Here is a 288,358-nt window from a genome sequence, read left to right on the forward strand (position 1 = left end):
TACCTGGTTCCTTGTAGCTTTGACATTTCCCTCCTGGATCTACTGGAAGGTTTAACTTTTCAGAAAGAACAAGAGCGAGAGGCTGCTCCTGACTTACACGGCCCACATTTTTGATCTGCGTTTTTTGATTAGCCAACTTGTCAATAACCATTAGAATGGGAAAGTGGATTTTGTCCTGAATTGGAACTCGTCACTACTCCATAAAGGGGGAGAAAAACTGCTTTGTGTTGATTTTCAATAGAAAGACCAAAAGGACTTTTGGGGGGCATCAGCCATCAACCATAATTAGTAAGGGGGCTTTTGGCATGTGCCCTTGACATCATTTCTTTCCCCCAGGTTTTTTCCAAGTTTTGGGTTTTCTATTTCAGATTTAAATTTTCTTCGCCACAAACCAGGTTGGTGATTTCTTTTCCATGTATATATTTTTTAAATCTTAACTTTCTCTGAGTCTGTCCCTTGCAAGCCTGCTTTTATGACAGCATTTCAGTGATGTCTTGTAAAATAGGCAGAGTTGAACTTCTCTTTGTCTGCCATTTAGAAGCCCAGCAAAAAGTTTGAGGAGCTGAAATTAATTCTGCCCCTGTAACAATCCAGAAATATGTTCAGTATTCCAGGAACTCTGGATTTATTTGATAGAACATGTCACATTTGCTATATCAATGTCAGTTCCTGGTTATATATATAGATAAATGCTGAAATTTCATCTTGATATCTTTATCCTATACCTATCATGCACACATTAAACTTACATAAAATGTTAGTATGTCATTACATATATCTCTCTTTTCCATTGTAAAGTTTTATAATTATATCTCTGTCACTCCTATGTTTTAGGATAATGAATCTGTACGTGTGTGTGTGTGTGTGTGTGTGTGTGTGAGAGAGAGAGAGAGAATGTTAGACACAGGTACATTTACAAGCCTTTAGTTGAAGAATTTAAGCAACTCTGATTAATGATAGCTTTACACTGCAGAAGAAAGGCGACATCTGAATCCAGTAAAAGTTAGTTATGATAACCATGGATGCATGGGAGCCCATCCTCTTCCTCTCCCCTCAAGACTGCGAACCGCCCTGAGACCTGTGAGAATAGGGTGGTAAACAAATTTAAGAAATAATAATAATAATAATAGATTGGGGAAATGGTGGGAAAGCTATTTGTAGCAAAGCCCCATTGAAATCAACTGATTGAAATTCATCATATTGAAGTCCTGCTCCATTGCTTTCAATGGCTCATGATACAGCCTGACCCAATGCTTGTTTCAGAAGTAAGTTCTGCTCATTTACAGCGGGACTTGGAGGTGGCAGGTTGTATCCAACTGAATCCATGCTCAGAGTGGATCCAATGAAAATTCATTGATTTCAGTGGGTCTACTCTAAGGTTACCAGATTTCCCCCCCCCCCAGTGAATCCGGGGTCACTTTTCAACTTCCTACTAAATAGATGGATTTTGTCAGGGAACTTATTTGTAAATCCAGGGACTGTCCCCAGGAACCGGGGACGTATGGTAACCTTAGTCTACTATGAGTATGGATTCAGTTGGCTACAACCCGGTATGTGCAGATGACTGCAGCTGTAGTTGCTACTGTATTTTGCTGGCTTTTGCTCAGGTTTCTGAAGATATATCGAGTCCTATACTAGTCCCATTGTCATCTCCTAGCGTATACGTGTGTATGTAACCATTCTGGGTTCATAGAATCAAAGAATTATAAAGTTGGAAGGAAACATGAGTGTCATCTAGCCCAGCTCCCTGCAATGCAAGAATCTTTTGAGCAGTGTGGGCATGACCCTGAGATTAAGAAAATCTTTAATAAAATAATAATAATTCAAGAGTCTCCATGCTCTACCAGCTGAGTTTATCCGTGGGATCTTTGTACGACTTGTGCTGACATTCAGTGCTCCAGACCGACTTGGGCACAATTGTAGATTTTAATAATAATAATAATAATAATAATCTGTAAACCCCCTTTATGCCACTGCTTTGCCCCATATTCAGAGCCCAACACAGCTCCCTTCAAAGGAGGGTCAGCTCTGTGGGTGTCCTGGGGCTGCTCTCTCTCTCCCCCCCCCCCCATTGAACTAAATACAGGAGGCATTGTGGGTTGTCTCCAGTGATGGACCTACCCAGAGTAGACCCATTGAAGTTAATGGGTACAGCAAACAGGTTCATTCATTTCAGTGGGTTCTACTCTGAGTTGAACTTTGTTGAAGACAGCCATGTGAGTTCTGTATTATTATTTATCTACATGAGTAAGATACCGCTTAATGGCAGTCGTCTCTTAAGTGCTGTACAAGAAACACAATACAGAAAAGGCCATAATCAGTTAAAACTGTAAAAGCAGGCTTCTGTTAAAATGCCTGCTAGAAAAAAAGTATTTACTAAGCATCAGAAGTTCGGCAGAGAGAAGGGGCCTGAATGACCTCAACTGGATGGTAGTACCACAAAATCACCCCTAGCTTGCAATACCAGAGCTCAGGGATGATGGGAGTTGTAGTCCAACAACATCTGGGGACCCACAGGTCGAGAACCACTGATCTAAGCCATGCAGCTGAGTCATGGTGACCATTAGCAGCAGGGCTTTCTTTCCCAGCCAGAACGGGCCAGAACAGCATTCCGGCACCTCTCAGCTGGGTCCCAGAAGTGGGGGGAGAGCTCTGACCAGCCTCAACAAAGCTCCACTGCACCTCCAGCTTGTGAAGAGACCCTTTCAGGAGCCTGTAGAGGAAGTCCCATTCCTCAACTGAGCAAGCCCCCACATTGCTCCAGCTCACATGAGCTGGAGAGGTGGGTTGGGGGCTTGTTAAGATGCTCAGCTGAGGCACAGAAGGCCCCCCACCTTGCCTCAACAAGCCTCTGGCTCATGAGAAGACCCTCCCCACCCCCAACCCAAAGAGATCCTCTTTGGGCTCTGCAGTGGGTCTTCTGAGGGACATTCTGTCCAGCACCTTTTTTGCCTCAAAAAAAGCAGTGACTTTCCTGAAGACCTCAGTGACCGGGCAAGGATAAGTGGGATTAAGCAGTCCTTGAGGTACCTTGAACCCAAGTCATTAAGGGCCTTGCAAATTAATACAAGAGCCTTTCACCTGGTCCAGAGTGGCAGTCCATGCTTCTCTCTTTTGCAACAACAGATTCCTGGGCAGAAATGCAAAAATCTGGCCCTGATTTAATAAAAATGCAAAGGTAATGAAACTCTGAGCACTTTACATTGAGAGCGATTTTGTACCGGATTAATAATGTATAACAAATTCCTCAGGGCACGAAAGGAATTAAAATACCCACGTAGGATTTCTGTATTATTTATGGAGCTTCGTTTTTATCTCGTCTCCGCACACGACCCCCCCCCCCGCCGAACCCTTTGCAAAAGTGATATCTGTGTTAACGCAAAAGATGGGCAGCTGTGTCAATGTTTGTCCTCCCATCCTACCAGTCAAGAAATGTGAAGTGTTCTTTGCCTCACCAGCTGATACAGAAAGGGAAGAAGAAGACGAAGAAGAAGAAGGAAGGATTAGTTAAAGCAGCGTTGAAAGTCTTCCAGTGAGGAGAGCACTCCACGGTAGATAATTGGCTCTCGTTTTGGTATACAATAAGAATCTGTTCAGCCAAAAGCTTTGTAGTGTGGAGATCATTGAGGAATCGTTTGGGGTTATTAGGGGAATGAGTGTTTCCTCTCAGAGCTATTTTCATATTCAGACCTATTAAAGCTGACACTGGTAGCACTTTCTAGCAAACTTGCCCCCTCCGGCATTGTTCCCTGAGTTTGCCCCGACAAAATGAGCCAAACAAACCCTTTGTTCCCCTTTTCAAACAAGAGCGGTGTCGTTAACCGCGACCTAATTAAGAGGTTTTGTGTTTGTGGGCACGGATGGAGTGACTGGTTTCCCAAATTTCAAGCCGTCTGGTCCCGTCAAGCGATGCTGAGGCGATCTTGACATACGCTTTACGGTGGGATTTACATATGGGACCTGGTTCTGGATGGGCGACTGATTTGCTGCACTTTTTCTCCTTCCTCTTCCTCTAGGATGAATTACCCGTCGTTCTTTAGAAGCTGGGTGGCTTTTGCCTTCATAATTATTCGACAGCAAGGTTAGTATTTCGGCTCATCAGCGGCCGGATACTGATACTTCCCCGGTAATTAGCAAACCGCTCCCGTCAAAGATACGCTGCATAAGAACCAGGCATGTATAGCTAATGGCTTTTCAGTTTTGAAAGCAGAGTAAGTACATCTCGCGGGCTGCAGCTGGACTGATTTCCAAGAAAGTGTATCCTTGGGACGCCAAATCTGGTGCCCTGACCTTAGCATCCCACCCCACAGATGTCCACGGCAGCAGGGAGGCAGTTTCCCACCCCACTGGAGAACTGGTGTGAGTTAAAGTACCAGATAAGCAGGGTCACTTGGGTGAGTCTGATTGTCACCAGCCGGAAGGGAAAGTGAGTAATGCCTGTGATTCTGCAACTCACCTGCGTCCCACAGCCGTGTGGAATCACACCATGTGGAAGCAACTGCCACGCTGCCACGGTGGATGCAAAAGGCACCCTATTTTGTGGGACCCACATAGCACCTGCTTTCGCTTCTGTACCAGCAGAGAGAGGCGGTTATCTCCTACCTTATGCAGTCAGCTTACCTGAGCACTCCCATTGTTGCCTCCCATACGCAACTAATTGCACAGGCAGGTCATCTAAGGAAGTCTTTCCCCATGTTCCCCTTTTCCCATTCCCTTAGAGAAATGGGGAAGTGATGATGTGGGGCAGAGTCTTCTTTGTGGTGGCACTGGGTTTATGGGCCTACCACCCCAAGAAGGCTCATCTCTCCCATTCTGGTTTCGTTTTTAGGCTTCAGGTGAATCTAATTCTGTTTCAGAGGGTTTTTTTGAGATTCACAGAAGTGATTTTGTGTTTGATGAAGTGTAGCTTCTGTTAGGTTGGCGGTTTTATTGTTTCAGTATTTGTTTGCTTGTTTCTGTATGGTTTTTTATTTTTTTATTTTTTTGCAAAATGGGAGGGAAATGGTGTTGTAATAAATAGCCTGTCCCTTCCCTTAGATAGGTGAGTGTGTTTAGGGACTGATATCAGAAGCCATTATTCAGACTAGTTTCGGATCCCGGTGGAAAGCTTTGATCTACCCTGTAGAACTTGTTCCCAATAAAGGGAAACGGTTGTAGCGCTTTCCCACAGGTAAACCTTTGGGGATGTTTGAAGAGGCTGCACCTGCAAAGATGCAGCTCATTGCTGATTCTTAAAGCAGCTGTTAAAAGGAAAAGTTGGGCTCAGTTCCACTCTTGGAAAAAAGAAAGAACAACAACCCCTACATTTCACAGCTGTGACCCAAGCTGTAATTGTTCAGCTATTACATAACAGCTGGGAAATGATTTTGCTCGCTCACTGTCTCTCTGGCAAAGGAATGCTTGCCAGAGACATTAACATTGTCCGTATCCATATGCAAAAACATGTTGATTATCTGATTGGCTGTGCTGCCTGCCAGTCTCTCTGTTTTATGGCAACTTATCTTTACATGTTTGCATTTTAAACAGTTTTCTTTTTCTTTTTTTAAAGAGTTCCAGAGACAGAGAATGTCTCATAGCAATATCTTTCAAGCCCTCTGTCACCTGCAAAGATGATTAAGATATTTGTGTTTTGCATTGTGTGCAAGAAATTGGTAGTGTTTTTGAATGGGCAAATATGTCAGTTTCGTTTTTTCTTGGGTTCTCTGCATTTCCACCTCAGCTTGTGGATTTTTCTTTCTCCAGAAAGAGTCCTTGTGTAGATTCATCAGCATGTTAGTGCAAATTTCTCCTAATATACACATTTTTGCAAAGCAATGTTCCCCGATATAATGCATTTTTTCCATGTTGCTTTCAGGAATATGTGCATTTCAGTTCACACTGGACCCTACCCTATGCTTATTCTCCTTTTTAAATTTTGGTACACATTACTGGGTTTCAGAAAATGCATTACAGATTTGGAGAAGTGCAGTTTTCAAAGGATGGCTGTTCATGCAATTTCAGAAAGTGTGAATTGGGTAGATTCACCTTTAAATGCAATTTAATTTCTCCACCCACCCACTCCCATTCCTGTGCATGGTAGCTTAGGGTGGCGTGGCAGCGAGCAAACAGAAGCAGCAAGCAATTTCTGCTAAGGAGCATCTCTGCTGAGGTTAGACAATAGCTTTGGGGTGGTATTTATTTAATTGCTTTTGTGGGGAGCCCAGCATTCCTCCAGGGTTCTCAGCATGTCACATGTGGTTCTTGGTGGCATTTGGAGTTCAAATGCATCAGCAGAAATTGAACTTAAAACCAAATCACTGTTGCAGGAGCACACTTTACGCTTGATATAAGTTCACTGAGACTCTGGGTTTAGGAAGACGAGGAAGCTGCATTTATTGCAGGAAATACATGCTAGGTGGGAAATATCCTAGTTCTAATAAAGTTAAGATGAGAGAATACCATGAGCTGCACCTGCTCTTGCATCTCAGCAACAAATACACAAAAGGCACCTCACAAGTTGAGAAGTGAAGAAGAGGAAAGTAAGAAATGAGGTCAGCAACCATAAGAGTATCGGTCTAGCCTGAAGGAAGGGCAACAAAGGTTAAAGGGCAGTCTAGGAAGTCTGGAGGTGTGTCCCCCCCGACTCTCTCTGCTATTTTGTGTGCAGACACATTAGCCTTCAGTGTGGGCTGAGTTGCATCTCACTGCCAACAGTCCTCCCCTCTTGGTCTATCCCAGGCATAGGCAAACTTGGCCCGCCAGATGTTTTAGGACTACAACGCCCATCATCCCTTGCTAACAGGTGGTCAGGGATGATGGGAGTTGTAGTCCCAAAACATCTGGAGGGCTGAGTTTGCCTATGCCTGGTTTATCCTCATAGCACCCTGTGTGAGCTTTCCGGTTAAGTGGGGGTTCAAACCCTGGTATCCCCAGGTCTGGCCTAACACTCCCTAATCCAGGGATGGGGAACCATTTTTAGCCAGGAAGCCACATTCCATTCTGGGCAGCTTTCTGGGTGTCCTCATCCACAGGCCCAAAGGAGAGCTTGTGAGAGTGGTTTGTTGCAGGGGTAAAAAAATGCCAGAGAGGTCAATTCTAGTGCTTTATTGTAGAAAAGTGAAAACTTACAATGCAGTGCCAGAAACCTTCCTGCCTTTACAGACTCGGGGAAACCTCTGAAACGGAAAACGTTTGTCATAATTGTCCACAAGAGGGGAGCGTGTTAAGCATTACTTATTCAGAAAACATCATATGTCAGTTTGGCCAGAAATTTCTATCGGTCCACCCGACCAATGAAGGCCTAGATGGCAGGCATCCAAGCTCCCCTCCCAAGGCCAATAGCCAAGCATCCCAAGTCAGCAGATAGCATCAAAGCCAGCCAATTAGCATCTCTCAAAGCAAGCGGATGAACATACAGTGGTACCTCGCATCCCGAATAAAACGTAAGACGTGACAGCGTGTTTGCGCTCCCGCGTTTAGCTGCTTCCACGCGTGACGTCATTTTGAGCATCTGCGCATGCACGAGCAGCAAAACCCGGAAGTAACGCGCTCCGTTACTTCCAGGTTGCCGCGGAGCGCAACCCAAAAGCGCTCAACCTGAAGCACATTCAACCCGAGGTATGACTATATTGCAGTGAATGGCATATTCCCAGGGTATTGTGGGCTACCAAGTTGACCTTTACAGGCCTTCCAGGTCATTTTCACCATTTGGTTCTACAGAATGGGGGCCACGTGTCAATGCTGGGTGCACCCAGAAGCAAAGTGGGAGGAGGAGAAATGTAATTCTTGCATTTCCATGGTAGGTTAGTTTTTACATACCCTGCACAACCTCACTTTATCAAGTATCCAAGGAAGCGGTAGGCATGATGAGGGTTCAAGGACACATTCCAGCCAGTCTAAAACACCTAAGGAAGGGCCATTTCTTGGCGAGATTCCCCGGGGCCAGATAGACTCACCTGGAGGTCCTGGGTCTCAGGTCCCCCCCACCCCCTATTCTAATCCTTACACCGCACTGGTAATTGGCCAGATGTTTTTAGGCCCTGTAGAGTCTATCAATTCTTTCTCTCCTGTAGATCCTATCAATTATTTTTTAAGTATATGCAAGCACCTTAATTCCAAGTTGTTAGAAATTCAGCAAGGCACTACCCTATGGGAGTTTACAGTTCCTTCATCCACACTCTGCCTGAACACGAATATGAAAAAAAACTCTCAGTACATTTCCTGCAAGGGCCTTATTTATTTAATGCATGGATATCCCACCTTTCTCCCAAGATGGGATTCAAGGTGACTCACAAAAATTTTAAAGCATCATGATAAAACACAAAGTAATTTTAAAAGTGTAGCTGAAGACCCTAGTTAAAATACAATAAAACGCTTTTAGCACCAGCAATTCAAATACCGATTGCCCCAAATACCAGCTCCCAGTGGTCAATATTGTCTGGCCTGCCAGAACAGGGAGGTCTGAGCCTACCAGAGGAAAGGCAACGAGGAGGGAGCCTGTCCGACCTCTCTTGAGAGGGAATTCCACAATCTGGGGGCAGCCGCAGAAAAGGCTCTCCCTCGTGTCACCACCAGCTGTACCTCTGATGCTGATGGGATTGAGAGACCGTATTCGCCTGAAGAATGTGAGGGGAAGCTCCAGGGGGACCAGGGATTTCCCGCATCACGGCAGAGGGTGGAGCCTGCATCCTGCTGCGCTGGGCCATTTATTTATTTCAACGATCTCAAGTCCTTGTAACCGATCTCCAGAGCCAGGACAGTTGCCCTCTTTCACAAACAGATCCTTCATGCTTGTCGTGGTGCCAAGCCGAAGGGCTTTTGTTGGAAGTTTGGGTGCAACTCAGCTTGCCGAAGAGGGCTTTACATGGGGTTAAGGCAGATAGCGCGGGGCCCTTCCACATTCCCAGACTATCCCTGTACCTTTAACCTATCAGCTTACTTCTCTTATCTCTTTCTTGTTTGGCCTGATATGTCTCAGGTTGCATCCTGTTTACAACTTCCTCCTCCTTCTCCTCACACTTCTCTCTCTCAGACCTCTGGATGAGAGGTCATCTTCATACTATCCTCTGAGAACAAAGGGAGCAAGCATGGCTGCCTTGTTCGTCTCTAGACTAGCTAGTGGGACTAGAACTGGAAACATTTCTGTCCAAGTTCAGCATCTTTCCTGCAATAAACAACTTTATTATTTTCTTCCCTACCAGCATCTCTCGATGTGCAAAAAGGAAAGGCCATTCTCAAACCAGATGCACTAGCCCAATGCATGCTAAAGGCTTCAACAAAGGCTGGTTATCTCTATACAGTGGTACCTCTGGTTACGTACTTAATTCGTTCTGGAGGTCCGTTCTGAACCTGAAACTGTTCTTTACCTGAAGCACCACTTTAGCTAATGGGGCCTCCCACTGCTGCCGTGCCGCTGGAGCACGATTTCTGTTCTCATCCTGAAGCAACGTTCTTAACCCGAGGTAATATTTCTGGGTTAGCGGAGTCTGTAACCTGTAGCGTATGTAACCTGAAGCATATGTAACCCAAGGTACCACTGTAATTTTCTTATTGGAAAAATACCCAAGTAGGCAGCATGTTCAGAGCCCACAGAACACTGAGTATCTGTTGGTGAAGAGAAGGGAAATGGGGAGTTGGAGATGAGGAGAGGGTGTAGGATGAAATGTATTGGAAGAAGGAATGACCGGCTGGACGCTGGAACAGAAACAGCACACTGCAATATTTGTTGCAGCTCCCCTCTAGATGGCAATACAAGGGCCTTGCTCAAGAACTTGTGCAAGATTCGGACTATTTTTCACACAGCATCCAAAAGAGCTTTTTCTGTGGGCAGAAAATGCTTTTTTCTACCAACCAGTGCTGTGGCAGGAATGGGGCCACCATATACAGTCCTGGTGATCCCCTCTTCTCTCTCTCTCTCTCTCTCTCTCTCTCTCTCTCTCTCTCTCTCTCTCTCACACACACACACACACACACACACACTACATACATGCATTCCTAGTACACACCTCAGTGTGTGCAAAGAACTCAAGTGTTTCAGAAACTGTGAGAAGGAGGCCCAAACCCTGAATCTGGGTCAGGACCTGCTGACTCTACCTGCCATTACGGCATTTAGCAAATTAGGAGAAATGCCATTGCATGAAGACCTCGCCGTGGCTGAAAGCAGAGGTGGGAATGCGTAATGTGATTCAGAAACGGGCGAAGGGCCCTGAGGTTGTGGCCAGGGATGGTGGAGAGATTGGATGCAGCACACAAACCCATCAAATCTGCACTTTCCAAAGCAATATGTCCACAGAAACACAGCTAAGCCTTTGACATTCACGCTGCTCTGAATTTTGTGAGGCAGTTCTCCAACTGAACCACGTTTACAAAGATGCATACACTGGGAGGAAGCGTGCATAAAAATGTAAACATTAGCGAAAATAATATACAGAAATGTGTGGTGGCAGGGAAGATTGCTTGCAAAATAAGTCAAAAGTGCATATCAAAATGTGATTATTAGGAAAAATTCGTACTAAAACCAATGAATTTTCAAGAGGTATTTTTAAAAAAGAAAGAAAATCAGTAAATAGCTGCAAAATGTGGAGAACTGAATTTAAGGCTGGAAAAATGAGAAAGTGAGTGAACTGAAATCCAGGAAAGCAGACAGAAGGCAGATCCTTCCATCCCTAGTTTTGGCCTTTAGGTGTTCTGATTGAATTGTTAAGACAAGTGTTGCTGAAGGGCCCAAGAGCAGGAGGACAGCCAAGGGGACTCTCCTTTTCTCAAAATCCAGAAAGACACAGTGGGAAGGTGCCAGTGCTGAATGACTCAATAGGCTATTCTGGGCTAATAATAATAATATTGATTTATTTATACCCCACCCATTTGGATGGGTTTCCCCAGCCACTCTGGGCGGCTCCCAACAAGAACACCAATAACAACAATAAAAATGCAGCAACATTTTTACTCCTTCCATTCTGTGTAGGTTAGAACAATCCAGCAGGTGCGTGACAAAAATATTATACACCAGATACTGTCCAAAATCATTCCGCTCCTTTTAAAAAGTTCATATTTCATTGGCCAGTTCTTCAGTTTCTGCAGATGTATCTCCATTAATCTCCATTTAAGCACATGCTTAAAGCGCTTTCAATGAAAGAGTACACACACACAAAATGAGATTTTTTTATATTCAAAAAATGTGATTTTTTAAAAAAAATTTAAAGTATTGAGCAGTCATCATGGGGGAAATCAGAACTTTGTTAGTTTTTTTACACTCCACACTTTCTCCCTGTGTTCCATTCTCTTTTCAATTACTTATCCCCACTTAAACCAGGGGACATCCTACTAACGTAGATGGAAATAATGCAAGGACATCAGGTCCTGTCATGTGCTACAATTAATCTATGCTTCATTGTTATTTTAATTTTTTTATTTTATACTGTTAACTATTGTTCTTACTTTGAATTGCACCTGGGGGATCCATCACCTTCTCAGTGCTTAGGGCCTCTAAAGGTCTCCATGCGGCCCTGGTAGGCGCCCATATGAAACTTAACATAGGACTGCAGCAAAGAGTCTTAAACAGAGGGTGAATTGTTTTGCCTTTGGAGGCTCGGCTGAGCATTCATTGACTATAACGAGGGCAGCAAAGTTCTTTTCTAGCCGAGACGGCATTATCCCCTCATGTAAAAACATCAGGGAAAGAAACCTCAGCCAAGCAGATACAATTCAGTTGATGTTGTGTGAGCAGGGGTTTCTGCCCATCATGGGAATGTTTCAGGATAGAGCTGTTGCCATTTCGCCTTTGCCAGTAAGGCCATTTTAGCAAGTGGTTTCTCTGGGAACATCTGCAAACTTGTATCCGTGTTCAGGCTTGGGCCTTATACAGTGGTACCTCGGGTTACAGACGCTTCAGGTTACAGACACTTCAGGTTACAGACTCCGCTAACCCAGAAATAGTACCTCGGGTTAAGAACTTTGCTTCAAGATGAGAACAGAAATCGCATGACAGCAGCGGGAGACCCCATTAGCTAAAGTGGTACCTCAGGTTAAGAACAGTTTCAGGTTAAGAACGGACCTCCGGAACGAATTAAGTTCTTAACCCGAGGTACCACTGTATGAGCAACTGGAGGTTTGGCACTCAGCTCAGCTTAAATCAATGTGAAAAATAACTTGGCAGATCAGACAAACTTTAGGGGTTATATCCAATCTTGTCCTGCCTACTCAGAGTAGACCCACTGAAATCAATTGTCATGACTGACATTAAGGACATATCTCATACCCTCCAACATTTCTCTGATGAAAATAGGGACGTCCAATTTAATAACAACAACAACAACAATTTTATCCATCTGACTGGAATGCCCCAGCCATTCTGGGCAGCTTCCAATATATATAAAAACATAATAAAGCATTAAACATTAAAAAACTTCCCTATACAGGGCTGCCTTCAGGTGTCTTCTAAAGGATGTATAGTTACTTATCTCCTTGGCTCAGGGGTCGCATAACTCCATACCCTCCAACATTTCTCTGACGAAAATAGGGACGTCCTATGGAAAAGCAGGACATTCTGGAACCAAATCAGAAACTGGGACGGCTTCTGTAAATGCAGGACTCTCCCTGGAAAATAGGGACATTGGGGTGGGGAGTATCTGAATTTGCATGTGTCTGCTCTAAGGTCCACAGGTGTCACTTTTGCTGGTCCTTATATCTTGCCTGAGTATAGTGAATGCATCATTCTAAATTACCAGCTATGACTCACCGCAGATGGAGGTGCATCTTAGTGGACGGGTACTCATTTTGCTTGTTTGTTTTAAATATTAAAGGGGCTTTCAGGGCGAGGGAGATGAGATGGTTCTGACTGTGTGCCAATGGTGACCGCAACGCAATGGTGCTGGCATTGAATAATAGAACATATGTCCCAATTACAGCTCAGGCCATGGCAATTTTGTATCCGTTCTGGCCCAACGACACCAAAACGCCCAAAGTGGATGACGGCAGCTCCCCGGAGATCAAGCTGTCCTTCCCATTCATCTTCTTCGGAGTCCCATATCGAACCATTTTTGTAAGTACAGGGCTGGGGCTGCGGAAGCTGCCGGACCCTATTATTCATTTTCCCCGCCATTAATGTCTGCATTTTAAACACAGCTTCCCTCCAGCATTTCAGGGCAGAGGAAGATTTATGGGATCCCTCCTGACAAGTTCTTAGATTTCATGAACTGATAGGTTTTATGATTAAGAAAGTCAGAGGTATATTTAATGGGCTAATGTTCGTGGGGCAGGGATATAAAAGGCAATAAATTGCCTTTTGCAAGTGATTAAACACCAGAGAGACGCGAGGGCCTTGACACGTCGGACATTATTCCTGTTGCATGACACGCAACAAGCGTATGGAGGGAGCAGCTGCAGGAAAATGAAGATTATTTATTTCGTTCCAGCTTCGGGGATTTTTTTTAATTTTTATTTTTTGCATCTTTATTTGTTTTGTTTGTTTAGCAGATGAGCTGTTTGGCTGACATGATCTCTCATGGTGGTGCTTGAAAAGACTAAAAAAAATTACCTCTTTAGTGCAGGATCAAGGGGTGGGCAAATACATGGGCAAAATGTGCAGGAAGAGACCTCTGCTGTCTTATGCTGAGTCAGACCAATGGCCCACCCAACCCAGGACTCAGAACTCTCCGAGGTCTCAGACAGAGGACCTTTTCCACCTTCTGGTTCCTTCTGGCTCGCCATCTCTTTAGTTTTCTAGAGAAAACATCTAACCTTTAGTTAGATGTAGTGTAATCCCAAGGAGGCTCCAACAGTGAAGCAGAATTGTGCGGTGAAGCTCTTGATGGATGTTACCACTTGAGAAAGTGATGTGGGCAGAGGTGGATGTCTGCTTCAGGGCCATCTTACCCATAGGTGCTAGGGGTGTCGGGCACCGGGCTCTCAGGAGCTCCAGGCCGTGAGTCCAGGGCTGAGATTTGGAGTCCAGGGATTGGGAAGAGCCGACAGCCACCACAACTTTTCCGCTACAGGCGAGCGAGGTGCTGAGGCAGCCGACCAACTCCACCCTCCTGCTCGCCTGGGATTGATGGGCCGTTGAGAGGCCTGCCCAGTGCGCACTGCTCACACAAGGCACCCGGCTTTGCTCAGCTGCCACTGCCACCACCTTGGGCTTGACTGTTGTGCTGGGCTCTGCTTGCCAACCTTCTACCCCAGGCATCCAGCCTTGCTCTGTTGCCGCTGCCGCTGCCTCAGGCTTCTCTGATGATGCTGAGGTGGCCGGCCAGGCTAGCTCTGCCATGCTCACCTCGCTGGCCTGCCCTAAACAAAAGTCATAAACTTTGGGGTCCCCCCCTAAAAAAAGGTTGGGGGGTGGAGCCGGGCGGATCTTTGCATCCTGGTGCCGCATATGCTTAAGACGGCCCTGGTCTGGTTGTTTCCCCATGGGAAACAAGCATCTAATGGAGCAGAAGACTGCAAAGAGATGTGCAGGATAGGGCTGACTACGCACCATACATTGGAAGTATACAACTTCCCCAGAAGATAATTCCCACAAATCTCTTTAGACCAGTCTGCTTTGGTGAGTATTCTGCGAAAAGGTGGTCATGATGAGAATGCAGAGTATGGAAATTTCCAGGGGGGTGGGGTGACCTCTAGTTTCATTTCTCTGTGGGTTTTTGAACCTCAGTTCTATCCCAGCCTCAGGGTGAGATGAAGGCCACAGGGGAGCCTAGAAATATAGCCCTATTTACAACCCATAATTGCATAGCCCAGCCTCTGCCACCGGCTCAACCTACGCAAGCATAATTTTAAGCTGACATTTCTGCCTCTCGCTGCCAAGCCTTCCACTGGCTTAAATCAAACCATTCCGCTTTCCCTCGCAGGTCAACAACAATGGCGTCGTTTCCTTTAATGTGCTGGTCAGCCAGTTCACGCCAGAGTCTTTCCCCCTGGCTGACGGGAGGGCTTTTATCGCTCCTTTCTGGGCAGACGTCCACAACGGCATCCGAGGGGAAGTCTATTACCGGGAGAGCACGGATCCTGATCTCCTCAAGAAGGTCTCCAAAGATATCCGGAAGTATTTCAAGAACCTGCCATCATTCAACGCTGTGTTCATTTTTGTTGCTACTTGGGAAGAGGTCACCTTCTACGGAGGCAGCAGCACAACCCCGGTAAGGGTGGAACACTGACGGGATGTGATGTGCTAAAACCAAGTTTAGAATTATTTCACAGTGGAGGAACTTAGGAATCTGCTTCATGCTGTGTCATGCTGAGTCATCTCACTCTGTACTGTCTACATTAACTGGGAGGGTTTCTCCGGGGTTTCAGGCAGGAGTCTATCCCTGCCCCCCAGAGATGCCAAGGATTAAACCTGGCGCCTTCTGTATGCCAGAGAGAGGCTCTACCACTATTTTGTCCAAGTGCATGTTCTAAGTAGGAGCCAACACTAAACTCCCAAAAGGAAGCCACTTCTGTATAGCAATAAGTACAAAATCTGCACATACCTGGTTATGTTTGCTGATCTTACCTATGGGGAGCAGGAGTTTGTTGCATGATTGTTCAGTAGGAATCGTGTGGGGGATGTAGAGGGGGCCGTGACCCCAGGCTCACATATTTAAGAGGACACAATCAAGTGCCTCCATGACAGGCACAGATCCCTGGCAGCTGAGATGCAGCGACAGGCAGGTTGGTCTAGCAGGCAGGTGGATGGAGGCAGCAGGCTATGAGCCTCTTGGAGGTGGGTTCCATTCACCCTGTGTGGTCTCTGTTTGTGCCCCCCTGGCACACGCTCCTACCCCAGCTGCACTGGACTGGGCAGTCCAGGGGGGGGCACAACACTTGTCCCGCCCCAGGCGCTGGCAACCCATGCTACGCCACTGGTAGGAATTCACGTTGTCCTCTCTGGACTTGCACACGACATGCTTAGAAAACTTGTATGTGAGAGCATTGGAAGTGATGGAACCATACATGGGTTTCATGTGCTAAACTGTAAGGCAGTAATTGAATGCAAAGCTGATAGTAAAGCTATAAGAGCACCCAGTTTGTGGCAAGAATTCTGCAGCAGAGGCAAGCCCCTTCTAGGCCAGAGACAGGGAACCTGTGGTTCTCCAGAGATGGTTGGACTCCAACTCACATCAGCCCCCGTTAACATGGCCAGTGATCTGGGACAATGAGAATCGGTCCAGCAACATCTGCAGAACCACTAGTTCTCCCACTTCTGTTTCAGTGTTTGGCATGTGGTGATTAATCTCATGACAATGTGCTGGGCCCCAGAGGCGTTACAAAGTCCAAAGTGGATCCATTTTGGATCTGCCTTGCATCCCAAACATCTGAAATGCATTGATGGTGTGTGCTTAAAACCCATGGATTAAAAATATGTCTGTAAGCAGAATTCAGTGGCAATTCCATTTGAAGTCAATTTTGAAAGGTCGCCAAGTGTTTGAAATGTTGATATCTTCCCTTGATTTCTTCCCGGGACAGTGTTGTGTCCACAAGTTACTGGATGAGGCTCAGTGACACCAAGTTGGAGCATGAGTTTACCACGTCTGCTTGCTGTTTCTAGAGTTCTTTAGACTATTTAATTCTGTGCTTTTCCTTCTCCACTAAACCAGTTTCCAGATGCTCTGCTTAAGTTACCGCAGAAGTCTGGAGCCCAGCTTCTTAGCTTTGCTCATTTCCACCCCATTAGCATTTTCACTTAGTGTATCCCTGCTTTTAACAACTTGATAGTGGGTCTCTCTATTGAAGAGAGGCTTCATCTAAATTGTAGGCTCCAGGGTGGGAAAAGGGTAGGTGCTGTTGTCAGGGGCATTACCTGAATGAAAATGCTGTTTGACCTGGTAAGCCCAGCCAGTCTCTCGAGTCGCCAACTGGTCCCTAGTGGATATTTAATGGAACCAAGAGAGATCTTCCAGATACAGTATATAAATGAAGGTGTATATATCCATAGATATACATGTGTGTGTGTGTAGCACCTTCAGTGTCCCCTCTGCCACAATAAATTAATCTTTGGCTGCCATCCATCATCTTAAAGCCTGCCTTTTGGGAGAGGAAAATAGCCCCCCTCCCCATAAAAAAATGTTTTGGCCCAAGCGACTGATCTGATTTCCAGAACTTTATGGCTTTTAAATGTAAGTAAGCACAGATGGAATTTCTCCTCTGTGATGTTAATCGGAGCAGGCGGGGAAGGAGGGCCATTTCAGAAATGAAGGTTGCTTGCTTGTGTGTCCCAAAGAATCTAACCGCCGCACAAAAATCCCAACAGGGTTCTTAAAAGCATAGAAGGGAAAAAATGAAAGAGAGCCATTTGCAACGCTATCACAACAAAAATCAAGCTCCAGTCAAACAGGGGATTGATCGCAGTTGGCTGCAATGCTCATTCATTGATTGCAGCTAATGCTGATATTATCAGGGGAGGGGGCACTGTTCCCCAGTCGCTAGTGCAGAGACCAGAACTACCCACGCATCTTACAGATGTTGAATATCTAATAAAAGTGGCATCATTGAATGGTGTGTTTATGGGTTGTATCCACTTAGCTTCAACTCAGAGTAGACCCACTGACATTAATAGATGTAAATTAGTCACATCTATTAATGTCAATGGGTCTACTCTGAGTATAACTAGGATTTGATTTGATTTTCTTTCCACTTTGTGTTTGCTTTTGGTTGGTGTATTTATTTATTTTTGTATTTGACTATTTTAAAGATTCAAATGATGCAGAGGGCATAGTTGATTGTCAATGTGTGTGTGTGTGTGTGTGTGTGTGTGTGTGTGTGAGAGAGAGAGAGAGAGAGAGAGAGAGAGAGAGAGAGATATTTGGTTCAGTACTCAAACCCTGATAAAAGTGTCATGGGTGCCAGCACAAAATGACTGCCATGGGCAACAAAAATGGGGGAAATGCACTCTGTAACAGTGAGTTCCATCACAAAAAAACACAAGTGAAAAGAATCTTGTTCTGCTGCCCTTGTTGTACAGTGGTACCTCAGGTTACAAACGCTTTGGGTTACAAACTCCACAAACCCGGAAGTAGGTGTCCCAGGCTGCAAACACAATTCCTCTTCCGGGGCCATGGAGGCCTGTGTAGGGAATGTGTGCCTCGGGTTAAGAACGCTTCGGGTTAAGAACGGACTTCCAGAATGAATTAAGTTCGTAACCCAAGGTACCACTGTATCTTATGATGACCAGCATAATAGCCGCTCATTTAGAGATCATATGAATGATTATATCATTTCAGTCTGCTGAATCATTAGCCCATCTTGGTCCAGTATTGGACCATCAACCTATCTAGCCCAGAGGCAGCTGACCTATGTCCCTCTTGATGATGTTGGACTTCAACTCCCATCATCTTTGCTTAGTGTCATGCTGACTGGGGATGATGGGAGTCCAACATTATTTGGAGGGCCACAGATTAGCCATACCTGATCTAGTTCATTTTTGTGCCTTGATAAGGTAATGGGCTGGATGAGGGCCAATAACTTGAAACTGAATCCACACCAGACAGAGGGTAGTTACTTTGAGTGGGCTGCTTACCTGCCCAGGTCAATGGTGTGTCAACCTGTTCCGGAGAAGGTTGCATTCACTGTAAAGGTTCTTAGTTTGGAATTCTTAGTGATCCCTCTGTGTCATTAGAGACACAAGTGGCCTCTCTAGTTTGGGATGCCTTCTACTAGCTTGGGCTAATACACCAGCTGGGATCCCATCTTGCCTCCAGGATCTGTGCCCTGGTGATCTCCTGTTTAGATCATCACACTGTGTTGCACCTGGGGCTACCTTTGAAAACAACTTGGAAAATTCAGTCAAGGACATGGCTGTCAGATTCCTAACTGGGACATGTTGTGTTGCAAACATATCACATCAGTACTTTGCCATCTTCACTGGCTCGCAGTTCAATTCAAAGGACTGGTGTTGTCCTTTAAGGGACTTCATGGCTTGGGACAATATCTGAAGGACTCTTCCTCTTCTCCCATGTACCTACAAAGACCTTGAGGTCTTTGTCAGAAAGCCTTCTACAGGTGCCATCACTAGATGGGGAGTTGTGGGTGGCTGCTGCAGAGTGTTCTGTTTGATGAAGGTTCCCCAGTTGCAGAAGGCCCTCCTCATAGAGGACGATCTGCTGCTTCCTCTAATGTCCTTTTGGAAGCCAGTAAGGACCATTCAAGGTGGCACTGTGGGTTAAACCACAGAGCCTAGGACTTGCCTATCAGAAGGTCGGCGGTTCGAATCTCCATTGACGGGGTGAGCTCCCGTTGTTCAGTCCCAGCTCCTGCCAACCTAGCAGTTCGAAAGCACGTCAAAGTGCAAGTAGATAAATAGGTACCGCTCTGGTGGGAAGGTAAACGGCGTTTCTGTGTGCTGCTCTGGTTTGCCAGAAGCGGCTTAGTCATGCTGGCCACATGACCCGGAAGCTGTACGCAGGCTCCCTCGGCCAATAAAGCGAGATGAGCGCCGCAATACCAAAATCAGCCACAACTGGACCTAATGGTCAGGGGTCCCTTTACCTTTACCTTTACCTTTACCTTTAAGGACCTTTCAAACCCCCACCCATCTTTCAAATCTTGTTGTGACCTTTTCTATCTGTTCTAGCTCTTATGTTCTATTCTCCACTCTTTGATCCCGATAGTAATTTTGACTCTGATTTTTACGCCGCATCACATTTGATTGCATTACTGTGGGTTTTAAGTCGTGTGTGTGTGTGTGTGTGTGTGTGTGTGTGTGTGTGTATGCATTTATCTCATAAACCACTTATTATATGTTGTTGTGTGGAAAACACAAATATAATGCAAATATTGTGTGTGTGCTACTGTGATTAGCAAAGCATCTTTTTTATCAACGTGGCAAAATGTTTTAGCAGCCGATGAAGGTGGTAGGCAAAACATTTTTCCACACTAATAAAAAAAAATACTCCACTTAACGATCTCAGTAATTTATATACTATATTAGTGATTAACTGAATACTATAATAGACCCAGAGCAAGTTTGCATGAGGTGCTGTCTGATGCTTCTGTAACCGCCTATAGTGAATAAATAAATAAATAAATATAGGAGGGGTTGAACGTGGGACCATCTACATACATAACAAACATACATAATGTTATTTGTATGCTGCCTTTCCACAGTTCAAACCATGCTCAAGGCAGCTTACAACATGGAAAAACCACATACAGGCATTCCCCCAGTTATGCACGTTTTATTTGTGTGTGACTGCTTTTATGCAGGTCGCCGCAAAATAAATAAATTGATTGGAATGCTGTGCCTTCCCTTGCTCGGGGCTGCTGCCCGGAAGTTGCTCTTGGTCACTCACTTGTTGTGATGCGAGGGATTGGAGAGAAGGCTTGGAGGAGCAGTCCCAAGTGAGAGAAGGCCCATCAGGAGGTGACCCTGGTGGCACATGTGAGTCTCTCTCTCTCCCCCCTCCCTGCATGCTCTATTAAAATGAGGTACTCCCCCCTTTACGCTATTTCAGTTATGTGCACGGAGCCCAGACCATAAACCCCACATAAGTAGGAGGATGCCTGTAACTACAACATAATAAAGTAATTATAAACTATAAACAAAACAAAATACACAACTGAAAGGAACTATTTCCATAGAAATCACAAGTTCTAAAATAAAGATATAAAAAGCTAACAGCAACAATGCCCTACCCCAACAACGCCCCCTGTAAACAATACGCCAGCCCAAGAGTCTGTTCTGTGGCCTCAGCTTTTGTAGCTGGAGTCAGTCCAGGCCCTCCCTTCCCAGGCCAGTTGGGAAAAGGCCTGCAAGGCAGGGAGCAGGTCTTCCAGGACTCACTGCCAAGATGGTCTCTGGTCTCTTCAGCAGCCTCAGCTTTTGCATTCAATGCATGTCCTCTACCACTGAGCTCTGGACAGGTGTTTGACCAAATACACCTTTCAGCCATTTTTCAAACCTGATCAACTTACATGATACCCGAATGAAGCATCATGAGATGCCCCCACTAAGCAGGGCCACGGTTTTGTTTCCCAGGGGGGACAAATGTTGTTGTTTTGTTTGTTTCCCCTGCTGTCTCCACTGGGAAACTGTGGCTGTGCTCTGAAGCAACAGACTCAAATCAGCTGCAGCCAAAGGGCATGCTCCTTCGTGCTTCTTTGCCTTTCCCGAAACGACCTTTACCAATCTCATTCTCACTCAATTCCAAACGTCTGGAGGAGGCAGCAAGGTTGAGGAAGCATGGATTGTTTTGGGGAGAGGGAATTGCATTTGCGGCACAGTGCAATTTGTTTTGAACGGCACCATCCTTCACACAAAACGGCGAGGAAAAGACACTGAAGATTTACATACAGAATATAAAAGAATGCGGGCACTTAAGGCGGGGGAGGGGGTGACATCCATCCCTTTCAATGGAACTTGTAGCAACATTGCCTTTCCCCCAGTGTCAAATGGTTTTGGTTTGTACCCTTGCAGAATGGTGTTCTGAAAAAAACCTCATAAGCATTCTGGTGACTCTATTGTGCAATAGATTTCACAATCTGTTGCACAATGAGTTTCCGCTCGCGCAACTGCTCGTGCAACTGCATTGGATTCTTCTGTTGCTCAATATGAATACTCATGTGCAAGAGCCCTTGTGCTGGTGCAAAGAAAACACTGGATGCATCTCTTAGTAAGCAAAGTATTCCAACAAAGTCCAACAGTGGGCTAAAGACTGTTATGTTTCCAGGGCCAGATCCTTCTCACCAGGCTCTGCACTTTCTTTGCGAAGTGGAAGATCTTAAAAGGGGAGGGGCACCGGTTTGCTACCCAGAACTTCACCTCCTCCTCCTTTCTGACAGTTCCCTCCACAATTGTTGCCTGTGTTGACAATGTGGTCTCTGCCACAGGAGAAATTGGTTCCTTGGGCAGGGAAGATGCTGGCCTCGGGTATAGACACTGGAGGTCCCTGTTCAGAAGTCCCTGACTCAAGAGTCACTGAGCTGATGAGAGCCAATGTGGTGTAGTGGTTAAGAGTGGTAGACTCATAATCTGGTGAACCAGTTACAGATAGGTAGCCGTGTTGGTCTGCCATAGTCAAAACAAAAAAAAATTCCTTCCAGTAGCACCTTAAAGACCAACTAAGTCAGTTCTTGGTATGAGCTTTCGTGTGCATGCACACTTCTTCAGATACCAGTGAAGAAGTGCATGCACACTTCTTCAGATACCTGAACCAGGTTTGATTCCCCCGCTCCTCCACATGCAGCTGCTGGGTGACCTTGGGCTAGTCACACTTCTCTGAAGTCTCTCAGCCCCACTCACCTCACAGAGTGTTTGTTGTGGGGGAGGAAGGGAAAGGAGAATGTTAGCAGCTTTGAGACTCCTTTGGGTAGTGATAAAGCAGGATATCAAATCCAAACTACTACTACTACTTCTCCTCCTCCTCCTCCTCCTCCTCTTCTTCTTCTCAAGCTGTGGTTTAGATCTGGATGTGGCCTGGGGCTTGGGTTGGTTTCTTCCTTTAGTTCGACTGCCTGGCAGAGCCAAACGGCCCCTCCCAGCTGGAGCCCAGGCTGCTGAAAATGAGGAAGATTCATTGTCCAGTTGGCTGGCTGAAGTCAGCCCCAGGATCTGAGGGTACCTCACTGCATGATGTTGTACCCTTGATATTCAGTGACTCACCCCAGCTGCACAGAGACGCAAAGCTTCCCAGTTTGAGCCCTGGCAGCGCTTGACAGCTCCAAGCACAAGGTCTGGAGCTGATAAACTGGAAGCAGAGCGCAGCCGAGTTTTCCCTGTGGTGTTCCAGCCTGGGGAATGGAAGGAAATGTTTTGGGTCTGCTGAGTGGGAAAGGTGGGATATATCAATAAATGAGATCTGAACATGATCCAGTTGAAGTTCATTGCAACTAAGCCTGCAATTTCATTGTATGCAGGTTGTACATTGACACTAAAGGTATTATTATTATTATTATTATTATTATTATTATTATTATCCATAGTTATTGGGGAATATGCCCTGCTGGTCACCACATCTTACACCATGCATTGAAAGCACCTTCCATCCCCAAAACCAAATGTAGTTGGTTAAGGGCACTGGGAAATGCAGTTCTGCGAGAGGTATAGTTCCAAGGATTCATTGAAGCACCATGTGCTTTAAATGTATAGTGTCAATGTGAGTGTGAAATTGGTGGAGGGGGACTTTGCTTAGTGGGAACACCTTTAGTTAAGGATGTCAGCTGCAAACATGTCATCCCTGGTCCAGATCTCACCTTTGTCCCAACACATCTTCTGAAGGACATTGCAGGATGGCATCTCTTTTTATAAAAATATAGGGGGTGGGGGAGGAAAAATCATCTTCTCTCTTTTTAGTGCTTACCTTATCATACTGGAAAGTGGTTGGACAAACATCAGTGTATGTATTGATTGGGCTGAAAAACATCATCATCATCAACAACAACAACAACTGATGGCCTGTAAAAGCCAGACACCCAACTCATTCTCCACCTTTCCACCCAAAAATACAAGCCAAGGGAAATGGCTTCATAAGTTAAGAGGAGCATTTGCTTCACTACTGTGGGTTTTAGATTTATTGGGCCAAATTGGTTTTTGGTTTAATCATTCCATTAAAGTCAGGGGAATTAAGGATGCCGGCCGGAGGGAGGAGAGAGCTGGTCCGCTGGGCCCACTTTTATGGTGGTTGAAATAGGAGGTTCTATAAAACACATGTCATGGAGGGGCCATAAAAGGAGAAGTTACACACTGCCAAAATTGCTTTGAAATTGGGCCTCTTCCAGGCACTGGGCAGTATCCCGACCCGATGTAAATTGGAATCTCATGCACTTAATTCTCTGAAGCGGAGCTATTTTAACTCTGGTTGAGCATGCGGCTCCGAGCGGCTGCCGTTTGATGTATCATCTGCTGGACTATTTTAATATTCTGTGATTTCGTATTTTGAACTTCCAATTGCATGAGGAGACTTTAAAGCAGCTTTAACAGGCATTGATTCGTTAGCCTGACCACTCTGCATCCCAGTGAGACAAGTCCCAGGGGGACAGATCCAGACAGCTATGCTTACTGCTGCCACCTTTTAACTCGCACATTATGGACAGCCCAGTCTTGTGTTTTTTTAGCATACTACTGGGGCAAACCACATAGACTATCAATGGGCTTATTGCAGTTGAAGCGTTACCATGCCTATCTAATATAGCATTTGTTTTAATTGCTGAAACTTCTCAAACTTAAATTGCACACTCTCCAATGAAAATAGGGATGTCCTATTCTATTATTATTATTATTATTATTATTATTATTATTATGAAGGGCACATTCAGGCCAGACCAGCCTCTCCTGGTTGTGGCTTTGAAATCTATTCACTATTAGATTACGGTATTTTCCAGGCCCTTTTCTTTTTTCTCCCAAGTAGGAAGGTCTTCTAAACTTAAATAAACAAACAAATCGATGGCCAACGTATTCTGTTGCCTAGGCTTTGGTGCAAAATCCTGTCTACTGTTCTACAAAAGCCAGGGTTTGCATTATTATACTATCTGAAGAGGGAAGGTAACCGAATAAGATAACGCTTGTATGGATAAAAATGTGATGGTGGGAAGGCTGATACCAGAAGTTCCAGAACAAAGTTTTACTCATGTTTTTCAGTGCTTATTCTAACACTGCCATCTATAGGATGTACAAAGTACAAAACGGGTAAATTAAGATATTTTTTTGGAGCAACATCTGTTGAGGTTGAATCAGCAGCAGAACGAAAATTCAGTGTGTGCTTTGGGGGGGGGAGCAGATTAATTCTTTGCTCTGCTCTGTCTTGCTTACAAAATGTCAAGATTATATCCCAATTTAAATGTTTTCAGTACTAAATGTTTTCAGCCAACTAAAGGTGCTGTTGGGCTTTTAGGGACTAGAAAACAAAATATTGAAATTTGGTGTGCTTAAGATGTTGTGCCCTAATTTCATTAATTAAAAAGTTGCACTTATTTGTTTATTATTATTTTTAATTGTTTGGAAAAATTATTCAAACTCAAAGGAAAAGCTTAGCCAAAGGGAAGTATTTATCTCACTGTCTAAAACAAGCATTTGTGCTTCAAACAGGTGAACACCTTCCAGGCTCTCCTGGTCTCAGATGGAACATCCTCATTTGCCATCTTCAACTATGAGGAAATAAACTGGACCACAGGGACCGCAAGTGGAGGAGACCCTCTGACAGGCCTTGGTGGTGTGATGGCTCAGGTAGGAACTTGAGTTTCTCTCCTTAGGCTGTCTTCTCCAGTGACCATTTTGGTGCCTGGCATCCATGAGGAAAAAGCAGGCAGCTCTGTGGGTGTAGAGAACAGTATGTAACACCCCCTCCAAAAAAAGGTCCCAAGTTCCGGAAAGGGGTCATTTTGCCTATTTCTCCACCTGTAGCATCCGAGTTGAGAAGGGACATGTTCCTGTCCTCCTTCCCTTCAAGGCCCAGAGACTATGTTCAGCCTGAGGAAACAGGAGGCAGGGCCCATCTTGAAAAGTGGGCCTGTGCCTTGCCCTGAGGCAAAGATCTTAGTGAGAGATATGGCACTGTGGAGTTGAGGAGAAGTAAAGGAGTTGGAGGAAGAGCTGAATCCATCCATCTGTACATTCGTCCATCCATTCCTCTATGGCTCATCAAACCTGGTGGTCCTGTGGCTAATAGCAATAGGAATCACAATAGGAATAGAATGGCAGAGTCACTACTCACAGTTCAGAGTGTGGTTCAAAGAAACAGACCGAGCCAGACCACTGGTCCATTTAGGTCAATATTGTCCATGCTGGATGGAAGCAGCTCTCCAGGGTTTCAAGCAAGTTTCAAGCAAGGGATATTCCCAGCCCTACCTGAAGATGATGGAGATTGAACTGGTCCATTTAGGTCAATATTGTCCATGCTGGATGGAAGCAGGTCTCCAGTGTTTCAAGCAAGGGATATTTCCAGCCCTACCTGCAGATGATGGAGATTGAACCTAAGACCTTCTGCACAAAAACAGCTGCTGTTCCATTGAGCTATGGCCTTTCCCTGTAAGTTCAGTGTTTGCTTCAGCACAGAGACAAAAATGCTTCTGAATACCAGTTGTTGGAAGCCACAGAAGAAGAGAGGTTCCTACGTTTGGTTCCTGCTCGAGAGTTTCCCACGGGCATCTGATTGGCTGCTGTGAGAACAGGATGCTGGACTAGATGGAACATTGCTGGCCTGATCCAGTGGGTTCGTCTTATGTTCTTATTCCAGAGGATTGTTGCAGCAAAAACAGCAGTCTTGTGGCTCTGAAAGATTAACGAATTTGTTCCACCATAAGCTGTATGATAGACGCTAGAAGCCCACTTCATCGGAGGCATATCATGGGACACCACTTTCATGAATAGTTGCTGTGTTTATTTCCCCACTTAAGCTCTCCTTGAATTGCAAGAGACTCTACTTTTATTGCACTCACCATTTTCCACTGCATTTTGCAATTTCCCCCAAGTGTGTGTGTATCACACATGCTTATGCATACGCTTGCCAACTGAAGATAACCGCGCAGCTGACAAAGTGTACCCTGCTCCACAAAAGGTTGCACCTGCCTTCCCCGCTGCATTGCTTTCTGGGTGTTTTGGATCAGGACTCGTCATCACTACTGATGGGAATGTTGGGATACTGCCGGGGAGATGGGGGCATCAGGCAGGCCCCCGCTGGCTCCAGCCACTGGCCGGCAGCTGGACGAACATGATCACCGGTCTCCCTTGGAACAGCATCGGTCAGCGACACGAGCCTCAGATACGTGTAGAGACCCATGCACGCTCTGTCAGCAGAGTGTGTAAATCTTCTCACAGCAGAAGAGGCAGACAAAGAAATGTGTAAGCATAATGTACAGCATTTTATTCAGCACAGTTCAGGAACAAAGGAAAACATGTCTGCTTCCCTTCGTCTCCAGCAAAACAGCAGTAACACAAAAGCTATATACAAACGGAAGTTCCCAGCAAACTGTGCTGGAAATGTAAACAGGCATGTGACACACAATAGTCATGCCTGTCCCTTTTAAGGTGGAACAGAACTATATCCTAACAGGGAGTTCCATCAATCAGTTCATCCATCTCTTGATGACGGCCAGTGACCAATATTCAGAAGGAAACTTTGTGCAAATGTCCAAAATAAGTACAAAACCCCCAGAAAACCACAGCAATAAAATTACTAATAACTGAATCATACAATAGAACACCAGGCACAGAAAACATAGTTGTAACACTGCTGATATTAACCCTGCTGAGTTTTATGCGCAACGCTTCGTTACCCTGGAAAACAGGGATGTGCTGTGATCTAAAAGGAATAAAATGACATAAAATGCAGCTGCAGTAGAGGCTGGATCTGCTGCCTGAGGCAACCACCTCCCCTTGCCTCATGGGTGGGCCAACCATGGCTGCAGCCTTTTACTCATATCCCGCCCCCCTCTCCCCTATGTATTGTAGGCTGGCTTCAACGGTGGAAATAACACCAACTTTTTCAGCATACCTGGTTCCAGAACCCCAGATATAGCCAACATTGAAGACACAACCAACGTTAATGTGCCGGGCCGTTGGGTGTTCAGAATCGATGGGAGGGAAATTGACCCAGCCAATGGGTGCAGTTTTAGAGGTAAGCAATAATTTTTTAAAAAATCCCACTTTATGTTGTTTCCCGTTTTTGATCCAGGCAGCAAAATGTTGACTACACTGACCGTCAGTGTTTTGGGCAGTGTTTTGCAGCAATGAATACCTGCTCTGGCAGGCAGCCTCTGCAACCCGGCAATGTTTGGCATATGCATTCAAAACTCATAATGCATATGAAATATTTGTTCATTTATTATATTTATTCTTCTTTCTTTTTTGGTCAAAGAATGAAAATCAAAGCAACTTACAAAAAAAGGACACAGAACACATTAAAAACATAGGGTAAAACAACCCCAAATACACAAATCTATAGATGATAGATAGATATAGATAGATATAGATAGATGATAGATAGATAGATGATAGATAGATAAATAGATAAATAGATAGATGATAGATAGATAGATAGATAGATAGATAGATAGATAGATAGATGATAGATAGATAGATAGATAGATAGATAGATAGATAGATAGATAGATGATAGATAGATAGATAGATAGATAGATAGATGATAGATAGATAGATAGATAGATAGATAGATAGATAGATAGATGATAGATAGATATAGATGATAGATAGATCCAATGACACTTCACCCTGCTAAGAGAAATTTAAGATCCAATGGAGTTGTTGAGTATCAATGTTTCTTCCTGTTGCTCAAAAACAAAAAGTGATGGCACCAGTCCCACAAACCTTAAAACACCCTCCCTCCAAATCTGGTGCCCTTCAGAAGGTTTAGACTACAACTCCCATGTTTCCCGACTATGGGCTGTGCTGGCTGGGCCTGATGGCAGCTGTAGTCCAAAACATCTGGAGAGCACCTTGCTGAGGAAGGCTGTCTTACAACAACCATGTAAAGTAGGCCAATGTAGTCTCCATACTGCAGACTGGGCCCTGAGAGAATAGCAGTTTGCTGAACATCACCTGGATAACTCTAAGGTAAGATTAGTCCTGGGCAGGAGGGAGGCCCCTGCCTTGACACCTGTGCATGAACAATGCACCTTATTCATTACTTACAACGGTGTAAGAGGGCAGGCCACATCTGTGCTACAAGCATATCTCTGCTTTTAAGCCTGTTTAACTGGGGTTGTTGACGCAGGTAGCACTGTGGGTTAAACCACAGAGCCTAGGACTTGCCGATCAGAAGGTTGGCGGTTCGAATCCCCGTGACGGGGTGAGCTCCCGTTGTTCGGTCCCTGCTCCTGCCAACCTAGCAGTTCAAAAGCACATCAAAGTGCAAGTAGATAAATAGGTACCACTTCAGTGGGAAGGTAAATGGCGTTTCCGTGCACTGCTCTGGTTCGCCAGACTAAGCGGCTTAGTCATGCTGGCCACATGACCCCGAAGCTGTACGCCGGCTTCCTCAGCCAGTAAAGCGAGACGAGCACCACAACACCAGAGTTGGTCACGACTGGACCTAAAGGTAAAGGGGTCCCTTTACCTTTACCTAACTGGGGTTGTCATCACATTTCATCCTAAACTGAGAAACTTAAAGTAAATTCCTACTCAGGCAGAACACCCACGGAATTACAAGGGGAGCTGAAAGGTTCTGTGAAATTGCTTAGAGGAATTTCTTGTTTCCCTCCTGAAGGAATTATAGGAACTGTAGTTTGAGGGGATGGCAGGGGGAGCAATAAGCTATGAGAGCGTGGTAGTGAATTGTCATAATTTGTTAATATTTGTTCATTCTCGCTGGTAATGTTGATGTTAATTAGCGCAGAGTACCTTACAGTCATTATCTTAACCTGTCTGATAATAAAGGACAAATGCAGTGGAGACCGCTAAGAGCCTCCTACGTTAAAAAAAAAATGATCTCATTTAATGCTAGTAGGTTGCATTGTTCTCTCACTTCCTTTCTTATCTCAGGGAGTAGCAATTAATGGGAAACGCAAGCTGGGTCAGTCTGTTGAAGTGAAAGCAGCAATGAATCCCACGGCACTTCCGTTTATAGCAGCAGTGGGGATCCTGTGGCCTTCCAGATATGGCTGGGCTCACATCATAGAATCATAGAACTGTAGTATTGGAAGGGACCACAAGGGTCATCTAGTCCAACCCCCTGCCATCTTTTTTGCCCAACATATTGCTCGAACCCACGACCCTGAGAATAAGAGTCTCTTGTTCTACTGTCTGAGCATCCTTGAGCGTTGGACAAGCTGGCTGGAGCCAATGGGAGCTGCAGTCTAACAACAGACAGAGGGCCACAGATGAACCATGAACATCAACAGAGGCATCCACAGAGCATCAGTTTTTATATTAGTTTCTATGCATGGTTTTATTGTTTAAGAGTTCACTGGATGGGTTTTATGAGCTTGTGTTTCTGTGTTTTCTTTTGCTTTTACCATGTAGGTTGGCTCTGTGCTTTGAAGCATTCTATAATATTTGTTTTTTTAAAAAAAACAAGACACGGCTGTCCAGATGTTGTTGGGGCTACCATTCCCCAACATCTCATGACCTTTGGGCATGCTGCCTAAGAAAAATGAAAGGGCCACAGTTTCCTCATCAGTGGAGGCTGGTCGATTTGGGCAATCTCCGCTTGGTCTCAGTCAGCTCCCATCCTCCTGGGACAATCCCTGGCTGTCATCTTCCTTCTCCTTAATCTCAGTGTTGCCCTTGTAGAACCCACCAGGAAGGAGGAGGAGGATGGGGACAAAACTAGAATCAGTTGGCTCTTCCTGATATTGCCACTGGCTCCACCTACAGGTGGCCTCCTGGCCTTGCACCCTACCAGTCCCAACGGACACCAATCACCACTGTTCCCCATCCATTCTTTATCTGCCCCAGCATGTCCTGAGACACTGAGGCTTTCTCATAGTTTGCAGCTAACAGAAAATGTGCAGATTGTGCTCACGTAATTTGCAACTAACAGATGAATCAAAACAACAAGAGCCACACCACAAGGCCGCCACCGCTTCATTACTACTTTTCTATTAAGTTATGGTCCTCTTGTGCTAGATTTTTAAAATATCAGCACTGATAGGGATCCTATTAACCTTATCTTTACAAACACAACATGCTAGCTGATAACAAGCGAGCCCCTCCTGCACACTCCCTTGGAAATGCCATCGCCTTGAAAAGATGCTATGGCTGATCAAACATTTCCCCGTCTCCTGAATTATGGATCTCAGATGCGTTAACAGGCCTCCCTGCATAATGTGTGTGTGAGCATCAGTATAAACAGGACCAAAACACTCTCTGCCACCCCACAGGGACTTGAGTGCAGGGAGATTATAGCATTAGCTTTTTAGGAATTTAAAAGAGCATATATCCTTTCTCTGCCACAGGTCTGAGAATATTCTTTCTCTGCCACCTGTCTGCACACTGCTGGGATCAGAGCATGCATCTGTCCATCTGGCCATGTTGGATTGGAGAGCCCCAGGGCTGACCCACAGACAGGAGAGTCAGCCTGGAGGCAGAGGCGACTGCAAGCCAGAAGCTGAGCTGGGAAGCCTGTCCAAAGCTCAGGGGCAGGAGTGGGTTGGGATGAGGATGAAGGCAAGCCAACAGATGGGGAAACTGGCAGACATGGAAGCATGGATGGAGGGAGATAAAGGAGGAACAGGCAAGTTGAGAGGCAGAGATACCTAAAGCAAAGCTAGTGAGCCATATACCAGAGTCTGGATGGTGCCCAGGCAATGACCCAAGCTCAATATGGTGGAAATGACAAGGGAACTTCAGCTGCAGACACACTTTATTCTAGACTTAATGGAGGCTGAGTACTGGTCTTAGCTATTGCAGACCATACACAACCTACAACTATGGCATATTTCTTTGCCCCTGAAAAGCTGGTTTTGGCGTTTGCCCTCTTGGGTGTGTGATATCATGGTGGGTCATAAGGAAAGAGTTAAATGAGTGTGAAGTGATTGGCCAGTAGGAACACAAGGGGAGGAGGTTGGCGTTAGAGTTGGAGTTGTTGGGGAGTCAGTCGGGTGTTAGAGAAGAGAGAGGGAAGATAAGTCTGTGGGTTGGGATAATTTGATGTGAGAGAGTGAGAGAATCTGTTAAGAGGAGTCAGATAGACAGTTGCTGTTATGTACTGAAGTTCTCACCCTGAGCCAGCAGGGGGATACTGTAGATAGTTATACAAATGAAGGATCGAAAGTGACGTTGGATTGGATAGTTTTGACGTTGATTGGATAGTTTTAGAAAGTTCCTACAGTAACATTGTACTGGGGCGCTATATAAGCAGGCTGACTGAGCTCCTCAGTTCAGTTCTGTTCTGGCTTCTGAATAAACAAGAGCTGTTTGAAGAATCACTGTGTCGTCTGATATGTTCACCCACAACTTAACAGTTGGGATAATCAGTTAGAAGTTATTAGGAAGGTATAGGCCGGTAAAGAAGCTAAGATTAAGAAACTGACAAGAAAAATTATCTGAAACCATAAACTTGATAATGCTTATAAAATAAACTTGTTTATTTGGTTTAATGTTAACAACTGCCTGGACTCTGTGCGTACCCGAGAGAAACGGGTTGGTGGCAGCGGGGAAGCAACCACAGTGGTGGCACAGGGATCAATAGACCGTCAAACGTCCGCGGTCCCTGTGTGATCGCCACACTGGTTTCATTCATTCCATGTGAAAACAGGTGTGGGAAGAGAGTGTACCCATGGCTGCTCAGTGACGTTCAGCAGGGGGGTGGCCTTTGCCAAAATTACAATTGCCACTCTCTTCTTCATTTATCTGGGACATGTGCCAGGAGGAAAAGGCTTGGATAACCTAATCAAAGAGATGGTTTTCCAACCCGAATCGAGTAACCTGCAGACAGCAGAATCTAGCATCCCCAGACCACACCCCTCACCAGTTGTGCCTCCTCTTTGGCCTGTCTAGAATTATTTATTTCAATTGATTTGATTTCATTCGGTTTACACCCCAGCCTTCCTCCCAGAGGAACCGAGGGCAGCAACATGTCTTTGAACTCTGATAATATTTCTTTCTTGTTTGGATGGCAAACAGAGATGTGTGTGAGTATGTGTGGAAACTGGCCTACTGTGCAAAGGCAAAATTCAACTTCGTTGCTCCACCCACCACTAGCATATCTCCCCCAGAAGTTTGCCTGGAAGGAAATGTAGCCCTCAGGCTGAAAAACATCCCCCCACCCCTGATACAAAATTTTGTATTATAGATAAACACACACACAGTGGTTTCTGTAATGCTGTGTCTATCATGAAGTATTGTTGCTTCGGAATTATGCTGCTTGATGTTTAATTACTGCTAATTCATATTGGAGGAAAATGAGCCTAACTAAGCAATTGCAAATTAATGCCCCTTGAGTTGCAAACATAACTCACCCAATTGTTACTAGAATTCAGTTACAGCAGCGGTGGCGTATTTGAGATGTAATTCACGCTGCACGGATGTAGTAATTTGTTGGTGCCAGAAGACTTTGTCGGAGCTTAATTGTGGTCAATGCACTGCGATTTGAACATGTTGAGTTTTCATCTTCTCATGCTGTGAACGTAGAAGTGACACCTACTAAATTCAAGCAGCTTTTGCAATTCAGGATTGCTATCATTTGAAGTGTGTGTTTAAAATTGATTTACTCAGAGTAAAACATCGTTGCATCCAAATCTTTGCTACAAAATGGGCTGATTCTTTTTCTTGTTTATGTTCTTATTCTTTTAGGCCAGTTTCTCCGTCAAGGAGAGATATTCTGGGAAAGCGCCAACTGCTCCATCAAATGTCGTTGCCTGGATTTCAACAATGAGATATTTTGCCAGGAGGTGTCTTGCGGCCCCTATGAACTCTGTGAGCCAAAGGATAAGTTCTACCAGTGTGTGCCAGTGGAAAGCAGCACTTGTGTGGTCTTCGGGGACCCTCACTACCACACTTTCGATGGCTTCCTCTTCCATTTCCAGGGTTCTTGCTCCTACCTCCTAGCCAGGCAGTGTTGGCCAGGATCCATCCTCCCTTTCTTTAGTGTGGAAGCCAAGAATGAGAATCGAGGTGGCTCTTCTGTTTCCTGGCTAAAGGACATCTCTGTTGAGGTTTATTCGCACAAGATAATCATCCCCAAAGGCAGCTTTGGGAAAATTATGGTGAGAGTCAATTTTTTCATTATGGGGAGAAAATTCAATTAAGGGCCCTTGATTCGTTTAAAATTAGGGACCAACGAATACGTCAATTTTGGTTTCTCTCAATTTCTCACGTTTCCAATCTTAAAGATTAGCTCTCCACATTTCCACTTCTTTTTGTGATTTATTTATTTGTTTCACGAAAATTCATCAGCATTTTAGAGTGGATTTCTCCCAGTGCACACTTCTTCTTCTTCTTCTTCTTCTTCTTCTTCTTCTTCTTCTTCTTCTTTGAATTTATATACTGCCCTATACCTGGAGGTCTCAGGGCAGTTCATAGAAAAGTGATATTTTTACATGATTTTTACATGATTTTCACTGATACGTGCTATTTTATGCACACTTTACTCAGTCATATGCATTGTGTGCATATTACTTGGCTGAAGAAATGTTTTGCAAAATTTGGAGATCTGCAAATTTCAAAGGATGGTTGTGTTTCTGTTCACACATTGTTTTGGAAAGAGCAAATTAAGCCACTTCATCTTCAAAAGAGAACTGTATTGAAGTTCTCCTCCAACCCCATTTAAAACTAGAGCTAGACTGAAAAAATGGGATATTTTCACAAACATTTTTGGCAGCAAAAATCAACCACCACCCTTTTGGCAATTTTTCAGGGACTGCAAAGTTAGGATAGTGCTTCCCAAGCTGTTTCACTCAGCCTCAGAGAAGTTGTCATGTATCCAGCTCTGATAGGCTACATAATGCCATGACACCACTACATTTGACCCTCTGTTGGCTGGGAATTTACCAGGAAGAAGTTTGAAAAGGAAAAATGGCCCTGGAATAAGAACGCTGGTGGTGCTGGTTGTAGTAGTGTCAGACAGCCAGTTGGAGAGGGAGGTGGGTGTTCAAGTAATAACAGGGTTGTTTGGAAAAATATTTCATTTGTAAAGCAACAAAACCTGCTAACAATACATAAAATATTAGCTCAGAATCCACTTAACACTGTTCCTTGTAGGCTTCCATCATTAATACTGGGGTTATCCTTTCTAGGTTTTTATTCTGACGTTAAAACGGCATTTCATGTGGTTTTCAGTTCATCTCAAGAAGTGTGTGTAGCTGCTGTCTGAACGCTCCTTTCAGACAGGGGTGGTCAACTGATGGCCTTTGGGCTGGATAAAGCTAAAGGAGCCTTTTTCCTAGCTCCCAGTAGACCTCACACCCAAAGTTTTTTAAGTTATTTAGAAATACACTGCTACATCTTCCTTCACACTTCAGTGTCACCCCTTTTATACACAATATGTAAATGGACCTCTTCCTGTGTAATGCTATGCTTGAGCGTATATGCTGTATTACAGTCTTTCTGGCTGGATGGTACCAACTCAGTTATGAAGCAGAACACCTCCAGGTTATGGTTTGGAGAACAAAGCATCTTCACCACCCCAAGATCATTCCTGCTTTTAGGATACTGGGATCCAAAACTGAACTTTCTGATTGAATTCCAGATTGCAGCATTCCCCCCCCCCCCTCATATCTGGATAGCATCTCTGTGCAGTGCTTAATAAATTTGAGGGGCTCTGTGACTCATAATGTTGGATTGTATCAAATGTAGCCCTGTGTAAGCTTCCCATGAGTAGCAAGATTTCCCCTTGTGCAATGGGACTTGTCTCGCTCCTCACCCAACAACCCACCTCCGCTGTGTGCCCCCTCAACCTATTTGGGGTTCCCCCAACACTTCAGAGCAGATTTGAGAAAAGGGTGGGAGGAGGAGGGGAAATCTTGTTGCACATGCAGAAATCTTTGTGCTGACAGGATGGTGACTTAGCACTGCATTGAATGAAATAATAATGGTCTGGTTGGCAGACGTTTTGTTATAAAATAGTAAATAAATACATTTTGGATCCTCCTCTTTTCCTTTTTTTTAAAAAGATATTTTATTGAGTTTTACAAAAATTAACAACAATAAAATTAACTAAAATCACAAAAAACCAACAAACACACACATCAGAAATAAAAACAAAAACACAGAATAGGAAAAATAAAAACATAAAGAAGAAAATTCAACATTAAAAAAAAACTCTGTTTCAGATTAATACCCTTCCAAATCTTATTTTCTTTGCTTCCACCCGCCTTCCTTTCATGTATTCCACTTTAAAATTAGTTCAGCAATTATCATGTTATTCAAGTTCATCTTTTATCCTTCCCTTTATACTCTTACTTATCTTAATCACTAGAACCCCTTCATTTCCTTTACAATGCCCTTAGCATTCATAAATTTTACAATGTTTTTGTAGATAAACTTTAAACTTCTTCCAATCCTCTTCCACCTGCTCTTCTCCTTGATCTCGGATTCTGCCGGTCATTTCTGCCAGTTCCATATAGTCTATAACTTGCGTCTGCCATTCTTCCAGAGTGGGTAGATCTTGTGTCTTCCAGTGCTTTGCGATGAGTATTCTTGCTGCTGCTGTAGCATACATAAAAAAGGTTCTATCGTTCTTTGACACCAATTGGCCGACCATACCCAGGAGAAAGGCCTCTGGTTTCTTTAAGAAAGTATACTTAAATACTTTTTTCAGTTCATTGTAGATCATTTCCCAGAAAGCCTTGATCCTTGGGCAGGCCCACCAAAGGTGAAAGAATGTTCCTTCCGTTTCTTTGCATTTCCAACATTTATTGTCGGGCAAATGGTAAATTTTTGCTAGCTTGACTGGGGTCATGTACCACCTGTAAATCATTTTCATAATATTTTCTCTTAAGGCATTACATGCCGTAAATTTCATACGGGTGGTCCACAACCGTTCCCAGTCAGCAAACATAATGTTATGACCAATATCTTGTGCCCATTTTATCATAGCAGATTTAACCGTTTCATCCTCAGTATTCCATTTCAACAGCAGATTATACATTCTCGACAATACCTTAGCACTGGGTTCTAACAATTCTGTTTCCAACTTCAATTTTTCCACCTGGAAGCCATTTTTCCTGTCTGAATTATAGGCCTCTCTTACTTGGAAGTAATGTAACCAATCCTGCACCTTATCTTTAAGTTTCTCATAACTCTGCAATTTCAGTTTGTCCCCTTCCTGTTCCAAAATTTCCCAATATTTTGGCCAGTTCGATCCCATATTAAGTTTTTTCAAGGCCTTAGCCTCCATTGGTGAAAGCCACCTTGGGGTTTTATTCTCCAAAAAATCTTTATATCTGACCCAGACATTAAACAATGCTTTCCTGACAATATGGTTTTTAAACGCCTTATGAGCTTTGTCCTTACCATATCACAAGTATGCATGCCATCCAAAAACATTATCATGTCCTTCCAAATCAAGAATGTCTGTATTCTCAAGAAGTAGCCATTCCTTCAGCCAGCAAAAGGCTGCTGCCTCATAATATAGTTTGAAGTCCGGCAGGGCAAACCCCCCTCTATCCTTTGCATCAGTAAGAATTTTATATTTAATTCTGGGCTTTTTGCCCTGCCAGACAAATCTAGAAATTTCTTTTTGCCACTTCTTGAAACAGTCCATCTTGTCAATTATTTGTAACGTTTGAAACAAAAACAACAATCTTGGCAATACATTCATTTTGATAACTGCTATTCTACCCAGTAAGGAAAGCTTTAGATTTGTCCACGTTTCAAGGTCTTTTTTCACTTCAGACCAACACTTTTCATAGTTGTCTTTGAATAAGTTAACATTCTTTGAAGTCATATTCACCCCTAGGTATTTTACTTTTTTCACCACTGTTAAACCTGTTTCTCCCTGAAACCTTTCCTTCTCCATTGGTGTTAAATTCTTCTCCAAAACCATAGTTTTTAATTTATTAAGTTTAAACCCTGCCACCTGACCAAATTCTTGTATTATTTCCAAAGCTCTTCTAGTACTAGGTATTGGCTCCTGTAATGTCAAGACTAGGTCATCTGCGTAAGCTTTCAATTTGTAATGTTTGGCTCCGACCTGTATACCTTGAATCTGTTGGTCCCTTCTAATCATGTTCAGCAAGACCTCCAGGACTGAAATAAAAAGCAAAGGGGAAATTGGGCAGCCTTGTTGTGTCCCTTTCTCTATCTTAACTTCTTCTGTAACTGCATTGTTCACTATCAATTTTGCCTTTTGTTCTGAGTAAATCGCCCCTATACCGTTTCCAAACCTTTCTCCCACCCCCATCCCTTGCAGGTTTTTCTTCATAAAACTCCAAGAAATATTATCAAAGGCTTTCTCTGCATCAATGAATATCAATACTGCTTTTGTGTTGATATTAACTTGTAGTTTTTCCAAAATGTCAATTAGATTCCTTGTATTATTTAACATATTTCTGCCTGGGAGAAAGCCTGCTTGATCTTTGTGTATAATTCCTGCTAGAACTTTTTTTAATCTTTTAGATAAAATGTCTGCAAAAATTTTGTAATCCACGTTAAGTAGGGATATGGGGCGGTAGTTCTTAAGTTGTGTCTTTTCTAATTCATTTTTCGGTATAAGCGTGATATAAGCATCTTTCCACGACTCCGGTGCTCTTTTCCCCTCCATAATTTCATTGCAAACCTCCATTAATGGTTGAATTAAATAATCTTTCATTACTTTGTAGTATTTGGAGGAAAGCCCATCCGGGCCTGGAGACTTGCCTAGTTGCAGGTTCTTAATGGCACCTTCAACCTCCTGTTCAGTAATTCTGTCATTCAATATTAATTTATTCTCTTGAGATATATTTTGTAATCCATTTGTTTTTAAGAATTTCTCAATCTTGGTCTCATTCTGTGGCCCTTGTGCATACAGTTGTTTGAAGTATCTCTGGAAACAATCTTTAATCTCCTGTGGGTTTTGTATATTCCTTCCATTTACTTCAAAATTTGTCACAGTTTTTAATTTTTGTCTTTTCTTCAGCTGCCACGCTAACAGCTTTCCGCATTTATTAGCCGATTCAAAAGTTTTTTGTCTCATTTGTTTAATCTTCCATTCTATATCCTGATTAACCAATTTCAAATATTGTGCCTGATGTAATTTAATTTCTCGCAGAATCTCCTGTGACTTTGGTTTAGTCCTTAGTCTCTTTTCTCCTTCTTGAATTTTTCCTAAAATCTTTTCTTTTCTTTCCTCTTGAAGTCTCCTCTTTATAGCATTTTGTTGAATCAAAAAACCTCTCATAACGGCTTTACTTGCATCCCAGATTACTCTTTTTTCCACAGTTATCTTCAAGTTTATTTCAAAATAATCTTTCATGATTTTTTGGGCCTTCTTAATAATTTCAGGATCCCTGAACAAAGTGTCATTCATTCTCCATCTAAAGGAACCAATCGGTGTTAATTTCATGTCCATTCTCACAGGGTTATGGTCGGCGCAAATTTTTGGGCAGATTTCCACCTTCCGGATCTTAGGTGCCATCCCTCTTGTAATCCAGATTTGGTCAATTCTTGTCCAGGTCACTCTTTTCCTCTCTCTCTCTCCCCCTCTCCCTATGTCTCCCCACCCCTATTTATTTATTTATTTATTTATTCTATTTTTAAATAAAAGAAAACAATGTTTTGTATTTTGTACCCATACTGCAGATAGACGACTTGGTTATGTCTCTACCCGTTTTTCTGGAACTGGGGGCCATAAAAATCTACCAGAGTGGTTTGTCGACAGCGGTAGAAACAGACTTTGGGCTCTTAGTGACCTACGATGGAGACCATTATGCTGCTATTTCTGTCCCAGGCTCCTACATCAATGCCACATGTGGTCTCTGCGGGAACTACAACAAGAACCCTGAGGATGATGTGCTGCGCTCGGATGGGAAAATGGCCACGTCGGTGCTGGATCTGGGGGAAAGCTGGCGTGTCTATCACCCTGAATGGAAGTGCTCCCCAGGCTGCTTAGACAACTGCAGCCTTTGCGATGCAGCGACCGAGTCCCTCTATTTTGGCCCCGAGCACTGTGGCTTTATCAACAAAACTGGAGGTCCTCTCTGGGAATGTGGCGCCATCGTTGACCCTACAGCTTTTGTCCACAGCTGTGTTTACGACCTGTGTAGCATCCGAGATAACGGCACCGGAGGGCTCTGCCAAGCGATTCAGGCTTACGCCTTGGTTTGCCAAGCCCTTGGCATCCCCATCGGAGAGTGGAGAGCACAGACAGGATGCGGTAAGTGGGCATACAATGAAGCTTCAGAAAGATGCAAAACAAGATGGGAACAGGGGCCCTTCTTGGACTACAACTCCCATCATCCCAAGGAATGGGTAGATTTGTTGATTTCCATTTCTCTCAGTTCCTCGTTTTCCCAATCTTCAGTTCAGTTCTTCACATCTCGTCAATTTGTGATTTATTTATTTTTGTAAAAAGATGAAGAAGCAGGGCCACTGGTGCAAAAGAAGGTATGTCCCCGACTAAGTCCTACTCATCATAGACCCACTGAAATTAATGGACCTAAGCTAGTCATGTCCATTAACTTTGATGAGTCTTCTCTGAGTAGCATTGGGTACAAACCCACATTTAACAAGATAAGAACATTGGACAAGCCATGCTAGATCAGGCCAATGGCCCATTTATTCTACCTTCTTGTTCTCAAGGTGAGCAACCCAGGGTTTCCCAAATTTGGGTCTTCAGCTGTTTTTGGACAATGATTCCCATCATCCCTGACCACTGGTCCTGCTAGCTAGGGATGATGGAGTTGTAGTCCAAAAACAGCTGGAAACCCAAGTTTGGGAAATCCTAGACTGACCAGATGCTTGTGGGAAGCCTGCAAGGGGGTGAAACAGCATTCTGCCCATCTATGGTAAAGGTAAAGGTAAAGGGACCCCTGACCATTAGGTCCAGTTGTGACCGACTCTGGGGTTGCGGTGCTCATCTCGCTTTATTGGCCAAGGGAGCCGGCGTACAGCTTCTGGGTCATGTGGCCAGCATGACTAAGCCGCTTCTGGCGAACCAGAGCAGCGCACGGAAACGCTGTTTACCTTCCCGCCGGAGTGGTACCTATTTATGTACTTGCACTTTGACATGCTTTCAAACTGCTAGGTTGGCAGGAGCAGGGACCGAGCAACGGGAGCTCACCCCGTCGCGGGGATTCAAACCGCCAACCTTCTGATCAGCAAGGCTCTGTGGTTTAACCCACAGTGCCACCTGCGTCCCTTGCCCATCTATGACCCCAAGTTAATTCAAAGGCAGAAAGCCTCCAACAGTGAAGGCAGACAGCTATTGCTAGCCATCTCCTCCATGAATTTGTCTAATCCTTTTGTAAAGCCCACAAAGCTCGTGGCCATCGCTGCCTCCTGTGGGAGTGAGTTCCACAGATTTCACTCTACCCTTCTTTGTCCCCAATCAGCATTGCTGTGTTTGTGGAGAAAAACTGACAGGCTGACAAGAAAATTGGAGTCTTCCACCACTCTCTGGCATGCATGTTAACGCCGAACTGATCTAGTGCCCTCGATGCACATTTAGATTTCTTCACTTAAGACATTTCCATATTGCTTTGTTATTCACCCTTCCAAGCAGCACACATCATAACAATCCGTTGCTCAACAAGGCTCTTCACCACATACACAGGAAAAGGAGAGGCGAGGACAGAGCAAGTGGCTGTGTCACAGAGCAGTTACTTGTACCCAGGCTTGAGGGTAAGGAATGTAAGGTTAACTTTGGATTCCCTTTCTGAGAAGAGCTGCGGTTTCAGCAGCCTTCAAGAAACGTTGATGGGAGCAATGGGGGGAAGGGGGGGGGGAAAGCTCTCCATCCAAACACTGAATGAGCTTAACACAGAAGAGCCAAGAGGGGCTGGGATTCAAGTAAGCATTGTTGCCATGAAAGCTGATTCAGCCCTCTCCCTGTTTACAATCCAAGAAAAGACAAAGGGACACTTGAAGTAACTAAGGAGCAGCGAGCAAAGGACAAGCAGAAGCAAAACCACTCAAGCTTGTTCTTTGCTCCCTGGGTGGAATTCAATGCTGGGTCGGTGGAAGGAATTTAAGTGCCCACGTTGAATTCGCGTGAGAGACACGGTGCGATTTACGGCTGACATTTGGGGCTTGGATAAATTGGGGGCATCTGTACTGGCTTGCCTCTCCCTCTCTCGTTTGTCACCTGCATCATTCAGCCGATTTCATCTTGATTTGCACCTGCCCAACTCAGAAAAGGAAAAGGAACTGTGAACAGAGGAAGCTGCCTTATACTGATGCATCTAGCTAAATATTGCCTGCACTGACTGGCAGCAGCTCTCCAGGGTTTCAGGCAGGGTCTTCTCTGAGTTGGACTAGCACTGATATGTGTCTCAGGTATAACCATCTGCTAGCTTAAGAGAGCCTTATAAAAGCTGATGCCTTGCAGATGTGATGATGATTAATGTCATTTATTAATCGCTTCCCGTGAGCCATTCCAAAGTGATCGACAATATAATCAGTACACACAGTATAATCATAGAACCATAGAATTGCAGAGTTGGAAGGGACTCCAAAGGTCATTCAGTCCAACCCCCTGCACGAATAACACAGCTTTCACATTTTTTTAAAAAAAAACAGAACACATGGCTTTTTTTTTTAGCCAGAGCTCACTGAAATTCATTTCCGGCACCTCTCAGCCGGACGCCTTTGCCATTCTAAGAGAATGAGGGAGGCGTTCATGGTGCGTTCCGGCACCCTTTTTTCTAGAAAAATAGTACTGATTAAATCACAATTAAATATGTAAACACAGTTCAAAACAACAGCAGCAATTCGTTTCAAAATCCCATACAAGTACAAACTGGGGATATAGTTCTCCACTTGGAAGGCTTGCTGAAAGGGGAACTCCTTTACCAGGCACCAGAAAGCCAATAGAGGAGTGCTTGTGTGGCAGGGAGTTCCAAAGGCTGCCACATTGTTGGGCCAATTTTGACATAATGCAGAACGAGACTCCTAAGAGGATGCAGTGATTGGTTGCGTAAGTAAGGGATTATTAGACCATCTGTTTTGGACCACAGCTCCCATCAGCCCCAGACAGCACAACCCCAGGAGCTATCATGGAGGATAAAGCTAGGAATGGCTACCGGCCATAAAGGTTATGTTCCATCTCCACTGTCAGAGGCGGTGCTCTGAAAGCCAGTCACTGGGACTCACAAATGAGGACAGTGGTGCTGTGCTCAGGTTCTGCTTGTGGGCTTGGAATGGGCATCCAGTTGCTGGACTAGATGGACCATTGGCCTCTGATCCAGCAAGGCTCTGGTTATGTTCTTAAGCTAAATGACAGCCTGTGTGGTGTAGTGGTTAGAGTGTTGGGCTCTGGCCTGGGAAACCAGGGTTTGAATCCCCACTCAGCCATGAAGCTCACCAGGCCAGTCACTCACTCTCAACCTACCCTACCTTGCAGAATTGTTGTGTGTGGAAGAAGAGGAACCATGTGTCCCACCTGTGAGCTCCTTGGAGAAAAAGGTTGGCTATGAATGCAATAAATGAACTGGCTAAATCAATCAATGTCCCTTGTCTGCTTCTTCCAGCTGCTGCTGTGCAGTGTCCAGAGTCCAGCCACTACTCTGTGTGTACCAGCAGCTGCCCGGCCACCTGCTCGGACCTCACTGCCCCCCTGACCTGCACCTCCCCTTGCACCGAAGGCTGTGACTGCAACGAGGGCTACGTCCTCAGCACAGACCTGTGCGTCCCGATCCACCAGTGCGGCTGTGATGTGGATGGCCAGTACCATGCCATCGGAGAGTCGTTCTGGGCCTCGGTGGACTGCACGGTGCAGTGTTGGTGCGAGGACGGAGGGGAGGTCACCTGCTTCAACTCCTCCTGCCAAGAAGGAGAGGTCTGTGCTGTGGAAAATGGCTACCAGGGCTGCTATCCCAAGAGGGAGACGTTGTGTCTGGTCTCCCAGGATCAGGTGTTGCATACCTTTGACGGCGTCACGTTCGCTTACCCCCCAGACAACTCCTACACGCTGGTCAAAACCTGCCCGGACAGACCCAGCTTTCTGGAAGTGGACATCAGCAAAAAGAAACCAGAATCAAGTCTTGACTGGCTTCGGAGCTTGATCATCCATCTTGCCAGCCAGGAAGTCAAAATTGGAGGCGTAGACAACTCTGAAATCAAGGTACTGGCTTGTGTCAATGCTCAGTAGATTCTTTTGGTGGAAGGTCTTCCAGTGAACTTCAGAGCTGAGTGGGGATTTGAACCCTGATCTCCCAGGGTCCTACTGTCCTCCCCTTATGTGCCCCCTAAATGCAGTCTGGGGGTTTCCCCACCTTCCCATCTTTAAGTCCCTGATCTTAGAGACTTAAAGAGGAAACATGGGGAGATGTGGAAAAAACTTTGCTGGTCTCTTCCTGGTTCACTTTTAAGCCTCGGAGTAAGCACAGTGGATTTTGACATTTAGGCAGCTGTGCCCACTTGTCAAACGTGGCCCGCAAGGCTGATCCTGATAATAATAATAATATAATAATAATAAAATCTTATTTATATCCCAGCCTCCCCAGCCAAAGCTGGGGCTCAGAGCAGCTAACAACAGTAAAAGTGGCACCGTTTATATAAAATCACAGTCAAGTAATTGAAATACATTCTATAATCAATTCAGAATCAAATTAATGGGAAACATTGGGCTAGAGTTCTATGAGGATTACAGAAGGAGGGGGTCAGACTGTGCCTTGGCCAAAGGCCTGGTGGAACAGCTCTGTCTTGCAGGCCCTGCGGAAAGATGTCAAGTCCTGCAGGGCCCTAGTCTCTTGTGACAGAGCATTCCACCAGATCGGGGCCACGGCCGAAAAAGCCCTGGCTCTGGTTGAGGCCAGCCTAACCCCCCTGTGGCCCGGGATCTCCAAGATGTTTTTATTTGAAGACCATAAGGTCCTCCGTGGGACATACCAGGAGAGGCGGTCCTGTAGGTACGAGGGTCCTGGGCCGTATAGGGCTTTAAAGGTTAGAACCAGCACCTTAAACCTGATCCTGTACTCCGCCGGGAGCCAGTGCAGCTGGTATAGCACTGGGTGAATGTGATCCCACGGCGAGGACCCCGTAAGGAGTCTCGCTGCAGCACTCTGCACCCGCTGGAGTTTCTGGGTCAGTCTCAAGGGCAGACCCACATAGAGTGAGTTACAATAATCAAGCCTGGATCGGGCCCAAAAGTTTCCCCACTCTTGGCCTGGATAGATCCACAGCCTGACATAGCAGAGCAAAGAGTTCTGGTGGAACTGAATATAACATTCATTGTGTACTGCAAATATGTGATTGTTTGCTAATATCCACTCAGATGCTGAGCCAGTGGTTAAAATGCAGGTCTTCCAAGCCAGCAAAACAATGCTTAGCAATAATAACAAGTGTGTTCATACTGAACGTGTCATCTACCCCCCTGTCTTGGCTGCCTGATGAAAACAAGAGTTGGTTCTTTTCTTAATCCTGCCAAGACGGAGGATCATCTGTGATAGGAAATGCAGTGTCTCATTAGCTACACCCGCTGCTGACATTCTCCCCCAGATACGCATTTTATCAGGCAGTGTTAACACTAATGACGGAAGACACAAAATGAGTTTACATGAGTGATCAAACAACCTCAGCTTGACGCTGTGCTGCTCACAGTTAAAATAATTGTGTCTCTCTTAAAAAGACAGATATATAGAGAGGGAGGAAGGGAGAGATGGTGTTATCTGCATGAGCGAAATTTACATGCAGCTTTAAAAATATATAAATAGCAGAAAGTTTAGGCAACTTTGACTATGGTTAAAATTTGAGTTATATAGATAAATAGAAAATGGTATGAGATGGAGAAGAAAATGTTGGTGGACTCCACGGAGGGGAGGAAGGAGGCCAGAGAATTCAGATAATTCAATATTTATTTTTTGTATTTTATGTTTGAATGTCAAATCATAAATGTAAAATATGAAATTTTAGGCAACTTCAGTCAGGACTGTAGGAAGAGAGTGTGGAGCCCCCTAAATATGGAACTCACTTCCACATGAAACTTCCCTTCCACATGAAGCAGCGACGGCCACCAACCTGAATGGCTTTGAAAGATTATTGGACAAATTCATGAAGGATAAAGGCTGTCAGTGGCTACTAGCCACAATGGCTATCCTCTGCCACCGCAGCTGGAAGCAGCAATGCTTCTTGAATACCAGTTACTGGAAACTGAAGGAGAAGGGGTAGCCTTATCCTTAGTGAATTTGTCTTTTAGAGCCATCCAAGTTTGTAGGCATAACTGCCTCCTGCAGGAGCAAATTTCATAGTTTAACTATGTGTCGTGTGAAGAAGTTCTGAATCTTCTAACACTCAAGATCACTAGATGTTCCCAGGTTTTAGTATCCTAAAAGACAGACCCAAACATATCTCCACACAATCCTATTCACCTCTATCATGTCCCTGCCCCAGACTCACCTTTCCCCCCCCCCAAACTAATAAGCCTGAAGCCTAGTCACTTTTCCTCCTAGGGGAGTATCCCCTTGATCGTTCTTTTCTAAACTTTTTCCAGCTCTACAATATCCTTTTTGAGGTGAGCTGACGAGAACTGTATATACAATATCCCAGGTTGTAGTCACAACATAGAGATATTATGAGTTTTATTTTCAACCCCCTCCCTAAATTTTGCAGGCTTCCAAAGCCGTACAGAAACCTGACAGACTTTCTGGACTGAGACAGGAGCAAGATGGATTTACCTGTCCCAGGCAGTAGTGCCTCTGCCCACTGGCTTGAACACTGGGAAACTCCTCTCTACATCCTAGGCTCATGCGCATAGGCAACACTGCCACCTGGTGGAAGGATGTGTGCTTTAGCAAGCGTTCGCGCTGGACAATTTATTTAAAGCAGTTTTCAGCACAAACAGCACCTTCAAACCTGTCTCACACGATTTGCTTGCATGTATGAGCACTGCTAATGTGTGATAGGAAGCAGAGGAGAGATATTATAAAAACAAATTCACCTTTTCGTCAATCTGGTGGTGACATTTTGTGATGACATTTTGCTGTAAAAACTGATTTTGCAAACCCACGCTTAGTAGTCAGACTCCATCCCTGCTTCTTTCCACCCCCCACCCCCTGTTCATTCCAACAAATGCATGTTTACACACTGGATGTCTGCATCTGCAGATCAATGTGTCTCACACACACCTCTGTCAGATCAAGCGTCTCTGACCTGCATACTGTGATCATCTCAGATTTGTTTGTTTTAAAATATCAGGGGTGCAAGTGCCTAGAATGGTTTGCTCTGCAACAACCACAGGAGCAAATCACTTCCCAAAAATTAGATGCAGGGGTCAGCACACTTTTTCAGCAGGGGGCCGGTCCAATGTCCCTCAGACCTTGTGGAGGGCTGGACTATTATTTTGAAGAAGAAGAAATGAATGAATTCCTATGCCCCACAAATAACCCAGATATGCATTTTAAATAAAAGCACACATTCTAGTCATGTAAAAACATACTGATTCCTGGACTGTCCATGGGCTGGATTTAGAAGGCGATTGGGCTGGATCCAGCCCCCGGGCCTTAGTTTGCCTACCCATGAATTAAGAGAGTGGGATGGTTTATTTGAAGAACTCCTTGTGATTTCTTTGCATCAAAGAGCCCTTACAGATCACCGTATTACTGCACCAATCCCACATCTTTGGGATTAGGCCTTTTCAAGGACAGTCCATATAGCTACTACCCATGATGGCTATAAGAAACCCCCATGTTCAAAGGTAGTCTACCACTCAGCAAAGCCAGTAGTCAATTGGCTAGCATTGTCATTCAGCTACCCACATCCCAAACCTATTGCTGAACCCCAGAGCCCCTAAGAAGAAGAGAATAGCTTGGGTAGACACAGCCAGCCCTGTTCTTCCTTGCCCAAGGACTTTCCAATGCACATTTCAACAGTTTTGAAGAGAAGAAAGGGAGGGAAAGGCCAGGAATCAATTAAGCCAAGAGGCGTAAATACAGGAGTAGGGATGTTGATGGAACATTGGGACACAAGAAGATACCTTACACTGAGTTAGACCATTGGTTCATTTAGTGCAGTATCGTCTGCTCTGGCTGGCAGCAGCTCTCCAGGGTTTCAGACAGGAGTCCTCTCTCAGCCCTACCTGGACATGTCAGGGATTGAACCCGGGTTCCTCTGCATGCAAAGAGGTGCTCTGCTACTGAGCCACAGCAGAAAACCCAATTGCTGTTTGCTCCAAATGGGCGCTAAAGAGTGGTTTTCCCCAGAGGAAAGCAGCAGAACAAGAGTGAATGAATGAATTTTATTATTTCGGTCACAGACCAGTTCCAGCCCACATACAATATCAAGGAAGTCATAAAACACGATAGGGATACATTTGAATTTGCAATTAGGTATAACAGGGACAATATAGATATAGCAACAGTTAAAAATATATATAAATTAAAACTTAGTCACTAACATATAACCTAAAATTATCATTTAAAACCTTAATCATTATGATAGCACAGCTTGTTCCCTAAGTTTTATGGCAATCGCACAAAATTTGGCTACCCTTAACGTGATCTCAGGATCCTTGTCCTCTACCAGGGATTTTAGACATTGAAGTTCGAATTCATTTGGAGATTTTTGCATAGCGGGGGTAATAAATACCAAGAACAAGAGGAAATGTGGATGAACCTTTGTTAGCTTAGCCTGTCCTTGGCTCTGGCGCCACCTACTGTTGGCCTCCCTGCTTTTCACCCTCCCATTCCCAATGGACCCTAGGCACCACTTGCTCATCTCATCAGCTTTCCTCGTCATTCATTCATTTGTTCTTCCCCCACCCTTTTTGCAGGTGAATGGATATGAAATGGAGCTTCCATATTTCCATCCTTCCGGCCAACTGGAAATCTACCGCAGCAAAAACGGGACCGTGGTTGAGTCCGAAGGGCTCATACATATCCTGTACTTGGACTCTGGCATGCTGGAGATACGCCTCTCAACTATCTATTTCAACTGCACTGGGGGCCTCTGTGGCTTTTTCAACGGCAACAGCAGTGACGAATTCTGCTTCCCTAACCGGAAGTGCACGGACAACCTGGCGGTTTTCCTGGACAGCTGGACAACCTTCAATGAGATTTGCAACGGGGAGTGTGGCGACCTTCTCAAGGCCTGCAACAACGATTCGGAGCTCCTGAAGGACTACCGGAGCCGATCGAAATGTGGCATCATCAACGATCCCACCAACAGCTCCTTCCTGGAGTGCCACTCAGTGGTGAATGTCTCTGCTTACTATCGGACCTGCCTCTTCCGCCTGTGCCAGAGTGGGGGGAACCAGTCAGAGCTCTGTGACTCAGTAGCCCGGTATGCCAGCGCCTGCAAGAATGCAGAAGTGGACGTCGGTCCGTGGAGAAGCTTTGACTTTTGCCGTAAGTCAGTGCATGCACCTTTTTGTCAAAGGTGTGGCCATTTGAGCAGACCTCCACGAGTCCCTTAAAACCTGGGTTCCATTTTTTAAAAAGTAAATTACTAGTCTTCATGGATTATTTCTTTTATACAGCTTAAGATCTAAGGAGCTTGCATTGTGTGCTCAAAGGCTTATATGTGGTCCTTTGAGTCCTGCCATTCAGTGTGTACCTTTTATCCGTAAAGGCTCAGTGTATTGTACAGTGGTACCTCAGGTTACAGACACTTCAGGTTACAGACTCTGCTAGCCCAGAAATAGTACCTCAGGTTAAGAACTTTGCTTCAGGATGAGAACAGAAATTGTGCAGCGGCAATGCAGCAGCAACGGGAGGCCCCATTAGCTAAAAAGTACCTCAGGTTAAGAACAGTTTCAGGTTAAGAACGGACCTCCAGAACGAATTAAGTTCTTAACGTGAGGTACCACTGTATTGTATTTATTTATTTCCCATCCTTCACCCTAAGGCCCCCAGGGCAGGTTGCAACATTAAAACACAATATTAAAAACATTTTTAAACAACTTACAATAATAAAAAATAAGACGGGTCCTCAAATCATACACCTCAAGTGTCAAAAACCAGGGGCAGCATTCTCCAGAAGCTGTATAATGAAGGTGCCAGGCAGACCTTTCTGGGGAGAGAGTTCTGCAGCTTAGGGGCCACCACAGAGAAGACCCTCTCCTGGGCCACAGTCACCTGAGCTTCTGAAGGTAACCAAGAAGGCTCCCTCTGCCAGTTTCAGCACCCAAGAGAGTCTGTAGAAAAGAATGGTGGTTTTTCAGATATTGGGGGCCTGAGTCATTTAGGACTTTAAACAACAATGTGAGTACCTTGAATTGGCCCGGAAATGAACTGGCAACCAGTTTTGAAACAGGGTTTATATGAGATGTAGGTGGAAACCCAGCCAGGAATTTGGCTGCTGCATTTTGAGCTAACTGGAATTTCCCAGTCGTCTTCAGGGATAGCTCCACGTAGAGCACATCATAATAATCCAACTTTGAAGGTTCCAATGCGTAGAGTATAGTGATCTCTAACAAAAACGGGTCGTAGCTGGAGAACCAGCTGGAGCTTTATATATATATATATAAAAGGCCCTTCTAGTCACTGAGGCCTCTTGAGCCTCCAGCCACAGTGTTGAAACCAGGAGCACCCCCACAGTGCAAACCTGCTCCTTTTAGGAGAGTCCAACCCCACCCAAGGAAGGCTGCCTCTCCACCTCCCAGACATGAGAACCTGGGACCCATAACAGGATTCAAGTATGTCACACACATACCTGCAAAATACATCCCCCAATCCCACCCATCATAATACATTTCACCCAACTATGTAAAATATAGATTAAAACAGTGTTGCAAAAGCATTACCTTTGTGCCTGAGGTGTTCTCTCTCTCTCTCTCTCTCTCTCTCTCTCTCTCTCTCTCTCTCGTTGCTTTTTGCCTCTAGATGCACTTTCTTAATTAAGTAATTTTCATAGAATGTGTTCTAAGAGACATCAGGAGTTTTATTGCGCCGTGTTCTTGAATTGCAGTAGGGATCCCGACTTAAGCTGTAACAACAGAGGCTAATTTGAATGAGCGAGACGGTTGGGGGGGGGGGAGTTGTTTAGCTATGGTAATATTCTTGCTGACAGTGGTATTATTATCATAATCTAAAGGCAGATGTAGGAAGTTCACACTGCGGAAGCTCAAGAAGGCTTAGGCGAGTTGATGCAAATGGAAGGACGTGGAATTTGAGATTTGGCAGGCTTTCACACGATGAGCTTTCACACAAACTCAGAAGTCTGTGAATATTTTAAGGGTGCAGTCATACATAATGCTAAACTATGGCTTGTTTTAACTAAGCTTTTTTTAAAACAACAACAACCCACAAATCATCTTACGAACTTGAAACCAGAGTTAAAAGAAGTCACAGTTAGGGAACTGTTTCACATTGTGATTTGTTGCCAGAATCATGGTTTGTTGCCAGAGCTGGGTTTGGACACTCAGACCACACTTTGGCTAAACAAAAAACCAGTTAGCATTTTGTACAAAACTAGGCCACTGAGCGGCCCTTTACTGAAGTGCAGAGCTCTATCCAATGCTTTTCCTGCTCAGAGTAGACTCACTGAAGTGAATGGACAGGACTAAGGACCCTTTTAATCATAGTATGTAAAAGGGAGTTTCAGAAACCTGGTTTCCTCTCTCGAAACCACCTACATAAGAAGAGCCCTCCTGGATCAGACCAGGCCTCCATCTAGTCCAGCCCTCTCCTTCTCATGGTGGCCAATCAGATGCCTCCAGAAAACCCTAAAGCAGGGCTTAAAAGCAACAGACCTAGTTCATTCCCAACATTTGTGGGTCTGCTGATATTCAGCACCCAAGTGGATAAAGCTGAACCAGTAAGAAGGGCCACAGGTTCCTGATAGTTAAACTATGGAACGCACTCACAGAAGAGGCAGTGATGGCCATGAACCTGGATGACTTTAAACGGGGATTGGACAACTTCATGGAGGAAAAGGCTATCAATGACTACCAGTCATGATACCATGCTCTGCCTCCACGGTCAGAAGGAGTAATGCTTCTGAACACCAGCTGCTGGAAACCTCAGAAGGGGAGAGGGCATTTAACAGCATATTGATATGCAGGAAAAAGAGAGGAAGAAATAACAGGGTAAACAGGAAGGAAACTCCATCTAGCCCAAGGCTGTGTAATGTAGCACAAAGCTGAAAGGATACTAAACAAGGCAATGCAACACAATGACAATTTGAATGACAATAATTGACAAAGAAACTAATAAAGCAGCTTGAATAAGAATAAAGCCATGCAGTAATATTGCAAGGCTTTGCATTGTCTCTCCCCTAATAAAACTCCCTCCGGAGGATTTAGCTGAAAGCATCCTAGGCTATCCCAACTTCCCTCGGGTTTCTAAATTGCTGAACATTACAGCATCAAGTTCAAGAGCAATTTGTAGCTACCAAACTAGTGCAGAGGGTCAAGGATCCTTCCTCCTGACACACACAAAGCAGGAAGGAAGAAAGGGAAGAGAATCAGACCTCTTAGAGGTATACTGGCTCTGAACATGGCAGTCCCTGTTTAATCTAATATCCACTGATGGGCAAATGAATGGAGGAGAAATCTAACTCCCTTTTAAAGCCTTGTAAACTGGTGACCACCCCATCATGGGGCAGTGAGTTCCAAAGGTTAAGTATGTTAAACTAGGGTTTCCTTTTGCCTGTCCTGAATCAGTTTCATTGTATGATCCTGATTATAACCCCCAACCCCACCCAGCCATGGGGGAAACTGTTCATGGAACCATAGAATTGTAGAGTTGGGAGGGACTCCCTGCAATGCAGGAATCACACCTAAAGAACGCCTGACAGATTGCCATGGAGAGAGGCTTGTGTATGCACCTTTCTTGCTTAGTTTGAAAATGGGAATGCACATGACACATCCAGGGCATTTATACTACAAAGCACTTGAGCAAACAATTGACCAGCCCTGATCGCTAGGACTGTATAGAGGAGGGGCTGGGCAAGACTGAGCCCAGAGTGATTGGCCTTAGTTAGACCTGACAGCCCATATCCTTCTGCTCAAAAAAGGAGAGAGGGATGAATAGCTCTGGTCTGGAGCCTGTGATTATGAGCTCCCAGAGAAGCAGAATGGTTTTAAACCTCACCCTGATATCTTTGACAGGTGTGCTCGGCTTGTTGAATTTTTAAGCCTGTGCTGACTTTTTGTTTATGTTTTTCGGGAATTAACCTTGCCTGCATCCATTTCCAGGCTTCTGTTCAAAAGCATAAGGACTAGAATGTAGCTTTCCCCCCAATTTAAACAGCAATTTGGGATTCTAAAGACATTGACACCTATGCTCATTACAGGATTTCCTTGCAGATAGGTGCAAAACACACAGTCCTGTCTAGACCCGGACAAGACTAAGGGTTTATCCAAACTTACCTTTCCTCTGCTCTTTACAGGCTCTGTGTCTGAACACTTATCTTAATTTAATTTTTGCCCCAGAGCTTTCCTTGCAAAAACCTGCTCTTTAAAGTTCAATTGGAGCAAACGGCAATCTGGGGGGAAAAACAACCTGAATTGATGTTTGCTCCGATTGTGCACTGAGTGGCGGGTTTTCACAGGAAAAGCTCCAGGATGAAAACAGAAATGCTCAGACAAGGAACTTTTAAGCATGGACCTGTGACTGGAAAGAGAGGGGCAAAAGGTAAGAGTGGGTAAGCCCTTAGGTGTAGAAGCCGGGAAGGTAATTCAGGATCGGAACTAACTCCTATCTCCTGAGTTTTTCATTGCTTTTCTACCCTGAGCCATGCTACGATGTCGAGGCAGATGTCACAGCCAGATCACCCTCACATTAAGGGCTGCTATTTGGTCTTGGTCATTTGATGGTCCTTTTTATCCATTGTTGTTGTTTTTTAATTGTATATATTGCTTGTTTTATGTTGCTACGGCCGTTGGCTAATGCAAATAAAGTTTATCTATCTAATGTCGAGGCACAGCATGGCAGGACTTCAAGAGAAAGTGGCTGGCTGCCAGCTGAACTTGTGCTTCCCCCCTTTTTTGTCTTGCTCCAGCTCTCACCTGCCCGGAGAACAGCCACTTTGAGGAGTGCATGACCTGTTCAGAGTCCTGCGAAAGCCTAGGGATGGGTCCCATCTGCCTGGACACCTGCACGGAGGGCTGTCAATGTGACGATGGCTTTGCCCTCCGGGGCACCCAGTGCATTCCCAGGACTGAGTGCGGCTGCAGCTTTGAAGGCCACCAGCTCTCCACCAACCAGTCCTTCTGGATGGACATTGACTGCCAGTATTTCTGCTACTGCAACGGCTCCGACAACAGCGTGCACTGCGAGAACATCCCCTGCAAAGAGGATGAGTACTGCATGGAGGAGAGCGGCCTTTATTACTGCCAGGCTCGCACCGACGCCTCCTGCATTGTCTCTGGCTACGGCCATTACTTGACCTTTGATGGGTTTGCTTTCGATTTTCAGAGCAGCTGCCCTCTGGTCCTCTGCACCACCATCTCCCGGCAGAGGTCAGAGAGGTTGGAAACCTTCCCCGAGTTTACGGTCACTGCCAAGAATGAGGATCGGGATCCTTCCCTGGCCTTGTGGGTGAAGCAGGTGGAAGTGGAGGTCTTCAGTTACAACATCATTATCCACCGGGCCTACAAGCACACCGTGCTGGTGAGTTAACGCAGCGACACTGAATCAATTTATTACAGTCTGTCGACCAGAATTGAGAAAGGATGCAATACATACAAATGTCAGAACAAAACAGATGGAGAAGTAGAACATAGAAACCACAACAATCTCAGGTTAGCCTTTTAGGTGGTGAGTTTTTCTCTTGTTCTCACTGCTACTGATACAAATTCAGCCACTGTCAGTGAAACCTTTGGGTTTTAACTTCCATTAGATATTGAACTGGGGTCACATTGCACCTGAGAGCCAAGCAGCTCTCCATTTATGATGGGGAGATGACAAATGCTTCAAGGGGTTGAGGACGTTGGGCAAGGGAGCGGAAAGAGAATAGGTCGATGGAGATGTAAATTCATGGCTAATTCTTCTGGGGAGCAAAGGACAGGACCGCCTTTGAGGGACTGGCATCCTCTAGCATCCTCTAGCAGACCTGTGGGTCCCCAGATGTTGTTGGACTACAACTCCCATCACCCCTGGCTAGCAAGGCCAGAGCTCAGGGAGGATGGGAGTTGTAGTTCAACAACAACTGGGGACCCACAGGTTGAGAAAGGCTGCTCTAGCAACTCCTGAAAGATGACTGTCAACTCCTGTCCTCCTGTCTCTGAGGAGCAGTAATGCTTGCTTGAAACCACAAGATGGTAGGATGCTCTTGTGCTCGGGTCCTGCTTGCAGGCATCTGGTTGGCCACTGTGCAAACAGGATGCTGGACTGGGTGGGCCATTGGTCTGATCCCAGCACTAGCAAACTACATTTATGGGGCCCTGAAGCTTGAGTTGTTATGGGGGCCCCTTCATAACCAGCAACGAGGTCTGGGTAGCCACTGCTATCTTCTTCAATGGGGTTGTTCCACAAGAATCAGCATACACACACACACATGAACATCTCATATTTTGATTAAAATTGTTATACTGGATTATATCCCATATCAAAGTAAATAAAGTGAATCAAAATTTCCAATGGCTTATAGTTTGGGGGATGAAAATTAGAGAAATGTTATATACATGCATGATGCATCATAAAATGATGAAATTGGGTCTACCAGACCCAATTTTTTAAGCAATGTGGATTAAAGTCACTTCTGGAGCCCCTCTGGGATTAGTGTCCCTGAAGCTTAATTTTTTTTTCATTTTCATAGTGAATCTATCCCTGGATCCCTTCATTGGCATTCAGAGGCATACTGCCTCCAACAGTGGAGAGAGAACCTTGTCATCATGCCTAGTAGTCATTGATAGCCTTTATTTCCAGGATATAACTTTGCAGTGACTGCAAACCAGAAAGAGCTAGATATGTTTAAGTGTTGTGGAAACCAATAGGGCTTAAATGCACTGTTAAATATTGTTTCCTTTGCATATTGGGTTGTCAAGGGTAGCTTCGTGTGTTTATTTTTTCCCCTGCACAGTTGAAGGAGGAAAACGCTGTCATGGATGAAACTCTTCTGTCACTGTTTTTACATGTCTGGGCTCAGTCCTCCCGGGAGCAGAATGTTGTTGGCTTGTTCTCTTTTAAATAGCAAAAAATCCACAGAAGTGTTAAACAGGGATCCCAAAAGACTGAAATGAAAATTTGAATTCAACCTCTTTTAGCATCGTGGTCAGGATGAAGTTGGCTATTCAGTGACTCTCAGTCACAGAGTCAGCTGGAAACAGTTGTTTCATGCCTGAGGCAGGAAATATAAATGTGCCCTGCGTGATGGTAAAAAGACAACAGTAAGATAAATATTTGGCAACGTTCTTCACCCTAATGGCATCCAGAATGTGCTACCTAAGATGGACTGATTCAGCTTGCCTACCAGTAGGGCTGGCACTGCTCAGTAATGGGACATTACAATGTCTCCATAGAGACAAGTCCCTATCATGGCCTTGGCCTCAGATGATAGATAAGGCTAATTGATTGGTTGAATTTATACCCCACTTTTTCCTCCAATGAATTCAATGTGGTGTGCAGTACATGGTTTGCTCCCTTCACATTTAACCCCCACAACAATCCTGTGAGGTAGGCTAGGCTAAGAAGCAGTGATTGACCCAAGCTTACCGAGAGAGCTTTAGGGCCGAGTGAAGATTTGAACCTTGGTGTCCCAGGTTTTATTCCAACGATAACCAGTCTGGAGTTGCTATACTGCTGGCTTAGGAACACAACCAGGTTCCAGATACCAAATCTGAGGCTGACGGCCACAAACCTGCAAACCTAAACCAGACAGCTTCTCCTATGCCTGGTTCCCCCAAGGAGCCAAGGCTGCCCAAAGGATGAGAGAGGGGTTAGGCAAGAAGCCACAGAAGGAAGAAGCAGCCCCCACCCTCCGGTCAAAGGCTTGTCCCTTTAAGGAGTCACACTCCTCAGGCAGGGTGGGTGGAGCTTTGGAAGCAGTGAACTAGAGGGAGGCTCTTATAAGGCCTCAATCAAGGCCCAACTTTCACTGGAGAAAGTTGTGCGCTTGGAGCTAGCCAAGGTCCTGAAACCCCAGCTTCTAGTCCTTGTGGATTCTTGCTGAGAAGAGGTCAGAACCATCTGACATGAGTTGGCTGCCCATAGCTCCCTCTCCATCTGTACATGAATACATGGTCTGTTGGGTTTTTGTGAGTCAAAAGTGGGTGGAGGTTACTCAGACCAAATATTTGGCACATGTACTGTTACAGTTGCAGACTGTAAATATTGGTGCACCCTAATCACCCCATTTGCCAGATGACCTGAAGGGTTTATTATGAACCTGTAGACACACTCCACCTTGATTTCAATGGGTTTCAGTGAACCCAACTTTGAGCTGGATTGTGACCTGTGTGTTTCACTATTATAAACTAGTGTGTGGTGCTTCTCAACTGCTAGATGTGCCCCTTTTCACTCAATTTTTCATGGCACTGGTGTTCTATTCTCTTTCTTCCAAGGAGCTCAGAGCAGAATTTTAGCTTGACGACAACCCCATGAGCAAGTTGGACAGAAAAATGGTGACTAGCCCAAAGCTACACAACAATTTCCACAACCTGAGTGAAGACCGGGTTTTCTGCACCGGGCCATCTTTCTTTGAAACCCACCCCCCAAAGCTAGTTATTTATTTATTTTGCAAGATTTATATACCACTTGGTTGTAGGAAAATCTTAAAGTGGTTTACAAAATGTATTAGGTAATAAAATTACCAGTAAACAAAAACAAGGAAACAGTTTAAAAACAACAATTTAGAATGTTCAATAAAGAGATTAAAATCAATAATAAGCTAAACATTGGATTAAAACAAGTCAACATTCTATGCATCTAGAGAGGCTAGCCTAAGCAAAAATGTTTTTAGTGGGTGCCAAAAAGGGAAGGGAAGGTGCTTGCCTCATGTCAATAAGCAGGGAGTTCCAAAGTGTGGGTGCTGCCACACTAAATGGTTATTTACTTACAAATGCAGAATGAGAATGGTGTGACGCCAGTTGTCTTAGTCTCTAGCTAACTTCACTGCATCTCTTTGCAGATCAACAATGAGCGCCTTTACCTGCCCTTGAAGCTTGGACAAGGGAAAGTGAACATCTTTGCCTTTGGTTTCCACATTGTCGTGGAGACCGATTTTGGGTTGAAGGTTGTCTATGACTGGAAAACCTTCCTCTCTGTCACCGTCCCACGGAGCCTTCAGAACAACACATACGGCCTCTGTGGGCGATACAACAGCAACCCTGAAGACGACCTCCAGACCTCCGGTGGCTTTGCTGTCTCTAGCATCAATGAGTTTGGCCACAGTTGGGCCAAGAGGGACCCCTTTTGCCAGGTTGGCTGTGGTGACAGGTGCCCTGCCTGCCGTAAGGTGGAAGGCTTCTGGAAGCCCCAGCAGCTGTGTAGCTTGATCCCCAGCAAGAGCGGTGTCTTCTCCAGGTGCCACAGCAAGGTCAACCCCACCTTCTTCTACAAGAACTGCCTGTTTGACACCTGCATTGATGGTGGCGCAGTGCAAACCGCTTGCAGCTGGCTGCAGAACTACGCCAGCACCTGCCAGACCCAGGGGATTGCTGTCACTGGCTGGAGAAACTTCACCTTGTGCTGTGAGCTGAGCCTGTTTTAATCTCTGTCGTTGTTCATGAAAACTATCCTTTTGTTCCATCTCCAGTAGCTCCACTGATGTTTAACAGCGGTATTTCTGGGTGGTTGTTTTTTTAAGGGAGTGCTTTCTTCTTAAAGTAAATTTGGGGAGGCGATTGTAGCTCAGGGATAAAGCATGCATTTTGCACACAGAAGGTCCCAGTTTATTATCTGTTTCTTGCATTCACACCCCACCTTTCTCTCCAAGGAGCTCAAGGTGGTGTACCTGGTTCTGCTCCTCCTCAATTAATCTCACAACAACCCTGTGGGATATTTTAGGTTGAGCGGCAGTGACTGGCTCAAGGTCACTCACTGAGCTTCATGGCTGACTGGGAATTTGCACCCTGCTCTCCCAGGTCCTAGTCTGACACTCTAACCACACTGGCTCCAGTTGAAAGGATCAAGTCAGCAGGTGATGGGAATGATTCTCTGTCTGAATTCCTGGAGAGCCAGGGCCTATCAGAACAGAGCATCCTAGTGTAGGGAGAAACAGTATGACGTGATATAAGGCAGCTTCTTATGTTACAATGTCTAAAAGCAAACTGACTAGGACTAGGCCTGGTTCTTAGTAAGCAAGTGTATAGATCTCGAGTCTCATCACCACACTTAGGCCTAATTTCCTTTCCTGTTCTAACAGCTTCAAAAATAGCTGGCTGTGTGTTGTCAGACATAGCTCCTGCTAATCTGTGGCCCTTGAGAGGTCCCAACTTACACGGCCAATGGTCAGCAATGAAGAGAGTTGTAGTCCAGCAACATCTGAAGAGGCAGAGGTTCCTCACTTCATGCTAAAAGGAAGGGAAAAACAGAGAGAGAAATGATTTGTCATTGGGAACAACAGCAGAGAAGAGTCTTATTGGCCAGGCAAGTCAGAAATCTTGACATGGAAGAGCCAGTGTGGGGTAGTGGTTAAGAGCGGTAGGCTCATAATCTGGGGAACTGGGTTCGCTTCCCCGCTCCTCCACATGCAGCTGCTGGGTGACCCTGGGCTAGTCACACTTCTCTGAAGTCTCTCAGCCCCACTCACCTCACAGAGTGTTTGTTGTGGGGGAGGAAGGGAAAAGAGAATGTTGGCCGCTTTGAGACTCCTTCGGGTAGTGATAAAGCAGGATATCAAATCCAAACTCTTCTTCATCTTATAGGGGGTCAAAATCTAGGCTCGAAGCTTCCAGGGTAGTCTATCTGTCACTCGCCTCCTCACTGGCTGACGCTTGGTGTTGTACAGGGGTCGAGTCCCCACTTTAAGCAAAGGGAATGATGGATTTGTCAATTTCGGGTTCTTGCTATTTCTCATATTTCCCATCTTAATAACAATTATTATCATTTTATTATTTATACCCCACCCATCTGGCTGGGTTGCCCCAGCCACTCTGGGCAGCTTCCAACACATATAAAAACAAAAATTCAGTTCCCCACATTTCTACATCCATTTTTGAAAATTCATCCACATTTCAGTGCACATTTTCCTATGCATTTTGGCCTAACATACACATTGTTTTCACAAAGCAGTTTCCCCATGTGCCGTACAATTTTGTCCTCTGTCCTCGCTAAGTTGACCCTCCTAGCTGATGCATGTTTGTGTGTATTACTAGGCTGGGGACATGCATGGCAAGGTTCGGATAAACGCAAATGTCAAAGGATGACTGTGTTTTGATTCTCATATCGCTCTGCAAAAGCTGAATTGGGCAGGTCTGCCTTTAAATGCAAGCTGAATCAGATATCTCCCCTCATCCCTAATGATACCTCTCTCAGGCCTCAGATTTCACAAGGGCTGTGAGCTTTGAGCATTGGCATGGATTCTTATTTTAAATGCACAAAGCTGGCTGACGAGGCTTTTGCCCTGGGTGCTGAAGAGTCAGCTGCTTGGCACTGTTCCACAGTTCATCAGTATGGCTGGCCTGTAGCAACCATCCTTCTGCCCAGTTCCAGGTCACTTTGTGGTCCACTTTGCAACAGCAGATTCAGTGTTATTAACTGCTCAGGGAGACATCTGAAATCTCCTCAGTTCTGCCTCTGACCTCCCTCTCAGTTTTCTTTGCCTCGTTTAATGACTGATCTTTAAATGGAGAGCATGTTGTTGTTGTTTATAATCTTTGCGAGACCCTCTGAGGTACACAGAAGCGGAGCTCGGCTTGTATCAAAGATGGAGAACAGTATCATGATGCTGAGGTTTGCAGGAAGGAGACAGTGAGTGAATTGCTAGGAATGGAAAGAAAGAAAGAAAGAAAGAAAGAAAGAAAGAAAGAAAGAAAGAAAGAAAGAAAGAAAGAAAGAAAGAAAGAGCTTCTCTGTGCCAAGGTTTCCCAGAGAGAGGCAGAGACTCCGATTAGGGCACCTAATGACAAAATGGAAAGTATTGGATAAAAATGACACAGATAAGAGGAGACAGCGGAAAAGAATAGCTCAACAAATGCCTCAACATGAAAGAGATGTGTACTAGAGTCACGGAAGATTATCTCTCATGTCACCGGCTTCATAAAGGAAACGCAGCCACAAGAGGATGAATTATGGGTTGCTCCCTAAATCTGACAGATATTTAAGCACTCAGCACAAAAGCTCACTTTGACTTTGGCAATTCCTTGGATTCATTGCTGCAAACCTGCTGTGGCATCTCCTAGCAGCCTGCCCTTGATCTGGATGCTGTAAAAGTTGAAGCTGTTGTCCTTGTATTGTCTGGAGTGCCATGTGGGACAAATTTGCCCCAGAAATTAGCTCACCAACAAGGGAGAGCCCATAAGCTGTGCATGCAAAAAGTCCCAGTTTCAGTCTCTAGCACAGGGGTGGGCAACCTCAGGCCTTGGAGCCATGTTCAGCCCTCCAAACCTCTGTCTGGCCCTCAGGTGTCTTCCCAGGCCACAGCCTCTCCCCTGCCAGGTATCCTACTGCTTCTGCTTTGCAGAACCTTGCGTATTTTTGCCTGGCTGCCTTGTGTCCTTGAATTCTGATAATACAGTCTGCACCTGTATTAGAATTGTTTTTAGTTGTTTTTAGATGTTTAACCATTTGTGTGTTTGTTGCCCCTGGGCTATTTTGGGAGGAAGAGTGGGACATAAATTTAATAAGCAATAGTGACAAATAATAATGAAAATGTGATGATGATGAAAGTTATAAAATTAGAAGTAAAGCAAGCAAACAAATAAGGAAATGATACTAACATGTGCTTCATTGGATATTCATTGGAGGATAGAGAGGGGTGTATTTAGGAACAGGTCTGCTGTACAAAGGTAAAAAACAACAACATGTTAATTGCTCCATTCAGTTTTGCATTTGGTCCTGCAGGCTGAAACAGGTCACTCCTGATTGCACCTGCTCAAAAAAATGCACCTGGGGCAAGGCCCCCCCAGCCCCCCATGCTATGCCACCGGTCAGATGTGTAGCTCCATACACTCACTTTGCTTTTGAAGCACTGTCTAAATAATAAATGCATTTGACTCATCCAAAAAAGAACTGGGACTTTGTGAGTATTCCAAACCAACATTTACAAAGTACTTGCTATCACTGTGGTCCTTGCTCCAAGGCCTAGAAACTTTACTTGTAGCAGAGGAGAGAAACAGCCTTCTCAGTGTGAGTTGCATGCAGAGTGTCATTGTCTCTGCCAGGGATGCTGGGTCTTGTTTGTGGTCCTTGACAGGAAAAGACGTATCACTGGGATCTGGGAGCACCAAAAACCACCACCTCTGCCATTCACTGTTCCAAGGTAAGCTTCTGGGGGACCTTGGAACAGAGGGAGACAGATGTGGCTCACTGGATTGAGCCAAGCACAGTCTGCCTAATTGTAATGAGAAATGCTAAACTTGTCCAGACTGCTTGTTTCCAACCTGTTGTGCTACAGAGTAGGCCCACTGAAGTTACTAGACATGACTAACGTAGGATCATTAATTTTGGTGGGTCTGCTCTCAGTAGAACTTAGTTGGCTACAACCAGTAGTGCAGTAGCAAATTCAAAAGTGCTGGGTCCCTTAGTAATAGTCACAGCCACACTCCAAAGATTACACAACCATCTAATACAATAATAATAATTTGAGATGCATTGCAATGATCAATGCAGATATCTCTGTGTTGTCTTTCAGTCAGATGTATTTTCTGTGCACGCACATGGGCAAATGATTTGGAGTGTTCCGCATCATTCTCTTGAAACTGAAGCACTTTGTGTTTTCAGAGTTCCTAAATGCTTTGTTTTGAAGCATCCCGTGGCTAAAAAGCTCTCCTTTCACATTGACTGTGTGGCTCTAGGACATTGGAGACAGGGACCCTACTGCAAAAATAGTAATGAATTTTAAACCCACTGCAACCTCATCATTGAATACAAACCTACATAAGGAAGGGCAGTCAGCTACAGCATTCTACTAGATTGTCCCCTGCCAATGTACCCCCTACACCAGGTGTCCTGTGCCTTCACCAAGGTGGAAGGGGAGTCAGGTACCCCCACCCTGGTTAGACGGGAAGAACTGTTAAATAAGCAAGGTATTTTTCTTGCACATCCAAACCCCGTTCTGGAAAGATATAGGTTAAATCTCTAGTCCCAGCGGTAGTTGTTCTTCATTTGTCAAATGCAAATGTTATTAGTTTATACATGCGAGCGAAAGAGTGCGTATTTGTTCTAAGGAGGCTTGTCTCTGTGGTCAATAGGATTACAACGTACCGTTCAATTACGCTCCTCATAAATGAAGATGCAAAGCTCCTCCGGCAGGCAGACCGTTTGGCAAATCAATTGAAAAGTCATTTTCATCACTAATAAGATTTAAAAATTAAATTTGGATCATTTTCTATTCACAAATTGATGGCCTAAATCAGCTCTGCTCCTGAAATTCAAGAACCTGAATGCAGCTGTTAGATGGGGAGAAGAGGAGAAGCAGAGGACTTGTGGATGTTCTCCATTCTGCCCTTTCATCTTTTGAATGTTTGCAGTAGCTTGGCTTTTCAGACTTCCATAAGGTGGATACAGTTGTTTTTCAGAGGCACAGAAAGGTGCTCTAGAAGAGCAGGGAGGTCAACAGTAGGTGGCGCCAGAGCCACTGGCAGGCACAACCAACTCATTCTAGTTTCATCCCCATCCTTCTTCTTGGTGAGTTCTTCAAGAAGAGTGCCAAGGCTAGATCGTTACTCATTTCATTTCATGAGCATTACTGCCTCTGCATATGGAGGCAGAGCATAGCCGTCATGGCTAGTAGCCATGTATCACTTTCTCCTCTATGAATTAGTCTTATCCTCTTCCAAGCTGGTGGCCATCAATGTCTCCTGTGGAAGCAACTCCCAAGTGGGAGGCAGCTGCCCATCAGTGTCAACCCCTGAATTGGACGTAAGTAAGAACTCAGGCAGGTCGGAGATGGTGGAGGGCAGACTAAAGCTGGTAGGGTAGTGTGCCATGCACTCTAATGGACCAACTTTGGTTGAATCTGGTGTGCACACACACACACATTTTTAATCCTCCTGTCATTTCTGATCAAAGTTTTGATGCACTACCAAAAAAATAACCCCGCCCCACTTAGGTCAGAGGCTATAAGGAACTGGTTTTGCTTTTCAACCTGGAGTAGGGGACAGCCAGGTGTCTAACCTCCTGCCCCCCCCCCCACGGCCTGCTGTTACCCACCATTTTGTGTCAGGTTGACAATAGCAGAGGAAGCAAACTGCGCCCTCAAAAGACTTGATCTGGCCTCAAGACTGCCATTTGCTGACTCCTGTGTTGGTCGGTGGAGCTGAAGAAAGGTGTTTGCACAATGTCAGCCTTGGTGTCTCTGTTGTACTGGTTTCCAATGGCAGAGGAAGGGGCAGGGAGGAGGTCTGCCCCGGGTGCCATCTCTCGGGGGGGGGGTGACAAGAAGGCACTCTATGGGGGGGCTTGTCCCGCCACCCCCGGGTGCAGCAGCACGAGCCACTGTCATCATACTGCCACAGCCATGTGTGGAGGATCCGGAGGATCCCTCCACCACGAGCGGAGGACCGTGCTGCCACCTCTGCAGCTGCGAGTGGAGGAGCCCGCCATGAGCAGAGGATCCCCCTGCCACCGCTGCAGCCGTGAACAGAGGATCCCACCACTGTCTGTATGGCGCTCGAGAGGCGCCGGCATTATCAGCGCCGCTGTGCATGCATCGTACGTAGCGGTGCTATGCATGCACTGTACGTAGCAGCACTGTGTATGCGCTGCTGGCAGTTTGTCCCGCCCCTGTGGGCGGTTCGCCCCACCCAACACCCCGCACCGGGTGCTTTTCCTTTGCCCTGCTGGTTTCAGAACTCTGAACAATATACTGTCTCTCTTCAGATCTCCAGATTTTCTTGTGTTCAGAATAGAGCCTTCTTCATTACAGTTCCCATTTAGATATTAGGTGGCTGCTCCATGTTAAGACTGTCTCTCCTCAGTACAGAAGGTCAGACAAAAAGCCTACCCAGGCTGTTATGTACTGAAGTTCTCACCCTGGGCCAGCAGGGGGATACTGTAGATAGTTATGCAAATAAAGGATCGAAAGTGACGTTCAGTGATTGGATAGTTTGTATGCAAATGAAGGGTCGAAAGTGACGTTCAGTGATTGGCTAGTTACAGAAAATGGTTACTGTTGCATTCTAGTGGAGCTCTATATAAGCAGGCTGACTGAGCTCCTCAGTTCAGTTCTGTTCCAGCTTACAAATAAGAATCACTGTGTTGTCTGATATGTTCGCCCACAATTTAACACTGGCGACGAGGATGGGATCAATGGACATCAGAGCACAGCCAGATGCGGCCATCCTCTGAACTGAGCTGAATCACTGAGCTGAATCACTGAGCGAAATCACTGAGCGAAATCACTGAACAGAACCAATTCAGAGCTGATTGTTCTGGCTAGAGCACTGCGTTCCATCCATCGCCCTTCACGCTGGCTTCACTTGTGCCTCTACCGCCGTTTGCGCCAGCCTCTGAATCATGGGACTCCTTCCTCGCTCGGTTCGACTGCTACCTCCAAGCCAACGAGCTGACAGCAGTATCAAAGGAATGGAAGCGGGGCCTGAGGTGTTTGAGACGGCCCGAGCATTGGTTGTGCCTGAAGCAGTCCAGGCAACACCATGGGACACGATCCAAGAGAAGCTCCGCAACAACTACGCGCCAAAGCCGTCCATGATTGCTGCCCGCCATGCGTTTTACCACCGGAACCAGGCAGAGGGGGAGTCAATCAACAACTACACCACCGCCCTGCGACAGGCTGCAATGCACTGCGAGTTCCGAGACTTAAACGATGCCCTGATGGATCGAATTGTCTGCGGGGTCCGGGACATCCATCTGCAACGGCGTCTCCTCACCAAGCCAGACCTCATGCTGCAGGAGATCCGTAAGGCCAGCAGCCCGCGTCTTGCTAGGAAGCCAGTTCCAGTGCATCACGAAGAGGCCAGCAGTGATGAGGCATTCTCCAGTGAAGACGATGACGTGCACCAGACAAAGCGGGAGCACAGGAAGTTCCGACAGAAGTCCAAGGGCCAACCGGAATGTGCCAGCTGCGGAGGCAACCATTCCCATGCCAAGTGTCGATTCAGAGACGCCATCTATCAGACGTGTTCCAGAAGGGGCCACATCGCTAAGGTCTGCCAATTGGCTCCGTCTGACACCCCCCCTTCACTGACTCGCAAGTCCAAGTCTTCACTCCAGTCTGCCAAGGAAAGCTGTTTCGCTCTCACCAACTGCCGCTGCCCGTCTGGAACCATGATTGGCCAAACCGACTCGCCTACGCAACGCAAGCTGAACATCACGGTGCTCATTGAAGGAGCTCCATGTGACATGGAGATCGACACCGGGTCTCCCCTGTCCATCGTGTCTTGGAGCACCATGAAAAGACTGGTACCCAGAGTGTCCAAAAGGCAGCTCGACTCTCACCGCGTACACCTGAGAGACTACCAGGGAAACGACATTCCCATGGTAGGCGTTGGCCAGTTCCAGATCGCCTTCAAGGATTTTTTGGGCCTGCTCCGACTGGTGGTGGTCGAAAGTCAGCAGCCAAGCCTCCTAGGGCTAGACTGCTTTGATGCCCTTGGCCTGGAAGTCACTTACCTCTAGGCCTTGCAGAACCTTTGCTCAACGCATCTGTGCCTATTATCAGCCTATGCTTGCATCTCTTTCTCGTCATTTGACCGTAAAGTGTCTGGAGCCAACGTGCCATGTAGATCTCCTCCCCTTTTCTTGTCTCTCAATAAGTATTGTCTTTATCAGTTGGAGAGGGAGAAAAGGAAGCACTCCTTTTGGCTTAGTCTTTTCCTTGGTGGTAACTGCAGCACTGAATTTTAGAGGGAGCATGAGGAAGATGGTGGCAATTCCCCCCTCCCCATATTTCAGGTTCCTTGTTGGGGGCAATAGTGCTGAGCAAGGGGGGTTGGCCCGCTGCTTCTCCCACTTGGTTTCAAGGACAGAAGCAATGCATCTCTGGGAATTACAAAAAGCCAGTGTGGTGTAGTGGTTAAGAGCGGTAGATTCGTAATCTGGTGAACCAGGTTTGATTCCCCGCTCCTCCACATGCAGCTGCTGGGTGACCTTGGGCCAGTCACACTTCTCTGAAGTCTCTCAGCCCCACTCACCTCACAGAGTGTTTGTTGTGGGGGAGGAAGGGAAAGGAGATTGTTAGCCGCTTTGAGACTCCTTAGGGTAGTGATAAAGCGGGATATCAAATCCAGACTCTTCTCCTTCTTCTCAGGCCCTTGGTCATACTGGGCCTTCTGGTGTGCATGCGCTCTCAAAGGCAAGAGGGGAACATTGAAGTTTGGCCATCAGGCAGGGGTGTGTTGCTGTGTTAAGAAGCTTTTCCTCTTTTTTTCAGCGGTCAGCTGCCCTCCCAACAGCCACTATGAGAGTTGTGTGAGTGTGTGCCAGCCCCGCTGTGCTGCCATCCGGCTGAAAAGTGACTGCAACCATTATTGCGTCGAAGGATGCCAGTGTGATGCGGGCTACGTCCTCAACGGCAAGAGCTGCATCCTACCTCACAACTGTGGCTGCTATTCTGACGGCAAATATTATGAGGTAAGGCACCAATTCCAAAATGGCGGCTCCCAGGGCTTCTCAATTGTTTTGTGAGCATCTTCTTAGTCATAAGAATATAAGGAGGCTTCTAGCCACGTTGCCTATGATCTGCCTTCACAGCTGGAAGCACAGGAGCCAACTCTTAGAGGCTGAGGTGTCTACGGCCCCCCAATAAAATATTTGAGGGGGCTGGGGGACCCCAACGCTGATGAACATTGCCATTCAAATGGTGTCTGTGCACTGTGTCATGTGATTGATTATGCAGGGTAGGGCTTACTTGGGTTCCCTTCAATATTTTGTTCAAGTTGGCACCCCTTGTAGGAAGCAGTAATGTTTCTGAATACCACTTGCTGGAAATGAGGGTGCTTTGTGTTCGAATCCTGCTTTCATGTTTCCCACAGGCAGATCTGGTTGGCCCCTATGAGAACAGCATGCTGAACCAGATGGGCCATTGGACTCAACCAGCAGGCTCTTCTTTATGTTCTCAGGTTAAAATTTAGGAATAGTGGCATGTTTCACATTAACTTTCTTATCCTACAAATATGTTCTTTGAAGTACGTTGTATTGATTTCGATGGGCTTAAGAGTGCTATTCCCCACCCTAGTTCTGTATCTGATGAAAGTGAGCAATAGGGATCGGCTCTTTTTGAAAATATTGACTGATGGTGGATAAAAGCACCCTGCAAAGTGTCTTTCCTTCAAATAACCCCAGGATCAGGATTATCAAGTACCCCCAGGGATCTGCCAATGTGGTGGTGGTGGGGATGCTACTTATCTGAATGGGGAACAGGTTTATCGCTTTCTTGTCTGGCAGCGTCTATGTTTTGGTGGACTCAGATAAGCTCCCTTGTTAAGGCAAAACTCATCTTAGAAGTTCAAACTACTTTTAAATTGAAATTTTGAGTGTTTGCTTGCATGGTTGTTGTCTTAAAAAAACAATTAAAAATGCATATATGTATTATATTCTTTCTGTGACTTGGATGAATTTTCCATGAGGATCAAGCTTAAAATATCCAAAGGGGATATCAGAATGAAGCGAGATCCTGCTCAAAAGCTCCTTTGCATTCATCAAGATTCATTTTTAAAACATGTGGCAGCAAATCTGAAGCACAGCTTTCATGGTTCATGTTGCTTTAAGGAGGAATGTGGGGGGGGGGGACCTCTCTGTTTTAACGCGGGCTCTGATGCATCATAAGTGTTGCATAAAAAAGAGGGTTTCTTCAAGGAGTACTCCTCATCTATATTCTTCCAAGCAGCAGCAACAATGACAAAAAAAAAAATAAAAAAATAAAAACCAGCTGTAGAATTTGAAATCGCACACTGCAAATTATGGTGTTTTTCTACCCTAAGCTGCCTGTGGGATTGGATTGTAAATGGTTTCCAAATGAGAAGAAACCAGAGGATGGAGATGGAATGCTCTCTATCTGCCGTCGTTGCGTCTGACAATGTCTCTGCCTTAATAGCTTGATTTTGGGGGATGTAAACACAATGCCCTTGGGAACTCGCTCGCGCTTCTTCAGAAGGGTGAAATTTCCTCATAGATAATTTGCGGGTACTGCAGGCAGCCGTATCTCTCTCTCTGCTATGCTAGTTTGCATTGCTGTCAGCTTTCGGTCTCCTTCTCCATTACCTTACAGCGTGATCCTGAAATAATGAACAACGGTGGTGCATTTAGTGGCATAGTTCTGTGCGTTATGTAATATTAATCAGTTTAATCCACACAATGGAATGACAAATTCCCTGTAATGAGGCTGAGCTTCCAGACTTGCTTTTGCATGGTGGGGTGTGGGGGAATACGACAAAATTAAACTTTAATTTGATGACCTCATTTGCATGAACCGAGAGGGAGATCCTTCGCTGTTGCTTATGCCAGTGTGACTACTGAATCCCAAGGATTTACTCCTAGTTTATATCAGTGAAAGATATAAATTCAGGAGAAAAGAGATTTTTAGGCTTTGAATTCACTGATCTGAAATAATAAATGGGTGAGACAGGAGCACAATCAGAAACCTGATTGGAGCCTTCTTGTTTTGTTTTGGGGATAATGAATAAATATGTAGCATTTCAGTGATGCCCATAGTTCCAGCTTGTGACAGCCCTCGTTTTTTAATACAAGTCCTGATAAATCACTATCCCTGTTTGTCTCTATTTTTGCTGTGTGCTGATGCCTTGTAAAGATTTTGGCAGTGCAGGTTGCTAGAGTTGTTGCCAGTCTTCAGAGCTGAGCTTCCAACTCAAGTTATATCTCTGGGTCGGAAGTAGGTTCTTCTTGCATCTAGCGCACATGCTTTGAAATGTATGTTCATTGGCAGTCTGTCATGTGATAAGAGCACATGATTTGCATGAGGACTCAAGCCCTGCCTTGAAGAACTGAAAATCTGGAGAACCACAAAACTTGAAAGATCATGTTGTTGTTGTTGTTGTTGTTGTTGTTTAGTCGTTTCCAACTCTTCATGACCCCATGGACCAGAGCAGACCAGGCACTCCTGTCTTCCACTGCCTCCCGCAGTTTGGTCAAACTCATGCTGGTAGCTTTGAGAACACTGTCCAACCATCTCGTCCTCTTCTCCTTGTGCCCTCCATCTTTCCCAACATCAGGGTCTTTTCCAGGGAGTCTTCTCTTCTCATAAGGTGGCCAAAGTATTGGAGCCTTATCTTCACGATCTGTCCTTCCAGTGAGCACTCAGGGCTGATTTCCTTAAGAATGGAGAGGTTTGATCTTCTTGCAGTCCATGGGACTCTCAAGAGTCTCCTCCAGCACCATAATTCAAAAACATCAATTCTCCAGCCTTCTTTATGGTCCAGCTCTCACTTCCATACATCACATATAATCATAGAATTGTAGAGTCATAAAGAAACCCTGGGGGTCATCTCTAGTCTAAGCTCCTGCAATGCAGGAATGTCAACTGAAGCATCTGTGACTGATGGCCACCCAACCTCTGCTCAAAAACCTCCAAAGAAGGAGAGATCACCACCTCTTGTAGGAGTCTGCTCCGCTGTCAAACAGCTCTTACCACCAGAAAGTTCTTACAGATGTTTCGTCAGAATCTCATTTCTTCTAACTTGAATCCATTGTCTCGGGTCCAAGTTACAAGAAAAGAGATTCCAACATCAGGATAATTACATTCTGATCCACACATTAGTCTAAGTTTGCATTCAGATGTGGAGAATAATATTTTAGTTTTCCTGATTATAATGCTAACACTTCTAGCTCATTTTTAATGTTCCTTTCCCACTGCAGTACCTGTTGCATTATGGAACTGTGGCTTTTTGACCGATATACTGGCACGCTGTGCTAAATTTCATTCACATCAGTGGGCGTGCTGCAGCAAAAGAATGGTTGTCATTTTAAACAACATCACTACTCCCCCAGCCTTTCTGCACATGCCTTTTGCTCCCCCATGGTTCCCCCATGAAAAGAGGAAGGAAGAACTGTGTATCACCCCGGATTTCCTCACTCTGCTCCTGTGATTTTCCAGTGTAAAGGGTCAGCAAATTGACTTTTTTTTTCTAAATCAAATAACATGGAAGTGAATGCTAAACATGTTATGTTCCTTCAGTTTTCCAAAAGTGACTATTATGTCACTTGAAAGCCCATATATAATACAAAAATTAAGAGGCAGGGTAATTCTGGGGGGAATGGAATAAATCACTATGTGGATGCAACCAAAAAGGTGCAGATCCAATCAGTTTGTATCCAAATTCCTACATGTCTCCCGTGAAATGTTGAAGGATAGAGATAATTTGTTATGGAATTATTTTGATGTTCAAAAGACCCTTTACCTCTTCTTTCAAAGTCATAATTGCAACCCTGTCGCAAGGTCTGTTGTATTGCCAGTTTGGACTGCAGGATGGCTGCCAGGAATAATGACTCGTGTAGCCAGCTTTGCCTCTCCACTTTCTAGCAGTTACTTTCTTTTACACTGTGGCTACCGCAGCCCCTTATCAACTGAGAAGTAAGCTCATGCGCTCAATTATTCTATAAATCTAATAACAAGAGGGGTGGAATGTAATGTGTGCTCCTCTGCAAAAGTACACATCGGTGGTCAACAGGATATTTGTTGAGCTCTGTTTGGAACGAGGAGAGAAGAGAGGTTGCTGTGGAAACTGTAACTTTGAATTTCCTTGCTTTTACGAGCGATAAAGGTGTCAGCGAGCAGTATTGGTTTGCAATTTTTCACACCCCTTTTTGGGCGGCCAGAATTAAGCCCTCAAGCAGTGGCGTAGCGTGGGGGTTGGAGGGGGGCCAGCCACACCAGGCGCAACATCTGGGGGGGCGCTCGCACTCGCAGTGCTAAAATCAGTGCTAAAATCCACAGGTTAGGGGACACAAATTACTTGCCTTGCCCCGGGTGCTGACAACCCACGCTACGCCACTGCCCTCAAGTCAGGTTGTGTGTAAAAACAAACCTGGAGGAAGGGAGGGAAGGCAAGGAGCACTGGAAAGCTTGCTGACCTTGCAGTGCTTTGGCCGACTTATAGGGAAGTGATCCTTTCATTCATTTGCCCTTGTCTGTTGGAAGCAGTGCTTTTTTCTGGCCCCACTCAACGGTACATTCCTCGCACCCTCATGGTCCCTTCCAACTCTACGATTCTACTTTTCCTTCCCCCATCCACCATGCCCAGTTCCTAAGAAAAAGGCTGATTAGGTGGAAAGGCAACTGTCAATGCTTTTATTCCAGACTGACACTACAGTGGTACCTCGGGTTACATATGCTTCAGGTTACAGACTGCGCTAACCCAGAAATAGTACCTCGGGTTAAGAATTTTGCTTCAGGATGAGAACAGAAATCGTGCTCTGGTAGTGCGGCAGCAGCAGGAGGCCCCATTAGCTAAAGTGGTGCTTCAGGTTAAGAACAGTTTCAGGTTAAGAATGGACCTCCAGAATGAATTAAGTATTTAACCCGAGGTACCACTGTATTTTCAGGTGGGATTCAGTCACATACTGGCAAATTCAAGTTGTCAAACTAAAGCTGTTTCTCTTGTGCAACCAACCTGGCTGCTTCCTCCCCAAATTGGACTTTATGTGATAAGGAAAGTGTCGAGAAAATGCACTAGAAAGTGGGGCATAAACAATTTCTTGATACAATGTCATCTAACCTGCCCGCAAATGAACCGGAATGAAAACTCAGCAGATAACCAGTGTTGTCTAACCTACCTGCAAACTTTGGACATACAAATCGGGATGAATGGTGAATAAACAGCAACCTTTCCCCACAGTTAACGATAGTTCAGAAATTGTGTTAGGCTAAGGGCAGGCTCACACATGTATGTATGACACTTGATTATTCAGCCGTTGATAGCTGTCAATTGAATGTGAACTATTTCCACCCTACAACTCTTCATTCACTCAAATGTAACACCATACTATGGTTTGGCATTGTGTGTGCAAACAGAGCCTCATGTTCAGCTGTTTCTTTCTTCCATTGCATGACACAACTTCTTCACTTACTGTTAGGTTCTCAGCAAACCATGGCCTGCCCTTATACCAGGATACAAAACCTTGTTTATTTCCTTGATTGGGATCCTGGTTTGAGGGCAAACTGTATTTTGCATAAACCATAGTTTTCTGTGTTCAGACACAATGGCAAACAATGGAGAAGGAAGCAGGAATGCACAAGCATGAGGCTCTGCTCATGCATGTAAGGCCAAACCATAGTTTGGTGTTACAACTGAGCATAACCCATGTTTTAGAGATGATGTGAGATGATATGGAAGTTCTGTCAGTGGCAGCTGACCCAAAATAGCTATGTCTCAAATGCAAATCATCACCCACTGCTACGATCACCAACTGATGAACATGCATCTGGGAATGAGGATGACAGATGAATCCAGATATGCACTTAATATAATGAAAGTCCCAAGATTTTCTTTTGTATGTATGACTGTTGCTCTTTGCCAAGCCTACTAGTGCACACTTTAAGGATTTTCTGGCCATATTTAGGAGCACACACAGGCATCACATCACAGATAGGCAGCCATTCTCCAGGAAACGACCCTTTGGGATGCCTGCATGTACTCTGGGGAGAAGTACACAGACAAAATCCACAGGTTTCAGTGTGATAAATGCCTAAAGTCCCAGCCACCCGCAGATCAGCTGACAACACGCAGGGTGTCTGTTTAAATAGGTACTACATGACTGCCCTCTCCTGGTTGCAAGGAACACTCTATGTCAATCAGCACAAGAGTCTGCAGAGCCCTGTTCTGTTGCAAATGTCTTGAAACCAAACCAAAGTAAGTTTTAGGGTCAGGCCACTATCTGCTTGAAAAGATTATGATGGTCTTTGTTTCTAAAGAGAAGTATTGATATATTGCCCTCTCCCGAAACACCAGGGTAGTATACAAATGAGTGGCTACTCAAGGGACATTTTAAGGCAACTGCTCAAGTGTACTGGCATAAAAAGGTATTCAGGAGATTCTTGAAAGCCCATAGTAAGGATGCCTGCCAAATACAGATTTGGAAGAGTGTTTCGCAGGATGGAAATAGCAACACTAAATGCTCAGCTCCTAGTGGAGGCCAATGTGGTGTAGTGGTTAAGAGCGATAGTCTCGTAATCTGGGGAACCGGGTTCGCGTCTCCGCTCCTCCACATGCAGCTGCTGAGTGACCTTGGGCCAGTCACACTTCTCTGAAGTCTCTCAGCCCCACTCACCTCACAGAGTGTTTGTTGTGGGGGAGGAAGGGAAAGGAGAATGTTAGCCGCTTTGAGACTCCTTAAAGGGAGTGAAAGGCGGGATATCAAATCCAAACTCTTCTTCTTCTTCTTCTTGGGCCTCTATAATGCAGCAGACAACAGCACTTCTCCAGATTCCCTCAGTGTTCGGGCTGGGATATAGGGCTCTGTGAGTTCTTAAGGTACCCGGGACCGAGCAGTAGTAACAACAACAAACATAATTCTTGTTTTGTAGCTAGCATTGCTCTGTATGAATGGGATCCATTTCTCACATTGCCTTTTCTGACCAGGGAGCATCATTTCTTTTTCTCAATCCATGTATATTACATCAAACAGTGGAAACGTGGTAGGGGTCTTAATACACATGATTGTCCGAATGTGAAAAAAAGCAATTTCATTTGATTCTTTTTAAAATGTATCTCTCACTTTCTCTTCAAAAGAAATAAAAGCAGCTAACAATGTGGGTATAATTAAAACAATCTGGACCATCACAACACTAAACAAAATTGGCGCAACAGCAAACAATAAAGCACTGAAGCAAACCTGCATAACCCCATCAAAGCAGTAAGCAAAGAAATGAAATCAATATGAAGACACAATCTCATCAACAGCAACAAGAAGGACATTCAGAAATGGCAGTCAGCCACCACTAAAAGCCTCCCAGAAGAGTCAGATCGTATCTAGAAGGCTGACAGACAATGGTTGTGTACACACTATTCATTTAAAGCGCACTCTCTTCCTCAAAGAATCCTGGGAACAGAGCTACAATTCCCAGTACCCTTAAAAAACTCTAATCCCCAGAACTCCCTGAGGGAGTGGAAATGTGCTTTAAATGATGGGAGCCAGCATGCTTTCCTGGGTACAGTGTTCTGTAGGGTTGGTATCATGACCAAAAAGGTATCACTCCTCAGACCCACCCACCCCACTTGTTAGCCAGCAGGCACAGAACACGACCCAGAACCTCAGGTGTTGGAAAAAGTGCATGTGCTTTGGATTCTTGTCTTTAATTTGGGCATTCAGTGTGACCACATGTACACCCTTTTTTGGATGGATCCGCTGTCAGCTTTCATGTTATTGCTTTTCATGTTTCATGTTTTGTTCACCTTATTGCTTCCTTCTCTTTCTTGCTCATTTCCTGCAGCCCAAGCAGCTCTTCTGGAGCAGCGACTGCACCCGCCGCTGCCGCTGTTTCCGCCGCAACCTCATCCAGTGCGACCCACGGCAGTGCAAGTCGGACGAGGAGTGCGCCCTCCGGAATGGAGTTCGTGGCTGCTTCAGCAAGAAGAGTTCCTACTGCATTGCGGCAGGTGGAGGGGTGTTCCGCACGTTTGATGGTGCCTTCCTCCGCTTCCCTGCCAACTGCGCCTTTGTCCTCTCCACAATCTGCCAGAAACTCCCTGATGTCTCCTTCCAGCTCATCATCAATTTTGATAAGTGGTCGTCCCCAAACCTGACAGTCATCTCACCTGTTTACTTCTATATCAATGAAGAACAGATTCTTATCAGCGATCGTAATACTGTCAAGGTACAGTACTGACTCATTTAGAATGCTAAATCGTAAGAGCCTGCTGGATGAAACCAGTGGCCCATAGACCCAGCATCCTGTTCTCATAGTGGCCAACCAGATGCCCATGGGATGCCCACAAGCTGGACCTGAGCACAAGAGTGCTGTCCCCCTCTGGTGGTTTCTAGCAACTGGTATTCAGAAGCATTCTGCACCTAACAGTGGAAGCAGAACAAGAGCCATCAGGGGCAATTTAATCCATAGGTAGCTGGTGGTCCCCTAGGAACTGTCTAAATCCCAAGACTCCAGTAATGATACACAGCATCCTATTCCAGGTAGTAAGCAAACCCATGGGGGCAGGGGTGTTCAGCCAAGAGTTCATGTACAAACGGGGCTCTTGACACATCCAAGTAGATTCCTGGATGTGTAGAGAAGTTACACACCAGCAAGGATCAGATGGTGCTTCAGTAGCAATTTGGAGTTCACCGAGGTTCTAAATAGGCTGCACATCATTCCAGGTGGCTACCTTAACCCCCACCAATGAAAGACCCTGTATTTAAAGGGGCCATGCTTAATTCAGTAGGCCCTGGCAGTGTTGTGAAGATGGAGGCTCAACTGCAATTTCTGGAGTGGACTGTTTGGGATAGGAGAGTGATGACAGCAGGCTCCAGGGAAAGTGGGATGGTTTGAGCTGAGACTGAATCCTTGCTCCAATCTGTCACTTTCTTGAAGTCCATGGTCTCACCCTTTAGGTACAGAAAATCTGATCCTGGTGTTATGACCTACTTAGGCTAATATTAGGTGCTTGTCTTGACTGTTAACTAGGACCTGAACCTGTAGCCTCTGAAATTGAAAGCCCCTCTAGCACTAGCTGAAGAGTTGGCTTTCCTTGCTAACAGAAAGTCCCAATCTTTTTTTTTTGGGAAAGTATCTGGTTGGAAATTTGGACACTGAATTCTGAAATTCAAATTTATTCATTCCAAAATTCAGCTAAACCAATCAGCTTAATTTGATGTCTTCATTGTGTAAGATGACTGGCATCAAGTTCTCACACACAATTGGAACATAGGAGTTTAAACCTTCCAAACTGAGTCTTACAATTTTTCATATGATCTTGTCCATTTTTATAAGTTAGCCAGAAAAGAGAAAAAGATGCATTAATGTAGCATGAAATATTGCTTGATTTCTTGATCAGGTGAATGGGACACAGGTGAACGTCCCCTTTGTGACTGGTTTGTCAACCAAAATCTACAGCATAGAGGGCTTCCTGGTCATTGATACCAGCCCAGATATCCAGATCCATTACAATGGCTTCAACGTCATCAAAATCGCCATCAGTGAGCGACTGCAGAATAAAGTATGTGGCCTTTGCGGGAATTTCAACGGGGATCGCACAGATGATTATGTCACCTTGCGAGGGAAGCCGGTGGTGAGCAGTGTGTTCCTGGCCCAGAGTTGGAAGACGAATGGCATGCAGAAGAGGTACATGGAGTGATGCAGGGGGGCTGGGGAAAGGGTGCACATTCCAGCCAGGCAAAAGCAATTGAGGGCAGGGCAAGACAAAAGCAATTGAGAAGGATGTGGAGCAGCACCAATGAAAGACATGGCCTGAGGAGAAGAGGTGTGGTTTAGAGATGGGATGGGACTCAGAGGCACTGTTTTACAGTGGCTCTGTTCCTTCCTAGAGAGGTGAACCCAGAAGGTGGTGCTGGGGGACTCCTGTTGGCCTGCGGGGTCCCTCAGGGTTCTGCTCTGTCCCCCATGCTATTTAACAAAAAAACACTAGGAGAGGTTGATGGGGTTCAGTGCCACCAGTATGCTGATGACACTCAGGACTCAGCTATACAGCTACAAATAAAACGTTTTAAGTGTGTTGTAAAGTTCAATATAGGGGACGCAGGTGGCGCTGTGGGTTAAAGCCTCAGCGCCTAGGACTTGCCGATCGAAAGGTCGGCGGTTCGAATCCCTGCGGCGGGGTGCGCTCCCGCTGCTCGGTCCCAGCGCCTGCCAACCTAGCAGTTCGAAAGCACCTCCGGGTGCAAGTAGATAAATAGGGACCGCTTACCAGTGGGAAGGTAAACGGCGTTTCCGTGTGCGGCTCTGGCTCGCCAGAGCAGCGATGTCACACTGGCCACGTGACCCGGAAGTGTCTCCGGACAGCGCTGGCCCCTGGCCTCTTGAGTGAGATGGGCGCACAACCCCAGAGTCTGTCAAGACTGGCCCGTACGGGCAGGGGTACCTTTACCTTTACCTTTAAAGTTCAATATACAAATGTGACACTAGGTGGCGAAAGTGAGCTATGGCAAAGTCAATGTATTTTTTCCCCAAAAAAAACTTTTTTAAAAGCATTTTCACAACGTTTTTTCTATGTGTGTAGATGATTCCACCTCAGTTCTATTTCTCCTTTCCACCTAGAGCCAAGGAAGCTGTCTCGGTTCTAAACCAGCGTCTGTCATCAGTAATGGACTGGATGAGGGTGAACAAATTGTAGTTTAATTCAGGCAAGATAGAGGTGCTCTTGGTCAGTCGGCAGGCAGAACAGGGAATAGGGATTCAGCCTGTGCTGGATGGGGTAACACTTCCCCTGAAGACACAGGTTCGCAGTTTAGGGATGGTCCTGGACTCAGCCCTGAACATGAATGGCCAGGAGTGCATTTGCACAGTGAAAGCTAGTGCACCAGCTGCACCCATTCCTTGAGATGTCTGATTTGGCCACAGTGGCACAGTTACATCCCATGCCTTAGTGACATCCCATTTGGATTGCTGTAACACACACTATGTGCTCAAAAACCACAACTGCCTCAAAAGAGCTGCAGCCAGATTGTTGACCGGAGCTGATCATAGGGAGCATAGACTCCCTTGCTAGAGGAACTGCACAGGCTACTGGTGATCTGTTTCCAGGCACAACTCACCTATAAATTCCTGCATGGCTTAGGTTCGAGCTGTCTGAAAGACTGTATCCCCTCATACAACCCTGCTCAGGTTTTGAGATCTTCAGGGGATTCCCTTCTCTTGGTCTCAGCACCCTCACAAGCGTGCTTGGTGGGGATGCAGGAGAGGGCCTTCTTAGTAGCTGCTCCCAGATTTTGGAGCACCCTCTCTAGAGAAGCTAGACTGGCTCCCTCCTTGCTGTCCTTCTGCCAGCAGGCAGACATTACTGTTCCGACAGGCTTTGGGGAATCAACTGCTTTTAATTACACTGCTATTATTGTAATTACTGCTGTGTTTTAAACAGATTTTAGATATGTATATACTTTAGATACTATCAGTGTCTAATTGTTTTTCAGTGATAGCTTTTTCTATGTTTTTAGCGATTCTTGTTTTTATTTGTAAGCTGTCTTGAGTCCCATCAGGTGGGGAAACAGGATAACTACTACTACTACTACTACTACTACTACTACTACTACTACTACTACAACTACAATAAAAGATTCCCGGCAGGCTGCATTCAGTCCCCTGGGGGCCTGAGGTTCCCCACCCTCGTTCTAGGTGAAGGAAAGGACAAATACTCATTTCCTGAGCCTGCTGCAAAAGCCAGGACAAGAGTTCAGAGACTGCAGAATCCCAATTTGCATTTGTCTCTTTATATATTATATAAAAACAAGTAGACTTTTAGCTATTTCTGGTTGCAGTGAAAATCTTAAAAGGCTTGGACAATGTCTATTTAATGAAAGATAAGACAGGGTGGGCTTTGGTTCTTTCAGGGGCCAGGAGATGCAGCTTCTGCATGCAACACCCATTCATGTGCCAGAACTGGGTCATAAGCAAGTGGGAGCTAGGAATCATGCCAGGAGTCAGAGGTGAGGAGGCCAAGTCAGGGAACAAGCCTCAGCCAGCAGAAACTATTATTGCTCAAGCAAAGTCCAAGCCCACGTAGGAAGGCTTTTTATAGTCCCTCCTGTTGAGAAAAGCCAATGGCCAGTCTGGGTGAGTGGAGCCACTCTCTTGCATGGAGACTACTCACTGCCTAGAAATATGTTCCGTACTCTAGCCCTAGTGCCTCATTGCACACAGACATGGTTTCCTGATACAGCTTCCACCACTGTGCTCTTTCCCATGCTTCTTGTACACCTTTCCACATCTTCAGTATTCTGCAGTCTTTTGTGGTTTTTGTGATTCCAGCTGCAATGAGCTTCAATACGCTCAGTATGCTGCCACCTGCGACAACGTGCAGATCCAGGTCCTGCAGAGCGACAGCTACTGCCTCAAGCTTACTGACATGAAAGGCTTCTTTCAGCCTTGTTATGGGCTGCTGGACCCAATGCCCTTCTATGAATCCTGCTTTCTCGACGGCTGCTACAACCAGAAGAAGTACCAGCTCTGTGGCTCTCTGGCAGCCTATGGGGAGGCCTGCCGCTCCTTTGGAATTCTCAGCACAGAATGGATTGAGAAGGAAAATTGCTGTAAGCGAGCTAGGATTAGTTCCATCTTCCTACTGAGAAATTCTCAAACTTTGTCACAGTGGGCTTCCCTAAGTCAATAAAACAGCCGTTCAAGGGCACATTTGGCATGTTAGATCCTGCTGTTGACCAGCTACGTTATTGCAGATTTATCGGGAGCACAATAAAGGGCTATCTAGGCAACACTTTCAGCATGTAACAGCCTTGGGTGCTAACTTTTTATTTCAGGGAAGCAAGAGGCATTGTAAAAAAAAAAAAAAACCCCAAACACATTAGATCTTAGACTCTGAAATATATGAATTATAGCCAAATACTTGGAGTGAAACCACTGAAGTTAATAGCATGGCCTACATAGATTCATTGATTTCAATGGGACTGCTCTGAGTAGAAGTTAGATGGATGCAGCCCTGCATTACAGCCAGTTGATTTACTGTGTTCCTTGCCATCTAATCTTACAGATCCCTTCTGGATAGTATTCTTGAACTTCATCATTGCAATGGTGAACATAAAGACCTATCATAATTCCCTTGATTATGACAAATGATTGATTGCACCTTACATTAATTCACATCACCCCAACAAAGGCTGGTTAACATAGGAAAAAAGGCCCAGGTCTTCTCTTGTGTTAGCACTTTGTGTGTAAGTGATAAACAGCAGCTCATGCAACTGGTCTTAAAATAAATTGGTTGTCCTTCTTTGTTTCCCCCTCCTTTTTCCTTTTTAGCAGGAGTGGTTGAAGATCCCTGTGTGGGGGCAGATTGTCCCAACAGAACTTGTGAGGTGGAGAATGGAGGAGAGCTGTGTGGCTGCATAGAACCACCACCCTATGGAAACAGTGAGTTACCAGTGGCCGTGTTGAAGCTGCCAAGGAGTGACTGGGAAAGCATCTTTAACACATCCCTGTTACAGAGGGAGCATAAATGCATTCATAGGTGATCCAAACAGCAAGCATTCTCTGCTTACTGTAGGCTTCCCTAAAACCTGCAGCCCCCAACTCCATGTGTTTTCATATATTTCCCAATTATGCAGGCAGTGTGCCTGTATCATGGATACTATCCTGGTGATGTGAAATATCAATATCAATTTCCATTATTATTTATTTCCCGCCCATCTGGCTATGTTTCCCCAGCTACTCTGGGGCATTAAAACTTTACTAGACAGTCACAACCAGCATTGAGTCTCTGGCATGATCTTCTGCATGTATCACTGTGTCCTTCACATATATGATCCAGGCACAGTGAATTAACAGTGCATTGTCCTTTCAAGAACAGTCCAGCCATCTCTCTCCCTCCCATCCCTTAGTTTAGGACGTGGGTAGCCAATGCAGTGCTCTCTAGATGCTGTTGATTTACAACTCCCATCATCCCTCACCATCAGCCATGATGGCTGGGCTGAAGAGAGCTTAGCATTTGTTAGGCTTCATATTGGCTAGTTTAGAAGTCTGCTGCAATCCAGTGAGTAACTTGTGATGTCAGTCTTGGTGCTCGTAATTTCAAGGTTTGTTGAGGTTGTAGATCTGGTTTTCATGTTGGCTGAGTGTTGTATGCAATGCAGCGTTAAGTTAAAGTCACCTAGCAGTGTATTTGTTCCACTGCCAGAAAAATGTTGCACAAAGAAAAACAAAGTACATTTTCCAAAGATGGTTAAGAAACAGATTGCACACAAAAATCAACTGTTGGACAACAAGGGTTGGCTGTTTCACAAACAGCTTCCACAATTGCAGGCGCTGCATTGGATTCCTTTGTTGCTCAACCTTTGAACTCTTGCACTAGTGGATGGAGAACATTGGATGCAGCCTTGAGTTTTTCTCCTCGCAAATAATATCAAGTATGTGTAGTCAAAAGGAACCTTGGTTTTTTCCCTTATATCTTCCATCTTTTCTACCCCTGGTTTAGGAAGTATCAGACATCAGTTTTGTAGGTGTGATGATGCTAATTTTTTGTTTCTGGAATACTGTCCATGCTCTTAGATACAAGGATGTTACAGAACGATCATAGGACTAAGATGACAGAAATTAATGATTTGAATGGAATTTGTTCGGATGGGGTGGAAGTTTCATATTGTCACAGAAACTTTGAATTGCTCTTCAGCTAAGATACATTTTGTTGTAGTTCAAACAATTGTAGTTTGTGCAATGCCAAGTTACCTTAGTGGTGAGTCAGTCCACGGGAACATAAAAATGGCCCATTATTTCATCACCTTATTTTATCTCATTTTTCTCCCTTGGGTCTCAGCACTGGATTGTTTCCTGTGGCAGAATTTTCCATTGCTTCATCCAGCCTTGTTTTCCACTTGCCCTGATTCCTGAGGCTTCAACTGATTTCCATACAAATACACAGGGGTTTTTTTTTATTTAAAAAAATCCTAACACCATTAAAAATCAATTTTGCACAGCTATCTTCCTTGCTGTCTGTGAATGTCAATTGCTTGTAGCCTCAGCTCGCCAGCCCTGGAAAATATCACTTGGAACTGTCCATCAAACCTGAATTGAGGAGGGAAGGGGATTTATTCTGCATCCCCATCAGAGTGTCTGACTTAAGACTTCTGGTCCTGGTAGAATGCCAGGTGTATTTTGGGAGATCACATAAGAACACATGAATGGGCAAAAAAAACTTCCTTGGTGACAAATCAAATACCATCTCCAAATTCAAAAGGATATACAAAACAGCTTTTGTAGTAATCAACATGAGAGATTATTGTATGGCATGACTGCATGGCTAACAATGGTTAAGATTCAATTAAACAATGATTAAGAGTCAATTAAAATGGGTTAAATCTATTTGTCACCTGAAACTCAAGAAGCAAAACAAGGTCAAGGAGTACCCTTCTAAGCAGATGTAATTTACCCAGGACAGGACAGACTCCTAGACCTCTCACATTTGGCTTGCAATCCATCAAAATCACCATCTTCTTGAGATTTATTTCCAACTTGTACTCTCTAAGGATTGAGTGCTGCACCAGAAGCTGATGTAAAACTTAAAATAGAGCTGGGTGTTATCTGCATACTGCTGACACCACACTGCAGTTTTGTACAACTGCACCTATCACCTGCATATAAATATTAGACTAGCTTTACACTAGATAAGCCATTAATATATGCAAACAGTCATTCCTAGGCACCATGCACTTCCATCTTAATGAATTAATCTTACAATTAATCTGACTTCCTCAGTCTTGCATAAATAATAGGGGAGGAAATCAGCTGGCCATCAGGACTAAGGCTTTGATTGAAATGAATTGTTAATGTTCACGTCCTTTACTTCTATTTTCGACCGTGTTGTGGCCTTTAAATGGTATTTTGACTAGTAAATGTGATAGAAATCCATTTGCCAATTGCCTAGCCCTTATCTGCACACAGCTCCCCACTCCTTTTCTTTTTCATTGCAGACACGCAAGACATCCTGGATGCTGAGGTGACCTGCAAAGCTGCCCAGATGGAGGTGTCCATCTCAAAGTGCAAGCTGTTTCAGCTGGGCTTTGAAAGAGAAGGGGTGCGCATCAATGACCGCCACTGTCCTGGCATTGAAGGAGAAGATTTCATCTCCTTTCAGATAAATAACACCAAGGGCAACTGTGGAAACATAGTGCAGGTCAGAATGTTTGAGGAACTCTGGATTTGCTCCTATTCTCATGACACCCTTCTTCAGCTCATTGATTGTTCTGGGCTTGTGTCACTAGAGTCCTGCCGTGAAAGGTTTTGCATCCCTGCCATCAAAACATCATCAAATGCATTCTGAATGTTGCATACATACAGCACCACTAGTGTATATGCTACTTTACAGAGTTTCATAAGCAAAAAAAATAAGCCATGTCAGGAGAGCCAGCAGCAGTATATCACACTGTGCAAGTTGGAGTTAACTCTTTATTAACAAAACCCATGATCTGCACATGAGCGTCGGGCCTAATGAACACAGCAACTCATCTCCAGTAGGTGTTGCCCCCATGAAGCAGTTGCTGAGACTGAAGGTCCCTGCCCCCCACAGCTGCCTAAGTCACCTGCTCTCCAGGGTGCTTCCCAAGCAATCTGAGACTGTGTTTGTGTGTCGCCAAACTCTTCTCTGCCCTTTTAATGCCTCTTCTGGTTCTGGGAGGCAAGCAGGTAGGGGAGCTAATCTCCCAGACAAGGAGGGGGAGACCCCCACGACTCTTCAACAGCCTGACCCATCTCTGCTTCTTGGTCCTGCTACTTCCTCAGCTCCCGACATCTCCTCTTCCCTCTATTCTCCCTCTGGATCACTCATCATTGTCCCACCTCCATTCCTTGAGCTCTGAGCCTTCCTCTGTTGTTCGTTCCCCAACTGGTTCCTCCCACTATTCCTCTGTATCCAACCAATCCACGACAGGCAGGTCCTGCCCTTAGGAAGCTTATGATATATAATAGACTTTTATCATAATTTCAATTTATTATAAGTAATCCTGAAATTTTATTTAGGGCTATCCACAAATTCAAGGTTTTGTCAACTGATCATCTACTTTTTAATTGATTCCTCAACTTGCCAGACTTCCATTCTTCTCAGACTATCCTCAGACCACATAATGAGATTCTTCACTCAAGGTAGCTTCTTTTGGGTTAGTCTTCTGTTGGATGGTTCCCTCCATTTCACTCAACTTAAGCAAGAAAATTTAGACTGCAATTCTGTATACACCCAGTTTAGAGTAAGTTCCACTGAACTCAATACAAGTTACTACTGAGTAGACACATATTGCTGTTAAGTCTAAAGCACAGATTATGGCTTTGGATACTATTAAAGAGAATAATACAAGTGTCGTGGGCATCTGCACATCTGAGAGGCCTTTAATCCTTCTATGTGTATCTCCCCACCCCCACATTTTTTCCCCTCTGCGCAGTCCAACAGCACCCACATCATGTACAAAAACACAGTCTGGATCGAAAGTGCAAACAACACTGGAAACATTATCACTCGGGACCGAACTATCAATGTTGAATTCTCCTGTGCTTATGAGCTTGACATCAAAATTTCTTTGGATTCTGTTGTGAGACCAATGCTCAGGTAATAGAAACACCTGCTTCCTTTGTACATGTAGAGAGGTCATTTGGGTGGGAGAGATAAAGGCCCTGCTCTCATTGACTTTATTTGGAAGGGTACAGGATCCTCTGAGGAGACACCCACAGGAATATATGGAGTCAATTCACATGTTATATTGAATTTGACTTTCTTACTTTCTTTCAATGCTGATGTCATTCCTGTGTCTGAGTTCATGAGAGCACCGTCTGAAAATTGACATAAATGCAATCATTGAGACGGCTAGAGCGCCGGTGGCGGAAAACTCATTCTGAATCAGACAGGACATGGGCTAGAGCTCAACGTTGAGCCTACCAAGTGGTGATGGTGACAGCGAAGAGGACCTTCTTCACCGCCTCTATTGCATCTGCAGAAAATAGCAGCAGGAGACTCTTTCAGGTGGTTCACAATCTATCAGAACCACCTTCGTCACCAGGGCCTGGTAGGGACCCCACGATCTCCTGCAAGGCTTTTGCAAAGTTTTTTGCAGATAAAGTCGCTCAGATTCGGAAGGAGGTAGACTCCACCGTGGGAGCAGGGCTGGGGCAGGAGAGTGCTGGAGTCCTGTCTAGTTGTGTTACATGGGATAAATTCCAATCTGTTACCTCTGAGGATGTGGATAGGCTGCTTGACCGAGTGAAACCGACCACATGTCTCCTTGATCCTTGCCCATCCTGGCTAATAAAAGTGAGCCAGGAAGGGCTCTGCAGGGTGGTGAATGCTTCCCTCTGCGAAGGAGCCTTCCCAGACCCGGTAAAAGAGGCGGTCATTCAACCACTTCTTTAAAAAAAAACATCTTTAGACCCGGCCAATATGACCAACTATCTCCCAGTCTCAAAACTACCATTCTTGGCCAAGGTGATTGAGCGGGTGGTTGCTGAACAACTCCAAGCACGCCTGGAGGATGTGGACCATTTGGATCCCTTCCAATCGGGATTCAGGCCTCACCATGGGACTGCCTTGGTTGCGCTGGTCAATGATTTCCAACAGGCTAGGGACAAAGGTGAGAGCTGTTTCCTAGTTCTGCTGGATCTCTCAGCGACCTTTGACACCATCGACCATAACATCCATCTAGAGGGGCTGGGAGCTGGGGGCACTGTTATGCAGTGCTTCCGCTCTTTCTCCTGGGCCATGTCCAGAAAGTGTTGGGGGGTGAGTGTTCAGACCCCATGGCTCTCATTTGTGGGGTGCCTCAGGGTTCCGTCCTCTTCCCCATGCTTTTTAATATTTGAATGAAGCCGGTGGAAGAGTTCATCATGGGGTTTGGGCTGGGTGTTCATCAGTGTGCAGATGACACCCAGCTCTACCTCTTTTTTAAATCAGAACCAGTGAGGGTGGTGAATGTCCTATATGAGTGCCTGGAGGCGGTTGGAGGATGGATGGCACTAACAGATTGAGGTTGAATCCTGACAAGACAGAAGCACAGTGGCACCTTGGGTTAAGAACTTAATTTGTTGTGGAGGTCCGTTCTTAACCTGAAACTGTTCTTAACCTGAGGTGCCACTTTAGCTAATGGGGCCTCCTACTGCTGCCACCACTAAATTTCTGTTCTCATCCTGAAGCAAAATTCTTAACCCGAGGTATTATTTCTCGGTTTGCGGAGTCTGTAACCTGAAGCATCTATAACCTGAAGCGTCTGTAACCTGAGGTACCACTGTACTATTTTGGGGGGACAGGGGGCAGCCGGGTGTGGGGGACTTTCTGGTCCTGCATAGGGTAACTGTGCCCCTGAAGGACCAGGTGCACAGCCTGGGAGTCATTTTGGACTCACAGCTGTCCATGGAGGCACAGATTACTGGTAATTCTGTGTCCAGTGCGGCTGTCTACCAGCTCCATTTGGTATTCAGGCTGAGACCCTACCTGTCTGCAGACTGTCGCGCCAGAGTGGTGCATGCTCTAGTTATCTCCCACTTGGACTGCTGCAATGTGCTCTACGTGGGGCTACCTTTGAAGGTGACCCGGAAACTACAACTAATCCAGAATGCGGCAGCTAGGCTGGTGACTGGGAGTGGCCGCCAGGACCATATAATACCAGTCCTGAGAGATCTGCATTGGCTCCCAGTACGTTTCTGAGCACAATTCAAAGTGTTGGTGCTGACCTTTAAAGCCCTAAAGGGCCTCGGTCCTGTATACCTGAAAGAGTGTCTCCACCCCCATCGTTTAGCCCAGACACTGAGATCCAGTGCCAAGGGCCTTCTGGCGGTTCCCTCTTTGTGAGAAGTGAGGTTACAGGGAACCAAACAGAGGGCCTTCCTGGTAGTGCTGCCCACCCTGCGGAACGCTCTCCCATCAGATGTCAAGGAAATAAGCAGCTATCCTATTTTTAAAAGACATCTGAAGGCAGCCCTGTTTATGGAAGTTTTTAATATTTAATGCTGTATTGTTTTTAACACTTGATTGGGAGCTGCCCAGAGTGGCTGGGGAGACTCAGCCAGATGTGCGGGTTATAAATAAATTATTATTATTATTATTATTATTATTATTATTATTATTATTATTATTCAATTCATGAGCTCCAGGTATACACCCATTATGTGATTTTTGTGACCAGAGACCCATGGTGTGTCCCCTATGTTTGCAAAAACTTACACTAGCATAGGATGTGAACCAGCCCTGCAACTGCCCAGTTAGTACTGCTCTGATCACTCTTTGATGCTCATATGTTTGTACCTGGGACTGCAAAAGATATTGTCCCTCCTGTAGAGGCCTCTGATGTCTAATGTTTGAAAGTTCTCATGTATGCATAAGCAACACCATAAAATAATTAGGAAAAAGAACAGCGAGTCATAATCCATGCCATTTGTCTGAAGAATGAGGTAGCTGAATTGCTGTTTACAGCTTATTTCAGTGCATTCATCACTTTATGGTGTTTTAGCATTTTATTGTAATCCATCCTGATAATATACTTGAAAGGGCAAAATATAATTAATAAATAAATAGGCACCTGAGGCAGATTTCAACTTGCTTCTCTGACTCAGCAAGCTTGCTCCATGGTTTCTCCAGGATATTTTCTCTATTCACTCTTCGTTAAGTTTTATAACTCTCCTTTTCAGTGTGATTAATCTGACAGTGCCTACACAAGAAGGCAGTTTTACAACCAAGATGGCACTGTACAAAAACTCGTCCTACAAGCATCCCTACCGGCAAGGTGAAGTGGTGCTGACCACCCGTGACGTGCTGTATGTTGGCGTCTTCGTCCTTGGGGCAGATTCCACCCATCTCATCCTAATGCTGAATAAATGTTATGCAACACCTTCTCGAGACAGCAATGACAAGCTCAGATACTTCATCATTGAAGAAGGGTAAGTGACATCCTTTTTCCTTCCCCGGTTTTGGAAATTCCAGAGATTCTTCACAGCTGTGTTGAGAGCTGGGGCTTTTTTTTGCATTGTAGGTGCCAGAATATAAAGGACAACACAATTGGGATTGAAGAAAATGGAGTTTCACTGACTTGCCGCTTTCACGTCACTGTCTTCAAGTTCATCGGTGATTACGATGAGGTTCACCTCCACTGTGCCGTTTCACTTTGCGACTCAGAAAGATACTCTTGCAAAATAGTAGGTGGCATGGAGCGTTATATCCTGGCCCGGTAGATTTGCATAGCTTAGACTCTACACAGGGTCATTGACCATCTTATATAAGCTGACCTCGGTGTTTATGGTCTGCAGCAGAGACTCTACTCAAAGTGCCCTGGGACAGAATCATGGAGTTGGAAATGACCTCAGAAGTCATCTAGTCCAAACCCCCAACTAATGCAGGAAATCCACAACAATAACATCTGTGTAGATGGGGAAATGCATGCATTTTGAGGGATGGTGATGCATTATGGATATCTCAGTAGTCACCCCTAAACTCTGGAATCCACAGGAAGATTACCTGTGCTCTCCAGATGTTGTTGGATTACCATCATCCCTGGATGATGGACATGGAGCCCAACAATATCTGGTGGGCCACACCTGCTCTAAGTCTTTACCGTGATTTCTAGGTGGATTTCTAGAGTGCACACACTTATAGCAATCTTCTCTCCTTGTTTGGTCAGAACTGTCCTCAGAACGCCAGGAGGGCCAATGACTATACCAAAGAGCTCAATGAGCAAATCATCTCTGTGGGGCCAATCAGGAGGAAGCGTAAGTCTGGCATTTCTTCAATTTCCTGAAGGATGATGAGTTTACTTTACTCCCTGGCTACAGTGGTGGGATTCAGCATGTTGCAAAGACAGAATTCTGCCTTTGTTAATAATCTCTCTGGTCCCCAAGGTAGCAGGAAAAAGTTTTGAGCATTGAAGGTAGAAGGGTTCAGAGCCTGAGTAGCCATAAACCAGCATCACTGTGTAAAAATCTGTTTTAATATGAACAAGTGGTAACTTCACAGTGTCACTGTGACCCCGACCATTCCTCCTTATTGGAAATATTCCACTTTCATTTTTTACATCTTGTGTTTTAGGTTTAGACTGGTGTGAAGACAATGGAGGCTGTGAACAGATATGTACAAGCCAGATGGATGGGCCTCTATGCAGCTGCGTAACAGGGACCTTGCAGGAAGATGGCAAGAGCTGCCGAGGTGACGTATCCAGGCATTCCACAAGTTATTCTCTTAGGAAGGTTTGGAAGCAAGGCCTCCCTTTAATGCCAAAAACTGCCCACTTACAAAAACTGACATCCCTTTCCTTTGAAATATTTTACTATTCTGGCTGTTGTAACTTTGAAATGAACATATGAACAGCCTTCGTGCTACAGACCATTAGTCCATCTATTCCAGTGTTTCCCAACCTTTTTTGGGCAAAGGCACACTTGTTTCATGAAAAAAATCTCGAGGCACACCACCATTAGAAAATGTTTAAAAAATTAACTCTGTGCCTATATTGACTATATATAAAGTAACTCTCTTTAATAGGCATCAAATAAACACAAAGAAAGTACCGGTATTTTATAATTACTTTATTATGAAATAGTAAGTACCGTATTTTTAGGACGCTCCGTCCCATAGGACGCACCTACTTTTTTTGGGGGGGGGGGGAATAAAGGAAAAAATTTTTCCTTTATTTCCCCCCAAAAAAACCAGGTCGGGGAACAGTGGGATGGCGGTGCTGCGCCTCCCCGCTGTCCCCCGAGCTTGTGGGGCTGGCCCATGTCTGCCTGGCGCGAGGGGCGCTCTGCTTCAGGGCGCCCCGCGCATCGGGCGGCAGGCTACAGTCCGCAGCATGGGGAACCCTCTGTTTCAGGGCGCCCCACGCGCCCCCACGGGTGCGCAAGGCTTGCCAACACGAGCGCGGAGCACGGGGCGTCCTCCGAAGGAACGCCGCCATCCCGCTGTCCCCCGAGCGCGGAGCACGCACGGGGCTAAAGCAGCCCCCCGCGACCCTCTCCCCGCTGGAGAGGTGACACGCGCTTATGGCAGGAGCCTCCATAGGCGCGCGTCACCTCTCCAGCTGGGAGAGCACGCACGGGGCTAAAGCAGCCCCCCGCGACCCTCTCCCCGCTGGAGAGGTGACGCGCGCCTATGGCAGGAGCCTCCATAGGCGCGCGTCACCTCTCCAGCTGGGAGAGCAGGCACGGGGCTAAAGCAGCCCGACTCGCCCGCCTCCCTCCCACGGCACACCCGGCAACTTCTCGCGGCACACTAGTGTGCCGCGGAACACCGGTTGGGAAACACTGATCTATTCAGTACAGTCTACTTCAGCAGTAGCTCCTCCAGGGCTTTTTTTCAGCCGGAGCTCACCAGAACACAGCTCCAGCACCTCTCAGGTGGGTGCTATTGCCATTCTAAGACAACAAGGCAGGCATTCATGGCACCTTGCTTTCTAGAAAAATAGCACTGGGCTCCTCGGTGGTTAAAATGAAAGCCTTCTCCATGAAAAGTATGTGCTCTGTTGCTGACCACTGACCTTCCCTACTTACCCTCCTCCCCCTAAAATTTGTGACATACTTTATGGACCACATGTCACTCCTTCCTATATGAATATGTATGGAGAGTCAGTCCGGGCCAGCTTAGTTGATTGATCATAGGAGTTTTAGTTGATTAATTGAACAAACGAACTGCACATGGGGAAAAGTTGTATTTCTGAAGCACACTTTCTTTGATTTTTAGATAGGCCTGGTATAGTGTAGCAGGCATCATCTTAGAAGAAGCATTCTCTTACTGTAAGAGGACAAGAATGCCTCTGAAGGTGCTGTGATATCTCTAGTTTTTATAAGCCCTCATTTAAAAAAAACCAAAAACCTCTTTAAATTGTTCCCTGATTCATTGGGAGGTCCTTGTTTAAAAGTATTTTAAATCAATTAATCTAACTGGTTTAATTTATTATACTGTATATTTGCAGCCACAGTATAATTTATTGTACCATTGAGATCTCACTAGCTATATCCCGGGGCTACTAAGAAAATCAAAACCAGTACAAGAAATGCAGGCTCTGCCTCTTTAAAATGTGGCTCATGAGTTCTCTCTCTTCTTCTTCTTCTCTCTATAGCAACCAGCTCATCAAGTGGACCTCAAGCCAGGCTGCTTCCCCTCATTGTTACCCAGCTATCGTTATGGTGTATTCTCTGTAAACCGATTCCAACATAATAATTAATCTTCAGCTTCTACTTAAAGTACTGTAATTTACTTTAACCCTTCTAAGTCCCTGTAGGATACGCGCATGCAACCCTAAACCTGCGACCTGCACTGACAACAGTCATCACCATCTATGACAACATTTTGTCCGTTGCTGCACTGGAGTTGTTGGCCTGCTTTTAATGGTCTTAATCCTAAAGAAAGCTGGAAAAATTTAACAGGGCACTGCACTCTTCTAAACATCAGGGATGTGTCCAACATGATGCGTAGCAAATAGTCAACTGTGTTTCTCCCTCTTTGTCTTCATTTTTAGGACAATCCCCACTCTCTCTTCCTGTTTAAATTTTGGAGGAAAGTATTTTGCCTCTTTGATCACTACTTGATCTTGGAAGAAAAGGAAAATGGGCTGTAGGTAGTCATGGAATTGGTGCCCTGAAATCTATGAATTGCTCTCTGTAGGCTCCTATTTTGGAGGCCCCCCATCATTGTCATTTAGTTCAGGCTCTAGCCATTTGTTTGTTCATTTTCTTTTTTATGTGGTTGCTGTGAGCCTTGCATGCACAAGAGAAATTAACCATTGTTAATTTCTTCATAGAACATCCAATTGAAGTTCTCCATTCAAACAGCAGGGCTGAGAGAATGAATAGATGGGGGCAATCTACAGGTACCTTGAAAATGTCACCACAGAGTGGTTGGCATGTGGGAAGCCATCCCAGTTTTTGTTGCAGCTGCCATCATTGCCACTCACACATCCACTTTAAATGAGCAAACTTTTGGTCATATGAAAAAGCATTTCTTCTTTTCTTGAGTTCTGACCACTCTTCTTTCTCTTGATATATTTGTTCAAGTAGCTTTAAGGCGAGACAACAGGCAACTTGCTTTTGGAAACCTTGTTTTGAATGTGGGGGTTCTATGGATATGCTGGAGAACATTCAGGTATAGCATTTTACCATAGAAACAAATCCATCAAGAGAAATGTCTGTGGCGCAACCTACTACCAAGTTTATCAGAGGTTTTGATACAGTGTGGACATAACAAATTTACATTGGTTTAAAACAGAAACCTGTGAGTTAAATTTTTGTGAGGTGTGTAAGGATCTCTAGAAGAGAATTCTCAACACCTCATCGAACTGCAATTCCCAGGATTCCTGGAGAAGCCATGACATTTAAAGAGGCAAGGATTGATAACAGCTTCTAGTGTTTCAGCCTGAGATCCTATCCCTTTAATTATGCTCACATGTTATCACTGAACTCAGTAAATAGCTCACAAAAGAGCTTTGGACAGCTGGGGTGTCTTCCCTCCCCCACCCCCATCCCAATTCAAACTCTGTCCCTTTTTGTTATACATTCAGCCAAATAATTTAAACATGGTTTATTCTTAATAAAACTTTGTGTTCAGATATGCTCATTTCCTGTTTGTTATTGCATCACATGGGGAATCAATATAAATATAAATTAGTGTTACACTCACATACATTACCCTGAAATGAAACATAAGCATATAAAAAAGCCTTACATTATTCAGGTGCTCTTTTCCTCTCTTCTGTTTCTGTTAAATACCCTTTAAATGAAATATATCATACAGAATGAGTTAAGCATGTACCTCAGTCAATTATGTAGCAAGTTCCTCTATGAGAGCAGAATATCATTCTTGTTAAGGAAGAGATATTCTGTTAATAGTGCAAATCCTGGTTTTAATAGGTGCATTGGACTAGATGCAGTAGAACAAAATGCCTCCAGTCATCTGCAGAAGAGGGCATCTGCATTAAACTTGGCATACTTAGTACGGGGCTTTAAAAAAATGAATAGCCCAAAGCTGATGTAAGAACATGAGACCTTCTGGATCAGTCCAATGGTCCATCTAATCTAGCATCCTGTTCTCACAGCCAACTGGATGCCTTTGGGAAGCCCACAAGCACAACCTGAGTACAATGGCATTCCACCCACCTGTGATACCCACCAACTGGTGTTCAGAGGCATACTGCCTCTGAGAGTGGAGGTGGAACACAGCTATTTTGGCTAGCAGGCATTGATAACCCAGAAAGCCAACCCAGAAAGCCTATGCTCAGGCCTCAAAGGACTATTCAGGCACAGAAAGGAATAACAATTCTAACACTGCCTCGCTGTGATTGGGCAGGCCTTATGGAGCCCCTGAGTTGGCGGATGGGTCAGGTATAAGGAGTCTTCTGCCCTTTGCTGGTGCAAGGGAACAATGGTAAGCACACACTTAGAAAATAAGAGTTGAATGTCCTTAAGTCAAGCATATTGAGATAATCCAGGCAACTTCCAAAAAGCAGCCCAGGTACTCAGATACCATGGTGGGGAGTGACATTCTGGGGCTTGCACAGGCAATCCAGCCTCTCTGTGCACTGTGAAGCTTCTTCATCAAGGGTAGTCCTACCTCTCAAATGCCCCAAGTCAATCAGATGTCAGGGGCTGGACTCTTTGGCATGATAAGCTCCTGAAATGAGACTCTGGAAACAGTTGTTATCTACAGTCAAGGGGATTAAACAGCTCCAGGTCTATGACAGACACTTGTACTCCACCCACATATATGAACAGCAAAGAGCTGGACCATCTCTATACACATAAATTAATTTTATGAAGCTTCCTGCCACAATTTGTGGTGATGGCCATGAGCTTAGGAGGCTTAAGATGGAATCACATACCTCTATGGGGGATGGGGAAATACATGTAACTAATTAAATGCAAAATCTGCAAAACACCACATGAAGAAAGTCCTTCACATAATGCAAAATTAATTAGTTACTAATGGAAATAACTAATGGAATTTGCAGCTACTGCCACAAGATGTAGTGATGGGCAGCAAATGATTAGACAAATGTATTTATAAGTCTACTAAAGGGTATTGACCATGATAGCTAAATGGAACCTTCAGGTTCAGAGACATTCTATCTTAAAACAGCAATTGCCAGGGGGGGGATGGCAAAAGAGAGTTGTTGCACTCATGGTCTGCTTATGTTCTTCCCAGAAGAATCTGGCTGGCCACTGAAGAAAATGGATGCTAGACACAATGGACCTATAATCTGATTTAAGAGAATTCTAGTGCTTACATTCTGTTGTTTATGCATTGAGCATTAATATGGATATAGTTGTCTGTCCCCCAAAATGCTTGTAATAAAACTACCCCCAGCCACAGATTCCTTTCTACCTGAGCTTTATTTTCATATTCCAGTAGATCTTCCATGTCCTCGTCCACCACTTTATTCAGCTCTGTCAAGATAACATCTAAAGCCTGAAATATACAAGAGAGGCGTCCCAAAATTTAAATGAAAAGGAAAAAGTGAGGGTGAGAGCTGATCCAGGGAAGGAAACAAGCTTAACACTTTCTTTAAATTGAGGCCTTTACACAAGTCAGGTTACAGCACAAAGGCTTCATGCTCTGTTTTTTTTTTTAAAAAAATAATATGAAATGAGAGATCTGATTTGATGTGAACCACATTGCTGTTTTCATAATAAAAGAAGTGGCAGCCACATGAGTAATTTGAGACAAAGCAATATCCCATCAGATTAGAGTCAAAAGAATGTGCCAGAGCCTGAAGACACACAAACCATGTGCCCTGCCAATCTTTCACATTTTAAGATCTATTTTTAAGGCTCCTTGCAGTACAAAGTAGAGTTTAAAACTTGCTTACTCTGCTGCCATCTGCTGGAAAATTTGGTTTACAAATCTCTGGTTTGCAATGATTTCAACATCACAATGTTTTCCCCTCTAATAATGATATACAACCCTTAAGAGTCAGTAGTCCATCGGATCTGCAGAATGTATAAAGGTAAACAACAATGACTTCTTGAAAAACAGCACTTCCGTCAAATTAGGAGGGCAAAGCGCCTCCAGAGGTAATGGGCGTTTGAAAGGTCATTCAAGGACGTATCAGGACAGGCATGCTTCCTGTGGCTATAGGATTTTGATATTCAGGACTCAAGAATGGTACTTTACGACTTTCATAAGCCTTATAAATAAATCATATACCGGCCTTTGGTCCAGAATAATTGCACCATTCACCTTCTGGTAACTCTACGTTTGATGTGTGGCTAAAGGTAAGCAAGAATCTACTGAGGATAATGGAAGTTGTGTTTAATACAGCAAGGAAACAAAAAATAATAATTCAGGGGTGGAAACCCTGAAAATGTGTGCTCTAACTCCTAGGAACTATCTGATGATAGTTATTCTGTAACTACCTATTCTGTAAAACTATTCTGTAAAACTATTCTGTAAAAATAAGCTAGACCCAGTGGTTCTAGATTTCTGCATTACAAGACTGTTACGATCTGCGACCAGACTGTCAGAATGTTGCAAACAGATTATATTTCAAAGGTTGTCGGAACAACTGAAGGAGCACAGTTGTCTATGCATTCAGTGACAACTGGACACAAAGAATTAGGTTTGCAGTGCAGAGGGGGAGCCCGTTTTAGCTTAAGTGCCCTAAGGCTGAAAGGATAGTTTAGGACAGGCAAAAGAAAATACTTCTTCACACCATGCATAGTTAACCTGGAATTTGCTTCCACAAGCTGTAGTGATGACCACCAACTCGGATAGCTTTTAAAGAGGATTAGACAAATTCTTGGAGGATAAGGCTATGATCTGTCTCCACCGTTGAAGGCAGTACTGTATGTCTCTGTAAAACAGCTGCCAGGGACAGAAGTTGGGAGAGTTCTGTTGCTCTCAAATCTTGCTTGCAAGTTTCCCACAGCAGGGGCGGACTTTGGTAATCTTTCATAATATGGTGCCCTGTTCCATCTCCAGTTAAAAATGATCAGGTAGGAAGTATTGAGAAAGATCTACATATTCATTTGGAAGTAAATTTCACATACTTAAATGGGATTTCCTCACTTGCCTTGAGGAAGCCTTTTTAAATTATAGTTTTACTTACAATACATACAGCAGCATTCTGTACCAGCCTATGTGTGTGGAAGGCAAAGACCTCGATTTATCCTCCACCTCAGATACATATGATACTGTGAATGCAAAGCTGCTGTTATGTGAGTGTAAGGAGCCCACTACCACTATGTACTTAGGGCAATTGCTGCATTGAGGCACTTAGGACAACTAATGCACTGGAGTATTTGACTTAACTTCAGCACTGTGAAGGTTAAACAGAATATTTAATAGGGAAAGAGATATTAGGAGGAGCAATAATCTATGATTAGCAAAGGAGGGGGAATCCAGCAGCCCATGATGAAGCAGTTCTCGACTAATCTCTCCCTCTCTCTCTCTCTCTCTCTCTCTCTCTCTGTGTGTGTGTGTGTGTGTTACATCCGACCCTTTCCCCTTAATTAGCTCTGAGCCTGCTCTGGTAGAGGTGGAGGCAGGGTGGGTGAAGCTCCTCTGGACACTGCAGTACAGGAAAGATAAAAGGCAGCCAAAACAATCAACATTTTAAAATATGAGCCTACTTACCACCTCGGTAAAAGCTTTCAGATGGAAATCTCCCAGGGGGATGTTTTCAGAGGTAACTCGCTGCTGCTGCTGAATGCTAAATAACTGCTTAAGGAGAATATCGAACATAAAATCTAGAAAGAAAAAGGTAGGCAAGGAAGATTGAGGGCCAAACTGGACATGGCATTTGTCATGCAGTTTGCCCTGGTGAGCTTGGAATTCTCTCTTTTTTATATTTAGTATTATTTATTAATTAAATATCTATACCGCTCTTCATCCAAGGATCACAGGGCAGTTTACAATAGAAAAACACACAAATACACAGCACAGTAACAAAGCTACTAGTAACACACAGTTTAAAAGGCCATAGATTAAAAACAAACAAACCTGAAATAGCAGGGGGCAGAGAGGAGCCAGGCTGGGACTCTGGCATGAGGGGGAAAAAACAGCTTTAACTCTTTCTCCTTGCCATCTTCCCAGTTGGAATCCCTCCTCACCTGAGTGCCTGTTTTTGCAATGTGAGGTGCCAATGGGCACTTTCCTCCCAATGCAAATAACAGTTATGGGGAAGGCAATTCTAATCAGGATTCCAATCAAGCCCCTGCCCTGCTGTAACAGCTTTCCCCCACCAAATAGCACTGTATCCTTCCTGCCCCTAGAAAAATCAGCCATAACAGCAATGTGGCTATATCCCCATAAAACTGGTGTGCAAGGATTTTCTTGAGGGATAATTGATATCCACTTGAGAAATGTTGGTAGGACACTACATCCGTATGGGCAGGGCTTTTTTTTCAACCGGAACTCACTCGAACTCAGTTCTGGCACCTCTTGGGTGGACGCCATTGCCATTATAAGAGAACAAAGGATGTGTTCATAGTGAGTTCCAGCACTTCCTTTTTTAGAAAAATAGCACAGTGTATGAGTGTAGCACTATGGGTAGCTATAGCCGTTCCTGCCAGTTGTCCATGCTCTGATGACTTCCTGTTTGGTTTACTGTGATGCACTCTGTAGGGTTGGCCTTGAAGATGGTCTAGAGGCTGCAATTCATGCAGAATGCAACTGCTTCGTTGGTAAGGGGAGCAGCCGAATGTGACTATGCGTTATCACCAGACCTGAAAGCATTGCACTGGCTGCCAGTGAGCTACAACAATTTATGAATAACTAGAGCCTCTTTGAGAATTTTTACTGGCCTTGCCAAAATGTTGTTTACTGAATATATTGCAGATATTTTAGATATTAAAAAAAAATACTCCCCCCCCCCCCAAAAAAAAATCTGTGAATTTTGTTCTAGGAAAAATGTCTGAGCATGCAGGGTCTATTTGACTGTTCAGTTCCGTCTGACTCCCAGATCATGGCCAGTGAGTGGCATGCAGAAGCTGCTGCCTACAGGATTCCACTTTTGCCACACTACTACTCATTGCTGTAACATGCAAAGGCTGACTCCTGCACTTGGTGGCAGATGCACCTGACCATCTGAATATTAAGGGTACTTTAAATCTGCAGTGTAGGTATGCCTAGTATCTGTCATATTTAAGCCCGACAACCATTGTTCATGCCACAGTAACTTTCCTTGGAAATGTAATCAAAGCTCCCATCTCCGCCAGCCCTTTAGTGTTTGCAAAAGGCTTCTTAGATCCCCAGTGTTAAATAAATCCAAGATATTATGTCTTTCCCCAAAGTTACAGGCATTCCCCTCCCTCCCCAGCTGTTCAATACTCACTATCTAAAATCGCACTTGAGTGCTCCTTCCCAGAAAACCTTGGGCCCTGCAAACTCATCTTCCCTATCACACGCTCCAGGAGAAATATATCAATAAGTTGTTTAGCGGCAAGCACAGCAACCTGGGAGGGGAGGAGACAGAAACAGACACCCCCATTACATTTCTAAAAGAAAAAGAAAACATTCTTCAGCAGCTGCTTCTTAAGGTTTCTCATTGTGTTCAAGGAGAGAGAGTTCCAGTGGCTGCCCTTATAGGTGTGCAAACAAAGCAAGCTTAGTTTCTCTTTTTAAAAAGATCAATAATGAAATATGTTTTTATTTGTTTTTATTCTTGCAACAGTTTTATCTTTTTTATACTTGAATATGATATTGTTGTAATCTGCCCTGGGACCCTATAGTGAAATATGGGCAAGAAATCTTATTAATAAATAAATACATCTGCTTCCTGAGAATTAATGAAAGAACATATATTCCCAAACTCTACATGTAGCACAGCCCACTTAAGGGGTAAACCAATTCCCCTATGGAAGTGGCAGCAGTATCCAGCTAAAGTTCAGATAAGAGGTTCAATCCAGCAAAAACTGGATGCCTCTAAATCCAACCAAGATCAGTGGGAATAACAAGTATTTTAGTATTAATGAGACACTGAACTGTGACATGGCATTTAACTGAGATGGTTACACATACTTAACTTGCTGCATTACAACCAATTTCTTCAAGTGAGAGCAAGTGCATGACAGATTTGGAATGATTCGGCTTACCTCTCATGGACAATCTAAAAGTGTATAAATATTCTGACATTTTAAGAGATAATGATCCATGGCAGATCATATAGTGCAGGGTCAAATTGTTAATGTGCTTTAATTCAGCAGCCTCATATTTTATCCATCCCCCAAAGCTTTTTTGTCCTCAAGTATGGTGACCTTAGGGTCAGAGAAATATTGTCTCTGGAGGCTGCACTGCTGATTTCCTTAATCAGGATTGTGCCAAGCAGTACTGAACTTGAAAAATGTCACAAAGTGTGATTTCTCTTCTTTCTTAAAAAAAAAAACCACCAAGTTTTATTAGACCTTCCAGTTTTGTGAAGAAGTTTGAGGTATCTCAAGCAATTTCTGTTGCAGTCTAAGAAGTCAACAAAAAAAACTGTGTTAAGTTTCAAGAATCAGGATACCCCCTTCATCAGTAGTTACTTCCTGATTATTTTATTCCTACCCGTTTATACTGCTGCTGTGTGTTTCTTGCTTTTACTTGCCCTTTTATTTTTGCCACAACCTTCCTAACATATTCCAAAAGAGCAAAATATTCAAGTGAAGTCAATTGTACTAAATTGTTAACTTGTAATAACACAAGTACAGCCCTCCTGGATCAGATCATGAAGAAGTATTTTCTTTTAGGAAACACTATATATAGATTTTATAGATAAGGCTTATCCACACTTCCCTTTCCTCCGCTCTTTCCAGGCACCGTCCGTGATTTAAAGCTCCATGTCCAAGTGCCCTTTTGCTCTGGAGTTGTCCCCACGAAAACCCACTCTTTAAAGCTCAATCAAGGCAAACAGCAATCCGTAGAAAACCCAAATTGGTGTTTGCTCCAATTCAGCTTTAAAGAGCATGTTTTCATGGGGAAAGCACTGACCTGTGCCTGGAAAGTATGGATAAGCCCTTCGTTGTTAATAATAATGTATTCCAGTACAAAATCAGAGTTTTCCTGATGCCATGTTCATATCTCAAATAGGGTGGCTATGAAATATGCCTCACCTTCACACCTCTGCCTGGCCAAAGGGTGAGTTTTGATATGCTTTGTGGTTGCTGTTGTTTTTCAAAAGAGGTCTTAAAATGCCACTTTGATGCTGAGAATCAGTAAAAGGAAAAATGCTTTGCTTGGGTACTAAAGGATAAGAACTGACAGGCGGCATAAATACTTGTGGCATATGATTTATAGATTACACCCTGTCGTGTTGTAGGGAACTTGGCATGCATTGTAATGGATTTGGTTTCTAATAAGGAAGAGTGCATTGTGATTTTGTGTAGCTCCTCGCTGACGTACATGCAGAGATGCTTGTTTGTGGAGATTACCTTGGCAGAAGAGGGGAGGTTGACGTGCTCCTGCCTGATATGCAAATAAATGAAGACAGGTCTCTGCATTGTGCCTGACAATAACAGCAATCTTTTCTTTCTTTTTTATTTCTTTCTCCAAGTAATTAGAATGTGAAGGACAGTGTCCAGACTGAATGATGTGCCTTAATAGTGAGATGAATCTCAAAGAGAAATGGCACTGAACAGACAGTGAAGAGTGGTGGTGAGAGAGGCAAACTCATTTCAGTGCATCAAGTGGAGGGAGCGTGCAACCCTCACTGCTCTTGTGGGATGATTAGAAGTAATGAAGTTCATTTTATTAATGGCAATTAATATAAAATTTGAAAATGGCAGTGGAAGGAGAAAAAGCTCAATGGCAAGTGAAGGGGACTGTGCATATCCAGAAAACCACCAGTAGTCACTTGCTAAATTTCCCATTTGAAAGGCAAGTCTGAGCATCCTGGGCTTTGTCACAGGGACCCAAACTTCTGCCCTCCCCCAACTTATTTTATTTTACCTTCTGATACATTATCTCACCCTTCCTCCAGGGTGCCTAAGGCTGTGTAAACGGATTTCTTCCTCATCCCCATTTTATTCTCACAATGCTCCTGTGGTGTAGGTTAAACTGAGAGATCGTAACTGGCTCAAGGTTACCAAGTGACTTAGATGGATGAGTAGGGATTTGAACCTGGATCTCATAGGTCCTAGTCTAACCTCTATACCATACTGCAGCCTTCACCAAGCTGGTGCCCTCCAGTCAACTCCTATGTTACAGCTGTGCTGGTTGGCAATATTGGGAGCTGATATGTTTTTGTCTTTTGAGGCTTTATTATTTTAATTGCATAGTATGGTAGTTCTGTTTTCTATTGTAACATACATCTCAAAGTCACTATTTGCAATTTATATAGATGTTGTTGTTTTGTAAAAAGCTTGTCTTAAGTACTAAGTGGTATGCAAATATATAAAATATAATCTAGAATATAGACCCCCAATAGTTCAATAGCATCAAAAAATATAAAAAGTTCCAGTTGTCTATTTCATGTTTTCTCTTAAGCGCAGCTAGCTTAACTGATAGAATAGTTTGGCTGTTTCGATATAATTGTAATCGCTTATGATTAAATTAATGCAGGTCAATAAATGATTATTATCCATGACAGCAAAATGGACAGTCCATGTTCCATGCAGTGTAACTCTCGGCTGGAGACAAACTGGAGGGCATCAGTTGTCTTCATATCCTGTTTCTGGCTTCCCAAAGACCTTTGCTCTGAGCCGACAAGGTACTTTTTAAATTCTCAGAGCACAAGTTCTAGGCTTACCTCTCCCTTTTGCAGTTTAAACATTTCAGAATGATATTCATCAAGCACAGTCTGAACTAAGGCATTGGCTTCCTCCTCAACAACACACAAGATGATCCCATCCAGCAATTCCTCTTGGTCCAGTTCTTGTTGTGCCTCTTGGATCTAAGCCAGCAGTAAAACAGTACCATCAGAGAAATTCTGCATTTATTTCCTTTTGCACAGGGAGCAGGAAGGAGGAGATGTGGGAGAGAGGTGGCCAGTATATTACTCACTAGTTTTGGCAAAGCTGCATGGGCCACTTCAGTCACTATTTCATCCATACTATTGAAAATTGCAGCCCTGTTGAGGTAGTCATCGGCAAAGTCCTTCACAGCACTTTTGACCACATCAGTAGATGTATCTCTTGCTGCTTTTGCCAAGAATAGGTCTAATGACAACGAGTGAGTGAAGTTCTCCATGTCTGACAGAGGCTCTTGTCTGGGAACCCTGGGAAAAGACTGGCCTTGATCCAGAGAGCTGTGAAAGACAATAAACTGTTTGTGCCTCTCTGTGCAAAGCTCTTGCACAATTAATGGGCGAGATGAATAATCAACACAGCCCTGGTCAGCAAGCATTATTAACAAACGCAAAGCCATAATCTCAGAATTAATTGGATAATTCAGCAGTTGAGCCATACTTGTACATTAGCATACATTAACTGCTTCAGTTAAAAGTGCAAGGTTTTGTATTTGTAATCTTTACGAATGACAAAGTATCTGGACAGTTACTGCTTATGTTCCAAGATACTTGGGTTTTTATTGATACATTAAAAGTTTTTTTTTTATTCTTGTAACAGTTGTATATACCCCAGTGTGCATAGGTTGGCATTCAATTACATTTTACTCACATCAGGCCCACTGAAATTAATAAACATGACTAAATTAGTCCCATTAATTTTAATGGATCTGGTCTGAATAAAACTTGGTTGAAAGCATCTATAGCCTCCTGGTTATGGATGGAATTCAATGTAGTGCTATTACAAACATTATGTCTGCACAAGCGTATCAGCTTGCCAGATGGAACAATCCCCATTTTCCCTGCAAGCTGTTCTAAGCGTTCTCCACACCCACACCCAGGCGAGCCAATTTGGGGCAGTGGGGGAGAAAAGAGGAGGGAAGTCCCATTGCACAAGTAGATGTTCTTGCACAGGGCTTCTGCTGACAGGGTTCATTAGGTGTGTCCTATGTGTTTATTGGGTAGGGAATCATCCTTTATTTTCTATTCCCTTATTTATCATGCTAATAGCTTATTTGCTGTTCCACATTATTGCCACCAACAATTATTCACTTAGCAGCCTCACTTATGCTGTCATACAATAATAAATGCTTGCCTCTGAGAACATCCCATTGAATTCAGTGAGGCTTAACTTCTGTGTAGGGACTGCACCATGGGCATAGCCTGGATTTATGTTGTGGGGGGGTAGGAGTTTTGTTTGGTGGGGGGGAGAACCGAACTATCCTTGATGCGATTGGTCAGATAGTTAAGTATTTTTATTTATTTACTTGATTTAGGGGGCAGTTGCCCTGGGTACACTCACAGACTGCACCATTTGTGAATCTGGCACATTACAGAATATTATTTATGCAAAGGGACGTGGGTGGCGCTGTGGGTTAAACCACAGAGCCTAGGACTTGCTGATCAGAAGGTTGATGGTTCAAATCCCCGCGACAGAGTGAGCTCCCGTTGCTCAGTCCCTGCTCCTGCCAACCTAGCAGTTCGAAAGCACGTCATAGTGCAAGTAGATAAATAGGTACCGCTCTGGCAGGAAGGTAAACAGCGTTTCCGTGTGCTGCTCTGCTTCGCCAGAAGCAGCTTAGTCATGCTGGCCACATGACCCGGAAGCTGTACGCCGGCTCCCTCGGCCAATAAAGCGAGATGAGTGCCGCAACCCCAGAGTCGGCCACAACTGGACCTAATGGTCAGGGGTCGCTTTACCTTTACCTTTATTTATGCAAAACAATTCATTTCAGATGTGGGGAAAGTCATTTTATAAGAAATCCTAGTCTGATCATATCAAAGCAATATTCAACATGCAAAAACATTCAGAATTTGTTATGGAAAAGCAATTCAATAACTTTCAATGCAAAGGGAAAGTATTTTATTACTTACTTGGATTTTTCATGTTCACCTTGTGAAGGTTTTCTGTAAGTGAATTTCAAAAGGTGAAGTCTCTGAATCTGTGTGATACAGAGGAACATTGGTCACTTACAGTGCCAGATTTACATATAAGCTAAACAAGCTATAGCTTAGGGCCCCACTCTCTTGGGGGCCACCCAAAAATTATGAGTCTTTGTAAATTCTGTTTCTAAAGGAACCTTTCTTATTGCCAAATGCCAATGTGTTTGCATTATTAAGTTTGTTATGAAGAAAAAATCATTCTAAGTTAGAACTTAGGAATTATTTCACTCTTAATATACTTCTTCTTAATTGTACAGTGGTGCCTCGCAAGACGAAATTAATTCGTTCCGCAAGTCTTTTCGTCTTGCGAGTTTTTCGTCTTGCGAAGCACGGTTTCCCATAGGAATGCATTAAAAATCAATTAATGCGTTCCTATGGAAACCGCCTTCAGACCAGGTCCGGGGACAGTCTGTCCCCCGACCTCTTCTGAAGGCCGGTGGGGGGCGAAAGTCTTTGCTCCCCCCCCCCTGCCTTCCCGGGACAGCGGAGACTTCTCCGCTGTCCCGGGGCGGTCTTAAAATGCTGGCGGGTCCCCCAGCATTTTAAAAGCCCCTGCGACAGCGGAGACTTCCCAGGGCGATTTTAAAATGCTGGCGGGCAGCAGCGCTGCCGCCCGCCAGCATTTTAAGATCACCCCAGACAGCGGAGAAGTCCTCCGCTGTCCCAGGGTTTTTAAAATGCTGGTGGGCGGCAGCGAAGGCTTCGCGGGCAGCAGCGCTGCCGCCCGCCAGCATTTTAAGATCACCCCAGACAGCGGAGACTTCTCCGCTCCCGGGGCGATTTTAAAATGCTGGCGGGCCGCCCACCAGCATTTTAAAATCGCCCCGGGAGCGGAGAAGTCTCCGCTGTCTCGGATGATCTTAAAATGCTGGCGGGCGGCAGCGCTGCTGCCCGCCAGCATTTTAAAATCGCCCCGGGACAGTGGAGGAATTATCCGCTGTCCCGGGGCGATTTAAAAGCCCCCGGGAAGGCAGGCAGGGGGGACAAAGACTTTCGCCCCCCACCGGCCTTCAGAAGAGGTCCTGGACCTCTTCTGAAGGCCGGTGGGGGGCGAAAGTCTTTGCTCCCCCCCCCGCCGCCTGCCTTCAAAAGCCATCCGGGATAGCGGGAAGCGCTTCCCTGCTATCCCGGACTGCTTTTAAAATGCTGGCGGTGGGGAGCAAAGCCTTTCGGCCCCCGCCGGCCTTCCTGGACCTCTTCTGAAGGCCGGGGGGGAAAGGCTTTGCTCCCCACCGCTAGCATTTAAAAGAGGTCCCCGGAGATTGCCCTATGGGCTTTCTTCTTGCGAAGCAAGCCCATAGGGAAATTCGTTTTGCGAAGCGCCTCCAAAACGGAAAACCCTTTCGTCTAGCGGGTTTTTCGTCTTGCGAGGCCTTCGTCTTGCGGGGCACCACTGTATTTCACTATAATATACTTCCTCTTAATTGTATTTCAGTTCAACAATTACTTTGATAAATACATATTTTGTTATGTGCAAATGGTTTTAGATACCTATTAGGTCCATAAATTACCATATAGCATATATTCAACAGAAAAAACAATAACGATTTGTTGACAAAGGACAGCTAGATATATAAAGGGCCCCATTACCTTCAGTAGCTTAGGGCCTCATCAAACCTAAATCCAGCCCTGGTCACTTATCATGAAGGATCCTTCCAGGCAGATATACAGAATGCATCCAGGTGCCAGTGGGTTAACCCTGCCATTGCCAAAAATATCATCATCATCATCTTTATAGACCTATCCTCATTCATGAACCTGTATCAACCATTTTACAAGTCCTTCAAAGCCAGTTGTAATTCATCACCGCTTTCCAGTCTCCTGGGGAAAGAAATCATGGGCACAAGCCACTGCAAATGCTTCCTACAAATGTGCCACAGAAATAATTAAAACTAACTGTATTCTGGGAGAACTCCCCTATGGATTCTGCACATCACCTTTTTGGTGTGTGTGTTAGGTAGGATACAGTGAGAAGAACACACTAAGAGAGGTGGACTGCTGGCTATTATTTTGGTGTATTTTCAGCATTTCTAAGATGCCTTTCAGGGAAAATTCCTTTCAGAGCAGTTCACATGCAGGTTTGAAAATATGTAATAAATAATAATAATAATAAAGCACCACAATTGCAAACTAAAGCACCAGTCTTAAAACACTATACCTTGAGAAAAGTTGTGAAGTCTTCCATGAGCATTTCCATGAGGATTAACAGATTAGCACATCTGAAAGCAAACTCATCACCTCCCCAGAAACAGGGAATTGGGGTTCTGGGTTCCTAGAAAGTATCCAGAGAGCAAAACTTGATTTAAGCTCTGAACAGTGAAAAAGCAGGAAGCATAGTTCTCTAAGTATTCTTTTGTATGGGTGAAATGTGCAATGGTGTTTGTACTTACCTGTGTTGCTAGGCTGTGTGTTTTGCAATAGCTACAGCTCAGCACCTCAGAAATCTGAGAAATCTGTGTCAGACTATCAAATTACAGCCACAGGATGGAAGCTATTCCTAGCTTTGATATTACTGGGCAGTCCCAACTCCTCTGCTACTCTTTGCCATTTCCAGTCCCTGTAATAATGCACCAGTATTTTAAAAAAAATGCATTCATAAACAAGTAAGTGAATAGAAGGAACAATTTTGAGGGTTGTTTACATATCTTCAGATATACTGTTACCCCTATAGCCCTGGCTAACAATTATTTTTTAACAGGATCCATATTATGAACTGAGGAAGGATCAACATGAACAATTCAAGAAACCGTTCATGCACCACACATTTGGGCTCTGGGAACCAAGACAGGCGTGACTCATTGGGGATCCATAATTGTGGGTCACAAGCTGCAAAATTTAGTTGATCCTGCTAGCTGGTTACCTTAATACAACAATTATATAAAACAGAGGCAACATACACAGACTAGTCTGGATGTCAATTTACCAGTTATGCAAAACACAATCATTAGAATATCTTGCTCGTAGGACATCTCTTAACTAAAATTTACCTACTTTTGTGTTACTGAACCTAAACTAAACTGGAATTATAATTAGAGACATTATGTGGGTATGTCTTTGAGCAAGCTTCCAGACTAGTATCTAACAACTGTAAACATTTATGATGCAATCCTTTGCAGGTCTGCTTAGAAGTGAATTCAACTGCAAATGCAAATGCGATTGCAGCTTCAGTATGGTTGGGGAAATGGCAGTATCATTAATCCAGATCTTAAAACATCAGACCCTCCAAACACCTCTATTTTCCATGGACATCCCTGATTTAGAGAAGATGTCCCACTTTTCCTTAGGATGTCCTATTTTCATTGGATTAATGTTGGAGGGTATGAAGTTATCTGACCTCCGAGCCATCTGAAAGCAATCCTGTATAGGGAAGGTGCTTTTTTTAAAATGTTTAATGTCTTATTATGTTTTTATATATGTTAGAAGTTGCCCAGAGTGACTGGGGCAACTCAGGAAGATATATGGGGTATAAATAGTAAAATTATCATTATGGAATGAGATGTCCCTATTTTCATCAGAGGGTACAAAACATTTCCCGAATAAAGTAAGTCCAAGTTATGCCCTCGGGCATACTGGTGTGCCACAAGTGAATTGCAAGCACCCTACAGGAAATAAGTAAGTAAAGGTTCTTGAGAGCCCAACATACCCATCCTCAGAGATTACCTGTTCTGTCTCTACAAAAAAAAATTAAAAAAATCTAGCTCTGAGGCTGGCAAACTCTGAGAGTTTGCATGAGTCACTGTTCCAGGGTATGCCTCCTTGCATTCATGAAGCACATGCAGTACAGTGATTTCTTAACTGGGGGGTGAATTAATTATTTTCTTATCTACAATCTAGAAGGCAATTAACGCTGTAGATCTATACAAGTTTTACCTGGATGTAAGCCGCATTGCAATCACTGGAACTATCTTCTGAATCAACATGCACAGGCTTGCCTGGCACAATTCAGACCTAACTTCTTATCTAAACAGAGCACGGACTCTGTTTTTGTGCTATTTAGTGATATTGCTTTAGATGTCATGGGGAATAACAGATGAGCAACATTTTGCTGCGTCAACAGCCTCAGCAATTATCATTATGTCATTTAAGGGGCATTGTGCTTGGCACACTTTGGCTCATTAGCACAAGGAAGTAACATACAGAAGAATTATTCTGGTGCCTCAAAAGTGTAGTACAACAGAACTTCTGTAGAATAAATACAAATTTAGTGTAAATATTGCAACAGACTTCCTTTTTAGCCCAAATTTGCCAAATTGTGAGAATTGCACCAGAATCACTTTCTTCACAAGGAGGCCCAATACCTGTTACATTTATGTACACAAATAAATTAGAATAAGCAGAGCAAAATGTTGCTATAAATTCCCCAGTGAAGCACCGTTGCTTTTTTCTTTCTTTCAACCTCTCCCTTTTCCTATGTGCCTGCTCACTCTTCAGCTGCTTTCTCTTTGCCACATTCTTATTTTATCTGTTTGTTAGGGTTGCCATACGTCCAGGATTTTGCAGACATATCTGAAATACTGCAGTCGGCAGCAGTGTCCAGGTGGAAATCAGCAAAAAAAAAAAGTCCTGTTTTTGCCGATTTCCCACAAAAATAGCTCAAAAACGGATTATTATTATTATTTTGCAATTTTGCCCAAAAAGATCATCAACTTTGGGCAGAACTAAAAAAAAGTTCAACAACTTTGGCCAAAAAAAAAAACACACTAACTGAACAACTTTGCCCACCCCCAAAAAAATTATACCCCAGTGTTCGTATGTGTGTGTGTGTGTTAAATCCTGTGTATCTCCAAAGTATGCAGAAGTAGTAAAAATTGGAAGACCCATTCCCCTCCCCAAAAGGGGGTAAGATGGGGGAGGAGTGTGTCGTCTTCTTCTTCTTTGGCGATCACTCGTAGCCGAGTAAGATTGTCTTCCATAAACATGGTTTTAACAATGAGTCCGTAAGTGACTGTGCAGGCTATGCTGGCTGGGTGACTGGGACTCATAGGCATTGTAGTCCAGTAACATCTGAAGGGACAACAGGTTCTCTATTGCTGCTCTACACACCCGCTTTCTCCTCGGCACACCAGCTCTCTCAAAGAACTAAGTAGGAGACACAGGGTTTTATTATTTGTTGTTGTTTAGTCGTTTAGTCATGTCCGACTCTTCGTGACCCCATGGACCAGAGCACGCCAGGCACTCCTGTCTTCCACTGCCTCCCGCAGTTTGGTCAGACTCATGTTTGTAGCTTCGAGAACACTGTCCAACCATCTCGTCGTCTGTTGTCCCCTTCTCCTTGTGCCCTCCATCTTTCCCAACATCAGGGTCTTTTCCAGGGAGTCTTCTCTTCTCATGAGATGGCCAAAGTATTGGAGCCTCAGCTTCACGATATGCCCTTCCAGTGAGCATTCACGGCTGATTTCCTTAAGAATGGATGCATTTCATCTTCTTGCAGTCCATGAGACTCTCCAGAGTCTCCTCCAGCACCATAATTCAAAAGCATCAATTCTTCGGCGATCAGCCTTCTTTATGGTCCAGCTCTCACTTCCATACATCACTACTGAGAAAACCATGGCTTTATTATAGGACCCAGCAAACTTCAAAAGTTTCATGCTGATGCCCTTCTCTCACAGGACACCTGGCTCCAAGTGAGGAAGTGTCAGTGCTACTAACTAGGGCAACCGCATCATGCCAAAAGTCTGGAAGGAATCTCTTCCCATTCCTGTGGGGTCAATCTGTGTGTGGCCATAGTTAGGAAAGATTGCAATGCAATGCAATCCTGAAAAGGTTTTATTCAGAATAGGATAGGATTGACTTCTAGATAGGTGTGCATATCATCGAAGTCTTGATCCCTGGACTTGATGGGGTTGCTTTGGAGGCAGAGGTCTTCTAGGTTTCTGCCCCATCCTCCTCTCTTGCACAGAAATAATAATAGTAATAATAATAATAAATTTATTTATACCCCATACATTTGAAATATGAGCAACAGTGTGAAATATTAAGATAACTAGGTTAAATTGAATGTATTGAATACTATAGGCAAAATACACAGCATTTGAGGGTAGATACAGAAACCATGAAAGGGGAGGATGGGAAGTCAATTGATAAAGTAACTTATGGTTTATGTAAAAATTTGTAACCCTTTTTTTGTGAAAAAGTAACTTTTTTTAAAAAAAACAAATGCATAGTACATGCACAGCCAGTCTTATACCATATGTGTGGGTCAAGCAGCAGATCTTTTATCATTATTTATTTTACTGCTCTTTTCATTCTAAACAAAGGACAGTTTATTCTGAATTTGTTAAGCATGATACCAGATGGTGATCAAGTGAACATCACATATCTGTTGTTTAATTTGGGACAGCTGCGAGATTTGCAGCGGCTGCCCAAAAGCTGAGCAATTTTATTGAGGTAAATATGGTGAACAGCAAGTATTTAATGGGATGATTTTAATATATTAGTTTCCTTTAACCATTTGTATATTAACATTTTTGAGTACTGTTATTATTATTACTTTTGGTATATTTTAATATATATATATAGGTTCTATATAATATTTCCCTGTGGTTGGTATTATGACCATTAATATTGAAACAATAAACTATTCCATCATAAAATCTATAGTGACCATGTGAAAGTGGGCAGTCAGAGGTGGATCTCAACCAGTTGAAGACCACTATATATAGTTTTCTCTTTTTTAAAAAACAAAAACGCTTTTGAGGGGGTTTTTTAACCATGACGTGGTGAATAATTTTTATGAAGTGAGATGTGCGCGCCCTTGATTACTGAACGCTGGTCACATCAACCTGCTGCTGAGGCTGACACACCTGAGGTAAAAAAAAAAAACACCTAGGCCAACTTCCCCCTCAGAGCTCCATCCTCCCCTTGAGAAGCTTCTGACGGGGTACTTTTTTACCTCAGGAACGGAAAACAAAACCGCGCGACACGCCTAGCCCCGCCCCCTTTCGACGCCCGGCCTGCTCATTCGCTCGCGGCCTCCTCCTTTCCTCCAACTGCCCCGCCCCTCTCTGGAGATCCGTCCAATCCGACGCCGTACTTTGAGCCACGCGCGGGTGTCGTCACACAACAGGCCAGCGTCGCGCGACTCCGGGCCAGGGGCGCTGTCGTACCATCAGGCTAGCGATTCCTTCTCTTTGCCCGCCCCTTCTTTCCCTCCTCAGCCATTTGGCCGCTATCCGCAGCGGCCACGCCCACCGCTTACCTGCTCACACGTCACGTCGCGAGAGCGTTGGATTTCGACCTGCGCGGCGCTTTTGGCGGAGTAAGAGGAAGGCGGCGGCGCAGGATCAGGCAGGCAGGCAGAGGAAACACCTGTGGAGGGCGAGGGGCCTCCCTCGGCTCGAAAGACAAAAGCCGGGCGAGCGAGCGGGGGGGGGGGGCGCGGTTCCCAGAATGCAACGGGGTGTAGCCCCCCACTAGTCCACCTTCTGGTCCTCCTCCTGTGCGCAAGCCCCTTTTGGGTAAGTAGGATGCAGCTACTTGCGGGGCTTAAAATTCAATCTGCTTGGGCGTCATGGTGGCTTTTTACTTGTAGGAGCTCTTTTTGAAACAGCAGGAACAAATTGGCAGGTTCTGTAGCTTGTCCTCAAAACTGCCTCTTACTCAGGCCATACATTTAAAACATGCTTTAGTCATTTGTTCCATATATATCCCACCTTTTTCTCCGAGAAGCTCAAGGTGGCATGTATGTTTCCCCCCATTTTCTCCTCGCAACAGCCCTGTGGGGTTAGGTTAGGCTGAGAGTGTGTGGCTGGTCCAACGTCCCTAATAATAATAATAATAATAATAATAATAATAATAATAATAATAATAATAATTTATTTATTTATTCATACCCCACCCATCTGTCTGGGTTTTCCCAGCCACTCTGGATGGCTTCCAACAAAAGATTAAAAAGACATTAAAACATCAGTCATTAAAAACTTCCCTAAACAGGACTGCCTTCAGATGTCTCATGGGTGATTTCAGGTCCTAGTCTGACGCTAACCACTGCACCACACGGGCATCACAATATAAAGTCACTTCCCAGGTCCCCTCAATTCAGCCTTCCAGATGTTTTGAGACTAGAGTTCCCATCATCCCTGACCAGTGGTCCTGCTAGCTAGGGATCATGGGAGTTGTAGGCCAAAAACATGAAGGGCTGAGTTTGAGGAATCCTGCTTCAAACAGTCATAGCTGTCTTTTCCCCCAAATAATTATGGGAGCTATAGTTTATTAAGAGTGCCGAAAGTTGGTAGGATACCTTCCAGAGTGAAGGCCAAAATGAGGAATTAGTACAGCTTTTCTAGCCTCTTTTTTCCATGTCTCCGTGTGGTTTCCTACTTCCAATGTATCTAAAAACTATGTAAAAGTTTGTCTTACCAATAAGCTCTTCAAATTTTCTCCCGCTTGTATCAGCCATTAACTAATGCTTGTTTTGCCACATTATGTGTTCTTTATTATTTTTATTTGAACAAGACTTTTAAAGTAAAGCTTTTTTGCTTCATTGACTCTGCTCATTAGCCATGCTGGCATTCTGTTAGATTATTTGTATATTGTTAGTTCACTAAACATTTGGGAACTCATTTGCACAGCATTGTAGCCTATTTTTAGAACAGCCTACCTGTCAAGGTTACTATTCTTGTGTCTTCACTGAGGTTTGATGTATCCCCTTCCATTAATTCATGGCAATTTTATGCAGGTACAACAATGGATCTTGTCCTGGCATATGCAGATGACTCCGTTTTGACGCCTTATGTTTATCCAGCAGCATGGCCAGAAGATAACCCTTTTCGACAGTTTATTAGCCTCATTGTCATAACAAATGTGGGTGCTCTTGTCCTTTATTTGCTGATTGGCAGTTTCAGCTACTACTTCATATTTGATCACTCTCTAAAGAAACATCCTCAGTATTTGGAGGTGAGTCACTGTGTCACAGCTCTTCCCTTTTCTAAGTTCTTCAGTGGTCTATGGCTAGGCTTCAGAGAGTCTTGCATGTACCTTTCTGGAATGTCTGTACACAGACAGACCTCTGTTGTGTGTGGTGCATAGCTGTCAAGTGTCCCTTATTTGAAGGGGCAGTCCCTTATTCCAGCACCATGTCCCGCTGCTGTCCCTTATTGATGGATGTCCCTTAAATGTCCCTTAAATGATGTCCCTTAAATTTCAAAGGAAGCAGCTCCTCTCCCTCCCTCCCTGCCGGCCAGGGAGGAGGGAGGCTCCAATTGTGTTGCTCACCTAATAAGTCTAAGAACGACTGGGGGGTGGAGCTTGCATGCCTTGTGTGTGGCTAGTTAATGCAAGCTGAGGGGTTTTTTGAATGCTGGATGCCATTTTGTTGCACGTGCTGCTGCAAACTTTGCAGTGCAAAGCCAGGCCGGGGAGCCATCTTAAGTTGAGACTGCATAGGCCTTGTGGTGCATGTGATTCAGATTCTATTCAGTTGAACTTCTGGTTACAAAGTTGGTTGGACAGTGTTCTTGAAGCTACCAGCATGAGTTTGACCAGACTGCAGGAGGACAGGAAGACGAGTGCCTGGAACAGGTGAGGCTGCACGTCCCTTATTTTGGCTGTTGGTCCCTTATTTTCAAATCTGTAAGTTGACAGCTATGGTGTGGTGCTTTTGTTTGTTTGTTTTCACCCTAGTAAATGCAGTCACGTTTAAACCAATATGGTCATTTTGGAACATCCTTGTAACACTAACATTTTGAAATGCAAACAGTTTAGATTTAAACTATGGGTGTTTTCAGTGTGATTTGCAATTTCAGTGAAAGCATTTTCTTCTCTTAGCATTTCTAGGCCTAATAATGCTGCTTAAGGTTGTTACTCTCCCAACTATTTTGTGGAAATGTTCATTGGGTCCTGGAATGTAGTGAGGTGGCCTTTTCAGTTCATAGAGCTTAAAGAGCTATAAGGGTGACTTTTCCACCTATTCTTTCTGAACCTGCTTGTTTATGATTGTGGTGGTGACTCTAGTGCTTATGTAAGCTCATCTGGATTACTGGAGTATGAACAAATGAAGTATTCGTCGTACTCCAAGTAAGATTATTGGTATAACTCGTACCTAATTTAGGGCTTCACAGATGTCAGATTTCAACACCCAGTCAACATTTCCAGTAGCCAGCAGCAATTGGAATTGTTGTACAGCAACATCTGGATTATGTAACTCTGATCTAGCCTAACAAGTTTCTGTCTGACTGGCAGCAGCTCTCTAAATCTCTTGCAGGTGTCTTTCACTTGCTTTGATATGGGGTATCCTCCTTAATTAAGAGATACTGAGGTTTGAACCTTGGGATTTACCGTATTTTTTGCCCCATAGGGTGCACCTAGTTTTTTTTTGGGGGGGAGGGGAATAAAGAAAAAAATTTATTTCCCCCCCAGGCGCGGGGGAAGCCTGAGCTCCCCACCCCAGCCCCCAGAACAGCCTGCTATCCGCAAGCCTAGGGAACCCGGCAGGAAGTCGCGCCGGTCTCCCCAGGCTTGCGCGCCAGGCTCCCTAGGGTTGCGCAGAGCTGCGCGAAGCCCGGGACTGCAGGCAGCTCTGCGCAACCCTTGGGAGACCAGCGCGAAGTCCTGAAGCCTGCATTCGCCCCATAGGACGCACACACATTTCCCCTTCATTTTTGGAGGGGGAAAAGTGCGTCCTATGGGGCGAAAAATATGGTAGCTCTTCTAGTAAAGGAAAGCTCTTTGGGTGAGGTTAAAGTAGATTTGTGGGGGAAAGGAAGCAAGCAGAGCCTTGCAGCTATTTTGCCATAAGTATAGATCCCCAGGGTAGTAACTCTAAAGCAGGCATAGGCAAACTCGGCCCTCCAGATGTTTTGGGACTACAACTCCCATCATCCCTATCTAACAGGACCAGTGGTCGGGGATGATGGGAATTGTAGTCCCAAAGCATCTGGAGGGCCGAGTTTACCTATGCCTGCTCTAAAGCAGAATGCAGGCAACAGTAAGGGACGGGTCCTAGGAATCTCACAGCTAGCTCAGCCACAAGCATTGTTACCTGATTGGGAGTAGGTTTTGCCTTTCCTTACCAGGTCTAGTAAACCTCATCTGTCTGAGATGAGTCCTTTTAAGAAGGTTTTTCACAAAGAAACATGACCTGTTTATCTTTCTGCTTTGCGGAAGAATAGATACTTACGTTTTTAAAACATGCACGCTTCTCAAAGCAGCGTACTGTACTGGCAAAAGCTAAGCTAGGAAATCTCAGTTTCAAATGTCATTTTGTCATGTGACATTAGACAATCCTCGCTTTGCTTCAGCGTCTCACCTGCAGTATGCAAATAACAATATGTCTCTGCCTTAAAAGGACTACTGAGATAATATTTGTGCTAAACTTTCAAAAATGCTGTAAATGTACAGGATATTATTTTATACAAAGTGTCTTCTCCTGTGTTCAGAATCAAGTGCAGCGTGAAATCAAATACACCCTCAAATCAATGCCATGGATCAGTATCCCCACGGTTGCCATCTTCTTTGCTGAAGTCAGAGGCTACAGCAAACTCTATGATAACATTGATGACTCTCCTTATGGTAAGAAAACTGCTTGGCATGTCCTCTTTATCGGGTCAAAGTCTCTGTCCTTTCCTTATCTCAAGAGTCCACTTTATGTAACTTATTTCTTCTAGCCACCATTTGTTGTACATAGGATGGCCTCTTATTTATTTCTTCTCATGGGACCTTGCTACATATGACATGCATATTAAAGCCCAAGCACTAGAAACAAAGGGAGTCAGATCATTAGTCCATCTAGCTCAGTATTGTGTGCACAGACTGGCAGCAGCATTCCAGGGTTTCAGGCAGGTGTCTCTCCCAGCACTACCTAGAGACGCTGGGGCCTTCTGCATGCGCTACCACTGAGCTCTGATATTTCCCCATTGTCCTTGTTTTGGGGAGGGAAGGGGTTGAGTGTGCAAAAGCAGGAAAAGATAGAGTGCAAAACCCCACCTGCTGTTTCTCTCCTTCAAATTCCTTCCACAACTTGAACAGATGCTGGCAAGGATAGTAGAATCACAGGAATGTAGAATTTGAAGGGACCCCCAAGGGCCATCTAGTCCAACCCCTGCAACGCAGGAATTGCAGCTGAAGAATATCTGAGAGATGGCCATCCAGTCCCTGAGCTAGCTTTTCAATTGCACACCCTCCTCAGTCTCAGGCTATACTACACACCCCTCATTTCAGCATTGCCTTCACACTGACCACTTCAGCGCAGAGAGCAAAAAACACCCTGCTATTTACTTTGAAGCACCAGATGGGCAACTATCTCCATTGTCTGTCATGGGATATTTATGCCACTGCTGAATCTTGCTCACCTGCCATGCAGGTAATAAGGGTATAATTATTAGGAGATCTTCTCCAGCCAGTGCTGTGAGGTGGGCTGCTGCTGCTTCCTTCCCCAACAGGATTCTTCCAGGATGTGCAGCTTTTGTGGGCTTCCCTTACACTTAAACATGCATGGAAGAAAATGCACCTAACCCTACTTTATGGAGAATAATGAGGGCCATTATCATGGAGGAACTCATGGGATTTGTAGAGACAGAAGGGTCATCTAGTCCAGCGCACCCACCACAATGCAGGAATCACAGCTGAAACATCCCGGACAGATGGCCATCCAACCTCTGCTTAGAAACCTCCAAGGATGGAGAGTCTTTTCTGAGGGAGTCTGTTCCACTGTGAAACAGCACTTATCAGAATCCCCTCCACCCCAATGTTTAGTCAGAATCTCCTTTCTTATAAATTGGCTCAGTTAGTTTGTGTCCTCCAATCTGGAACAGAAGAAAATAAGCTTACTCCACACAAGGGAAGTATTGCTCAGGTTTGTTTCTCAGCTCTGACTCGGCTCATCTTCTGGGCACCTGGGCAGATCACTCAGCAACCTCCTTGGGATGGGGAGTTTTTCCACTGCAGCTTTACAGCAGCATTTCAGCCCACATATTACTCGCCCCCATATAAAAGGCAGAGACACACACGGAGAGAGCGCGCAAATTGTAGGGAGAAAAGTTGCTTACAGAGTAATGAGGCTTCCAGTGAAATCCCGTATCAGGCACTTCTCATCTGGAGAAAGTGAAGGAGAAAGAAGCTCCCAGAGTGCCCTTAGCAACAGCCTTAACAAGAGGACAGGGCTGGTTATGAGCCAGCCATGTGTGAGTGAGGCAAAGTATTATGTGTGTCTGAGAATATCTATTATGCTCGCCTTTTAGCCATGGAGAGAGCAATCAGCATCCGAAGTTGCTGTGGCAAGGGTACAACAATTCAGTTGACCACAGATGATTGACAAGTGATATCAGATGACATTGTCTGATTGACATGGGGAAACAGTTTTGCAAAGAAGTGGCCAAGTTGAACCCCCTGGAAGGCAAAGAATGGTCTGCAGGCCAGACGTTCTGAGCTCCTGTTGTAGGTCAGCAACATCTAAAGCAGTGCCTTCGGCTTAGTCAATATGTGTTTCTAAAGCACCTTTGTACTTATTTGAGCACCTTGCCATGGTAAACTGTCCGGCTGGAGTTGCTCTTCAGGTTTTATCTCTTTGGCCTTCAGATCCTTTCCAATGTATTAATTAGCTCTGTTTGCTTGAGATTCAGCATTGCCAAAGGCCCAAGTAAGGAAACTTCTTTCAAAATGGATTTCATAAAAACTACTTTTTGTTTTCATAATCCAATATTGTACAAATCCAGAAATATTCTAAACATTCTTAAATGTCTATTTAAAAAAGAAACTCATGCCTTTCTTTTTTTGTCTAGGTTGGTTTGGTGTTATCCTCAGCATGCTCTCTTTCCTCTTCTTTACTGATATGTGTATCTACTGGATTCATCGATTTCTCCATCATAAACTTTTGTATAAGGTATGGCAAAGTGTTAAATAGTAAGACATGCTTAGAGAACAGTGCACCCAATCTGGAGGATGCATTCCATGTGCAGATGAGGGTGGAGTGAAGGGACTCTCCATGTATCAAGGCAGTATATCCCTCATTACCAGATGCTGGAGACAAAAGGCAGGGAAGGACCCTCAGTTTCATGCCTTCTTCTGAGTGGCTGCTGGTGCAAATAGAATGCTAGAGTAGATGTACCTCAGTCTGATCCATGAAGGCTTTTCCAAAGTTCCTACAAGGATCAGCCAGTTTGGAGATAAGAAACACTTGCATCCATTGTGCTCTTCTCTAGCATTGTTTCCTTTGCAGCAAATCAGTTATGTAGTCATATGCAGCAGTAGGGTAAGCCAGGTAGCATGTTGCTGCTTCTTAAGCTTTTCTGAGTTGTGCTGTTTGAGTCTAATTTCTCGGTTCAGTGTCTACATAACTTGCTTTACTGTAGACCACTAATAATAGGATTCAAGGCAGATGTGTGTGAAGCTGTGTGATAAATGTATACTTTGAGGTAGGAAACTTATGAATATGCATCTGGCCCTAGAGGCTACTTGCTTGACTTGCAGGAAAAGCCAGAGAACTAAAAGACTAGCACCAGGAGCCCACTGTTGGTAGGATCAAGTGCAAAGGATGGTATGGCCCCAAGGTTGGTGCAGCATGGCAATAAGAAAAGAAAACCAAGGAGTTACCTTTCTCCAACTGCTAAGGGGGTACCGTTATTGTGGTGCTAGATCTCAAGGCATTGGAGTATAGTAGAGCTGGAAAAGTTATCCCAAAGGGTGGCAAAAATGATGAGAGAATGGAACATTTTCTTTAAAAGAAATGTTTTTTAAAGTGTAATCAGACATAGGACAGAACATAGTGGCTGAAAGGACAGACATAGTACAGATGTATAAATCATGAATAGCACAGAGAAAGAAATTAATGTAGCCCAACAAAAGGATGTATTTCAGACACTCAGTAATATATGGATTTCACTCTTTTCACCAAATAACTTGATAGTAGTTGTCTTTCTTTTTTCTAAACTAAAAAGCCTTAGATGCGTTAATTCTTCCTTATGGAAAGCGTGGTCCAATTTGACAGTTACATTTCCCTTTTCTGTATCTCTTTCCACCCATCCGCTCTCCACACTTTGCTTTTTAAAGACTGTGAACTAGGTTTTAAATGTAGCCGGGCCAGGGGTTCATGTAGCAGAATTGTGACCTTTGCCATCTTATTTTTCAATAAAATAAAAGCCTAGCTTGAATTCTCACATACTTGTTGTAGCCACACACACAAATAATCCTCCTCCTCTCTGCCAGGGCATCTCAGAATGGTCTTTCCTTGCCACAGGTGCTGCTTTCTGTTGCTGCATTAAAGTGAAAGTGTTCTGGGCTCTTTCTTGTTTCTATTCTAAGGTTCTAATTCCTCTCTCTTCTTCCACAGCGTTTGCACAAGCCCCATCACCTGTGGAAGATCCCAACTCCATTTGCAAGCCATGCTTTTCACCCCATGGATGGCTTCCTTCAAAGCGTCCCTTATCACATCTACCCATTTCTTTTCCCCCTGCACAAGGTCACCTATTTGGGCCTCTATGTCTTCGTCAATATCTGGACAATCTCCATCCATGACGGGGACTATCATGTTCCTGGCATACTGAAGGAAATTATCAATGGTGCCGCCCATCACACTGATCACCATTTGTACTTTGATTACAACTATGGCCAGTATTTTACACTCTGGGATAGAATTGGGGGCTCATACAAAAACCCTTCTTCTTTTGAAGGGAATGGGCCCCATGATTATTTGAAAAAGCTAAAAGAAAGCAAATTGAGCAGTTTTAAAAATGGCTGTGGGGATGAGGGAGTGCTAGAGGAAGGCAGTTTTAAAAATAAATAGGCTCCTCCCTCTCCAAGGATCAGAAAGCCTTATATGCATTATTTTTAAATAACTATATAAACTTCCCTCTCCTGTAACACTACTGGGAGACAGGCACTGTAGACATCACTCAGATATCTTGGTGATGGAATTATATAATTGAGAACTAAGTTGTTCTGTAATGAAGACTACACTTGGTAAGGCAGAAATACATAAGTTGCGAGTTGCAGAGCAACAACTTTGTTGTATACAGTAATGGAGAAAATGCCTGTAGCTGATGATGCTAATGGTAAGTTAATTTGGGAACACTGCTTTTTCTTGCACGATACATAGGAGCCGAAACCTGACATGAACTCTGTTGCCATTGGAATGAGTTTAGAAGCCATTTGCTTCTTTGTGCAACCCTTAACACTCTCGAATCCATAGTTTGCAGTTCAATTGTAATTCCAGCAAGATGCTAGAAGTCAGTGTGTGGAGTTGACAAACTAGATAGCTGCCTTTGTGACTGCATTTACTAGCGTGAAAATGGGCTTGCAGGATGAATATCAAAAATGCAACATTTATGTCACTTTCTGTTTTCCAAGTGCCCCAGTTTATCAGATAAGATAAAACAGGTGGTTTTTCATGAAGCATCACATGTCCAGATTGCTTTATAGGTTGTTTTCAAAAGTCCAGATTGCTTTATAGGTTGTTTTCAAAAGATGATCCCTAGCTTTTTAGAAAATATGTGTTTAAATGCCCTTTTTTCTTAATTGAACCGCAAGGTTGATGCCTGACTTCTGTTGTGGAGTAGATACTTGTTTGGTATTTCAATGTCCCTCTGTTGAAAGCATCATAATGCAAATGCAGAAAATAAGGCAAAGAAACTATTGCTATGTTTTCAGAATGCCTTTGTTATATCTTCAGGAATCCTTTGGATGATTATCTTATAGGGAATCGCAGTGAAGCATACGGTAACGTTGCCTTTCCACAGAGTGCATTGTATATTAGAAGCAGAACAATGTGATCCAGCTAAAGACAAAAATGATCAGATTCTCAAGGCTGTAGAGCGCTCTTTGCAATTCTCGAGGGGCCCTATGAGAGTGAAGGGGACAGAGGTTTGGTCAAGTGGGGAAAAAAAATCCATCTTGGGAAGTTTTTTTAAGAGCTGAATCCCATTTGGCTTCCGTTTTGAGCCTTGTCAGTGGGTCCAGTCCACCAGTAAGTTTATTTTGGTGGTGCTTGCATTAGTCAACTTATTAGTAGATTAAACCCAGCACATTTTCTAAGCTGTCTCATTGGCTCTTCTTTTTTGCAATTTGCTGTTGCTTTCTTTCCTCTCAGCATGTGTCACTTTGAAGTCTAAATGCCAAAAACATTCAACAGTGCTATGCTTTACTGCTTTGATATAGACAAATGCATAGAATTTCAGAGACACTGCAAAAAGGCGTTCTCTGTTTGATAATTATATCATATGAAGGATTGTGTTTTCTGGTTAAACCAGGCAGCAGCCTCTGGAAACTGTCTTTTCCTTTTTTTAAAAAAAAGGTTTTCAAGAGATAAAAGCATGACTGCTATTAAAGTTATGAAGCTTTACAAATTACCTACAAATTAATGGAAGTTGTGAGCTTTCTAGAACTACATAAGGCATATGCCACAAGTAAGTTTGCTTGTGTGTGCCGTTTTCCTTGTATCCTGAACTGGGTAAATAAGCAAAAAATATCCACTGAAGATTTGAGACCAAAAATTTCTGGCCTTCAGAATAAAGGAAGGCAGGAAGTGCCCCCCCCCCCCCCACAAACACATCAAGTGAGACCATGCCATATTATAGAGGTGAGTCATTGATGACTGTAGTAAACGACTTTGGGTCCTTTATTGGGCAGCCCTTCCAATAATTAGGTTAATTGCATCCATTCTTGCTCCTTTTTCCTTTGTGTGACACGCATCTCACGCTGGGGAGCAACTTAGTGCTACTTAGTAATACGCTGTATATGTGGTGATAATTGTATTTTGCAAGGATACAGCTTGCATTTTTTTTAAAGCCCCCATTCTTGTGCATGACATTGTGTGGGCAGAAATCATCAGGGTCCTCTGTAGGAGATGAACTTCCACTGATTAGGCAACAAAGCATATTCATAGTGAATGCCTCACTGTCCTTTCACATAACCCCCAGCACTCATGAAACAAATCCCCTAGTAATTCCTTTGTTCTCTTTCATCCATGTCCTTGCTTGGGTAGGAACAGGAAGAAGCTGAAGAAAGCTGAGTTCAGGTTGTTGTTGTTTTTTAATGTGGAAAGCTGTCTCTACTGTGGAGAGAATCATGAATAATTCCATCCTACTGAAGGATCTGAACACCTTGTGTTTTTCCTTCTCTTAAAATACATATATGCATCTGTTCAGCTGAAGATGCAAATTAACATAGGCTGTGTGAGATTCAGTCTAGGGGTTCTTGAAAGCTGTCACTGAAGAAGGAGCTGATGAAGCTATCTGACATTATTTGAAGATCTGTCGTTGTTAACTGTTGCAGTAGAGAGAAATCAGCTGGTTCTGATTGGAGTGTTCGGGACAGTGATCAAGAGGAAGGCAGTGAGAAAATCTTGTTTATATTTTATGTGGCTGTAGGGACCTCTGATGCGTGTGCACAGCTACCTTACCTGTTGGTATGTGTTTTAATGGCCATGCAAGCTCTTGTCTTGGCTGTGCCCATCACTGGAATGCAGCTGCTGGAGGGTTAGGCAAGGGCAACCTCAGGCCAAAAATAGGTTCCTCGCCTTTGGTTTGAAGTGCCATGTTTGCAGAAAGGGTTCTGCCCCCTCTCCCAGGCTTGGCATGACTGTTAGTTAAGTCAGACATTCTGTCTGTCTAAAGAGGTACAAAACAAACAGGGATAATAGGGCTTTGTATTTTGTTGTCTGTAAATAATAATTAAAAAGTGACTGTGGATTCCAAATGGCTGTCGAATGGGGTTGTTGATCTGCTTGTTGATCACTCATACTAATGTTTCCTGGTGGCAAATAATAAAGAATTTTAAAATGAACTGGGTATAAATGAGTGTGTTTCCATATACCTCTGTGGTTAACATAAGGCATCTGTTCCCCAAATGCATATGGACTCCATCTGAGCCACATGCTTGACCCTGAATGTCCAAAACCAAAGGTCAGAGCATCAGTCACGTTCATTTTAAAGCTTTCTCTGTTTCTTTTCTTTTAACCTGTCTGTTTTGTAATTAATGATACCACTTAAAAGTTTTGGACGTTTGCTCATTGTGGGTTCAACTTATATGGGATCCCTTTGGGGAATTACAGTGCATGCTTTCATTCTCTCTCTCTCTCTCTCTCTCTCTCTCTCTCTCCACACACACACACACACACACACACACACACACACACCCTTTTTGCCGCTTACAGATAGGGATGGATAAATCTGTCAATTTCTGTTTCTCATTTTTCCAGTCTTTAGCCCAGTTGTCCACATTTCTACATGAGTTTATAGATTTCTTTAAAGTCCTCATGAAAATTTGTCCGCGTTTTAGAGTCTGTTTCTCTTACAACATATTTTTTGTATGCCTAATGCTCACAATCTTGTGGTGTCAGTTCCCCTTATAGGATGCCTTTTTGTATGCTAATTTCACTAATATATTCATGTTTGTACACATTATTTGGCTGGAGAATTAAATCAGAACATTTGGGAAAGTGAATGCCAAAAGAAAGCTGTGTTTTGGTTCATGTATTGTTTCAGGATGTGCAAATTAAGTTGGTTCCCATCCAGATTCCCAACTTGCAGATTGAATTTCCACCCTGCTCTCCTCTAGATTACTGTCCAATAGCACTGAATATTATTGCTAGCTGATAGTACAATCAATCACAATTTATTGTTCACAAACTGCCTAAAGTTCTAAGCAGGGTAATAAAAAAATAACACAGACGAAATCTTGCCCAAACATGATGCCAAAGGAAGAGAAGAAGGTGGAAAGAAGAGTAAAATGAATTTAGTATATATATCTTTTTAAATGCCTACAAGATGGAACAGCCACAGCGATTCCAGAAGGGAATAGCCCACTTTTGGCTAGTCCCAGTGAGACTGCTGGAGTTGACCTAGTTGCCTTCTCCTCACTTTTGAGAGCTGCCACACAGAATGGCCATTTTAGGTGCAGCTCTGCATCCTATAGTCTGGTTTTCCTAAAATACAAGGGCTGTGCCCACACCATGCATTTAAAGCACATTCTCCTCACCCCCAAGAATCCTGGGAACTGTTGTCTAAGGATGCTGGGAATTGTAGTTCTTTGAGAGGTAAACTGCACTTCCTGGGATTCTTTTTTTGTGGGGGGAGTGCTTTAACATGGCGGGTGCAGACCAAGACCCTAAAAAGCATACAGGTTCTAAGAATGCAGGCTGGCCACGAGGGGGAGCCCTTGAACCTAGTCAGAACTTTCTGCTCTTGGAAAATAAATCTGGTAGATGGAAAGAGACCCTCAAGGGTGCCAGAGACACCAGCAAGAAAACAAAAATAATAGCCCACTGCATGTCAGATTATTTTAAAAGGCAGACTGAGAAAGCAAATGCTTGAGTTAAAGATCCACAGGACACTCCAATCAGAGAGTTTGGGGTATGTGGAGTATGTTTTGAAATCGCCTGTTAGGATTGCAATGCTGGTTTAAAGGCCGCCACTTTTTATTCTGTATTTATCTTCTTCAGCAGCAGTTTGATAGCACTTTATGAGCACAGGGTGGGAGGGATGACAGTGCCACAACTGTCGGTTTCTATGAATTTGCAGTTGTGTGTGCTGCTGAAAAGTTTAAAGCAGCAAGTGGCTTGCCTCTTCAGCACATGATGAAGATCCCCAGCTCATCAGCATTTTCCTCTATTTTCATTGTGTCTTGGGTGGGGGAGAACCTGAAAGTATATTGGGGATAAATTATTTCTCAAAAGTCTCATACCCTTGAAATGTATTGGATTAGAATGTGAGGGATAACTTCCTATCCATCCATCTAAGAATGAGTTCGTATTTACCATATTCTGAAGTAATACCCATTACAATCTAAGTTTATCTAACTGCATCACTGCTGCCACCATCTATGACTGTTTGCTCATTAAAGCTTTCCATTAGAGAAGGTGGAAGGTACAATGTGGGGTTGCTCAATGATGTCACAGTACCCAACCTCAAGGCAGAAGAGGGATCTTTTAAATGCCTTGCAACAAGAACTCAAGAATGGCTTGTGAAAGCCATGCAGCTAAGCTGAAGCAACCAGCTTAGCTTCTTCACATGCTGAGTTCACCAGGTAGACTGAAGAGGAACAATGGTTTGATTACTTAGTGCCTTCCAAGGTGAGCTAAGCATGGCAGGATAGCTTACTCTATGGTCTTAATCCTTTCATGCATCAATTAGATTTAAGCATCTTGGTTATATGAGGCTGGTTATCCCACAGGAACACGTTCCCAAAATGGAGACTACTATTTAAAAGAACTGTTTTGTAACAAAGAGATCATGTTGCTAGCATGGGATGAATGCAATAGGTGGCCTTTGATGGAGCCTCCAGACCTGTGTAAATATGGGGGAAGGTAAGTGCAGAATACCAGATCCAAGCACCTGTGCAGCTGCACAAATAGCTTCTCAAGACCTGCAGTACAGCAATCTGTAAAAGAAGAGGAGGAGGAGTTTGGATTTGATATCCCGCTTTATCACCACCCGAAGGAGTCTCAAAGCGGCTAACATTCTCCTTTCCCTTCCTCCCCCACAACAAACACTCTGTGAGGTGAGTGGGGCTGAGAGCCTTCCAAGAAGTGTGACTGGCCCAAGGTCACCCAGCAGCTGCATGTGGAGGAGCGGAGACGCGAACCCGCTTCACCAGATTACGAGGCTATCGCTCTTAACCACTACACCACACTGGCATAGAGGTCAGAAAAAGTAGCTCTCCTCAGTGTGACTGTCAAATGGATGCTTTCCTGAAATTGCCTTTTTAAAATAAATTAATTGCACGTGGTTGTAATTGCTATAACTCTTGAATGCAGGCACAGAAGTGGTCACTCTAATTGCTCCGTAACTGAATTAAAGTGACATTTGCAATATTAGCAGTTAAATTGTATTAACTTTCTTTCAATTGTAGTTCAATTTATCTTTCAGACAAGTGAGCCAGAGGCTAATCAGCTGCCCAATGTTTATTGGTGGGTCATAAAATGTGTGCTTAAGCTGATACTTCATTAGCTTGGGGGGGGTGGAATGCATATTAAGCCTTTAATGAACTCCATGTTTAGGGTTTTTTCCCTTAACCCCCCCCCCCCCCACTCCAAACTAAAAGATGGAAATCCAATAAATCCATAAAAATCTAGGAAAAGCCCTGTTGTAGAAGACCAATAGCCCATCTAGTAAGATACAAATTCTTTATTATACCGTTATAGACCCAAACAAACTAAAACCAACAACTGTACAAGTAAAATATGAAAGCATAAAAATACATTAAAGTGGGTTGTCATATAAATGGTATAAAATAACAGGAGTATCTAAAACATGTATAAATGTGGCGTCCATCACGATACCTTAAAATATGGCAGTTAAGAGTGAGCCAATAAATGATATAACCAGATTAAAAAGTGTAGTGTATGAGAACAGGAACTGAATGGGATGAGTTTAATTGGGGGAGATTTCCTTTTGTGTTTCTACAGCCAGAAGGAGAAATCTAGCAACAATCTCTGTTAATTATTTGTTTGACTCTGCCAAAAGGTAGACCAGATATATTCAAAAATCGCACTTAGAAATCTTGAGAGAATGGGGATCACCAATCCTTTATAGAAATTACAGGTAAGCAGATATTGCCAAAATTGGCACAAAAGCTCCCAAGATTTTTGAAGTTTGGATGCCGGACGCCATTTTGAATCAAGGTGGCAGACCAAATTGTGACTTGTGTGCAACTCCACCTAATTTTTGGCATGGCAGGTCCAAATTCACACATTGCACTATCCATTTAAACATCTCAAAATACCCGAGCAGCAACCACCAGGCACTCCCTGCTAATAAAACACGTCCTAAAGATACCACAGTCTCAATTGACCTTCGTTCCAAGGAAACTAAATGCTGGGAAAGTGCTGGAGCTTCTCACTGTTCAGAGATTAGGGACTCACTCAATGTGAAAACACTGCAGCCAGATCAGGGTTGGGATGATTTGATGTTAAAGATGCGCGCGGTTGCCTCCATCCACATTATGAGCCACTAAAGCAGTGATAGGAGACCCTTGCTTTTCGGGTGGTGATGGACCACAGCTCCCATCATTCTTGTCCATTGGCCATGCTGGCTAGTGCTGATGGGAGCAGGAGTCCTTGGACACTCCTGCCAAACATGGAAATAAACTCATAAAACAGCAGCTGCTGTCATGTTTAAAAGGAACCTCAGCCAGAGAATCACTTGACCTTGAAATAGTTGTTGCTTGCTTTTCCATCTGGTACCCCCAAATCAAGATAAATCGTTCAAAGCGCCATCACTTTCAGACAGGGCTTTTATATTACTTAGGTTCCAGAACATGCTCTCAGCATATATAGATGGGAGACATCTTGGAATCTCGGTCACAGAACGGAATTGTATATTTGATTGTAAATCAGATTGGCGATACTATGCACTATTTGCTGTTCTTCCCATTTGGACCCCAGTGGAAAAACATTGCCCTCTGTTCTCTTCAGTTGTAGTCGGACCAATCACCTCAGGAAGTGCTAATTGAACTTCTGTCTGATAAACCATTGCACATTTCATATTTGGCAGCTAAATTTTCACTGGCAGCTAAGAAGCTGTGCTCTAGTTATATTAAGAATTGCAATGCATACTAAATCTTAATTCAACGTTTTGTTGCCCTTGGAGGGTAGAATACATAGCTATTAGTGATTGTTCTGTAATTTTCCATATTGAGTTTTCTTTTAATTTGTGTACCATGCAGGTATGTCTACATTTTAGATATTGTAAAGCCCTTGGCTATGCACAATGAAGACTGACTTATGTCAGAAGACTGCACCTTATGTGTCTCTTTGTGAGTTTCTTATTGTGGGTGTGCTGCTCCCAAGCACAGCTAGTTATGTTTTGTACCTGTAGCAACTGATCCTCTCAAACCCAATGCGAGCATGTGCAAACGCTACTGAACCCCACACAGTCAAAGCTGATGAGAACAGAGAGCAAGCAATCATACAGAGATACATTAAGCAGTCTCCCTGTGACAAATGTTTTGGCCTCACAGGAACCCCTTTTAACACAGAATCCTCTAGATATTGGGACGTGGGTGGCGCTGTGGGTTAAACCACAGAGCCTAGTACTGTACTTGCCGATCAGAGGAGTGTAATATATATATATATATATATACGAAAATAAAATAAAATCTACGAAAGCATATATATATATATATATATATATATATATATATATATATATATGCATATCAGCATATAACAGTAACAACAGTAAATAAGTAATCCATATATTAAAAACAGGCACATAGATAGATATAGATAGATAGATAGATAGATAGATAGATGATAGATAGATGATAGATAGATAGAGATAGATAGATGATGATAGATAGATAGATAGATAGATAGATAGATGATAGACAGATTGTGTGTGTGTGCGCGCGCGCATGCGCACGTGCACACACACACACACACACACACTAAAAGGCAGGATTAAAACAGCCCATCCACTGAAGCAGGCCAAGGATAATGAGAAGACAAAGGTCTTGCAGAAAAGAAATGCTTTTGCCTAGCACCTAAAGATAAGTAATATGGGGGTCAGGCAGGGCATCCCTGGGGCCAGTAGCCCACAAACAGGAAGCTACCACAGAAAAGGTCCACTCTTATGTTGCCACCCTCTAGATCTCCCATGGTGGGGACACATGGAGAAGAGCCTCAGATGATGATCACAGAGTCCAGGTCAGTTCAAATGTGGGGAGGTGGTCCTAAAAGTGTTGGGGGGGGGGGTCTGAGCCAAAAGTACTGATCATTGAAGTACCTTTCAGCCCTGAAATGACTCTGCTCACCAGAACTTCCTAGACAGGGATGAATAGAAGAGGGCTTCCTCCTCCAGTCTTGCTTAAGCAACAAGGTCTTCTTGGTCTCTGCCGTGTTACTGTATCCCTGGTGGTTCATTCATTTGGGCTCACTATTACTCCAGCCACAGAGACCTCTGCTGTTGCTTCGACCACAAACAAGCTAAGTCTGAGCCCTACAGTGACAGCAGCATCCTAGCTTTTAGCTCCACCTGCACTGGAAGGTGATTCTTCAGTAAAAGACACCCAACCTGCTCCGGTCATCTCCTACTAGAACTAAGCAGGGGAGGTTCTACAGGTAGATGGAGTCCAGGGACACCAATGCCACACCATCAGGCCAGAGGGATGCTGACCCCATAGGCTCATCAGACAGAAATGCTTCTGAGGATGGCCCCTCCATCAAAGAAAGGGAAATCTGACTTGAGGGGGAGCTGACAGCAACTTGACTCTGCCTCCTTGTTTGTCCTTTGATCCTAGCCACCAGCTTGTCCTGGGGCTTCTGGTTCCTAAACTGCAACCAATAGCCCAGCCCAGACACCAGATACAGGATCCTGCGACCCCCCTCCCAACTATTGCTGCTGCTTTGATTTAGGTTCATAACCTGTCGAGTGCTGATTGCAGCTGTAAATTTTCATATAACATCTGCCTTCACTTTGAAAGCAGGAGGGAGCAGTAATTGCATTTCATAGGCAAAGCAGAGATCTACGACAGGGTGCATATCATTAAACCCTGTGGCAGAAGAAGAGAAAATGTGGATAATTAATATTTTATTTTATTTTATATTTGGTGCGGCCAAATTACCTATGAAGAAATGATAAGGTATCCAGAAATCATATTTATTCCTCTGCAGAGATGTTCAGAGAAATTATAAATGTGGTTGGATTACCCTTTGATGCTTAATACCCGTCATCCCCCAAGTCATTCTAAGATTTTCCTTAAAAGACATAAAAGCATGAACAATTCACATGTAATGCAGAGGAAAATAAGCTCAGCTAATCACAGCCTAGCTAATCCTCTCTCAAGTGCTAAACAAGCTAAAATTAGACATGTAGGGCCAAACCCACTCTCTGCTGTTTCCTTCAGTTGCCTTACCTACTGGGAAATGAGGTGTAACTCCAGCAATGGTGGGGGGGGGGGGGAGCTGTGAGGTACATTCAGACCACACCCATACCACACACTGAAGGCACTATGATACCACTTTAAACATCATTGCTTCCCCTGCAAAATTCTGGGACTTGTAGTTTTGTTAAGTTTTGTTACTGAGGGTTTTTAGATTTTTAGAAGGTTTCCTTTTCCCTTCCCAAAGCTACAGTTCCCAGAGTGGTTTAAAAATTATAGAATCTTAGAGCTGGAAGGGACCCAAGGTTCATCTAGTCCAACCCCCTGCAATGCAGGAATTTCAGCTAAAGCATCCATGACAGATGGCCATCCAACCTTTACTTGAAAACCTCCAAGGCAGAAGAAGAAGACGAGGAGTAGTAGTTTGGATTTGATATCCCACTTTATCACTACCTGAAGGAGTCTCAAAGCGGCTAACATTCTCCTTTCCCTTCCTCTCCCACAACAAACACTCTGTGAGGTGAGTGAGGCTGAGAGACTTCAGAGAAGTGTGACTAGCCCAAGGTCACCCAGCAGCTGCATGTGGAGGAATGGAGATGCGAAACCTGTTCACCAGATTACGAGATTACCACTCTTATCCACTACACCACACTGGCTCTCGGAAAGTCCACCACCTCAGGAGGGAGACCGTTCCACGGCCGAACAGCTCTTACTGTCAGACAGTCTCTCTCTCTCTCCTGCCCGTATGTTTAGTTGGAATCTCCTTTCTTGTAACTTGAAACCATTGGTTCGAGCCCTACCCTCCAGAGCAGGAGGTGCGGGTGGTGCGCCACGCCCCCGGGACGCACGCCATGCCCCCGCGGGTGAGATGCATGCCAGGACACATGCCACACCCCACAGGACGGCACACCATGCCCCCAGGATGCACACCAGCCATGCCCCCGCTTGCTCTCCGCCCCCGGTGCCAGAGCATGCAGCTTCGCCACTTACTTCAGGTATAATTCTGTGGAAGAGTGGCATACAAATGAACGGATGATGTAGTAGTATGCCCGAGTGCAGGTTGGCTGGAAGGGCTCCAGAATGCCTTATGGAAGGGGATGTTTGGGACTACAACTCCCACAAGCCGGAGTCAGCAGGGGCGACAATCAGGAATGATGGGATTTGTAGTCCAACACCACCTGTAGGACCCCACATTATCCTTGCTTTATAGGTCACCATCTGCTCACACATCTATGCATGCACAGGATAGGATGAATTATACCTGTTTGTCCCTAGAGAAGTAGAGCTGTAAGTGGCTGTACCAAATTGCCCACTGACTTGTGAGTAGCAGCAAAAACCTGGTGATTTCCAGGCTGGTTCAAAAGAAACAACCTTCGTTGCTATTAGATGCTGGGAGGCGTAAATTAAACGAAGGAGATTAATTGGCCTAAGGAGTACTTGGGAGAGATGAAGGCCGTCCATGAATAACCCGAGAAAGGCCTTAATTTATTCCCTCCAGATTGATTATTTATTCTTGCTCGCCCTTTGACCCCACTATTGATCCTGAGTTAATCTGCAAACAGCCATCCAAGTTCATTCGCGTGCGGGGAGGACGCTGGGAGTCTAACAAAGAGGCGGTGCCCATAAAGACACAAGGTCGCCGGCAGGGCACAGCAAATAAATGGTTGCCGGTCCTTAAGACAGTCTCCTAGGCAGCAAATCACCATCTTGCTGCAATGCAGACTCTCCAGGACGTTATGTTTTGTTTTGTTTTGAAATGGAGAAAATGAGAAACCTGGAAGCGTAATAAATATCCACCTCTGTTTTGTTATTAGGCACTCTAGTCGCTGGAAGGGCTTTGGAAACGGTAATACAAAACCATGCCGGGGAACTGGGGGGCAAGGGGCATCATCAGCCATGCACGTACATTTTGTAAACAAGGCTGCAGACCTGGCTTTGACATTATCTATTTAATGTAACTAATTTCCTTGAAAGGGTCGGGAAATTTTTACGCCGGGAGCGATGTTGTTAGCACGTGTAAAAAGCATCCACGCTCACTTAAAAATCTGGGCACACACAAGCACCTTTTTTTTTAAGGAAACACTTCCATTTGCAATTCTACAATGCTGCCTTTTTGGTCCTGTCCCACACGTAAATACGATTTTTAAAATCTTGTTATTGCAAGCAAGATGGAGTTGGGAAGGCAGGCAGGAAACAGGGTGTTTAAGAAGCAATAAATTGGAATCTGGTCAATTCTATAACATTCACAACAGCAGCTTTGGCCCATCCTAATTAGGTTTAAAGACAACATTTTATGATAAATTTACTGTTCAGCATTGCTCAGCAGTTAGGCTCATGGGGGGTTGGGGGTGGGAGTTGGGCAAACCTCTATCCCCTGACCCACTGACCTCGCAGGGTTGTTGTGAAGATACACTGCCCTGAGGTACTTACAGGAAGGGCAGGATACAAACTAACACAGTAATGTCTAAAGCAGAAAAAATATTTTAAATAATGACAGCAGGTGTGGCCAATGCGCTACTCTTCAGATATTTAGACTTCAACTCCTATCATCTCTGGCTATCAACCATTCTGGTTGAGACTAATGGAAGCTGTAATGCACAATATCTAGAGTAAAAAGGTAAAGGGTCCCCTGACCATTAGGTCCAGTCGCGAACGACTCTGGGGTTGTGGCGCTCAACTCGCTTTATTGGCCGAGGGAGCCGATGTACAGCTTCCGAGTCATGTGGCCAGCATGACTAAGCTGCTTCTGGCAAACCAGAGCAGCGCACGGAAACGCCGTTTACCTTCCTGTTGAAGCAGTACCTATTTATCTACTTGCACTTTGACGTGCTTTCGAACTGCTAGGTGGGCAGGAGCAGGGACCGAGCAACGGGAGCTCACCCCGTCGCGGGGATTCGAACCGCCGACCTTCTGATCGGCAAGCCCTAGGCTCTGTGGTTTAACCCACAGTGCCACCCGCCACCCCACATTACTTATTTACTGTTGTTAAGTAGCTTTGACTTATTTTTTGTAAAAACCAACCAACAAACCAGAGAGTTTTAATAATAATAATGTTGATTATAAAGATGAGTTGTCACCTGCAGTTCAGTGTCTCATCACATGGGGGCAGCTGCACATGAATCTGTAGGTTCCTGACACTACATTCAATCCTTGAAGCTTCACCTGCAGTGATAAGCAAGTAGTCACACTTAAGAACTAGTGAACCAAAATCCAGAATGGATGGCAGAATCCTCAGTGGCATCAGAAGACACCAAACTGCTCAACAGGGTTCAGAGATAGATGTGTTGAAATGCAGACGGTGATGAGATTCCAGCCAGCTCCACAGATCCATCCATCCAAATTTCCATTCACGTGAACTAGGGACAAATCCTGAAAATCTCACCCTAAATTTATCCCCCATCCAAAAAGGATAAGCAGCCCAAAGAGGACTGAACATGCTAACAAGGCATGGACAGTTGAAGTATGTGCATTTGTGTAAAACAGAGAGAGAGAGAGAGAGAGAGAGAGAGAAATCTTCAAAGAGAAGAATGGAATGGAGTCTCCAGGAAGCCGACGTGTCTGTTAGGAGATGAAAATAGAGTTCAACTTTTTGTGGCAGGTCCCACTTGCCTACTCTGCATCACGTTGAACGGCTGAAACGAAACAGTACAAAAGGTTCAGCTTCAATTGTAAGGTTGGCAACAGGGGCCACCTTTCTCTGCATATGCATTTATGCATTTATGTATTTAGACAGGTAGCTTTCACAAGAAAATTCATGACATCAGTGACCAACAGATGGTGTGTGTGTGTGTGAGAGAGAGTGACACTGAGTGGTTCTTATCAGACAGCATGTGTGCACATTTATGATCGTATGCGACAGGGGCAACTTTTGCATGCAAGGCATGCATCTGAGTCATAAAATGAGCTACAGATGTCTTTAAAAAAAAGGTATCCAATACGTGAACAAAGGCACCAAAGATGCTCCTTACCTGTGGCGCCATTTAGTCCAGCACTGGCACTACCAGGTGGCATGGACCAAGACTGGCAAACTTTTTCAGATGTTGATGGGTGGCACCGCCCCTCATCGCTGACCCTTGGCCATGCTCGTTGCTGGGAGTTGGCGCCTGACATATGGAGGGCCAAACTTCAGAGGTGCATGCAATATTGCCCCAGATAGGCCAGTGGTATAGTTCAAGCAAGCCTCTCTGTTTAAACTCTGGCAGAGCTGAACGGTTGCGCGACAAAGGAATCAAATGCAAGAGTTGTGCTAACTAAAGTTTATGGAACAACAGCTGATTCTTGTTGGGCAACAGCTGGTTCTTGTGCAATCTGCTGCACACCAGTCTTCAGGAATGTGCTCGTCTTTCCCCTTCCACCGGTGCAACAAGTATACCACAAAGTAACATTAACTTAGCATCACATTGGATACAACCCACGATAAGGCAGCTTCCTATGTTCGGTTTGCTTTGAAGTGCCTGGTCCACCCATCTCTGAAACATGTGAAACAGCTCTGAACAACACTCTCAACCCCCCCACAGCTTTCTCCCCCCCCCCATCCATTGATGATCCAACTAACAGATCCTAGTCTTTGCAAGTAATTCCTGGCCACCCAAACCTCCTTTTGAAGCGGAGCCTGGGGGATGGTGATGCAAGAGCAGACTTTCTGTGGCAACATTTTGCAAGAGGCTCCGAAAAGGCCACCCATCGATCCAGCCAGGGGTCACTCAGAATGCATGGCCATCTTCCATGTGGGGAAAGCAGAGTGTAGAAGGGAATGATTCATAGATCAAGTTAATGAAACCGTTACTGCCGCCAATGAAACTCACCCGTCACAAGGAGTGGGAAACAGTGGATGTCAGATGAGCCAGAGCTGAGACCTGTCAGGGAAATATTTTTTTGACGTGCTACTGGTATCACATACGTTCATCTGGTGGCAATGTATATCTGGGTCCTAGCTTCTAGAGAAGATATTCATTCTCTTTTTTTTTTTTTTTTTAATAAATTTTTATTAGTGGTTTTTACAAAATAAAGTACAAAAATAAACAACCTTTCTTTTATCTCAACAGAATTTCATGACTTCTTTGGACTTCCTCACATCTCCCGCTGCCATTTCCATCATCATAAATTTTTCCCAGCAATTTATCATCTAATTTGCAAATTTTATAACCACTTATTTAAATATAATCCTCTGTAAATTAATTTCCCTTAATCTCACTTTACATCCCATTTCGATCCGATTTTGTGGTGGCCAATTATTTATGATCAAACATCCTACTTAACTTTCCACCAAATCACAATATTTTTGTAAATAAATCTTAAATTTCCTCCAATCTTCTTCAACCCTCTCTTCTCCCAGGTCTCGAATTCTGCCAGTCATCTCAGCCAGTTGCATATAGTCCATCAGCTGCATCTGCCATTCTTCCAGAGTGGGTAGATCTTGAGTTTTCCACTTCTTGGCGATAAGTATCCTTGCTGCTGCTGTTGCGTACAAAAAGAATGTTCGGTCCTTCTTTGGCACCATCTGGCCGACAATGCCCAGGAGGAAGGCCTCTGGTTTCTTAAGGAAGGTATACTTAAATACCTTTTTCAGCTCATTATATATCATTTCCCAGAAGACCTTCACCCTGGGACAAGTCCACCAGAGGTGAAAGAATGTTCCTTCATTTTCCTTACATTTCCAACATTTGTTGTCTGGCACATGGCATATTTTGGCTAGTTTAACTGGGGTCATGTACCACCTATATATCATTTTCATTACATTTTCCTTCAGAGCATTACATGCCGTGAAGTTCATCCCCGTGGTCCACAACCTTTCCCAATCCTCAAACATAATATTATGCCCAATATCCTGTGCCCACTTTATCATGGCCGACTTAACCATTTCATCTTGTGTATTCCATTTCAACAGCAAGTTATACATTCTTGAAAGTACTTTAGTCTTAGGTTCTAACAATTCTGTTTCCAACTTCGATTTCTCCACCTGGAATCCTAACTTTTTATCCTTTTTAAAAATTTCTTGAATCTGAGCGTAATGTAACCAGTCTCGCACTTTGTCTTTCATTTTTTCCAAACTCTGCAATTTCCAATTGTTGCCCTCTTTCTCTATTATTTCCCAATATTTCGGCCATTTGGCCTCCATATTGGGTCTTTTTCGGGCCTTAGCCTCCAGAGGTGATAGCCATCTTGGAGTTTTATTTTCCAATAGGTCTTTGTATTTTGTCCAGACATTAAACACTGCTTTCCTGACAATATGGTTCTTAAAGGCCTTATTGATCTTAACTTTATCATACCATAAGTATGCATGCCAGCCAAATGCATTGTTAAAACCTTCTAAATCTAACACATCAGTGTCCTCTAGAAGTAGCCAGTCTTTTAGCCAGCAGAAAGCTGCGGCTTCGTAGTACAACCTTAAGTCTGGCAGGGCAAAGCCCCCTCTTTCTTTCGCATCAGTTAATATCTTAAACTTAATTCTGGGCTTTTTGCCCTGCCAGACAAATTTAGAAATATCTCTCTGCCACTTCCTGAAGCACTCCGTCTTATCCACAATTTGCAATGTTTGAAATAAAAACAACATCTTAGGCAATACATTCATCTTAATAGCAGCAATTCGGCCTAACAAAGAAAGCTTCAATTTTGACCAACTGTCCAAGTCTCTCTTAATTTCAGACCAACATTTTTCATAATTATCCTTAAATAGACTCAGATTTTTTGCTGTTATGTTTACCCCTAGGTACTTTACTTTTTTAACCACAGCTAGTTCTGTTTCTCTCTGAAACCGTTCTGACTCTGCATCTGTCAAGTTTTTTCCCAACACCTTAGTTTTCTGTTTGTTTAGTTTAAAGCCCGCTACCCGACCAAAGTCCTGAATCAATTGTAACACTCTTTTTGTACTAGATTCTGGCTCTTGCAATGTCAAAACAAGGTCATCTGCAAAAGCTTTAAGTTTATATTGTTTCACTCCGATCTGAATCCCTTGCACCAACCGGTCCCCTCTAATCAAGTTCAAGAGCACCTCCAGGACAGAAATAAACAGCAAGGGGGAAATCGGGCAGCCTTGTCGTGTCCCTTTTTCAATCTTAAACTCTTCTGTAACCACATTGTTAACTATCAGTTTTGCCTTTTGTTCTGAATAAATCGCGTCAATCCCATTTTCAAAACCCCGCCCCACTCCCATTTCTTTTAAATTCCCCTTCATAAATTTCCAAGAAATATTATCGAAGGCCTTCTCCGCGTCTATAAAAATTAGAACTGCTTTAGTGTTAATATTTGTTTGCAAAAGTTCCAAAATGTCAATAATGTTCCTTGTATTAGCAAATAAATGTCTTCCTGGGAGAAAGCCTGCCTGGTCTTTATGAATTATCTCATTTAAAACTCTTTTGAGTCTTCCTGCCAAAACGTCAGCAAATATTTTGTAATCCACATTTAAAAGGGAAATGGGGCGGTAGTTCTTAAGTTGTGTCTTTTCAGTTTCTGATTTTGGTATCAATGTGATGAAAGCTTCCTTCCACGATTCAGGCGCCTTCTTTCCCTCCATAATTTCATTGCTGACCTCCATCAATGGTTGAATCAAATAGTCACTTAATGTCTTATAGTACTTGGAGGTCAAGCCATCTGGCCCTGGAGACTTGCCCAACTTCATATTCTGAATGGCCTGTTCTATCTCTAGTCGTGTTATTTTACTATTCAGGAGTGATCTATTTTCTTGTGATAGTTTTTTAAGTCCATTTTTCTCCAAAAATTTTGCAATCTCTTCCTCCTTTTGAGGCCCTTGAGTGTATAATTTCTTGAAATATTTCTGGAAACATTTTCTAATTTCCACCGGGTTCTGAATATTCCTTCCTTCTATTTCCAAATTTGTTACTATGTTCAGCTTTTGTCTCTTCTTCAACTGCCATGCCAGCAGTTTCCCACATTTATTAGCCGATTCAAATGTTTTTTGTTTCATTGATTTAATCTTCCATTCTATTTCCTGATTTATCAGTTTGGAATATTGTGCCTGGTGAAGTTTAATTTCTCTCAAAATCGGCTGTGACTTCGGGTTTACTCTTAGTTTCTTCTCTAACTCTTTAATTTTCCCCAAAATCTTGTCCTTTTTCTCATTTTGTAGTCTTTTCTTTATGGCGTTCTGTTGTATCAAGAACCCTCTCATCACAGCTTTGCTTGCGTCCCAGATTGTTCTTTTTTCCACAGCAGTGTTCAAATTTATCTCAAAATAGTCCTTTATTGTTTTTTTGGCCTTCTTGATAATCTCCTGATCTCTAAACAAGTTGTCATTCATCTTCCATCTAAAGGAGCCGGTTGGTAATAATGTCATGTCCATTTTCAACGCGTTATGATCGGAGCAGGTCTTTGGGCAGATTTCCACTTTCTTCACCTTAGGAGCCAGACCTCTAGAAATCCATATTTGGTCAATTCTTGTCCAAGTCAGTTGGGCTTCAGAGAAAAATGTTCCTTCTTTCCCTAAGGGGTTCTTTGTCCTCCATATATCAATCCAGTCCATGTTGTCTGTCATTTCAAAAAAGGTCTTTGGTAGTCTGCCTTCTTTAGTAACCTTTTGGCTTTGTGACCTATCCATGTTTGTAGAAACGATCCCATTCATATCTCCCATCATAATGATGTTATCATAGTCCAGATAATCCAGCATAATCTCATGCAACTTCTTGTAGAATTCTGATTTCCCTTCATTTGGAGCGTAGATTCCTAATATCAAAATTTTCTCTCCTTGGTGCTGTATTTCAATTGCCAAAATTCTTCCATGTTCATCTTTAAATAAGAATTTTGGTGAGAGGCTCTCCTTTGCATATATCACCACTCCTCTCTTCTTAACTAAGTCCGAAGATATAAATTCTTGGCCTAACCTTTTATTTACCAATATTTTTCTGTGGAGCCTAGTCACATGTGTTTCTTGTAAACAAGTAATGTCTAGTTGCTCCTTTTTTAATATGTGAAAGATTTTCTTCCTTTTTTCCGGGCTGTTGCAGCCATTTATATTCCAACTTAAAAGTTGCAGAGACATCCTGGATAGATCTGTTTAGTTTCCTTGGGATGGTATTTTGTTCTGTAAGTCTTCAGGGTTCTGAGGTACAGGCACCTGTGGTGGTTCAGGCCCTGAGGGTAGTTCAAGTCCTTTATGAAGGTCCTCTCCGTAGGCAGTCAAAAACTTATCCCTATCTTCCAAAGTTCTAATTTTAATCTTCTTCCCTCTAAAGGTAAAAGATAGTCCTTGGGGAAAGTCCCACCTAAAGATGATTGAGTTGCTTCTCAGCAGTTTTACTAAGTCCAAATATTCAGATCTAAGATCCAACAGCTGTTTAGGAATGTCCTTAAAAATCTCAATTCTTTTGTCCGAAATATTCAAAGAGCTTCCGTAGTGCAGGCCCAAAATCTTGTCCCTTTCCTCCTTTGATCTCAACGTAATCAAACAGTCTCTGGGCCTTTCTCTCTTTGTGAGTCTTCCAAGTCTGAAGGCTGACACAATTTTAAAATCTTCCTCCTCTAGACCCCAGAACTTGGAGAATTCTTTGGTCAGAAACTCAGCTAGATTACCTTCTTCCACTTCTGGTATCGATCTTATCCTTAAATTAATCTCCCTGTTCCGAAGTTCCAACATGGAGAGATAGGTCTGGTGTTCCCCAACCTGCTTACTGAGCGGCCTTACTTCTTTTTCCAACTCTCCCACTCTTTGGCTGGTCTCTTCGGCCAGTTTCTGATTTTCACCTGCAGCCTCCTTCAGTTGTCCGATTGCTTGTGCATTCTGTGCAACTTGCCCAGATAATTTGTTTAAAGTTTCTGTATTAAGGTCAATTTTCGCAGTTTGTTGGTCAACTTTCCTCTCCAAAGACTCCAATTTCTCAAGAATTCTCTCTAATACAGAACCAGATCCTCCTGAGGCCATCTCTTCTAGTTGTAAATCCTCAGTTTCTTCCTCCCCTGCCTGTGACAGGGAGGTGACTTTTTCCTCCGAGGGCAAAGTGGGCACAGATGATCTGCGTGCTTGTGAGGCTGCAGTTACGGTTGTCAGAGTTGTTTGTCTGGTTCTTAATCCCTTTCTTTTTGCGCCACTCATTCCAAAGTTATCTAGCAGTCAAGGTCAAGCTGAGTTATTCCCATGGGAAAGCTACGGCCCAGATGGTAGCAGTCAAACAAAGGGCCGGGAAATAGAAAGTAAAACAATGTTTTTGTTGTAAATCCTCAATCCTCTAGGGGGAGCATAAAATGTCCTAGGAAGAAGAGTCCATTCCACATACGAAATCTGAACCAATACTTGGGGATCTTCACAAAAGTAGTTTTAGCAGAGTTGGTTTTAGGTTTGCCACAATATTTCAAGTTGTGCTTACTGGAGTTCCAAAATGCAAGAACGTAACCATTCTGAACTCCCTCAGACTGTCTCAAAGTTTAAATAGAATGTATCCAAATTTGCAGTCTGACAGTTCTACTGCTCAGGCAGTTCTGACACCTGGGCTTCTTAAACAGAATTGTAATCCACAAAGAAAGGAGTATATAAGTCCTAATAAAAGTCCAAAAATCAATTGCTTACAGTCTTTAAAGGGAAAAGTAATTTCTGCGGGTGCTCAATCTGAGCTGTCAAAAGTTCTCTCTATGCCTCCACTCCTCCTGCTCTTTGCTTTAAAAGTCAATGGCTGCGGAGGACGGACTTCCTTTTCCTCGTCTCTCCGCTTTCAGCTTATTTTCAATATTTTTAGTCCCGAAATTTAGTAAAGTCCTCAATTACTCACGGGTTGTTACGTTTTAGAATCTTGTGTTGAAGGAAGAAAGGTCGGCGCTCACCGGCAACGGCAACGCGGCTTCGCTCCGCTGAATGCGCATAGACCCACAGCGCCGCTACCCCCTCTGCGATCCGGAGCCCCTTACGGGGTTCCCTCAACGTTTCGGGGGTAGCTCCTGGCGCCCGCCGGGTCCCGAGACCGCAGGCTTCCGCTGCCTGCGGTTTTCCAGAATGGGTCTCCGCTTCGCCGTAGCGGACGACCCTTTTCCAGCGTAGCTTCCCTCTCCCGGTTAGGAAAGGGCAGCCATTACCGTTCGCGCCGCCTCCGGAAGTCCGAGAAGATATTCATTCTCAAGGGATGACAAAGAAACAGCAATCTATCTATTTATGTAAGCACTTAAAAATAAAAACCTACTTCTCAAATGGAAACAGGCCAAAGGAAACTGTCTGCAAAAATTCCTTTCCCAGTCTTGGGTTGTGACCCCTGTCTGGCTTCACTGCACACTTGCTTTTTGGTCCTTATAAACTAGGATCGCTGCCTTATATCTCAGTCCCAGCCACTCACCCCATTCTTAGAGACATTCTGTCTCCCTCTGACCCTGATCTATCTTCCCTAGATCATGACTGTTCCCCATTTGATTCGCTTAAGGAGCTACCACTTACCACCCCCCACCTATGTCCTTTTTATTACACATTCCTCATGGACTGTGCTCATGGTATTGGGGCAGTTATACACCATCCTGTGTACTGCTTGCACCTGCAGATGTTTTGGGGCATACTGCTTGCATTCTTATCAGAGCATGCCCAGTAAATTCTTACCTAAATCATAATGTACCATGAATCTTCTGGCCAATGGGAGCCAGTGTGATGTAGTGGTTAAGAGCGGCAGTCTCGTAATCTGGTGAACCGGGTTCGCGTCTCCGCTCCTCCACAGGCAGCTGCTGAGTGACCTTGGGCTAGTCACACTTCTCAGCCCCACTCACCTCACAGAGTGTTTGTTGTTGGGGAGGAAGGGAAAGGAGAATGTTAGCCACTTTGAGACTCCTTTGGGTAGTGATAAAGCGGAATATCAAATCCAAACTCTTCTCCTTCTTCTTCTTCTTCTCTATATTGTTCTACTTTTGTTGCACTGTGGAACAAGAGTTCCCTTTCCAGGAGCACTAATGCAGTAACAATGGGGATGCATTGCAGAATAGCTAATAAAGTGGAATTATGTGTGGACAGTCATGTATAAATCCAGCACTAATGCGCTATTGTTGCACCAGTGATAGGGTACAGAATACACCTGCAATAAAACACCAACCCAGGGGGACCCTTAACAGGAAGGGAGTTCCACAACTGCAGGGCCACCACCGGAAAGTTCCTGTGTCATAGGGCCCAATGTCCCTTCAGCCCTCCCCCCTCAATAAAATATTTAAGGAGGCCGGCCCGCCCAAAGTTGATGGGCATCACCATTCAAATGGTGTTTGTGTGTGCCGCATCTTGTGATCGATTATGCTTGGCGGGGCTTACCTCCCTCCCCCCACAATATTTTATCCAAGTTGTGCGCCCCTGCCCTGCCTTGTGTGCTTGCCAAATTAAGCAATTTCACCTGTGGACACATGAGATAAAGCCCTGCTTGAGTATTTTCTCCAGATGATTCAAGACAGCTAATTGGGTAATAATTACAGGGCTCAGAATGAGCATGGACCACCTGTCAATCACCGGACATCCTATGACAACTTCAAAGGGAAAATTCTTCCTTTCCTCATTTCCAGTCCTGGATTTCAACAAAGTGGGAGTTTTATTTTAAGAACTCTGAACTGCCTCGAGCCCACTGGCAGAAAGGTAGCATATAAATGCAATCGGTGAGCAATATAAATGTTGTCTTTATTGGGGGGGGCACCCATTCAAAGGAGTTTGCTTGGTAAGCCATTTTGCAGTGGACGACCACAGCTAGAATGTAGCCCAGCAGTAAATCACCTACTTTGCATGCAGAAGGACCCAAGCTCAATATAGGCAGCTTTCTATATTCCTAGAAGGTGAGAAGGAAGGATGAGCTGTTTTGTTTGATTTCTAAGTGCAAGCTCGTGATTAGCTGAATTATCAACAAGGCTGGCCTTCCCCTTAGAAGGTTTTTTTTAATCCACAAAAAGTTGACACTTGCCCATTAATGAGATGAAATAGTCTCCCCATCCCTTCTTTTTTGATCTGTCTGCAGCAAAGAGGATGCATAAGCAAACCTTGAAATATCATCTCGCCACCCCACCTCCTTGCCAGCCTCCTCTTGCCTCCAGCAATGAGTGTCTCTGGCTTGACTTTCCATCCATCTGGGAAATGGCACAAGACAAAATGTGCAGACAGTGGCCAGAGGACATGACTTTGATGGAGCAGCTCTGCTCAAGGAATGCTTAATTCTTCCCAGCCCTATTACCTGAACATCCCTTGGGATCCCCTTAGTCACCAGTCAAGAGTACAGAGTAGCTCAGTTTCTGCCCTCTGATGTCTGTAGTTGCAAACACCAAGAAGACAAGCTGCAGGAATTAAAGGGCAAAGATATAATTATTATGATTATTTCCATTTATTAATTGCTTCCTATGAGAAATCTTGAAGCGATTCCAGCATTCCATAAAAACATTAGTTGTAGCCCATGCTAATCCTACTCAGAGTAGACACACTAAATTTAATGGACCTGGCTAACTTACATTTATCAATTTCTGTATATCTAATCTGAGTAAGGGACGCGGGTGGCGCTGTGGTCTAAACCACAGAGCCTAGGGCTTGCCGATCAGAAGGTTGGCAGTTCAAATCCTCGCAACAGGGTGAGCTCCCGTTGTTTGGTCCCAGCTCCTGCCCACCTAGCAGTACAAAAGCACATCAAGTGCAAGTAGATAAATAGATACCGCTCCGGCGGGAAGGTAAATGGCGTTCGCCAGAAGCGGCTTAGTCATGCTGGTTACATGACCCGGAAGCTGTCTGTGGACAAACGCCGGCTCCCTCGGCCTATAGTGCGAGATGAGCGTGCAACCCCAGAGTCAGGGATACCTTTACCTGTAATCTGAGTAGAATTTAGTAGGCTATAACCCATATAAATAATAAGATAAATGTTTTTAAAAATAAAATCAAACCGAGAACAGATGCTGACTTGGATAAAAAAATCTCTGCTTCGCATAATCCTTTCTCCCATCTCAGTCTTGACACGGAGGTACTGTGGACCCCTAGAATTCGGAAGAGGGATTTGTGGTCCTCCGGATGTTTGCTGGACTCCCTTTCCCATCAGACTCAGTCAGCATGGCCAATTGCCAGGGGTAATGGGTATTGTAGTCCCAACAACAGAAGTTAAAAGAGCAACAAGATCACAGCATTACAGGACTTGTAGTCTGGCAACATCCAACAGGCAACAGGATCCTCACCCTTGCCTTAATATTTTATATATAAAGTCAGAACTTTCTAGATCCAACCAGCACCAGTAGGACTTGAGGTATAATAATCAAATGAAAAAGAAGATTGCCTCTACTTTTTTTGTAGCCGTGATAGTGAAACATGTTTCCTTTGTGACATGTGACAGCTCTTAGCTACTGACCACATTTAATGTGGATGCATGGGGTGCCTTTCAGAAGCGATAAAATTGCTAAAACATTTGCAAGGCTAAGGAAGGCCTGGTATGGCTTCAAATTGGATGAGGGACCACGTGCTGAGATTCCTGAGAAACCGAAACTGACATATTTACTCATCCCTAGTGATATCCCAAGGACAGGACCCAGAATAAAAGGGCTGTCTTGGAAAAATTGAGCCATCTGGAGCCACTAGACTCCACAAAACCAACCCAGAGAAACCAGTGATCAAAGAGACTGGCTAGGAGAGGGAATCAGTCATGGTGAAGCATCAGACACTCTAGCAGCAATGTTTACAGCCTGATGGACTGAGCTGAATGGATTCTGTAACCTGAGATCCCGGAGGGCATCCTCAGAAGGCTGCCGGTGAGGTCTGTTGTTCACAGTTGGCATTGTCTGTGTACATGTTGGCACTTCGGACTGGGTGGTAGGCTCATTTAATTATTAAATGCTTTCGTGTTCTGGCAAAGGGGAAGCACATCAAAGCGCTCTCCCAGCCCAGGAGGGGAGGAAAAAACGCATGTTTACATTGTTCTTGGCAATGCCACAGAGCCCACGTCACAGCTGCAATTCAGTCGACGGCACGTCAAACCACAGGAATATGCAGATCACACTGAGGAGAACGGTTTTCTTGAGGCTGCAATTCTAGGCACCCTTAACTTGGCAGAAAATGCTATTGAACCCAGCACTGGCTGGAGGGACAGCACTCGCTTATGTGTAAATACACTTGCTGAAGGTTTCAGCTACATAATGCCTGGCAAGAACCTCAAAGGAATTCTTCTGTTATGCAAGTTGGATTTTCTCTCCACTGTGGGTTGCCAGTGGTGGCTACTTAGACAGTGGGGTGGGGGAGTGGAGATTTGCATAAAATGTACATATGCAGACCCTCCAAGGGTCCCTATTTTCCAGGAACAGCTCCAGATTTACAGAAGCCATCCTGGTTTTGGATTTGATCCTGGAATGTCCCGCTTTTCATTAGGACATCAGCATTTTCATTGGAGAAATATTGGAGGGTATGCATATGCTGATTTCTATGTACAGATGCACACTTAGAAATGTGTACTGTAATTTAAACAGAAACACAACCCATCTTACCCTAGTGAGAAAGACTGTGGCCAGCCAGATGTCTTTTATGCTCCTGCTGCTCAGTTTTCAGACAACCAGGGTTTGCTAATGGTTGACGAGCAACACCATAGTCTTTGCAGTTCTCCCTTCTTAGGGTTTCTTACCTTTAATCCAGATTTGGGTTCAATAGTCCTGCAATTAGAGGGCTCACCTCTTTAAAGAACCAGTGTGGTGTAGTGGTTAGGATCAGAATCCCAGGACCCTAGGAGACCAGGGTTGGAATCCTTACTAGGACAAGAAGCTCACTGGGTGTGATATTGGGCCAGTCACTGCCACTCAGCCTAACCCACCTCACAGGGCTGTTGTGGGAATTAAATGAGAAGGGGAGAATCATGAATGCCCTGTTGAGCTCCTTGGAGGAATTGTGGGATATAAATGCAAGAATGAATGAATGAATGAATGAATAACCAAACAAACAAAGTAGGACCTCTGGCCATCCTGTCAACATCATGGTACTGTACAGGCTGCTCCTGAAAACTGCCTAAATGACACCTTGCCACGCAGTGATCAGTGTGTTTGTACATATGTGCCCATGTGCCCATTTACCAGAGACAGCACCTTTTCTTTTTGTTTTTAAACCCTGGGAAACCGCTCTCCCTAACTGGACCCTATCCTTTACCCTTTGAGTGTCGTTGGTGTGGGCCAAGGCGGAGCTTTCCCTCATTTCGAGTTCAGCTCCCTCCCCAGGTTCTCTGAGATTTAAATCCCTGAGCGCCTGAATGCCAAAGCACCGCTATGATGTGCACAGCCTGCCGTTTTGCGCCTTGCAGCCGCCATGGTCTGTTTTTTGATTACAGATCATGCGCAATTAGGCTTTCCCAGTACATTGCAGCGTAAATAAAAGGCACCTTCTTGGCTTTGGAAATATTATTTTATATTATTTATGTATTTATTTACTGAATTTGTATGTCGCCCTTCATCCGAAGACCACAAGGCAGTCACGACGTAAAAATACAAAATGAGAACACAAAATACATCACAAAACAAAAACAAACCAATTAGCACTCTCTTCAAACACATTTAAAAGGCCACAGAACATTAATCAGCCCAAGGCCTGGTTACAGGGCATGAGAGGCCATTGCAGGGAGGGATGAATGCAGGGTCCTGCGGGCGAATAGAGCTTCCAGGAATGTATAAGGAGGGGAAGAAATCAGGTGGTGATTCTTGACATGATAATACGGTCATTACAAGTGTGTGTCTGTTTTCACTGCAAAACAGGGCCTGGTGTGGATGCGTCGACGTGTGTCTCTGCTGTTCCAAGAGTACAATCCAGTGGCCTTTTAAGTGCATGTAATTAATTGGATAATTATTTGGGTCTATGCTTGTGTTTACCCTAGAATAAAAAGGCTTGGGGGGATTTTTTGGGCTTTAATTGGCACTGCGTAAGTTGTGACTTGCCAGGGCACTTTACACATTAACGATTAAAATAATCTGTGTGTGCACACACTCTGTGTGTGTGTGTGTGTGTGTGTGTGTGTGTGTGTGCGTGCTAGAAAAAGCTTAAAAACATCTGCAGCACTAAGTAGATCTAGAATGCAAATTAAAAGGACTAGAGCGGGAATGTTTTCACTGGGCGCATTAAAGAGGTAAGAACATAAGCAGAACCTGCTGGATCAGGCCGATGGCCTATCTGATCCAGCTTCCTGTTCTCAACAGTGGCCACCCAGATGCCTGTGGGAAACCAGCGAGCAGGAGCTGAGCACAAGAGCCTTGTCCTCCTCCTGTGGTTTCCAGAAACTAGTGTTCAGAAGCATTCGTGCCTCTGACTGTGAAGGTAGAATAGGTAGAATATCGTTTGTCTCTAGCTACAGGTGGCAAAGAAAAGGATGGGTGTTTCCGTTCAGGTCTATTGGTGACCCATCCCAGGAACCCAAGAGGATAATCCCAGCTCAGCCATGAAGCTCACAGGCTGACCTTGGGCCAGTCACTGCCTCTCGGCCTGACCTACCTCACAGGGTTGTTGTGGGGATTAAGTGAGGAGGGGGAGAACCATGTAGGCCACCTGGAGAAAAGGTAGGAAATAAATGCAAGAAATTTTTAAAAAAACTATGGCGCATAACTGCTATTTTTAAAAAGCAGTGCTCCTTTTCTGCCACATTAAGAAGCATGCTTCTTTTAAGATGGTGATGTTGCATCTCTCTCTCTCTCTCTCTCTCTCTCACACACACACACACACACACACACACACTGCTTTTTCTGTGGGGTACGCATACCCCTAAACATTTTGTGAATCTAAGTTTGGCCTCATTGTGGGGCAGTATTTCAATATGAGTTGGAAAATGAGAGTACCACTAAACATTTTTTTAGGGGGGAAAGCATTGCATATACACAAGCACCTCTTTATTACCATTGATTTTACTCCTCCTATAGCAAAATTTAAATTATTTGCCAAGTACAGCTGTGGTCCTAAACACACTTAGTAAGGCATAAGCTCCATTAACCCCAAAGGGGTTTCCCTCACACAATTGTGAGGAAATTGTTTTAGGATGGCACTTCACAAGTTATTTTATCAGGAGACAAGCCTTGATTCACCCTCCTCGTGGCTTACAAGGGAAGTAGGAACCCATACTGTTTAGGGGGGGGGGAGTCACCTTTGGTGAATAATGCGGCAACCACTAAATTGCATGCAAAATCTTATTGCCTCCAGGCTTTCCTTTGCAAAGAACATCACTCTCTGTCCAGTCCAAGTCAAGTTTCCTGCAGAAAGAGGATTTGGAAATATTAGAAAGGTTTTGTAAAAATGGAATGCAAGCTCCCTTGGTCTGAAAAGTAACATTGTTCAAGTCAGCTGCTTGTAGCTGATGACCTGCACAAAGGCCAGAATTTATCCTTTCTGAATTTCCATGCTGAAAAAGACTACAGATATTCTTTGAATGCCTTAGCCAAATGTTCACTGCAGACTTTCCCATAAAGACTGTTCTAATTTCCAAGCGGTGAGAGGTTTCAGGGGTTCCACTGTATACCCTGCATTGTCTTCCTTTGGAATGAGTTCACAGGAGCATTTTGCAATATGTGCATTTATTTACAGATACGAAAGCTGGGCATAGGGCAGATGTTCGTGGTGGTGATTCCCATCCTTTAAGCTTACTGTGGGAGCAACAGGGCCATAGGATCCTTCCAGAGAGCAACTCAGCCACGGCTTCCCCCAACAAATTCTGGGAGCCATGGTTTGTTAAAGATGCTGAGACCCATATTCCCTTCACAGATAATTCCCAAAGTTTCCTGGGGAAAGAGGCTGATGGTTAAACCATTCTAGGAATTGCATCTCTGTGAGGAAATCAAGGGTCCCCTAAGAACTCTTAGCTCCTGTTATGTACTGAAGTTCTCACCCTGGGCCAGTAGGGGGATACTGTAGATAGTTTTCACTCAGGTCCACATATGCAAATAAGGGATTGAAAGTGACATCCAGTGATTGGATAGTTACAGAAAATGGTTACTGTTGCATTCTAGTGGAGCTCTATATAAGCAGGCTGGCTGAACCCTTCAGTTCAGTTCTGTTCTGGCCTGTGAATAAACAAGAGCTGTTTGAAGAATCACTGTGTCGTCTGATATGTTCACCCACAACTTAACAGCTCCCTTAAAGGACTACAGCTCCCATAACTCTTGGAGGGAAGTCATGTCTGTTTAAATGGGCATCACAGCACTTTGAATAGATGGTGGGAATGTGGCCCATGTCTTTCCCAGTTTGAATTTTTAAAAATGTAGGCTCAACTCATTCCCTACTGGTATAGGTACTATTTTCCCCCTCATTTTTCTGTGTGGTCAGTTAGCCTGCTCCCCCTTTGATGTTTTTACTTTGCTCAGCCATGTGCACCAGAAAAAGACCCTACAGATGCTGCCCCTCCCCTCCTTTAAGAGGAAAGAACAATTCATCTCATACCTGCATCAGCCTCCAGTCAGGAGAAAACACTGCTCCATTGTTCTCCACTTTCCCAAGAAGGTTTAGAAGTTCCAAGGGCAGCCTGTCCAGGATTTGTTTCCCTTAAAACGAGAGAGTGCTGCAGAATTATGAGATGTGTGCAGCGTCTATGTGGAATCCTATGCATGTCTACTCAAAAGAGAAGGCCTTTTCTGTTAAATGGGACTTACTCTCCCAGGAAAGTGTGCATAGATTGCAGCTTGTGTGTATTTGCAATATTTGCTTGATGTGCAGCTATGCAAGCGGAGCGTAAAGAGAGACGGACACCAGGATTATCAAGGAATGGATCAAATGCCCTACATCAGTTCCCCAGACAGAGGGGTCCACAACCCAAAGGGGGGGGGGCTTCCATGTGAGCTAATCCACAGCTCCTTCTCTCCACTTCTTTTTCTGTTTGCTCCACGCTGGAGGGGTGTGTGGGAAAGCTACTTAAAAAGAGCCTCCTGGATCAGACCAATGGCCCGCTTGGTCCAGCATCTTCACTGTGGCCACCAAGATGTCTCTGGGAAGCTATCAAGAAGAGCCCTCTTCCCTTCCTGTGTTTTCCAGAAGCATTACTGCCTCTAACCAGGGAGGCTAGTAGCCATTTGTAGCCTTCTCCTCCATGTATTTATTTGATTCTCTTTTAAAGCCATCCAAGTTGATGGCCACTGCTACCTCTTCCATACCTTACTTCTGTTCTGTGTGAAGAAGTACTTTCTTTTATCTCCCAACATTCAGCGTCATTGGGTGTCCACTAGGGCTGGGTGACAGATGGTTTTCAACATCGTAATAGATCACCAGGTAAACATCACAATAGACTGATATATGTCTGAAATAAGGATGGAACTATGCAGAGGCGAACAGTAGGGCTGGGCGATAGCTTCATGATATATCACCAGCTAAACATCATGATATACTGATATATCACAAAGTCTGAAATAAGGATGGCACTATGTAGAGGCTTCATGGTTTTCCCCATATTGTGATTTCCCCCCAATATATCATGATTTACGATATATTGCCAGGTCAAAATTGATGAAACCCAGAACACGATGTGGACTTCAAGCAGGTTTGGGACAATATATCGATATATCACCCAGCCCTAGTGCCCACAAGTTCTGTGTTATGTTTTTTAAACAGCAGCAACAACAACAACAACGTTCCTATCACCTCTTACTCTCCTTTTCTCTAAACTAAAGAGTCCCAAATGCTGGAACCTTCCCTCATGGGGAGTTTCTCCAGCCCCTTGGTCAAATGCCCTTTTCGGAAGCTTTTCCAGCTCTACATTACCCTTTTTGAGGTGAGGTGACCAGAAGTGTACATGGTAGTCCAAATGCAAAATACTCATTCTTCACACTCTTCCTCTCATGCATCCACTAGCATCAGGTCCCTTCCCTTAGTCGGGGAGAGGGGAGGGCCACTTTCTCCATCGGACGCCTGTTGCTTTCAAAGTACTTGATTTCTCCAACTGTCCCCTAGCAATTACTGTGACATGAGCGACATCAGTGGACCATACTGTGCAGTTTAGCAAGTGTTGTCACTAGCAGTTAAATGGTCAGCCAGACCTAACAATACAGTCTTTGTTTAGTTCTTTAAAAAAACCCCACACACTAATTGTCAGGTCATTCCACTCGTACAGTAGCTCATTCACCTCCTGGGGGGTAGCAGTACTGTGTGTGGTGCCTTTGTGACAGTCCCCTGGGACAGGGCCGGCTCTACCGTTAGGCAGAGCGAGGTTGGTATTTCAGGCTGCAGAAGCTGGGGACTGGGCAGCAAGATGTCATGAGGAGGGGGCCGTGTGCCTCCCGGGGCCTGCTGTTTTCTTATAATAAAAATCAATGGCTAATCTGGTCAGTTCCTGTGTGCAAGCTGAGGAGATACCATCTTGTTCTACATCTCAGGCAGGAAGATGACTCAGCCCCCCACCCCCACCTTGCTGCGGGCTATCAGAAATTGCTACAGTGAGAATATCACAAGACCTTGAGGACAATATCCTGATATCTATAAATAAAACAAACCTTTTAAAAGAAAATGATTACCACCTTCCCCTGCCAACACCAATATTTTTATTTCCAATAAATAAATAAATAAATATTTTCATTTCCAGGGATTGTGCATTAAATGACCCACATTTGTATGTGTTTGCATGCAATCTTAATTTTAATTCAATTGCATTGTTCCCTACCCCTTTATTTCTTTATTTCCATGTGCCACTGAATCATATGATCTAGATTAAGTAAATACAAATACATTTATTTATTTTAAAAAAGAAACCACCACACATCAGGTTCTCACACCTGCATTCCCAAGGAAAAGATGTGGTTTTCCAGAAGTCCCACAGGTCAGAAATGACTGCGCATAGGTCTATGGTTAGGGATGGATGACGCCAGTGGTTTCAATGTAACCTGCATTGTTTCCGTTCCACTACAATTCGGCTTCTGCTAAAATCTGTGTCTCGTCATCTCACCATCCACCCTGGCTGAAACTAACATGGAGCACAACACATGGTCAGCTTGCCTGGATTTCACCTGAAACAGCCACATGTCAGGCTTACATATGTGGGATGCTCTCTGCTTCTCTGGCCCAGGCATTTCACAATATGGCAGGTGGTTTTTAAATAGGCTTCCTCAACAGGACCTGATTCTGCAAAAAGAAAGAAAAGAAAAAAAGCTGGATCAGAGAGGGCTCTGATGTTTTTAAGGGGACCTCCCGGATCTGTCATTTGCTAGGAAGAATGTGCAGGATGAGGGATCAATATATTGTATCCCACTTTCCTGGGAAGAGACTGAAGCAGAACGGCTGGCAAGCAGTTGCTATGCAGGGAGAGAGAGGGAGAGTTCTGCCATCATCTCGAAGGGATGTGCCATCCATCTCCCAGGCAGAGAGACTGCAAATCGCTGTGTCTCCTCGAGTCTTTAAATTGCTTCCGTCAGTTCTGCATAAGCAGGCAGTGGGTGATTGCAAAGGACCTTGAGCTCCTGTAGGACGTGCCTTTTTCTGCCCCAAAGTGCATCTGCTACCCAAGAGGTTTAAATGCACCCAAAATGCGTTTGTGTGTTTTAAAAGGCTCGGACCTTTTGAGCATCATAGTGTAGTGTCGCCTGCCAAGGTCTCCCTGACATATGAACGGCTGAGTTTCATGAACCATGGCCAGATCACTCCAGCAGCAGCAGCTGTCTCTGGAGAGGAGCTGCAATAGATGTTACTGCTAAAATATGGAGCCTTGAAATTGCACTATTACAATTTCAATAAGGAGCATGGGAGGAGAATGATGATGCAGGAAATATGCAGTCAGGGGCGCTCCTCTTCTGAGAAGCTGCCATTCGTACGGAAACCAGCTCTGGGTTAGAAATCCAGCGCCAAGCTAAGAACAGCAACCATTTTTGCTTTCAAGGAAGTATGTTTGCTGTCAGAACCTCATTCTTTGACAAGGTTTCTTCAAGATTGGACGTGCCCCAAGGTAAAGACTTCTGGGAAAGGATTTATAATGAACTGAAAAAAGTGTTGAAACACAAATTTATTAAAAAAAAACCCAGAAGCCATTTTACTTGGTATAGTGGGGGGTGAAATCCGCAAAAAGGATGTTACTTTTTTTCTGTATGCCACAACAGCTGCAAGAATATTGCTAGCAAAGAATTGGAAGAAACAAGATTTACCAACTATCAAAGAATGGCAGATGAAGATGGACTATATGGAACTTGCCGAACTGACCGGGAGACTCCGAGACCAGAGAGAAGAGATGGTGGAAGAAGACTGGAAGAAGTTTAAGGAATATTTGAAAAAAATATGTTAATATTTAAATCTTTGAATAGCTTTGGAAGTGGATATAGGCTGTAGGGTTAGAAGTAGAAGATAGTGTATTTTAAAATAGTATTATCTGAAAGTGATAAAATGTGAAGTTATTTTAAGAGTGATTAAAAAAAAAAGATGGTTAGAAACTATGATATATGTAAACTGCTAAAGATGAAGTAAAATGAAAATCAGATAGGTGGGACCTGGGGAAGCCCACTTAACAATGTTTAGAAAAATAAGGATATGACAAGAATTTGTTTGCATTGTTTTTGTGGGGGGGGTTTCTTTATTTGTGTTATAAAATGAATAAAAAAAATTGAAGAAAAAGAAGAAGAAGAAACGTAGAGGGGGAGTATCAGGACGTGGACATGTCTTGAAACACAAGCAAGAGCACCAGGGACCAGAATCAGCTGAGACTAACTTGGCGGAGGACCTCATACCTAGTCCAGCACCTACCAGGCGTGAGGGGAGTTGGCGTACACTGAGGGACACCCTGGAACACATATATTCAAAGTCAGAGGACTCAGTGCTCACTGGCTGGGCACAAATCTCAGCTCCAAACGCCCCATCTTCACCCTTAGGATCCCAGGCTAGGAGGCAGCGACAACCTCAAGCTGATGTTCAGATGAGAAGGTACAGGCAAGGTCATCTCCAGGAACTGCAGGGAGGTCACCTTGGGCAAGGTGCACTCATTGGGCCCCCTCTCTGAGTTTCCCACGTGCTTTTCCTGCAATCCATTTGCTTGCCAGATCTGGGGGTAGTGGAGCAGGTGGCTTTGTCACCTTGCATGGTGAGAAGGCAATGGGGGAATAGGCATGGAGAGCAAGGAGGAGGAGAAGAGCAGGACAAGGGGCTTTGAGGAGTTGCAGTGAGTCCTCTGCTGGGTCTAGCACCTACCAGCGGTGAGGGGAGTTGGCATACACTGCAGCTGTCCTGGCACCTGTCTGTAGGGCACACCTGGTGGCATGAGTGTCATGGGCCAGGAGTTGACTTCACCTGCTGAGCAGCAGCCTGAAGGCAAAGTGACTCCACCTGCTGCTGATCAGCCTTCTTGCTCCCAATGAGAACTGGCTGGCTCCAGCTTTCTTAAGCAGGGTTTCCGCCTTCAGTCAGTAGCTGGAAACAACATTTGTCATTCCTGGCCAGATCTTGCTGCTTCTTGTGACCTTGGACCCTCGGCTTTCTTGACCCCTGGGTCATCTGACTATGTGAACTGAAATACTCACAAGCCTCGGCTGGTTGGCTGGCTTCTCCCTCCACTGAGCTCAGACGACAATGCGACGCTGAGCTGTTCTTGGAAGGAACATGCTCCAGATAAGACGCACCAGAACTCGAACCTGAGCCTCAATGGGCCTTCCTCTTAAAATAAGGGGCAGCAGGATCCTCGGGTGCCACTTGCACCAATGGGGACCTTGGGGCATCAGTCCCCACCCTGAGGCACAGTGATGTACCCAGAAGACACTCTGCCCAAAAGGGGATCCAAGGAGGCCCCACTGCCCTTGGTTGTCCCCACATCACATGGAGATCTGTACTGATCATTGCAATGCATCCCTAGAAAGCTGTGTATTTCTAGAAGGGAGCTTGGCTATGAGGGGCAATGGCCCCTCACTATATGTCACTATATAAAGGTAAAGGGACCCCTGACCATTAGGTCCAGTCGTGACTGACTCTGGGGTTGCAGCGCTCATCTCACTTTATTGACCAAGGGAGCCGGCGTTTGTCCGCAGACAGCTTCCGGGTCATGTGGCCAGCATGACCAAGCCGCTTCTGGCGAACCAGAGCAGCACACGGAAATGCCGTTTACCTTTCCGCTGGAACGGTACCTATTTATCTACTTGCACTTTGTGCTTTCGAACTGCTAGGTTGGCAGGAGCAGGGACTGAGCAACGGGAGCTCACCCTGTCGCGGGGATTCGAACTGCCGACCTTCCGATCGGCAAGTTCCTAGGCTCTGTGGTTTAACCCACAGCGCCACCCGCGTCACTATATAGGCAGCATCTAAACTCTGTAACTCCCTGCTTATTGACATTAGGCAACCACCTTCCCGGTACCCTTGACGAATTCTGCTATAAAAAAATGAATTCTTTAGTCAAGACAGCCTGTTTGACATGCAAAAGCTGCTATGGGTTTGTTTTTGTAATTTTAGCTTAATTGTAATTGTATTTTGAATTTTTTTAAAAAACTTGTTTTTAACCTTTAACAGATAATGATAACGTATTTTTTGTGTTCTTTTGTAAATCGCTTAGAAGCTTCGTTTACGATTAGGATGCATGTAACTTTTGTTCAGTTAAATTAACTGTTGCACGTCTGAATCTGCCACCAGCTGATTGGGTCTCATAACTGGAGGTGCGAAATGTTTGATCATGGCAGGATTTCCTCAGGAACTGGGATGCGTGAATTATGCAGCATCGTCTCCCCCCCCCCCCCCGCAGTCTTCTATAGCTGTGTCCTTGTGATTCTGATTTAAAGGTTGTGTTGCCCTGGCAGCTGCTCCATCTCTCCCAGACCATAATAAACTTGCTTGTTTTTTTCTTTCCAGAATCCCATTTTCTCTCCCTCCAAATAACCCAGGGCGCTCATGCGCACGGAGCATTAATTAGCTACAGCAGCCCCTGACTTGAGAATCGAACGGTGCTGAGCTACTAAGGAACTGCAGCGTGTCAGGATGATCTGAGCTGCCCAGGAGGTTAAGTGACTAAATGCCCGCAGGGAGGGATCACAGGTGTGTCTGTTGCCTAAGCAGGCCTGGCTTTGATGCCACTTCTCAGGTGTTGGGCAGAGCTAGCTGGTCTGCAAAGGGGAGCCCTCAAAGGCAGGAGTGGGGGGGAGGAAATTTAGTGCAAATGTTTCCTAATGCACATGCATTTGCGTTGCATGGGGATGGGCTAGTTCCTTTCAGCTCAATGATTCTACATTTCTCACGACACTCTGTCCATTATACCACACTCCTCCTTTGCCCTGCATTGGCCACCACTTGTGCCCCACATTTCCTCTTATGTACGCATGTTAACACAGCAGTTTTCCCCTATATAATGCATTTGCAAGTTATGTTCACTAATACCTTCGTTTTAATGCACGCTCTACCCCAGTAGATGCCTTTCAGTATTCATTTCTTCTAGAGAACTGCACTGCAAAATTCACAGAAGTGCAAATTTCAGAGGATGACTTCGTTTCTGTTCCTGTATTGCTTTGAAAAGCACAATAGATTTGCTATTTCACGTGAACTGAATTTAACTTTCCGCATGTGGAAAGTGCATGGAAACCTAATCTGCACTTCGCAAAACGATAAGAGAACTGAAATAAGACAACTGCTAGAATACAGTCATCCTTCAAAATTCTCTGAATTTTTTTGTGCATTTCTTCAGCCTAGTCACATGTACAATAATGCATATACTGGGGTAAAAGTGTCCCCCCCCAAAAAAATGTATCTATTTGTGAAAGCAACATACAGATATGCATTGTCTTCAGGAAAACAGCTTGCAGAAACATGTATATAATAATAATAATAATAATAATAATAATAATAATAATAATAATAATAATAATAATATCTTTATTGTCACTGCCCCCTCTCGGGGACCATGAAATTACTTGGCTGCTCCATCCACCCAGGTAGTTTTGTTTTTTTTAATAATAATAATAATATGAGGCAAAACTGCATAAAATGGATGAAGTTCATACATTACAGATTTTCATGAGAATTTTTTTTTTTTAAATCACAAACTAATGTGGATAATTTATTTATTTATTTTTTAATCACAAACTAATGTGGAGAAAGGGATGTGGGTGGTGCTGTGGGTTAAACCACAGCGCCTAGGACTTGCCAATCAGAAGGTCGGCGGTTCGAATCCCCGCAACGGGGTGAGCTCCCGTTGCTCGGTCCCAGCTCCTCCTAACCTAGCAGTTTGAAAGCACGTCAAAATGCAAGTAGATAAATAGGTACCACTTTGGTGGGAAGGTAAACGGCATTTCCGTGCGCTGATCTGGTTCTCCAGAAGTGGCTTAGTCGTGCTGGCCACATGACCCGGAAGCTGTACGCGGGCTCCCTTGGCCAATAAAGCGAGATCAGTGCTGCAACCCCAGAGTCAGCCACGACTAGACCTAATGGTCAGGGGTCCCTTTACCTTTTTACTGTAGAGAAATGAACTTAAGATTAGAAAATTGAGGAAGTGAAGGAAGCTGAAATTCACCATCTCCACCTGTACCTTGACCTCATGCCTTAGGTTCTACAAAACATAGAAACTTGCTTTTTAATTTTTTGAAGGGAAATCTGGGTATCTGGCATTTATGGTTTAACCAGGGAGGTGATCCCCATCCCTCACATGAACACTCATGGAAAGGAGTGCTCCAGTCATCACTTACTTTGGCATACTTTGGATGAAAATATGTGTGTGGGTGTGTTTCTAGGGAATGCTAACATTAGGGTTCATTCAAGAAAACCTGTATATGTGTTCTCTTTGTGGGGGACAACATGCCCCTCTGGGTGGATTTTTACATTTTAAAGGCAATGTCAGGGGTTTGGGGTTTTGTTTTACAGTGGTACCTTGACTTAAGTACTTAATTCATTCGAGAGATCTGTTCTTAACCTGAAACTGTTCTTAACCTCAAGAGCCACTTTAGCTAATGGGGCCTCCTGCTGCTGCCGTGCCGCCGGGGCACGATTTCTGTTCTCATCCTGAAGCAAAGTTCTTAACCCGAGGTACTATTTCTGGGTTAGCGAAGTCTGTAACCTGAAGCGTATGTAACCTGAAGTGTCTGTAACCCAAGGTACCACTGTATTGGGGGGGGGGGTGTGCATGCTTAGGAGAGCACTGTGCCCCGGAAGCAGAAGCAAAGCAAGGCCAGCGCAGTGAAGATCAGGTAGGAGCTGGGGTCCTGCCTCTGCTCAGGCTGGCAGCTGCTTGGGCTCGGGCTGCTCTGCATGTTGTAGCTGCTGCCAGCCCGAGCTGAGGAAAGAGATGTGTGGCGGCAGGCCTCCCCCTCCCCGCTGCCTCTTTCTCCAGCTTGGGCTGGCAGCAGCTTGAGGTGCCCTCTTTTTTGCTCTTGAAGATATGGCAACCCTAGCTAATGTGTCAACATTCTGACCCCCAAAGTGGGTGGTAGCGCCCCCTGGGGGCAGTAAGAATCAAGGTGGCAGCAGGGGGGTGTGTGTGCTGGAGGCAGGGCTATTTGCTGGAGGCAGGGCTATTTTTCTGGAAAAAGAGGTGTTGGAACTCACCATGAATGCCTCCCTTGTTCTCTTACAATGGCAATGGCACCCACCAGAGAGGTGCCAGAACTGAGTTCAGGTGAGTTCATGCTAAAAAACTGCTCTGGCTGGAAGTATAAATGACTCTCAGATATAGGAGCCAAATCCTAGGGGCTAAGGTTTTTCCCCCCCCATAAAGTATTTGAAGGGGGTGGGCCGCCCAAAGTTGATTGGCATTGCCATTCAAATTGTGTTCATGTGCTCATCATGTGATCGATGGTGCAAGGTGGGACTTACCTGCCCCCCTCCCAATATTTTATTCAAGTTGGCACTTTTGCTATCAAACTTTGAAAAGCTGGCGTCACTGGATATAGGTCATCCATTTTCTGGAATTAATTAAGCTAAATAGTTTTTATTGGACGTTGAAGAAATGTGCAATTAATCGTTGATTTATTGTGTTATCATTTTCCGTAGTGGGTCATGCAAACTCTGAATGATGCTTTTTATAGGGTGGCACCGGGGATGAGTTTATGGGACCCAGTGGCCAGAAAAGGTTTGGCAACCGCAGCTCTAATACCTTTTGCTTTCTAGGATTCCTACTTCCCTCTGCGATTTCCCTCTGAGGCCAGCAGAAACCACATATGGGCCGCAGACGCCAGCAACCACAGGCGTGCCCACGATTGGTCCCTGTGGACCAATGAAGCAGGATCAAATTTCGGGCACAGCAACCACCAAAAGTAGCAGCTGAAGCTTTTCGGTGCCTTTATTGCAGCAGACGTGGGATGAAACCGTGGTCGTGGTGGTGAAAGGGGTTGTCCTGCTAGCTGAAGCCTAGCAAGGCAGCGCAGAAGGCTGCAGGGTTACTGAGCTCCCCCTTTTGAAAAGTGCTAAGGAAGCTGTTTTTTTAGGGGGCTTCATAACTTCTCTGCAAAGCGACGGGCCAAGAGGACGCCGGAGCCTGCCAAGAAATGTGTTCCCGTTTCCCTGAACGATAAGAGAACTCCAATAAATCACACTGTAAAGAGCAGGCTGACTCGGGGGCAAAGAGAACTTTCCTCTCACCCTCTTTCACCATTGTGCGCCGTCAGATTGCATTTATTCCAGTGTGTGTTTCACTGACTTTTGTTTCTCGAGTGAAAGAAGGCTTTAAAAAAGCTGGGTTTTTAAAATCAAGTGTCTCAATGTGCTTGTTTTATTTTGCATTTATTGTTTTAGTTTTATCTATGAGCCAGCTGGAGTGCACTGCTTTGCAGAAAGGCAGGGCAGAGAAAATATTGTAATAAATAAAATTAACACATTTGCACTCTAAGAGTTCAGTGCTACACATGGCTACTGAGAAGTAAGACACATTCAGTTAAATGGAGCTTATTCCTGTGTCTGTGACTGCAACCTAAGCAGCCAGTGGTGATTTCTGAGATCTGCCTTGGCAAAAAGAAAGCTTTATGTTTGTTTAAGAGCCAAGTCCACTTCCTGCAGACCCCTGAAACCAAAGTAGGTAATCAAGAAGCAGTGTTCCTCTTGTGAATGGACTTGACTCAAAATCTTCTTCTATAAGTCAGTGGTCTGGTTTGACAAAAACCTATGGTTTCTTAAATTGTGGTCTGTGAAACCATAGCTTAGAGCTATGTGCAAACACCACCCAGTGGCTTCAATATGGTTTGTTTACTGCCAACCAACTATTATCTGAAGCCATGGTTTGTTGCTGGCTTACAAACCTTGGTTTGTGTTAACCATGTCTTGGAGCTATGTCCAAATTGAACGTCCCTCTTTAACCGTGGTTTGTTTAGCTGCCCCATCAGACAAACTTCAAAGGCATGAGGCAAGAGCATCTGGCAAACAAAACAAACACCTGTGGGACAACTTGCGGATAACTCATAGCTTCTTAAACAAACCATGGCATAAACAAACCACAGCTTAGCCTGTTTGTGAACCAGGTCACCAGCTGTCAGCCTGTTTCCCATATATGCAGAGGAAATTACTACAACGTACTTAACAAAGCCATATGAGGACAGGGAGAGCACAACTGCAAAGTATAAAATGTGCTACATAAATAGTAAATGATAGGGTTTTTTTTATTTGACGGGGGCATTGTTAGGGAGTGTCTGCCAAAGGGTGTTTACACGCTGCCAAAGGCAAAGCAACAAACCTACCAGAAGTAACGGACAAAGGCCAGTTAGGATTTGTCTCCCTGTCCCTGCCAAAGTCCATCTTTTAATTTTGCATCCCTTAATGCTGTGCTCTCCCCGGGAGATTACTTCCCCTTGCCTGACACCAGAAGCGGATTTACTGCAGCTCTATGGTGTTCTTAACAATATGATCCAAGACCTGCAGGAAACAATTCAGCCTAGTGGATTACATACAAGCTGAGAAAACTTGGCCGGACTGTGTGGAAATGGGAAACGATTAAGCGGTGACCTGCCTGGCTCGTTTTTGTGTGTGTCCACCTCATGAGATTTGGCACTTTCAGAAAAGTGCCTGCTAATTGCTCCAATAAGAATGAGAAGGCCACTCAAAAAAGGCTCAGGCAGGCTTCCTTCCTAGGTATCATTCCCCCACCTAACTCCACATTGGGAAACTGGCCTTTTTTTGGCTGCATGTATCCACTGCAGACTTGGCTAGACAGCCATTCCCTTTTACCTGTGGATTGGGAAACATTGGCAGAGAATTCTCAGTACACACACACATTCCCCCAATTCTTTGTGGGAAGCAGATATAATGATATGAGGAATATAAGACTGCTGGGATAACATAATAGCAGCCTCCAAACATATGCTTTGACTCGTGGTTACAAGACGAGGAACGACTAGCAAAGGAGATGGGTGCGCACAGGTGGTCTTCCATATCTTTGCTGGTTTATGAACCACAGGATTGCTTTTGAAGGAATGCACATCCCCATTCATCATTCTAGCTCAACTAGTCACACACAAATATATTTTACAAGTTACGGCAGCCTCTGTGGAAATCACAAGTGACTAATGTCATGGATGGAAATAAAGGGTGGCCCTTGCGCCTGAGCTCTGGGTCTTCTGCACTGGCCAACAGATTTCCTGCTGCTTGACCATTAAAGAAAAACAACACCACCATTTGCATACAGGGTGGCTGGGCACTCTGCAAAACATATGGCTGGCGAGACCCCAGCTAATCACCATTTTTATTTGTCCAGAGGCAAATGTGTGTCAGGGGTGGGGAAGAAACACAATTCATTGAAAGGCAAACCTACCTAACTTGTGATTTCCAAAAAAAATATGCAGACTCGGGAACCAAAATGTTCTTAACAGTGCAATCCTACACATGTCTACTCAGAAGCTCCACGGAGTTCCGAGAAATTTTCTCCCAGGTAAGAGCTGAAAGGATTGCAGCTTTTGGCCATCTTTGCCTCTTGGAAATATTCATAGCGTTTATCAAAACTTCGTTTTCCTCCTCCTCCCCCTTTAATTTTTTTGTTTGTCTCAAAATTTGTCAGGTGTTTTTCACTTCAGAAAGCTAAATTTGTACTTTGTTCGCCTATGTTTATTTTTAGTTTTCGTTCTGTTCACTTGTTTTTCATTCTTTTGCTTTGCTTGGTGCCTGCACATTATTGAGGTGTATGTTCTTGTTTAAGTCAGTAAGTAAGTAAGGAAGTAAGGAAGTAAAACCTGGAAGGGACAAATCTTCCTTGTTGTTTTGCTTTAGGCAAAATTCAGTGTGGCAAATGTTGGGTCCTGCTGATCCCATCAGCTTGTTTGGACAAAACGCTGACTCTGTATAAGGCCTCTTCGTAGCCAGCGGAAAAGGTAATCAGCTCTGTCTGTTCTTTGCAGAAAAGATTTGTTGCAATTACTTTAACAAAAAAATATGTTACACTAGTGTGTCTGCAGGTCTGAAATGTAACCCACACCCCTGGAAACGGGAATTCCATGTCAACACACTTCTTGTTTGCTGGAAGGTTTTAAACTACTCCTTGAGTTTTCAATCTCTCTCTCTCTTTATGAAGCAATGTGGCAAGGGACTTCTTTTTTTAAGTCTCTTTACCTAAGTGTTCGGAGTTCATGCTGTTCCTTGCTGATGGGTTCCAGATGCAAGATAAATTCTAATGTGCTTCCCTCTCTGCCTATAAGCTATAGGATGGAGAAGCTGGTAGCAATGCATTAAGCATTTCTTTCAAGCGCAGGCGCAGAGTGAGACTAGTGTGTTTGGTTCACTTTGGGTTCACTTTGCTCCTTTGTGGGAAACCACTTCTCAGCGGAGTCAGTTGTTGCAGTGAACTAGAGCTGGTGCAACACAGCAGTTAAAGGCATCAGCTATGACCCAAAGCTGGACGGAATATAAATTTAATAAATGAATTAGGGTGTTGAACTTGATCTAGGACCTGGGAGACTAGGGTTCAAAATCCCCTCTGAGCTATGAAGCTCACTTCACAGCCTTGGGCTAGTCACTGTCTCTTGTCTTAACCTACTTCACAGGGTTGTTGTGAGGAGAAAACAGAGACAGGGGAAATCATATTATGTCATCTTGTGCTCCTTGGAGGAAGTGTTAACGACAACGATCAAAGCCAAAGCAGAAAAATGCAATAGACAAAAAATAGAAACAGAAAGCTCTATATAGAGCCAAATGAAAACCATACACTTACTGTTGGAAGCAAACAAACAGCTTAAAGAAGGAACCTGGTTTATTTATCTGTCTGTCTACAATATGCCAAAAGTAATATAGCATAATACTGGCCTACCTTGGAGGTGTGTTGTAAGGATTATGGAGATTATGGGCGGGAATTGCTTTGAGCACATGTAAAAAATGTGATACTGTATAAATATTTGTTTATAAATTTTCTGTTGAGAAAGCTGTTTATTTAATTACATTGATTCTAAAGTAAATCTTCTAAAATTTTATCTGCGTCTTCCAACAAACTCATTTCATCATGCATGAGGCTTGTTTTATTCTCATGGCAGTCCTGTGGGGTAGGTTTGGGTGAGAGATTGGCTCAGTCAAGACATCCTGCAAAAATGTGGTTTGAAGCAGCCATAATGTATACACTAACCATGGTTTAGAGTGGCTTCCATAGGCTCAACACACCAGTCTCTGGAGGCAAAATAGTACTAGTAGTACTCGCCTAATAATAATACTAATAATAAGAATCACCCACCCTGATCTGAAATCTGAAGTGCTACAGTTCAGGATTCCACCACACAATTCTGTGCTGTGCTAGAACAGCTTTTTAAAATCTTTGGGGATCTTCAATGAAGCTCTCCCGTGCCACGATCACAGAATATGATCAACCCTTCTATAAGGTCAATTAGCAAAAATCTTGCTGCAATCAGGATTTCTTTCCCATCCTGCCCCATTCCTATCCAGCATTACCTTTCAGCTTGTACTGTAGAAATCTCGTAAGGAGAAACAATTTCATACCCTCCTTAATATCACGACCCCTAATACTCTGGAGAAACATTTCTCACTGATTGAGTCAGAACAGCTGAAAAGTGCATAATTGCAGTTCACGAAATCGGTTAAAAAGAAAGAAAAATAAATAAAGGGGGAAAAAAGATGCTAACTGGATTTAGATGTGTAAAGCAAATCACAGGGAATGGCCTCAGCAAGATAAACACCAGCCCAATGGTAGGGATGATCTGGCTTTAAGATCAAGGTGTTGATGTACAGACTTCCCTCTGTCAGTGGCCAGTTTCAAACCAGTTTCAAACCAAACCCAAAATGTAGTTGTAAAGGGAATTGGGGTTGCTCGTGCATAAGTGGCCGCTGCTCTAGGCAACGTTGTCTGGCTAAACCTTTCCCTGGCTGGACAGCCCTTTCTCCGTGGCTGTGTCAGTCACTGGCAGAATCCGTCAGTGGGCGTTTCCTGAACTTCTTCCAGCATAAAAGCTCTTTGACACCAAGTCGCCGCCTAGCCTCCCTGCGTGGAAGTTTTCTGCGCAGAGTGGGTGTGGCCAGCGGAGGTCCTGGGCTCTCCCCGCTGGTCTCTGTGGAAGAGTCTTGGAGCCATCTCTCCAAAGTCCTTCCCTGCTCCCCTTTCTTTCTGGTGTCAAGCTGATTTCCTTCCTCAGAGGAAGTGTTCCTTCTCTCCCTGCTGGGCCCTTCTGCTGCATCGCTAGCGAGCCTTACTTCCACTCTTGGCTCCGATGGCAGTTCCCTGACAGCAGTGTATATTCTTTTCAACTCTCTAAACAGCAGAGAATTCCACTAGGACAAATCATAGCTGAGTCAGCAGAGCACGAGACTCTTAATCTCACATTTGTGTGTTTGAGCCCCACATAGGGCAGAAAGATTCCTGCATTGCAGGGGGTTGTACTAGATCACCCCGGGATCCCTTCCAACTTTACCATTCTGTGATTCCTTGTGAGATTACAAACATCACTATAACCTGCCCAGGTACCTTGCGCTTGAAGGGCAGGTAAGAAATGAAATGAAACCAATAAATAAATAAATAAATAAAATAACATAAAAGTCCTGCTGGATCAGACCACAGCCCATCTAGTCTGTGTTCACATGGCAGCTTATTCCGTTTTCAAGACTTTTCCCCAACTGTTAAGTCCTGCACAAAATTTGAGCTTCTGCACGATATAAAAGCTACTTTAGGAACTATAGTGGAATATGGTGCTCATTTCTGTGTTGTTTGCTTCTGGGATAAACCCATTGGCAAATAATACGGAAATGAGTACTAAACGTCTGCGATATCCCACGATAGTTCCAGAAGTGGCTTTTACAGCATGTGAAAGCTTAAATAGAATGTGGAAGTTTAACACTTAGGTAGTAAGTCCAGCATTCTGTTCTTACAGTGGCCAAGTAGATGCCCCAATGACACACACACGCAGGATACAAGGGTATCGCTTCTTCCACACCCTGTGATTCTCAGCATCCTACCTCGCCAGTGGAGGTAGAACACAGCTGTCAACCTCATAACTTCGTACTTTTCTGATGGGCAGATTCAGAGCTGCTTCTCCCTTTCCTCCTTCCACACACTCAGAGCTGCTTCTCCCTTTCCTCCTTCCACACACAGGTGCAATCGAACAGGTGCAACCAGCAGCCTTGCAGGTAAGTGTGATTTTAATTGTTGTTTGCTGAGGTTTTGATAGTTACGATAATTTTATTGTGTACTATTATATTCTAATAGATTATTCAATATTAGCGTATTGGCCCTAATATAAGCCGCACCTGCAAACAAACTGCACCTTTAAAATTTGGCAGATTGGGGAAGCGTGGACAGGATGGGCACCGTTGCCCTGCGCTCCTGGGCTGATGTCTGGGGGGGGGGAGCTGCACCGCTTTGCCGGTGGCGTAATATCGCGAATATAAGCCGCACTTTAACTTTTCACAATCAGAATTTGGAAAAAAAAATTGCAGCTTATATTTGGGGCAATACGGTACTTTATTTGATATAAGTCGTTCCATTTTAAAGTTATGTTTTATTATGACTTTCTGTAGTGGATCAGATTATTAGTCATTTCATTTCTATACTACCTTATATTTTAAAGGAAAAATCTCAAAGCGGTTTACAACACATCAAAACATCAAATGAAACAATCCAGAATGAAACATATTCAAGCTTCAAGGAGAATATTTCAGATCCTTCTCCGAGGGGTCAAAGATTATAAGGTGTGTGTTCTTTGTTGTATATTTTGTTGCTGTAAATTGCCTTGTGAATAGTAGTATAGAAAGGTGTACTACCGGTAATTAAAAGTGAAATGAAATAGCATCAAGTCTCCTGCCCTTCCTCGACCCTCCCAAGTACAGTGGTACCTCGGGTTAAGTACTTAATTCATTCCGGAGGTCTGCTCTTAACCTGAAACTGTTCTTAACCTGAAGCACCACTTTAGCTAATGGGGTGTCTCGCTGCCGCCGGCGGAGCATGATTTCTGTTCTCATCCTGAAGCAAAGTTCTTAACCCGAGGTACTATTTCTGGGTTAGCAGAGTCTGTAACCTGTAGCGTCTGTAACCTGAAGCATCTGTAACCCGAGGTACCATGTACATATTGTGGGGGGAAAGAAAGAGCACAGGAGAGCCCCCCTTTTTATTTGCTAGCTCAGCAAAACTGCTTTCCCTTTCATCATGACACCCTCGGCATCAAGATCAGCCCTCTGCGCATTTTTGAGAGCGGTAGGAAAAGAGGTTGATGGGGACTAGAATATTTAGCATAGCTTTAATATTCCATAATGGGCCCCTGCCACCTGCACACGGAGAGTCAATCACATTCCTCTTTGCCTCTAACCCTAGGAGAAGCCGAGTGCTTCATTCTAGCCATTTATCATACAAAGCCCAGAGACGGAGGAAAAGACCTCAAAGGTCAGAAAATCCATCTTCCTGTTGTCAGGGGAGAATTGGCCATATATTATCATATATCATCCCGCAGAAGGTCTGACCTGGCTCATGCAGACGTCAGGAGAAAGGGGCCTGGCAGGATGTGTTTGACAAGAGTTTGGGCCACCCAAAGGATCCTGGGAATGTTTGCTGGATTTATTTACTTTTCCCATTTAAATCCCATCTTCCTTCCAAGGAGCCAACAGAGGGGGAACACGCAGTTCTCCACCTCCCCATTTTATCCCCGAGATACTGTGATTGGCCCAAGGTCACCCAGTAGGCTTCGTTTCTGAGCAGGGATTCAAACTAGTCCACCAGGTCCTAGTCCAACACTCTAACCACTACACCACACTGCCTTCTCCCACTCTGGCTCAGGTCCTGTTTTTGTAGCATCAACCAAACCACCCATTAGGACAGGGGTCACCTATGTGGTCCTTATGGATGCAACGTTGCCCTTGAGGTCTGCCCCTGGTGTACATAGAATCACAGAATTGTAGAGTTGCAAGGGACCCTGAGGACCATCTAGTCCAGGCACCCCCAAACTTGGCCCTCCAGATGTTTCCGGACTACAATCCCCATCATCCCCAACCACTGGTCCTGTTAGCTAGGGATGATGGGAGTTGTAGTTCCAAAACATCTGGAGGGCCAAGTTTGGGGATGCTTCATCTAGTCCAACCCTCCACAGTGCAGGAATATTTAGTTGTCCCTTACAAGGATCGAACCAGCAACCTTGGCGTTATCAGTATCTCCCTGCCAGCCACTGCCCCTTTGGTCATGAAGTGAGGGTGGTTACCTCCTTCCTGAAAAAATAACGTAAGAGAATGGAAGTAGGAACTTGGAAGAATGATGCTCATTCCCACTTGCCTCTTTCACTTCCATGTGCTTTTCAGTGCTCTCCAGATCCCTTGGGAAAGCAGCGTGTGATTCGGTGGTGGATAAGACATCAAGAAGGGTGTGTGTGTGTGTGTGTGTGTGTGTGTGTGTGCCCATGGCACTGGCTCAAAAATCCACATGTGCCCAGCAGTCTAAATAAGTGGGCAGCCCTTGCATTAGGACATCAGAGAAATCTTTACAGGGTGTCTTGTGATGACAAACGAGACTAACAGTCCCCTGTTGCCTGCCTCTTGTATACGGGACACCCCATTGGCTGAGCAGTTGTGACATCATGGAATGTTCCCCAAAGATTCTAAGCACATGGCGGAAAGGAACCAGCTATGGAATGCTGACAATTTAGGAGCCTGGCGAATGGTCCAAGGGAACTTGACGCTGCAGCACTGGTGAAACTGAAAAGATGGAGCAAGGAAGATGGGAGAAGCGGTGATCAGGTATGTGTGAACCACCTCTAAAGGAAATGGAAACACTAAGCACACAATCGCAGTAGGTCATTTTATACCAGGGTGGCTAAGCTATGGTTAGCTAGATGTGCCTGGACTCCAAATCCCATCAGCCCCAGCTTGCATGGCCAATCGTTAGGTATGATGGGAGATATGGTCACAGGTTAGCCACCCCTGTGATCTATGTGTAGTCAGATCACCACCTTTCCCATGAGTGCTCCTCCTCACTGCTTAAGAGGGCCAGTGTGGTGTAGTGGTTAGAGTGCCGGACTAGGTCTTGGGAGAACAGGGTTCAAATCCCCACTGGGATGTGAAGCTGACCAGGTGTCCTCCGGCCAGTTGCTGCCTCTCTCTCTGCCTAAATTATCTCAAAGGGATGAAATGAATAGGTGGATCTGTACACGCATTACTATGAGTTCCTTACTGAAAAGGTGGGATATAAATGCAGTAAGTAAATAAATAGATATTGAATAAATAAACATAACGCTAGAACAAAACGGATGCATTTTCCAGCTCCAACATATTTAGTATGCTGAGCTTACCCTCTTTCGTTTTACAACATAAGAAAGTAAAGGAAGAAGAGCCGGCTGGATCAGGCCGCTGCCTTCATTCATACCCCCGCTTAGCTTCAGAAAAGCGGTTGTCACATGAGACCATGGGTTCTTCTGCAAAGCTCTAAATGTGCTTTGAAACGCACACGTGCACGCACCAAAACACACCGCAGGGAACCCGGAGGAACCTTTCCGAGGCTTCACGTTCTTCTTTTTGCGCTTGCAAAGAAAACATTTCTGCGCGGGGCGAAACAAATAAAGGCGATGTTATTGACTTTTTTTTTTTAATTCGCGAAAGCCCTTTCGCTTTTAAGGTCCTGCTGCTGTACTTCTGGGAGGTCAAAGCCAGGAGCAGGCAAAGAAGATTACGGAGAAAAGCGTGCGTGCGTGTGTGTGCGTTTTGTGGGGGTGGGGGGATGACACGTGACTTGCACCCGCACACCGTGGCCGGCTGGTGCAAGCCAGAGGCTGCAAATACAAACAACAACAACAACACCCGAGCGAATAATTTCGCTACGCGCTCGCTCGCTAGCTGCTTTGCCCCGCACCGCGCAAAAGGCAAGGAAGGGTTGCAATGCCCCGGGAAGCAGCGCGTGCAGCCCCGGGCCCGTGGCGCGCGCCGGAGCCGAGCTGCCTACAGCTGGCCTGAATCTGCTCGCTGCTGTTGCTCCCTCGCCACCCCCCCTCCCCGTCGCCACCGGGTTTCCCGGCTTTGCAATCCTATTGCACATTCTGTCCTGGCGGCGGCGCCCCACTTTGCAGCTCGCCAAGCCGGCGGAGCGCGGAAGCAGCGAACATGGCGACAGGGAGAAGCCGCGCCGGGGAGCCGCGCTCTCCGCTCCGGGAAACGGCCGCCCGGCTGGCGATGCAGCCGCCGCGTCTCGCCCTCCTCCTCCTCCTGCTCTCCGCTTGCAGCCTCCGGCCGGCCGAGTCCGCCGGCAAGACCTTGCGGCTGCACGCCGCCTTTACATCCCGAGCCCAGGACCGGGGCTTCGAGGTGCTGCGGGCGAGCAGTCCCGATGGCACAGTCAGGCAGCCGCCGCCGGGCGAGATGCTGCGGAGCAAGCGGAGCGCCGCCGCCCAGCAGCAGGAGTCCATGAAGGTGTACGGACAGGTGAGCGGGCACCTTTGGGGCCACCTTCTGGCACCCCTCCATCGCTTTCTCTCGCAAGGCTCCCCCCGATTTGGCAAGCCAGCCAGCCAGCATCGCGCGGAATTTGGAGCGGGGAGGGGGCGCGCGCTCTGCTTCCAGGTCCTTGCGTTTTCTTTGCCACATCCTCCACTCCACCCCCTCTTTGCAAAAGGAGATTTTGCTATGCCCCCATCTTTGCGCGGCGCTGTCTGGTTGGAATGCACGCAGTTCTCAGTCCAACGTTCCTTCGTTCCCCGCCGCCTTTGAGCCACGCGCGGTTTTAAATTGGGTAGTGGGCGCCCTTCTGTTCGCCCTGCCTCTTCCTCTCCCCACCATCATACTCCGCATCCCCCTCTCCAAATGAATCAGGGGCTCTGGGCTTCCTGGCTCTTAGGCGATCTCTCTCTTTGCTTTTTTTTTGTGGCTGCGGGAGGTTTGTCACTCAGGTGAGTCGCGGGTCCAGTTGCAAGGGTGGTTGGTGGTTGTTGTTGTATCACGCGCGTAACTGGTGGGAATCGAAATGTAAATATTTCTTCTTTGGAATCGTTCCGTGTCGGATGCAAACAATGCAGTGCGGGGAACGGAGCGCTGCCGCAGCTTCTCAGCCGCTGCTCGGGCAGGAGGCCAGTTCTGGGCAACCTTGGACCACACTGTCATTTTTATTTTTTAATTTTTTTTCCTCATCTTGCAACCTTCTCCCTCCGAAAAGTTTAAAAGCGTCAGACTGGGATTCAGGTTGCCACTGTTGTTTTTTGCTCTGGAAAAAATGGCAAGGAATTGGTGCAACTCAGGTTAGCTTTGCAAATTAGTTAACTAGTCCAAGATTGTGACATAGCCCTTTTTGTTTGTTTATGGTCGTTGGAAGGAAGGAAAGAAAGATATACAACTTTTGCAAGAGCTCCTTTCATGGTCACCTGATGGCAGTTCTGCATCGCCATAGGCGAGCAGCTGTTTACAGTGCCTTTCACCTTTTTGTCACAGGCTACACTTTCTGAGATCCATCCAAACTAGAGATTTACCGTAATTCTCATCTTAAATTCTGGTGCAGCTTAATTGGCACATCCCCCCTGGGAAACAAGAGAAACGCATCTGTGACTTAACTGAAGACAGTTGTCTCAGGAGTGGGTCTGACACACCTTGCTGTTGCTTATGCAGGTGAGCAGGGGGGAAGTTACTTCAGGAGAAAAAAGCCCTGGGGTAGCAATTCATGGATTTTGATTGTTCAAACATATTGTTTTGCCTGTTTGCAAACATGGGATGGCAGCAGGCATCTCATACTGAGTCCTTTCGGAGAAAACAAGTCTTTTTTTTTTTGGTTTTGAGTTTCCCTTTCTCCTCTTCCCTCCAAATCCCTTTTCCTTTTGTGTTGTGTTTTTGGTTGTAAGCCCTGAGGGTGGGGACCATTTTATCAATGACATTGGTAGGCTCTTCTGGAAACCTCCCTCCCCCAACTGAAGAACAGGGTAAAAGAGTTTAAATAAAAAACAAACCAACCAGACTCTCTTTGAATGATTTACCACAGGGGAAGGTGTGTAAAAGGATAATACCACATTCCTCTGAACATGAAATCTCTCAAATGCATCAAGTTGCATACCTGATAATAAACAGGTGCAGGTTGCGTGTTTGATCACTTTAGGCCGGAGAGTAGTGATAGGTTTCTGGGTACCAAACACAGTGGTACCTCAGGTTACAGACGCTTCAGGTTACAGACTCCACTAACCCAGAAATAGTACCTCGGGTTAATAACTTTGCTTCAGGGTGAGAACAGAAATCGCGTGATGGCGGCGCAGCAGCAGCAGGAGGCCCCATTAGCTAAAGTGGTGCTTCAGGTTAAGAACAGTTTCAGGTTAAGAACGGACCTCCAGAACGAATTAAGTACTTAACCCGAGGTACCACTGTAGTCTCCAGCTATTGTTGGACTACAACTCCCATCATCCCTAACTAGCAGGACGAGTCATCAGGGATGATGTGAATTGTAGTCCAAAAACAGCTGGAGACCCAGGTTTGGGAAACGCTGATAGAGATTTTTCATCTGGCCTCCATCGTAACCTCTGATCCCAAGGTACAACCCCCCCCCCCCGCCCCTGCTCCAAAACATGCACAAAAGAACATAGGAAGCCGCCTTATTTCATGTCTGACTGTGGATCCACCTAGCTCAGCACCGACAAGCAGCAGCTGTTCAGGGTTTGCAGCTTGAGAACATAACTGGGGATGGCGAGGATTGAACCTGGAAGCTTCTGCATGCAAGGCAGGTGTCCTACCACTGAGCTAGGGCCTTTTCCACATGGGAAGCTGCCTAACACCGTGTCAGACAGTTGGTCCATCTACCCCATTATTGTCTACACTGATTGGCAGCAGCTCTCTGGGACTTCAGACAGGCCTTCCTCCCAGTCCTGATCCTGGGACCTTCTACAAGCAGAGCAGATGATCTGCCTCTGACCTATGGCCAGTCCACTAAAAACACACGGTTCTGTGCCTTGGACACCTCCACCCAAGCTGAGATGCAGCCAAGGGACTCCTTAACCTCCTCTTCTGCATCATTAACACAGCATGGGATTCCTGCCTTGCAGGGGGTTGGACTAGATGACCCTTGGGACCCTTCGAACTCTACAGTTCTATGATATTCTCTCTGTCTGTCTGTCTATCTCATGAACAAGACACAGGGAAATGGTACAGAGCAGTTGAGTTCCGAAGGCCTGTCTTGCTGTTCTGGGGAATGAGGTTAAAAAGCCCGTATATTTATTACGACACTTGGATCTCCCTTTCCTCCAAAGTGCTGTGCAGACTTCTTCACCCCCTGCCTCCATTTTACTCACACAACAACCCTGCATGGTAGATCAGGCTGAAAGACAGTGAGCAGCAGCTTCCAAGGTCACCCAGTGAGTTTCGCAGCTGAGTGGGATTTTGATCCTTGATCTCTCAAGTCTGTGCCTGATTCTCTAACCGCAATACCTCAATTGGTGGAGCCATGGTTTGCTGGCTGGCGCCTCACCCTATTCTGTATGGCCTGTTAAAAACAGCCAGGCCAGAGCATAGATGGGCAGCCTCCAGTCCTTGGGCCCCAATATGGTCCTCCCAACCTCTCCATCTGGCCCCCTGGACCCTCCACATCCGGCCACAGCCACAGCCATCACTTTCCTTGCTTTGTGCCTTCCTTGAGGCTTCTTGCCTGGCTGGACTTTGTCCTTGAACTCTGATCATGCCTCTTGCTTGCCTGCTGGAAGGGCAGAGGGGAATGGGTGTGTGTGTAGAAAGTACAGTACTGTAAAAGGTAAAATTTACAATTTTTTGCTACGTCCACTTTTGGTTCCTGCCCCACTCACCACCATTGGGATGTGGCCGCTGGAAGATTGTTGAGAAGGGAAGTTGGCCCTCCGTCAGAAAATAATGTTCTCTCCGGCCCTGTATTGGCCCAGTGAACTAGAGGACTCATGTTTCGTTTTGGGAGGGAGGGTGCTGGACTTGTAAGAAGTGTTAGAAAGGAGCAGAGTTAGAACATCCTTGTGGAAAGACTGTTCTTATCCGTGCTGAAATCAAAGAGTTACTTGCATTTCTAACAGGCTGCCAGATCCGTTTTCAGAAATGGCAACCACTATTTTTAGGCGATACAGAAAAGGAGCATTCAGAGCACAGTTATGCTTCCTTAAAGGCATTCCCAGACTTTATCCAAATTGTGCTTATTTGGCTCTTCCCATTAAAAAAAATTTGGCCTTTTGTTGATGGCGTGCATCCACATGTTGGACTGGTTTGCATTTATATTCCTTCTTTCCACCTAGTTTCACAGATCATATATATATATATATATATATTTGCTTTCGTAGATTTTCACGGGTACAGGAATGCAGGTTTTGGTGTCCTCGGGTGTCTTCCCGTGTAAAAGTTGGGGTGTCTAGGCGACGTTTCGACGAGGTCTCACTCGTCATCTTCAGGCTGGTGCTTTCGGCTTCTTGTTACCAGTAACAAGAAGCCGAAAGCACCAGCCTGAAGATGACGAGTGAGACCTCGTCGAAACGTCGCCTAGACACCCCAACTTTTACACGGGAAGACACCCGAGGACACCAAAACCTGCATATATATATATATATATATACCAGAAACTTGAAGCAGAAGTGACCCCCACTGTGAACTATAGAGTAGACCGTAAAGAGGTTTATTGATCCAACACATTTCAACTCCTGCTGGACTTCCTTCAGAGAAATTCTGAAAACTGATTCAAAATATATAGGCGCTACCTCTCTTCTATTTCTTATACTACCTTATTTCATTTGCTTACGGCAATCGAATGGTTTTCAGTTTTTGCTTCTGCTTTCACTTCCTTTTGGGGGTTCCTGTTTTTGTTGCATACTTTATTTTTAAAATAGTCCTGTGAAGAATAGTGAAATGTAGGCAGATTGAAAGGACAGCAACAACTCACTTCCAATAGCAGAGGGGATAGCGGTTCAGAAGGTATTCAAGCCAAAGATGCTCTGCAGCAGAGAAGTTTTCACTTGTTGTTTTAAATGCCGCTCAGTGAAATCTCCTGGGGCAGGGAGTTCCACAGGGGTACTTCAGTGGAACAGGCCCTCTCCTATATTCCCACCTACTGTGACACAGATGATGGTGGAATATAGAACAGACCCCAGTTTGATTTTAAATCATAACGTATATGGTTTTCTGATTTTAAAATATTATATGTTGTTTTTTTTAAAAAAATTGTGTGGTTTTATAGATGATTGTTCTAAAGCGCTCTGATTTTTCTTCTTCTGCGTAAACTAAGGTTTGCAAGCCAACAGCAACGAACTATGGATTTAAGCTGTGCTTTGTTGCCAATAAACAAACCACAGTTAAGCCTTCCCATGGGATCTTGAATTGTAAGCCAGGGTTGTCATCACGGTATACTGAACTGTGGTTTATTAAACAATGGCTTAGCATTATGTGTGAACCTTTCCCAGTGGCTTAACTGTGGTTTGTTTATTGGCAACAAAGCGTAGCTTAAATCCATAGTTTGTTGCTGTTGGCTTGCAAACCTTGGCTTGCTATAACTATGACTTGGCATTCTGTGTGAATCTAGCACACTTCCTTAACCATGGTGTATTTGACCACCTACTACAGACCCTCATCAGGCTACAAAGACAAGGTCGGTTAGGGGTGACAGTCAGTGGGGGAGCAGGCATGAGACCCCTCCACCGATTGTCCAAGACTGGCACTCTTGGAACACTTTTCCCCCCTGCAAGATCAGCATCGTCCAAGAGCCTTGGGGATCCAGCTTGTTAGAGGCTTCACAACACCACCTACCATTTTTGCAGTCCCAGGTAGGCAGCAAAATCAAGAAGTAGGGTGGCTGGATAACTAGGAACATGGGAAGAAGCTGCCTTAGTCCATCTAGCACCCCATGAATTTGCCTCCATCTCCTCCAGATGTACGGGACGCTGGTGGTGCTGTGGGTTAAACCACAGAGCCTAGGAGTTGCCAATCAGAAGGTTGGCGGTTCGAATCCCCACCATGGGGTGAGCTCCCGTTACTTGGTCCCTGCTTCTGCCAACCTAGCAGTTTGAAAGCACGTCAAAGTGCAAGTAGATAAATAGGTATTGCTCCGGTGGGAAGGTAAATGGCGTTTCTGTGCGCTGCTGTGGTTCGCCAGAAGCGGCTTAGTCATGACCCGGAAGCTGTACACCGGCTCCCTCGGCCAATAAAGTGAGATGAGCGCCGCAACCCCAGAGTCGGTCACGACTGGACCTAATGGTCAGGGGTCCCATTGCCTCTTACCTCCAGATGTTGCTGGACTGCAGCTCCCATCAGCTCCATCAAGCATGGCTGATGCGTAGGGATGATGGGAGTTGTAGTTCAGAAACGTTGGGAGAGCCGAAGATTCCTTGTGCCTGGTCTGCACTGTCAGGCCATGACTTTCCAAGGTTTCAGAGAGGGCACATTCCCAGTCCTAGCTGGAGATGCTGGGGATTGAATCTGGGACCTTCTGCAGGCAAAGCAGATGCTCTACCACTGAGCTGTAGCCCCTCCCAAAATAGATCCAATGGATCCACTGAGGTGGATCCACCTACTTCGGCACTGCCTTCACTGACTGGCAGCACTTGTCCAGGATTTTGGACAAGGTTCTCCAATAGAGATGATGGGGATCGAACCAGGAAGCAGATGTTCCACTGCTGAGCCACAACCCTTCCCATAGCCTCCTGTATTTAGAGTGGTGGATCACCAGGCCCCTGCCTGTGCCCTCTTTATTTCTTTGTTCTCTGCTCAGACCTACACCCCCTGTTCTGCTAGCAGAAATTGAAAGCTTATCTGTCCAAGGATTTACTTTCAGGCAGATAACTTCTCACAGTTATTACGTGTCACATGGCTTTTATTTACCTCCCACCCCACAAATAAAAGCAGACACAATGGCAGCCTTTTAAAACCCAAAGAAAAACAAAAGCTCATTACAGTCCCCTGCATTACGATTTCTCCTTATATCGACATTGATGGGTATTTATTTTTTTTAAACCCCCAGTTATTCCCAGAAGTGTTCTGGTTATCTAAATTTCATGGCCAGGCTGAATATGTCATTGTAACCTTGTGTCAACAATGTGTTGTGTTGCATCAGCTGTCTGGATATCCAAGTGTTTTCCTCTGTGCCCCTGGGGCTGTTTGGATGAAGGGAGTTTGCACGAAATGCTAATAGCTTTCCAAGATCAAACAGGATTCTTGCTTATCCTCGCTCATCATGGTTATGTTTTGGGGCCCACCTGCACTATTCATTTAAAGCAGCATCATAGCACTTTATGGTAAACTGTCATGGTTTTCTCAAAAGGACCTTGAGAACTGTCGTTTGTTATGGGTGCCGAGCGGTTGTTTGTTTAGTCGTTTAGTCGTGTCCGACTCTTCGTGACCCCATGGACCAGAGAACGCCAGGCACTCCTGTCTTCCACTGCCTCCCCCAGTTTGGTCAAACTCATTCTGGTAGCTTCGAGAACACTATTCAACCATCTCATCCTCTGTCGTCCCCTTCTCCTTGGACCCTCCATCTTTTCCAACATCAGGGTCTTTTCCAGGGAGTCTTCTCTTCTCATGAGGTGGCCATAGTATTGGAGCCTCAGCTTCAGGATCTGTCCTTCCAGTGAACACTCAGGGCTGATTTCCTTAATAATGGATAGGTTTGATCTTCTTGCAGTCCATGGGACTCTCAAGAGTCTCCTCCAGCACCGTAATTCAAAAGCATCAATTATTCGGCGATCAGCCTTCTTTATGGTCCAGCTTTCACTTCCATACATCACTACTGGGAAAACCATGGCTTTAACTATACGGACCTTTGTTGGCAAGGTGATGTCACTGCTTTTTAAGATTCTGTCTAGGTTTGTCATTGCTTTTCTCCCAAGGAGCAGGCGTCTTTTAATTTCGTGGCTGCTGTCACCATCTGCAGTGATCATGGAGCCCAAGAAAGTAAAATCTCTCACTGCCTCCATTTCTTCCCCTTCTATTTGGCAGGAGGTGATGGGACCAGTGGCCATGATCTTCGTTCTTTTGAGCGGTTGTTAGGAGGCCCTTATTCCCCTTGTAGATCTACAGTTCCCAGAGTTCCCTGGCAAGAGGGATTGATGGCTAAACCACTCTGGGAATGTGGCATTTCAATTTGGACTAAGAAAATAAGAAGAGCCGGCTGGATGAGGCCAGTGACCCATCTAGTCTAGCATCCTGTTCTCACAGTGGCTAATCAGATGCCTATGGGAAACTTGCAAATCAGGATCCGAGCACAAGAGCACTCTATCCTCTTGTGGCTTCCAGCAGTTAGTATTCAGAGTCGTTCCTGCCTCCAACCATCCTGGCTAGTAGCTGTTGTTAGAGCACTTTCTCCTTCATGGAGAACACGTGTTGCGGTGGGAGCAACCATGACATCCCCTGTTGCTGGGCGGGTTAGTTTGGATGGCCATGGATTTGAATGGGCACCTCCAGTGTTGCTGGGGAAAATTGACTGTTGCGATTTTATTTGATTGATGGGGGTGCTATATAGGTCCCTGTGTTGAGCTTCCTCTTTTTGCTGCACACATCAGATTACCTGCCCACCCTCCCTTTATTTAGGGTTTGTTTGCTATGCCTGTCAAGGGGTCATCTGCTTTGGAGCAGGGGCCTGGTAGGAATTTTACCATTTGGCTGATTGGCTGGTGCCATTTGGGTTTTGCCTACTGCGTAGCAAATCGTCACAACTTGTAAGGTTGTGGGTAAAGGTAAAGGTAAAGGGACTCCGACCATTAGGTCCAGCCGTGGCCAACTCTGGGGTTGCAGCACTCATCTTGTTTTACTGGCCAAGGGAGCCGGCGTACAGCTTCTGGGTCATGTGGCCAGCATGACTAAGCCGCTTCTGGCGAACCAGAGCAGCGCACGGAAACGCCGTTTACCTTCCCGCCGGAGTGGTACCTATTTATCTACTTGCACTTTGACGTGCTTTCGAACTGCTAGGTTGGCAGGAGCAGGGACTGCGCAACGGGAGCTTACCACATCATGAGGATTCGAACCGCCGACCTTCTGATCAGCAAGTCCTAGGCTCTGTGGTTTAACCCACAGCACCACCCACGTCCCTATGGTTGTGTTTAGGCATTGGTTAATTTTTTGGTTTGTGGAGGGGATGTGGTTGGCTGTGCCTGCCCCTCCAATGCTGCTGCTGCAAGGGTATTCCATTAAAGGAATCCAGGGGCTCCCCATGCTTTTGTCCGTATCCCTGACAAAGGGCTAGGGCCATGCAAGAGCCCCAGGGAGCATTTGGGGAGAGGTGTGAGCCTGGCACCCATCTTTATTCTCTCCCCAAAATTGCTTACCCTTACAGACTTCCGCACGGGTGTGGTTGTCAGTTCTGTTCCTACCTCCAAGTGGGACCAGATAGTCGCTAACCAGTGCCTGAGCAATCACTCACTTATTGTAATTCAATAAAGTTGTGGCCAAAATTATGCCAAAAACCAAAACAAAAATGATGTGTGAACGTGTTTTTATTCAGGGGTGTCTTGGGGGTCCTTGACACGCAACCTTGTCTTCCATGAATTTGACTGAGCCACCTTTAAAGCCATCCAAATTCATGGCCGTCACTGTGGGAGGGAGTTCCATAGCTTAACTTCCTGTCTTGGTCTTGCTATTTTTAGTAGCAGTATTTATTCACCTTCCACACGTGTCTCAGCGCAGTGTCCAAAATATAATAAAAACAGCTAACAAATAACACAGAAAAGACAACAGATAAAATTTTAAAAGCTCTGCTCCCAAATCACTCCCAAGTGGTGTGTTGCCTCCTGAGATCTTTGGAACTTGAGAGAGACATTCTCCCGCAGACTGCAGTGACCCCACAGTCGAGATGTAGGGAGCTTTTGGCAGACGATTTGGATTCCACCTTTAAATTATCTGGACTGAGCACATGGCCCAGGAATCTTCTAGGCCTGGGGTTTTAGAGGAAGATGGCGGGCAAGCTGTAGTTTATCGAGAGTGCCGGCAATTGAAGCTCTGTTAAGGGTAAACTACAGTTCCCAAAATTCTTGGGTGTGTGTGTAAATGTGCATTAAATGTGGTTCAAATGTGGATGTGAATTTGTTTGTTTAAACCTATATTTTGTGCTTCAGTTATTGTGAGCTGCTCTAGCCTTTGCAGAGTAAGGCTTGCTTTCAGCTAAATTCTTGAAGCAGACAGGTTGAAATTAATGAACCTAACTTTGTCGTGTCCATTAATCAAGGGGTCTACTTTGAGAATGACTGGCATTGGATACAACAATCCTGTGTGATTAGATTATTTGTGGGTTTAGACTGAGTGAGGGAGGAAAATAGCTTGGGCCTGTTTTGCTTTTTTAAAAACAACAACAACAGCAACAACATTTAAAGTGGTTTGTGAAGCCAGCTTCGTTAGCGTAGTGAAAATGGATTTCTGTGTTTGCCATGAACCATAGTTAATTTTAACCCAATTTGCTGGCTTGTCAGCCATGGGCCTTTTCCAAGAACAATCAGACCTTAACCTCCTAGTATTCAATTTTCTTCATAGCAGGATCTGTTTGGCATCTCATAAAAACGGCTTGATTAAGGGGGAAAGCTCTATAAGCATTAACTTTTGCTTAGTTTAGATAATGCCCCTCCCTTACAGCTATTAAAAAATTAGTTATTACACAGAATTAGTTCCTTATAACCCTATTTCACCATCTCATTACTGCTCCAGCCCTGCAGGAGTGAATTATTATTTTAATTACAGTATGCAGATCAGGAAACTGAGGCTTGAGAGGTGAAGTCTGGCTCACGGCCACCCAGTAAGTTGGCAGCGGTTGGGACGGGCAGCTGGATCCTACAAAAAGCAGGCAGAAGTTCAGTTCAGTTCCCTTCCCATCTTTATCTCTGTGCATCTGACTCCCAAAATAGCTAAACATTTCATCTCCATCTGTTGTTCTCAAGGCAGTTTGCAAGTTGAATGTGTTTCTGTTGTCCCACCAGGGAGCTGGTGATGAAATAAAGATATCTTGATCAAAATGGCAGGATAAGGAAGAAATCCTTTTTTCTCTGAAAGTCCCAGACTTTTATTCTCCCTACCTGCCGCATTACAGTTGTACCTTGGTTCCTGAACACCTTGCAAGTCAAAAGTCGTACGCTGCAAACCTGGAAGTGATTGTTCTGGTTTGCGAACGTTCTTTGGAACCTGAATGCCCAACAGGGCTTCCGCGGCTTCTGATTGGCTGCAGGAGCCTCTTGCAGCCAATCAGAAGCCATATTTTCATTTCCAGATGTTTTGGAAGTCGAACGGACTTTCGGAACGGATTCTGTTCGACTTCCGAGGTACGACTGTACTTCCCTTCCAAAGGAATCAAGCACACCCCCATTCCTGATCCTGCATCGTAGTGGAGTAGTGGCAAATTAAGAAGTACAGTGGTACCTTGGGTTAAGTACTTAATTCGTTCCGGAGGTCCGTACTTAACCTGAAACTGTTCTTAACCTGAAACACCACTTTAGCTAATGAGGCCTCCTCCTGCTGCTGCGCCACCGGAGCCCGATTTCTGTTCTCATCCTGAAGCAAAGTTCTTAACCTGAAGCACTATTTCTGGTTTAGCGGAGTCTGTAACCTGAAGCGTATGTAACCTGAAGCGTATGTAACCTGAGGTACCACTGTACAGAGTCCCTCCATGATAGTCACAGCCACACACCCGTCTGTGATTATACAACAGGATAGCTCAACTTGTTTAGGCATGGTGCCAATAACGCCAAGGTTGCTGGTTAGATCCCCGTATGGAAGCTGGACTAGATGATGCTCAGGGTCCTTTCTAGCTCTTCAATTCTATGATTCTTTGATTCTAAGGCTGTGCAAGAATAATAATTCGGGATGCAGTGCAACAATCTATGCAGATTTCTATGTGTCGTCTTTTGGCTAGATCTGTTTTCTGTGCATGTACATGGGCAATTGGATTTGGAGTGCTCCAGTCTCTTCTTTTGGAGTGACTTAAGTTGTGTTTTCCTTGAACTTCTGTTGTACACAATAGGACTTGGAACACAATTTCCTTGAAAATGAAGCACCTTGTTTGCAAATGCTTAGCTTTGGAGCACAGAGCTCCTCATTGTTCTTCCCGCGCGCCTTCTCCAGAGTAACCTCAGGAGCCAATCCTCTGTGGTTGACTCATCTCCTTTCATGCTGAAAGTACACTGGAGACTGGGACCCTGCAGCTGAAATCATAATGGGTTTTGGCCCCTGTGACCCCAGCCTGTGACACCTCTATCCTGCATCCAGCATTCTTGCAACGTCTTGAGTGGGAAAAGGGATTGTTTTATCTTTTTATGAAAACATCCAAATGGGACCGCTTTCTCATGTGAAAAACATGGGAGAAAGATCTGGGTTATGTGATTAAAGACAGAATTGAGACAATTGTGGTCAAGCAACCATGTGAAGACAGTTTTTATTAAAATTGAAGAGATTGCAGTAAAAATCATATACCAATTATATAGGATACCTGTTAGGGTTGCCATATTTCAAAAAGTGAAAATTCAGACAAAAGTTTTGGGGAAGCAGAGTTGTTGACCTTTTTTTTATTTAGTATGACAACCCTAATACCTGTACAATTGGCTCAGTTGACCTTCACGATTAGCCCTGGGTTCAGGAGGATATGCAGCACTGAAAGCACTTGTCTGGTGTACGTAAGGAACTGATTAACATTACAAGTGATAATATTGAATTTTCTTTGTTTAAGGGACATAAAGTTATCAAGTCTAAGGACTGGATTTCACATTTGTTAACTGCGACTAGACAAACTGTCCCTCAACAGCGGGAATTTTTGGATTCCCTAAACTTGCTTGCGTGGTTGAAAAGGATTTGGAGTTCAGCAATAGCAGAGCAAATTACCAGTACACGTAAAACCTGGTTTGTGCAGGGAAGAGAGAAACCACAATAATTTTACGCCACCTGGTAGAACTTTATTACATATGCACCAGGCCAGCACCCAACAATGCCAGTCATGGATATTTGGCAACTTTCATGTATGTGACATGATCCTTAGAATTTGTTAATCTTTGAGGAGGTTGTGATGGATCCTGTATAGTGCACTGGACCTATCGCTGTAAGTGTTTTGTGTTTTGTATTGTGTTTAGTTTAGTTTTGGCTAAATAAATTTGATTTACAAAACCCCCATGGATGATGGATAATTAAATAGTTACTTAGTTCTGCTACCCGAAACACTGTAATTTTCAGATGAGATTTGTGCTGTTTTACCTGCCAATATGCCTTCCTTATCCAATAAGTGTAAGTCCCACGCGGTGTAAAAACTGAGATATGAAAGCTAGGAGCTAAATGGCACCTTGAACCTAGGTTATGGGTGCAACAATGGAATGTCTAGGCACGCTTTTTTATAACAAGAAAACAAAGCCAAAAATGAATGAGCTGCAGCTAAAATATTATGTTCGTTTTTCCCTGTCTGCCTACCCCTAATATTCTTAAGAGGGTCTCGGTCAGGTTTATCTCCATCTGACTGTGTCCTAGGTTTCAGCCCATCTGTTTATGTCTAGAGGGGTAGCTGTGCTAGTCCGTTCTAGCAAAAACAACAAAGAGTCTTATGGCAACTCAAAAGACTAAGAAATCTATTCTTTATTATGTATTTAGAACTCAGTGACCCAGTGCAGTCAGACACAGTGTTCTTGATCTGCAGATTGTGATCGAAAGACTAGGAACAGGTTGCTCACCTGTATTTTTCATCCTTTCCGTCTCTCATGTGACTGGAATCTTGTTGTTTATGCATAACTGTTTAGCATTGCACTTGCATTGGGCCGAACAAACTGTGGTTAGGGCTAAGGCTTTGGGAACTGTGATTTGAAAGCAGATTTTGATATTTATTTGTAATCTTTTGTACCTTGCCTCTTAATGTTTAAGATCGCCAGGGTGGATTACTAAAGACATGATGCAAATAAGAGTAATTTAAAACAATTCAAGCTATTTCAGAAGAAGTTTAGTAGTGACTCATTGGGGGCGGGCTGGGGGAGCTCATTTTAGCATGGATGAAAAGCACCATCTTCCATGTCTGCAGCACTTTGCAAAGAATGAGCAGTCATAACATATGTTTGTATGTTACTTTCTCTAATGTATAGCCCCTTTTTTGCAGACTTTCCCCCTAACATATGCGTTTGTTTACACATTGGTTGGTAGAACAAAAATGCGAATTTTGAGGATGAAGGTGAAAGTGTTTCGGCTTGTGTATGGGATTGAGAAGTGTGAATTTGCTAGTTTCTCATTAAAATGCAAAACAACCACAACAACCCCACACACTTTAATTTCTCTGCCATCCTTAGTGACCCCTAACCTAGAACCAGATGCTAGGTACACCACAGAGAAAGGGAAAGGAAATGGAGACTGGGAAAAGCTTAGGTCCTGGCTATCTGCAGGGCTGTATTCTCCCTTACAAACCTGCCCAGGCTCTGAGATCTTTAGGGGAGGCCCTTCCCTCAGTCCTGCTACCCTTTCAGGCACTCTTGGTGGGGATGTGGGAGAGGGCCTTTTTGGTGGTTGCACCCAGACTTTGGAAGTCCCTTCCTAGAGAAGCTAGACTGGCTCCCTCCTTGTTGTGCTTCCGCCAGCAGGTGAAGGCTGCGGTATTCCTTTTTAAGGGAAAGGGCTTCAGTAGTGACAGTTTTATTCTTTTAGAGTTTAATTGCAACAATCTTTTATAGGTTTTTAGCTTTCTGTGTTTTATCGGTGATGTTTTAATTAGTGTACACTGCCTTGAGTCCCAGTCTGGGGGAAAGACTAGGTATTAATCATGATACAAATCAGGGCAAGAATATTTTCAGTTGTACGGCCTTAGGATTCATTACAGTGCGGCATGGGTGGGGAGTTGCTGGCCCCTCAGAAGCTGTAGGGTTATAATTCCTACCGTTCCTGAGAATTGGCCATGGTGGCTGGGACTGTTTAGCATTGCGCTTGCATTGGGCCGAACAAACTGTGGTTAAGGCTAAGGCTTCGGGAACTGTGATTTGAAAGCAGACTTTGATATTTATTTGTAATCCTTTGTACCTCACCTCTTAAGGTTCAAGATCTCCAGGGCGAAGTCCTTTCCCCTCCATGGGGATTAGGGAGTTGTGCCAGCACTGAAAAGGCATTAAAGGGGTTCTAGGTAACCCTGAAAGACCCTCTCCACCTGTGGGGAAAGGCTGCAATCTTAGAGCAATCTTAGTTAGCCTTAAGTGTACGTTGCTATAGATGTAACATGATTTGCTAATGCAGATCGCTTGTCAAGGGGGTGAAGGAATTGTTCTCAATAGGAGAATGAAGAAGAGCCAGCCAATTATAGGTCCCACAGTCCGTCCTGCAATGCTTGTACCATACCAATGAGGGTGAAGCGACTGGCACATCTCCGCTCTGGGTTCTGTCTCTTGCCGGAGGTTGGCAGAACAATGAGAATGGCCTTTTTGTGTCTGTTGACGTATGGTTGTCCTCCCCGCCCCCCAGTCTCCTCCTAATGCACATTAAGGCCTCACTGGAGAGAGGAGAGGGGGTGTAACGTAGCTCTTGCCTTGAAATAGTTGCTTTCACGCTGGAACCCGGCAGGTGAAGTTTCACTAAGGTTGGTTTATGGAATGGCATTCAGGCGATGCTTCTGTTCTGCCTCCCCGCCCCCTTCTCCTTAGAACAAAAAGAGGAAAGCTGCAGCTCAGCCGTTCAGATCCAGGGTGGATTTGTTATGCAACGGCGTATTTCCCCCCCAGCATTTAGACTTCGGGCAGCATGTGGATTAATTCTGTTCTGTCAGTCTGGTGGAACTGGCTATGGACGGTAATTCCAAAACAAGCTGGTGGCTTGTTCAGATGGGCTGACAGCCCTGTGATGTTAGAAGCCCGGAAAACTGCCTTAACCCAAGGCTACATTCACACAGTAGTTTATTCCATTCCGTTTCCCTAACTGCTATATCTGAGCTTTCTCACAACGTAAAATCTGCATGCAGAAAACTAACTGTACATAGCACACCTTCGGTACTCATTTCTGTGTTATTAGGTTCCAGAAAAAGAAAAATCAGTTTGCAGCCCCCTTAACCCAGAAAATGTCAGTTATTAAAGTGATGAAATTTGGTGGGGGGTATTCTGCCATATAAATGTTCCCTGCTGTTTTCATGGGGGAACAGAAGCAGGCATGGGCAGAAATGGGGGTGGGGTGGGGGAGTAGCAGTGATGTTGTCCAGTGGCTTCCATTGTTGTATCACACCATGACCACTGATGTGAATGAAATTCATTGTGAAATGCTTATTTCTTGGACAAAAGGCCACAGTTCCATAATGCAACAGGTACCGCAGTGTGAAAGGAACGCTAGAAAATGGAACAGAAGCACTAGCATTAAAATCAGGAAAAGTGACACAATTATCCCTATGTCTGAATGGACCCCAAGGCAGACCATTGGGTCCATCTAGGGCAGTATTCCAGGGTTTCCCAAACTTGGGCCTACAGCAGTTTTTGGACTACAGTTCCCATCACCCCTGACCACCGGTCCTGCTAGAATGATGGGAGTTGTAGTTCAAAAGCAGCTAGAGAGCCAAGTTTGGGAAACCCTGGTCTACACTGACAGGCAGTGGCTGTCCAGGATTTCTTGCAGAAGTCTATTTCAGACTTACCTAGAGATGTGAGGGATTTGCATGTGAGGAGTGTTCTTTACCGTTGAACTGTAACCTTTCCTTTCAGTAATGTTACTGCCTTAATCTAAATGGCATTTATTTATTTCAGATAGATACACACACACACACACAAACACGCCACTTAATTATTTGCGTTTCTAAGCAGTGTACAGAGAAACAATCCACAGAGATGGAACGATAAAAGAGTGTCGCAACATGGGTGAAAGGACTGCACCGCTTGCAGCTGCTTCCCCAGGTAGCAAAACTCCCTGCCAGTAAGAAATAAACCAACCCTAGGCCATTTTTTGATGCGCAAACATTCACAGATCCTTCCCGTTGCTCTGTGAAGCAGCACAGTTCATTCTGGAGTCTCGTGCTCTGTCCACCTCATTTCGTTCTGCCAGGCCTGATTCATTACAGGGAAAATAGCTATTTACAAGTCAACCTTTCAGAGTTTTATGACTCAAATAAACCCGGCCTCCTCAACATGATGGGGATTAAGACATAAATTTGGGCATTGTGGTCTTGCGGGGGGGGGGGGGGGGGAGAAGCCAGGAAGCCCAGACTTTATTGACTCATCACAAAAAAGGAAAAGAAAAAAAAAGAAATCCAGTGAAGGCGTTTATTGGGTTTGGGATTGTGAAGGTGGTTTTCGAGTTCAGAAAGGCTGGTGTCTTGTGGCTTCTGCTGCTTGTCGTTCTCTCCTGCTTCCAGTTTCCTTACTCAGTCCTATTGCATGATTTGGCGGCACCAGATTCACATTGTGGTTTAGCGAAAGGCACACGTGGCAGTTCCCTCCTCGAAACCTGAAGGAGGTCTGAAACCTTCTTGTGTCCACATCTTCAAATCTGTTCTGACCCTTTCGGCTGAAGCTGCTTCTTTGTGAAAACGCAATTTGCCTCATTGCATCGCATACACTGGGGATGGGGGGAACCTCAGGCCTAAGGACCAAACATGGCTCCCCAGGCTTCTCTATCCGACCCCTACGACTCTTCTCAGGCTGTACCCCTCAGTGGGCCGTACTCTTCACTGACTCTGTCTGCACCTTTCTCGAGTGCTTTGGCTTGGCTGGAATGAGTCCCCGAACCTGGGTTCGAATCCCCACTGGGCCACAAAGCTCACGGGGTGACCTTGGGCCAGTCACAGCCTCTGGCCGTAACCTGCCTCTCAGGGTTGTTGTGTGGCTAAAAATGGAGAGGAGGGGAACAAAAGGTGGGATAAAAATGTAACAACAAATAAATGAAAACAAACGTGGCCCTCCGGTGGGAAAAGCTTCTCCACCCTTGACAGAACATCATGTATATTATTGAAAGAGATGGTCGTGTTTTGGGTTTAGATGCTGAAATTCGCATCATAGACTCATAGGATGGTAGAACTGGAAGGGAGCACGAGGATCAACTGGTCCAACGCTCTGCAATGCAGGAATCTTTTGCCCAAGGTAGGGCTTGAACCCATGACCTTGAGATTAAGAGTCTCGTTCTCTACCGACTGAGCAATCCCTCTGGTGCGTCCTGCCTCTGCTGCAAACTCGCAAAGCCGCACATAACTCTCTCAGCGTCGACTGGCAGTGAGAATAAAACTGGCCTGCCTGACACAATTGTGGTTAAGGGTTGCTGAAAGAGTTTATGTGAAATGCTCTCAATTCTGAAGCATTGCAGAAGGGCTGAGTATTATAAATCAGTTTGCCAGGATCTCTGTACAAAGAGGAATAGCTGAGATGCAGGCATGGTAGCAAGATAGCCTGTTGTCTGCTCCAAGCATTTGGGATTACAGTGGCACCTGGGGTTACAAATGCTTTGGGTTACATACGCTTCAGGTTACAGACTCCGCTAACCCAGAAGTAGTACCTCGGGTTAAGAACTTTACTTCAGGATGAGAACAGAAATTGCACGGCAGCGGGAGGCCCCAATAGCTAAAGTGGTACCTCAGGTTAAGAACAGTTTCAGGTTAAGAACAGACCTCCAGAACAAATTTAAGTTCTTAACCAGAGGTACCACTGTAGTGTCAAACCTATCTGCCTGGGTGTGTCCCCTGCTCCCCAATTGGAATAAAACTGGGAAGAGAAGTGCTGGGGTGCCGGTGTTCATATCTCTCGTATGAAAGAAACTGGTTTTGTATCGGGGCTTCCTACAAATAGAGATGAGAGAGGCTGAGCAGAACAAATCTTTCTGCTGCATACTACGCTCAGTGCAGGGTTAATGTTACCAGCAGCAAAACACCTGCTTCCAACTCCTGTTTACTTCTTAAGGGCGGCTCCATTAAGGAAAGCTGTTCCTGGGGCAACTGAGTCCAACCACATTGTCTGAGTCACGAACAGGTGATTAATTAACAGCTGAATGAATGCTTGAAAACACCTCCGGCAGGCTGAATCTTCTGGGAGCTAAGTATAAATATCAGGGTGGGTGTTGAGGCGTCACTGTGTTGCAAGCTTCTGAGTGCTGTCTATCACACTGTTGAAATATATGTGACATGCACGCACGCACACAGGGCTGCCACCTCAGCCTGCGCTGCTCGCCAACCCCACTGATCGTGATGTGGCACTACAGAACCTCCAATGGGGGACTGTGTGATGACAGCCTTACATTTTTATGTGTATGGGAAGATCTATATGATTTGCAGCATTGATGAGAGGTGTATGGATACAAGGAGAAGGAAGCAATGGATGACCCTGGATGGACTATATGACATGGCTTGTAATAAGCTGTCTTGTTCGGGGTTACAAATATTTATAGGAACAGAAGACAGGATGAAAATTAAGGTTTTGGTCATGGTGTGTGTGTTGGGGGGGAGAAGCCAGTGCATTTGAAAGATTGGTTTAGCGTGAGTGAAAGCAAACTTAGCCTTTTGAGGAGTGCTTGAAGGAGCTGGGTGTATTTAGCTTGGAAAAGAAGGGACTGAGAGGAGATACGATAGGCATCAAATATCTTAAGTGCTGTCACGTGGAAGAAGAAACATGCTTGTTTTCTCCTACTCTGGAGGGTAGGACTCAAGTTACAAGAAAGGAGATTCCGACTAAACCTTTGGAAAAAACTTTCTGACTGTGAGAGCTGTTTGACGGTGGAACAGACTCCCACGAGAGGTGGTGGAGTCTCCTTCCTTGGAGGTTTTTAAGCAGAGGTTGGATGGCCATCTGTCATGGATGCTTTATTTGAGATTCCTGCATTGCAGGGGGTTGGACTAGATGAACCTTGGGTCCCTTCCAATTCTTAAGATTCTATGATTTATTTGTGATTAAAGTATCTCCTTCCCTTCGTTTCATAGGGGCCCAGGGTGGCAAACAAATGCTAAAAAACGTCCTTTAAAAAAATCTAATACAGATGCAGATTGTCATGCAAGCATCTTGCAAGCATGACATCAGTGGTTAAGCATGATGGCTTTCTCTGTCACACATGTTTCTGACTGCCAGTTGCTGGAAAAGGCGGGAGGGGAGAGGACTTCTTGAGCTTCCTATGAGAAGAAAATCCTCACCTGTACAATTGAAAGGGAAAAGTGACCAGCTTCTAAGCTTATTTTTGTTTGTTTCCATGTGTGAAAACATTTGAATCCTTCTGGCTTGTGTTTTAAAACACCCACAAGGTAACAAGTGATTGTTTAACATTTGATATGGGTTATAAAACCAGGCAGCATAAAGAAAACCCACAGCACTTCCTCAAAATGGCAACCAGCTATTCCCCTAAAGAGCAGTTGATAGGGATCAATTGTTGGATGTCTTGTGAAACGTGTTGGTCTTGGCCAGAAAGGCAACTGTTGTTCATCATCCCTTTAGGGCAGACACACAGTGTTAGGGTCAGAACTGAAAAAGTCCTTTCTGGTGCTTCCAGTATCTGGAGCCCAGACTGGTTTTGGCAGAGATGGGGAAACTGTGGAACTCCCTGCCTGTTGACACCAGGCAGGTGCTTTCACGCTACTCTTTTTGGCCCCTACTAAAAACATCATTGTTTTGGCAAGTCTAGCCAAGTCACATATATAATGTGTTTTAATATGGTCTTTAACTTATCGCTGATTTAAATTATTTTTTGAATGCTTTAAGTAGCTGTGGTTTTTTTAAAAATATTTTTTATTAAATTTTCTAAATTACATTTCAAAATATTCATTTAAACAACCTTAAATTGATGACTTCCCTTCTTTTCCTTCTGTGGTTCATTTTGCATACCATACAGTAAATCCCTACATATTTTACATGAACCAAACAATTCAGTAATCCATTGTTACATCCATAAAAACTTATTTACACTGTTGAATTTATCTTAATGCTACCAGCATTTTAAAATAAACACAAATTTCACCTGTATATTCAGTAAACATTTTCCAGTCTTTTTAAAACTTGCATTCTTCTTGTTCTCTTATTCTATAAGTCTGCAAGGTGCACGTATTCCATCAGTTTAAGGTAAAGGTAAAGGTACCCCTGCCCGTACGGGCCAGTCTTGACAGACTCTGGGGTTGTGCGCCCATCTCACTTAAGAGGCCAGGGGCCAGCGCTGTCCGGAGACACTTCCGGGTCACGTGGCCAGCGTGACATCGCTGCTCTGGCTTGCCAGAGCCGCACACGGAAACGCCGTTTACCTTCCCGCTGGTAAGCGGTCCCTATTTATCTACTTGCACCTGGGGGTGCTTTCGAACTGCTAGGTTGGCAGGCGCTGGGACCGAGCAGCGGGAGCGCACCCCGCCGCAGGGATTCGAACCGCCGACCTTTCGATCGGCAAGTCCTAGGCGCTGAGGCTTTAACCCACAGTGCCACCTGCGTCCCCTCATTCCATCAGTTTAAGTTGCCTTAAATAGCTGTTTTTGAAAGTTTTATTTAAAAAACTAATAACCTTTATTATTATTTTCTTTTTGTAAACAGCTTTGAGGTTTTATTACAATCAAACAGTTTCTGCACATTTTGGAAACAAATGAATACATTTTCCCCCCAGCTGGATAAATGAGTCTGTACCACGAGGGCCTACTTGTTAGAGTTTTAAGTCTTGTTTAAATCTATTTGTTGTTTGTGTTTTTAAGTATCTTATGTGTGAATCACATTGAGACAGAAGTTTAGAAGGCTATTGATAAATGAATTGCAATTATACAATAGTGAAATAAAATTAATAATACTGAGCCAGGCCATTGGTCCAACTAACTTAGTATTGTCTGCACTGACTGGCAGCAGCTCTCCAGGGTTTCAGGCAGGGGTCTCTCCCAGACTTGCCTGGAGATGCTGTGGTTTGAACCAAAGACATTCTATATATGAAGCAGATGCCCCATTCCTGAGCTGGGGCCCTTCTCTCAAGACGCAGGTACCCATATGGCTGCCTTATACTGTCAGACCATTGGCCAGTCTAGATCAATATTGTCTACACAGACTGACAGTAGCCAAATAGTCAGGGATGATTGGTGCTGTCATTGAGCAACATTTGAAGGGCCAGAGGTGAGCTATCCCTGATCTAAGGCTTTAACCGTCAACACCAGCAGTTGCTATATTTAAGAAACGTGGAATTATATTTTGAAATAACTACGGGCCGCAGAACGGAAGAACACAGAGAACAAAGCAATAAAACCACTAATTAAGGGAGGAGGGCCTGTCACTGATTATGGTCCCTAGTATATAATGGGCGGAACAATTAGAAGAAAGCAGCTCTAAAGAAATGTTAATGGAGTTCTGCAAAGTTTGAATGTCCCTGAATCACAGTCAGAGTAAGATGTTGGCATCTGAACACAACTGGGTTGTGGTCAGAAACTTCTGCTCTCCTACACGGGCGATAAACGGTACTGCGGGGCTGCGATACCTTTGATAATTCCTTGCTTGCTGCACTTTGCCAAGCGGCTTTGCATAGAATGCTAGGTGTTGTTGTTGTTTAGTCGTTTAGTCGTGTCCGACTCTTCGTGACCCCATGGACCAGAGCACGCCAGGCACTCCTGTCTTCCACTGCCTCCCCCAGTTTGGTCAAACTCATGCTGGTAGCTTTGAGAACACTATCCAACCATGTCATCCTCTGTCGTCCCCTTCTCCTTGTACCCTCCATCTTTCCCAACATCAGGGTCTTTTCCAGGGAGTCTTCTCTTCTCATGAGGTGACCAAAGTATTGGAGCCTCAGCTTCAGGATCTGTCCTTCCAGTGAGCACTCAGGGCTGATTTCCTTAAGAATGGAGAGGTTTGATCTTCTTGCAGTCCATGGCACTCTCAAGAGTCTCCTCCAGCACCATAATTCAAAAGCATCAATTCTTCGGCGATCAGCCTTCTTTATGGTCCTCAAATTTGATCAATCCACTGTTGAGAAGGTGGCTTGGGAGACTTCCAGCTATGTTCTGCAGCGTGCAGTTACTTAAGAAAGGTCTTGAGGCAGCAATCCAGGAGTCCTTTAGTTCCAAACCTATGATGATGTATGCCTGCATCATGTCTTTTGAACTGGGAGCTGGCGTAGTTATTTCACATTTGGTGAAATAAGCTCTCAGCTGATGACTCCTGGTCAGTCTGGTTTAATATTGTCCACATTGACTGGCAGCAGACCCCGAGGGTTCCAGGCAGGAGCTCAATATCCCTACCTAGGGATGCCAGGGATTGGATTTATTTATGTCACCAATTTGTGAATCACCTTCCACATTGACCTCAAGGCAATTTGCATAAAAGCAACTAATAATATCTTTTTTGAAAGTGCAGAAAATGACAACTACAGATAGGTTTAACAACAACATCCGAGGCAGAGATCTGTTCACCCACCTGGGAAAAAAGCTTGTAGAATCTAAAACGGCTTCGATTGTTTCCGGAAAGCACAAATAGTGGGTACCTGCTTTATCCCAATGGAGATGCTGTATGACCCTACTCAGATTTATGGTGGAGCAGGCTTCTGATATTTTTTAGGACCTTGAAGGAGAAACTCCACTGCAGCAAGCTGTGGCGTCTCAGGGAGCCAGCCCAGCCAAAACCAGGCAACACCCAGGGGCAAGCCCACCGCTCCAAGCCAATTTTTGTAAGGTCGCGAATATAAGCCATACTTTTTAACTTTTCGCAGTCAGAATTTGGAAAAAAAAGAAAGAGGTATAGCTTGTATTCAGGCCAATATGGTACTACTTCCATCCTTCACTGAAAGGGGGCCAGGATCCACGCTTTCTGGGAAACAGACCTGGTTTCCCTGCAATCATGCTATGGGGGAGATTTTAATCCTGTGATAATATTTGCACTCCAGATGGATTTATTTTTAGCACATGCTCCTCTGTTCGCTTAGTTTCCCTTACTGTTGACAGTGTGCCATGCTGGGAAGTGGTTGAGTTGTCAAGATTTGTTTCGGTTTCTTTCCCCTTCTTACGTAGGGGAGGTAACTGGTACAGACATTAATTCATATGCAGAGGTTCAAGAAGAAACAGGGAAGCACACTTCCTGCACTTGCACACGATGTAATGAATGGTAAATAAAAAATAGGGGCTTGCGAATCTCTCCCGTGGAAAGATGCATTTTGTCTCACAGCTCACAGGAACCTAAAGAAGAGCCCTGCTGTGTTATTTGTTGAAGTGGGCTTCTTAGAATTTGACAGCATTTCCCAACTGGAGGAGTCCTCAAAGCAAATGTATTTATATATATTTCAGAAGCTGAAGCGTCATGCTATAAGACTTCAGAATTTCTGTTTTGTTCGGCACTGTAATAGAGACCTGTGTGTGTATCATCTGTGAATATCTATCTATAATTACTGCAAGATATCTGTATATATCTATATATAATTACTGCAAATATTCCTTAACTAATTCGCATGGTTTTGAAATTCCTTTAATCCTTCCTTTCTGGTAATTTTGTTCCTCTGCTACTCTTTCTGGCTAATAGGCACACACGCACCATATCTTTCTCTTTCTCTTTTCCATCTGAGTGTTAGGATTCCCTTGAGCGGTTGTGTTGACCTGATGTAACAGCAGGGTGACCGGCTGGTTTAGGATCTGGGACAGACACAAGCAACAGACAGAATGAGTCCAACTGAGCCTATGAACACAGATTCTCCCTCTCCCCCAATCCAACATAAGAGCTTGCCCATAATTTTTTCTTTTTCTTTCTTTAAATGGCAGACAGGCATCTTCATAAATAAATTAGAAGTGTAGAATCGTCGAGTTGGAAGACGCCTCAAGAGACATCTTGGCCAAGGCCTTGAAGCAGCAAAATAATGATTGGTCTTGACATTTGCTGTGTTTAAACAACCCTGCCATGGGTCAGATCAAGAGGCAGCAATGCACATAGGTGGTGGGTTTTTTTTTGGTGTGTATGTGTGTGTGTTTGGTGGATGTACTAAAATAGTGGGATATATAGGCAGCTGTTGTGGTGGGGAGCCAGGCTTTCTAGTTAAGAGAGTGAAGCAGACCATTAGTAGATTCAGGACCAAACAAAGACATTATTTAGACAATGCAGAATAATAAATAATAATAATAAAAATAAATAAATAAATAAATAAATAAATAAATAAATAAATAAATAATTCTATCCCACCCCTCATCCAAAGATCACAGGGTGGTTTACAGTTTAATTAAAATTCTAGTTTACTAGATTACTCAGGAGCCCCAGGTGAGTGACGTCAAAAGGATTTTGAAAATTCTCAGTACTGCATCACCCAAGTCTACACTCCGGCTTCCCTTTGCAGAAGCCATGCTGATTCTAACTATGCAAGACTAATTCTTCTAGTGCAGGGGTCAGCAAACTTTTTCCACAGGGGGCCGGTCCACTTTCCCTCAGAACTTGTTGGGGGCTGGACTATATTTTGAAGACCCCCCCACGACTCTTCCCTCCCTTCTCCACAGCACCGGATGAGCCCCAGTGGCTGCTTACCTGTGCCTTGTGCGTGGCAGGGGCTGGCGGTGGCGGCGGCGGAGGGACGATGAGCGGCATGAAAGGGCTGGCTCTGGAGAGGGGCTGCTTAAAATGGTGCTCAGCCAATCACGGCTCTACAAAGCCCAGCCCCCCTTCCTCCTCTAGGCAGGGCGGGGAGAAGCCTGGAGGAGGAAGGGAGAAGGCGCCACCACGGTATGTGTGTGTGTGTGGGAATGACGCAGCCCGAACGATCAGAATCCCCACGCCAATCCATGCAGCGATTCCCGGACCCTCCACAGGCCGGATCCATAAGGCAATTGGGCCGGATCCAGCCCCCGGGCCTTAGTTTGCCAGCCCATGTTCTAGCGCATAGGTATTTCATAGGATAGAAATACCTTTACAAATAAAGAAATAAGATGCGCTTGGCAATTTTATCTTTAAAACTTCCCGTCAACTTGTGTGGGACAGTACAGTGGTACCTCTGGATGCAAATGGGATCCGTTCCGGAGCCCCATTCACATCCTGAAGAGAATGCAACCTGTGTCTGCGGGTTGCAATTCGCTGCTTCTACGCATGCGTGTGATGTCATTTTGAGCATTTGCGCATGCGCGAGCGGCGAAACCCGGAAGTAACACGTTCCGTTACTTCCAGGTCGCCGCGGAGCGCAACCCAAAAACGCTCAACCTGAAGCAACTTTAACCCTAGGTATGACTGTACTGGATCCTACTCTCCTGGATCTAAGAGATCCCTTCTAAACATGGTTACACTGGCCATTTCCCAGACCTTGGGTACAGCAGCCCATCTTTGGAGAAGTTCCGTATTTATGTGAGAAGATTAGCAATATCTAATTTGAGGTGTGTGTGTGTGTGTGTGTGTTTGTAAAAAGAGCTCTCAGGTGGATACCATCCAGACCTAGTGATGTGTTCATTTTTTCATTTGTCATAAGGCTCGGAACTGAAAAGCTCCGCTTGAACCAGAACTCCAGTTCTCATTATGCCTTGATTGCAAAGCTTTCTGATGAGATCAAGGCCGAGCATCAAAAGACCCTCAGCGAGGTTTGCTTGTCTTGACGTAACCCAGAGAGGCAAGAGCATCCCCTATGGGCTTGTTCTCACAACCGTTGAGCGGCAGCCCAGCTCTTCCTTGAAAAGAGGTTTTTGGCTTTGATATCGTTCATAATGTTTGGAGTGTTTAACATGCATTAATACTTGAGCTCTGCTCAGTACCACTTCTGAAGAGCGTAGGTGGTTCAGCTGCGGGTTTTTAATGAAAAAGGAATTAAATCGTTAAGTGGAAGCCTCCTAGCAAAAACAGGGTTGGAAATGCGCGGTCCTTCAGGGGAGGTGAGCTCGTCGACTGCAGCCCATTGTTTCGAGAGTGCCTTCTCTTAGCATCACCTTCCACATGATGTAACAAACAGGTTTGCAGTTGCCTCGTGGGAGACAGTCCCTGTCTCCTGATGCAGATGCCTTGATGAATAAATAGTGGGAAAGGGATGGCCAGGAGCCAGAGACCTGAGGAAGTGAAGTGATAATAGAGCAGGGAAGTGGCGCGTTATTCTGTTTTCTTTTTTAATCCTGGGAAACGAGAAGGTTTGTGGGGAAATTGCCTGGTAATGACGCCCTGCCCTCCTTTTGTGCATCAGATTATTTTTCAACGAACAGTGTAGGCTGCACAATTTCTTGGGCGAAAAAAGATCTCATCGCTGTTGTACACGCCTTGATTTAGCCTCGACTTGGACTGCTGTAATACCCTCTGCTTGGAGCTGCCCTAGAAGAGTGTTTGGAAGCCACAACTGCTGCTTGCAAATGCTGGTTTTAGTTTGCCGGACTCCCAGTTTGTTTCTGGGTTCAATTAAGAGTGCTGGTTTTAATCTTTTACAGAGAAATCGTAACCCCTAAACCTGTTTGCTAGTGAGGATTATGATTATGAATTGTGGCTTTTTGATCAATACACTGGTAGACTGTGCTGAAATTTCAAGGGTGGGAAAGAACTGTATGTCAGTATGGTGCCTCAAATTATGTCAGCCTCCAGAGATTTTCAGGATTAACAAGGTGGCAAACAGATTCCCCCCCCCCCCCCCCGAAACAAAACAAAACCGAGCACCAAACTTTTGCTAGATTCCACCAGATTTCTGGAAGTGGCTTTCACATCAGGCGAAAGATCACATAAAATGTGAAGAACAGGTAAGGAAATGTCATGAAAATGGGATAAAATGCAGTCTGACTGCAGCTGTAATGTGACGAAACTCACACTGGACGTTCTTTTAACAAGACCCTTCCTTCCTTCCTTCCTTCCTTCCTTCCTTCCTTCCTTCCTTCCTTCCTTCCTTCCTTCCTTTATTTATTCTGCTTCCCCAGGTTAGCCTGAATGATTCCCACAACCAGATGGTCGTTCACTGGGCTGGAGAGAAGAGCAACGTCATCGTCGCTTTGGCCCGTGATAGCTTAGCCTTCCTAGGCCCCAAGTTAAGTGATGTAAGTAATTATGTCTGTGTGTGTTTGTTGTTTTTTTAAATAAGTTTAAGGAGGAAAATAACATAGATAACCAAACATCGACACAGTTAGTTACTTAGCATGGATTAATGCTCCAGCCCTCAAATCAGTTTCCAACTAGTGCCTAATTTCTGTTTTGTACTGTTTTTGGCACCCTGCTAAAACCTTCTTCATGTAGGCAAGTATAGCCAGTTACATAAAGCTGACATGTATTTTTACGTGTAATTTTATTTTATAGCATATCTTTTAAACTATGGATTTAATTTATATAGTGATCCCCTCACTCTGGGGTCATTGCTCAAGTTCTGACTCTTATTAGTAATTTTAATGCATACTTTATGTAATCCACTTTAGAGGGTTGTTTTTTAAAAAAACAACAACACACACACACAATTAAGCAGTATGGTAATGAGATGAAATAATAAAATAGGCCTTGATAAGTAGGCAGCTATCAAAGCTGTTTCAGGCTATCCCTAAAGTGTGCCCCAATCATTTTAGGGAATATTAACTTGTACTTGTTGTAGGCACGGCTCAATTTAGTTTATTGTAAGCTTCCTTGTTAGGGACGCGAGTGGCGCTGTGGGTTAAACCACAGAGCCTAGGACTTGCAGATCAGATCAGGAGGTCGGCGGTTCGAATCCCCGCAACGGGGTGAGCTCCCGTTGCTCGGTCCCTGCTCCTGCCAACCTAGCAGTATGAAAGCACGTCAAAGTGCAAGTAGATAAATAGGTACTGCTCCGGCAGGAAGGTAAACAGCGTTTCCATGTGCTGCTCTGGTTCGCCAGAAGCGGCTTAGTCATGCTGGCCACATGACCCGAAAGCTGTACGCTGGCTCCCTCGGCCAATAAAGCGAGATGAGCGCCGCAACCCCAGAGTCGGTCCCGACTGGACCTAATGGTCAGGGGTCCCTTTACCTTTACCTTTAACGGGGAGAGGACCTCTTTATAGGAACCATCCCTATAGATTGCATGACACCATTCATTTTGGAGCTGAGAGTGGGCAGGGAGGAGTCGAAAATCTTTAACGAAACCAGAAGGTCAAATTTCAAAGTAATTATGATTTATCAGCTCAGTATAACAAATAGTAAAGGTTCTAGAGACATGACATTTGCCCTCACCTTCTCTGTTGCTGGAAAGCTCCACAAGGGCAGAGACCTGCCTTTTGTTCACTTACATTATTCTGTGTAAGTTGCCATGGCTTAATGGCTCTGTATAAATATGACAAAAATAATACTGTTTAAGAACAATGAGGAAGCTGATCTGTTGAGCTGGTCCATCTAGCTTGATGCTTTCTAGGGTTCCAGACAGGGAATAATTCCCAGCCATACCCAGAAATTCTGGGAATCGAACCTGGAACCTGCATGCAAAACAGATACTCACTACCAGTGAACTATGGCCCTTCAGGAACAAGTGATTGTTGTTGTATGGTAGCCTGTTCCCTGATTTGCAAACTCACTTCCCTACTCCCTCTTCCATTTGTTGTAGCTAAGGGTGAGCAGCTGCAATAGTCTGTCCTGTTTCCTGAGCAAGCCTGAGGACACTCAGTTGACTCCATTTGTAATACAAGGAGGCAGCTGCCATAGCTCTGCACCAGGAAGCCCCCAGTGCAATGCTATAGCCGCTCCTTCCTCTCGTCCTGGTAAAGAAAAATAATTCCCAAATTCCTTGGTTTTTTATTTTTTTTAAAAAGAACCACATGATTTGATGGGGTGGAACGGTCTTTTGGTGTGTGTGTGCGGTTTGTAACATTAGCATCTTTCCTTGCCAGGTTTATATTTCTTACGACTACGGGAAAACCTTTAAAAAGATATCGGAGAAATTCAATTTTGGCCCGGGGAACAGCAGCCAAGCAGTGATTGCTCAATTCTACCACAGCCCAGCCGACAACAAGAGGGTAGGAAATTAGAAATTGTTTGAATGTGTAAACAAAGGATTTCAACTGCACACCCCCTAGGTTTAAATAAGGGTGTTCTAAATATTTTGGAGTAGGTTCCACATTTTTCCTGAAAAAGATCTAATGCAAGTATTTCACTCTTTCTCCCCCTTGCCCCACTTTGATTTTTGCTTCTTTCTCTTTTCTGGGCTGGTTACATGGTTGATCCCACCTAACTGGGGGATCTCCTGGGCGGTGGACAATGTGGTTTGACAATCCTTCTTCCCATGGAACTCTGGGAACTTGTAGCACTGTGAGAAGAAAAGGGGTTTCCTTACAACTCTGAGCACCATGAACAATTGACAGCTCCCAGAATCCTTTGGAAGAAAGCCATGCCTGTAGTGTGTTGAATGTGTGGTGTGAATGTGGTAAAGGCAAGAGACACATTCGTTGCTCCACCCACTTTTCCTCTGGCTCCACCCACCCCAGGCACACGGCCCCTGGAAGCCTGCCTTTGAGGCCATGTGGCCCTGTTATGATAAGTAGATGTTATGGAAGGAGAAGCTGTACTTGCGGTTTCCATTTTTGGCAGCGGCTGTGAGGTTTGTTTTGTAATGTCTAGTTCCATCCTTGGATGAGCTTCTCGGTTTGCGTAGAAAATGTCAATTAAACTCAACCCCCCCCCCCAGCTCCTTGTTTTGACCTCTGTGAAGTCTTCACTTCGCCGTTTTGGTCAGTGATGTAGCATTTAAGTGTGTGCCATGCTCAGGCAGAACAGTAGAAATCGCTGCAACCAAACAGCTGTTTACCTAACAGCAAACGGGTTTGTGTAGCCGAGGGAAAATATTTGTCTCCTGAGGACTACAGATTGCGTTTGATCAAGAAAACTGACTGAGTCGCTTCTTATTTTGCGGAGGGGAGATGGGAGAGGGCAGAATAGAAAACAAAAGTCTTCCGTCTTTTTTTAAAAAAAATTCTCTCACTAAAAGCGAAGGCTGTACAGTTGTCTTCTGTGGCAGATGTGAATCCTAAACTAGCTTTGCAAGCCAAGCTGATGGGTGCCTTGCAGAAATGAAGTCGCCAGGCTTGTCATCTCCACCACTGAAGGAGGGAGGCCTAGTCTAGCATTTAACTCCATAACCTGTCCGTCCCCCCCCCCCCGTCCCCCAGCCATCCGATCCTAAGGGAAGGTCTAAACTGCACATTTTGAATTTTGTTGTGCTATTATCTTCTTTAGTGGGTTGTGCAAACTGCTGTTCTGAATAACGCTTTGAATAGGGTAGGGGGCACTGGGGATGAGTTTGTAGAACCAAGAAGGCAGTGGATGAATTTTTTATGTTTTTATTTGGAACCACTGTTTTAAAATATAATTTATTGCATCGTTTCTGGCTACAGAAACTGGTGAAAATGTAACAAAAAGTGGCATACAGTTTTTTGTTGTGTGTGTGTGCAACTTTCACATCCAAACAATTCTGCCAAGATCTGCGTGCTGATTTTTGAAGACCCACTGATTTTTTTGTCCTACCCCTTCCTCCTTTTCCTTTCACAGTACATCTTCGTTGATGCCTTCACTCAGTACCTCTGGCTTACCACGGACTTCTGCAACACCATCCAGGGCTTCTCAATTCCGTTCAAAGCGGCAGATCTGCTTTTGCACAGCCGGCTCCCAAACCTCATCTTGGGATTTGACAAGACCCATCCCAACAAGCAGGCGAGTAGATCACTGACTGATGCACATGCCGAAGGCTCCCAATTTCTGCTTTTCTTTCTGTGCGTGGGGAGTGTGTGTCCTGTGAATGAGATGCTCTGTGTGGGAAGGTGCCTCGGTGATGACGCAGAGCGCAGTTAAACTGTGGAACTCCCTCCCACTGGATGCAGTGACGGCCGCCAACTTGGATGGCTTTAAAAGAGAAACTGGACGAATTCACAGAGGATACAGCTATCAGTGGCTACTAGGCAGGATGGCTGTGCCCTGTCTCCATAGTCAGAGGCAGTAAGACTTCTGAATGCTAGTTATTGAGAATTGCAGGTGGGGTGAATGCTGCTGTTGCACTAAGTTCTTGCTTGTGGACTTCCTATAGGCATCTGCTTGGCCACTGTGAGCCAGGATACTGGCCTAGATCCAGCATTGGCCTGATCCAGCGGGGCTCGTCTTATGTTCTTGATCATTTGTCTGTCTTTTGTGTTTTAGGTTGTTAACCCCGTTCAGAACCCAACTCTTTTAGAGCATGAGACTCTTAATCTTAGGGTTGTGGGTTCGAACCTAATAATACTAATAATAATAATGATAATAATAATAATAATAATAAGCGATATATGATATATGATATCTTTATTGTCATTGTCCCATGCAGAACAATGAAATTCTAAAACTACATAAAACTACATAAAAACTACATAAAACATTCAAAACCCCCCTAAAAACTATGATGATGATGATGATGATGATGATGATGATAATAATAATAATAGTAGTAGTTTTATTTGTACCCCGCCCTCCCTGGCCAGAGCCGGGCTCAGGGCGGCTACAGTAAAATTACAGCAAAAACATAATAGGAAAAAAACCCAATTTAAAATACAGGTTAAAATGCATCCCACGAGGAGCAAAAGATCCTGCATTGCAGGGAGTTGGACTAGATGATCCTTGAGGTCCCTTCCAGCTCTGCAATTCCGTGATTTTAACTTGGTGCCGTCTAGATATTTTGAGCTGCATCTCCCACCACCCCTGATCCTCGGCCGTGTTGCGTAGTGGCAGTTGGAGTCCAACAACATCTGGCAGGCACTATGTCTGATAGAGCATCTGCTTTACATGTAGAAGGCTCCAGGTTCAGCTCCTGACACCTGTTGTTGGGGGTGGGTGTATCCCCTGCCTGAAACTCTGGAGATCTGCTGCCAGTCAGTGTATACCAAAATGAGCTGGATAGGCCAGTGGTCTGACAGCTTCTCAGTTCTATGGAAAAGAGGCCTTCTGCAACCCTGCTCTTCTCAACCATACTGTGTTCAGAGCCTGGTGAAGGAAGAAACTAGGCCAACGATTCCCACTTCCCAGCAAGAAGCCTGCCTTTGTTCCTCTTCAGGCCTGCTCTGCATTGTTCTCACGCCTGGCTCTCGGAATGGGCAGGAGCCTGGGAGGTGGAGGGACGCCAGACAGCCTAGCTCCGCTGCCCTGGTACTTGGCAGGAACAGCAGTGTTTGTCTTGTGTGGTCACATTTGGGTGGTTTTGCTTCCCCGCTCCCGCTTTCAATGTTTGGATGTTTCCTTCACCATAACTGAAAGGCGGTTAGCGCCCTGGGGTTGGTGGTAAAAGCTCGGAGACGATTTCTCGCTTTGACTCGGTTAGCCAGAGCGACACTTCTCGCCCTTGAAAAGAAAAAAGGGAGGAGAAATATCTCCTCCCAGCTCCCAGCAACAGAAGGAAGCATCACTTGCAACTTCTCCCTGGTCCTTTCCCTTGCCGGCGAGCTCTCCACTCATTGTGTTCCTCCCTTTCCACCGACATCGGCTCTCCCTGATCTCAGCAGCCATGGCGCTTGCTACTCACTGGCAGGGTGAAATTGCTCATAAGCTCTTTCTGCACCAGATCCGCTTGGGGTTAAAAGAGCAGGCTGGCTCTGCAAGGCTTTCGTGAGATTTCACGGGGCCACCAGAGTTCCCACAAACATCCCCGGCCTTCCAGAGCCGTCACACTGAGAGGGTCTTGCCTCTCAAGCAAGGCCTTTCCCCCCTGCCAGGTTATCTGGAATAATAATAATAATAATAATAATAATAATAATAATAATAATAATAATAATTTATTTATACCCCGCCCATCTGGCTGGGTTTTCCCCGCCACTCTGGGTGGCTTCCAACACAATATTAAAATACAACAATGCCTCAAACATTAAAAGTTTCCCTAAACAGGGCTGCCTTCAGATGTCGTCTAAAAGTCTGGTAGTTGTTTTCTTTGACATCTGGTCGAAGGGCATTCCACAGGGTGGGTGCCACTACCGAGAAGGCCCTCTGCCTAAAAAGGGCTTTAAGCACTCCGGCTTGCAACCTGGGCAAGGAGCTCTGGGAGCACAGGGGATTTTCTCCCCCTTCCCCACTTGCTACCTGCGGGGCAGCTCCAAGGATTTGGGTATCCCTGATTTGGAACCGAACCCCTGCGTAAGATGCGGCTGTACTGGGCTTGCTTCATGGTGCTCAGGACTTTGCAGGCTTATTGTAATTTGAACCAGAGTGGTTCATTGGATGGATGAGAGGATAGTGTCTTCTTAAACACTGTGTGCTCATGTGGGTGAACACAGCTGTAGCCGCCAGTCCCCTAGCCAAGAATAAGGTGCAGCATATCTCTTGCACTTTTAACTCCTTCCTGAACCCATCGTCCCGTATTTCTTTCTCTCACCACCTGCCTTTGGTAGCCTGAGACAGTATAATGCACAGCATCCGGGACTCGCCCTGATCCATGCATTCCCCGGCCATCTGTGTTTGGCCAGTCCACCAGAATCCAAACATATTTCTCCATGTTCTAATTTCTTGCAGCTCTGGAAGTCGGATGATTTTGGGCAGACGTGGATAATGATTCAGGAGCACGTGAAATCGTTTTCCTGGTAAGTTGTGGGATTCTTTGCAGGCTTCTCAGGAGCCTCTTCTTCCTCCCCACCCATTGCAATGTCATCTACACCTCTTTCTGAGCAAGGGGCTCGAATCCTGGGCTCTGCTACTCCAGGATGAAGGTGGAGTGTGTGCATCGTCTCCTTCCTTAGAAAAAACAAAAAGTTCCTTGCATGGATCATCAGGGACAGGAGTACTCTAAATGTTTCTTTCAGGTGTGCAAGAGGTTGCCTTTGTGCCTGGTTTATCAATTTCCTAGAGGCATCTGGCTGATCACAATAATGGGAGAGTAGGGCCTTTTGTTCTGATGCAGCTGTGCTCTTTTTATGCACTAAGTCTTGACTACAGGAGAAAAGTCAATGAGAAGCTATGCTTGGCTTTCACTTTGGAGGTGCAGCCATTATGTTTCTTGGCCTTTTTGAAATCTGGAACCAAGGCAGTATGTGCTTTTTATTATTTTCTGCATCAGTGAGGGCTAGAAACAATACAGTGGTACCTCTGGTTACGAACTTAATTTGTTCTGGAGGTCCGTTCTTAAGCTGAAACCATTCTTATCCTGAGGCGCACTTTTGCTAATGGGGTCTCTCGCTGCACGCACATCTCCGGTGCACAATTTCCGTTCATATCCTGGGGCAAAGTTTGCAGCCGGGAGCAGCTACTTCCGGGTTAGCGGAGCTTGTAACCTGAAGCGTTTGTAACCAGAGGTACCACTATATTTAGAAGTGTTTATTATACAGGTCTATCTCCCAAACAGATTACTGATCAGGTGTAAACACCTGTCAGGCTGCACACTGTCTGGTGTTTCATAGACCTGTGGATTAGAAACGTAAGCGATGAAATTTTGAGCAGCAGAGGTTTTCAAAGGCCACTGCAGGTTGCACCAAACTGTCTAGGAGAAGATGGCCCATTAGGTAGAGTAATGAAAATGACGAGCAGTAGATTTAGAACAGACAAAAAGGTGGGGATATAAAGGTAATGCAACAAGAATAGTATACATAGAAAAGATGGCTTCTTTTCTTTTCTTTTTCTGACAAGGGGTGTTGAACCGTATGACAAACCCTACACAGTTTACATCGAGCGGCATGAACCTACTCGGGCCTCCACAATCCTCCGCAGCACCGATTTCTTTCAAACCAGAGAAAACAAAGAGATTCTGCTTGAGGAGGTTGAAGACTTCCAGCTCAGGGAAAAGTATCTGTTTGCAACAAAATCTGTGGTAAGGAGCATCAAGTTGACGATCTATAGAGCAGGAGTGGGGAACCTCAGGCCTGGAACTCTGAACATGGTCCTCAAAGCCTCTCTGTTTGGCCCCTGGTACTCTTCCCAGGCCATGCAAACCCTGCTCCTCTTTTACTAGGTCAGTGTTTCTGCTTAGCCAGATCGTGCCTCTTTCTTCCCTGGATGAAGGATAGAGAAGGGTTGTTGCTCCACCCACTTTTCCTTTGGGCATGCCTACTACTGGCAGAAGGTCAGTGATTTGAATCAGAATCAGATCAGAAGGTTGGTGGTTCGAATACCTGGGATGGGGTGAGTTCCCGTTGCTCGGTCCCAGCTCCTGCCAACCTAGGAGTTCAGAAGCACGTCAAAGTGCAAGTAGATAAATAGGTACCACTCCGGTGGGAAGGTAAACGGTGTTTCCATGCGCTGCTCTGGTTCGCCAGAAGCGGCTTAGTCATGCCGGCCACATGACCCGGAAGCTGTACGCCGGCTCCCTCGGCCAATAAAGCGAGATGAGCGCCGCAACCCCAGAGTCGGCCACGACTGGACCTAATGGTCAGGGGTCCCTTTACCTTTACTACTGGCAAGTGGCCCTCAGAGGATTGCCCAGAAAGGAATGTGGCCCTCAAACCCAAAAAAAGTTTCCTGTCCCTGCTGTGGAGGGAGCAGCTTAAAAGAAAAGCCCAACCCAAATTTATAAAGCAGCACAGTGCATAGATGTCAAGGAAGCAGAGCCAGATTTTTGAGCATCTACCACTGTCCCAAAACAATGCTCCAAAAACCTTTCTGCATTAGCTACAGAAGAAGAGGAGGGGAACATGCTGTGAGCCTCAAAGGAAAGCATCAGAGTCTCCTTTGACTTGTGTTTGTGATCCAAATTTATTATCCCTTCATGGGGGTCTGGCAGGCAGCCTGTATGTGCTGCAATACTTTTCTGCTTAGGGAAGATTAAAATAACTTGGAGGTATGTCAGTATAGACCAAAGATAGGGAATCTTTGGCCCTCCAGATGTTGTCAGACTACAACTCCCATCATCCTGGAGGATTGCCCGTGCTAGCTGGGGCTGATGGGAGTTGGAGTCCAATATCTGGAGGGCATCAAGTTCCCCATGAATGCACATCTTGGTCCAAATGCAAAATTTAACTCAATAAGACATTACCATTGATGACTGTTTTAAACAGGGAACCCAGAATTTTTGGGTTAAAAGCCTCTCTTCCTCCTGTGCCTGCCACATTTTGCACATTATGTAGTTGCAATTCTCTTGTGTGAGAGTTAATGTGGATACAGTGGTACCTCAGGTTACAGACGCTTCAGGTTACAGATGCTTCAGGTTACAGACTCCGCTAACCCAGAAATAGTACCTCAGGTTAAGAATTTTGCTTCAGGATGAGAACAGAAATTGCATAGTGGCGGCGTGACGGCAGCAGCGGGAGGCCCCATTAGCTAAAGTGGTACCTCAGTTTAAGAACAGTTTCAGGTTAAGAACAGACCTCCAGAACAAATTAAGTTCTTGACCCAAGGTACCACTGTATAACGGTTAGCAAGCTGGGCTGGGGCTTGCTTTTCAAGTCCACGCCTCAGCCTCTAATCATGCTTGGTGCGTTTCTAACCTACCTCACAGGGCCGTCGTGAGGATAAAGCAGGGAGCACGTTCACTGCCCTGACCTCTTTGTAGGGAGAGCGAGCAGAAATATCAGAACGAGCCTGAGTTTGTGGTTCAGGAGCATGCAGGATGCAACAACAGGGTAAAAAAATGCCAGCCTGCTTCTATTTGATTTTAGTACTTTAGGCAGATCTAGGTCAGTGTGAAACACGGAGGCTCTGGGAAGGAGAAGTTTAGATGCCTGTAAGTAATAGGCATATGTAGGTGGGAATGGGAGAGGGGAATGGATGGGCAGGGTGTCATGGGAGAAGAAGAGCTTTTGCAGTACTATCGAGGAAAAGTATGTTAGTCAAGCAGAATGAGGGCCTGATAATATCTCCTGATTGTCTGGATAGAGGATGGAGAGGAGTGATTGAGCATGAGTAGAAACTAGCCTACTGCATACAGGCAACCCTTTCGTATGTTGCTCCGCCCACTTTTGCCCCTGGCCCTGCCCACCTTTGCACATGGCCCCCAGAAGGCATGATGTATGCTCACATCTGGGAGAGTAGCTGTAGCTCAGAGGTAGAGCTTGCCCCCTCATTGCTGGGCACGTCATGTTATTTTTCTTTCAGAGCTCTTAACGCGGGGTGCAGCTTGCCGACCTAGAAATAAGCTTTGCCACTCCCTCGCTCCCCCTGCCCTGAATTTTCCGGTGTGGACGCTGCAGGCAGTGTAGCCCACTTTTGATCCCTGACATCTCCTGTTGAAAACAAAAAACTAATGATGGCTGATGGGAGAAAACCTTCTCTGCTTTGTAGGGATTGGTAACCTTCTGGGACTACGACTCCCATCATCCCTTCCTCATTGGCCATGCTGGCATGGGCTGATGGGATTTGGAGTCCAACATCACATTGAGAGTCACAGGCTCCCCCACCCCTGAGCTGGATGGTTTGAATTGACACAGGGCAACTTCATACGGGCCATGGTACAAAATGATGAAAATCAGTTTCCCCCTCACTTCCGTCCCACTCTTCAGCCAGTTAAAAGTGTAGCCCTATGGGCTAGTTAGGGATGTGGGTGGCGCTGTGGGTTAAACCACAGAGCCTAGGACTTGCTGATCAGAAGGTTGGTGGTTCGAATCCCCACGACAGGGTGAGCTCCCATTGCTCGGTCCCTGCTCCTGCCAACCTAGCAGTTCGAAAGCACGTCAAAGTGCAAGTAGATAAATAGGTACCGCTCCGGTGGGAAGGTAAATGGCGTTTCCGTGCACTGCTCTGGTTTGCCAGAAGCGGCTTAGTCATGCTGGCCACATGACCCGGAAGCTGTACGCCGGCTCCCTTGGCCAATAAAGCGAGATGAGCGCCGCAACCCCAGAGTCAGCCACTACTGGACCTAATGGTCAGGGGTCCCTTTACCTTTATGGGCTAGTTAAAACATTGCAACGCCACTTAATGGCTTGAACCAGCAACTATGTGAATGTTGGCATAGGTGGGAATCCCAGAACCATCGTCATGTAATCTATCCCATTGTGGGTTTGAGTCACAGCGAGTTTGGAGAGGGAAAGTGGTTCCTGGCAGACTCCCAGGGAAGAGGGCAATTAAAATAATAATAAAACCCAGAAAACTGTGGTGTGTGCATACCTGTAAAAATAACTTGGCTGGATACAACCCAACATGGTTCCTTTCCCTCCGCTAGTGCTTCAATCCAGATGTGCCTACATTAGATACTTGTAGCTAGGGATATTGGAGAATCCCAGTGGTGGCAGACATGGTGAATGTTTGCTCATTCATCTCAAGTCTGCAAATGCTAATGTCTGCATATGAAACTTCCACCCACCCTCAATTTGCATTGCCCTTCCTTTGCATTGAAACGGCCTCAGTCCAGTATACCTGAAGGAGCGTCTCCACCTCCATCGTTCAGCCTGGACACTGAGGTCCAGCGCTGAGGGCCTTCTGGCGGTTCCCTCGCTGTGAGAAGCCAAGTTACAGGGAACCAAGCAGAGGGCCTTCTTGGTAATGGCACCCGCCCTGTGGAACGCCCTCCCACCCGATGTCAAAGAGAAAAATAACTACCAAACTTTTAGAAGACATCTGCAGGCAGCCCTGTTTAGGGAAGCTTTTAATGTTTAATAGGTTATTGTATTTTAGTGTTTTGTTGGAAGCCGCCCAGAGTGGCTGGGGAAACCCAGCCAGATGGGTGGGATAATAATAATAATAATAATAATAATAATAATAATAATAATAATAATAATAATAATAATAATAATTTTTATTATTATTGAAATGAACGGTGTGGAGTAAGGCAGCAGGATCATAATTAATAATGTGATTTAACAACGTAATTAAATATGTCAAATTCCGCCACAGTGGAGAGCAAGCTGAATAATGTAATTTTTGCCGGAAACTGAACTGCAGCAGAATGGAAACATGGATCGGGATGGAGGTCATTGCATACGTCCTTTGCTTTGTGACATTGAAATCCGGAAAGAGAAAGATTCAAAAGAGCCAACTCTCTTCCAGTTTACAATGGCTCCCTTGTTTGGCCATCTGACTTTTTTTAGGTTCGCCATAGGTGAGCAAGCAAGTAGCACTTTCCAAGAAGTAAAGGGTTGGAAATGGGTAACACCATTGAGGAAAGAAACCCTATGACTTCCCTTTCCATTTTATTCCATTGCTAAATCTATCTTCGTCTTGGGAACTGTCACCAAAATGTGCTTTCCTTTAACTTGGGAGTGGGCAGCAGGTCCATGTGGGAAGCTGTGCCTTTGTTGCGTGGCTTTGTTTATTTGTACAATCTCATAAATCAGGCACAGGCAAACTTGGCCCTCCAGGTGTTTTGGGACTACAACTCCCATCATCCCTGACCACTGGTCCTGTTAGCTAGGGATGATGGAGGGCCGAGTTTGCCTTAAATCCTAAAGCAGTGTTTCCCAAACTTGGGTCTCCAGCTGTTTTTGGACTACAACTCCCATCATCCCTAGTTAGCAAGACCAGTGGTCAGGGATGATGGGAATTGTAGTCCAAAGGTGGCTGGAGACCTAAGTTTGAGAAACACTGTTTTAAAGCCTTCTTTTGTAAACAATAACAAACTTAAGATTTATTAGGTACTCACTACTTTGATTTCTTCCCCCCAACCCCTTTTCTTCTCAGCATCTTTTAGGGACGCAGCAGCCATCCGTTCAGCTTTGGGTATCCTTTAACCGCAAGCCGATGCAAGCAGCCCAGTTTGTGACGAGGCACCCCATTAAGGTATTGACATGTGGGAGGGAAATCTTTTTGCTGTCAAGGGCCGCATTATCGCAGGAATAATCTGCTGGGGGCCGCATGTTGCTGGTGGGTGGGGTTTAAACCAGTTGTGGGCAGATTCAAAAGTGGGGGGCATCACTCCTTTCCTTTCTCATTCTCTCCTTTTTTCTCTCCATCTTCTTCCCTGCCCCAGGGAAGGACAGATTGCTCTTGCAGCAAGTCTGAACTTGCGGGATCCCCCTGCCCCAAATTTCTTCCGTTATCCCACTCAAAGGGTATATAATATAACTTGCTTTTTTGTTTTGTTTTGTATGAGAGTTGGGAAATTCGTGGAAGGGAATTTTTTTTTACCTTAGAGAAATGTCTTAAGAATAAGTATTGATACATAGGTTTGGATGAGAGTTAAGATTGGATAAAGTAAAAGTGGTTTTCGAAATAAATTAAATTATTTAATGAAAATAAGGTTGGAAGAATTTGCAGAAATAACGATTTGAACTAGAATACAAAAATGGGAGGTGCGAGGAGGTCAAGGAAATAAGTAAAGGAAGAAAGTGATGCAAAGGTTTAATCTGGTTTTTTTTTTGGTTTTTTAGTGAGTATATTTTCTTTTTTGTTGTTGTTATATTTTTCTTGAATTTTGTATTTTTCTTTTTTGTTTCCCTTTGTAATTCTTAAACTTTGAATAAATATTGTTTTTTAAAAAACAAACAAACAAATTTCTTCCGTTATCCCCTCCCTCCATTTCTCCTGGCCTTCTTTCCCTACGGGTTCATCCCTCTTCCCCAGCATGAAATCAGTTCATGTGCCACATATCCCTTATCCCCACTGTAAGGGATGGCTGCAATCCAAAGAGAAGGTTTGAAGAGATGTTTCAAACCCTTTGCTGCTTTTCATAACAATGGCTGCACTCCCATGCACCTTTTTTTTCTTTTTTTAAAATAAAATTTTATTAACACTTTCCACAGTACAATAAAAGACAAGCTAATTTACACAAAGAATACCATATTGGCCTGAAAATAACCCTCACTTATATTCATCATCGAAAGGCTGGGCTGGATGAATCCCAAGCCGGAATTAAGATCGCCGGAAGAAATATCAACAACCTCAGATATGCAGATGATATAACCTTGATGGCAGAAAGTGAAGAGGAATTAAAGAATCTTTTAATGAGGGTGAAAGAGGAGAGCGCAAAATATGGTCTGAAGCTCAACATCAAAAAAACGAAGATCATGGCCACTGGGCCCATCACCTCCTGGCAAATAGAAGGGGAAGAAATGGAGGCAGTGAGAGATTTTACTTTCTTGGGCTCCATGATCACTGCACATGGTGACAGCAGTCACGAAATTAAAAGACGCCTGCTCCTTGGGAGAAAGGCGATGGCAAAGCTAGACAGCATCTTAAAAAGCAGAGACATCACCTTGCCAACAAAGATCCGTATAGTTAAAGCCATGGTTTTCCCAGTAGTGATGTATGGAAGTGAGAGCTGGACCATAAAGAAGGCTGATCACCGAAGAATTGATGCTTTTGAATTATGGTGCTGGAGGAGACTCTTGAAAGTCCCATGGACTGCAAGAAGATCAAACCTATCCATTCTTAAGGAAATCAGCCCTGAGTGGTCACTGGAAGGACAGATCGTGAAGCTGAGGCTCCAATACTTTGGCCACCTCATGAGAAGAGAAGACTCCCTGGAAAAGACCCTGATGTTGGGAAAGATGGAGGGCACAAGAAGAAGGGGATGACAGAGGATGAGATGGTTGGACAGTGTTCTCGAAGCCACAAACATGAGTCTGACCAAACTGTGGGAGGCAGTGGAAGACAGGAGTGCCTGGCATGCTCTGGTCCATGGGGTCACGAAGAGTCGGGCATGACTAAACAACTAAACAACAACAAGCCTCACTCTCCCCCCACCCCAATTCTGACCGTGAAAAGTTAAAGTGTGGCTTAAATTCGCGACCTTACAAAAATTGGCTTTTATGATATCTCTGCTGAAACAGACATATGGTAAAACGGAATGGGTGTGAGTGCCTGTGGAATTTTAAAGGAGCAGCTTATGTTCGGGTATTGCCTCCCCGCCCCCAATTGAATTTTAAAGGTGCGGCTTATAATCACGTGTGGCTTATATTCGGGCCAATACGGTAATAAAAAAGAAAGGAAAGGAAAAGATATAGAAGAGACAGAATAATAAAAGGTCCTCTCTCACAAATATATTTTACCCTCCCAGCTCTCACCTGGGAGCATCCCCCTCTTCTCCCAGCCTCTTGCCCTGAGATATCTCCCCTTCCCCGTCTCTCTCACACAGACTGTATATCTCCTTCACTCTCATGAACCTTTAATGTGGGAATGGATCCCATTGAACGGTGTGGGGCTTGCTTCCTAGTAGGCATGCATTAGGATCACGCTGCATGCCACTTTTTAGGTCTGTTTCCTTTTATAGTTGATGTTTATAGTGTGAGTTTCAACCAATTTAAAATTCACATAAACGTACGTGTCAGAGAAACAATAGGGGAAGAGAACATTTATTTGTTGTTGTTTTTAGATGATGCTTAATGTGTTGCCATTGTGTTGCCTTAGAAAAGGCAACTCCACTCTGGCACAGAACAATTAGGTAGGCATACGGTGGGGGTCTCTTCTAAGATAGCTTCCTTTCTATCTTTGAATGTATACCTTACAGTTGTCCATCTTCTTTGGATTCCTATTCAAACATACGCCCATACATTTTTGTTTGTTTGTAATCCTCAGAAGAGCTCCGGAAGGCAGTATAATTATTACCCCCATTTTACAGATGGAGGAAACTGAGGATGAGAGAGAATGGTTTGCGTAAGGCATGTGATTTCGCGGCAGATGTGTGAGTGCTGCACTGGCTTGCAACTCACATTTGCATGCCTTCAGTGGAACAAAAATATTTCCTTTTTTTCCCCCAACTTTTTCTTGAAGGAATACTATATTGCAGACACATCTGAAGACCAGGTGTTTGTGTGTGTCAGTCACAGTAACAACAGCACCAACCTCTACATCTCCGAAGCGGAAGGCCTAAGGTTTTCGTTGACATTGGAGAACGTCCTGTACTACAGCCCTGGAGGAATGGGGAGTGACACTTTGGTCAAGTAAGTAGATAGATGTGCTCCACTCAAGTGGAGAGATGTGTCTGTGCTACTTTTGTGGATTTTGTCCTTAGCTTGGAAAGGTCAGCAATGGCCTGAAGAAATCTCCGTACCACACCTGACTGCCAAGCGAAGGTGCATTAAAATGAGAACAAATCATTCCTGTTTAAACAATGATGGCAAAGCACAAAATTATTCCAGCCAGCCAAGGGACAAATCTAATAAGGGTTTCAGCTCCCTCCTTGCAGGTAGTGGGAAGTCTTCAAAGGATTTAACTTCAACCAGCTCCAGCCACAGCTTTCAAACATCTGATCAGTGTGTCTGGGGCCGAGTCAGGATGGCCGTCCATCAACAGATAGACTTGGGTGTCATCAGCATACTGATGAAAGCCCAAACCAAAACTCCAGACAAACAGGACGAGGGGGCACATGAAGATGTTGAAAAGCATCGGGGAGAGTATTGCACCCTGCGGCACTCCACACACCAAGGAGTGGCACGACGACAGTTCCCCCCCCAAGTGCCACCCTCTGTCCCTGACCAATGCCCCCCTAATTCTTATTATTGTATAATGAGACGTTTATTATTTAATCTGTTGTGTAATCTTAGAAGAAGGGACGCGGGTGGCGCTGTGGGCCTAGGGCTTGCCGATCAGATGGTTGGCAGTTCGAATACCCGTGACGGGGTGAGCTCCCATTGCTCGGTCCCTAGCAGTTTGAAAGCTAGTCAAAGTGCAAGTAGATAAATAGGTACCACTCTGGCTGGAAGGTAAACGGCGTTTCCATGCGCTGTTCTGGTTCTCCAGAAGCGGCTTAGTCATGCTGGCCACATGACCCGGAAACTGTACGCTGGCTCCCTCGGCCAATAAAGCGAGATGAGCGCTGCAACCCCAGAGTCGGCCACGACCGGACCTAAGAGGGTACGGCTGTGACAGGGTGTAGCTGCAACTATCATGAAGCGGCCCTGCAGTTCTGAATTTGCCACTGTACCACTCCACTGGTCACAATGGGAAATTGCAGCTAACGGAGGTGCGTTGCTCAGTGCTTTTGTTGTCATTCCCCCCTCCCCACTTTCGGCAGGTACTTTGCGAACGAGCCCTTTGCGGACTTCCACCGTGTGGAGGGGGTGCCGGGGGTCTACATTGCCACCTTGATCAACAGCTCCTTCAGCGAGGAGAACATGCGGTCTGTCATCACCTTCGACAAAGGTGGGACTTGGGAATTTCTCCAGCCGCCAGAGTATACTCGCTACGGCGAAAAGATAAATTGTGAGGTAATGATGCTGCGATGCAAAAGACGTCTCGCCGCCTCTTTGAGGGCTTTTGGATTGGGTGTTTATGTTCTTGTTACCTGACTAGGCTCAGCTGAAGCTTCTAGATGCATGTGATGTATATACCTGCTGGGTTGTGAATGGGCTATTCCAGGCTCCTGGGGGAAGTGCAATGCTTCTTCTAATAATAAATAAATAAATATATTTAATTTATACACCGCCCTTCCCGGTTCAGAAAACTAGGTTCAGGGCGGCTAACAACAAATTTAAAACACTTAATTGCTACAACAAAAAACAGCATAAAATACAGTATAAAATGTGAATAATAAATTCAAAATTCAATTCAAAAATCAGTTTAGGGGGAAAATCCATCCGATAAACATTAGATGATCACCAGGGCTAGCTGGCTAAATTAGTCCTATTTGGCCAGTGAGGAGACCAGGGGAGAATTAGCTGTGGGATCCCAGAGCGGGTAATCTTCATAAAAAGGGGAGGGGGAGGGAAGGAAGGGGAATAAAAGATCAGGCTAAGTTCAAATTGAAAGCCAGGTGGAATACCTCTGTCTTACAGGTCCTGCGGAAGGAAGTTAAATCCTGCAGGGCCCTGGTCTCATGGGACAGAGCATTCCACGAGGTCAGAGCCATCACTGAGAAGGCCCTGGCCCTGGTGGAGGATAATCTGACTTCCTTAGGGCCCAGGACCTCTAAACTATGATTATTCATGGACCTTAAGGTCCTCTGCGGGGCATACCAGGAGAGGCGGTCCCATAAATACGAGGGCCCTAAGTCCTCCTTAGACTTCTCTTGCTATTCCCCACACAGTGATGGCCAGCGAGGCAGCGTGGGTGGGGCTGCTGAACACCGTCCTTCCCAGCAACTTACCACAGGGGCAAGGCAGTGGGACCTAGGGAGATGTGGGACTGTGGCAGGAGGCTCAGATTGACTCTGCCACTCTGCCTGCGCTTGCTGAGCTCCCCACTGCCTTGCTTCTTGCTTTCTCCCTAAGCAGAAATGAGAGGGCACTGTTCGGGAGCCAGGAAAGCTCCACTGCCCCCAACTGCCCTGCCAACCTCTGCTTCTCCTGTTGGTATTTGTATGCAGTGTGAGTTGATGTACCAGAGGATTGTGGGGAAATGTATCCCTCTCCCATTCACTGCAAAGACTTGTATGCTTTGGCCAGCTGTCTGTTCTTGCAAATCCAATTATTAGTTCTGCTGCCCCCGTTTAACCTGTTGTGGCATAATGTGGACTAGAACCCAGTTTGGCAGGGGCAGAAAGTGATATTTCAAGCCAGTAGGTTTATTACAGGACTGAGGGATGGCTGAATGTTGCTTGACTATTCATCATCCCTGACCATTGCCTGTGTTGGCTGGGTCTGATGGTAGAGGGTCCTTCAACATTTGGAGGGCTACAGCTTCCCCATCCTTGGTGTATACACACCTGGGAAGAAAGGATGAATTATCTATGACTAATGATGTTAAATTCTTGAGAATAATCTTTTGGAGAATATTCTCGATTAATGAGAATATTAAGAGAATTTTTATTTAAAATAAGAGAACATTCATTTTAATGCACTGAAAATGATATAATTTTAATGCATTGAAAATGATATAATTAGATAATATACATGTTTATTCATGAGTAAACTTGTTCAGAGGCCATCTCACATGCTGTTACACATAATTGTTTAGGCCTTGGTACTTTAAGTGTACAAAGCATTAAAGCTACTTTCTGTTAAAAAAAGTCAAGGGTATAGAATTGCTAAGAATAAAGTCACACCAAAATAGAATAAAGGCTATTACATATAGTTGAAATACATGCGAATTCAAATGTTCATCAAATTAAATGAATAGCATTTTTAAAACTAAAAAAATAAATAAATGTTTTCTGTAGCTCGCATTTCAGAACTGCCAATGGTGAATGACACAATGCCCAGTAATGTATCTGGATAAAATAAATAAATCATTATTCACTACTTACGCTGGCAATATCAAAACTTGACTTATTATTTACTAGGTATTTTAAGTGTGGGTTGTAAAACTGGTTCTTACATTAGAATTTACAGTTTGTGGGGAATATTCTCAGGAGAATTTTCTAGCAGAGAATATTCTCAAGAATATTCTCATTCTCAATAATATTCTCTGGAGAATATTCTCACCTCACATCACTATCTATGACCCTCAGTGTGAAAAACCTTTCCCATGTTTCTTTCTGTTTATGCAATCTACACAGCTTCCAGGTTTGGGGTGGGTGGTGTGGAGAGGGGCTCAACCAACATTTTGTTGCTTTATGACTGTTTTCTATTTTAGTTTATCTTCTTAAAAAATATTTAAAAAAATTGCAAGCTAGATTTTACCAGCACTGTTTTGATCCGCTTCTCTTGCATGGCTGTAGTTCTTGACTCTGTGCTGTGATTATTTCTATCTTTTAATTTGTATGATGCATCAAACAGTTTTTTGGGGAGAGACGAGGTATGCATAAAAGAAACCCACAAAGTGAGAAATAAATGGCCTCTAGCCTATACAGTGGTACCTCGGGTTAAGTACTTAATTTGTTCCGGAGGTCTGTACTTAACCTGAAACTATTCTTAACTTGAAGCACCACTTTAGCTAATGGGGCCTCCTGCTGCTGCCGGGCCGCCGGAGCAGGATTTTGTTTTCATCCTGAAGCAAAGTTCTTAACCTGAAGCACTATTTCTGGGTTAGCGGAGTCTGTAACCTGAAGCGTATGTAACCTGAAGCGTATGTAACCCGAGGTACCACTGTACACCTGTGCCTCCAGAAAGGGGGGGGGGGAGGAATTCCTAGCCTTTAAGGGCTCTTGTTTGCTTTCTCTGTATTTCCCTCCCACGTAGGCAAAAGGGTTGTGCAAAAGAAACAAACGGCATTATGTGATTTGGCTTTGTAACGTGAAACGGAAGCTGTGCACATTTAGCATGCTTGAATATGTACTGGTGGTGGTGGTGAAAACTTCAGACCTCCAGCGTTGCATTTGTTTGGAACAAGGGCAGGCACACATGCTGCCTGCACCGGGAGGAAGCACAACAAGTAATACTCGTATGATTCAACTCTGCTAGCTTTCCAAGGGCTGCTCTCTTCACCTGGCCCAGCGGCTGAGCCAGCTACTCAACTTCCAACTGCGCAGAATGCCCATCCTCTCCAAAGAATCAGCTCCGGGACTGATCATCGCAACAGGTATGGCTTTGTTGGTTTGTATTGATCTGTAGTCCATTTCCCCTGGCTCCAGCAGGTCCAGGAAGACTCTGTTATAGGTAGAACACCGGTAAAAATGATTAAGCTGATGTGTTTCTCTATCCCTCACCCTCTAAATCTAATTTGAATTGCCCAATTTATGGAAGGTGCACAGGTTCAGGCTTTGGTGAACCTCCAGAATCTCCAAAGATGACTAAGGATGTTTCTATGTGTTGTTCCTGAGCTGGCTTGGGGCACTGATGGTGTGCTTCAAAGAGAGAGCTGTTCCCTGTAAGCCAAGCTAACTCCTCTCACACACTGTTTGCTGTTTAGCAGCCATGGTCACACCTCAGTGGGGAACGATGAATTAAAAAGCAGCCAGACCCTGACGATTCACACACTTGCTTTTGTAGGATCTGTGGGCAAGAACATGGCGAGCAAAATGAACGTGTACATTTCTAGCAGCGCGGGGGTCCGGTGGAAAGAGGTAAGGTTTTTGCAAGTCTCCGCGCGGGGTCTTCCCCTGGTCCTGGGGTAGCAAGGAAAAGCACTCTGGAAGAAAACAGTCCATTTATCTGGGAAGCCTTGTTTATAGATGCCCTAGATCTTCCAGATGTTTTGGAACGTAGTTCCCAATAAGCCCAGCTACCGTGGCCATGTAGGCTGTTGCTGATGAGAGTCGTAGTCCGAAACATCTAGGGAACGTCAGGCTGGTTTGGGTTCCCTCTACCTATGCAAAAAGGGACGCGGGTGGTGCTGTGGGTTAAACCACAGAGCCTAGGACTTGCTGATCGGAAGGTTGGCAGTTCGAATCCCTGTGACGGGGTGAGCTCCCGTTGCTCAGTTCCTGCTCCTGCCAACCTAGCATTTCGAAAGCACGTCAAAGTGCAAGTAGATAAATAGGTACCACTCTGGCAGGAAGATAAACGGTGTTTCCGTGCGCTGCTCTGGTTTGCCAGTCATGCTGGCCACATGACCCGGAAGCTGTACGCCGGCTCCCTCGGCCAGTAAAGCGAGATGAGCGCCACAACCCCAGAGTCGCTCACGACTGGACCTAATGGTCAGGGGTCCCCTTACCTTTTTACCTATGCAAAAAGGCCACAGTTGGGTTGCCACTTCTGTAAACTGTTACAAGCAGGGGATAGGAGCCTTCTCTCTCTGACTCTCTCTTCCCCCCTTCCCAGTTTTGTTAAGCAAACACTGCAGACAGTGGTAGCCTTTATATGGAATTCCCTGACATGTTCTAGCCAGGCAAGAATACTAATGGTGCAAAGCAGGGCAAGGGAGAGGGGTGTGTTCTGGGGAGAGGAGATGTGGCCTCAGGAGAGTCCCAAGGGGCCAAATGGAGATGTCTGGGGGGGGGGTCACACTTGAACCCAGGCCTAAGGTACCCCACTGCTGATGTGAAGGAAGCCACAAGAGTTTCCTTGAGCACATACCATGTACCCTGCCCTTTCTCTCCTTGCGGAGTTACTACAAGCAGCTCTCCCATGTCTCTCAGATTAGGAGGAAATAATCCGGTTAGAGCCCATGACTTGGATCCCTGCACCTCTCATTTTGCAAATTAAGCACAGCTCTTTTTGAATTTAATGGCAAGAGAGCTGTGCATCTGTAGCAAATTGGGGTGTATGTGTGTGGATTTTTTTCCTTCTCAAAATCACAGCTTTTGAAAAAAGAAGTCTGGCTGGTTTACTGTCATGTGTTATGTTTGGCTGTTAGCCTTTGAAAACATAGTCAATGAGATTCTCTCTCTTTTTAAGGGGTGTGTGCGTGTGGAGAGAGTATGTCTGTGTGATCAGCCAAAGAGTTTTGGCCAACTTCCATCAGGGTAGGGCTTGGCCCAAATTTTACAAGTGCTTTTGGCTGATTGGGTGGTCTGGTCTGCAGTGGGGTTTGTGGCAGGCCTTCCAGACGGATGTTAGTCTAAGGCTGCATTCTAACATCTGCAAAGTGTTTAAATGCTGTGAACGGAGTCACCTCCTTTTCCTTTCTGAGAGTGGTGTGGGTTTGGTTTGGCAGCACCAAGGCTGCTAGGACAACAGCAGCAGCAGGCAGGGATTTTTTTTCTGTCTCTGGCCTTGTAATGTATATCATAGAGAAAACTATTTGGGAGCAACAAATGCACTGTCATCTCAGTTCAGTTGTATGTTGCTTTTTCCATGGCAAAGCGACTCATTCTTCAGAAAAGTCTGCATAACAGTTGACTAACAAATCACTAATTATAAGGTGTAATTAAAATCTGAATACAGTGGTACCTCAGAAGTTGAACGGAATCCACTCCGGAAGTCGATTCGACTTCCAAAACGTTTGGAAACCAAGGTACGGCTTCCGATTGTCTGCAGGAAGCTGCAGAAGCCACGCCAGACATTTGGGTTCCAAAGAACGTTCACAAACTGGAACACTTAATTCCAGGTTTGCGGCGTTCGGGAACCAAGACGTTCGAGTCATGAGGTGTTCGTCAACCAAGGTACAACTGTAGTCATATAAATAGCCCAATCAAAGCAAATGGGGATTTTACTTTTTATGCCACTGGCCTTATAGCATATACCATATATAAAAATTGCTTGGGAGCGACTAATAGACTATCATCACAGTTCAGTTTTGTGCTGATTTTCCATGGCAAGTTGCTCAAAGCAGCTCAAAGCCTCAGAAAAGTGTGTTTAACAATTCACTGACAGTTGTAAGGCGTGACAGAATTTAAATAGGCGTGTGCATAGGATTACGCTATATCAAAGCATTTTGTATTAAAAAATAAAAAATTAAACAATCCACTAATAATGCCTTACAGTGTGCCTGGGTGAAACTGCCTCAGCTCATGGGCAGAGTCCAAAGCATCTTGTTTTTTCTATATCGCGGTAATAGTAATAATTTTTTATTACAGTCAAAGACCAGTTCAAGAAGCACAACTGAGACTGCTTTCACAAGAATGAAATAGACATTTGAAACAATATACAATAACAACATAGATTAAAATTAAAACCGTCGCATGAACACAAAAGGACCTAAGGTTAAACTAACATGCCCCTGGGACACCCAGGAGGCCAGCTACGGCTGTTTTCCTAGTGATCTATTTGTTCCAGGGGTTGTTCCACAAATCTGTGCGCAGAATCTGGCAACCATCCGGGTCATCTTGTGGTTTTTACCTAAGAGGAGAAAATTTAGGCTTGTCTGGGAGGTCAGCAAGCCTCACCAGATGGGGGTTGATGGTATCTCTACGTGCCTCATTGTAAAAAGGACATCTAAAAAATAAGTGTTCAGGGCTTCCTATTTCACCTAATGGGCAGACGCTACATTGCGGTATATCACCAAACCGTGATGTTTGGCTGATGATACACTGCAGTGTTGAAAAGCTGATATCGCCCTCCCTAGCCTCCAGCCTTCTTCCACTCATGCACCCCTGTTTGCTTCTTTCTTCAGGTCCTGTCCGGACCCCATTATTACTCATGGGGCGACCATGGAGGGATCCTCATGGCGGTAACACAGGGCACAGAGACAAACCAGCTCAAGTAAGTTCCATGGGCAAATGGGCTGCTGAATCTGAGCTAACAGAAAGCAGTAGAATAGCCGATAATTAGCTCTCCACTTGAATTCCTTTAGGCCACATAGGGAAGGATTGTTGTGATTTCTTATACTGAAGCTTTACCAATGGAGAGCTTGAAGAATTGAGAAATGGTGTGATTCCTCTCCCCCCTTCCACCCGGCACTGAGCTTTTAGAGGTGGCGGTGGTGAGCTAGAGAATCTGGAATTTTACTACAGTTTGTACAAAAAAACGTTTGCAGCAGATTGCTCTCAAGAACAAACAAGCCATCCCACTTGCTGTTCAGATTTGCATCACAATGCCTGTAGCTATTGCTGCTTTTCTTGTAGCTATGAACAATGGGCTGCCTTCAATGCTAGTTCTACTCAAGAGTTAGACTCATTGCAATCAATGGACTCAAATGACTTGTGTCCCTTGATTTCTGTGGGTCTGCTCTGAGTAGGGCTAGCACTGGAGGCAACCTAGCATCACAAAGCGCCTAAAATTTTCTATGTTATCTACATACGTTAAAAGTGGGAAACCAACACTTCTCATGCTGTGCTTCAGGAAGATATTGAAGACCAAAACAGAAGTTCTATATTTGGGCCTCTTTAACCTCTTTTTAAAAAACTGAAAGCAGCTGGTCCAAGCTCTGATTTTGATTGTAACAGGGGTACCTGGGCAGGGGTTCAAAAGGATATATGTGAGGAAGGGCCTTTTCAGTGGTGGCACTGAGACTGGAATGCCATCTCTGTGGAGATCCACCCCTGGGCTTCTTCTTTTAGCCTTTGGGCAGGAAGAGGTTGTCCCTGTTGAGCATGTGCTCAAGAGATCAACAGGTCCTGATCAGTGTTCCCCAAACTTGTTTTTGGACTACAACTCCCATCACCCCTAGTTAGCAAGTCAGGGATGATAGGAATTGTAGTCCGGAAGCAGCTGGAGGCCCAAGTTTGGGAAACACCGGTCTAGATTTTACTTTGTATTGATTACGGGAGTAGAGCAAAAGTGAATATTGAACAGCCTTGACCTGCCATTCTCTCTGTGTAGGTACAGCACAAACGAAGGGGAGACCTGGAAGGTGTTCACCTTTTCGGAGAAGCCGGTCTTTGTTTACGGCCTCCTGACGGAGCCTGGGGAGAAAAGCACCATCTTCACCATCTTTGGCTCTTACAAGGAGAATAGGCACAGCTGGCTCATCCTGCAGATCAACACCACGGATGTGCTTGGTGAGTGAGGGAGTTGCTGTTCGGTTTACCTCAAAGTTCTGCAGAGGGGGTCTGAGTATTGCACATTTTAAGTGTCGTAGAAATATTCTGTAGAAGTACAGTTGTACCTTGGATCTCGAATGCCTTGGTACTTGGACGTTTTGGCTCCCGGATGCCACAAACCTGGAAGTGACTGTTCCAGTTTTCGAATGTTCTTTGGAACCCGAACATCCGATGAGCCTTCCGTGGCTTCTGATTGACTTCCAATTGGCTGCAGGAGCTTCCTGCAGCCAATCAGAAGCTGCGCTTTTGCTTCCGAACGTTTTGGAAGTTGAACGGACTTCCGGAATGGATTCCGTTCGACTTCCAAGGCATGACTGTATTCTGGAAATTGCATTTTGGCACTGAGACATCTCTGTTATGCATTCTCCCTCATAGAATTATAACTCCCATGGCTCCTTGGTGAGAGGAAAGGACTGTTTGAGTTGTTGTTGTTGTTGTTGTTGTTGTTGTTGTTGTTGTTGTTGTTATTCTGCCCTATACCCACAGGTCTTGGGGTGGTTTACAATATAAAATCACAATATGAAAACACAAAATACCTAATAAAAACAAAAACAATAACCCCCCCTGCAATAAACACATTTTAAAAAGGTGTTGGATGTCAGTCAGCCGAAAGCCTCATTAATTTAATTTAATCTTCACTGGATATTCATATATTTAGGTGACTCATTTAGGAAGTACACCTTACTTCGGAAGTCTTTTGTTTAGACAGGACTCTACAATATTATTTTTCTTTCAGTCAGTATTCATTAATATTTATTGATGTTTTTTTACAAATCTTTTGTTGATTTTTATCATTATATATTAGACTTGGCCTTGCCCTGTTTTTTTATATGAAAGCACAGATTATAAATTTGCAAGTAAATAAAATTATAAACTGCTTAATTGAGGGGTAGCCAACATGGTGCCCTCCAGAGGCTGCTGGACTACAAATCCCAGCATGCCTGACCACTGACCATGCTCACTGAGAGTGATCCTCAGGTGGCACAATTGGTCAGTGCATCTGGCTGTTAACCAGAAAGTTGATGGTTTGAGCCCACCCAGGGACAGCTGTAGGTAGGATTTCTGTATTGCAGTGGGTTGGACTAGATGACCCTTGGGTTCCAACTCTATGATTCTATGTGACAAGTTCAATCCCCGGCATCTCCAGGTTGGACTGGGAGAGAACCCTGTCTCAAATCCTTCAGAGAGCTGCTGCCAGTCAGTGTAGGCTGTACTGAGCTAGATGGTATAAGGCAGCTTCATATGTGGTGGCATAGATTTGTGGGGAGTGGGAGGCAGGAGAAATTTCCAGTCCCGAAATCCTGCTTTTATGGGTGTTTAAAATACTGGCATGCAATCACATCTGGAAACAGGAGAAGCAGTTAAACATGGCAGAAGAACGAGCTTGACTAAAATGTAGAGCTGATGCCTTCTAAAACTGTAAGTGTTCTAATTGGAGCTTCTTGGCAGCCCAAATGGGTTTGAAATATAAATAAGATACGCGACTCACTCCAAGGAATGTTCTGCGGAATAGGTTTGTTGCTGTCTGTCGTGGTAGGTACAGGGGAGAAATTTGATTCAGCTCGCATTTAAGGATGGACCTGCCTAATTCACACCTTGTGAAACATCACATCAGCAGAAACACAACCATCCTGAGAAATCTTTTGCATTTCCTATTTTTGCAATGTAGTTCTCCAGCAAAGCTATGTGTACAAAAAATGCATATACTAGGGCAAAAAGTGTGTATAAAAATGCAAAGGTTGGTAAAAAAACACACCAAAAAAATAAAAATTGCATTGGGGAAAAATGAGCAGATAGTCAAACCCACATTAAAAATGCTTGTTAAGAGAAATTTGTATTTAAATATTGCAGCCTCCCCCCTTTTTGAAAGCAGATATGTTGAGTCCATGACATGATGAACACACTTTACGTTTAGACGCACAAACCCTTTGCTATCCTCCTCCCCCATCTAATGTTGCTGGTTTATTGCATAGGGGTGCCTTGCACTGAAAACGATTACAAATTGTGGTCCCCCTCTGATGAGAGAGGCAACGAGTGTCTCCTTGGACACAAGACGGTCTTCAAAAGGCGAACTCCCCATGCGACTTGCTTCAACGGGGAAGACTTTGATCGCCCAGTCATGGTCTCCAACTGTTCTTGCACCAGAGAGGACTATGAATGGTGAGTTTGTTAAGTTCCCTGTGGACTACAGCTCAGATTACCGTATTTTCCCATGTATAACATGCTGCCATGTATAAGACCCCCCTATTTTGGGGGACTCAAATTTAAGCAAATGGGGGGAGATGGCACAGAGTTGTTGAGCTCTTTTGGTGGGGGGATTGCTAAAAATCTGCCTCTTGCCTGTCCCCTCGCTGGCAGAAACTGCCAATTGCCCACCCAATTGTTGCAGCGTCAGCCAATCAACACCAGCCACTGACGCCGCAACCAATAACACTCCCAATAGCCACTGACAGCAACCAATCAAACGTCCACCCTATGCACTATCCATGTATAAGACGACCCCCACTTTTTAGAATAATTTTTAAAGAAATACACAGAAAAGTATGGTAACTGTCAGCAATGAAGGGCACAGTGGCTGTGTAATGGTTCTAGGGGTTGCTCGTGTGTAAGCCGGTGCCAACACCTGGCTGGGTTGCCTGAGTGAACCTTTTCTGTCCGGACAGCCACTCACCCGTGGCTGTCTCAATCGCTGGCAGAATCCGTCATTGGGCGTTTCTTGAACTTCTTCCAGCAAAGAAGCTCTTTGACGCCTAGTCTCCTCCTACTCTCCCTGCGTGGAAGCCTTCTGCGCAAGGAGGGTGTAGGCAGCGGAGGACCCTTACTCTCCCCGCTGGTCCCCCGCAAGGAGTCATGGGACCGCCTCACCGATTCCCCCATCTGCCCCCCTTCTCCACTGGTGCTGCGCTGATTCTCTTCCCCAGAAGATGGGCTGCCTCTCCCCATCCCGGGACGCTCTCTGGAATCCCTCTGGAGCTTGCTCTCTCCCTCCGGCACTGATGGTAGTTCTCTGAAAGGCTGTTTCTGTTTTTGGGTGGGATTCAATCACATAGGGTGTACATTTAAAGTTGATGTGAAGCTCTTCCAAATCTTCTCCCCCCCACCCCCTGCCAAAAATAAAATAAAAAATCAGGCATTTTGCTGTATGGAAATTGACAGGGAAATGCACTGCAGAGCATTGGATAACACTTCCTTGGCACAGCCTCAGCAGTGGTGTAATGATCTGGGGTTGCAGGATCCTTATTATTCCTGCTGAAGGGTCCCTATCTTCAGCCTCCTAGAGCCACCCAATCAGCATGAAAGGGGGCCTTTTCAGCCGTCTTAAGCTCCAAGGCTAAACATTTAGGAACACTGAAAATACTGAACCATTTCAAAAGAATGGTGTTCAAGTTCTGTTGCATATGCTGGAACTTCAAGGAAAACTCGAACTTAAATCATGCTGAACGATTAGCCCATGTTATGTGCACGGAAAATAGTAGATATAGCTGAAATGCAACACATGGAGATCTGTGCAGTTCTCTGCAGTGCCCCCCAAATTATTATTATTGTATAATTGTCAAATTATTGTATAATCTTGGAAGGGGGCTTGGCTGTGACTTATTGCGAAGGGAGCATCGTATAATCTGCCCACAAGCAAATCAGAATGAATGCTCACTGAACAGACCCAGCTTATTTGAGCGCTGGGTATCTTTTGGCTTGACTGGCTAATCTAAATAGGAAAGCGCAGTGGGGAGTATCCTTTCCCCCCCCACCACCACGAATGAGGTTTTAGCTGAGATTGTTGGAGCATCCAGAAATAGAGACGAGCAATTATTATTGCCTTGTCACTTTTTCCTTCAAATGAAGGCAGCTTCCCGAGGGAATGTTGGCTGCAGTTCCTTGTGTAATTATGAGCGCATAACTCCCACTGATCAGTTGGCCTTGAGCACTCAAACTGAACAAGGGATTATTAATACCTTAGCATTTATATAGCATTTTGGCATGTGTAGAGGGGCTTGCATACATCGTCATGTTGTCATCCTTGGTACATACTCTGCGAGGTAGATTAGTATTATTCCACCTTCCCATATAAGAAGGCCTTGCGAGGAATTGGCTTGACTAATGGTCACTTAGTAAATTAAGGGGAGAACTCACTAGGCTGTGGGTATATGAATATTCATCAACACAGGGAAATGACAACCTCAGATATCACTGATGGATTGCTGTAAAACAGCTTTAAAAAACCAACCAACACAACTTTCCTCAAAATCACAAGGTGACTTTATATCCAATAAAACAAAAGTCAAGGTGATCTAGATTTCAGTGTGCATGTGTTGTTTTTTGGAGAGGAATTTATTATATCCAATGAATTATTCAATATAATTCGAGGCAGACTTGGCCACAAGATAAAAGTAAAAATTCTGGAATTCTTTAACACAGCTGCCAGTTACCTTGGATAAATTTTGATAGTGGTTTGGGCCTCAGTGGACCCATATTGCAAAAAGCAAGTAGCTCTTGGGTAGCATACAACCACTTTGATATTTGAAGAACTTCACTGGAAGAAGAAAACCCCTTGAGGTGAATGGAGCTTGTGGAAATAACTATTACTGTAACTTGGAGGTGAACAGCTTTGGCATTCCCCGGGGCCATTTTGTTTCCCTGGCAGTGGTCTGTGGACTGCATGTGTATTTTGCCACACAAGCCAATCCTCCCATGGCCAACCTCTATAATAAATTTATTGTTGCTGAACTGTTAGGGATTGCCTGTTCTAGAGCACGTGTACAGAGGTAAGCTGGTGGAAAGAGTGTTGGACCAAGCTTGACAAGACTTGGGTTGATGTTCTCCTTCAGCAATGAAGTTCTCTGGGTAATATTGGGCCAGAACTTTATACTTCCTACCCCATGGGCCAACTTTACTGGTGGGTTGGATCACCCACTGTCAGTCTTCTGATGTCATATTGAAAACCAGGTGATTGGCAGGTGGGTGGTCCAGCCGTCAAAATTGGCCCACCGGGAGATGAAGATGCTACACAAAGCAGGCTTGAGCTCCATGTGCACCCCCAGATGGGATTCAGTTCTGCTTTGTGTAGGGTTTCAGTTTTGCTGGCTAGTTCTCAGTGAGAACTACTTGGTGTACCTGAACTGAGATGGTTTGAAGTCCCCACGTGTCAGTTGAACAGGCTAGAATGGGCCAGATGAGAAGAACTGGTGAGCCAGGTGTGGATTCCCCATGCCTGGCCTAACTTACTTTACACAGTCCTTGTGAGCTCTCTCTCTCTCTCTCTCTCTCTCTCTCTCTCTCCCCATTGAAATATGGACTTTCTTGCAGGTGTAATTGCGGGTTAATTCATTTTTTACTACACTCTGATTAAAATGTGGTGGAGCTAGCATCAGAAAGAAAGAAAGTCCATCATGGAGAAGCAAATGAAATTAATTTTTGGCAAGGGCAGGTGGGAGGGGGCGTAAAGATAAATTCTTTCAGCATCTGGCTCTCAGGCTGTGTTGCTGCCAGCTGGCAAGGCCTCCTGGGATGCATTAACATGTTCACAGGTCCTCCAGTGAAAAAGGGCATACTGTGAGATATTTGAATTCTGCTAATAAGAGCCTTCGTTTAAATAGCTGCATTTCCAGAACATTTGGTGCTTTAGCTTTTTTTCTAATTGTAAAAAAGTAGTTATATAAATACATATGTATATAAACCTACACTTGAAGGGCACATTTCCTTCTCCTCTCCTCCCCTTGCCCCTCGCCTCTGCTTTTTCCTGGCTCAGTGACTTTGGCTTCAAGCTGAGTGAAGACTTGTCATTAGAAGTTTGTGTACCAGACCCTGAATTTGCTGGCAAACCATCTTCTCCCCCTGTGCCATGTCCCATTGGTTCAACTTACAAGAAGACCAGAGGGTAGGTGACTGCCTTGATGGCATGCATTTATCCATTATTATTATTATTATTATTATTATTATTATTATTATTATTATTATTATTGACATTATATACTGCTCTCCCTCAAAAGGCCACAGGAGGGCCACAGGTCGCCCACCTCAATGTAAGCAGGATAGTTGGTTATATGTGAAAGGTGGGTCACGTATTCATGTAAGATAAGATAGGGACGTGGGTGGTGCTGTGGTCTAAACCACTGAGCCTCTTGGGCTTGCTGATCAGAAGGTTGGCGGTTTGAATCCCCGCGACAGGGTGAGCTCCCGTTGCTCTGTCCCAGCTCCTGCCAACCTAGCAGTTCGAAAGTACAGCAGTGCAAGTAGATAAATAGGTACCGCTGTGGCGGGAAGGTAAACGGTGTTATTGTGCACTCTGGTTTCCATCACGGTGTTCCGTTGCACCAGAAGCGGTTTAGTCATGCCGGCCACATGACCTGGAAAAGCTGTCTGTGGACAAACGCTAGCTCCCTCGGTCTGAAAGCAAGATGAGTGCCGCACCCCATAGTTTCCTTTGATAGTACTTAAACGTCCAGGGGTCCTTTACCTTTACCTTTTCCCTTCATGATGCCATTCTTTCCAAATGGATTCAGAAGAAGGTACGGGTTTAAGAGGGAATGGGTTTGTTCTTCCTATGGGTCTCAGTGGGACTGGCTGCCAAGTCAGTGTGCTTAGATAAGAACATAAGGAGAGCCTGCTGCAGCATTAACACCCTTCACTTTTCTGTGTTAGTTACCGCAAGATCTCTGGAGACACTTGCTCAGGAGGGGACGTCGAGGCTCGGCTGGAAGGGGAATCTGTACCATGTCCATTAGCAGGTAAGTGGGAAGGAGACAGTTCCCGCCCCCCACTAGAACCACCAAGCAGAGCAACTGTTCTAGCCAGAGGAGGTGGAGACCAAAGGCTGCATCCAATGTTCTCTTGTCTGCTTCGTCTGCAGAGGAGAATGAATTCATTCTCTACACCACACGGTACTCTATCCACCGATACGACCTCTCCTCTGGGATCAGCGAAGAGCTGCCGCTGACGGGGTTGCGAGGGGCAGTGGCGCTTGACTTTGATTATGACCGCAACTGTTTGTACTGGGCCGATGTGACGCTAGACATTATCCAGGTGAGTTTTGCCTTCTGAGCTTCTTTGGTGAAAGTTTTTGAAGAAAGGTGGCGCCGTCTAGGAGTCCCAGGGAGAGTTGCAGCCATATGGGTTAGCAAGGGCATAATGTTGGGGGCTGTTTTAGAGAACAGGGCATCCTAGGACAGGCTATCGCTTTTGGTCAAGGATCAAAGATGGTGGGCAAAGATATACATGCAGGGATATAGAGTTGGAAGAGACCCTGAGGATCATCTTGCCAACCCCCTGCAATACAGGAATATGCAGTTGTCCCTTACGGGAATCGAACCTGCAACCTTGGTATTGTCAGTGCCACGCTCTAACCAACGGAGCTACCCAACGCTCTTAAAAGTGAGTTAGATATCGTAGGGAGCCTATTTCATTCTGGGGGCCACTTTCCCTTCTTGGCAGCATTCCAGGGGCCACATGCCAGTGGTGGGCGGGGCCAGAGGGAAAAGTGGGTGGGGCAATGGATATAAGTTTCACCTTTGCACACTAGGGTACTTTATAGACACATTCACATGTCCCTCCGTCCAGGCAAGCAAGAGGCAGGATCAGAGTTTAACGACACATCCAAGCCAGCCAAAAACTTTAATGAATGACTTTAAATAGTTTTTTGACCTGGTTTTCAAAATATGTGTGTTTATAGATTTTTTTATTTCATTTTGTAACCCATAAAAACGTCAGTAATTTTTTTTACAAACCAGCAGCAGCTGAAACATTTTCCAAGCAAAGCACATTAAAACCAGCCATTGCAAGACTGTCCATATTTCCCTGGGGGAGAGAATTCTAAAGGTGGGAAGGGGACAGCACCGAAAAGACCCTGCCCTTGTTCCCTGTCATTCTTAGCAGCGCTCACAGCTGAGCCAGACGATGCTTTTTGCTTGCCTGAGTAGAAAAGGGTGTCTGTGGAAACTAGGCTATGATACAAAGGTGCAATTTACACTCACTGCTGCGCTCAAATTTGCCTCACCTACTGCCAGCATGTGCTCCCCAGAAAGTGTTTCAGATGGAAGAAAAGTTTTTCCAATGCTTGATTCAGGGATGTGCTTGTTTTCTATATCTCCAGTCCCTCTTTGATTTTCTCTGTGCTTGTACAGGAATTGAACTCATTGATGCTTTAGATTCCTTGTTCTTATTTATTTTCAGCGCCTGTGTCTTAATGGGAGCTCGGGACAGGAGATCATCGTCAGCACCGGTCTGGAGACGGTCGAAGCGTTGGCCTTTGAACCCATCAGCCAGCTGCTGTACTGGGTGAACGCTGGCATTCCAAAAATCGAGGTATGCGTCTCTGCGCAACCTGGATGTGTTCTTGCCCAAAGCAGCAACACCTCTTGGAGCTCAGTGGAAGACGGGAGGGTCAAACCCAGGAGGTCAAAAAATAAATTAAGCCAAGAGCCAGTAAAGACTTTCACTGTCCAGGCAGAGTCCCACCCTGAAGCTTTTATAGCTTTTCCTGTCAAGGAGAGCTAGCGGCCAGCCAAGACAGGCAGGGCCACTGCAGAACCTTCACTGTCCTCGCCACTTGGTGCATCTGTGCACAGAGCCACAGGGTTCTGTTTCCTATCATGCCTGGCCATTGGCCATGCTTGGCAGGGCTGATTGGAGTTGTAGTCCAAAACATCTGGAGAACACCAGGCCCAAGAAGGCAGAATAGGCAGAGCATAAGTTGATCCTAAGGGAAAATTAAGTTCTCCTTTCTCTCCTGCGAGCCATGTATCTGAATGTATTTTGTTGCTGTCCTGAAAAGCTCTTGAGTGGGGCCATTTTGGCCACATGAGGAGCATTTCCCACAGCCTGGATGTCAGAAATAGTTTGCCATCATTCCCTCTGTCAGCCTTGGCACATCTGTGAGCTGAAAGTCCCCCACACCACCTCTCTCCAGCTGCTTCCTGGTAACCAACCCATTTGCCCCAATAAGGCTTGGTATACAGGTGACCAGAAGGCTGAATCAACAGACAGATTAATCCAAGTTAGTGGCAGGAAGCTGTTCGGTGTGCTTTTACAGAGTGTGTTCAGGCTTTTGCTTTGCGTTTATCTATCTGTCTATCTCAGTAGAGCAAGTGGCATAGGGCAGCATTATAACCTTCTTCTTCCTGCTTTGGTCAGGTTGGGAGTACAAGGCTGGGGTGGGCAGAGATGGGATTCGGATCTACCAGTAGATCTCTGGGTTGTTGGCAGCAATTTGGGAAGAGATCCTGGCTCCCAGTTGTTCAGCAACAACAACGAAAAGCTCAATCTTCCTCCTTTATGAAGCTGGTGAAATGAGTGGGCAACTTCTGACCTGCAGGGCCAAACCTCATTCTGTCAATGCAAGGATTCATATTTGCACATGTGCTCCCTAAATATAGATAGATAGATAGATAGATAGATAGATAGATGATAGATAGTGGGGGGCGGGTTAGGAGCTTCTTACTCTCGTGTAGGACCCTGGCAGAGACACATGCCCGACTGGCATGTTCTCTCCCTCCTGGTCAATCGTTCGGAAGCTTCAAAAGCTTTCTCCAACCCGAACATCACAGCGACCGATGCCTTGGAGACATCAGCACACTTAGGGATCTGCAGAGTATTCGCAGTTTGCATAAGAAGCTCAGTAGCTCAGCATTTTGGCTAATCTACTTTTATTTACATATAATACACTTGGATCTTAGCTCCATCCTCTTTCTCATCAGACAGCAAAGAGAGAGAACAAAGGACAATATTCCCACTTCACAAAACACAGTAGTACCAAAACATCCTGTCTCTGTCACTTCCCACACTGTGGAATGTAAACATACACAGTCATGTGATAGACAGCAATCCCATGACTGCAGACACAGGGAATGAATCTTCAACACCTGCAACCTTCTGGAGCAGATTGAGGTTGCGGGGAAGAAGGATTGGAGTGAGTTCTGTCATGCAATCGTAAATCCTTTGCTAAAGGAACATGTGCATTGAATACTGCCCACTGCCCACATCCTTGGCTATAAGCCTTTGGAATGACTATAATGTTGACCAGTCTGTACAGGAATAGTGCTGCTGCTGCTGCTCATGATGACAGCCAGATATGCTCCTTATTTCTCCTCTTTGTGGTGTCACACTAGGTCGCGAACCCAGATGGAGACTTGAGACTTACGGTGTTGGATTCCTCTGTGCTTGAACGGCCACGAGCCTTGACTCTGGTACCTAAAGAAGGGTAAGTGAGAAGTCGGAAACACTAGCAGCCAGATTTGTAAGACTCTGGGTGTCCAGCTCCACAGGGTTGCTGGGAGGATGAATGGTGCGAGGGCAGGACTGGAATTAATGCGTCCTCTTTCAGGGTGGTTAAATATTAAGCTTCTGCACTTAAAATCTCTCCAGAGACTAATTTTAGCAAACTTACTGGGGGTTCCCCCCCCCCGCACCTCCTTTTCTGAAATATGGTAACATGTAGTGTAGTGATGTTATTGTTACGGTTCTTTTGTTTTGTTTGGAATTACTTTATATATTTGTACAGTTTATTTTTGAATAGTGTTCATTGAGTCAGGGGAGGAGGAGTCCCTCTGGTGGGGGGCACATTGTGCTCCTGGGTTAGTTTGCCCACCTTTGGTCGCTACCCTGCACTCAGCTCTCACCTGTGGCTCCTAAAAGCTGCTAACATGCAACAGCGGCCACAGCCCAGGAAATGGCTTCAACTGGCCAGCTAAACCAGATGAGGGTAGCCAATGGGTCTCTAACCCTCAGTGAGTTAGGGATTTCCCCTGCATGCGAAGACAGGCTCTGGCAGATTGAGTGGACAAGACCAATAGTCTCTTGACCAACTGCCAAGAAGGCGGTTTCTGCCCATGCTCTAGAGGGCAGTGGGGGGCAGATGGGGCTCATCAACCTAGGAAGATAGCCCATCTAGAAGATGGAAAGCTCTGATCCTAAACCCTCCACTGCCTTGCGAGATATCTTTGAGAAAAGAAAAGGCTAAGGAGTAAACCCTACGCAAATTTGTAGTGGAGTCCCTAAGATGGTTGATGGTACACCTCTTATTGGCGACTCCTGGCTGGTGCCAAACTTATCACTCTGCTTTCCTTTGGACTACATCAGTGAGGCCGAGAGGCAGGTCTTGTCATCTGGGCAGTCCAAGACCTCCATACACCCTGCCCAGGCTTGCACCCTGTGGAGGTCACTCCGGTGCTGCTAATGCAGCGGTTTGATTTCACCCCCGAAAGCGCACTCCATTGTCCCTTGAGACAGCCGCCAACCACAACAGCCATTCATTGACCTTAATAAAGAGATTTGGATTGATTGATCGTGTAACCGCGGAGTGCAATTTGTTTATGCAGAGTGTAAAGTAATGCTTTTGGTAACGGGGAGTACATTTTTCTCCACCGTGTCCAGAGAGCAGTCTCAGCACAGAGAGAAAGCGTGGAGCTCTCAGACCCTTGAACAGATGCTACTCCTTGCTCAAGAGACAGGGTTGTTTTGGAAAGGCAGGGAAAACCATTCACTCTAGTGAAGTTGGAAGTTAGTTCTGTCCGTTGACCAGGAGGAGAGACCTCCTAAATTCAGGGAAGGGATGATGTTCAGTGATGGGGCACTTGCGTTTAATACATGTGCAGTCCCTGGACTCTCCAGGCAGGGTTAGGAAAGGTCCCTGTCTGAATGTTGCTGCCAGTCACTGTAGCCCATTGGTGGACTCCATTTCCCATCACTCCACTCCTGGCCTGCATGGCCAGTGTTCTTGGATGATGGGAGTTTTAGTCCAACAGCCACTGGAAAGTCACAGGATCCCTGTCCCTGATGTGTCTGACTCGGTGTAAAGCAGCTCCTTACGGTTGCTCCAGGGACGTGCTGAAGAGCAATAATTCTCTTGTAACATCCGTAATTTGCCTTCTCAGGCTGATGTTCTGGACAGACTGGGGGGACTCCAAGCCTGGCATTTACCGCAGTGAGATGGACGGCTCTTCCCCGACTTGCGTTGTCTCCGAGGGAGTGAGGTGGCCAAATGGCATTTCGGTGGATGATCACTGGATCTACTGGACGGAAGCCTACATGGACAGGATCGAGCGCATCGATTTCAACGGCTTGCAGAGATCGGTAATTCTGGACAGCCTCCCGCATCCTTACGCCATTGCTGTTTTTAAGGTATTCCTTCATTTAAAGCTTTCGTATTTTATCCCTCTAACATGTTTCTCTCACTTGGACCAAAATCTTGGGCTGGAGAAGGGATGGGGATCCTGTGTAGCCCTTTGGATGTTGTTAGACTGCAGCTCCCAGTATGCTGAGCTTGGGCTGATGGAGCTGGAGTTAAGGGAAGGGCCCAGCTCAGCAATCTACCTTGCGTGCAGAAAGTCCCAGGTTCAATCTTCTCGGAGCAGAGCTGGAAATGCCCCGTCTCTGAAACCCTGGAGAGCTGCCATCAGTCAGTGCAGATGGTGCTAGATGGACCAATAGTCAGAACAAGGCAGCTACTAGTCTGTGCCTTCTAGCCTGGGTGTCAGTTCAGACTCGGCACCGTTTCTTGAATCGAAATACACATGGCACCAACGGTGAATTTTCCTCCTAATACATAAGGATGTAAGAAGAACCTTGGTCCATCTAGCTGAGCATCCTGTTCTCAGCAGTGGCCAAGCCAATGCCATCAGGAAGTCTGCTAGCATATTTCCAACCAACCGGCATTCAGAGGCATTCTGTCTCTGATACTGGTGGCAATGTAGCCATCATGACTATCTATATAATAGCTTCAGATAAGAGATTGTCTTCTGGACCACAGCAGAGGAGGAAAGGGTTAAAATCCCACCCTCCCAATGCATGCCCTGAGACCATTAATTATCTGCCCTCTCTGGCTGATTGTACTTGCGTTTAAAAACAAGCAAACCTTCAACTTAAATGTAGAGCCACCTTTCTCCTGTCAAGTTTCGCCTTATGCTCCTCGGATCGATGGCAGAGGTTCTAGAGCTTTGGGTGTGTGACCAGGTGAAGCGGGATGGGTCTCCCCAGTTATGCAGATTCATCCATTGATGCAGCATTATCTATTATCTATCTATCCATCCATCCTTCGAAACGTATATTGTAAGTAAACTTGATTACAAGTAAAACATCCAAGCAGTTTTCTAAAGAAATGAAAATACGTGCCCAATAGAAGTGCAAGTTAAAAAACAACAACAGATCCTTTTAAAAAGCAAAATATAATTAAGACCAGCATTTGAACTTAAAAGCAGGTTAAAACACATGTTGGTCTTATAGAGATCTGGAGAGCGTTGCCTGAGCAAAAATGTTGTTTGCAGGTGCTGAGAAGAATACAGTGAGGATTCCTGGTTTATGTCAATAGGCAGGGAGTTCCAAAGTGTGGGTGCTTTCACACGAAAATATCCATTTCTTACAAATGCAGAAAAAAAAAATGTGGATAGGTGCCAGTTTTGCAGATTATCCTGGGGTGATGAGGTGAAGTTGTTGGTTGACTACCTCCCATGATGGGGTCCCCTCTCACCCTCCTCTGAAGAGATCAATCCACTTCTGGTTCCAGGCTGGCCCTGATAGGAAGGAAGGTGCATTGACATGGCACTCCCAGAGAAACCCACGTCACTCTATTGGTATAACTAACAACCTTAAAGCTATTGCTGAAATCAGTTAGGGTGGACTAATTGATCCCAGGATAGATACAGAAAGCGTTTAATGTTTGTGTACAAGCCATAAAAGTTATGTTCCAGTCAGCCAGTTTCCAATCCCCCTCTGAGTACCCTTGTCCAGATCAAGGTTATGGGGTTGCCCCTGGCAACCTGATAAAGAAAAGATGTCCTTCTGTACAGGATGTCCTTGCAAGCACAGCGAGAACTGATAGTAATATATGGCAATTATATTGCTTGTTAAACAAGAATATCTGTGGGATTTTTTTTGGGGGGGGGGAGGTTTGCGGAGCTTGTCTAGTGAAAGCATCACACTCCTGATTTCTCTATCAATATAGAGGAGGGATGTGCAAATTAGGTACAGCTTTGCCCCTTATAGTGGGAAGAACCTCCCTTCCTCCTCCCCAGTGTTGGTCCTGCCAGCTCCATACCAATAGGAAGCTTTGGTGTCGAAATTCCTCCTCTGTTTGCATATGGAAAAACTGCCTTATACCACCTCATCTTGCCCACTGTTGCCTGCTGTGATTGGCAACAGCTCTCCAGGGTTCCCATTGGAGAGTCTCTTCCACCAGCCATTTCTGGGTTCTTTTTAACTGGAGATGCCAGGGGCAGATCCAGGGACCCTTCCACTCACAAGGCATGTGCTTACATCGCTGAGCCGAGGCCTTTTTGTAGGGACATGTATAGATTCTAGGAGACGATATATTTATTAGATATTATCCTTTCTTCCTCACATTTGTGAGTTCAGCAGAGCGCCATCCCTTTGCAGCTTAAAAGGAAGCATCACAGGCATCGTTGGTTCGACTGTATTGTAAATACCTCGCACTTTTTTCCTTTGCGTTAATGCTGCGTTGAATTGTATGGCTTTAAGTCTGCTTTGAGCCGCTTTTTGAGCTGACTTGCCAGAACTTGTGTGGTGTAGTGGTTAAGAGCGGTGGACTCATAATCTGGTGAACTGGGTTTGATTCCGCGCTGGGAGCCAGTGTGGTGTAGTGGTTAAGAGTGATAGACTCGCAATCTGGGGAACTGGGTTCGCGTCTCCGATCCTCCACATGCAGCTGCTGGGTGACCTTGGACTAGTCACACTTCTTTGAAGTCTCTCAGCCTCACTCACCTCCCATAATGTTTGTTATGAGGGAGGAAGGGAAAGGAGATTGTTAGCCGCTTTGAGACTCCTTAGGGTAGTGATAAAGTGGGATATCAAATCCAAACTCTTCTTCTCTTTTTTCCTGCATTGCAGGGCTTGCATTAGTGCAGGCATGGCCTAACTTGGCCCCCCAGCTTTTTTGGGACTAATGAAGTTCCCTTCATTCCCTTCATCCCTGACCACTGGTCCTGTTAAGCTTGGGATGATGGGAATTGTAGTTCCAAAACAGCTGGAGGGCCCAGTTTGGCCATGCCTGCTTAGTGTATTTGTGTTTGTAGACTAGCTGACCTCCAAGCTCTGTTCCCATTGAACAATTCTGCGATTCCTTGGATTAGTTAACATCTGGAGGGCATCACATTTGCGAAGGCCATATTAGATGGAGTCGGGGAGGGGATAATGGAACAGTAATTGATTGCTTTGGATTGGGGGCTGCCATGGCCCTGACTGGTTCTGGAGCAGCCAACTCGACAACCTGCTTCATTGTTATGAAAAAGGAAGAATCCCATAGGGACATAGGAAGCTGCCTTACACTGAGTCTGACTATTGGTCCCTCTAGCTCAGTATTGTCCAGGCTGACTGGCGGCAGCTCTCTGCAGGATTTGAAACAGGATTCTCGCTCACGTCTACCTGGATATGCCAGGGATTGGACCTGGGACATTGGAAGGGACCCCTCATCTAGTCCAACCTCCCACAATGCTGGAATCTCAACTAAAACATCCGTGGCAGATGAAACTATTCAGCTTCTGCCTAAAAACTTCCAAAGAAGGAGAGTCCATCGCCTTCCAAGGTAGTCTGTTCCACTCTCAAACAGCTCTGACCATCATAAAGCTCTACCTACTTTTTCATTAGAATCTCCTTTCTTGTAGCTTGAAGCCTTTGGTTTGGGTCCTGCCCTCTGGAGCAGGAGAAGACAAGCTTGCTCCATCTGCCTTATGGGTTGAACCTGGGACCTTCTGCATACAAAGCAGATCATCTGCTGTTGAGATACAGCTCTCCCTCTTACAGTCTCAAGAGTAGTGCAATGGGATGAAATGGCACAGTGTAGTGGTTTGGTGTACAAGCAGTGACCAGGGATGGCTTTCATCTCATCCACAATTTCGCAAGGTAGCCTCAGCCAAGCCTCAGTCCCCGACTATAATATGGTGATAATCACACTGATTGACATTGAAGAGCTGTTTTAAAGATAACTGAGATAATGTACATGACACATGAAATTCATAATATAAATGTTAAGTATGATTGTTGCGTTCATATATCTAAATGGTACTTGCTTTCCTTGGTTTCATTTGTGTGTGTGTGTGTGTTTTAGCTTATCTGCAGTTGGGATTCTCATCAAACGTTATTGCTTAAAAGATAAGAGGTTTGCTTTTCAGAATGAAATCTATTGGAACGATTGGTCGCAGCTGAGCATTTTCAGAGCCTCCAAACACAGCGGGTCCAAAATGGAGACGTTGGTTGACCATCTCAATGGTGTGATGGATATGAAGATCTTCTACCGAGGAAAGACAGCAGGTATTTCTTGACCACTGACGAGCATAGTTCTGTTTATTCCATTTCATGATCTCCCTGGATAAGAGAAATAAAATCTTGGCGTACAGAGGTTGGACCTGCAACAAAAAGAGTCCTTCTCTTTGGGTTATCCTCCCTTCCTCCTTCTTCTCCAGGGTTTCTTCCTCCTCCCCACAGTCAGAATTCAGTTAGTGCTGAGGATGCACAATCCCCATTAGACTGTTTCGGTTCCACACAATTTTATGTAATTGTTTTAGTATGTGTGTGTGTGCGCATGCACACCCATTACAGATGAGATGTTAATATTTTCATTTTTTTCCTGCATTGCTATGGAAGCTTGAAATGGAAAGCTTCTTGTTGATTTAAATCAGGGGTGGGGAATTGCAGGCCTGGGGGACAAATGTGGCCCTCCATATAATTCTCATTCTGGCTCTTGGAACTCTCCCTCTGCCAAACCCCTCACCGGTCCTGCTTAGCAGCCTCCTTGAGTGTTTTTAACCTTCCTGGAATGCACCCTTGAACTACAAAAATCCATCTTGCATGCCTGGGTGGAGGATAGAGAAGGTTGTGTGTGTAGAAACTAGCCTATTGCACAATGGTAAAATGTACCTTATGTTCTGGTGTATGAGACGACTTTTGAACCCTGGAAAAGCTTCTCCAAAGATGGGGTTGGCTTATACGCTGGGTATGGTTGTGGCAGGTGGTGGCGGTTGCGTAAGAGGCTGCGGGCTGGAGAGAGTTAACCCGCACGGTGATGGCTGCGCGGAGGCAGCCAGGCAATGGCTTCCCACCCACTCCGTTCCAAGCCCTTGCCCTCTCACTCGCTCGCCCACCCTGCCACCATGGGGACCGCCGGATAGCAGGCAGCTATCCCGAAGCAGCAGCAACCACGGCAGCCTCCGCTTCCCGCAGCAAGGTGGTGCGCGGCTTCGGCCGGGGCTCCATGGAGCTGGGCATCCCCACAACTGCCAGAACTACCAGCTGGTGAGCGCAGCCCGCCGCTTTGCTGGACAGCCGATCAGGGCTCACTTGCCTTGGGCTGCTGCTGCTGCGATGGCAGAGGCAGCGGAGGGGTGCCCGCTCTGCCCCTGGTGGCAATTGGTGGATGGCGCTTTGCGGGCTTTAGGTTGGGGGGCTGCCTCTAGTTGGCTGCAGTCTTATATCCCAAACTCTGTATTTTAACAGGAAAAGTTGGGGGTCGTCTTATACGCCGGAAAATACGGCAACCTTATTGTCCTGCCCACTTTTGCTGCCCGTGTGGCCCCTGGAAGATGCCCCGAAGGGAATGTGGCCCTCGGGCTGCAAATGCTTCCCCCCACTGTTGATGGAAATAAAATCATGACTCAGTGGCTTATCCTGAAGGAAGATCTCTGGAAGCTGCAGGATTTTACAGGGTGTCTCTCTCCCCCTCCTCTGGACAGGGCAGAATGCTTGCATCTCCAAGCCTTGCAGCCTTTTGTGCCTCCCAAGATCAAACAACAGCCGAAGCTGTAAATGCCCTGAGGGAGTTGCCAGCCATGTGCTCCCATCTGGGGAAGTGAGATGCGATTGCCCGCCTGGGTATTTCTTGAAGAACAGCACCTGTGTAAAGGAAGGTAAGAAGCACACCTCCACACTCAGCTGTGATGTGTGCATCTCTTCTGTTTGTGCATGTCTGCACTGCAGGATTAACAGTAACTCTCTCTTAAGGGAAACCGGGAAGTGTAGTTCTGTTAGCTGTTAGGAAGAGCTAGGGCAGTGTTTCACAAGCTTGGGTCTCCGGCCTTTTGTTGGACTACAGCTCCCATCATCCCTGACCACTGGTCTTGCTAGCTAGGAATGATGGGAGTTGCAGTCCAGAAAAACAACTGGAGACCCAAGTTTAGAAAACACTGAGCTAGGGCTTTGTGGAAGTCTGTCAAACTACAATTCCTAGAGCTTGCCGGAAGAGTACCCATAACAGTTACTGTGGTACAGAAACTGATATAAATGTGTGCTATACATACTCATTTATTTCATAAAATGTTTATACCTCTTGATGGTGAAAAAAACAAGCAAACTTTAAACAGGTTTATGAAAAGAATAAAACAATCAATTTAGCAGTAAAAACAACAACAACCAGAAACAATTAAAACAAACAATAAGCTAAAAAGCAGTTTAAAACACCTGACAGCTTTCTATCATAATCATAATCACAATCACAATCACAATCATAATTTATCATTTATACCCCATCCATTTGGCTAGATTTCCCCAGCCACTCTGGGTGGCTCCCAACAGAATAATATTAATAATAAATAAAATAAAAAGCGATAAAAAAATCAAACATTAAAAACTTCCCTAAACAGGGCTGCCTTCAGGTGTCTTTTAAAGATAAGATAGCTGCTTATTTCCTTGACATCTGATGGGAGGGTGTTCCACAGGGCAGGCACCACTACCGAGTAGGCCCTCTGCCTGGTTCCCTGTAGCTTCACTTCTCACAGTGAGGGAACCGCCAGAAGGCCCTTGGCACTGGACCTCATTGTCGGGGCTGGGGTTGGAGACACTCATTCAGGTATACTGGGCCAAGGCTTGAATAGGCTTTCCTAAAAATGTTTTTAGCAGGTGCCAAAGGAGTACAGTGAAGGCGACTGCTTGATGTCAATAGGCAGGAAGTTCCAAAGTTTGGGTGCTACCACACTACAAGATCGATTCCTTACAAATGTGGAATGAGCGTTATGCAGCACCTGTAACGATGCTAGTTCTGCAGATCAGAGCAGTTGAATGGGCATATTTGGGCTAAGGCAATCTCTCTGGTAAACTGGTCCTAAGCTGTTGTGCTATTTCTCTTACAGGGCTAAAACCTGCCCCTTGTCTACGGTGAGGGGCCAAAGTTCCAAACTACTATGAGAATTGTAGCTCTGTGAGGGGAATAGGGGTCTCCTAGCAGCTCTCAGCATACTTAACAAACCACAGCCCCCAGAATCCTTTGGGGGAAGCTACGTCTGTTAAAGTGGCATGACAGCTCTTTAAATGTATGGTTTGGATGAGACATGCTAATGCTGTGCTGGGACCTGGCTTCTTAACGCTGCATTGTTCATTGAAGCCTGGCTGTACTTTCCTTTTAATTTTTTGTTTGTCTGCGCTGGTTTTCTCACCTGCCCCTCTCTGCCGCCGTGTACCAGAAAACACCTGTCTCTCCAACCAGTACAGATGTTCCAACGGGAATTGCATCAACAGCATTTGGCAGTGCGACAACGACAACGACTGCGGGGATATGAGCGACGAGAAGAATTGCCGTAAGTCAATGACGCCTCTCTGGTTCCCTCAAGTTGATTTGCACGGGAGCGTACACCAGACAGTTCCCTTTCTCGAGAAGCTTTTTTGATTTTTGGCAAGAGGAAAGGGAGGTGTGAGAGGAGCAGGAAAGACATATAATATATACAGGTGCAGTTCTATGCGCCAAGTGTCCTAATTCTTCCAGCGCTGTTGTGTGGCTTGATATCCTTGATGCCTTACCAGGAGCTGTTCAGTGAGTCTCAAAGTTCAGGTTATGACGGGAACTCACAGACAAGCAGCACAGGCAATAATGGATGTTGCTTCAGCACTGGTTAGACTTCTGCTGAGCATATTTATAGCTGGTGTTGCTGCTGCAACTCTTCCTGGCCTGTCATCATAGATCTCATCCACAGCACACAAGGAGTCAGGTGTCTTCAAGAGGAGGACTCAGGTGCTGTCACCATTTTAAGTTTCCAGTCAGACATGCTGCAGCCTCCGAACACACGGCTGACTTAGGCCACATGGGGTAGTCTCTTTTTTAGTTTAGGAGCACTTTTAAAGAGAATGAGATATTTCTTTTTTTAAAAAAAATATTGAAGCAGTGGTAAGTCTGCTTCAATTTGGAATTTGTCTCAATTGGGAATTTGCAGACTGCAAAAGTTGAACCACCGATGTAGCTTGGGGTGTTTGTGTCTTCCAGCTCTGGTAGGCAGCAGCTCTCCAGGGTTCCAATTGAGGTCTTTGTGAACCCGGTCAAATGAAATCCTTTACCTGCAGGCGATGGTAACTGAATTTCTAGTCCCAGAGTTACAACTTTGCTCTGGCTCTCTGCCAAGATTGGGGACAGAGTCGTTGTAGATCATGGCATGCCCAAGACACAGTTCAGACAGGGAAATTTAGGAATGGCCACATGGAATGGCTCTCCACTATCTGCCAGGCTAAGGAGAAACACACTCCTACTGTCTGGGTTTATTTTAATAAAGCTGCTGGCCTCTCGTGGTGACTCGTTTAGGCTCTCCAAATATTGCTCTTTCCTCCCTTCCCAATAGCAACCACTGTGTGTGATGTTGACACTCAGTTCCGGTGCCACGAGTCGGGGACCTGCGTCCCGCTGTCCTACAAGTGTGACCTGGAGGATGATTGTGGAGACAACAGTGACGAGAGCCACTGCGGTAAGTGTGCCAGCACCGTACATCTCAGGGGCTCTTTGCACAGATGATGGATTTATGTTTAGGCAGTGTGTAACCCAGGGTCTGCCAATGCTTTTTGGGCCAGTGGGAGAATTTGAAATTTTGGGAAAGAGCACTGTGGGTGCCAGTCACAAAATGGCTGCCGTGAAGGAGCAGAAAAAAGAAGCAAAATGGCACAGGCATTATCCCCGCCCCCCCGCTGCCCTGCCTCGTTGTTGTTGTTGTTCATTTACTTACTTACTTACTTATTTTTATATTTATATTCTGCCCATCTGGCTGGGTTTCCCCAGCCACTGAGTGGCTTACAGCACATATAAAACATAGTAAAACATCAAACATTAAAAAGTTCCCAATACAGGGCTGCCTTCAGATGTCTTCTAAAAGTTGCGTAGTTCTTTATCTCCTTAATATCTGATGGGAGGGCTTTCCACAGGGCGGGCGCCACCACCGAGAAGGCCCTCTGTCTGGTTCCCTGTAACTTCACTTCTCGCAGGGAGGGAACCAGCAGAAGACCTTCGGAGGAGGACCTCAGTGTCCGGGCTGAAGGATGGGAGTGGAGACACTCCTTCAGGTATACTGGGCTGAGGCCATTTAGGACTTTAAAGGCCAGCACCAACACTTTGAATTGTGCTCAGAAATGTACAGGGAGCCAGTCAAGATCCTTTAGGACCATGTTACCTGGTCCCTGCAAGCAGTTGCCCCATCAGTAGGGAAATGGTATAACTAAGATAAGAACTCCATTCTTTCACTATAGCTCAGTACTTTGTATTTGAATTCTCACACTCCCTTCCCTGGGTCTTTTTTTCCTGCCCCCGTGTTTGCAGAAACCCACCAGTGCCGTGAGGATGAATTCAGCTGCAACTCAGGGATGTGCGTTCGCCTGTCATGGAAGTGTGATGGGGATAACGATTGCCGAGACTGGTCTGATGAAGCAAACTGCACTAGTGAGCTCTTTCCCCCCATTTTATGCAAGCAATAAATCCTTGGTGGGAATTGATAATGACCTGATTATTCTTTAGCATTTTGGTTTGGCCACATATTTTGTTTGTTTTTTTGTTAAAAGCTACTGGAGAATTATTTTGCACTTGTGGGATAATCTTCAGTGGCAAACTACTGATTTTTCTATCGTTCTCCTTTGTGGGATAGAAGTTTAACAATTAAATAAAATAACTCTTGATTCCCTTCTCTCTTTTTGAATACAAATTCCCTGCACATCATTCTAAATGTATTATGAGGAGGGAAAGTATGTCAATAACACAATAGACTACAAATACTATAACTAATTCTCACCCTGGTATATTTTACTATTTATTAAAAAAAAATCAGTGGCACCACTTTTTTGTCACTTTTGATGCTGTTCAACCACAGTTGTCCTTTTTTTTTTTTAAATTCTGTTCTTCTATCTTTGCCTGCAGTGTTTTAAATTGGTTGGCAACTTTTGAGGAAATGTAACATTTTTATTATCAGAGATGCATTCTGCCTAAGGTTTTTGGGCAGAGAGGCAGTTCATAAATATTAAAACTTATGACACATCCCTTAGGAAGGACATGTACCTATGCATGTCCAAGGAAATTATGGAGGGGAGAAAACAGAATTGTGTGTAAGAACAAGAAGAAGGAATGGTAACACTTATTCAGAGCAAATTTTCCAGGGCTTAAGCACTGAATTCTAGCCCCAGGATTAAAAAAATATTCTACATACACACATATACACACAACTTGTTCTGCACACCTCTTGACTTCTACACAAGAGGGAAGAAATTAGAATTCAGCAATGGAATTATCAGTCTCTTGCCAGTGAAGAGAGTGAATCTTTCCCCTCAACAGCAAAATAATTCCCCTTTGCCCCCCCCCCCCATGAAATCTGTGCCTTGGTGTTTTCCTCACTGTTTTTGCCAAGAAGGAATTAAGGGGAGAAAGGGCAGGAAAAAGATAAGCTCTGAGGGGAAAGAAGAGGCTGAGGAGATAGGCTGTTTTTGCTTTTTGTATTTGATGCTGGTGAATTGGGGCACAGCTGGAAGAAAGAGGGAGGGAAGAAAATAACTTAAAAGCCTGAGGAGAGGAGAGAGACAGACAGGCGAAGAGCTGTGTCTAAGTAGATATGCTCTGAACCAAGGGAGGAAGTGAACTGTGGCCTTTGTGGGAAAGGAGGGGCAAAGTCTTCCTTTGAAACCTCAGAGTTTCCCGCCTTTGAAGAACCTGCTTGCATAACAAACTGAGTGCCCCGTCACAGAATTGTGGTCGCTCCTCACAAAGTTGCTTAGCTGTTACGATTTCTATTTACTAGTCACTTCCCTCACGAAAGTCACCGAAAGTGACTTACAATAGAAAATACCAAAACCAATTTCAACTTATGAAACCAATAAAAACCTAAGGAAACACGGTCTGTGCAAATGAAAGACAGGTTTTAAGAGATCCTGCCCCACTAAAAGAGGCCACAAGGTGCTTCAAATTAAGGGCCAAATGCCTGAGGAAAGCTTTTGCCTGGCACATAAAAATAGATAAAGATGGCACCAGTTGAGCCTGCCCAGGAAGAGCATTCCACAAGCAGGGAGCCACCACTGAAAAGGTCCTTCTCATGTTGCCATCCTCCGGACCTCCTGTGGAGGTGGCTCACTGTGATGGACCACAAATTATGATTACAGGGTCCAGGTTGGTTCATCTGGGGAGAGCTGATCCTTGAGATATCAGGGCCCGAAGCCTGATATTATAAGGCTCTGTAAGTTGAAACCACCATTTGGAGTTGAACACAGATATTTCATTGGCTCTCACTTGACTGTATTTGTCTTCACGTCCCTGAGGGCTGTCAGGATGGAGCAGTTGGTATTCTCATGGCATAGGTACTCCTCGAGGGACATACATAACATTGCAGTGGCTTATCTTTCTTGGGAGTTTCCAAGAGTGATAGGACAGCAGCCCACTCTGAAAAGTCCGTTTTTTGTGGAATGTTATTTTGTTAAAGCCTGGCCTTAACTGAGGATAGCAGTTATTTTAGAAGCAGCTCATCTGGCGGCTGTGCAGGCTGAATTCATGCCTCTTATCAAAAATAATTGCATTTCACAGTGATTCTTAATAGAATATTACTGCCGGAAGAGCATAGCAGCTTAGAATATCAGGAAGCACGTCACTTGCATGTTGGCAGTAAGCAGCATGCAATTCAATTACGGCGAACGTTACTTCCTTTCTTGATAAATAGAGTCCTGGCAATATATTTTTATATATTGGCAATATATCTTTTTCACTAGCAATATGAAATCCTAAAAGCTCATTAATTTTTGCTTCTTTAACCCAGCCTTGTGCCTTCCTCCTGTGCCACCTGCTAAAGGTCTCAGTATGTAGACCTCAAAACCCCACAATATACAGGATACATTTTTCTTCTCCTGCTGAGTCCCTGTTTGTACTGGCTCAGCATCTCCATTATTGAACATGCCTCCTTAGATATGTTGGTTTAGTGGGGGGGGGGGTATATAAAAGGAGTATTCCTGGATGCCAAGATCCACATTTGGGAAAGTACTCTTTGATGAGAGAACCCCAGCAGAGATTTAAAATCATGAAATAAGGGAAATGTGTGAATGTTAGACTTTTAAAATATACCCTTGTAAGCTTCCTTGTAATCAACCACGGGTCTGGAAACCAAATCTTATGAGAAGTGGTTTGAGGGAGTTGGTTAAGTTTAGCCTGGAGAAGAGAAGACCTGAGAGGTGATACGATAGCCATCTTCCAATATCAGAAGAGGCGGACACATGGAAGATAGAGTAAGCTTGTTTTCTGCTGCTCCAGAGGGTAGGACCTGGACCAGTAGATTCAAAGCACAAGAAAAGAGATTCCAACTAAACATTGGCAAGAACCTTCTGACTGTAAGAGCTGTCTGACAGTGGACTCTCTTTCACTGGAGGTTTTCCAACAGAGGTTGGATGGCCATCTTTCAAGAGGTCCTTAACTGTTTTTCCTGCATTGCAGGGGGTTGAACTAGGTGACCCTTCCAATTGTGCAGTTCTTTGATTATGGCATCTCCATGTAGGGCAGGTAAAGACTCCTTCCTGAAGCCCTGGAGAGCTGGAGCTGATTGGCGTAGGGAATACTGAGCCAGATGGACCAATGCTCTTGAGTCGGTGTCAGACACCTTCCTGCATTCTTACCGCTTAAGGTCACCTCTCAATGGTGTCTCCGCTGTTTTTGCTTTTCAGCAGTGTACCACACTTGCGAAGCCTCCAGTTTCCAGTGCCATAATGGGCACTGCATCCCCCAGAGGTGGGCGTGTGATGGTGACGCCGACTGCCAAGATGGATCTGATGAGGACCCCACCAACTGTGGTATGGGAGGGGCTCTCAGCTGCACTGGGGAGGGTGGAAGATGGTTTCCCTCTGCCTAAATGGACAGTCCGCAGCACACTCGAGGAGAGAAGGAGGTCTTGGGATGTTTGGCTGAGGACTAGGTCCCTTAATACAGTGTTAGCTAGCATGTTATTGGACTACAACACCCATGTGTCCAGCCTTCGTGGCCAATGGTCAGAGCTGATGAGATTTGCCGTTTGAAACATGTGGAGGGTGCCATGTCGACCACACCAGCCCTATTAGGAGGTTTCTCTCATTCACTGCAGCCTTACCTTTATCTAAGGGTAGAACATGCTATGGGTTGGCCTTCCCAGGTATGGTTTCACGTGTCTCTTTCTGGAAGAGAGAATGTGGAGTGAGGTACTCCTCCCACTCATTCCCACCTCAGCATTTAGACCAACTTTCCATGACCTTTGGCCCTTCAGATGTTGTTAGACTACAACTCCTATCAGCCCTGACCTTTTCCCATGCTGGCTGGGACTGCAGCATAGTTTGGTCTACCTATTGGCCATGATGGTGGCATGGGTCTCCATCTTCCAAGACCTAGGTCCCAAAACTCAGTCCATCTGAATGCCACTGAACAGCTGTTGTGGCTGATTTTCCAGCAGCATCAGGCTGACTCCTGTAAAAAACCGGATGCTGGACTTGATGGAACTTGGATGCGACCTGCATTGTGTCTTTGTTAACATCCACAATCCACCCACCTCTAAGGTACACCTAAAAAGAACTCCAAATGTCTTGGAAGAAACCTTAAGACTATCTTCCCCAGCCTGATGCCCTCCATCAGTTGTTGGCTTCCAGTTCCCATTGGCATGGTCAGTGGTGAGGGATGGAAGGATATCCAACAATATCTGCATGACACCAGGTTGGGAGAGGCTGTTTTAGACACTGTCCCTTGTGATGTGGGAGGTACTCCACCCCAGTTCCTGCCCTGCCTTCTCTGTAGAAACAGGGTGGATTTGTTTCCCCCCCCTGAAACTCCTGTTCCATTGTTTCTTATCCTTTGGTTAGGGAATGGGAGGAGAGGAGTCCTGGGTGAACCTTGTGAAAAACCCAACCCTCTTCCTTTATTCAGGGGCCATTGGTAAGAACCAGTGTGGTGTAGTGGTTAGAGTGTTGGATAAGGACCTTGGGAGACCAGGGTTTAAATCCCTACTCAGCTGTGAAGCTTACTTAGTGACTTAGAGTCAGTCACTGCTTCTCACTGGTTTGTTGTGGGGATGAAGTGAGAAGGGGAAGAACCATGCACACCACCTTGGTCTGCTTGGAGAAGAAATGGGATATAAATGTGATAGATAGATGATAGATGATAGATAGATAGATAGATAGATAGATAGATAGATAGATAGATAGATAGATATAGATAGACGATAGATAGATGATAGATATAGATAGATGATAGATAGATAGATAGATAGATAGATAGATAGATAGATAGATGATAGATAGATAGATAGATAGATAGATAGATGATAGAGATAGATAGATAGATGATAGATAGATAGATAGATAGATAGATAGATAGATAGATAGATATAGATAGAGATAGATAGATAGATAGATAGATAGATAGATAGATAGATAGATAGATAGATGATAGATGATAGATGATAGATAGATGTGATCCAGTTTCTGCAATTTCACCCTTGCTGGTGAAGGAAGTCTTGTGTGTTCACTCTTGGTCTGGGCTTGATGTTCATGCCTGCCATATAATTCTCTACCTGGCCCCATTTTGGTGGAGCATTTTGGATCTATGGAGGCACACCCTGGAAGCTGTTCGTCACTGAATATTTTCTGTGTTTCTTCTGTTATTGCAATTGAACTGAACTGAGCAGAGAAGAAGTGCAACGGCTTCCAGTGCCCTAACGGGGGTTGCATCCCTTCCAGCAAGCGCTGCAACGGGGTCCGCGACTGCTCTGACGGGTCTGACGAAGAGCATTGTGGTGAGTGTCCCTGTGGGGTTGTGCGCTGAGATGATAAGGGGGTATTGGTGGTGTGAGGAAGGTATTATTATTTAATACTATTCTAATGATTGTTGAATGTTATCTTTTTGATGTAGGTTGCCTCTTTTAAAGTTTTATTATCACATTGTTGTATTGCATTAGATTGTTATAAGATATACATTTTTTGTTTCTTCAGCTTGTAAACCACCTTGAGTATTGTAAGATAGAAAGACGGTATACAAATTAAAAAATGAAATGATCCAGGAATGTCAGGAGATAAATTGTCCCACCGCTTTAAACCCTGGGCAGGCTTCATGCATAATGTGAAGCAGCTGTCTAATAATTAACTGCGGTTTTATTAAACCACGGTTTACTGTTACATGCAACCAGGCCACTCACTGAACAAGCAAGCAATGAGCCAAAGAAAATAGCAAAAGGAGAGTCCATTCTAAAGGACATGTTGGGGAGGGGGGGGGGAACACAACTCTGGTTCTCTTCACCTTTTAAAACTCTATTTTCTGTCTGGTTGCTTGACTGTCTGCAGAGCCCATCTGTACACGTTACATGGATTTCGTGTGTAAGAATCGGCAGCAGTGTTTGCTGCGTTCCATGGTGTGTGATGGCACCGTGCACTGTCGAGATGGCTCAGATGAAGACTCTGCCTACGCCGGATGCTGTAAGCATTGTTAAAATTGTTTTGCTTTGCTTGTTTTTATTTTTTTCCAAGCAGGGCAAGGCTTGGGCACCATGGTAATTAAGCACTCTGTAACAGCAGCTGGTCCACCTTTTCTCATATAACCTTCCCATCTTGGAAATAAAGAGCCACAAGGGCTTTCTCATTAAACAATTGTAGAGACGTTACAGAATCTCCAGTTTCTGTGCTGTTGAGCCAATGCAATGCAGAAGAAGGGAATCTTTTGCATCCCAGGGGGCACATTTCCCAGGGGGCCACATGCCAGTGTGGGTGGGGCCAAAGGCAAAAGTGGGCTAAGCCACAGGTGCAAATTTTACATTTACACTACAGTGGTACCTCGCAAGACGAATGCCTTGTAAGACGAAAAATGCGCAAGACGAAAGGGTTTTTCGTTTTTTGAGTTGCTTCGCAAGACGATTTCCCCTACGGGCTTGCTTCGCAAGACGGAAACGTCTTGCGAGTTTGTTTCCTTTTTCCTAAAACCGTTAATAGCCAGGGAATCCGCGCTCCACAAGACGAAAAAAACACAAGACGAAACAACTCGCAGAACGAATTAATTTTGCCTTGCGAGGCACCACTGTATATGCTCAGCTCTATACTACTCTATTGCCTTACAAGTTTCTGGTAAGAAGATAATATATGCAAAGCAGCCTTTGAACAATATAAACACTAGGCATTAGACAACCCAGTTGCTGAATTCAGCCCCATTGTTTGTAATGTGTGATTGCAGAATCACATAGCATTTTTATTTTTTTAAAAGATTTATATATACAGTGGTACCTCGGGTTAAGTACTTAATTCGTTCCAGAGGTCTGTTCTTAACCTGAAACTGTTCTTAACCTGAAGCACCACTTTAGCTAATGGGGCCTCCTGCTGCTGCCATGCTGCTGGAGCACAATTTCTGTTCTTATCCTGAAGCAAAGTTCTTAACCTGAAGCACTATTTCTGGGTTAGCGGAGTATAACCTGAAGCGTACATAACCTGAGGTACCACTGTATTGCTTAGTATGGCAGTTTCTAAGCAGAGTACAAAAGGGATACAACCTAAAAATCATTTAAAATTAACCATAAAATCAGAAGGAGAAAACTGTTGAAATAAAAAGGAGTCTTCATCATGAGCTGGAAGCTCTACAGTAACTGTTATCGCGGGGTGGGTGGGTGTTGAACTTTTCACACCAAGTGGGCTGCAAGAGTATTTTGACACACAACGCATTTGCCACACCCTGAATTAAATTTCCATATCATAAACTAAAAGTGTTCACAGTATAGTTAATATCATTTAATATACACAATGCAAGTAATTAATATACACACAATCGATGCAATTGATATACAGTGAACACAATGTGCACAATTAATATATACAATATAGACAATTAATATATTTAATTAAGCATATATAATAAAATACCCAATTGGTAGATTCGATTCGTTTAATATTAAACAAAATCAGTACACTAGTGGATGCATATGCTTTCGTTAACAACTCATGACACAAAAAATATTTTTTTTACGGCTTTAATATGTTTTTTTCTTGGACGTTGGCGAGGGTTACAGGGTGGGTTGGGCCACTCTGTATTTTAGCATAGTACAAATGTTCAGGCTGAAAGGGGAGGACCCAACACAGCCTCAGCAAGAACTGTATAGGGCTGATTCTGGGACCGTCCGCGGGCCGGATTGAGAAGGCGATTGGACCGGATCCGGCCCCCGGGCCTTAGTTTGCCTACCCATGGTATAGGCTCTCCTCTGCCTTGTCCACATGTATACCAAATGGAAGAGGCAGTGATGGGGTGGAATATGAAAACATGGCCTTATAACTGCAGCTCTTACATATGCTAGGTGGGGAGGCGGCAGCAATCACCAAAGAGGCACACACTTGAATAATGCCATTTGTGGTTGTTTCTAAAAAAAACAAAAAAAAACAACCAATTCTTTTACTTGCAGCCCAAGACCCTGAGTTCCACCACACTTGTGACCAGTTTAGCTTCCGGTGTCAAAATGGTGTGTGCATTAGTTTGGTGTGGAAATGTGACGGCATGGATGACTGTGGGGACTATTCCGATGAGGCGAACTGTGGTGAGTAGAAAAAGGAAAGAAAAAAGAATCCTTCTGCTCCTCCTCTTCCTCCTCTCTCTCTCTCTCTCTCTCTCTCTCTCTCTCTCTGTCTGTGTGTGTCTCCTCTGATAATGGAAATTGATGAGGAGCAGCCCCCTCTGGAGCTAGAACTCAAGGGTTGTGCCTGTTTGGGGCAGAGTCTCCTCATCAGTGCTGTAATGGCCCATGGCTGCAGGAGGCTGAAGATCCGTTAATATTTCTGTAGCCTGGTTTCTGTCTCCAGCATCCAAGAGTCGCCCAATCAGCACGAAAGGGGAGCGTTTTAAACCACTTAAGATGAATTATTCTCACCCTTTGTGCCGATTGGTGCCAATCAGAGTGACAGGAAATCAGCCAGCTGCTGAGGATTGGTTCCTGGGGTCACTCTGGAGAAGGTTACAGATAGGTAGCCGTGTTGGTCTGCCATAGTCAAAACAAAAAAAATTCCTTCCAGTAGCACCTTAAAGACCAACTAAGTTAGTTCTTGGTATGAGCTTTCGTGTGCATGCACACTTCTTCAGATACACTGAAACAGAAGTTACCAGACCCTTCTATATAGTGAGAAGGTGGGGAGGGGTATTACTCAGAAGGGTGGTGGGAATGGGTGATTGGCAGATAGCTGCGATGAGCCTGTTGACGACTCTTAACGACTGCAATAGGTCTTTCAGGACAAAGCAAGGGGTGAGAAGGTGAAAAATGGCTTTGTCATGTATAATGAGATAAGAATCCAATGTCTTTGTTCAGACCAGGTCTCTCCATGGTTTTAAGTTTGGTAATAAGTTGCAATTCAGCAGCTTCCTTTCCAGTCTTTTTCTTCCAGTCTATTTCTCACTATATAGAAGGGTCTGGTAACTTCTGTTTCAGTGTATCTGAAGAAGTGTGCATGCACATGAAAGCTCATACCAAGAACTAACTTAGTTGGTCTTTAAGGTGCTACTGGAAGGAATTTTTTTTTGTTATGACTCTGGAGAAGGTGTTTGGGCAGAGCACCTAGGAAGGTGCTAAGCATTTAGGGAACACTGAAAAACTCAAGATTCTTCCATTTCAAGAGAATAGCGTGGAAGTTCTGTTACCCTACCATGGAGCTTCAAGGTAAACACACTCTAAAAGAAGAAGCACGCCAGATCCCTTGCGCGTGTACTTGCACAGAAAATTGCAGATCTAGCTGGAAGGACACTTGGAGATCTGCATTGATTGTTTCAATGAAATCCTGCAATTCCCTACAGAGCTACAATTTCCAGAGTTCCCTGTGAAGAGAGCTTGACTGTTAAAGCACTCTGGGAATTGTAGTTCTGTGAGGGGAATAGGGGCCTCCTAGCAACAGCCAACACCCTTAACAAACTACAGCTCCCGTGATTCATTCATGCCTGTTTAAAGTGGGGTGATAACTGCTTTAAACGTTAAATGCTGATGAGGCCTCAGTTTCAGCTTTGTTTCTTTTATTCTGTCCTTAATCAATTGCACTTAGCAGGCTGGAGATGATGAGAACTCTTTGTCCTCCTCAGAAAACCCAACCGAAGCCCCAAACTGCTCTCGGTACTATCAGTTCCAGTGTGACAATGGGCACTGCATCCCTAATAGGTGGAAATGTGACAAAGAGAACGACTGTGGCGACTGGTCTGATGAGAAGGCCTGCGGAGGTAAGAAAGCGAGCAAAAGGAAGGAGTTTGTTGGAGGAGTTGCTAGACCCGCAGTCAGGTTGCGCTAGGCTGTTCTTGATTATATCCTGTCTTACCGATTTAATTTTAGGTTCAGCCATCATCCCTGTCACCACCTTGGCCCCTGCCACGTGTTCGCCTAACCACTTCCGGTGCAATGGCGGTGCTTGCATAATGAACAGCTGGGTTTGCGACGGATACCGGGACTGCGCAGATGGCTCTGACGAGGATGCTTGCCCCACGACACGTAAGGCTCCCTCGCTAAGGGCTTTAATTTTTATACAACTTCTTCATCTGCCTTCCCCCTGCCCCACCCTGGGCTTGTGGTCTACATTGTATTGAAAAGGGGCTGAGGAGAAAGCTAAGGGGTCATATGTGTGGGAATATTGAGGATAGTAGGAGAGGATATATTGATTAAATATTATCCTTCCTCACTCACGCTAGTGAGCTAATAGCAGAGCACATTCCGTTGTACATTGCTGGAAGCTAGTTGATGGATTCGTGAGAACCATTTGAATTTAATGATCCAGTCTGGCTTGTTCAGATTGGATAGTTCCCTCTTAAAAACAATAATGACACAACAGACTTCTTTTAAAAGTAATGATAAGGTTTACTTACATTTAGTTCACAGTATGCTCCTGAAGGTAGGCTTTAGCTTGTAGTTACAGAGAAAAACATGGGTTCATCCTCTGTGAGGGGTGAGCCCATGTGCTGCTGGCTGAGAGCCAGCACACAGCAAAAGGCAAGATGGAATAAGGCGAAAAAGGAAAAAGGAAGATGGCTGCATGACCAGCCCTTTTGTAGGATCTGCAAGGGTCATGCCCATCTACCTGCTCCAGACCAGGTGTGACAGGAAGTCCTCCTGGCTGGACACTTGAGATCCAGTGCCGAGGGCCTTCTGGCGGTTCCCTCATTGTGAGAAGTGAGGTTACAGGGAACCAGACAGAGGGCCTTCTTGGTAGTGGCGCCCGCCCTGTGGATCGCCCTCCCATCAGATGTCAAGGAAATAAGCAGCTATCTTATCTTTAAAAGACATCTGAAGGCAGCCCTGTTTAGGGACGTTTTTAATATTTAATGCTGTATTGTTTTTAACACTTGATTGGGAGCCACCCAGAGTGGCTGGGGAAACTCAGCCAAATGGGTGGGGTATAAATAATAATAATAATAATAATAATAATAATAATAATAATAATAATAATATTGTTGTTGTTGTTGTTGTTGTTGTTGTTGTTGTTGTCCCCTGTGTGTCCACTCTGGGCAAACAGGAAATGTTGTATTTGACTGCTTTTGTGCTGTTACATCCCACAATATGGAGCACTGAAGGCAGGGGCTGGCATGCTCAGAAGCTTGTCCAGGGATTCCTTGAGTCTATCGGGAATGGCAGGCTGGCTCCACAATTAACATCTTGCAGTATGCAACCCTAAATGTCTGTCTGGGACCACATCCACACCATACTTTTAACGTGCTATGGTGCCACTTTAAACAGTCATAGCTTTCCACCCAGAAATTTTGAGAGCTCTAGTTTGCTAAGGATGCTGAGAACTGTTAGAATCTCCCCACCTCCTAGAGCTACAATTCTCAAGAGTTCCCTGGGAAAGGGACTGGTTGTTAAACCACTCTGTGGCCTGGGTGTGTCCTGAGATTTGTTCTTCGTTCACATGCGTCTGTTCAGCACCCCGTATGGATTGAGTGAGCTCTTTAGGATTCCGAAAAGTGTCCTAGGGTTCTGGAGCAGAAGGCATTTCCCCAAAGGAAGGAAGTTTGGAAACCTGATTTAGGAGAACAACAGGTGGCAACAGAGACAGAGTTTCCTCTGGAGTAGCACTCCAGCCTTCTGAAGCCCATTAGCAGGATGGACGAAGTCTTGGCTCAGCTTTTGTTGAGGCTGCTGTAGGTTGTCTTCATCCCTCACGGCAGGCAGAGGCTGCCATCTGGTGGTAAGGAAAGCGAATCAACTTTTTCTTTTTTTGGACCAGTGAAAGTCATAAAAGTGAAATGCACATAAAAGAGGCACAATCTAGTTTTGCTTCTAATGTGGGTTTTAAAAAAATATGCTTCTTTCTCTACTCCCTCTGCCCAGCAATTGGTGCAACTTCAACGTCACCCAGTGTCCCCGGACGCTGCAGTCGATTTGAGTTTGAGTGCCAGCAGATGAAGAAATGTGTCCCAAATTGGAAGCGCTGTGACGGCTTGAGAGACTGTCAGGATGGCACTGATGAGCTGAACTGCCGTAAGTGCTTATCGGGATTGTGTTGAGCAGAGCACCCCTACCTGCTTGTCCTCACCCCTCCTCAAACTCTGGTTCAGATTGTGCAAAACGGGCCTCTTTATTTCTCTGGCTGTTTATGCACAAGGCACAAGGGCCACAGGTACCTGTGGATATCCAAGCAATGGCTCACTCTTAGGGAGAGGTTTGAATCTGCAAGTGAAGTCCTCTTGCTTGCTGTTGATAGGGAAGGGAACATTTATCTGACTTGTCTCCCTGTGCCTGCAACCCCCCACCCCCCGTCCCCAAACCTCAATTCATTGATGCCTTCATCTTTACCTGTGCTGTCATCTGCACATATGCAATGACTGTTTCAACTGTGCACATCTTGTTTTGAGGGACGCGGGTGGCACTGTGGTTTAAACCACAGAGCCTAGGGCTTGCCGATAGAAGGTCGGCGGTTTGAATCCCTGCGACGGGGTGAGCTCCCGTTGCTCAGTCCGTGCTCCTGCCAACCTAGCAGTTCGAAAGCATGTCAAAGTGCAAGTAGATAAATAGGTACCGCTCTGGCAGGAAGGTAAACGGCATTTCGTGCGCTGCTCTGGTTCGCCAGAAGCGGCTTAGTCATGCTGGCCACATGACCTGGAAGCTGTACACCGGCTCCCTCAGCCAATAAAGCGAGATGAGCGCCACAACCCCAGAGTTGTCCGCGACTGGACCTAACGGTCAGGGGTCCCTTTACCTTTACACCAAACAGAAATAATTCTCAAGGAACTATGGAATACTTGTGGATTGTGATTAACGTTATAATAATAATAATAATTTTAGGCACAGTAAATGGTAATGTGTGCACGGCCTTATTCTTTCTGTCTTCCAGCTACTCACAGCACCTTGTCGTGCCCTAATGGGTTCAAGTGTGAAGATGGAGAGGCTTGCATCACAATGACGGAGAGATGTGACGGGTTCCTGGATTGCTCAGACAGCAGCGACGAAGGAAACTGTACCGGTAAGTCATGCTGCCCTGCTGGGACCATGACCCTCTGCAACATCTTCTGTGTTTCAGTGGAGTAGAGGGTCAGCTGATTGGTGCTGACTGCAGACCTTGCAGCTCTCAGGGAACTCTCCCAACTGCCGCTGATCCCAGTGGAATTGGTGGTGGTGCTGACAGCAACCGCCCCCTGGGAACTGGGAACTCCCAAGTGCAGCCAACCACAGCGGCAAACCTCACTTTTGGCAGGGACTAGTTGTGCTTGGGTGTTCCCGGGTGCAAGCAGTTCCAGCAGGGTTTGCATCTGGCGCCAAAGGCAAGACGTCAAATGCAAGTCTGGTTGGGACAAGGAGCAATTTGGGTGTGTGCCCGAAGGCTCTTGATTGCAAGATCTTCACCTGTTATCTTTAGATGACGTTGGGTGAAGGGCAGACAGGCATGGCTTGGATAAAGCAATTGGGACTGTTTAGAGAAAAGGAAAGTAAGAGGCAACACAATAGAAGTTTATGCAATTATGAGTAGCGTGGAGAAAGTGGGGGGAGGAAAGTTTTTATCCCTCTCTCATAGCATTGCAATCTCCAGTGAAGCTGAACGTCGGAACATTCAGGATGGATAAAAAGGAAAGCACTTTTTCATGCGGCGCATAGTTAAACTGTGGGACTCCCACAGAAGGCAATGATGGCCACAAACCTGGATAGCTTTAAAATGGCATTAGATGAATCCATGGAGGGTATGACTTAATGGATGATGGCTGTGCTGTGCCTCCAAAATCGGAGGCAGCAATGCTTCTGAATTTCCATTGCTGGGGACGACAGGAGCAGGGAGCACTCATGTGCTGGGGTCCTGCTTTCAGGTTTGCCACAGGGTGGCCACTGTGAGAACAGGATTCTAGACTGGGCGGCTTCCACAGAGACCAAAAATACACTAAAATGTCACACATTAAAAACTTCCATGAACAGGGCTGCCTTAAGATGTCTTCTGAATGTCAGGTAGTTGTTTATCGCTTTGACATCTGATGGGAGGGCGTTCCACAGGGCGGGCACTACGACCAAGAAGGCCCTATGTCTGGTTCCCTGTAGCTTTGCTTCTCGCAACGAGGGAACCGCTAGAAGGCCCTCGGTGGTGGACCTCAGCGTCCGGGCAGAACGATGGGGTCAGTTTCGGACCCCTCCTGGGCCTTAGGTGGACCATGGACCAGAGGCTCCCCAAGCCTGGCAAAGTCCTTGTGTGCTAGATGCTGTCTTGACAGATTCCCCCCCCCCCCCTTCTTCCTCTCCTCCTTCTCCTATGCATCAGCTTTGCTGGCAGAACACTGTTCTGTCAGCACAATCCCTGACCCTCAATTCATTATGGCTTAGATAATAGTCACACTAATAGTTATCGATCACTTTCTCTCTTTCTCTCTCTGCCCCCACTACACCTCTCCACCTTGGGATTCAACCAATTTCCTCCTAAAGCACAGGGGGCGCTGAGCATCAATCAGTTTTTAGTTCTTTAATTAAATATTGATTTGGAGAGGCTGCCCAAACTCGGCTCACCCACCAGGACACCGAGATCGGCAGGCTGGCCGGAATTCTAAAGAGACACACACACATAGCAGTTTTGCCTTATCCTCATGAGTGCAAACTGCCTTTGAGAGGCTTTGCAACCTCCCGTTGATGCTTGGAGAGACTTTGAGCGGACCTGTGAACATGAGGACATATGTACGGACCTGCTGTATCAGGCCGAAAGGCTCATCTAATCCAACATCGTTCTCACAGTGGCCAACCAGATGCCTCGTTTGGGAAACCCAAAACCAGGACCTGAGAGTGCAATAGCACTCTCCCTGCTTGTGATTCCCAGCATAAGGTACCCAGAGGCATTGCTGCCTCTGATAGTGGAGGTAAAATATAGCCATCGGGGCTAGCAGCCGTTGACAGCCCTATCCTCCAGGAATTTGTCCAACTCCCCCTTTTAAAGCCATCCAAATTAGTGGCCATCGCCAGTAGCTTTTGCAGAAGTGAATTCCCTATAACTATGTTCTGTGTGAAGAAGAATTTCCTTTTGCCTGTCGTCCTGACTCTTCCAGGATGACCCCGGCATCTGGAATGACAAGAGAGGGAGAAAAACTTGCCTCTTTTTATTTTCTTCAAATCAGGTATAATTCTATATACACCTCTGTCGCATCCCCCTCCTCACATCTTTTCTAACTTGAAAAGCTCCGAACGACGTAGCATTTCCTCGTAGAGGATTGGGAAATCAGCTTGGTTGCCCTTTTATGAAGGGTCTTCAGCTCTACCATATCACTTTTGAAGTGTGGCAACCAGCGCTGTTCCCAATGGTGCTGGCTGGGACAGATAGGTGTTGTGGTACAAAACATCTGGAGAGTGTCAGGTTTGCAAATTTAAAAGCCACCCCCCCATGCAGAACTTGAGGGATGAATTCAGAAGGGATGCAGATGAATGCAAAAGCTACTTGAAATACTCAAGAGAGATTGAGAATTCTTACACTCCCCATCTGCAAAGATGCACCCAAGGTGGCTGGTGTAAAACAGGCTTCCTCAACCTCGGCCCTCTAGATGTTTTTTGGCCTACAACTCCCATGATCCCTAGCTAGCAGGACCAGTGGTCAGGGATGATGGGAATTGTAGTCTCAAAACATCTGGAGGGCCAAGGTTGAGGAAGCCTGGTGTGAAAGCTGACCTGTCACTTGGTCACTGTGGGTTGTGATAGGCGTTGTGTAAACTCATTCCCTTGCCTCTTCCAAACTTGGGATTTTTACATTCTGTTTCCCTAGATGACACTCTTGTCTATAAAGTGCAGAACCTCCAATGGACAGCCGATTTCTCCGGCAACATCACTTTAACCTGGACCCGCCCTAAGAAGATGCCCCTTGCATCCTGTGTCTACAATATCCATTACAGGTAGCCTCGCTGGGCAGCTTTAGCATAGCAGTCATGACTAAAATCAGACTGTGTGTGCAAACACCTAATTGAATACGAGCTTATTAGTGCAGTTGTTACTATACCATGAACAAATTACAGAGGTCCATTTGCAGCAAGCAGAATCAAGGGCACTGCCCCCTAGGAGATTACAGTGTAAACAGAGAAAAAAGCAACAGAAGGAGAAGAGGGATACAGATGATTATAAGAGTTGAATGTAGCCCAAAGGAGTTGTAAAAAAGAATTGATTTTGGCTGTGGAATGATGTTAAGGAATGGATCGCTATTCAGGGCTTGCCCAAATGATGCTCTTGGCGAGATGTATTGCCTCCTCTCTGTTCAAACTTAAAATACATTAAAAAACAACAACTTGTGTCCCATTTTAGGTTTTGCTGCCTGAGTATCTTGCATATAGCTGCCCCCAGCCATGGCTTTGGTTGGTGGGTCTCAGGGCTCTAGTAAACGGCAATGGAGATCCTTTGGTTGTGCCTGATGTAGGTGCTCCTTTTAGATAGACCAGGGATGGGAAATCTTCCACCCTCCAGATGTTGTTGGGCTTCAGCTCTCCTCAGTCCCAGCCAGCCTGGTCAGGAATGATGGGAGTTGTTGTTCAACATCGACTGGAGAGTCACAGACTCCCCATTGCTGTTTTAGACCATGCCTTGCTGACATTGTAAGAGTACCAAAATGATCATGCCCCCACAGTTGAATTAGATGATGGATTATGTTTGTGTGAGCCAATTCCATGATCTCCAGCTGCCGAAATGGCTCCTGCCTGATTTACATTTCGAAGCAGTGTTGCTGATGCTTCTTTGAAACTCCCAAATCTAGGATGGTTGGTGAGAGCGTCTGGAAATCCTTAGAAACCCACAGCAACAAAACCAACAGCGTCTTGAAAGTCCTGAAGCCAGACAGCACGTACCAGGTCAAAGTTCAGGTTCAGTGCCTGAGCAAAGCGTACAACACCAACGACTTCATCACCTTGCGTACCCCGGAAGGACGTAAGTCAGCTCGCTCGTTTGTGGCACACGTGGAATTAATTACAGAATGAAAGATGCCTTTGTTAAGCCCAAAGCACCGATTTACAGAGGATGTGGCTTGCAGTGTTTCTGCACGATCCGTCACCCTTGCATTATTTTGCAGTTTTCTGCATTGGGTGAGATGGGCTCATTCAGTTTGCCAGCGCGGTGCGCACCTGCTAACAGAGGAATACCCTGTTGCTCACAGGGTGCTGACTCCTGTCCCTCTTCCCGCTGAAATTAGGCTTGAAATTTTGTGTGGTGACTCAGGGTGGCGTTGCTATTTCATACATAATTCCAGTGTACAAAACTTGATGAGAAAGATGCTTTCCCCTCATGCAGAGGGAGGCAGAGTGAATTAGCTGCTTCAGGCAACAAGTGTTGAGGGGCAGGGCACAGACAAGAGCTGTGTGTGTCCTGAGGCCTGTCTGGTGCCCCCTAAGGTAGCCCTCAAGTGTACTGGGGGAGGCTGTCCCCCCACATGACTATTAAAGTAAGGAATACATGAAAAAAGTCGGTGCTGGAGCTTAAAAATTAATATGCAAAAGTTTAAAAGGTGCAAGGAGATAGGATAATAATGTACTAAGGATGGAAGAACAAATAAATGAATAACACAACAATAACAAAAATAATAGTAGGTAAAGAAGATCGCACACAGGTGGAGGGAAGTACTGGGCTGTGGGGGAGGGAGGTGAAGGGATTAATTGAAATTGTTAATGATTGGTATAGGATTTAAGCGATTTAAATTTTTATAAAGAAAGCAGAAAGAAATATCAAGTAAAGGTACCAGAGAGGAGATCATTGTAAATGAAAACATGAGACTTACGGTTTTGTTACATATGATTTTATTTTGGAGTTGTCTGCTTATTTTGGAGTTGTTTGTTGTAAAGAATGTATATTATGTGAATAAATATAATAAAGTATTAATTTTTTTAAAGTAAGATTTGGTTGCCAGTCTGGTCAGCGTCTATAGATAGCATTGTTTATTTATTATATCAATTTGTGGGCTGCTTTTCCACATAAATGTGCCCAAGGAGACTCATAAGAGCATAAGAAGAGTGATGCTTGAGGAGACCAGGCTAATTGAGTAAGCAAGTACCTCTAGGAAGCCTGCAAGTGGGACCTGAGCGCAGCAGCGTCTTTCCCCACTTTCGAATCCCAGAAACTGGCATTAATAGGCTGCCAAGAGTGGAGTCGAGATATTGTAACATTGGAAATTCATCATAAAATAAACTATCTTTCAGTAAAACGCATTACTTAGTTAACATTTATAGGCCAGATTCTGTATATGACAAATCCTTTCTGTGCAATGGGATTTTCATGGAATGGAAGGGGAATTCATGGAATGAAATCTTGTGCAATCAGCAAAATGTCTTAGGCCTGCTCTGTCCTTGTCACTAATCATACCCACCCACCCACCTTTCCTTCCCCCCCCCCCCCAGTGCCAGACCCTCCCCGACATCTTCAGTTGTTGCTGAAGAGAGAAGCTGAAGGCGTTGTGGTTTGCCAGTGGGCACCACCAGCGAATGCCCACGGCCTGATCAGAGAATATGTTGTAAGTATTAACTGGACTGATGCCGTACTGAGGGGGAGCCTTGGAGAAATGTGTGTGCTCACAAAAGTATTTCTGTACTTTCTATATCATAAAATACCGGGGCAGTGTGCAGCAGCACTGAGACATAAAAGCATAATTAAAAACAATACATGTAGGAAAATGATAATCAGGTAATTTGGCCCTCTTTGGATCTGGCTGAACTGGCCAATGGGGAGTTGGGGAGAACAGCCCAGGCAACTCAGACTGGAAGTTTTGCTTACACCCAGTCTTGAAGAAGTGGGTCTGCTGATGCTTTGCTATAGCTGCAAACCAGGACTCCTCCTCCCTCTTTTCTGCCATATCAGGTGGAATACAGCAGAGCTGGTTCCAAGGAATGGTCGTCTGTGAGAGCCGCCAGCAACTACTCGGAGATAGAGAGCCTGCAGGTCAACATGTTATATACAGTCAGAGTGAGTATATATCTTGAAAGTGATTTGCTTATAACACCCCCCTCGCATAGGCAGATGGGAAGCGGCCTTTATACCCAGTCAGGCTGTTGGACTTTTCAGCTCAGTATTCTTCACACTAGGTCAGCAGTGAAAGTCACAGGTGCACAGGCAACAACAGGCTTTTGCTGGTGCTGGTAGGGTCCTCCCTCCTTCCGCCATCTGTAAGAAGTAAAGGTAAAGGACCCCTGACAGTTAAGTCCAGTTGCAGACGACTTTGGGGTTGCGGCGCTGATCTCGCTTTACTGGCCGAGGGAGCCTGCATTTGTCTGCAGAAAGTTTTTGTGGGTCATGTGGACAGCATGACTAAGCCGTGTCTAGTGAAACCAGAGCAGCACATGGAAATGCCGTTTACCTTCCCTGCCGGAGTGGTACCTATTTATCTACTTGCACTTTTTGGCGTGGTTTCAAACTGCTAGGTTGGCAGGAGCTGGGACCGAGCAACGGGAGCTCACCCCGTCGTGGGGATTTGAACCGCCGACCTTCTGATCGGCAAGCCCAAGAGGCTCAGTGGTGTAGACCACAGCGCCACCCTGTATCCCTGTTCAAATGAGACTTGAAATAGGTCTTCTATTCTGGGGTGTGTGTGTGTTGCCAATAATAGTTTATCTGGTTTGCAAAAGGCTGGCTGCTTCTGGTCTGCTGTGCAGAAGAGGGCAGCAGCCTGTTCGTTGTTGCCCCAGAGCTCAGGAGTAGCTCTGATCTGGTGCAGCTGTGTGTGTGTGTGTGTGTGTGTGTGTGTGTGTGTGTGTTTGTGTAGGAGGGAAACTCAGCTCACAGGCCAGGCTTGGCGTATGGGGCTTATATTTTTAAAACAATGTCCACCTGTCAATCAGCTGGTGTCATTTCATTGGGCAGCTGGCATCAGCTGATGGGTGGGGCGTAACTCTGTGTTGGCGCTGCACTGTTCTGACCATTGGCACGTCTAGTTCGGGTGTGCAGAACTTGCAACCCTCCAGATGGTGTTGGAGCACGCATTTCATCCAGCAACATCTGGAGGGTCACAGGTACCCAGTGACCCTTGGTCTAGATCCATGGCTAGCAGCGGGACCCAGACAGGTACTGTATTTTTCTCTCTATAAGACACACTTCTTAAGGGGAAATGTGTGTGCGTCTTATGGAGCGAATGCAGGCTGTGCAGCTTTCGCTGAAGCCAGGAGAGCAAGGGGGATAGCTGCCTGAAGCCTGCTGAGCGCAGCGGGAGTGCTCTCACTGCGCTCAGGAGGCTTCACATTGCTTTTGCTGAAGCCAGGAGAGCAAGAGGGATCGATCCCTCTTGCTCTCTTTGCTTCGCTTCGCTGGAGAGGCGCTGCGCAGCTTTCCCTCTCTGCGCAGCGCCCCTTCAGCAAAGTGGTAGGAGAAATGGAGCCCCTTCTGTTTCTCCTCCTGCTTTGCTGGAGAGGCACTGAGCAGAGAGGGAGAGAACATTTTTTTCTTGTTCTCCTCTAAAACTAGGTGCGTCTTATGGTCGGGTGCCTCTTATAGAGCGAAAAATACGGTATTTCCCAGCCCTGTCTTGGGAGAACAGAGTTTAAACAATGGGATGTTCTGCATGTAAAGTGGGTGCTCTAGCGGTGAGCTATAGCCCCTCCTTATACCTGCTTCCTTCCTTCAACTTGGTCAACATGTTGCTGAAGGGGGTAGGTGGGCATCATGGTCTCCCTTTTCACCACCAGCCTGCCCAAAATATGTCTTGAGGGCCTCACAGCTGCATAACAAAGATCTGCGTGCCCAACTCTTTGAAAAGCAGCCCCCAATGCAGCTCAGCCTCTCCTGAACATCAGAGACAGTCTGTGATGGCAGCAGCAGAAGCTTCTCTGTTCCTTTTTGCTCCTCTGAGTCCTGCGTGAAACCAGGCATTGCCAGAGGGATGGAGAGCAGGTGGGAGGAGGTGGTGATGCTGAGTGAGGGTTAGAGAAGTGGCCTTGCTGTAGCAGCCATCAGGACCCCTGGCTACTACTGGCACCTGGAGGCTTCTTGCTTCCCAGAACCTCATTTTCAGGCTCCCAAGTCTGCAGAGGAACAGAAGCAAGGCACTTACACACCATTTCCCCATCAGCTGTCGCCAGTAAACCTGCTTTGTTTTCATTAAAAAGTCAAACAGCATGCCTTCTTGCATATTAACTAGCCTTCTCATTTGAAAAGGTTGCTGCGGTAACTAGCCGTGGAGTGGGAAACTGGAGTGATTCCAAATCCATACGAACCGTAAAAGGCAAAGGTAAACTATTAACTAATTAATTTCTTTTACCTCTTGTTTTGTTTTGTTGCACCAGGAAGCAGACCAGAGAGAGCAAAAAACCCAAAACCTAAATCTATAAATGAGTCTGAACCGTCTCACATTTTGTTATTTTAATATTAATATATTCACTGGCAGCCTTGGGACGTTCATTATGTTCCTCTCGCTCTCTTCTCTAGGCTGTTCAGTGTGCCAATTACAAATCCATCTATAGTAGCTAACGACTTGCACATATTGTAAATATTAATCACTTGCTACATTAAACAGCTATGCTTTTTCCCAAACTTAACCATTCCCTACTAACAACACTTTTTTTTAAAACCCTCCAGCTGTTAACGGACTACAATCCCATCATCCCCAGCCATCATGGTAAATGATCAGGATGATGGATATTGTAGTCCAGCGACAATATTGGTGAAATCTGGGCTAAATGATCAGGAATGGTACTGTGAGAATGGGCCTTTTCCTCCCACCAGCTCATCCCCTCTTGCCTATAAATTATGCCCCTCTACACGCACACACATACACACACACAAACACACACAAGCATGCTTGGGATGCCTGTAGCAACATCCATCCTAACCCTAGAGCAGGGATGGGGAACTTGTTGCTGGACTGCAACATCCATAATCTCTGATCGTTGGCCATTCTGCCTGGGGCTGATGGGAGTGGGAGTCCCCATAGCATCAGGGGTTCAGGTACTTGGTTTCAACTGTTAGTTTAAGAGGATTGACTGTAATTAATTTAGCACAGTCAAATCATACTCCTAATCATGGTTGGTATTGACTTTGCATGCAAGAGGGAGTGGGAATGTGAGACTTTACAGTCCATGTTTTGGGGACTGTAACGTATACATCAGCCCCTATTATTTAAAAAGGAATGGGTTGTTGTTGTTGTTTATTAAAGTCTGTTGAGACCTACTTGTGGGTCACAATCTACCAGTTCATTACTAGTGTCCAGATACATTCACTGTGATGGATTGGCAGAGTAAGCTGAAAACACAAAAAGAGAATTTTCCATTGAAATTTTGCAAATTTCAGTTTAGTGGCTGATGCCAGTTTTCTCTGTTTCCTCTCTGCCTTAGTTATTCCACCACCTACAATCCATATTGATAGCTACACTGAAAACTCCATAAGCTTCACCCTCAAAATGGAAGCTAACATTCAGGTAATAAAAATTTGTGGCTGAAAAGCCCAGCTCAAATACACCACACAAAAGAACATTTTGTGAACTGACATATAAATGCTGTGCTTTGGAAAGGTTTTCTAAGGTGATGCAGTGATGGATTGGGAGCAGGTGTTCGGAGGGAGGCGAATAAACCATAATCGTGATGCCATTAGGGGTTTGCAATTCCTAGGCAAACAGAAGTTTTAATTACGCTAACTCTGAATCTTAAACATAATAAAATTCATGGTATTGGTATCCATTTTGTCTGACAGAGCCTTTTTTGGGAGGTGCAAAGATAATAGAGTATATTTCTGCCTTGCACTTAATCACTCTTAATTTAGTTAACAATGATCCATTATGTTTCTGTTGCACCAAGTTCCTTAGAGAGCTGCCTTTCAAAATCAAAGATGGGGAGGGGAATCAGAGCAGATTATAGCATAATTATTCTCATTCCTGAACGACTGGCCAAGTTGACATATATAGGAGTGATCAGTCAGTTACAAGGAGCTTTTGGTGCTTCAAACGCACCATTTAAAACACATGCACTAGCTTACTTGTTTGTCCTATGCATTCTCTGCTGCCGCCTGACAGGTGAACGGTTACGTTGTGAAAATCTTCTGGACTTTCGACACCCACAGACAAGAAAAAATATCCTTGCTCATTGATGGGGGAAAGTCGGCACAAACTGGTAAGCCTCACTGGAATGTTCATTTCATCTGGCAGCATCTAATGGAGGATTGCCACTGATCAGCAGGGCCGGTCCTATCATTGGACAGTGGTGAGGCGTCAGCCTGAGGCAGTGGGTGGTGCTTGCGGGCAGGAAGGTGCTGGAGAACAATACTTGCTCTATGTGTCACATGGCTTGCTGCCCACTACCTAAGCTTGCTTAGGTCCATTGGATGAACGGGGAAAAAAGATTCATTTACTAGTCTAGTGAACTTCTTGTACAGGGAATGGACACGAGAGGTGGAGGCACTGCCTAGGCATCCCTAGGCAACAAAGTATTTTGGGCTGGCCCTCTGGATTCTCTCCAGGCGACTCACCTGGGAACAGCAGAAATGCTAAGTGTTCAGAAAGCTGGTGAGCAACGCCACCCTACCTGAACCTACTGCTACAGGGCCCACATGACCACTAAATCAGGTGAATTTCACAGGGCCAGATGCAAAATCTTCAGAATGCTTCCCTTTTTTAAAAACCAAGCAAGCAAGCAAAAGCCATTGCAACCTGGAAATGGGCTGCCAAAGTGGGAGATTCTTTTGGCTCGGTCCTAGACAAGCCTTATTTGGGGAGGGTGCTCTACATCCCTGCTTAGCCCAATTGTTTTCTCCACCCTCCACAGTGAGTAACTTGACTGCTCAGACACAGTACGAGATTTCTGCATGGGCCAAGACGGAGCTGGGGGACAGCCCTCTGTCTTTTGCCCACGTGCTGACCAGCGGCACAAGACCGCCCCCTCCCAGTCTGAAAGCTAAAGCTGTGAATCAGACAGCGGTGGAGTGCAACTGGACTGGCCCCAAGAATGTGGTAAGGGTTCCTTTCTTTTTCTTCTTGTGGAAAGAGCCCCTAGACAGAGCAGAAGAGCCTGTCCTCTTTCTAAATGTCTGCCTGCCATTCACGTGTAATTTTTGCAGTTGGTCCCAGTTAGCAGAATCCTGTGTTCAGGATGCCACATAGCCCAGCTGTTAAAGACAATGGTTTTTCATCAAAAAGGGGCAAGCTTATTGTTTTCCTATTTTCAGGGTGTATATCCCATCCAAAGCTGGTGTGGTAGGCCATTTGTTTGTTGATTATTTTTTTAAAAAAATGTATCAAAGCAAGTAACAATTATGAATTGAACAAAGCACAAAATTTAAAACGCAATATAAAAAAGAAATTTAATTGGAAGCCGTGCCTTGGTTTTTGAACTGTTTGGGGAGTTGAATGGACTCCCAGAACAGATTAAATTTGAGAACCAAGGTATGATTGTAATTCATTCCTTTTTAAACTTCAGGAATCAGTTCAGTTTTCCACGAAGACCACTGCAACTGTGGATGGCTACATTTATTTATTTTTTAATGGGTTGGAAAATTCATTGGATTTGTTTACAAGATTTTAGGGTGGGGAAAGAGTTTCAACATGCTTTTCTTGCTTGCATCCCCCCCCCCCCCGCACCCTTCGTTTGGCAGGTATATGGCATATTTTATGCTACATCTTTCCTGGAGCTCTACAGGAATCCTACCAATGCCACCACCACACTGCACAACATTACAGTCATTGTCAACAGAGATGAGCAGTACTTATTTCTGGTAAGGAGTGCATTGTTAATCTTCTCCCCCTCCCCGCTCTTGCCAACCAATGCAACTTGGGCTTTTGTTTATAAATTCAATATCAAAAGAGGGCAACTGATTAGGGAAGGGCCATAGATCAGGGGCAGAGCTTCTGCTTGGCAAGCCGAAGGTTCCCACTCTGATCCCTGACATCTCCAGATAGGAAGATCCCCTGCCTGAAATCCAGGCATGCTGTTTTGCCAGGCAGTGTGGACAACACTGAGCAAGACTCCATATAGGGTCAAGTTCCTGTGTTCCTATTCTACTACTTTGAGGAAGCTGCCTGAACCACAAGGCGGTATAAATGTCACAAAGAACAATACAATATTCTCAGGGTTGCGGTTTATTCTGTTAAGGGCTATCACCCTTGTACCCATTTAAGGTGTTCTAGTGTAAGCTCATAGGTAACTCCTGTATATTTTTGCTTGGGCAACTCTAACATGTGCCACGTACACTGCATACACAAGCATGCCTTTGGTATCTTGGGAAGAGGCTCTTCTGAATAGGTTCCTTCTTTTTGTGATGTAAAAGTCCCTAAACGAGAACAGCAGGGTCTTCTCTGTTGGGACACCGACACCCATGTTGTGGGATTTCCTGCCCATTGTCATCACTTTTTCAGTGTCAGATAAAAACCTTCCTATGTGAGAATGCTTTTCAAGCAGCTGGATTTTAAAGCTGAACTGATTTTTTCCGGCAAACGTTTTGCTTTTGTGTGTGTGTGTGGGGGGGGGTTGCTGTTTCACCTCTGCATGCAGACTCGATTGGCTTCGGTGCCCTCTATGGTCTAAAAGATGTTTGTTCTCCCTACTCATTGCTGCCATTGTATAGAAGCATTATCCAGCTTGGTGCCCTCCAGCTGCTGAACTTCTAACTCATATCAGTGCCAGCAGCATGGCTGATGGCCAGGGATGATGTGAGGTGTAGCCCAGCAACACCAGGAGGATACCAGGTTGGCTGCTCTTGCCATAAAGCCATTCAGATTCTGTTTCAATCTTGTTTCCAGAGATATGTTCATTTCTGACACATTCCCTGTGAATATATCTTAACAGGAACCTCGGATTTGGTTCAGACAGGCAGCCAGTGCAAGATCCTTAAGTGCAGGAGTTACATGCTGCGGATGGGAAGCTCTGTGAGCAGCTGGACTGCTGCGTTGTGTGCTAGTTCCATGCTCAACATAGCCGTTTTGCTGAAATGGCCTTGTAGCAAAATACAGAGGCGTGCATTTAAAGCAGTTCCCATAATCCGTGGCCACTGGTCTGGCTAGCTAGAGATGATGGGAGTCGTGGTCCAAAAATAGCTGGAGACCCAAGTTTTGGGAAGCACTGATTTGAAGTAACCTTCCCGGAGTCAAGTAACCTTTATTGAATCAAGCGGCTGCGGTTACTCTGTTGAGTTGTGGGTTATAAAAGGAGGCGGGGGACATGCTAGAAAGCTGTATAACCAACTAACAACTGCTGACCTCCTTAAGGTACGTGTGATATCCCCATACCAAGGGCCGCCTTCCGATTACATCGTTGTGAAGATGATTCCTGACAGTCGCCTCCCCCCTCGGCACCTTCACTCTGTGCACCTGGCAAAAACCTTTGCGGTTATCAAGTGGGAGTCTCCTTACGATTCTCCTGACCAAGATATGGTGAGATTGTTGCTGTTGTTGTTGTTGTTGTTTTATTATTATTATATTGGGAAAGGATAGAAATCAAACACAAGCTAAATGAATGCCACTCAGTTCCACCAAACTTTTTCTAAGAGGTGGGCTTTGGAGGGTGCTGGGTGGGGAGATGGCTTTCTAGGCTACTGTAGATTCCGGCGTATTAGGCAACTGGACATATAAGACGACCCCCCAAATTGGCAGCTGCCAATTCGGGGGGTTGACTTGTACGCCCAGTGTTATAAGCAGTAGTGGCAGTGGGCAGCGGGCTCTACTCCACGCCGGGAGGAAGCTGCCTGGCAAAGCTGCCCAGCGATGCTAAGCCAGCTTCGCTGGGCGGTTTCCTCCCGGCGTGGAGTAGAGCCCGCTGCCCACTGCTGCTGCCCAGCGAACCCATACCTGGCGTTTAAGACGGCCCCCGACTTTTTAGAAGATTTCCCGGGGTTAAAAAGTCATCTTATATGCCTGAATCTGCGGTAGTTATGCAGCTCTCCTTAAGCAAAGGCCAAATCCTCTTGATGCTTCAGCTTGCCTTTAGCATTTCAGGCACTTAAAGGGAGAAGTGGGGTGCTGTGGGAGAAGGAGCAACTCACCATTCTGCTCCCTTCAGTTATATGCTGTAGCAGTGAAAGATTTAATAAAGAAAACAGACCGGATCTACAAGGTGAAAACTCGCAACAGCACCGTGGAGTATACCATCAAGAAGTTGGAACCTGGTGGCAAGTACCATATCATCGTCCAGCTGGGAAACATGAGCAAAGAGGCCAGTTTGAAACTTAACACAGGTAAGGAATGTCCGAGAAAAAGTAGTGGAATAAGAGGACCGTGCTGAGTTTGTACTTCCTTGTTTCCCTCCCCAGCCAAAGCCTGCATTCCTGTTGTCACAAATCTGGGTGTGTCTTCCTCCTGTGCACTTGTAATTGTGTACTTTTTATCTTTCAATAAAGAAGAAGGCAAAGCAAAACCTGGGTGTTTAAGCCCCATTGAACTCAATAGGGCTTGGCTCTTGATTAGATACGCTTTGGAATCCAGTGCATATTGCATTCTCTATCTATAGGCATTTCAAAGAACTGAGCGAGACTGGTGGACAGATTGCTACTTACCTAAATGTTTCCCTTCTTCCTTTGCAGTTTCCCTGGCTGCACCAGATGCCTTAAAGATTATAGCAGAAAATGACCACATCTTGTTGTTTTGGAAGAGTTTAGCCTTAAAAGAAAGTCATTTTAGCGAAAGCCGGGTAAGTTGCTATTGGAAGTTTGGGAGCAGCTCAGCTTGCTGAGAGAGGTTTCCATGGGCTGAGACAGATAAAGGCATCTCCAGCTTTCCAGGCTGTCCCTGCACCTTTTTCCTTTATGCTGACTTCTTTCTATCTCTTTGATGTTTAGACTGATAAGTCTTAGGTTGCATCCTGCTTACAACTTTTTGCTCTTCCTCACACACTTTCTCTGGGCCTGGAGGTGAGAGGTCATCTTGGATATATCAGTGTACAGTGCTACCTCGGGTTACAAACGCTTCAGGTTACAGACGCTTCAGGTTACAGACTCCGCTTACCCAGAAATAGTACCTTGGGTTAAGAAATTTGCTTCAGGATGAGAACAGAAATCGTGCTCTGGCGGCGCGGCGGCAGCAGCAGGAGGCCCCATTAGCTAAAGTGGTGCTTCAGGTTAAGAACAGTTTCAGGTTAGGAACAGACCTCCGGAACGAATTAAGTACTTAACCCGAGGTACCACTGTATAGAGAACAAAGGGGCAAGCATGGCTTCTTTGCTTCTCCAACTTAGATAGCTAGCACTGCAGAACTCTTTCATATCAGTAATGTACTTCCTTTATTAAACAGAAGCTTTATTATTTTACGCCATGTCTCAGTCTGAATACCTTTCAATTGAGGGTGTGTTCCAAGCAAGGATTCACTTAACTAAGCTAACTTACACTGCTGCATATTAACTCTACATGCTAGCAGTTATAACCACACTCGGGGTGCCATGCTTTTTTTAAGCACTCATTCTTTCTTGATTTGATTGACACCCTGTCCTTCTGCAAGTCCCCAGGGCAGCTTAGGGAAAGCTAAAAAAATGATAAAAGGAAAGACATTCGCTGTGTGAAAGCAGTATAGCAGCAAACAGCAAAATTGAGATGAGCACAAAGCAGCATTTAAAAAAAAAATGGACAGAAGATTGCAAAGCCTGCGAGAAAATACAAAAAGGTGTTTTCCCCAAGCCAAGTCCAGAACGTTCTAAGGCTCCAGCAAGGGAATTGGCGGTCAATTTCACCTCCCTGTTTCCAGGATCAGGTCAAGGGCCCATCTAGTCCAGCATTCTGTTCTTGCAGTGGTCAACCTGTGTGCAAGCAGGACCTGACCACAAGCGCCCTCTCCCTTCCTGTGGCTTCCAGAAACTGGTATTCAGAAGCATGACTTCCTCCAACTATGGAACCAGATCATAGCCACCCTGGCTAGTAGCCACTGATAGCTATATCCTCCATGAGAATTTGTCCAACGCCATTCAAGGAAACTGACCCCCTCCTTCTGTAATCCTCATAGAACTCTAGCCCATTAATTTGACTCGGAATTGATTTTAGAATGAATTGAGCTGCCTTGCCCACAGCTCTGGTTGTTTTTTCCTGACTAAAATATGCCAGCAAGCTGTAGCCTGTGTTTTTCTATTGCACTAGCGACAGTCCTTCGATTAGAGTAGTGAACTGGCGGTAGGGTAGCCCAGGTTGTGACTGCACTGCTGGTTACCCCGTCCTGTGCATTACTGCTGGTTCCCAAGAGGGGAAGGCAGCAGGGAGCTCAGCACTGTGCAGGCAGAGCAACAGAACCACCCCAGCCGCACCCACCCCAGGCTCTCCGCTGCCGTGCCCCTCTCCCCCCAGTAACCGGCAGCAACATGCAGCATTGGGAAGACATCTTGGAGATCACCAGGCCACAGGGAGGTTAGGCTGGCCTCAACCAGAGCCAGGGCTTTTTTGGCTGTGGCCCTGATCTGGTGGAACGCTCTGTCACAAGAGACTAGGGCCCTGCAGGACTTGACATCTTTCCACAGGGCCTGCAAGACAGAGCTGTTCCACCAGGCCTTTGGCCAAGGCACAGTCTGACCCCCTCCTTCGGTAATCCTCATAGAACTCTAGCCCAATGGTTGCCATTAATTTGACTCTGAATTGATTTTAGAATGAATTGATTTTAGAATGCATTTCAATTAATTGATTGTGATTTTATGTAAACTGTGTTATTTTTACTGTTGTTAGCCGCTCTAAGCCCTGATTCGGCTGGGGATGGGCGGGATATAAATATATTATTATTATTATTATTATTATTATTATTATTATTATTATTATTATTTCCATTCATTTCAGTGGAGCTGTGGGTAAAACTTGATTTGGACACAACCCACTATTTCAATCCAGAACCAAATTACCTTGCTTTTTGTGTGTTTTGTGCTTAATTTCAGGGGTATGAAATACACATGTTCGACAGCGTGACAAATAGCACGTCGTACCTGGGCAATACCACGGAGAACGTCTTCAAAGTCTCCAACCTGAAGATGGGGCATAATTACTCCTTCACGGTGCAAGCAAGGTGTCTTTACAGCGGGCAGGTGTGCGGGGAGCCTGCAACGCTACTTTACAACGAAGTGGGAAGCGGTAAGGAAAAGATCTCCCCCTCTGATTCACTTCTGCTTCTGTGTATTTTCTTTTCAACGTTCACCATGTTAACGTTTGGAAGCCTGGAACGTTGCAGCTATCAATGCAGGTCTCCACGCGTTGCCTTTCAGCTAGATCTATCATCTTCTGTGCACGTTTATGGGCAAATTATCTCGAGTACTCCAGTGTCTTCTTTTGGAGCGACTTAAGTTGTGTTTTCTGTGAGCTGCCAATGTACATAACAGGGCTTGCACCCTAATCTCTTGAAACTGAAGCGCCTTGAGTTTTCAGGGTCCCTAACTGCTTAGCTTAGGAGCATACGGAACAACTCCTCCTTGGTAGTCTTCCCATATGTCTTCTCAAGAGTGACCCTAGGAGCCGTTCCTCAGTGACTGACTCACCTCCTTTCATGTTAATTTGGTGGTTCTAGGATGCTGGAGAGAGAGACCCTGCTGCCACAATAGTAACAGGTCCTTAACCCTGGACCACCACATCACTGCTTCCAGCCAAATAATTATCAGGCTAGAAGGACACCTGCCTTCACCTGGCCCTGCCCAGGGTTTTAGCCTTCCAACTTTTCATAATCATAGCAGTATGTGGAACTTTATAGCAGCATAATATGACTTTATTGCAGTTGTTCTGATGACTTTGTTGCTGCTGTTGCTTGCTTTATTTATATGCTATTGTGTTTGATATTATAATGATTGCAACATATGGTGTTTTTTAAAATAATGCTACTATAAAGTGTCGTGAGCTCAACATTTGTTGGAAAAGCAGAATACAAATATTAAATTAAGCAGCTCCTGCATCATTCTGTGAAAATACAAAGTCTCGGTTCACATTATGGTGTAAACAAATGAAATGCAGGTTGCAAACAATGGCTTTCATTCCAGCCGAGTTCTTAAAACTCCATTGATGCATTTCACAAAGCCTTACAAACCAGTTCCCCAGGCTTTTCAGATCTGATATTTTCTCAGTCTCACTGGAAATCTATGTCCTAATACTGTTGTTAGAGATCTGTTTACTAATACTGTATTATAGCAGTTTATCTTTGTGAGATGCCCAGGGAACAGACGTGTGATGCTCGTATTTGTGTTGGGTAGCCAACAAATTGAATCACATTCTTTGTTTCTCCTTCTGCAGGCAGGGATCCTGCTGCATCCACCATGAGCAAGCCTACAGACGTGGCTGCCATTGTGGTGCCGATGTTATTCCTCTTGCTAGTGACAGTGGGCATAGGGTTTGTTGCCTTGTACATGAGGCACAGAAGACTTCAGAATAGCTTCACGGCCTTCGCAAACAGCCACTACAGCTCCCGACTGGGGTCAGCAATATTCTCATCAGGTGATGATTTAGGTGAGTGAAGCTGTTTTCCTAAGCCTTGGACGAGAGGACTTAAATGGGTGGAATCTCATGAGGGCAACAATTGCATTAAGCTACAGAGGTTGAACGGGTGGCGCTGTGGGTTAAACCACAGAGCCTAGGACTTGCCGATCAGAAGGTTGGTGGTTCGAATCCCCGCGACAGGGTGAGCTCCCGTTGCTCGGTCCCTGCTCCTGCCAACCTAGCAGTTCGAAAGCACGTCAAAGTGCAAGTAGATAAATAGGCAGGAAGGTAAACGGCGTTTCCGTGCGCTGCTCCGATTTGCCAGAAGTGGCTTAGTCATGCTGGCCACATGACCCAGAAGCTGTACCCCGGCTCCCTCGCCCAGTAAAGCGAGATGAACACTGCAACCCCAGAGTCGGTCACGACTGGATCTAATGGTCAGGGGTCCCTTTACCTTTACCACAGAGGTTGAGGGTGTTTTGGTAATTAGCCTTTGTGTATATTTCCACTGCAGCATTTACAGTTTGAGGGGGGCCCTCAAGGACCACCTCTCCCCATATGAACCAACCCAGAGCCAGAACTTATTATCTGAGGCCCTCCTTCATGTGCCTCCTCCACAAAATGTTTGGAGGGTGGCAACACAAAATTGGGCCTTATCTGCAGTGGCTTCCTGCTTCTGCTATGCTCTCCCCAGGAAGGCCCACCTGGCACCTTCATTATATATCTTTAGGTGCCGTGGAAAGCAAAAACATTCCATTTCACCCCAGGCCTTAAACAATCTGTGGTCTTTTAAACTGTTGGAGGGTATTATTTTTGTGACTATGTTACGTATTTTTGTGTTTTTATATTGTAAGCTGCTCTGTGATCCTCAGATGATCCTCAGTATAGAAATTTGATAAATATTAATAATGATTAATAAACAATATTGCTTGTAAGTTGCTATGGATTGCCTTGGGCAAGATAAAGCAACTAACAAATTGCACTAGAGCTCTCATGCAGCTGGTCAGATAACGTTGGATACAGCCCAGAGAGACCAAAACATGCAATGGGAAATGTTAGATTAAACATTAGGAGGAATTTCCCGTTGGTACAACTGTTGAATGGGACGCAGGTGGCGCTGTGGGTTAAAGCCTCAGCGCCTAGGACTTGCCGATCGAAAGGTCGGCGGTTCGAATCCCTGCGGCGGGGTGCGCTCCCGCTGCTCGGTCCCAGCGCCTGCCAACCTAGCAGTTCGAAAGCACCTCCGGGTGCAAGTAGATAAATAGGGACCGCTTACCAGCGGGAAGGTAAACGGCGTTTCCGTGTGCGGCTCTGGCTCGCCAGAGCAGCGATGTCACGCTGGCCACGTGACCCGGAAGTGTCTCCGGACAGCGCTGGCCCCTGGCCTCTTAAGTGAGATGGGCGCACAACCCCAGAGTCTGTCAAGACTGGCCCGTACGGGCAGGGGTACCTTTACCTTTACCTTACAACTGTTGAACAGGCAGGTTCGGAAAGTAAAGGACTATGTTGGCCAGCTCTCCTGGGATCCCGAAGCAGAGGATTCCTCACGTTGACCGAGTGTTAGGCTGGGCGACCTTTGGTGTAATCTCCCAGTTCTCCGATTTCTTTCTGAAATGGATGTGTTTCATTCCCAGGAGACGAGGACGACGAAGCGCCGATGATCACAGGCTTTTCAGACGATGTCCCCATGGTGATAGCATGAAGAGCGTTTCTGACTCTGGAAAACAAAATGGTGTAAATATTTTATTTGATAAAAAAGGAGAAAAAACACAGTCAACTGTTTATTTTAAAACAATATACAGTATATATATATATATATATATATCTGCACTTTTGAGTTGCAATATGTTATTTTTGTATGGCCGGAAAAAAGAAGAAGAAATAATTATTACACTTTGTAGTACACAGCTGTGAACTTTCAAACCAGGTTGATTTAGTAACAATTTCTGTTTCTTTGTTTCCCTCCCATTTCCAACCTTTAATTTAGTCTTACAAGGCTGTGCTTGCTGGGCATGCTTTTAAGTCTGTGAGATAATTCTCTCCCCCACCCACCCCCTCGTCCTTGTTGACCTTGACTCTGATCCTCTGAGAAGTTGTGCGTAGTCAGAGAGAAACCGCTTGATGCCCCTTCCAGCTTTGACATGATACCATAGAGTTGGTTGTGAAGAATGGCAAACGTTTGGCTGCCACCGACATGGAAACACCGTATTCAGCTCCCCCTCGTAATGTGTCATATTGGAAAGGCGTGTGACCTCTACCATCTCTTTCCCCATATCGCTGGCCCCCACTGCACTGGGAAAGGGGCAGGTCACGAAGTGGGAGTCCCAGGACTTGGGCTGCAGCATGCCACTTCCCTCGCCAGTGCCCCTCTTTCCCATACACAACTCAGTGGTTCACTGGCGCCACCTGGGATGCAGTAGCTGCTTCTGAGAGCCAGTGTGGTGTAGTGGTTAAGAGCAATAGACTTGTAATCTGGGGAACCGGGTTCGCGTCTCCACTCCTCCACATGCAGTTGCTGGGTGACCTTGGGCCAGTCACACTTCTTTGAAGTCTCTCAGCCCCACTCAGCCCCACTACTCCTAAGGGTAGTGATAAAGCGGGATATCAAATCCAAACTCTTCTGTCATCACGCGGGCTGTTCGTCGGCTTCAGAGCTTGTTCCCCAGCCTGAACATCTTGGTTGTCGGAGGTAGGAATGCTTCTGAAGGCCAGTTGCTGGAAGCCACAGGAAGGGAGAGTACTCTTGTGCTTAAGTCCTGCTTGCTGGTCTCCCATAGTCATCTGGTTGGCCACCACAAGGACAAGGTGCTGGTTTAGATGGGTCACAGGCCTGATCCAGCAAGCTCTTGTCAGGAGACATTTCCCGGCCTACTCTCCTGCTTCGGTTCCCTGATTTGCTGTCTCGGATCTTTTGGGGGACGACAGAACTGCTACCTCCCCAGTGGATAAGTTTCTGAAAGCCCACCTGTTCCTTGACACAGCTTCTGACCGTTTCCAACACTTGGCCACCCAGTGCGTAATTGGGGAACCCTGCAGTGTTACGCAATCACATCATGCATTTCCATTACTGCACATTACCAGGGAAGGGGGACGAACAGGGCTGTTTTCAGAGCTCTGTTTCTAGTTTGGATGAAAGATATTGTGGGAAGGAAGGACTGCTGAGAGGTTCCTTTGTGACCTTCGTTATATGGTGGTTATGCAACCGAAGTGGGTAAGGTGGGGCAACAACGATGTCTTTCCCATTCGCTATCTTAGGGCACACCCCTGCCCCCCAAATGCTGCTGCTACAAACCTCTCTTCATTTCCAGAGGTCTTGCATGAAATCCTTACCCAATTCCACGAGACTAGCAACTAGCAGAACCACTTCTCTCAGGATCAGAGTCCAAACTAGCTTCTTTCTTTTTTCCTAAGAGAAAATTTTATTTTAATAAATTCAGGAAAATATAAATATATATCTATCTATATATCTATGAAGAGAGAGAATCATTCCTGAAGGTTTTAACATTGGCTTAAAAAAATATTGGGATCTTGTTTTATATGAGATTTTTTTTGTTCTGTTTTATTAATTTATTAGGAAATCTGCTTTTGGTCAGAGTTCCAGAATTCTCAGTCATGTTGCACACTTATTGTGTGAGGAGATGTGCCACTTTAACCTTTTGCAAAATAGTCGTTTCTTCCCTCTAACCCCTTATGTGTCTTGTAATTGAATCAGGTATTACTGCCATAGTAAAAGAAAAGGAAAAAAATTTTTTTTTATCTTTCAATACTTTCCCATGCTTTAGGAGAAAACAAAACAAAAAAAAGTGGGGGGGGGGTAGAGTGTGAGACTTGTTGATTTGTAAAACTGAGGGCTAAAGTAGTTTCTGCAAAGCACTTAGTACACATTCGCAGAAGCAAAAAAATATATACATATCTAGGCGCACAAAGGTTCATACACTGGTTAACTTTTCTGTTTGTGTGTTTTTAATGCAAGTGAAGATGATGAAGTCCTGAGTGCACCCCAGTGCAGAGGTAGCAGCTCTTGCATGATGAGGATTCCCCATTCATTCTAATGGAAGGGGCAGTGTCCATGATAGACCACTTTCTGCAAGAAGAGCTGCCTGCTCCACGTACGCCCTCTGCCTCCATATGCACTTGAGAAACTTCTGGATCAGGGTTAAACCCTCCTGCGTTTGTTTGTTTTTTACATTCAGTGGGTTATGGGAATTTGGGGGCCACTTGCCACCAGCTTGGATCATTGCCAATAAGTAGGGGTTGCATCCAGTGCAATGATAAGCAGCCCATTCCATTAGTTCAAGGGTTTACATTTGCACGTTGAAACTTCCCTATGTGCCCACCAAATCTGGGTTTCCCCTTCCAGCCCTCTGGGGCAGATTTGAGGAGGGAACATTGCATGTGTGTGTGGGGGGGGGGGGTTTGGAATCCCCATGTGCAACTGTAAATCCTTGAGGACAAAGGCATTGGGGCTGCCGTAGGAGTTGCAGACTTAGCATAGCTATGCAACTTTGGCTCCAAAGCCAAATATCTGGTTCTCCTTGTCTTGTATTTGTGTGAGTTACAATGTAGATTCCATCATTAAAAAACAAAACAAAACAGTAGGAAGAAGGTATTGCTTAAGAATTAGGTGCCCTGCACAAAGGCTGCTAAAATACAACTTCCTTGTGGCCCACAGGGTGCAAGCCCAGATGTGTGCCTGCTCATAAGTTTCCTCTTCTTGCGTGGCCCTGTTTGACCTTTGATGCAGTTCGGACATTTCCAAAGCATCCCCTGTACTGGAAGACCAGGCCTGTTTTCTGTCCTTGCGTCTAAGCCAGGGGCCAATTGCTGCCCTCTGGACCTCTCTATCTGGCCGTCAATATTCTCTGCAGGCCTCCTAGTCAGCCACACCCCTACGGGCCCTGCTCTGCACCCTCCTTGAGTGTTTTTGCCTGGCTTGAATGTGTCCTTAGCTCTGTTCATGCCACCTCCTTGCTTGGATGGAGGATAGAGACAGGTGTGTGTGGAAGGATGCAGGAGGGTAGCCTAAAATCTAGAGGTGGACTCTGCATTCATTGCTCTGCTCAGTTATTCCAGGCTGAAAACAGTTCCTCACTCTTGATCAAATTTTAATGCATGGTACAAGTGCTCCATGGGGCGGGGGGTGGGGTGCCCACACCTGCAACATCCAGCATCAAGTGACTATTCCCCCTTGTTCTTCTTTCCCCCCCTATCCTGGGGAACAAATAGTGTGATTTGGGCTGCCACATATGCAAGCATCCATGCTGAGCACTCACATTGCATGGATTATGTGCTATGGCGGGAAGCAAAAGTACCGGCCGGCTCTACCATTAGACAGAGGCTCTCACCACCCACTAAGTATTGAACTGTGGTTCTAAAAACTAGCATAAGGGGCAATGGGTTTTTTTTAAACCACCTGCTCCGCCAAAGCTCCTTTCAGTAGCCTAGGATGGGGGATTGCAACAGTCCACAGCCCTGTTGTGCTGACATGGGTCGCACCTCCCCAAATTCTGCATGTGCAAACCTAGTCGAGAAATTGCAAAGCTTCACGTTTCTCAGATGCAAACATCCTTACCGGTTTGAACTATATATATATATATATATATATTTGCTTTCGTAGATTTTCACGGGTACAGGAATATATATATATATATATATATATATGCAGGTTTTGGTGTCCTCGGGTGTCTTCCCGTGTAAAAGTTGGGGTGTCTAGGCGACGTTTCGACGAGGTCTCACTCGTCATCTTCAGGCTGGTGCTTTCGGCTTCTTGTTACTGGAACAGAGCGGGATCTCAATGTTTGAGTTCCTATAAATACTGTAGAGGGGGTGTGGTGTCTAGCCTCCAATGTTCTGGGCAGAGAGGAAGTTCCCAGGCTAGTGTGCCTTTTCTTCTTTTGTTCCTTAATTACTTGAGAGATACCTTGAGTGATTTCTTGAGTGATATCCTGAATACCACTTAGGTGGGTCATTAGGTGTGGATTAGTTGCTAAAGTCTTTGTGTCTTGACCTCTTGAACTTTGTGAAGAGTTTTCCTGAGAAGATGGCTGTATTGCACTTAGTTGTGCTTTGGCTTGGCTTCGTGTATAGGGGCGAGCTGTGGTTTTGTGGCTTGTGTCAGCCAGATCTGTGTAGGGATTGCAGGGGGGTGCAGCATCCGGAGGTGCCACCATGGATTGGCTATATATAAGCATATATATATATATGCTTTCGTAGATTTTCACGGGTACAGGAATGCAGGTTTTGGTGTCCTCGGGTGTCTTCCCGTGTAAAAGTTGGGGTGTCTAGGCGACGTTTCGACGAGGTCTCACTCGTCATCTTCAGGCTGGTGCTTTCGGCTTCTTGTTACTGGAACAGAGCGGGATCTCAATGTTTGAGTTCTTATAAATACTGTAGAGGGGGTGTGGTGTCTAGCCTCCAATGTTCTGGGCAGAGAGGAAGTTCCCAGGCTAGTGGGAAATATCAATATCAAAACAGCCTTTTGCACCAACCAAAAAATAGCCAATATCCTCAGAAACCCCAAGGATAAAATCCAGTTGGAAAACCAAGGGATCTATGAAATACCCTGCAAAGTCTGCCCAGCCACGTACATTGGACAAACAAACAGACGAATAAATGCACGTATCGCAGAACACAAGAATGCCGTCAAAAAAGAAGAAAAAACTTCCTCTCTTTTCCAACACATGAAAGAAACAGGACACGAAATTAATTTTGCAGATTCCAAATTGCTCTTTAACACGGAACATCACCACAAGAGAATAATCATGGAAGCCATCGAGATAGAGAAACACCCTCACAACATGAACAAGCGTGACGACACATCCCGCTTGCCAGACATCTGGAAATTAGCCCTCCCCACAAAAACTGACACCAGATCCAGAGGCACACAGAACGCCAACACCAATCAACCACACCAGACCCAAACCCAGACCCTCTCCACAGATGAATTACTGACACCATCCAGTAGCCAATCCATGGTGGCACCTCCGGATGCTGCACCCCCCTGCAATCCCTACACAGATCTGGCTGACACAAGCCACAAAACCACAGCTCGCCCCTATACACGAAGTCAAGCCAAAGCACAACTAAGTGCAATACAGCCATCTTCTCAGGAAAACTCTTCACAAAGTTCAAGAGGTCAAGACACAAAGACTTTAGCAACTAATCCACACCTAATGACCCACCTAAGTGGTACTCAGGATATCACTCAAGAAATCACTCAAGGTATCTCTCAAGTAATTAAGGAACAAAAGAAGAAAAGGCACACTAGCCTGGGAACTTCCTCTCTGCCCAGAACATTGGAGGCTAGACACCACACCCCCTCTACAGTATTTATAAGAACTCAAACATTGAGATCCCGCTCTGTTCCAGTAACAAGAAGCCGAAAGCACCAGCCTGAAGATGACGAGTGAGACCTCGTCGAAACGTCGCCTAGACACCCCAACTTTTACACGGGAAGACACCCGAGGACACCAAAACCTGCATATATATATATATATACACACACACACACACACACACACACACACACACACACCGTAGATTCTGGCGTATTAGGCGCCTGGGCGTATAAGACGACCCTGACTTTTTAGAGGATTTTCCCGGGGTTTAAAAGTCGTCTTATACGCCGGAATCTACGGTATATCTTTGCTGCATATAACTTAGTCTTCCTAGGGCTGGAGTGAATATCAAACTGGCCAAGCATGACTTGGATAAGCAATCTTAAAACTATTCCCACCACGCCTTCTCCGTAACTGATTATTATTTCGCTGACAATGGTGGGCTTTCCCCTTCTGATTTTTGCTGTTTTGACCTTTTCTCCTTCTATGAAGAAACACCTAACGGTTACATTTCAGTAAGCGTGGGAAGTTTGCCAACGTTATACATACAGATGTTCTTCCCTTTTCAAGTAAACTCAGCAATAGCATGAAGGAGGTCAGAGGTATCCTGATCTTGTGACTCGATGGTCTGCTGTGTTTGAAATTGACCCCTCGTAGGTTATCTATAATGATTACATTGCAGGATGTTGGACTTGGGTGAGCCTTTGGGTCCCTTCGAACTCTGCAGTTCTGTGATTCTTACACTAGATGAGTGGGTTGGAGTTTCCAGACTGACTTTACTACCGAGGAACCCTGAACCCAGTCACATAAATTGGAGATATGTTGCAGAGATGATGTGTTGGAAATAGGGTCTCGTTTCAAACCGGACACTAGCAAGGGATGCCAAGAACTGTAATGGTCTTTTGTCCTATTGTCAACATACCATAGGCTCAGGTGTAAAATAAGTTTGTGATGGTATAAACCGGATGTTGACACACATCCATCTCCTTTGAAGTGCAGGAGCCTCACATAATAGAGAGACTTCAAGACATAGCTCTGGGATAGCTTAGCTGGTAGAGAGTGAGTTTCTTAATCTCAGGGCTCTTGGTTCGAGCCCCACGTAGGGCCAAAGATTTCTGTATTGCAGGGGGTTGGATTAAATGACCCTTGTGATCACTTTTCAACTCTATAATTCTTATCTTAAAAAGACATGATTTTTTAAAATGTATTTTTGCATAGCATGGAACAGCAGCTCATTAAGTATAGCTCTGAAAGATGTGGTTGTTTTTTGTTTAAAGAAATTGCGAGCACCACACATTTGGAATCTCTGTATATAATTTTGTGGCACCGTTAATAATAATAATAATAATAATGAATTGTGTTTATACCCCATCTTTTTCTCCAAGGAGCACAAGGTGGTCCTACATGCTTCTCTCCCCTTCTTATTTAATCCCCTCAACAACCTTGTGAGGTAGATTAGGTTGACAGTCAGTGACCAGCCAATGAGCTTCATGGCCAAGTGGGGATTTGAACCCTGGTCTCCCAAGTCCTTAGCCCAACACTCTAACCACTTCCCAGCAGATTTCAAGCCTTAAAACAATTTCATGGCTGCTTGAGAACTTGAAAATGTGCCTAATAGCTAGCGCAGTATTTTCTACACTGACTGGGAAGGACTCTTCAGAGTTTTTAGACTGGAGTCCCTCCAGAGATGCCATGGATTGAAGCGAAGTTTGGTTGGCCATTTTGGGAACAGAACTAGATCAGCCATTGGCCTGATCCAAGAGGGATCTCCTTACTTCCTTATGATTCTTCAGCATAAAGAGCTCTATCACTGACCCACAGCCCCTTTCTGAAGTTTAGGAGATCAATTTAGAACGCTGTGTGTGGCATTCAACTATGTTTTGCTGCAGAACAGACCCACTGGAATCCTTGGACCTCTTCATTCCTGTCACTGTGTGTCTTCACTGAGTAAAACAATACCCATTTCTGGGAAAGGAGTTTAGGGACAAGGGGGGAAACTTTTGCACAAGCCAAGTGAGGCTGGAGGAAGGAAAGTTACAAAGGATGCAATATTTAATCCAAGAATAGGAAAGTGCAGGAAGGGAAAAGCCAGTTAAAAAAAATAATAATTCTTAATGTGGCAGAGGAAGCAACGTCCCACACAGAAGGGACACTAAAGAGAAAAAGGAAATGAAGTTTAATAAGTGCATTTAATGTATAGTATCCCAATGCTGTACTATTGGAACTATGCTGGTACATCAGGCCTTTCAATCCCCCGCCCCCCCAAGAAATCTGTCCCAGAGTTTTCCCTGGCTGAGTTGGAGGCTGTTACTGCATCTTGTAGCAAATTTCACTATGCACCACATGAAGTCCTTCCATAAGCCTCCCCATCTTTGACTTCATTGGATGATGACAGTTTTTTGTGTTACAAAAGAAGGGGGGGGGAATGAGAATTCAGCAATTGTTAGGAGAGAGGCCAGCACAGGTAGCTTCATGAACCATTTTCAGCGTTTTGTCTATAAAGGACTGATGTTAGCGCATACTGATTTCTTGCCGCCTGATCCAGAGTCCTGTCTACACCCAGCACCAATGATCATTTTAGGTTTCATGGGATTTCACGGAGCTCATTTTCGACTGGGTTCCTCGCGGCAATCTTTTGAGTTGTCTTGGTACTTGATTATCTGTGATTCACCCTCCCCTTTGGTGTTCCTTTTCCATCGGTGGTTTCCACTAGGAATTATTATTACTTCTTTTTTGCACACTTTGGAATGAATTTCCTTTGTCTTTCAATGTCTGCCATCTTTCCCACTTGAGTAATAAAAACGTAAACTTGAGTCAAGAAATAAAGTTGTTTGCAAAATAAAGAAGTATTGCTGATCTGACCTGTGTCCTGAGTTTAGTCTTAAATCTAAGGGAGCCACTGCTCGGGTTTTGCTTGGAATTGAGACCTGTTTATTGAGTCCATCTCAATAGAGAGAAATGGGGGGACAAATTGGACGTGCTGCAGGCACACAATGGAGAAGAGGAATCAAACACCTCATATGCATTCACCAATGTTTTATTTGGCTTGGATGCCTCAAAATAATAATAATAACAGCAACAATAATTATTTATTATTTATACCCTGCCCATCTGTCTGGGTTTCCCCAGCCACTCTGGGCGGCTTCCAACAAAATATTAAAATACAATAATTAATAAAATATTAAAAGCTTCCCTAAATAGTTCCCCTGGCTGGGCTTTGGGCTAAACTGCATGTTACGCTACAGTTTTCTGCAGCACTTGCCCAGCAGCCCCTTGGGTCTTGCAAAGCACCTTTAGAGTACTTGCAGAAGAGGAGATGGGCATGGAAGGGATTGCTGAACCTCAGGTAATCTAATGTTTAATTGTTTTTTAATGGTTGTTCCCAATCCTATGTTTTTAGCTGTTTTGTTTTAGCTGTGAGCTGCCTTGAGTCCATGTTAGAGAAAAAGGTGGGGTATAAATAAATAAGTTATCATCATCATCACCACCATAAACTCTTGTACTTCATTGGGATGTGCTTTTTGTTATTGTTCTTCATTAACATAAAATAGAACTACAAACAAACAAAATCAGAGTTATAAAACATAGGACTGGTACAGAGGTTGTACTTTCCAAATAAATAGCAGGTCATGTAGAAAAAAAATAAAATAGAAAAGCATCATGACAGCCAAATTTTGCAACTTGGTAGGGGAAGAGAGTTTTGTATACTGGAAATTGATGAAATCCCACTGAATGGTGCAGAAGGGTTCCAAGCCCCAATCGCCCTTAGAAATACGCAATTTTGAGTTGTTTGCTGAGCCCACTTATTCTTGGACCAAAAGAGGAGGTTTCAGTTCTGTTGTGTCCTATATTTGGGGGCCAAAGAAGTTCTTGCTGGATTCAGATTGTCTTGGTTTAAGCTGAGCTATATTCCAGTAGTGCATTTGGCAAATGTGGCTGGAGCAGAGCGATGCAGGATAAATTCATCTCCGAAGGCACACCTACCTAATTTGCAGTTTTTGAACCATTCCTGAACTGAAATAGCTACCTTACACATTTTTCACTTTTTCTAATTTTCCCCAGTGTTATTTACCCCACCCCACCCCACCCACGTAACATGTACAAAAATGCATATACTGGGGCAAAGTGAATAAAAATGCACACATGAGTGAAAGCAACACCAAATTAGGGTAAAATTGCTTTGCAAAATGATATTAGGGAAAATTGCTTTGCAGAATTGTGCATTTGGGGAGAAATTGCTTGTAGAGATGTGTATATTAGGAGATATTTGCACCAAGCAGCTGGCAATCTTCACACACACACACACACACACACACACACACACACACACACACATTGCAAATTGATGGAAGTGTGATGAACTTGAACTTAAGATTGGAAAAATGAGAAACTGAAATTGACATGTTCTCACCCATACCTCTTGGAGCATCGTGCCACAGGCCTCCCGACATGCCATCATAACAGCACTTGCATGCTACTATGAGAGTGTCTGGTCTGGCAAAGCACATGGCACAATCAGAACGTTAATCAAAATCCCCTTGCCCCGCCCCTTTCCTAATGGGCTTTTCATTGCTTTCTCCTTCCAGCAGTCAGCTCAAGACGACATCCTTGTTGTTGGGTGTTTGAAATGTAATTTACGGTATGCAAATACTTCGCAGACACCCACGCAGTTTGGAAGGGAGAACACCGAGGTATTCCCTGTGGATCGAGATAATGAGGAAGGAGCAAACTTGGTGGATGCATGTTCACAGCTAGCATAATTGGGAAGGCACAACAGGAGGAAAACAGACATAACTAATTCAGCCAGCCAGGCTTGCTCTAAAGTGTGTTGCCGTGCTTCGTTAATGCTTCACTTGGGGCTATATTTTAAAAGGAGCCTTAAAAGACCCCAACTACTTACCGTACGCAGACCATCCTTTTCTCCCAACGGTATTGCAGAAGTCCTACAATCTCTGTTTTTGAAAATCCCTGTTGTGCAGATATGCCCCACACTGCACCGATCCTGTCTGCAAAGCCCTCTGGGTGCCACAGTTGTCAAGAGAGGGCTTGTTGAGATACACCACATTATCCTTCAATAACAACCCTCTAACCCTCTGAAATCTTAGATTTGTTCACACAAATGGATTAGGCTGAAGCATGTGGAAAGCAAGAAGAGCCCCAGGATAATCTGATGCTTTTGATACCTGCCTCTATTTTATTTGGGGGAGGAGGGGTTGCAGGACACATCAAACGTGTGAGCATCATGCATCTCCTAAAAAGGTTTGATATAACCTGTTGTTTGTTTTGTTGATTGTGTCTATATCTTGCCCGTCCTCCCCAAGGAGCCCAGGGTGGCAAACAAATGCACAATTTAAAAACATTTTAAAGCTGCTATTTAAAACAAACAAAACTCCAAAAGCAGTTACAGTGAAGAACATCCTAAAGACACAGTTAAAAAATATTCTTCCATCCAGTGATGGGTGCCAGGAAAAGTATCCTTCGGCCACCAAATGCCTGGGGAAAGAGGAATGTTTCTCTTTTAATCCTTGTGAAATTCAGTAATAATGAAAACCAGTTTTAGATCCATGGTGGGATAGGACGTGGCCTTTAAGGAGACACTAATGAAGCATCTCATTAGTGGCGCTAATTAGTGGATGCAGGTCTAAACCACTGTGCCTCTTGGTCTTGCTGATCAGAAGGTCAGCTGTTCGAATCCCCGCAATGGCGGGGTGAGCTCCCGTTGTACAGTCCCAGCTCCTGCCAACCTAGCAGTTCGAAAGCATGCCAGAAAGTGCAAGTAGATAAATAGGTACCACTCCGGTGGGAAGGTAAACAGCGTTTCCGTGAGCTGCTCTGGTTTCGGTGTTCTGTTGCACCAGAAGCAGCTTAGTCATCCTGGCCACATGACCCAGAAAAACTATGGACAAACGCCAGCTCCCTCGGCCTGTAAAGTGAGATGAGCGCCGCAACCCGAGTCGTCTGTGACTTGAATAACTCTTGAGTCTGGAGTAAATGTGCAGAGAACATGCATCATTATTTGGAATTGTTGCACAAAAGTACAATGGGGTAGGTCCTAGCTCTTATTGATATGGGTATAATCTGCTTTTTTTTCACCATGAAGTTGTTACAGTAAGTGTCACTTTTTAACAAAAACAAAAAAAAGAGGCGCTGGTACTGCATTCCATTGAGCACCCCCTGAAAATAAAAGTACAGTGGTACCTTGGGTTAAGTACTTAATTCGTTCCGGAGGTCCATTCTTAACCTGAAACTGTTCTTAACCTGAAGCACCACTTTAGCTAATGGGGCCTCCTGATGCTGCTTTGCCGGCGGACCACAATTTCTGTTCTTATCCTGAAGCAAAGTTCTTAACCCGAGGTACTATTTCTGGGTTAGCTGAGTCTAACCTGAAGTGTCTGTAACCTGAAGCGTATGTAACCCGAGGTACCACTGTACAACCATACCTCGGGTTGAAGTAGCTTCAAGTTAAGTATTTTCAGGTTGCGCTCTGCGGCGACCCAGAAGTAATGGAGTGCATTATTTCCGGGTTTCGCCGCTCATGGATGCACAGACGCTCAAAATGGCGTCATGCACATGCATGGAAGCGGCAAAACACAACCCGCGGAGTTGCGTAGTCATGTGTTATGTTTACTTCAGGAAGCGAACGGGGCTCCGGAATGGATCCCGTTCGTATCCAGAGGTACCACTGTACTGGGTATAATCACACACACTGTTGTTATTCCCTCTTTCTGTGACACACACACACACACACACACACACAC

At 45.0% G+C, this 288,358-nt stretch overlaps 4 protein-coding genes and 2 long non-coding RNA genes across 17 annotated transcripts; 4 read left to right on the forward strand and 2 right to left on the reverse strand.

Annotated features, from left to right (window-relative positions):
* Positions 1 to 3,697: 3,697 nt before the first annotated feature.
* Positions 3,698 to 92,548, forward strand: TECTA (tectorin alpha). Of its 2 annotated transcripts, none has more exons than XR_014558240.1 (23): positions 3,698 to 4,081; positions 12,885 to 13,018; positions 14,826 to 15,113; positions 24,974 to 25,111; positions 27,335 to 27,500; positions 33,137 to 33,549; positions 39,062 to 39,635; positions 42,949 to 43,541; positions 48,186 to 48,759; positions 53,357 to 53,967; positions 57,425 to 57,986; positions 66,791 to 66,990; positions 74,804 to 75,187; positions 76,362 to 76,648; positions 79,289 to 79,569; positions 80,291 to 80,401; positions 82,954 to 83,156; positions 84,415 to 84,578; positions 87,644 to 87,892; positions 87,985 to 88,076; positions 88,630 to 88,717; positions 89,034 to 89,150; positions 91,057 to 92,548. XR_014558240.1 is itself a non-coding variant. In XM_083713921.1 (23 exons), the coding sequence occupies exons 1-23, from the start codon at positions 4,018 to 4,020 to the stop codon at positions 91,152 to 91,154; spliced, it is 6,462 nt and encodes a 2,153-aa protein (XP_083570047.1). In that variant the 5' UTR covers positions 3,977 to 4,017; the 3' UTR covers positions 91,155 to 92,548. The 2 variants fall into 2 exon arrangements, 1 of the variants encoding a protein (XP_083570047.1); XM_083713921.1 differs by having other exon boundaries at positions 3,977 to 4,081; positions 87,985 to 88,147.
* On the reverse strand, positions 68,244 to 111,147 carry LOC310832360 (uncharacterized protein). Of its 10 annotated transcripts, none has more exons than XM_083714117.1 (11): positions 110,885 to 110,982; positions 106,242 to 106,408; positions 106,010 to 106,123; positions 103,783 to 103,850; positions 101,907 to 102,150; positions 101,653 to 101,796; positions 98,263 to 98,383; positions 96,564 to 96,676; positions 94,314 to 94,397; positions 92,658 to 92,702; positions 68,271 to 68,633 (listed from the first exon to the last, which is right to left on the reverse strand). In XM_083714117.1, the coding sequence occupies exons 3-10, from the start codon at positions 106,046 to 106,048 to the stop codon at positions 92,694 to 92,696; spliced, it is 822 nt and encodes a 273-aa protein (XP_083570243.1). In that variant the 5' UTR covers positions 106,049 to 106,123; positions 106,242 to 106,408; positions 110,885 to 110,982; the 3' UTR covers positions 68,271 to 68,633; positions 92,658 to 92,693. The 10 variants fall into 10 exon arrangements, 8 of the variants coding, with proteins under 8 accessions (XP_083570243.1, XP_083570244.1, XP_083570242.1 ...); XM_083714118.1 differs by lacking the exon at positions 68,271 to 68,633 and adding an exon at positions 81,010 to 82,048; XR_014558246.1 differs by having other exon boundaries at positions 68,244 to 68,633; positions 92,658 to 94,397.
* Positions 110,858 to 122,562, forward strand: SC5D (sterol-C5-desaturase). 2 transcript variants are annotated; one of them, XR_014558248.1, is made up of 6 exons: positions 110,858 to 111,308; positions 112,529 to 112,746; positions 115,227 to 115,359; positions 117,567 to 117,667; positions 119,114 to 120,201; positions 120,233 to 122,562. XR_014558248.1 is itself a non-coding variant. In XM_083714127.1 (5 exons), the coding sequence occupies exons 2-5, from the start codon at positions 112,537 to 112,539 to the stop codon at positions 119,564 to 119,566; spliced, it is 897 nt and encodes a 298-aa protein (XP_083570253.1). In that variant the 5' UTR covers positions 110,858 to 111,308; positions 112,529 to 112,536; the 3' UTR covers positions 119,567 to 122,562. The 2 variants fall into 2 exon arrangements, 1 of the variants encoding a protein (XP_083570253.1); XM_083714127.1 differs by having other exon boundaries at positions 119,114 to 122,562.
* On the reverse strand, positions 115,441 to 117,543 carry LOC310832422. Its single transcript, XR_014558287.1, has 2 exons — positions 115,774 to 117,543; positions 115,441 to 115,542 (listed from the first exon to the last, which is right to left on the reverse strand). It is a non-coding gene; the product is annotated as an uncharacterized lncRNA (long non-coding RNA).
* A 46,231-nt stretch (positions 122,563 to 168,793) lies between the features above and the next one.
* SORL1 (sortilin related receptor 1) lies at positions 168,794 to 284,461 on the forward strand. The gene is made up of 49 exons (XM_083713920.1): positions 168,794 to 169,186; positions 196,380 to 196,496; positions 198,282 to 198,407; positions 199,936 to 200,097; positions 202,909 to 202,976; positions 204,016 to 204,196; positions 208,933 to 209,031; positions 211,963 to 212,132; positions 213,206 to 213,398; positions 216,471 to 216,588; positions 216,999 to 217,072; positions 220,003 to 220,091; positions 221,151 to 221,329; positions 223,345 to 223,531; positions 227,118 to 227,246; positions 228,011 to 228,096; positions 228,219 to 228,391; positions 229,538 to 229,669; positions 231,472 to 231,563; positions 233,236 to 233,482; positions 237,484 to 237,622; positions 239,041 to 239,214; positions 240,763 to 240,876; positions 241,906 to 242,028; positions 242,871 to 242,990; positions 246,233 to 246,358; positions 248,215 to 248,322; positions 248,867 to 248,998; positions 250,960 to 251,091; positions 252,615 to 252,749; positions 252,859 to 253,014; positions 254,848 to 254,997; positions 255,851 to 255,979; positions 258,737 to 258,863; positions 259,712 to 259,881; positions 261,342 to 261,454; positions 261,799 to 261,903; positions 264,085 to 264,157; positions 265,260 to 265,342; positions 265,934 to 266,030; positions 266,682 to 266,866; positions 267,508 to 267,627; positions 269,117 to 269,281; positions 269,907 to 270,081; positions 270,427 to 270,533; positions 272,745 to 272,937; positions 274,081 to 274,293; positions 275,898 to 279,860; positions 281,796 to 284,461. The coding sequence occupies exons 1-48, from the start codon at positions 168,869 to 168,871 to the stop codon at positions 275,963 to 275,965; spliced, it is 6,672 nt and encodes a 2,223-aa protein (XP_083570046.1). The 5' UTR covers positions 168,794 to 168,868; the 3' UTR covers positions 275,966 to 279,860; positions 281,796 to 284,461.
* On the forward strand, positions 266,874 to 267,134 carry LOC310832428. The gene is made up of 2 exons (XR_014558293.1): positions 266,874 to 266,998; positions 267,031 to 267,134. It is a non-coding gene; the product is annotated as an uncharacterized lncRNA (long non-coding RNA).
* Positions 284,462 to 288,358: the final 3,897 nt, after the last annotated feature.

The sequence above is a fragment of the Podarcis gaigeae genome, assembly GCF_964106915.1.
Source record: "Podarcis gaigeae genome assembly, chromosome: 15".
NCBI lineage: Eukaryota > Metazoa > Chordata > Lepidosauria > Squamata > Lacertidae > Podarcis > Podarcis gaigeae.

Bases quoted from the DNA above. Each gene is read 5' to 3' on its own strand.
- SORL1 (XM_083713920.1), top strand. From the start codon at position 168,869: ATGGCGACAGGGAGAAGCCGCGCCGGGGAGCCGCGCTCTCCGCTCCGG. The intron at 240,877-241,905 runs GTAAGTCAATGA...CCTTCCCAATAG, and splicing joins GAGCGACGAGAAGAATTGCC to CAACCACTGTGTGTGATGTT. The intron at 255,980-258,736 runs GTAAGTCATGCT...CTGTTTCCCTAG, and splicing joins CGACGAAGGAAACTGTACCG to ATGACACTCTTGTCTATAAA.
- TECTA (XM_083713921.1), top strand. From the start codon at position 4,018: ATGAATTACCCGTCGTTCTTTAGAAGCTGGGTGGCTTTTGCCTTCATA. The intron at 53,968-57,424 runs GTGAGTTAACGC...ATCTCTTTGCAG, and splicing joins CCTACAAGCACACCGTGCTG to ATCAACAATGAGCGCCTTTA. The intron at 87,893-87,984 runs GTAAGTGACATC...TTTGCATTGTAG, and splicing joins TACTTCATCATTGAAGAAGG to GTGCCAGAATATAAAGGACA.
- LOC310832360 (XM_083714113.1), bottom strand. From the start codon at position 106,048: ATGGAAATGCTCATGGAAGACTTCACAACTTTTCTCAAG. The intron at 102,151-103,782 runs GTAAGTAATAAA...TGTCTTTCACAG, and splicing joins GGTGAACATGAAAAATCCAA to CTCTCTGGATCAAGGCCAGT. The intron at 94,398-96,563 runs GTAAGTAGGCTC...TGTATATTTCAG, and splicing joins TGAAAGCTTTTACCGAGGTG to GCTTTAGATGTTATCTTGAC.
- SC5D (XM_083714127.1), top strand. From the start codon at position 112,537: ATGGATCTTGTCCTGGCATATGCAGATGACTCCGTTTTGACGCCTTAT. The intron at 112,747-115,226 runs GTGAGTCACTGT...TCCTGTGTTCAG, and splicing joins AACATCCTCAGTATTTGGAG to AATCAAGTGCAGCGTGAAAT. The intron at 115,360-117,566 runs GTAAGAAAACTG...TTTTTTGTCTAG, and splicing joins CATTGATGACTCTCCTTATG to GTTGGTTTGGTGTTATCCTC.